The sequence below is a fragment of the Peromyscus maniculatus genome, chromosome 21 (genome assembly GCF_049852395.1).
Source record: "Peromyscus maniculatus bairdii isolate BWxNUB_F1_BW_parent chromosome 21, HU_Pman_BW_mat_3.1, whole genome shotgun sequence".
Taxonomy (NCBI): Eukaryota; Metazoa; Chordata; class Mammalia; order Rodentia; family Cricetidae; genus Peromyscus; species Peromyscus maniculatus.
Window position 1 is genome coordinate 28,962,943 of NC_134872.1, and position 288,358 is coordinate 29,251,300.

At 44.1% G+C, this 288,358-nt stretch overlaps 7 protein-coding genes and 1 long non-coding RNA gene across 28 annotated transcripts in view; 5 read left to right on the plus strand and 3 right to left on the minus strand.

The window, feature by feature from the left end:
• Mcu (mitochondrial calcium uniporter) overlaps positions 1-49,257 on the plus strand; it is a 170,231-nt gene extending 120,974 nt beyond the window's left edge. For 3 of the 4 annotated variants that reach the window (XM_076557208.1, XM_076557211.1, XM_076557212.1), the window contains 7 exons: positions 7,957-8,026; positions 29,972-30,142; positions 31,175-31,279; positions 39,605-39,765; positions 41,421-41,624; positions 44,868-44,984; positions 47,410-49,257. In XM_076557208.1, coding sequence (XP_076413323.1) covers positions 7,957-8,026; positions 29,972-30,142; positions 31,175-31,279; positions 39,605-39,765; positions 41,421-41,624; positions 44,868-44,984; positions 47,410-47,487 — 906 coding nt within the window. In that variant the 3' untranslated portion in view covers positions 47,488-49,257. The remainder of the gene's footprint in view (positions 1-7,956; positions 8,027-29,971; positions 30,143-31,174; positions 31,280-39,604; positions 39,766-41,420; positions 41,625-44,867; positions 44,985-47,409) is intronic. The other variant, XM_076557210.1, reaches the window with a different exon arrangement.
• LOC102918447 (large ribosomal subunit protein uL2m) lies at positions 19,467-20,480 on the plus strand. The gene has a single exon (XM_006995743.4). It carries the CDS (start codon positions 19,513-19,515, stop codon positions 20,428-20,430), a length of 918 nt encoding a protein of 305 aa, XP_006995805.1. The 5' UTR covers positions 19,467-19,512; the 3' UTR covers positions 20,431-20,480.
• A 5,594-nt stretch (positions 49,258-54,851) lies between the features above and the next one.
• On the plus strand, positions 54,852-74,959 carry Oit3 (oncoprotein induced transcript 3). Its single transcript, XM_006997117.4, has 9 exons — positions 54,852-55,167; positions 57,880-58,254; positions 58,981-59,088; positions 63,562-63,684; positions 66,929-67,051; positions 68,348-68,508; positions 69,970-70,385; positions 72,717-72,816; positions 74,120-74,959. The coding sequence occupies exons 1-9, from the start codon at positions 55,107-55,109 to the stop codon at positions 74,291-74,293; spliced, it is 1,641 nt and encodes a 546-aa protein (XP_006997179.2). The 5' UTR covers positions 54,852-55,106; the 3' UTR covers positions 74,294-74,959.
• Positions 74,960-76,058: 1,099 nt separating this feature from the next.
• On the minus strand, positions 76,059-95,296 carry Pla2g12b (phospholipase A2 group XIIB). 3 transcript variants are annotated; one of them, XM_015990279.3, is made up of 4 exons: positions 95,086-95,296; positions 87,172-87,248; positions 81,790-81,955; positions 76,059-76,559 (listed from the first exon to the last, which is right to left on the minus strand). In XM_015990279.3, exons 1-4 carry the CDS (start codon positions 95,294-95,296, stop codon positions 76,438-76,440), a joined length of 576 nt encoding a protein of 191 aa, XP_015845765.3. In that variant the 3' UTR covers positions 76,059-76,437. The 3 variants fall into 3 exon arrangements, with proteins under 3 accessions (XP_015845765.3, XP_015845764.3, XP_006997178.4); XM_015990278.3 differs by having other exon boundaries at positions 76,059-76,556; positions 87,160-87,248; XM_006997116.4 differs by having other exon boundaries at positions 87,160-87,248.
• Positions 95,297-95,345: 49 nt separating this feature from the next.
• On the plus strand, positions 95,346-132,586 carry LOC121824816 (uncharacterized). The gene is made up of 4 exons (XR_006066816.2): positions 95,346-95,477; positions 122,554-122,656; positions 128,287-128,427; positions 132,244-132,586. It is a non-coding gene; the product is annotated as an uncharacterized LOC121824816 (long non-coding RNA).
• On the minus strand, positions 124,271-182,816 carry P4ha1 (prolyl 4-hydroxylase subunit alpha 1). Of its 4 annotated transcripts, none has more exons than XM_042266364.2 (16): positions 182,682-182,801; positions 167,166-167,383; positions 164,735-164,837; positions 163,267-163,363; positions 160,693-160,844; positions 157,490-157,627; positions 154,183-154,422; positions 151,848-152,044; positions 149,269-149,445; positions 145,658-145,728; positions 136,116-136,215; positions 132,646-132,699; positions 130,770-130,835; positions 127,829-127,897; positions 127,059-127,155; positions 124,271-125,516 (listed from the first exon to the last, which is right to left on the minus strand). In XM_042266364.2, exons 2-16 carry the CDS (start codon positions 167,217-167,219, stop codon positions 125,446-125,448), a joined length of 1,686 nt encoding a protein of 561 aa, XP_042122298.1. In that variant the 5' UTR covers positions 167,220-167,383; positions 182,682-182,801; the 3' UTR covers positions 124,271-125,445. The 4 variants fall into 4 exon arrangements, with proteins under 4 accessions (XP_042122298.1, XP_042122299.1, XP_042122300.1 ...); XM_042266365.2 differs by lacking the exon at positions 145,658-145,728 and adding an exon at positions 146,870-146,940; XM_042266366.2 differs by lacking the exon at positions 167,166-167,383 and having other exon boundaries at positions 182,682-182,816.
• An 86,053-nt stretch (positions 182,817-268,869) lies between these two features.
• On the minus strand, positions 268,870-283,450 carry Sowahc (sosondowah ankyrin repeat domain family member C). 3 transcript variants are annotated; one of them, XR_013046674.1, is made up of 3 exons: positions 281,613-283,450; positions 270,390-270,656; positions 268,870-269,079 (listed from the first exon to the last, which is right to left on the minus strand). XR_013046674.1 is itself a non-coding variant. In XM_042265835.2 (2 exons), the coding sequence occupies exons 1-2, from the start codon at positions 283,175-283,177 to the stop codon at positions 270,584-270,586; spliced, it is 1,638 nt and encodes a 545-aa protein (XP_042121769.2). In that variant the 5' UTR covers positions 283,178-283,450; the 3' UTR covers positions 270,385-270,583. The 3 variants fall into 3 exon arrangements, 2 of the variants coding, with proteins under 2 accessions (XP_042121769.2, XP_006997096.3); XM_042265835.2 differs by lacking the exon at positions 268,870-269,079 and having other exon boundaries at positions 270,385-270,656; XM_006997034.4 differs by lacking the exons at positions 268,870-269,079; positions 270,390-270,656 and having other exon boundaries at positions 278,568-283,450.
• A 181-nt stretch (positions 283,451-283,631) lies between these two features.
• Positions 283,632-288,358, plus strand: part of Septin10 (septin 10) — an 86,409-nt gene continuing 81,682 nt past the window's right edge. For 4 of the 11 annotated variants that reach the window (XM_076557219.1, XM_076557217.1, XM_076557223.1 and 1 more), the window contains exon 1: positions 283,632-283,849. In XM_076557219.1, coding sequence (XP_076413334.1) covers positions 283,832-283,849 — 18 coding nt within the window. In that variant the 5' untranslated portion in view covers positions 283,632-283,831. Of the gene's footprint in view, positions 283,862-288,358 lie in introns of all 11 variants that reach the window. The other 7 variants (XM_076557214.1, XM_076557218.1, XM_076557216.1 and 4 more) reach the window with 4 other exon arrangements.

Here is a 288,358-nt window from a genome sequence, read left to right on the forward strand (position 1 = left end):
CTTCTATGAAGTTACAATGATCTAGTGGGAGAAACATTAGTCCATATGTAATAACGTGTAATCATCGTTTTAAATAACCAAATTTTCTGATATTAAAGCATGAGGCATGCCTTAAGTCACAAATATTAATAGCCCTGACTCAGCAGCACCAGACACTTTGTCTCTCTGTTATTGGGAGGGCAAACTCTGTCGTGCAGTGCAGCGTAATGAATTGTTTTCGTTGCTGCCTGAAGGGGTACTTCTGCAGAACCTGGGCTGTCTGCCTTTCCCGTGGTATGGGCTTACCTTACACACATTTCGGGGTGCGGACTCCTGTGCTTTTGAAACTGCACTCTGCTTCCCAGCTGCTTCTGTAAGAGGCCAGTCCCCTAGGGAGGTGGAGTGCTGTGCGTCTCTGTTTCTGTAGAATGTTAAAGGGCGAATACAAAGTGTCACTCAAGTGTTCTCACTCACCCTCCAGTGAAGCAGTCAGCCGAGGTGGCCCTGGGCACTAGAACTCTGGGCCCTGGTCTGCTGACTCCGGGGTCTCCCCTCCTACCTCCAGCTTTGAGAACAGACTGCTTGGGCTGGGCCGTGGCTGAAGGTGGTAAAAGTCTATTGCCGGTGTGATGATGCTTCAGTAGCTTTAGTATGTCAGGAGAGAAAGAGAAAACAAACTCCAGATTGAGGACATTGTTGTTCTGTTGTAAGCCAACTGCAGTAGTTTTACTCTGTTAGTTACAGAATGCCCATAAACTCGGTGTGTGTGTGTGTGTGTGTGTGTGTGTGTGTGTGTGTGTGTGTGTGTGTGTCAAGACAACCTTGGGTGTCATTCTCCAGGCACCATCTACCTCTTTTTTTTTTTTTTTTTTTTTTGAGGTAGGCTCACCCCCACCCCCCCTGCCGCCTGAAATTCAACAATTTGGACAGGCTGGTTAGCAAGTCCTCAGGTTCCTCCTGTGCCTGCCTCCCCCAGCCCTGGGATTACAAGCACATTTCATCATGCCCGGCTTTAAAAAGTGTTCATATACGTATAATCCCATATTTGTATATAATGCACTGTAAATGGCATTCACCCTCCTGCCCTTTCTCATGCCTCTTCTATTCCCACCAGCCTCCCTTCCCAGCTGGCCCTCCCCTCCCCTGTGTCCTGCCTTTCTCCTCCCACCTCCCTCCCTCCCTTTCTCCCTGGTCTGGTGAAGGGAAGGCTATGCAGGCAGTCACAGCTAGCAAGGGTTCCAGGTCACAATGCTAGACAGCACCCCACTGCTCTACTTGCCCTCCTTCAGTCCCCACAGACCTTCTGCCCTTCTTCATCCATGCTCCCCTGGCTTTTGGGATCAAACAAATGTCACATTCTGTTTGCGGCCAAGCCCTGTAGCTTACAAACAAAAAGACAACAAAGAATGGGGTCTCTGGCTTTTGCTTTGGTCCTGAGGCTCAATCTCAGGTTAAGTCCTTAGGAGCCAAGCATTTTGTCCTCCGAGCTCCCTCCCCGCAGCCTGATGAACACTCCGGTCCTAGAGTTTGACAGGTCTAGACTTGGGACCCAGAAGCTTTTCCTGACCACAGTTCCAGCTGTGGACAAAAGCTCTTTGGCATCACTGATGTAGAAGGCTTTGCTGTGGGCATCAGGTATCTGTTTCCTAGTGAAGTAAGCCTCGGTCCTCCCTCACAGGGAGCTAGATGTGCTGGGAATGGTACTCTGCTGCCTCTCCTCCCCTCCTCCCCTCCCCTTCCTTTCCTCTCCTGTCTAATTGGCTGTGAGTCTTTGGGGCTGTTTGCAGGTTGTTTAGATGCTAGTGTCTTCTTGACGGGCAGGTCTGCTTTCTGACTGGGAAAGGGAAATGTAGGGGAAGTTAATGTATGTTAGCAATAAGGGACCCAAAGGGAAGCAGTAAGTTGGATCGAATAATGGGATCTGAGGATATTAAATGTCTCTTTTTAATACTGAAAGTTTTTAATTAGCTTGAGTCCTATGACTTGTAGCATGAATCTTAAAAGGTCTTATTAATAAAATCAAATCCAGGGCCAGGTATTGGGGTGAATGCTGGAAGATCAGAGAAGCAGAACAAGCCAGGGCTACCTCATCTCACCAGTTCCTCAGCTGGTCCTGTTTCCTCAGACTGGAAGCCTCTCAGTCCTCATCCGGAATGAATCTCAGCTGAACTGCTGCTAGAAGCCTGAAAGCTTAACCAGCCAAATGCTTAACCAGCCAAAAGCTTCTAGTTCCTGGTCCTCACACCTTATATACCTTTCTGCTTTCTGCCACCACTCCCTGGGATTAAAGGCTCGCTTTCTGGGATTAAAGGCGTGTGTCACCGTGCTTGGCTGTTTCCAATGTGGCCTTGAACTCACAGAGATCCAGAGAGATTTCTGCCTCTGGAATGCTAGGATTAAAGGCATGAGTGCCACCATTTTCTAGCCTAAGTATCTAGTGGCTGTTCTGCCTCTGACTCCAGATAAGTTTATTAGGATGCACAATATTTTGGGGAACACAATACCACCACAATGACTTGAGTCTTGTAACGTTGGGGAAACAATGTTACAGCATTTTGTTGTCTGAGTGATGCTGCTGGACCTTTTCTTCCGGGGTGAAGGTTAAAGGTAACCCGTCACACAGGCAGCAGGTGAGCGGTTAATTACAGACCTCTGCTTTTCTTTGACACTGCCAGGTATCTTATCAAAAATGTGGACTGCCCTTTACTAAAAACAAAAACCTACATTTTCTTTCCAGGGGGCTGTGTCTCTTTACTTGGTGTTAGTGCTGCCTAGAGAATTCTCCCTACTCTGGGTATTTTTCTACCTTCTACGTACTCCCTGCGCCTTGATTTTGATCTCTGCCTATGAAGTTTAAAGACGTGAATATTTTGTACTGTTTACCCAGCTAAAATTTCTTTCTTTTTAAAAATATCTTTTTGTTGTTTTTTTGGTTGGTTGGTTGGTTGGTTTGCTGGGGTTTTGTTTTGTTTGCAGAATTGAGACTTGAACCCAGGGCTTCTGCATGCCAAGCTTGCACTCTCCTACACCCCTAACAAGCTAATGTTTTGTTTGGGGTTTTTTGGTTTGGTTTTGTTTTTTAGGCAGAGTCTCAGGTAGTCCAGGCTAGTCCTGAACTCGTGCCTCAATCTCCCAGCTGCTGGTATTATAGTTATATACCATCATACCTTGCTCCCAGCAAACTTCTTGATGTATTTTTTTAATGTTAGCATCAGCCAAACATTATTGCATCCTTGCTACTTTAGAAGAAAAGAAAACTAACAAGCTTACCATTTTCTTGTGACATATAAGAATAAAAAGATACAGCACAGATATCTCTAATTTGGGGGACCACAGGATAGGGGTTGGGGGGGTAGTAGTCCTTCTTTGGTGCTGAACATCCATTTCCTGGTTGTTATTGCTTTGCTTGTTTTTGCTCTGTGTTGTTACCGTATTTCAAGGAGAAATGGCTAGAACAAAATCATTTTTATTTATGTTAGTCTCATTGGACTGTAAACCATGAGACGGCTTAAAGAAAAATAAGGACCTGTATGTGTGTCAGGATGGTTGAATAAATAAGAACAGGAGTATGGTGGCTGTAAGTTGCAGCTATTTGGGAGGCTGAGGAAGAAGATGGCTTATGTCCAGGAGTTTGAGGCCGACCTTTGCCACAAACTGCAACCCTGCCCCTAAATAGGTTTTTTTAGGTGTGATTGTCCATGTCTCTATAGAAGTGGTATGGAAAGTTATCCCCACACCATATAAGCTTTGTTTATAGCAAGGGATGGGCAGCTAAGGTTCTTTTTAAAGGGCTGGACTGTAGACATTTTGGGGTTTCTTAGACCCTGTGGTTTTCTGTTGAAATTACTCATCTGTCTCACTACTTACTACCCAGATGCTGAATTCTGTGGTTTAGAGAGAGCGTAGATTAAAGCTGTGGGTGGGAGTGAGCCCAACTGTGTTTCAATAAAACTCAACAAAAAGGTGGCTGGCCCGCCAACCCCTGCTCTGTAGCATCTAGAGAAATCATCCAATCATGTACTGATAGATGCCCTCCAAAAAAATACTGCTAGGGATAATTTGTATAATCATAGAGACCTTCCAGGTTTGTTTTTTTGCAGTGTTCCAGCAAATGTCATCGGAACTATTTTCAGGTGAAGTGTTTTGATAGTTTGGATGTCTTAAGATGTTGGGGAGGGGAGGGGAGGGGGGATGAGGCTCGATAGTGCATGCCTGTAATCCCAACACCTGGAAGGTAGGGAGGAAGGCAAGAAGATCAGGAGTGCAGCATCATTCTTGACTACATAGCAGGTTTGAGGCCAGCTTTAGCTACATGGGACTGTGTTTCATAAATCTCAAAAGAGAGACGGAGACAGAGGAGGGGGTCTGGGAGGGAGAGGGGAGGGGAAAAGGAGAGAGACTGACTGACTGAAGAAAGAAGAAAGCAAATGAGGCGGGTCTAGTAAGCTGAGTCGACAAAATGTTGGGAACTACTGAAGTGAGCGATGGGTACATGGGATTTTCTTCCCACTTTGCCCTCTACTTCTGGATGTTTCAGATGGTTATGGCCGAGGTCACTATGTAACCGTAATGGCCCCTTAAACGCAACCGCCCCGCCCTTCCCTTCTCACGCCATAGAACAGGAGGTAGAGGAAGAAAGCAAGTTGTAAGTTCCATCTTCAACACAACCAGGGAGCAGTCTCACAGCACGCTCTCCATATAGGGTGGCCGCCAGATCTGGTCAAGACTGAATAGGTGTGTGGGAAGACCTCAGGAGGCGACGCCTGTGGCTGGCTGCAGAGCCTCAGCAGAGCCAGGCAGGCACCCACTTCTTCAGAGTTGGTGGCTGGCCTCAGACTCCCCAGAAGCAACATTCAGTACTTTACCAAGTCCTCCTGGAAAGATCAGTTAAGGAATTAATACGTCAGAAAATTCATCTCTCCAGGAAGAAGTTTGGTCATCGCAGCAATGAGAGCAGAAACTAGCTAGAGAATTGGCAGCGAGCATGGAGCCCATTAACTATAGAATTGAGATAAAAACAAATGCAGACTTTATATTTATAGAGGAGGATCTGCATCTTTAAAACCTCTACACTGTGGAGAGGAGAACCAGGGGCCAAAACTGCACAAACTCATGCTTTCCATACAGCCACCAATGGTGGCCATCTAAGAAAAACCCAGCAAAAGCATCACATGATGAGGGTTGAGATGAGCAGGTAGGCAGGTAGGTAATTAACCCCTGAACTAAACTGAATGGAGAAAGGACATAAAGAGCCTCAGAGGGAGAATTTTTCTTTTAACATAAAGCGTATTTTACACAAGCTATTATTAATTTTAAATTACTAAATTATCAAGAATTTCTTAGCATTCATTTGACAGGACTTGTAATTTCACAAGCACCATCAGTGACTGAACCAATCAAAAGTTCTTGCCCCAGGGGTCAGAGGATACTAGTGACAAACTAAGTAAACAATTGATTAAAAAGAATTGGGCCAGCTGGGCAGTGGTGGCGCACGCCTTTAATCAGAAGGCAGAGGCAGGCAGGATCTCTGTGAGTTTGAGGCTAGCATGATCTATAGAGCGAGTTCCAGAACAGCCAAGGCTACACAAAAAGGCCCTGTCTTGAAAAACAAAAACAACAAACAAAACCAAAAAAGCAGTGATCAGAACATGTTGTATAAAATTTCAGACTATAACTAGGGATATAGTTCAGTGATAAGAGTACTTGCCTATCATGATTAAGGCCCTGGGTTTAATCCTCCATATTGACAAAGAGAAAAAAATAAAAACAACAACCAAAAACAAACAAACAAACACAAAACAAACACAAAACTCTAAAATTGCATAGTGGAAAAGAGTGAATATATGTTTATATAACTATAAATAAATGTAAGGAGGCTGGACTTTCCTAATGAACAATTGTCAGATTAGATCACAAAGAAAACAAATGCAGAAAAGGCTGTAATAAAGGGCCAGTAGAGACACAGCCAGTGTACACAAACTAAAAAATACTCAGGGTGATGAGTTTAATATTGGATACCACACCACATGAGGACTGTTGCAAGATCTATGTCAAGAAGTCTGTAAAATGCTTCTCTAGCGTGCAGATAAAGATTCAAAAGGAGAGATCCACAGAATTCTTGGGTACATCAGGTATAGTAGCACACATCTTTAGTCCCAGCGATCAGGAGACAGAGGCAAGTGGATCTCTGTGAGTGTGAGGCTAGCCTGGTCTACATAGTGAGTTTCAGACCAGCCAGGGCTACATAGTGAGACCCTGTCTCAAAACACAAAGATTCCTTGATACAAAGACTGGAAATCATATAGACGTTAGTCTCCCTATGCTAAACCATGGAATTTACATGGTCTCAAAACAAAACGCTTAGCATTTACTGAGCCCTTACTGTATACCAGGTGCTGTTTTAAGTGCTTTGTGTATACTGCTCATTTAGTTCTCCTGATGACTAATCACACCAGATACTAAAATTTACCATAAAAATAGAATGTGGGCCAACATGGTTACCAGGGCACGAGCAGACAGCTCATCAGACAGAGTAGAGGTTCGGAAATACTTTCAACTTCATATAAGTATTTGGAAAATGATGAAGATGCCATCTGAGCTAAGGTGAAGATGGGTTGTTCACTGCATTGGACAGCGGTGCTGCTGTGGGAGAGAGCTTAGCCTTGTTTCTTTCTTAAATTCGACTGAAATTAACTCCTATGAGTCAAAGTTTCACCCCGAAAGGCAAAACAATCTACAAATTTTTCTCCAGTAATTTTAAATGATTTGTTTACGTTTTTCTAAATATTAGCATCTTAGTTACTTTTCTATCGCTCTGAAAAGACACTGTGGCCAATTTTTATAAGACAATTTACAAAAGAAAGCATTTCATTGGGGCTTGCTTACAGAACTCTGAGGAAGTGTGGTGGCAGGCAAGCAGGCAGGCATAGAGCTGGAGCAGTACCTGAAGCTTTGATTACCTACAAGCAGCAGACACGTTGGGAAACTGGGTCTGGCTTAGGCTTTTGAAACCTCAAAGCCCTCTTCCAATAACACACCTTCTCCAACAAGGGCACGCCTCCTAATCCTTCACAAACAGTTCCACCAACTAGGGACAAACATTCAAACAGAAGAACCTATGGGGCTATTCTCATTCGAACCACCACAGTTAGCTTTAAATTCCCTGCTGTCTTTAGGTGGAAGGAGGTGGGAATTGACGAGATTCATGTATCTTGTGTTATAACTGAATGATGGTGTGCGTCGTTTCAGAATCTAAATGGTTTTCATTGTCTTGGCATGGGTTTTAGTTATTTAGTGCCTTCCTGTCTTCCTCCTGTCATACTTTTGGGGGCTGGGGAAGGTGCCAAGGAAGGACTTAGTTAGCAGTGTGTTCAGTACTCTTCATGAAGCCTAATTTATTCTGAGGACTTTAGTCCTGGGCTCACAGCCACGGCACTGCCCTTTGAAGACGCGACAAAAGTGTGTGCCTGGGATTCCTTCTAATGCTCTGGGCTCAAGTGCTGCAGTTGCCTGTCCAGGTTTTTAATAAGGAAAGTAAACAGCAAGGACCAGTACCTACTTAAAAACTGTAAATACGTGGTGTACCTTGTTCTTTGATGAAATAAAAGAAAGACGTATCGACCTGCGGTCTAACAAGGACGAGGCAGGGGAATTTAGAACAGATACTGCTTAACCAGAATTGCTTTTGAAAGTCGGGGAAAAATGATTTGTCAGGCATGGTTCTCGTTTGTTCAGCATGAGACTGTGCCCATCTGCATGTGTGAAGATGTGTTCATTTGTAATGTTGAAACACACCAGAGTGCTTGTTGCCCATGGTTTAGGACACCAGGAACCCCTTTGGTTGTCTCCTTGTATTTGTATTTGCAACTTTTCCACGGAGAATCCATAAAACTCACACGCTCGAAAGCTGGCGTTATTTGGGACACACGTGTCTGGCATTGGTCTGCCCTGACAGTTGACCTGGCTTTTGTCTTGTAGGCACACCAGAGGCCGGCTTCCTGGCAGAGCGTGGGGGCAGCTTATTGCAGTACGGTTGTGCCCTCTGATGGTGAGTTTTGGCAAATCCGTTTTTATGTCTTATTTTTTTTTTCCTCTTTAGCTTAGTATCTCTAGATTTTTTTCTTCGTTAGTCAACTTATTTTTAAATCATTTTGTTGCACTCATTTATTTTGGGAGGAGGGCACGTGCATGCCATGGCACGCGTTTGGGAATCAGAGGACAACTTGAGAGGGTCAATTCTGTTCTTCCACCGTGTGAGTTCTAAGGATTGAACTGAGATCATCTAGCTTTGGCAGCAAGTGCCTTTACCTGCTGGACCATCTCTCTAGCCCAACTCATTGATTTATAAACCGTACTCCCCCAGGTGGTTCTCTTGGAGATCAGAGGAAAGGGAGGACTAGAGAAGGGGCGTGGAACTGGGGTGAGGGTCTAGTGAATTCAGAGGGTTAACCCAGAACACCCCACCTGTCCATCAAGAGGGTCTAGTGAATTCAGAGGGTTAACCCAGAACACCCCACCTGTCCATCAAGAGGGTCTAGTGAATTCAGAGGGTTAGCCAAGGAGACTAGCCTGTCCATCAAGAGGGTCTAGTGAGTTCAGAGGGTTAGCCAAGGAGACTAGCCTGTCCATCAAGTCCTTATAGGTCCTTGATGTTCGTTCACATTTAGAAGCAGGGACCATGATTGCGCGAACATCAGAGTGCCACTTGGTATTTCCTAACTCTCGAGTTTTCATATGCTGGATTCTGATCAAATGTTGCAGCCTCTTCACGGCCTCTCGGGCAGTTCTGGATCTGTGTGGCCCTCTGTTCTGCTCTTTCCTCATGTTCTCCCCCCACTAAAGAGTCATTTTATTTTGTTTTCTGTGTATGAGCGTTTTGCTTGAACAAACAGTCCGTGTACTGCTTGCATGTCTGGTACCCATGGGGATCATAAAGAGGGTATTGGGTCCCCTGGAGCTGGAGTTATGAATGAACAGTTGTGAGCCTCCATGTGAGTGCTGGGAACCAAACCCAGGTCCTCTGTGGAAACAATGCTCTGAACTGCTGAGCCACCTCTTCGGCCCCTCGGCCCCTTGTTTAACATGGGAGGGGTGAGCAGATGCTCGGGGCACACATAGGATCCTTTGTCAAGGTCCACAAAGCTACAGGTGGGCAACAGGACCGAAACTCTGTTTATGTTTACGGTCATGTGTTTCTAACTTTCACTACCATTTCTACCATAAATTTCAGTTTACAGTGCTTTGGCTTAGGGGTTGACTTCTAAATGTTTTTGTGTAAGGCTTGGTTTGATCTTGTTCCAAATTCAACTCTATAAGCATTGATTCATAGACAGCATGCATTCAAAGAGCATCCTGCAAATTCACAAGGACACCCAAACCGAAGAAGCCCAAGATGAATCACACAATCCCTGGGATCCTCTGTATGTTGTCAGTACGAATGTCACGATGTAACCGGAATCCTTTCCCCAATGCCGTTCGGTAATCTGAGTGCATACGCATGTGCTCATGTTTGGTGATTCCTCAGCCTTTGGAGGGCACCCTTTCTCTGGTGGTCACTCCTTTAGTAAGCGAGAGAAATGCTCCCTGGCATTCTTGTTGTTCGTGTGTCCCGAAGACAAACAGCAGCCGGAGAAGTAACTAATAAAGCAACAAACAGCACTCAGCCGGGCTGCAGCTGGAGGACGAGCCTGTGTCCCCAATCAAGGCTTAGTACCAAAGTGCACCAGATCCTAGAGCTTGTCACACGGCCAAGAGCCAGAGGTCCAGGACACCTCTTTTCCCTTCTCTCTGAGAGCCCTCTAAAATAGGAGTATTTCCGTTCCTCCGACCCTGTCTTGTTACCATGCACATCTAAATGCAGGTTCACCACATCTGTACCTGTGCCACTCCTGGGTCCCATTCCTTTCCTCTGCTAGACACTGTTGGCCCTTTCCAATTAAGAGATGTTCTCTTCACGTAGCATTAACTCACAGTGCTGAGCCTCTTAGTTTGTGCCAAATAAGAGTATTTCATTAAAAAATGTCTAGCCTTTATAATTTATGAAGGTATTATATATTCAATCTTAGTATGACTCAGTATCTATTTAGAAAATATATATTTAATATCAACCAAATTGGGCTTAAAGAGGAAGCTTGGGTGCTCTTGGTTGGTGTGATAGTCACATGTGGTGATTGGTTTAAGCTAATGAGTCTGGATAGGAATTTGTATTCATTTTACCACTCACTGAATTGACTGTGCTTCTATGTATCAGTTCATATGGAAGTACTCCAGCTATTTAAAAGAGATATCGTTGTACAAGGGTGTGAGTGAATGTTATCTAAAACCATGAATGCTAATAGGTTACCCCTATACTCCAGACAAGTTGAAAACACTATTTGTATAAAAAAAAAATGAAATCCAGGGATGGAGAGATGGCTCAGCATGAACTCTTACATTTTTGATTGTGAGCCTAGCTGAGCCATCTTTTTAGCCAGGCGGCGTGGTGCACGCCTTTAATCCCAGCACTCGGGAGCAGGAGGCAGAGTCAGGCGGATCTCTGTGAGTTCCAGGCCAGCCTGGTCTACAGAGCAAGATCCAGGACAGGCACCAAAACTACACAGAGAAATCCTGTCTCGAAAAAAAACCCAAAAAATAATAAAATAAAAAAGGCATGTACTCCTCTTGCGGACCTGAGTTCAGTTCCCAGCACCCACATTGAATGGCTCACAACTGCCTGTAACTGCAGCTCTAGGGGAGCTGGTACTCATGTCTGATATTTCTCATATTTGCATGGGCATTCTCTCTCTCTCTCTCTCTCTCTCTCTCTCTCTCTCTCTCTCTCTCTCTCTCTCTCTCTCTCTCTCACACACACACACACACACACACACACACACTTTAAAAATAATTTTAAAAAATGAAACCATACAAATTTTTATGTATGTATATGTTTTTGTTGACTAACCCCAGCATTTGGCATGTTAAACAAGTACTCTGCTGCTGATTTACACCCCCAGCCCAGGATACCAACTTTTCAAAAAGTGCCCCCCCCCAATTTTTTCTACTAATATTTTGCCCTTAAGAAACCCTTCCTGGAGCTGTGGAGAGGACTCAGCAGGTAAAAGCACTTGCCAGCGAGTCTGATGACTTGAGTTGGATTCCTGAAACCCCCACAATGTGCTCTCTGACCCCCACACATAAGCCATGATGTGTACATATCCACAGACACTTACACACACACAATACATGTTTTTAGAAAACACAACTTACATTGGTTGTTAAGAAATAGACACACAATATCATTTGCTTTAATGCAGCTGGGTGTTCTTGCTACCTTCCAATCCGACATCTTTTTCTATCATGCCCCCACCCGTGTGTGCGCGTGTGTGTATGTGTGTGTGTGTATGTGTGTGTGTATGTGTATGTGTGTGTGTGATGCTAGAGACTGAACCCAGAGCCTTACAAGTGCAAGGCAAACACATGACCACTAAACTATACCCTCAGGCTCTTCCTTTGCACTGCAAAATGAATTTTGCCTCAGGTCACTATGTTAGTAGATAAGAGTTTCTCCACCTGGTGTATAATCACTGAGTAAATGAGGTTTAGTCACCATTAACAGACATTCTTTCCGCCATGCACTGTACTTTTTGTTATTCCTAGGTCATATTCAGTATCTCATGGTGAATTGGCCCTCAGTTTAAATACAATTTAAAATTTATGGCCTAAAATGATGCATTATATAATTATAATTACAAATTTAAACATACTGCCTTTCAGTAATTTTATTAATTATATCATTTGAAAGATCTTCTAATTATGATTATATAATACCCAATATAAAACAGATTATCTCAAACATTTAACTTCTCCACCAAAAGCAATCTAACACATTCTTCACTTTTCTTGTGTCCCATGTAGTAAACACTTTTGAGGACCAAGTGAAAGCCCTCGACCAGCTCCATAGTAACTAACAGTTCTCAATGTACACCTCACCCATACCCCCGTTTCCTCTCAATATTCTGCCTGAGGTCACAAGTCCGAGCTACACACGGTCCAGTTCTGCTGTGTGGCTGTACAGCCACGGTGAGTCATTCAGAGGGCACTTCCTCACCTGTACAGTGAAGACAGCTAGAGAGACCTGCCCTGGCCTTGCAGGAACAGCGCTGGTGCTGTAAGCAGAGCTTGCCATGATAGCAAAGCCCCTACATCCAAGACACTGCCCTCCAGCTTCTCACTTCAGCCTTCCTGGCCCCGGACCCTCAGCTGTAAATGACTAATAGCGAAACGTATGGAATCTGAGTTGGCCCTGCTTAAAGCCTCCAGGGCTCCCTTTCATGTTCATGAAAGCCGAGGATGAAAGCAACATGGATAGCTGGCTAAGATTTGCCATTCGACATCCTGGATACTTTCGAGAGTGAAAGAAGGTGATATTAAAAACTGTGAGGTCAGCTGATTTGTATACGCCAAGAGCACGTCTTCCTCTCTAGCCAGAGGGCGAAAGGTAAACTAGAAAAGATGGAGAAACATAGCCCATGTCAGCCCATAGCTGGCTCCGTTGTCCTGCGACACAGTCTGCTCACTTTGCACGGCCTGAGAATCGTGATAGAAATTGCATCTGCTTGGCACTCAGCGAAAGGTGTGATCGCCTTATAAAATCGTTTGAGGACAAATGGTCGTCAGAGTGACAGTCCCTGAAAATCCTGTTCGGTGGTGTACGTCATCTGTTTGGTCAGCCCAGCCATGGTATAGGTCCTTAGGCTAGGATCTGTGAGTGTTGGCAGAACCAGGTAGACACCCGGTTTTTCCCCTTTGGTTTCTGTCCTATCACTTTTATTTTTATCCTAATCTTTTTTAAGACTTTCATACGTGAGTACTGTATTTATATCATTTCTACCCCTCCCTTTCTCCTCTCCAACTCCTCCCTCGTCCCCATAACTTCCTATTAATTATGATTAATTATCACACACACACACACACACACGTACATGCATGTGCACACACGCACACACCCTGCCGAGTCCATTTAGTATGGCTTATATGTACACACATGTGTTGGAGGATGACCACTTGGGTTGGATAACCCATCATGGGGGGTCGTCCCTGGAGGAAACTGATTCTCAGCAGCCGTTCATTGCCTGTAGCTCTTCATCTTAGGCCTGGAGCCTGTGAAATTTCTTCTGTCCACGCTGGCATGTTACCTGGTGTTCTATTATGTAGGACTTGATTAGCAGCCATATTGTGGAGATTTCATGGTTGCAGCTTCCCTGGCGTGTCTAGAAAGCACTGTCCAGCAGTAGCTAGAGGGGGAAGTGGCATTTATGTTCTTACTATTAAGTTGTAAGAGTTCCGTATTAGTCAGGGTTCTCTAGAAGAACAGAATGGATAGAACATATATGTTTATTAGAGAGGTATACAGGCTGTGGCCCAGCTAGTCCAGCAATAGCTATCTCCTGAAGAAAGGTGTAAGAATCCTCCAATAGTCGTTCAGTCCATGAGGCTGGGGTCTCAGCTGGTCTTCAGTCTGCGTTGGAATCCTCAAGAAGTAGGTTCTAACATCAGCGAAGGAACGCCTCCGCAGCAAGAGAGATGAACTTGCCAGCAAGAGTGAGAGCAAGCAGACAAAAATCCAAAGCCGCCTCCCTCCATGTACTTTCGTATGGGCTGCCAGCTGAAGGTGAGGTCCAGATTTCAGGTGGATCTTCAGAACATCCCTTGTAGGCATGCCTAGATGCTTGGTTTTCAGTTGATTCAGATGTGGTCAAGTCAACCACCAAGATTAGTCGTTTATCTGTTTCTTGTTTTTTGTTGTTGTTGTTTTGTTTTGTTTTGTTTTGTTTTGTTTTTTGAGACAGAGTCTTGTTATTTAGCTTAGGCTGGCCTAGGCCTCAGTGAGTCCCCTGTCCCTCAGCCATCTGAGCACTAGGACTATAGGGTTAGAGCCACCACATGTACCTCCTGTCACTTCTGAAAATGGCTTAAGGGAGAGAGATTTCTTGAGTCGAGTGACGTTGTTAGTAACCACTCGTGCCCAGCTGGAGTTCTCCATTGTCATTTTCATATCAAGTACACATGGCACATATCGAGTACATGTGTCATATATGGAGTACCTAGACCACATGTTGAGTACATATGTCACATATCAACTACACGTACCACATTTCAAGTACACATATCACACCAAGGAGCCATATCACATATCGAGTACACATCTTTCATTTTAACTTTAAAAAGAGACAAGACAACAAAGGAGAAGGAAGCGGCTTAACCATGAAGGTGACAGACAGCAGCGCCTCTGTTTTTAACACGACCGGGAACTCCCTTCCTAAATGTGAAAACGGAAGCGCTTTGTATTTCCTATTTAAAAGACGTGTCTGACAATGTGGACCTCTTTTGTAAACTGGGGTTTCAGTTGTAGAATCCTTACCAAAGCGTAAAGCTGGACTTGTTCCGTCACACAATCCCTTTCTTGAAGGATTAGGGCTTCCCTGGATGCTCACACTGCTGAGAACGCCCACGTCACAACCTTACGTGCTGACAGTGTGTGTATGTGTGTGTGTGTGTGTGTGTGTGTGTGTGTGTGTGTGTGTGTGTGTGTGTGTGCAGGGGCTTAGCTGGGAAGAGAAGCCAATGTGTCAGATTTCAGGTGGCGGCATCCATTCCAAGACTGCGTAATCCTCAATATTTTGAGGGAATTAGAAACTCTCATTTCTCTCCCAAATGTAGTGGGATAAAATAACTGGCCTTGGTCTAAGGAGCTAGCTCCTGGCTTTTCTGTTGATATGCATGCTGACTCAAAACACAAACAAAACAAACAAAACCTAAATGTGTGCATCTCTGGTGGAAGCTGGAAGGGCTCTCTCGCCCTGTGAATGGCTACCAGCATCTTTAAAAGAACATTCAATTTCTTTGCTAAAATAACCCGTGGGGTGGGGGGTGGGGAGGGAAACAACCTTTTTTTTTTTTTTTTTAAACTGTAAGGAAGTTCTTGGTACTCTGCACAGATGGTACGTTCTCCATACTTAGCAGCACAGATACTTAGATTGCCAGGGAGAAATCAGCGCTGCCCATTGCAGTAGCTCATTGCTTTATTCCTCTGCCTCATGCTGGCTCTGAAGAGCCTTCTAACAGGCCAAAATGAAGGCTAGCTTCTGTTCAGGGGTGGCCATATCAGGAGAACAAGGTTTTGTTTTGGTTTTGCTTTTTAGTGAAGACAGGAGTTAGTTATTGATGGCTGGATTTCCTTGGGAATGTTTGGGACTCCGTGAAAAAGTGCGATCTTCTCATTACGGGTTTGCTGCGTAGCTAAGCTGTGTCCGAGTTAGGTAATTAGACAAGGATGTGCATGTGAATTGCCACAGCTAGAGGAGTATCTCTGTAGAGAGGATCATGGGAGAAAAGTCTGCTCGTTTGTCTGCAGGTGCTTAGAACAACCTCAGAGCTCTGAAGATTACCTCTGTTCCGAAAACCTCAGATTGAGATGTGGGTTTGTAATCTCCCCATTTGTGATCAGGTGTCACCACGGTGGTAGGACTGTAATCCCGAGAGTAGCAGAGTCTCAGGTTCCCGGGGCAAGCCTGTCCTCCATCATTTGGCAGAGCGGCTGCATGTGTGTGCGTTTCTTAACACACACCTGTCAGCGCTTGAGTTATTGCTATATCTAACATCAAAGAGCAAGGCATGTGGGCTCACTCGGTGCCAAAGAGGAGATTCAAGTTACCAGGTTCCAAAGCCAGGCCCTTGGGTAATGTCCTTGCTGTTTGTTTGAGTTTTTGTATTGTTTTGGTTTTTGAGACGGGGTCCTACTCAAGGCCCAGGCTGGCCTTGAACTCATGATTCCCTGCCTCGATTCCCCCCCGCCCAATACAGGGACTACTGTCATGGGTCATTGCATTGTACCTGTTTCCTTTACTCCAGTCAAATAATAGCAGCCTCAACATGATCCTTCTTATAGAATTAAATTTTACCAAATGATATGTTTAGGATTGATTTTTAAATTTTATATGATTTATTTCCTTAAAAAAAAAAACAGGAAATATTCATTACTTTGGTTTAAAATGAGAAAAAAAGTCAGCTTTCTTGAGCATTTATTTTTCAAATAGGCAATATGAAAGAAATTGGTTACCACTGCAGTAAAATTAATTATATGTAAATGTTTTATGTGCAAAGTGTTTAGATTTTTCCCCCCAGGAAATTGAGCTAAAAAGTCTACATTTCATCAGGTTCTCAGAAGTCAATTAACCAAAAGTGTTAAGAAATGCCAACTGAAGTCCTATAACATAATGTCTCTAAAAACAGAGTCAGGGCTGGAACGACAGTGTGGCCAATAAGTGAACAATGCTCACTGCTCCTGCTCTCCCTCCCCTCCCCACCCCTCCCCTCCCCTCCCCTTCCTGTTTCTTCTCTCCCTATCCTTTCTCACCTCCCTCACTCTCTCTCCCTGCCTCTCCCTTCTCCTCTCTTCTGCCTGATTACAGAGCCCCACTCTGTAGTCCATGATACCCTCGAATTCTGGAATTCTCTATGTGGCTCAGCCTGACCTTGCATTGAGAGCAATCTCCCTACCTTAGACGCCCGGATGCTGGAATTATAGGCACGAACCACAGCGCCCAAGGGCTCTGCTGATCTTTTCACTGTCTCTGCCATGGTTTTGTTCTTACACCCTATCACCAAGCTGGAACCACGGAGGCAGCCTTTGCAGATTGACTTCGTTCCCTTAGTAACATACATGGGAATGTCACTCTTTCACCAGGAACAGTGGCACATCCCTGCGCTCCTAGTAACTCCCAGAGGCTAAGGTAGGAGAACCCTTTGAGCCTGTGCATTTGAAATGAGCCTGAGCATCATAGCAAGACCCCACCTCAAGCAAAGAATTTTCCTCCATGTCTTTTCATGGCTTCCTAGCTCAGGTCTTTTTAAAAAAGGAGACTTAGGAGGAGTAGGTTTTGTCTTAAGATTTACTTATTTTTGTTTTATGTGAATGGGTGTTTTTCCTGCATGTCTGTGTATCATGTGCATCTAGTTCCCACAGAGGCCAGAAGAGAGGGATGGATCCCCTGGAACTGGAGTTACAGACTGTTGTGAGCCACCATGTGGGTGCTGGGAATTGAACCTGGGTCCTCTGGAAGAACAGTCAGTGCTCTTCACCTCTGATGCATCTCTCCAGCTCCCGTAGGGGTAGATTTTTGAGACTGGTCTCTCTTCCTTGCCTAGGTTGGCCTTGGACTTGCTGTATTTGTTTTTGAATTCAAGATCCTTCTGCCTCTGCCTCCTGGGTGCCTGGACTGAGGTATGCGTCACTATACCTGGCCATGGGGTTGTTTTTGCTTTTTCTCTCAGAACCAAACAGTAAGTAGTCTACTGCTTGGATGTGGCACAATTTTATCTGTCCACCCACCTACTGAAAGACATCTTAATTGTTTCCAGGGTTTTTGTAATCATGAGCAAAGGTACTGTCTCGCTTCCGTTTCTCTGGCTGTGATGGAATACCCTGATAAACAGCAGCTTAGGGAAGAAAGGGTTAACTTTGACTTACAATTCCAGTTATAGTTCATCATGAGGAAGCATCCTGACACATCACATCCACAGCCCAGAGCAGAGAAAAGAGAATGCATGTATGTTTTGAGTACCTAGGGGACGGGGTGGGGGTGGGGGGTGCCATCACGTTCATATCAGGTCTTCCCACCTTACCCAGCCCAACTAAGAAACTCCAGGGCAGACACACCCACAGGCCAACCTGATCTAGACAAGCCCTCTTGGAGACTTGTTTCCCAGGTGAATCTAGGCTATGTCAAGTTGGCCGTCAGACCTAACCGTGACAGTTACTACAGACATCGTGTGCAGGTTTCTGGGCAAACATAAATCTTCACCCATTTGGGGCAAATACCAGGAAGCATGGTCAGCAAGAAAGAGCGCGATGTTTTTGTAATAGACCGCAGAACGCGGAACTTTGACCTACCATTTCCCATCCCCATAGCAACTCCACAGTGCAGCCAGCATCAGTGCTGAGCCCAGACATTGTCTCCTCATTGTCTTCAGTGGAACAAGTCATTTTTGTTCTTGTGACATTCACAGGGATGATCGGGAATCTTCTTAGGCATCTGTGATGTAATTTAAGACTCCGGTTTTAAGAAAAAGCAAAAGAAGCTTCTAAACCAGAAATGCCCTCCGTCTATTTTCATGGAATCTTCTCAGCAGCCTTGAGAGACATGAGCAGAGCTGAATGATAGGTAGGGAAACACAGGGTCTGTTGTGGTCAGTGAGCCTGACCATAGAGCCGTGGCGTTCCCTTCTGGTAGAGCTGGATACTACCAAATCTGAGACTCTGGTACCAGTAATTGTGCCGCTGTTCCGTCATCTGTACTTGAGCGTGTGTTTAGCTTTCTATCCCTCAGAAATTAAAATGGGCCGAGAATCAAAGTATACTTAAGGTTACTTTCACAACACCACCATCAAAAAACATTATTTAAAATAAGAAATAGAGAAAAGTTAAGATGAGCTTTTCTTTTCTTCTCAGTTATTTGTTTTTTGTCACTGTCTCACTGTGTGTGTGTGTGTGTGTGTGTGTGTGTGTGTGTGTGTGTGTGTGTGTAGCTCAAGCTAGCCCGGAACTCACTAGGTAGACCAGGCTAGCCTGGAACTCACAGAGATCCACCTGCCTCTGCCTCCCAAGTGCTAGGATTAAAAGGAATTCGTCACCACACCTGGCAGGATTTCATTTTTACAAAGCCAAAATAAAAAACTGAATCCCCTGTTTAATCTTTAGTGGAGCAGGAGAGAGGGTGGCTGTGGTGTGAATCAGAATGGCCCCCAGAGGCTGGTATATCTAATGTTTAGTCACCAGGAAGTAGAAGTGTTTGAGAGGATTAGAAGGGTTGGGAGGCGTGGCCTTGGAGGAGGCGTGGCCTTGGAGGAGGCGTGGTCTTGGAGGAGGCGTGGCCTTGGAGGAGGAAACATACTATTCAGTGTGGACTTTGAGGTTTCAAAAGCCCAGGCCTTTTTCTCTCTCTGCCTGTGGATCAGGATGTTAAGGTCTCAGCTACTGCTCCAGTGCCGGCCCCCAGGCCTCCATGCTCCCTGCTATGATGATAATGGACTAAGTCTCTGAAACTGTAAGCAAGCCCCCAATTAAATGCTTTCTTTCATAAGAGTTGCTTTGGTCATGGTGTCTCTGCACAGCAGTAGAACAGTGACTAAGACAATGGCCTTTACTTAGCACAAAGGTGTGCTGACACTTATCATGAGCTAATTATTTTCATAAACTGATTATAAGAGAACTCTAATTAGGAGAGGGGGAGGCCATGCCTGTTCCATCACACACTGAAGGATGCCTTTTCACTTCCATAATTTAAACTTCGCAATGTCTTAATGACAATATTTTGTATAATTCCAGAGTCAATTGTCTAATAATTCACATCAGGTACACAATAAAATATTTAGTAGATGTAATTAAAATCAGCTTATATTGCTGGTAAGAAAGACTCAAACGACCGTGTTTATCAAATTATTGATATGATAAATGGAGGAAAAAGCGTGCAGAGTCCCGAGGAGTCAGACCACCCCATGGCCCTGTACGCACTCACCAGTGCTCTGCGCTCTCTGAGCCTGGCATCCCCGGCCGTTACTGCCCGGCTTCCGACTCTGCTCCCTGCCGCCCAGATACTCAGCAATGTTCTTCAGCGGCCCGCTGCCTTGGTGCTGCCTTCTCGCCGCCCAGTGCACATGTCTGTGGACCTTCATGCCAAGTTTGTGTCCTGGAAGAGTCGTACCAAGTACACAGTTAAACCAGTGAAAATGAGGAAGTCTGGGGGCCGAGACCATACAGGCCGCATCCGAGTACATGGTATTGGTGGGGGCCACAAGCAAAATTATAGAATGATTGACTTTCTACGGTTCCGGCCTCAGAAGGAAACCCAGCCAGAACCCTTTGAGGAGAAGGTTGTCACAGTCCGCTATGATCCATGTAGGTCTGCAGACATAGCTCTGGTTGCTGGGGGCAGCCGGAAGCGTTGGATCATTGCCACAGAAAACATGAAGGCAGGAGATACAATCCTGAACTCTAACCATATAGGCAGGATGGCAGTGGCTGCTAAGGAAGGGGATGCACACCCTCTCGGGGCCTTGCCTGTGGGGACCCTCATCAACAACGTGGAGAGTGAGCCTGGCCGAGGGGCCCAGTATATCCGAGCTGCAGGGACATGTGGCGTGCTGCTTCGGAAGGTGAATGGAACAGCCATTATCCAGCTGCCCTCTAAGAGGCAGATGCAGGTGCTGGAGACGTGCACTGCAACCGTAGGCCGGGTTTCCAACGTTAATCATAACCAGCGGGTCATCGGCAAGGCAGGACGGAACCGCTGGCTGGGCAAGAGGCCTGATAGCGGGCTGTGGCACCGCAAGGGAGGTTGGGCGGGCCGGAAGATTCGGCCACTGCCCCCCATGAAGAGTTACGTGAAGCTGCCCTCTGTTGCTGCCCAAAGCTGATACCCCTGGCCTCTAATAAAATGCCCCTTGTTTTCAAAAAAAAAAAAAAATTATTGATATGAGTAAAATGTGGATTTTCACATATTAATCTGGAGAGCTGGCAAGATGCCTCAGCAGGTAAAGGCACTTGTTACCAAACCTGATGATCTGAGTTTGATCCCCCAGATCCCCATGGTGGAAGGAGAGAACTGACTTCTGAAAATTGACCTCTGACTTCCACACACACCTTATGGTGTGTACACATAAACAAATAAGCATAATCAAATATTAATATGGAAAGATACATATTTTCTTCTTTGTGTGTATGCTAGAGATCAAATCCAAAGCTTGTATGTGCCAGCCAGTTATTCCATCACTGCACTGCCCCCCAAACCTAGTGGGGATTTTTTTGGTGGGGATTACATGTACTCACTTGAGGGGCCATGACACACATGTGGAAACCAAAGGACAGTCAACAGAAGTTAATTCTTTTCTTCTGTCATGTGGATCCTGGGGATCCAATCCAGGTCATCAGGTTGGCAGCAGATGCCTTTATCCCGTAGGCCATCTTGTCAACTCAACACTAGGTGTTTTGAAACAGGATATTCTTCTTAGCTCAGGCTGATCTTCAACTTGCTAGGTAGCGTAGGCTGACCTTGAATTAGCAATCCTCCTGCACCTACCTCCCAAGTACATGTATGCACCACTATGGGTAGCCTAGAGGGTATTTTCTGTGTAATTATTTCCCTATGTTGGTGTGGTCCAGTGTGACTTGCCTGACCAGAACTCTTGTCGAGGCTCATTTTCTTGACACAGCACTGTCAGTGGTGAGGCCTTCGGGAGGTGGTTAAGTCTCGGGATTACGCTTTCCTCGGAAGATTGGGTTATGTGTCAAGAAACCAGGCTAGAGATCTCGAGAGTGGGTGGGGCTTCATAGGAGGTGGACTTTTGGTGTAGAACTTGTTTGGTTCCCCCAGAGCAGACTGTTACAAAGCTGAGTTACCCCTTCACCCCTTATTTATCCCTTCACCCCATCTGTATGGATCCACATGCTGGTGTCACGCCATCCACCATGTAACAAAGCCACATGATATCCTCAGGAGATGCTTACAGGCTGTGAGCTAAACAAGTCTCTCCTTCTCCTTACAATGGAATCTCAAGTATTTTGTCACAGCGACACAAAAACGATTTAAGACATGATTGTTTTTTGAATGAGACAGATTTTGCATTTTTAACATCACTGTATTATGACTACTTTAAAGAAATGTTTTACATAAGTGACTCTTCTGAGGTTATTTGGAACCCAAGCACATTTTATTTACCTGTGTTAACTGTAGACACTCCAAGAATGTTTCCATACAGTGTATGTATAAAGAGGCTTTTTGTCATCGCCAAAATAAAAGTTAGTTCATTCTACTAAAGTGATCATTTTGTGCTTAGCCTAGCATGTAGTTTGACCAAAAACCGTGCCCATGGGTGTAGTACTATTAAAATATTTTTTCTTTAGATGTAAAACTAATAAAAATATCTGAGACACCACTGAGAAGCGTAAACTGTCCTGCAGGACATAGGAAACAGAATAAATGCAGAATCGTGCACATTAGTGCTTGTGGAGACGGTGGTGCCCAAGTTGTTCATCTCCCCAGGGAATCTGTAAACTGGGTTTAATGCTTGGCAAACCCAGCAGAGACCGATGAACTTGCTCGGAATTCCTGAGTGAGGAAAACTGTACGACAGCTCAGACAGATGTGGGGTGCGAAAACAAGAGGGTGTGGCTTACCAGGCAGATGTGGGGTGGGAGAGTGGGGGGGGGGACACACACACACACAGCTTACCTAGAGCACATGTCAATTGTTATCATCCAAACAGTTGACATGTTGGCATGGGAGAGTATTGCATCAGGTTAGCGATACCTTGTGCGGATGGAAATTCGGCATACGATAGAATTGCTTTTGTGAATGAAAGGCAGGAGAGCAGACTCTTCAGTAAATGGTGCTGTAACAACTGACTTTCTCTATCAGAGAAGCAAGTTCCAGGTGCTTAAGGAGTAAGATGTAAAACACATAACTCCAAAAGGAAAAAGGTACCAGAAGTTAGAAGCATTGGAGCATTGGATTGTGCTTTCTCTCCCTCTCTCTCAGCCTTTTGTATTTATAATGAGAAAAATGCATTTTTTAGTGGACAATAGTGCTATATTCATACAATGAAATTCTGTTATAGGTGTAAATAATACAAGAAATAGAATTCAACCCTAATACATCTCAAAACAGTGATGAGCATAAAGCAAGTTGTAAAAAGTTAGACACAACAGGACCATTTATTTATTTCAAGTCTAAATATACACAAGACCTGTATTTAACCCTGAGAAATTACTGCAGCGGAGCTTGAATCATCAAGAACCCTTTATTCTTGCATTTCTGTCAATTGCAGATTCAGAACAGTTTGGTTGAGCAGGATGGAGACTCCTGAGGCTGCAAGCCCCTGTCATCTAGGGCTACAGTCATTTGGAGACTCATCTGGGCTGAGAATCCAATTCTGAGGCTGCTCACTGGTGAGGGAGAAGAAGCTGGTGGTGGGAGGCTCCACTTCTTCATATAGGCTTCTCCGTAGGGCTCCAGGCTTGTCCTCGTGGTAACCAGCTTCCCCTAGAGCACAAGACAGATGCAAGTCACCTATGACATAGCCTCAGAAGTCGCACACCATTGCTTGTACAAGCAAGTCCTGTCTTGATAATGATAGAAGTGCACAATTGTGTGACTACCTACAGGTGAGAGAGCAGTCATAATGAGACTTCTTGGAGGCCGGCTATAATAATATATAATGCATATTATATAGAGACTACTGCATGTTATACATGAACATGTATGTGTGCATTTGGACCTGCCTGTATTCATGCTGTTACAGGTGAGAATAATAAAGACCAACTTCCAACCTCAGACTTGTGATTTCCTTTGGAGAAAGAAAAATTGCCCTGGTTCAGTTTGGATAATTGAACCTGAGCAAGGCTAGAATGAAGTACTATGTCACTCATAGAAAAAAGAGATGGTAGTAACCTAGCCTAGGATGGTGGTGGCAGAGAAAACTGAATGGATTGGAGATGTCTTTAAAATAGAATGAAAAGCCGTAGATTACTTATTTTTTTTTCCGGTAAATTATTATTTTGCTTGCATGTCTGTCTGTCTGAGGGTGTCAGATTCTGGGAAATGGAGTTACAGACAGTTGGGAGCTACCATATGGGTGCTAGGAGTTGAACCTGAGTCCTCTGGAAGAGCAGTCAGTGCTCTTAACTGCTGACCCATCTCTCCAGCCTAAAAAAGACTGGAAAGCCATAGTTGCTGATTAGTAGGAGAGTGGCAGGGTCCAGCATGAGGGACAGTCAGATACTAGGCAGTTTTCTTGCTTGGACAGAAGCTAAACGATGGTCTTAAGTGAGATAGTGACTGGTTAGAGGGAAATGAACTCTGGGGCTGTGAGTCTACAGTGCACCTGTGGAAAGCTCATTCATTGGGACAGCACCAACATTTGTGTGCTAGCTGTATTTGGACAGATGCCTGGAGAATATGCGGGTTGAGAGGCCTGGATTCTGAGGCAAAGCGCTTAGAAACTTTTGAGGAGTGAAGAGAGGAAGAACTGCCTATGACTAAAAGTTAGGTCTAGACCTGCAGAGGCAGGCGGATCTCTGTGAGTTCAAGGCCAGTCTGGTCTAGAGTGAGTTTCAGGCCAGCCAGGGATATGTAGCAAGACCTTCTCTCAAAAAAATAAAAATGAAACAAACAAGCAAACAAAAAATACAAAAAGATTAAAAAAAAAAAACAAAAAAAAACCAGGGAAATGCAGTGCCATCAAAGCTAAAGAAAAAAAGTTTTTACCAAATGACATGGTTACGTCATTGAATGCTGCTAAAATATAAGCAAGTTGAGGGCTGAAATCTCCATTAGTTTTAGCAGCCCAACACCATGCGTGATCTAAGAGAAATGATTGCTGAGTCAGACGTTATAGTACAGGTCTGTAATCCCAGCACTCAGAAGGCTGAGGACAGAGGCTAAGGAAATGGATTAGTCAGCCGGGCAGTGGTGGCGCACACCTTTAATCCCAGCACTGGGAGGCAGAGGCAGGCGGATCTCTGTGAGTTTGAGGCCAGCCTGAGCTACAGAGTGAGTTCCAGGAAAGGCGCAAAAGCTACACAGAGAAACCCTCTCTCGAAAAACTAAAAAAGAAAAAGAAAAGAAAAAAATGAATTAATCAAACAATGAGAACCAGACTGCATTTGATCCAACTGTGACACTTCAGGAGTATTATCTGATCTTGTTAGAATTTAATTCTCTTAGCTGGAGAAGAAAAAGGTTGTGGAAGAAGAATGCATGACTCTCTGGCTTCCTGATAGTAAAATCAGATAATTGTGTCTCACTTTTGTGGTACGGAGTGTTAACAAAAGTGGACAATGTGTGAAGAGTTCATAAACCACAGAAATCATCTGTCCCATAAAGTTCAGCCTCAGGGACTGCCTTGTCCACTGTTCCCTTCCACCAGGGGCCCTGGAGACACAGTCTTGATCATAAAGTGGCATTTGATCTATAGAGAAGATTTTACCTGTCCATTTGAACAATAACCAAACCGTGTAAAACTATGTCATGGTTTGGTGGTGGTGGGTGAGTGGGTGGTTGATAGGTTGGTTAATGTTTTGAGTCAAGATCTCCGATAACCCATCCTGACCTGGAACTTGCTGACTGTGAACGGATTCCTCCCTCCTCCACCTTGAGAGTTCTGGGATTCTGTACCACCACCCCGGCTAGAGAGGGTGGGAGGGAGAGGGAGAGGAGGGGAGGGCCTTTTAGAGGCATTCGGGTTTTAAACATTTGACCAAATAATAAGCGCATGATTTACCACAGACCTTCCTTCTCTCATCTTTCTCCCCGACCCCACTCCTCCTACCCCGCCCCACCCCACCCCACTCTTCCCACCCCACCCCACCCTGCTCCACCCCTCTCCTCCCACCCCGACCCATGGTATTGCTTTGCTCCCAATCTATGCAGTCCCGATGTTCAGAGCTCCTGTCCTGCTGCTCCTCTTAGCCTACAGAATTCCGTATCTTCTGTTTTATGCTTAAAGCCCTTGTCACAGTGTGACTGGCGCTAAGTGTTTATGGTGGCAGCCCTGCGACTTCTAAGTCTCTTTGAAGTGACACTCTTGGCAAACATGCTTATTCATTCTTGTTTTACTAATATGGAAGTCCAAGCAAAGGCCACTTTAAACGCATGTCTCTGGAGATCCGTGGGTGCTGCGGCCCTCCTTGTAAAGGCCTGTTGTGATGGTTGTCTTCACCCAGCCTTTTGTTGACCTGTTGTTAAACTTGACAAACTTTGGTAATTTCTAGTCCTTCTAGGATGCTAACTGAGAAGTCTAACAATTACATTGCAATCCAGTGTGTGGGAAAGAGGGAGACCTGGGGATTCTTTTGAAAGCAGTATTATAATGAAGGTTTGTGTATTCCGTGTGTATTCATACTCTCTAAAGGAAGATGGTAAGCTAGATGAAGAGGATCTTCAGCCTCCCTGTCGACCCCGGCTCAGTTGTTTTAAAGACAGTAGTAACCTCTAGGCATTTAATGTTTTAATGAAATGCTCTAAGCGTTAGCTGAATAATGCTGAGAGAATCCTATCTTTTATTTAAATTCCCTTCTACCTTCTAGAGAGCTGTGGTTAGCTGGTCTTTTGCATAACAGAAAGAAGATAATTGTGGTGAGGGATGCCAAATGAATAAGTGAATCACTTAGTTTACTATGATACCATCATTGCTATCTATAGCAGAGACGGACCTGTTTATGTATCAGAGCCTCCGAACGCTGGGTTAAGGATTCTTTTTGAAAAGGAATATGACAACTTTTTCAAATACATTTAGATGTTGCAAATGCGTGCTGTGTGTTAAGTTGTTGACCCGTTCCCTTGAAGTGTGTACTCAGTTTCTTTCACTTCCTATGTCAAATTTCAAATCATGTATCTGTGTTCATGAACTCTAATGGGAACGTCTGCCCTGCTATAAACAGCCACAACATACCCAACCTTTCTGTGACAACAGTTTTCAGATATCTGGAGAGCAAGCAGCATAATCCTCTGATCCCAGCTAAAGGTAAACAAATGGCTACAGTCATTTTTCCCAGTTTCTCAGCAGGAGGCAGCTGCTGACTCTAGCACACGGAGTAGAGACAGCCAGGCCCAGGTCCCCTAGCTGACAGGAAGGAGCACGCCAGCCAGGCTGAACAAGCTTTGCTAGGCAGCTGGGATTGTGTGTCAGTGAGCCCGAGGGAGGAGCTGTGCCGAGCCCTGTCCTCCAGCTGAAATGAAGAGCAGACCAGGGCATTGTGGGACAGTGGTCCTGAGGAGAGGGGGTACGAAGAAAGTGCTCCTGAGATCCGCACAGGTTCCCATGAGCCTGGCCAGGGTCTAATGCACAAGAGTGACTGGAACAACTTCCTCAGAAATTATTTTTACCGGGAAATAGGAAATGAATGGATCTCAGTGTCCATATGAGGCCAGATGTCATTTTCTCTTCTTCCAGCCAGAATAAAGGACGTCACCTGCACCCATAAACAGAAGAAATTTCCAGAAAGATCACCTAGGAAGTAGCCCACAATAAAGGAATTTCTACCTCTATTTTAAAGAGAGAGTCTTGAAAGAATAAAATTATTACATAGGTAATGTTACTCTACTCAAAATACAGTGCTCATCAATACAAAATTGAGAATATATAACCAGTGACCAAAATAAACTAGTCATGGAGCAGCAGGAAAACATCCCCAACTTGGCCAACAGAGAACCAGAAATGACAGAGTGGAAGTCAGTAGCCAAGAATGTTCAAATGGCTGTTGTAATTATAATCCTTATGTTGTGGGGGGATGTATGACATGAAGAGGAGTGAAGCTATAAGAAAATTCAAATGAACTTCTGGAGATTTTTTTTTTTTATATTTGAAGTTTAAAAACAGAATACAGAAGGAAAAAAACAAGATACAGAAAAATAAAAAATAAAAAAACACAGAAGGAATGAGCAAGAAGACAGAAGCTGTGGAAGAAAAGATCTCTGCCCCTGAAATATCTAGCATTTAAACTGAGAGGGGATAGGAACCTAAAGTGTATGAAGACGGGGTCAGAAGCTTTGGGACAATATCGTGTGATTGACACAAGCAGAGTTAGGACTCTCAGGAAGAGGGGAGGAAGACAGAATGAAGATTAAATAATGATCACGTTTGCCAAATTTGGTGGATACTATGAAGGCACAAATCTAAGATATTCAGCCACTTCCAAGTAGAATAATCAGAAAGGAAATCAAGGTGCATCATAATCCAGCCATTGAAACCCATGCTAGACAGGAAGTGTGACAAGCACATAGAGGAATAAAGAAAGATACACCATGCCCAAACTTTTTATTTTGTGGAAGACAAGACAATTCAGTTAATTCTTCAAAAAGTGCCGAAAGGGGGGAAAATCTGTCAACTAGATTTTCTTTTACATACTAAAAATATCTCTCTCAAAAATCAAGGTGCAGTGACTTTTTCAGACATACAAAAATGGAAAGAACTCATTTCCAGTGCATTTGTGCAACAGTGATATTTAAGGGGGGTCTTTGGACAGGAAGGAAAGGGTGGCCTAGAGTATGCATGAACGTAGCATGAATGCTCTGTAAATGGTCAGTATATTATTTAAAGGAGAATGTACATTTTGCTCAACATAGACACAAAGGTTTCCCAAATACCGATTTGTAGGTGACTGCATCTGCCACAGATAGACACTGACTGTCCACACAGAGGCTTTTAAACAAGTAATCCTAGATGCTTTATTGAGACACTAGAAATAGCTTTTCTATTTGCAGGTGCGAAGATAAATTGCAATAGGTCTGTGCATCCAAACAGTGCTGGGCAGGATGAAGGTATCAGGGTGAACCCATGTTAACCTAAAAATGTAATTTAAAAAGTATCGCTCAGTCATACAAATGAATGAACTACAATTGCATATAGCATGCATGCATCTCATAACCATGCCCAGGGAAGGACACCACATACAAAGAATTATGAGTCATAGCTCCACTAATTTACTACAGAATCAAATACAATAGGCTCTAAAAGCAGGTGCAAAGTACCGAGGGATTCGCAGGGGTCCAGGGAGGGAGTCTAAAGACTCCCGACCTTGAGACATGTCAGAACTCATCAAATGTCCATTGAAAATAAGAATTGTTGGAGTTTTGCTGTTAAGACAGACAAGGAACTTGGGTGTGAGTGACAACTCTGGAAAGTTCGATGCTTTCCAAATCTCCAGAACAGTTCCTCCTAATCTAATTTTGAGGGGTGTGACGCTTATGAGAATAACAGAAGGTGCCTTTTGAGTTACAAAGGGAGCTAGCTCATTATCACCTAGTGATCAGTATGTTGAGTGTTCTGAGTGGTTTGTTTTATTCCTTCCCTGCAACATCTCTTAGAGTTAGGAACCCACTCTCCGTTTGTGTGGGGGGGGAGGGGGGTGAAGTCCATAGATGTTATGTAATTCCCAAAGATGCTGAGCCAAGATCCAAACCCAAATTCTACTCCAAAGCCCGTGTTTTCCCCTCATGCTGGCATCATCTCTAAATGTTTAGCTGCTAATGTGAGGGTTGGAGCTGAAAACTTTGCTTTAAAAATATATCTGAAAAATTATTCTTAGAAAAGGTTTTCTGGGATTCAATTTGCTAAGGCTCTGTGCATTGAAATTGCCAAAGAAAGAAAAAAGAAAATAAGGAACGCTGTCCATGCTGTGTAACAAGTCCCTCCGTTGATGGCTAACAGTGCTCCTCCTTATACATTTCTCTTGTGAGCTTTCACTTCTGACTGAACTCGGAGGGATGTGCGCACACCCCCGAAAGGGGCTGGCTTCTGGTTTAACACATGACACATCATGTTGTGTAAGTGAATGTTTAGATATATTATAGTTTAAGCGTCACTTTATCATTTATCATTTATCGAGACAGGGTTTCTCTGTGTAGCTTTGCACCTTTCCTGGAACACACTCGGTAGCCCAGGCTGGCCTCAAACTCACAGAGATCTGCCTGCCTCTGCCTCCCGAGTGCTGGGATTAAAGACATGCGCCACCACCACCCAGCCCGAGCCTCAGTTATTATTGGTAGACTTTGGGGAAGAGTTTCTGAAAACTTTGGTTCCCAAGGTTGACACACCTCCTACAGGTCGTGTCAATCACCTCCACCTTTGGCTACTTAGTACAACCTTGCCAGACAGGACCAGGACTTGGCTCACCCATACCAGGACTCCCTGTGTTGCATTCCACCAAAGCCTCTCCTTGGCCCACTCGGAAGACAGCTCCTTGTGCATTTTTTCATCTCAGAAAAAAAATAGTCCCTTGGTCTGTTTGATGAGTCTGTTCCTAGACTAACCCGAAAAATTCTTATTCTTAACTTTCTTTAAAAACATTTGAAGTCACGCTGATGGCAGTCCCACCACAGGTAGGAATAGTGGGGATGAGACGTTTGACTTAGAGTAAAGCCTAACTGTCATGCGTGTGTTTGTGGGTCCTTTTGCTCAGACGTGACGGTGGTTTATCAAAATGGGTTGCCCGTGATATCCGTGCGGCTACCATCTCGGCGTGAACGCTGCCAGTTCACACTCAAGCCCATCTCTGACTCTGTCGGTGTGTTCTTACGGCAACTGCAAGAGGAGGATCGGGGGATCGACAGAGTTGCCATCTATTCACCAGGTACAGTTGCCTCCATCTTTAATTCTCGCCCCCCTCCGCTCGCCCCACCCCAAACAGCCCAGTCCAAGAGAACGTTGCTCCGTTAACGTTAGGGAACATGGGAGTTTTTGCTTCACAAGTGTGGGAGACAGAGCCCTTTCTGTCCCAGTGGTCCTCAGGACATAACCGTTGGATGTCAGCAGATGTGCGCCCACAGGGAGTCTCATTCCAAAGCGGCTCCCATCAATGCCGCCACAAGGACAAGCAGGCAATCACATTTCATGTTATGGAGACCTCTTGTCATTACCGTAGGTGCAGAATATGTTTTTCCGGTAGCTGAGCCCTCAAATGTTTGCCAAAATAGAGAATATACAATCAGACACTAAAAACTCTCATTTGATGTAACATCTGTTTATTTAAGTGCCAAAAACATTGTTGTCGCTATGACTTAGAAAAATCTTTCAAACCTACAGAAAGATTGAGAGACTAGTAATGACCCATTTTACGAGTCACCAGCTACGACAGCCCCAACTTCTGTCCTTTGAGTTTTGACCCCTGTGCTCCAGACACTCCAGACTCATCCTGTAATGTACTCGGTAGACCCGTTTGGTACACTTGCTCCCCGCCCCATCCTTCCCTACTGAGTTAATTAGCAACTTATCGGTGCCTGGGTGGCCAAGTACCGTGTGATGGACAGCGCTGAGCCGGTTCCTCACCCGGCTTCCAATGTAAAGGTCCTCGCCTCCCCTCCCCTCGGTGACTCCAGATTCCAGCTGAGCCCTGTGGGTCAGTGACCAGCAGTTAGCTCGCTTGTTCCCACAGCTGCCGGAAAAGCGATTGTTAAATCCTCACAAGGAGCATGATACAAGCCCGTCTGTGTTTAGCATCGGCCTGGGGGGTGCGAGGCAAAGGTTAACTGAGAAGTGGGAGAGAGCGCTCTAAAGCCATTTGAGATTTGGGGGGGGGGGAGCTTTGTTGTTGCTGTTTTGTTTGTTTCTGACCATTCTTAAATCATTATGGGCCGGTGACTAGTTTCATTTAAAATCTTCACAGATGGCGTTCGAGTTGCTGCTTCCACGGGAATAGACCTCCTCCTCCTCGATGACTTTAAGCTTGTCATTAACGACCTAACATACCACGTACGGCCACCAAAGAGAGGTAAAAAAAAAAAAAACAAAACGAAAAAACCAACCTTAGTAAAATGTTGTAAATGTGGGAAGGTCTTTGGAAAGACCTTAGTTTTTCCATGAGTAACCCTGAGAACCAGACAACATGTGGTCTTCACGTGTTTTGTACAGCAAGCCTGGCTATGCACTAAGCCAGGCTTCCACCTCGATACCGGATGCGTTATCATTCCACACTTGTGGAGGTCAGAGAACAACTTTCTTTCCCTCCACCATGAAAGCCCCTCTACTTGAACTCAGGTCTCAGGCTTGGCAGCAGGCACCTTGACCCACTGAACCAACTCAGCAGCCTTTGGTTTCCCATGCAGATGATTTCCTTTGGCTTGCAGTTCCAAAGGAACGCATCCATCATGGCAGGGCCACATTCTTATATGTTAAGCTGAGAGGAAGGAAACCTTTTTATGTTTAAATCAAGGGTTTCTCTGATCTGCTGCACACTGTATTAGGGATCAGTCATTCTGTTTCTTCAATGGCTTAAGTTCAGCTGTCTGAAGTCACTTGTGCGGATGGGACTTGGCTTCCAGTGCGGTTAGTAAATCCAATGGAGTCGTAAATATAAACTGTATTTGATACACCCGACTTACCAAAGATGATGTCATTTTCTTGCTTGCTTGCTTGCTTCTTTTTTTGGTTTCTCTGTGCAGCCCTGGCTGTCCTAAAACTCACTCTGTAGCCCAGGCTGGCCTCTGACTCAGAGATCTGCCTGCTTCTGCCTCCCTAGTGCTGGGATGAAAGGCGTGCGCCACCACTGCCCATAAGCAAACGTTATGTCTTAGTTTAGTTTATCTTAAGTGTATCCAGAACTTAAGCACATCAAATACGATTGAACAGAATCATCTCACAAAAAGCCTGCTTAGTTATAAATCTCTGATAATCTCATGTACAATACACGACAGGGTATTTTTTAGACATACGTGGATGCACACATGTAAAACACACCACCCAAAGCAGAAACACTGGCAGCTCACGATAGGTTAGGGGTTGGTTACCTCCGTGATCACATGGCTGACCGGAAGCAGCAGTGGGCGCTCTCTGCCAGACATCACTAGCATGGAAAAAGATCAGATCTCAAAATGGGAACCATGGTTCTTGTGCACAGTGCCTTCCCACCACTACAAAAATCACAATGTTCTGAGTCCGGGGGCCTTCTGAAATCCTTAGAATTGCCACCATATGCATACTTACTCTTATGTGGGGGAAAAAGTGAAGTGCCCAACTTTGGTGCACATCTTCAGAGGTGGTATTTTAATGGTCTCTGTTATACACACACGTACATAACATGCATGCCGCAGTCTTACTGGTCTTCCTTTTCATCCCAGGCTCCAGGGCGGCTTCTGCCTTTTTGGACCTTTTTCCCTCTGCCCTGAGATTCATTGTCATTTTCTTCTTCTAATGCCCCTCCCACAATCAGGACTCCCTGCACTAACCTCGTAGGACATCTCCCTTTAGTCCTGCTCTTAAGAATTGGATCTAAGCCTGGGCTACCAAGTGAGTTCCAGGAAAGGCGTAAAGCTACACAGAGAAACCCTGTCTCGAAAAAAAAAAAAAAAAAGAATTGGATCTAAGCCAAATACAGTGGTGCACACCTTTAATCCCAGGCCTTGGGAGCCAGAGCCAGGCAGGTCTCTGAGTTCCAGGCCAGCTGGACCTGTATGGTGAGTTCCAGGACAGCCAGGGCAACACAGAGAAATAAGAGTTGGGTTCAATGGGCTGGAGAGATGGATCCGTTAAGAGCACTGCTGCTCTTCTTTTTTTTTTTTTTTTTTTTTTTTTTGGTTTTTCGAGACAGGGTCTCTCTGTGTAGCTTTGCACCTTTCCTGGAACTCACTTGGTAGCCCAGGCTGGCCTCGAACTCACAGAGATCCGCCTGGCTCTGCCTCCCGAGTGCTGGGATTAAAGGCGTGCGCCACCACCGCCCGGCTGCACTGCTGCTCTTCTTGAAGACCCAGGTTCAGTTCCCTGTCCCCACACCAGGCTGCTCACAGTTGTATGTGACTCCAGTTCCAGGGAATCCAACACCCGTGGTCTCTACAACATAATGCACACATACATATGAATTTAAATAAATAAGTACACTTGAAAAAGAATTGGCTCTATCATAGAAACAGTTCAGAGTGAGGGCCTGAGTAAACATCCCCAGACACCCATCCATTAGTCCACATAGGCCTTCCCACCACACACCTGCCCCCCACACACACAGTGCCTTTCTCCCTGCTCCTTCCTCTCCTCCATCTTCTCATGTTAAAATCATCACGTCAGCTCATCCATGGCACCCTAAAGCATCCTATTTATTCTTTCTCTGGCTCCAAACAAACCAGAAGTGATTAACCTCTGGACTCTTACTTACTCTTTTTCTCTGTAAATGTTCTCTGAGAGGGCAGGCACTGTGGTCATCCTATGTTGAAGGAATTAAATAGCTCAAACAAGAAGCATTTTGATTGTTCGGAGGCCAGATTCTCTTGTCTAGCAACAGAAAATGAATGAATGCACGCATGAATGAATGAATGAATGGATGGATGGATGGTAGGTAACACTTAGAAAAGGAGATGGGAGTTTCCATATACAAGTGTACAAGTTAAGAGTTTTCATTTGAAGTGATGACTAATCCAGTGACTTCTCGGTGGTTTTCAAACAGAAAGAAATGCTTTTGTTTCTTAAAAAAGGCTGCTCTCAGGCTTAAAACTAAAGTATAAACTAATATATATACTTTAGGAAAACTAAAGTATAAACTGATCATATGAGGGATTATATTTGATTCACAGGTGATTTTTTTTTTCTTTTTCTGTGTCTCAAAACTGTGAGATACCTGCCCAACTTCCCTAGAAGTAGATTGGGATATGAAATTTTCAGCGGTTAAAAGTCTAAAATTTATGGAGATAACTGTAACCCAAATGGTGGAGGTTGGCAATATTCTTAAAGAATTTGAATTTTGTTTTTGGTCATTTGAGTCAGTATCACTGTAGAGCCCCAACTGGCCTCAAATTATTAATCCTACCGCCCTTCCCCACCCCCCCTACTGTGTGGAGTGTACGTGTGCACCACCATGTCCAGCCTCCTATGTAGTTTAAAGAACTGTGTGTGTGGTGGTGTATTGTGGCTTGTGAGAACTAAAAATACTCAGAATGTTGTATAAACTATGAGTTCACACGTAGCAGGCTCCAAGGACAGAGGATTCATTCATACCAAGTCCAGGTTGGCCACACGCCATGTGTACATGGGACAGCAGGCTGTAGGTGTCGACAGCCCTGTGCTTAAGCGAGGGGAACAAGAGGACCTGTGTCCCAGGTTAGAACAGGGAGACATGTCATAACAGGAAAGCTAGTGGCCAATTCTAGCTCATCTTTTTAGTGGCCATGGCTGTTCGTCATTAAAGTCTCAACCAGAAACAAGAGTATGGAAAGGAACACAAAGGCCTGGAAAGTAACTAGTTACCGTTCTCTTGTTCTTGGAAAAGGAGAAAATGAACCCCGTGTCCCTAGAGGATATGATTTCCCCTGCTGAGAAGAATCATTTTGATTGGCACTGCTATCGCTAGCTGCCATTTAGCTATCCACAGGTTCTTCTTAGTGATGTGATTTGAGGAATGAGGTCGACAGGCAAACTAACCAGTGAAAATGAGTGCCTCGTTAGAGACCCAGCTAGCCAAGACCTTCTCTAATTATGTTTGTGGATGACAAGACTTCCCATGGCTCGTTATATTAGCATATCTCTCTGACATTATTATTATGGGACCGATGGTGTATTCAGAGATGTTGGTAAACATTGCCATTATTATTTTTTGTGTGTGTAAACCGTGCATGATTTAGCCCAAAGAACTCTTGCTAAGCCATTAGCTAAAATTTTCGTCTCCAGTGACTTCTCAGGATCAAGGGATGGGGTTATTATTGTCACCTGGGCCTTGACAATACCTTACAGCCATATCATTCCTGTTAAAGCAACCTGACAAATAAATCGTAAACCCCGAGTCCACCAAAGCTTTACCACTACATAAGCCAAAAGATAACTTTACTTTCAGCCAGGTCTAGAATGGCACCTCTCTGAGACCTATAACTTATCATTATCTGGGTTTTTCTAATTGCTGTTAGAAGGCATTGTGGTAGCATGTTAGTTGTTGTTCTTATTATTGTTTAGAATAGATAATACATTCATAAGGTTCAGCTCCCAAAGACTAAAATAATCTTACATAAAAATCACCTATCATTGGTCCCCAAATAGCCTTTATTGGCACATAAGCAAATATGTATACATGTTTTAGGCAAATGGTGACATAGTATCATACAAACTATTTGTGTCTTTTGTATCATGTCTCAGTGAAGCGGAGCCACATGAATATTATTAAAAAAAAAAAGATTTATGGTGGGAGCCTGGGAGAGAGTTAATTAGAAATATCCTTGCCTCCCACTTCTCTGAACACATGTCAAAAGCGTCTAGCATGGTGGCACATGTCTACCCAGTGCTGGGGAGGCAGAGACAGGCCAGTGAAAGACCTTGTCTCAAAGGTGGTGGTGATGTTCTAAGGACCACACCCAATATTACCCTTCAGCATCCACACACACATGCATACACATGTATGTCTTTGCCTGTCTCTGCCTCCCCAGCACATGCACGTGCATGAATACACAAATATACCCATAGATATGCATGAAAATATTCATGGGAGGAGGAAGACCTTTTACAGATTATAGCTATAGCTGAAGGAGAGGGGTCTGAAAGGGGAGCTTGGGGGACCAGAGAAAAGTCAGAAAGGTTGAAGCTGTGGCACCATGGGATAGCTTGTTAGGGAACCTGGAAATCCATGCACATCCAGATTTTAGTGGAGGCCTGCAATGAAGTGCTTTATTGTAGGTGGAGAGATTGTTAAATAGAACTTTCTGGCACAGGGCTTTGAGTTCAATCCCCAGGACCAAAAAAGAAAATTCTTTCTGCGATGTTAAAAATGTTACATTTTTGTCCTTGTAGTAGCCTATAAGTAAATTGACCCTATAACTGGAGAACTGAATTTTTCAAGTAATTTAAATTTAGCCAATGGAAAGTTACAGAACTATCAGTCATAAGATTAAACAACAACAACAACAACAACAACAGGAGTTGAATAAGTTCAAGTGGGGTGACCATCACTAATAACAATGTACTGTTGAATACCACTGAGTAGATTTTTGTCTTCTCATTACAAAAAAAAAGTATGTGACATAATAAATACATGTATTTAGCCATTTCACAGTGAATGAATACATATTTCAAAAATAACATACTGATGATAAATATATATACTTTTTACTTGTTAGTTTAAGACAGTTAAAAATAAACAGAAGCATGTGGCTAGTGGTTCCCATATTGAACAGGCCATTTTTAGACGTCTGCATCTGGTTCTGGGTCTAGATTTGCCATTAATCAACAAATGCTACGGATGAGAGGTCGCCCGACACAGTGGGAGGGAGCAGATGCAGTTGGTCTGTCAGCAGGCTTCTCTGCATCTGCCCGACTCCCTCAAGCACCCTTCAAGACCCTTCCAAAATCTCACCTTGATTTCTCTTTTGCTTAGCCCTGACTCAGAGCCACTCAGAGGAAGGTATTCTTGGAAGCATAGTACAGTCTCACACATTGACTGGGTATAAAAACTAAACAGCTTCTCTTACCTCGTAGGAGGCCATGGCGACCTCACCATGCCAGTTTGTGAGGAATGCCTCCTCCTCCTCTTCCACAGTTTTGGGCTGTGTTTGTTTGGATGAGTCTTCCCACCACCTCACTGCTTGTTTTATGACTTACTGGCAGAGCCTGACAATGTCTCCATCTTTTGCCACAGTTTACGCAGAGTGTTGAACGTATATCATGAAAGATATAGACATGCGTATGTCAGGAAAATGTGTAGGACTGTTGTGATAGAGGGAGTGTGGATCTGAAGTTAAATTTTAAAGAAGAAAAATATTAAAAAATAGCTTACAAGTGTCCCTATGCCTGTGAAATGAGACACAGAACCTTCTAACTACAACATCAACCTAGAAGAGAAAAAAAACAATTATGTACTGCCTCAGTGAACAGAGGAAGACTGATACAAAAAATAAGTTTTGTAGGCATGAAGATGCTTTGCCTGAGCTTCCAGCTCAGGAGACAGAGGCAGGAGGATCATGAGATGAATACAAGGCCAGCCTGAGCTACATAATGAGACACTGTCTCTTAATCAGTTAACTAATTAATTAAATCTACACAGTGGAACCCATGGCCTGAAGGTTATTTTTCTAAACTAACACATTTTAAATGATTTTCTAATAGAAATTTCCTTTATTGTAAAAACAAATGTCAACCTTATTTCCAAACGCTGTGATAAAACACCATGACCAAGGCAACTTAGAGAAGGGTTTGTTTGGGTTTATGGTTCCAGAGGAATAAGAGTCCATGACCATCATGGCAGGGAGCGTGGCGGCAGGCAGGCAGGCAGGCATGGCGCTGGGGCAGCAGCTGGGAGCTCACATCTTGATCCAAAAGCAGGAGGCAGAGGGCACACTGGGGATGGCTGGGGGCCTTTGAAGCCTCAAAGCCTCCTCCCCTCATGACACACCTCCTCCAACAAGGCCACGCCTAATCCTTCCCAAACAGTTCCACCAGCTGGGGACCAAGTGTTCAGACATGGCCTACGGACGCCATTCTCATCCAAACCACCACAGCATAGGATACTATTTGGGAGAGAATTTCGTTAACCATGGGAAACATATCAACTTCAGGATTTACCTTTTCAAAAGAGAACTGAGTTGCAGGGGCAGTATTAGGAGGTTTCATTTTACCTCAGCTCCTGACCTTTGGAGTCGGGAGCTGTGGGGTCCACCAATGTTCTAGATGGAAGAAATGCCCTCTAGAATGCATTTGTGTGGTAAAGCTATATTCCAGTATGAGCTCGCAGCCTTGCTGCAATAGGATCCTGTTCTCATGGACGACATCTAGAACCCACAGTGCTCTTGTTTCTGTTGCCATTGATCCCAGACACATTTACTGAAGCTCTAGAAGATTCCATGTTGGACGTTTTACCACATCAGCCCTTCTCCAATCCACTTCCCTGCCTTCCATGGATTTCTTCATTGATTAACATTTTGTGATAACTATACTGGAGGCTATTGGAAACAGATTGTTCATGTTCCCGGAGCCAAATTTTGATTTGGGAAAGGACTGATCAGGGCTTGGAATGTAGCTGAATTTTCATTAGAGCCTCAAAACACATTTTAGAGTTTTGGAGACACCTGCTGCCCGTATAGAAGATAGTGAATTGAAGAATTTAATCTTTCACCTTTTCAATCATTTTCATAACCCTTTACAGCATGATACTGAGGCCCGGACAGTTATTCTCAGCCTTTGCTAAACAAGATAGAATAGAAGTTGGCTGGTATGCTGGGGGAGGTGTGTAGTGTTAAGATTACTACAGTGTTGGTGTTTTTTGTGTTGTTGGGTTTTTTTTATTTATTTTTTGCCTTTACGTTTGCAAATTTGAAATGTTGTGTGTTTTTCTCAGAAGTGTCTAAGTGGGGAAAAACATAAACAAAAAATGTCAAGGCCACAGGTAAATTACAGACCAACCGTTTCATAAAGAATCATAATGAAGCTGACCCTGGCCCCCCTGACTGGCTTTGAACTTGTGTCCTAAGTTTTTTGTGTCTGTCTGTTGGTGTTACTGTTTTTCAGGTCTAGGGAATCAGGCCCAGGCCCTGGTATGCTAGACAAGCTCCCCAGCCACACCCAGCACTGGGGGTGACCCTTCCCATTTCTCTTGGTCCTGGCTGTATTCATAGTACTTGGACTTCCAAGAATAAAATAATAGGTATTGATTTCAAAGTTTTTGAGTCACCCTCCTGTGATTTTTTTACTTCCTTCATGTATAGACTGATATTTTAAAAACTGTTAATTCAGTTTAATGCTGAAGGACTCCCATAATGGATGGACCTGCCTCATGGCCTTGCCATTGTCTCATAGATCTAGGAATAACAATTCTTCATTTAAGATGTTCAATTTTTATTACCTTTTTAGTTATGTAGGTGTGTGTACATGCATGTACTTTGAGTGTGTGCATGTGTGCACACTTGTGCACATGTGGAGGTCAGAGGACAACTTGTGGGAGTCGGTTCTTTCCTTCCACCATGTTGTTCCCTGGGATTGAACTCAGGTCGTCGGGCTTGGCGGCAGGCACCGTCCCCAATGAGCCATCTCCTGGCTAAGATGTTGTTGTTTTATTTATGTGTTTATTTTAAGGTATCTGTTTTTATTCTTCTCTCACACAGTAGATTCCCCACCACAGTTCTGAACCTCTTTCTTTCAGACCTCCTAAGCCATGAAAATGCAGAAACCCTGAACGATGTGAAGACGCTGGTCCAGCAGCTCTACACCACGCTGTGCATCGAGCAGCACCAGCTTAACAAGGAGCGGGAGCTGGTGGAGAGGTTGGAGAACCTCAAGCAGCAGCTGGCTCCCCTGGAGAAGGTGTGGACCCCCTCAGGCTGCTCCCTCAATCCCCTGTGTGTTAGTCCCCCAACCCCCAATGCATGGGCTTCCGTGTCTCACTTTGATATACTTGAGTCCACTTATGCAAGTTGGTCCATTAGCTTATTGGGTGACTACTGACCAGGAGAGCTTCTGAATGTCGTGGATGCCAGGTCATGAATGAAGAGTGTACGGAACACATTGTGTAAACCTAATTCACTGTAGAAAATATCCATGCTACAGAAAGTAAAAAGAGTGTTGATATGATCCAGGTTTTTTTATTCTATTTGTTTATTTATGTGTGACTGTGTTGGCACGCACATGCCATGACGAGCACATGTGGAGAGCAGAGGACGATGTGCAGGAGTCGGTTTTTCTCCTTCTACAGTGTGGGTCCCAGGGATTGAACCCAGGCCATCAGCTTTGCTGGCGAGCACCCTTCCCACTGAGCCGTCTCACTGACAATTATGACCCAAGTTTTAATGTATTATTCATATACATTATTCATATGATATATTACTCATATACCATTATTGATATTCATGTGCACGCTTATACACAAAGAATAATCAGAAGGAATATAATAACCTCATGCAGGCCCATGACTGACTTTTCTCCTTTACATTTTTAGAATATGGTATTGTGAACATGTTACCCTAAATCTTTATGATATTGCAGGTGCAGCCATTGCTCACTTAATGATGGGGATACATCCTGAGAAATGTCTCTAAGAGACTTCATCGTGAGAACCTCACAGAGTGTATTTGTGTAGACCTAGGTGGTCTAGGTCTTTGCTCAGCATGAGCTCTTGATAGAGTCAGAGACATGGTGACCCTGCATGTATGAGGCTTGTGTAACCGCCTCTAGACTAACAACGGAAAGGATAGTTTAGACAGTACTTTCTCCAGTAGCGTAGCTGTTCATTGCCTTCAAGAGTCATACCCCTCTCTCCTGCACTAACAATACAGTGGCCTTCCGTAGGCCAGCATCGCCACAAACACGTGAATCATACACTGTCATATGTGCAGTCCTTCGCTGACCAAACCATGTTGTGTGACATGTATGTTTTCATTTTAAGAGGCTGGATGATTGGGATTGGAGAAAGGAATAAGTCCTGTCAACGGTGTGCCTTTGCTCTCCTAAGGACAGTTGTTACCATGTGTTATCTAGCATGCGCCATGTTCAGCCTACGCGATAAGAAAGCTAAGGGGACCCTGCAGATCTCGTCCTGAACACGTTTGCTCAGCATCCGCAGTCTGTGCTGACTCATTCTCTTGTTCTGCCCTGGGATAAATTTGAACTAAAACTGATAATAGATGGAGTCTGACGCACTAGGAAGAGGACATGGCGGCTTTTATTCACCTCTTTGGAAAGTTAGCCTTGCTGTCGGATGAAGAGCTGTTGAAACTCACGCTCTTATTTCCACAAGCCTCTAGGGTAAAACTTTCAGAAAGCACACAGAATTCCTAGTTGTCCCTGTAGACGGCATGTTCGGTGAACACTACCACTGTTATTGAGGAGGCAGGTTACGATAGCTGGAATTGACTCCAGCTTGTTGATAAGCCCCGCTCCATTTGTGGACGTAGAGCAGTTTAAAAGAGTCGGGCGTTGTTTCCAAAGCAAGTGCCTGAAGGTTGTCCATGTGTGCCCGCTAGGTACGAATTGAAATCAGCAGGAAAGCAGAGAAGAGGACGACTCTGGTGCTATGGGGTGGCCTGGCCTACATGGCCACACAGTTTGGCATTTTGGCCCGGCTTACCTGGTGGGAATACTCCTGGGACATCATGGAGCCGGTCACCTATTTCATCACCTACGGAAGTGCCATGGCCATGTACGCATACTTCGTGATGACGCGCCAGGTAAGGATTCCTCCCCAGGCCTCCTTTTCCAAACCAGGAAAGGAGTTTTCAAGGCCAGTTCTCAGTTACGTGCCGGTACTGTTGTAGGTGCTAAAGATGGAGAGGGATGTGTATGACACAGCCTTGGCCACTATGAATCCTGTGCATAGATGCTTCTAGAATTAACATTGTAATAAGATGAGTGAAAAGAAGAGTGTGCCACCATAAGGGGTTTGTTCACCTTTTTGTTTGATATTTATTTATTTATAATACTGTTCTTACAATGCTAAAGCTCAAACCCAGGGCCTTATACACACTAGCTCTCACACTGACCTACATCTCCAGCCACAATGGCTTGACTTCCTATATATTTATGTAAATATTTTATGTATAAATATATGACACCCAACTTTTCATTGAATTTTTAGAATTGAAATTCCTTATAATTAACTGAATGCATAAACTAGATTGCAAGCTACTTCTGTGTATGTTCAGGGATGTTTTGACCCACAAAAGAAAGGTGAACAGTAACAACTTGGTCACTTTATCCTCAGTCTATTTATCAACCAAGGCCACCTTAGTGAATACTAGTACCTAGAACCAGTTTTTGTTGATGGTGTTGGTTCAAGTGTCATGGAGATCCATGGTAACATTTTGAGAAGGATGATGGATTATGGCTTTTTTTTTTTTTAATGTGGTGCCAGTGATGGAACCAGGGCCTCTCATATGCTAGACACACTCTACCATGGAGCTCCATCAGCAGCTGTCACTATGTCTGCCATACTGGATCTAACCAGCGCTGCCTTGAAAAAGAAACATTCAGAGCAGCGGAGACACACCAGACTCCCCACATTCTCTTTGTGTCTAAAGCAGTCTCAGGGCTGCTTCAGGAAGTTTTACATGGCTTCTTTTGAACTAGACATTTTCCTCCTGTTGTTAGATCTGTGATCATGGACCTAGGCATGTGTGGGGGAACAAAAGCATGGGAATTTTATGTAACCTTTCTTGGCCTCCCAAACATGCCTGGTAGAGAAGGGGAAAGTGAAGAGTCCATGTTCTCTGAATGCTCACCCAGGGTCTGCTGGGTGACTGTGACTCATAGCAGTCCTGAGTAAACAGAATGAGCAACCATGTCATCCTACCCAGCTGCCTCTCTGGGTGCAGCCTGCCTCAGTTTCCCTCTTCCTCCTCCCCAGCCTGGGCTTTCATAACTGATGGCTGTCCATCCTTAAATGTCTCTCAGCTCAGTGTTCGCACTGTGTTCTGGTCCCCCAAGATGCCCTCCATTGCCCCCTACCCCATTCCTCGCCTCACAGCATTCTTTAATCTGGAAAGTTCTCCCTGCTCCTTCCTAACTGTCCTATTTCAAGGTTTACTTAAACCCCCACCTCTCATGAGCTTTTGATCATTTTCCAGCAGCTCAGTGTCTCCCTTTCCTCTTGAATCACTGCAGTGTATTAGTCTCTCACTTTTCTTGCCCTGTACTGCTCATAATTATTTATTCAATGTCTTTCCTTCAAAGGAGACTATAATATCTTTATGTGGATTTTTATTATTATTGTTGTTGTTGTTATTATTATTATTGGAAGGGTGTGGTTTGTTTGCTCTGGGGACAGGCTCTCACTTTGTAATTCAGTGTGGCCTGAAGTTTGGGATCTTCCTGTCTAGGCCTTAGGTGCTGAGGTTACAGATGTGCTCTAGCACACCTGCGCAGGCAGGACACCGTTCACATTTTATCCCTGACCCTGTGACATGGTACCTTATACCTCAAGGACTGAATAAAAGGAACAAATGAAATTAATGAGTCACGCCTTCAGGCACGTCCAAGAACCTCTCCAGTTATACCTTGCATTCAGAAACTATTTGTGATATATTCTTGCCAGTCAGTCAAATTTAAAAAAAAAAAAAAAAAGGCATTTCCCTATGGACTTTGCATCTCTTCAATTATGAAAAGATTAAGTTTCCCTTCTCACATCTGTGAAAACATCCATACACCTTTCCCCGAGGTGAATCGCGTGTCATACATTTTACATCTAATAGCATAAATATGCATCCCCCCATGTATTTCATCTCAATTCTATAAGTACATATCCATGCTACAGATGAGGAAGTAAGGCTCATTAGGTTAAGAGTTACATGTTGAAAACTGTGGGTTCGGGAACTGAACCCAGCTGTGTTCTGCCCCCAAGCTTCTCTTTCCTGTAAATTACCACGTTCCCTCTGTTGACTTTGTTCATGTATAGTTATTTCTGAAAACGAAATAATCTGGATCTAGAATAGCAGTAGTATTGAAGAGGCTAGGAATGTGTCACACGCCTATATTCCAGCACTCGGGTAGCAGAGGCGGCGTGTGGTCTACATAGAAAATTCTAGGCCAGCCTGAGCTGGGAGGGCTGGGCTGGGGTCGGGGAGGTGATTACTGCCACGGAGAGCTCCTCTTTGTACATATCCACTGGGGCTCCACATTAATGCAGTGCCAGTCTGGAACACAGTGGCAGCACTTTCTACGTTACCGCGTAGTTGTAGCTCTAGAATTGTGTCCTTCCTGTGTTAGACGAGCCACTGAACTTGCAGAATACTGCTACTGCCCCCAAGTGACAAGTTGTGACATAGCAATAGTAAACAATTTAGTCACACCTCTGACCAGAAGCATCAGCTGAATTAAATGGACATAGCTTCTTATGCTAAATATTGGTGTGCCTAACTACCATCTCTAATGAACACCATGAGCAACATCTAAATTCTTCTGAATTGTTACAATGATATGCTACATTCTCCACCTAAAGAATCTGTAAGACGGACGGCAAAGTCCTTGAAATAATAAAACTCAGTGAATCCAGGCATGCCGGCCCCTCTCAGCTTAGCAGTGGTAGAAAAGACGACAGACAGACACCACAATGTGGTCTACAGTAGAATAGCACACAGCAGTAAGAAATGAACAGACTCTGGCTGCCTAAGAACAATCAAATCCCAGCACAGTGGCCAGTGTCTGCAGTCCCCGCTGCTGGGGAGGATGAGGCAGGAGGATGGCTTGAGCCCAGGATCCATGCCTGCCCGAGAGACATATGGGAACTTGGTCTCAAAACACAAAAGACAAACAAATGTTTACGAAATAACTAAATATGTGCCACGGCATGTTGGTCTGTCCTTATGTATACATGTTGTGTTGAGTCTAATTAATGTTAATAATTAACCAACAGTTAATGTCTTTATTAGAATACTACTAGTGAGGACTCATGGGCTAATTTCTCCTTTGTTTTGTAGGAATATGTTTATCCAGAAGCCAGAGACAGACAGTACTTATTATTTTTCCATAAAGGAGCCAAAAAGTCACGTTTTGACCTAGAGAAATACAATCAACTCAAGGACGCAATTGCTCAGGTAAATTCTAGAAGAATTTACAGCCCCATCTTAAATAGCATCATTATTATCCATAATCATAGTTCTTCAAATGGGCAGCCTGAAGGAGGGATCCAGCCACTGTATCCTGGGTAAAGGTAGTTATTTAAACTGTTAGCAGTAGACACTTAGCTAGAAGGGTTTTTTTTAAGGGAGTTGGTTTCTCATTAGGACATTTTTCTGTTTGTTTGTTTTAAGGCAGTGTCTTGTGTAACCTGGCCTGTCCTTGAACTCAGTGTATAGCGGTTAGGACGACTTGAACTTCTGGTCCTCCTGCCTCCACCTTCCAAGTACTGGGATCGATTATACATCAGGTTTTTGAGATGCCTGGGATTGAGATCAGGGCCTCAAGCATGCTAGGCAAGCTCGGCTAGTTGACTTACATCTCCAGGCGTTGTTGTGGTTGTTGTTATTGTTTACAAGACATGTCTGGGTATGTGCCTTAGGCTGGCCTCTATCCTCCTAGCTCAGTCTCTGGGGTACTGGCACTGGGTTGACACCAGTGTGCCACCACATCACCTCTAGTTTTCATACCTGAGTGGATGAAAAGATGACAAGTCCCAGCTATCCTGTTGACACCAACACTGAGATTTTTAGAGCTATTTTTTCTTTTGTTCGTTTTCAATTCTTCAGAATTGCCTGCTTTTCAATTAGAGTCATCTGGGTGTTCTTTATTTGCTTGTTTGTTTGGTGACTTTCATTTTCTCTTAATTGCTCTACAATAATTGATCCAAAGACTTCCCAACTAAACTGGACGGCAGCAACAGCACCAAAGTAAAAACCCCACAGCAAGGAGGAGAGACCGAAAGGTCTGTGCCAGGCGTACCCTGGAGGGCGTTCTAGAAGATGCCTTTTAAAGACAAGCATATTCTCCAAGAAGCAGCACCTCTTTCAAATTCCTGCACTTCCTTCAATTTTGGCGAATAAATCCCTGTTTGTTTTCTCCATAGTCTAGTGATTTCGGAGGTTTTCAACAGTCCCCAGAAGGTCTTCCTTCCTCTGTAGTGCTTAGCTACCTGGTGTGTGTGTGTGTGTGTGTGTGTGTGTGTGTGTGTGTGTGTTGATGAGGTTGTGTGTGTTGATGAAGTTGTGTGTGTTGATGAGGTTGTGTGTGTTGATGAGGTTGTGTGTGTTGATGAGGTTGTGTGTGTTGATGAGGTTGTGCTGTTAATAGGCATAATCCACCTTCCACATTGCCTTCTGGTGCTGTATGTAGTCATTCTAAGCCAAGGGTAGTACTGGTCAGTCATCTCTGGAGCCAGTATAAATACAGGTGCATTAGCCCTGCCCACAGCTAATTAATACAACTCTTTTTTTGGGGGGGGGGCGGTTCGAGACAGGATTTCTTTTGATTTTTCAAGACAGGGTTTCTCTGTGTAGCTTTGTGCCTTTTCCTGGAACTCACTTGGTAGCCCAGGCTGGCCTTGAACTCACAGAGATCCGCCTGGCTCTGCCTCCCGAGTGCTGGGATTAAAGGCGTGCGCCACCACCGCCTGGCTAAGACAGGATTTCTTGTGTAGTTTTGCACCTTTCCTGGAACTCACTTTGTAGACCAGGCTGGCCTCGAACTCACAGAGATCCGCCTGGCTCTGCCTCCTGAGTGCTGGGGTTAAAGGCGTGTGCCACCACTGCCCGGCCTTTTTGGTTTTTTTTTGTTTTTTTTTTTTTTTTAATTAATACAATTCTTAAGGATGAGACCCAAGCATGAGATGCTTCAAAGAGGCTTCAATTGACTGCACATCCTTTTAACACTGCTCTAGCTGGTGGGAAGACTCATGCCTATCATCCTAGCACTGAAAGGCGGAGGTAGAAAGGCTACTATGAGTTTGAGGCTAACCTAGGCTACAGAGTGAGATGATCTCAAAGATCAACAAAGCTGAGCAAAGCATGGTGGCACACGCTTTTAATCCTAGCACTCCAGAGGTAGAGGCAGGCTGAGCTCTTGAGTTCAAGGATGGTCTGGTCTACACAGGTCTACATCTGAGTTCCAGGGCAGTCAGAGTTACATAGAAAGACCTATCACACACACACACACACACACACACACACACACACACACACACACACAAATTATTGACTGAGTAAATACTTAAATAGATATTGAATGAACAAAGTCTTAGGACTTTTTAAGACTTTGGTTCCTCTTAAAGTTTTATGCAGGAATGCTGTCACGGATGTCCCACATGGTCCCTGAATTCTTAGGCTCGGGGCTTTATACTGCCTGGCCATTCTGCTTTTCTAGGAGGAACTGCCTTGGGCTACAGACATTTGTCTTCTGATTTTCAGTCTCTGAGAGGATGTCTTCCGATTGTAGTAATGAAGGCAGGGCTGTTCCCTCTCTCAGGGGGCAACAATGTTGCTCACAGCTTCAGTGGCCACCCTTTCTCACCTCTTGTCTCTATTTTAGGCAGAAATGGACCTTAAGAGACTGAGAGACCCGTTGCAAGTACATCTGCCCCTCCGACAGATCGGAGAAAAGGATTGATCTGCGCAGAGCGTGAATCCCGGCAGAGAGAGCACCTGTTTATAACTCATGCCTTTTTAATCAAAGCATTGCAGGTGGAAGGGGGGGCCTCGTGGGGGAGAGGGTTTTTACCTTTAATTCTAAAACAGAACACAAAAGGGATCTTGGGGAAGAAAGGGATGTTCAGTTCTGAGGATCAGGCATCGTGGAGTACCAGTGCAAAGGGTGTGGTGAATCTTGTCTTAAACGTCTCCGTTTCCAAATGGGAACAGCGCAGTTACAGCCAAGAGGACAAGCAAGGGTGATGTTGGGGTGTTCATCTCTTACATCTTTGCAAGGTCTGCAAAACACTAACACACCAGCACCCCACTCAACTCTAGTCTGGTTTTTTGATTTTTTTTTTATTTAAAGTTTCTTATTTTTGACATAGGAATAAATAACTATATAAGAAAGCAAATCCTTATGAATCATGGTTGGCAGAGTCTGAGCCGGTGAGATTAGCCTTCATCTTAAATTAGACCCAGTCTCTGCAAAGTTACCAGGAATCTCTCCATCCTGGATCCCTTTTCTTACCAGCTACCTACCTACTTACGTAGGTTACACTACTTTTATCCAAATAATCATTGGAATCAACTTACGACTGTTTGATGATTGACAGTTGAATCGTCTCTTCATGAGTTCTCATGTCTATCTCCCAGGACTCTGAATCGGGGTCTAGAAATCACTGGCAATACTGCATGAGGTTTTCGTTGTATTTTGTTTTGTTTTGTTTTTTTACCAATTAGTCTTCAGAGGAGGAAAAGATCCTCTCCTTTCTATACCAATCCCATTGATAACCCCCACTGCTCCACATCACAGGTCAGAGGGCCAGTGTTCATCCGTGTTACCCAACAAGGAGGATGGACGTCTACAGATCAGCTGAAAAATCCTGGCTCTGTGGCTGCCTCAGGCCTGGGATGCCCTTGGTTTATCTAAGACACACACTTCCTCACCATTGTGCGCCGTCCCAACCCTACCGTAACTCCAGTCGCTGTAGATCAAGTGTGGATCTCAAAGGGTGCGATTATCTTTATACACGAATACCTTTCTATGGCTTCCTTTAGCCTACCTTCTCCACCCTCTTTCTTTTTATCTTAAATTGAGAGGCAGAAGAATTAATCTTATCCTCTATCAGAATGTTTTCTACTATATTTCCAGATGGCACCTGCACTCGAAAAGTCAAAGAAATCTCTGTCTACTGTCTTGTTTTTAACTGTTCCGGGGGCGGGATGGCAAGAACGAGGCGGGCTTGCCGCACAGCTGATTGGATTTTGGCTTTTTTATCCCTTCACGTGATTCAGCCCTCCTCGTGGGGCAAGGGGTTTCCTTTTCCTCCTCCTTTTGGGATCATTGTGTATGAAAGCAAACCTCCGGATGACAAGCCCAGACTCCAGGTGCCTTGCAGAGGTCGAAGGCCAGCCGGGACTGCCGCTTCCGCCACCACCCTTCACTGGCATGACAGAGTGAAAGGATGCATGTCTCAGTCCCCAGCCTCCTACTTCCTTCCTGTTGTCCAACCTCTCCCCCGTTTCTTTCTGTTGCGTGGAGTATTTTTAAACCATCCATCCTGTTGGGGTGCAGGGTTCTTACGAAGGAAAGGCACAGTGCAATGAGTGAATCCTCTGGGTGGTGTGGGAGGCAAGGGGGGGGCAAGCAAAATGTTGAACACGTGTACAATCCTGTATCATTTATGAAATATGTATAAAAAGCAATGTACCTTCTGGAACAATAAATACTTATTCAATTTTTGAATCACAGCATCTCGTTCTTTAAAACAAAATCAGAAAGAAACTGACTTTCCTGTGATTGCAGCCGGGAAGATTTTTGTCTAAAGTTATATTATATATATAGGCTGGATGTGGTGGCACACACATTTAATCCCGGCATTCACTCAGGAGGCAGAGGCAGGTGGGTCTCTATGAGTTCTAGACCAGCAGGTTCCAGACCAGCCAAAGCTACAGAATAAAGCTCTGTCTCAAAAAAAAAAAATTAAATAAATAAATAAATAAAAGTAGATTTTATAAAAGTAGCAGCATCAAATTAAGCTTTCTTCTTAAACCTGTATGTCACTAATTCTTCCCTAACGTAAGTGGACATAGTAGTCCCAATTTTCCAGAGCCACCAAGATGTCAAGTCATTTCTATAGTCAGTATAAAGCGGCATTGAAACTGATATCCTCGCCTTTTGATAACAGGGAGGGGAAAAATCACTTTTATATCATTCTACCTTGATTACATAGAAAGCTGTTAAAAAATAAATTAAATAGCCATTATTTTCAGAAATTGAATCAAATTTATGATTGCTAACTCAATAGGAGATTATCATGGGGGACCACCATTGTCAAAGGTGCATCAAAAAACACAAACAAAACAACATGGTATCTGTTCGCTCTGTGAAGACTGAGCTCAGAGAGCCTGCAGAGTGATGGTCCATCTCCCTGCAGCTTACAGAGCCTTACTAGACACAGCTGAGGTAAGTGAAGGATAAAGGAAGGGTGAAAATGTGGGACCACTGTGTGCAACATTCTGTTCTGCTTTGGGGGGATTTGAGACAGATGAAGAGCAAGTTACGGTTGGGCTTCTTGGGAAGTTGGCAAGTAGTCATTCTTTCTGAAATGCCTGTAATATCTGTAAGATGTGGGTGTAATATCTACCTCGTGGGGTTTGCATGGGAAATGAGTGAGATAATATATGAGCTCTACTACACGGTGCTTTGTGAATTATCCAGTAAGAGGTAGATATTAATTGACAGCAACAAACGGAATAACTGTATGATTCAGCAATTTCACTTCTAGGTATGTGTCAGAAAGAATTTGAGGCTTCAACAGTGACAGGGTTATTCAGCTTGGCCAAGAGTGGAAGAAATGCAAGTGCACATCAGCACACTACTATTTATTCAGAGTGGCAGCCAAGGTTCCAGAAACAGAAGGATGGATGTGGCCTGTAAATACAATGGATGTGGGATGCTACTCAGCCACGAAAGATGGAAATTCTGACATGCTATAACATGGATAAACTTTGATGATAATATGGTAAATAAAAAATCATTAAAGGAAAAACACTTCATGATTCTACTTGTGTGAACCATCTAATCAAATTCACAGAAAGAGAAGCGTTATTTTCCGGGGAGATCGGAGAATGAGGAGCTACTGTTTAAGAGGCATTAAAGCATTTTCATCTGGGAAGATGAAGTTCTGGAGATGGGCGATAGTGATGGCTACACAAAAGAATAAACTTAGGGCCCCCAAACTAAACACTTACTAACTGTTCTGGTGGCAGATTTATGTTAGGAGTACTTTGCTATGTTATAAAGTTGTGAATTCCCGATAGAGCCAGAGTGTGGTTGGCATTGATCTGTCATTGAGTGGGGCAATGCAGATGGCTGAGGGAACTTGAGCTTTTGGAGTTGAGACTAACAGAGGGTCCTCAGAGATGATCTTCACCTCACAGAAACTGCTAGAAGTGCAAGTTCTCAGACCTCTGTGCAGCTGGCAGTCAGGGTCTAACAAGCACGGCTGACGATTCTGTTGAGACTGTTGACCAGGTGAACCGTAGCTCTGGAGAAAGGACATGAAGAGACGGTGGCTCAGTCACACGTGTGCTGTGACTCCAGTGAGTCCCAAAGTCCAACAATGAAACATCTGAAGGATGGGTGAGTATGTAACTGGTGAGCAGCCTGGGGCCAGTGTGAAATCCTGGGGCCAGTGAAAAATCCTGTGGCCAGGATGTGGTGCTCAGCATGCAGATGGATGCTTTCAAATACAGGTATAAAGATGCTAGATTTCAAATCTACCTAGGATTTCACAGAAAAGGGAAACTATTTAGGTTTAGGGACTCACTTTCACTCCAATTCCACCCATTTTTTTATTAGTTAAATGTGTTGACGGACAGTTTCACACATGTGCACAATGTGTCCTGACCACTTACCCCCAACCCTCTCCCATCTCCCTGCTGCAACTGTTTTTCTTAATTCATGTCTATACATGTATTTTGTAACCTACTGAATAGTTTAACCAGGGGCCATCTGTGTGACCATGGAGCCACCCATCAGAGCTTGGTGGACTCAGCTGTGTGTAGACTGTTGAAGACAGCAACTACCCCTTTCCCAGAATCTATCAATAGCCAATAGTTGAGCAGCAAGTAATAGCATCTCATGAGCCCCTCCCCAGCCTGTGACATTGTTGACAGGGCCAGTCTTGTGCAGGTCAGTACAGGTAACCATGGTGGTTAGTTTACGATTGGAATTGTTGGGCCAAATCTAGATGGCATTTCGAAGCCTCTAGACCCATCTTCTGGCTCTTATAGACCTCCTGCCCCTCTTCTTCAATGTCCCCTGACCTTTACAGGGGAATGATATAAATGCCATTGATTTTTTTCAGTATCACCAATCTTTACTTCTTTCTTCTCCCAAATGAGTCATATACAGTGTCTTCCATAAAGCACCGTTTGGGTTATCTCCTTGGGATCATACTGAATGTAAAATTGCCTGCTTTATAAATTCACATTTGCATATCATTGGCACATGCTTTATAAGTGAGGCACACACTAAACAGGGCATCTCCTTCAGCCTTCTAGGCTCCTGTGACTCAGCTCTTGGATTTCCCTCCTCACGTCCCCAATTTCTTGGCCTTTGCAGAGTCTCCTTCCTGTAACCACAAATTTCATGTTAACTTCCCACCACCCTCCATCCTGGGGTATTCTTCCCTGGGGCAATCTCACCCATCACCCCAGCTCAGGTACTCACCCTCTGTGTCAGAACAGCAATCTGGTTTACTTCCTCTTGGCTGAGGTGTGGTAATTCCATGTCAATAGGGAATATGGGGGTTTAAATCCTAATAACATTAGCTATGGGAGTTGGGGGGGGGGCTAAGATATACAATAAAGAAGCAATCAAATCTGAAATATGGGATATTCTATAATCTGATGGTTAGATGACTGGGCATTTTCAGCAAATAGCAAAGAGGAAGAAGGAAGGAAGGACAATGTAAGGAAATTTAAGTGACACAGGGAAATGCAGTCAATAGTAAAACTCTTGTTGAATCCTGATTCAAACTAGCAATAAAAATGAACATTTGAAACTATTAGGAAAGTTAGACATAGACAGGGCATCAGATACAGACGAGTTATTACTACTTTTCATAGCTGTAATCACAACCGCATTGTTACATAAATAAGGAAGACCCCATCTTAGGAATGCATAAGTAGAATATGAACAAAATAAAATTAATAAAAAGTTAGTGAGCTCTGCAGCTGGGTATTCAGCATTGTTCTTCTGACTTTTGTGTATATTTAAAATTTTTAATCATTTTTTTAAGGCAGGCTAACTAAAAGGGAATAAAAAGAGAGAAACACAAGGGTGTGTGTGTGTGAGAAAGAGAGAGACAGAGACAGAGACAGAGAGACAGAGAGAGAGAATCCTGCTGCCCCAGGAATTCTTGTTTATAGAACCAAAGGGCTATCCGGTGAAAGTCCTTGACTCCAGCAATCAGTCTTGGCAACAAACCGGCTTTATCTCATGTACACGTCCTTTGTTTTTTTTTTGAAACACACATGAAGCTCTCAAATGGCTTCTCAGGGACAGGAAACAGGGAGACTTGTTTTTTTCTGTTAACAGCGTTGCCCTGCCGTGAGAGTCCCACGGCCATCCATCACTGCCATAAAACCACAGCTTAAGAAGCCAGTGGCCACACTGCCTGAATCCTAACGGTGCGAAAGTAACTAAAACTGCAAGTTGAGGTCCACGCAACTCCTTGTTTACCTGGAACTCCTGCAGGGACCGCTTGTATTTACTATCACAATCTAGTACTTAGCACCCCCCAGCCCTTAGTAAGCACTAATAGTTTCTTGAAATGTTGCCCTTAGAAGAAAGGAGCCACAATAATTTGGAAAAAGTAAGATTAACCCAAAGCTTCTGGCTTTGGGGCGTTAGAAGTTGGATTGGGAAAGAAAATTTATTTTCCTCAGATCTGTTTAAAATCATTCTTTTTAAAAATTTATTTATTTTACATCCTGACTGCGCCCCCGCCCCTCACTCCCCACTCCTCACCTCTTCTTTCCTCTGTCCTTCCCCAATCCTCTATTTGCTTAGAAAGGGGCAGACCTCTCCTGGGCATCAGCAAAGCATGGCATATCAGTCTGCGCCTCCCCCTGTATTCAGGCTGGGCAAGGCAATCCAGCATGAGGAATGGGTTCCCAAGAGCCAGCCAAAGCACCAGGGACAGCCCCTGCTCCCGTTGCCGGGAGTCCCACAAATAGACCAAGCTACACAACTGTCACATGTATGTAGAGGGCCTAGGTCAGTCCCATGCAGGCTCCCTGGTTGTTGGTTCAGACTCTGTGAGTTCTCATGAGCCAGGCTAGCCATTTCTGTGGGTTTTCCTGTGATGTCCCTGAACCCCCCGGCTCCTACAATCCCTCCTCCTTCTCCTTAGCAGGACTCCCCGAGGTCAGCCCAATGTTTGACCATGGGTCTCTGAATCTGCCTCTTTCGGTCACTAGATGAAGGCTCTCTTTTGACAACTTCTGGCCCACCCCCTCTGATGTTCCCCTTTGCCCTGCCTTTTATTGGACTTGTTGCTCTCAGAGCCCACAGCCTAGACTACCAGGGGCCTTCAAGCCCCCACATCTATAATTACTGTAACCAGGCCTGGTGATGTGTAGTGTGTGTGTCCTCATAGTTTCCCTCTTTGGTCAAAAGTAAAACTCTAGCTGGGTGGTGGTGGCACACACTTTAATCCCAGCAGTCGGGAGACAGAGGGGGAAAAAAAAAGTAAAGCTGTAGGCAATTTTGAACTTTCCAGGATTTTGTTAATTTAATGGTAGTTCCTAATTCTAAGTCCCTGCCCCGATTTTCGCGTGAGAATTGGTGAAACCAGTAACCTCTAACAGCTCTGCTGTGTGGGGAAGAAATGCATCATGGTACCACTGCTGGGCTTGGTAATGCCTGAGCGAAGGTTTGTCTATTTAGGAAACTTTGAGACCGGAGACCAGAAGAAGACCAAACCAGAAAGTTCTTGGCGAGAACACCGGCCCCTCTCAGGCCCCTCGAGACCTGGTGTGCGATCTTGTCAGCTCCTGGACCACCAGACTGTGACAGTTCCCCCAATAACCCATCCGACTACGGGGCTTACCCCGTCCCCACTGAAGGAGATTGCGCAATGCCATGGCGGCAGCGTCAGGAAGCCAAGTTCCTAGAAGTCACAAAACAAGGTTTTGACATGAGGGGATGTCCCTCCGTAAGAGTTCCCTTCTGGATAAGATACCGAAGGCTCCGTGACAGGGAATTCTTCGGGGGGAAAAAAAAAAAACAATAGGAGGATGAGGGATGGCGAGGGTTCCCCCCACCCCTAAAGAAATCTATCAGTACAATAGCACTGTTGACGGTGAAAAGCAGGCCTCTATCTGGAGTCAAGGCCAGAGCAGCAGACTCCTTGTCCCGCTCACCGGCCTCTGCTGCCCCGTAAGGTCCCAGCCAACGCTGATGCGGATTTTCTTCCTAAGAGCCCAGGGGGATGTTTTTCCCTAAGTGCTTGAAAAAAAGAACAAAGAAAAAGTATCGTTAAGAGGATTTTCCATTCTGTTCCTGGCAGCTGGCTCAGAAAGATGCCCCTGTTCCTGCTGCTCACCTGCCTCCTCACCACCATGGCCCGGGTGTCGCCCATAGGTGAGTCTGTGTCAAGAATTGGATACAGTGTACCTTTTTTTTGTTCCTGTTTGATGTTGTATACAGAATGGTAGGAACTAGATGAGGAGGCCTAAAATACTGGCCCTCTGGTTGTGTAAAAAAGTCCTCAACCTACAAGGATATGGGCCGTGAGAATTTTTGCTGCCTGTTACTTTACCCTCCTGCCTGAGTGTCCTGAAATTCCACAGCTCTTTTGTCTCTAACCCTTCCTATGAGTTAAATAGTGCTTGGAGTACGCGTGAAAAGGAATTCTAATCTCTTTCTAGAGTAAGCACTTTAGGCTTTCAGCTTTAAGCATGGAAATAATTTTTTTCTTTTAGGCATGAGGGTAGGGCCTTTTCCTTAATGAGTAAAAGGGACCGAACGTTCTGTCCCTGGAAAGGGTAAAGATCTGGATAAAACGTTTATTAAGTTTGACCTTTAAAAATATGAGTGACTCTTTGCACAGACCAAGCAATTCTTACGCTGTTTCTCTCAGGCTTGGCAGAAAACTGGCCAGCGAGGATCCTTCTGGGCACGTCTGAGCAGCTCAGTATGTGACTGGCCTAGATTTGTCTCTCTGAGGTAACTTGGGCCATGCTCTGTCACCTTTAAGAATATACATTAAAAACAAGTTTGAGCCCTGAGGAGACGTGAAAGCTACATGTAAGGCAATGTTCTGGATGGGATCCTGGGACAGGCAACCAGGTAGATAAAAACCAAGACAAGGTGAATGACTCTAGGCTTGAGTTAATACTATACAAGCGTGCCTCACTGACTGGAACACAAGAAAGGAGAGGAGAGCTGGGTGGTGGTGGCACACGCCTTTAATCCCAGCACTCGGGAGGCAGAGCCAGGCGGATCTCCGTGAGTTCGAGGCCAGCCTGGGCTACGGAGTGAGTTCCAGGACAGGCACCAAAACTACACAGAGAAACCCTGTCTCAAAAAATCAAGAAAAATCAAAGAAAGAAAGAAAGGAAGGAAGGAGGGGAGGGAGGATGTAAGAATCAAGGGAGGGGAGCTTCCAGACACAGCAAAGGTAGAGGGCTGCAGAGACTACGATCTGGACAGTGTAGTGCTCACTGGTATACCAGCCCCCAGGATGATAAGATGGGGACACAGATGTGTCTGCTCGCGTCCTGTGGTTGGTCCTTGTACAGGAGCCAGGATGCTCCCAGTGTCCTGGCGAGCCACCGAACCTTCCAGCAGGTAGGGGGGCTTTGAGGGGAACACACGGGGCTGTTCTCTTTCAAGCCCAGAGATTGCATGAGCTAGTTAGGAGGCATTTGTAGAACACCACATTCTTGGCTCCACATTGAGACTAAAGACGGGAGTGGACGCAGAATGACCACTTGCAAAGAGTGCGGAAGCATTTACTGTTAGAACACAGCCAGTGACTGCGTTCGTGGGACGTCCTGTGTGGGATTGCGCAGCTGGTGGCGGGTCAGTTTCTCTTCTTCATGCCGCCGTTCCTCCACCACGGGAAGGCAACTGAACTCTTCACCAGTGTAAGAAACGACCTTTAACTTCAAGGAAAACTTTAGAAATCACGGAAGAGTCATAACAGGAGCTGCTGTGGATGCCATTAAAGGTTGGGCGACTAACCATTTCTTGTCAAATTAGAGCCAAGCAGATGAGTGGGATGTCTCTATGGGTTTACAATCACCTGGTGGAATTGCTCTGGAAGCCTTGCTTGGCCAGAGAGCCACAGCCAGCAGGGCAGAGGAGGAGATTTTTCCCTTGGAGAGGTGAGGGAATTTGGGGACATTTCCTCCTCTTTGGAGAACACTGAATTGCCAGCTAGCACTCAGCCAGGACAGATTAAGGATGCTTTAAAGACTTTGGGAAGAACCACAGAACTTGAAGAGAAGGTTGCTTGTACCGCCTACAGCTCTGCAAATGTCGTTTCCAGAAAGTTCAATGTCCTAATCACTTCTTTCTCCAGACTGTCCAGTTATTTCCCGCATCCACTTGCCAGGCTGCTGTGTATTGAAAGCAGCCGGCTGTGTGCCTCGGACCTTTTCCCTTTCCATGGAATGAGCTCTCCACATTCTTTATTCGGTCCAACTTCACACGGATGCAAGATGCTGACTGTCGTTTTCACAAAAGTCATTCAAGGCCTCTCTCCTTTCTTTTCTTTTTTAATTTCCCAAAACGGGGAGCTAACTGCACCCACCGTAACACAGTCTCTCCCGTGACTGGATAGCTCACCTGCAACATGCTTTTCCGTAATCATCTGTCCTTATCTTTATATCAAAATACCTGACTCCTCCTACACTTGATCCACTTGGTATATTGATTTATTTTTCTCATTCTTTTGTTCATTCATTCTGGTGCTGGTTGGAATGCAGGGCCTCTTGCACACCAAGCTCAGGCTGGAACACTACCAGGCATGGCACAGACTTTTAATCCCAGCACTAAGGAGACAGAGACGGGGATTCCTGGGGCTCACTCGCCGGACAGCCTAGCCTAATCCATGGGCCCCAGGCCAGAGAGAGACCCTGTCTAAAGAAAGCAAAGTGAATGGCTCCTAAGGAAGGATGCCTGAAATTGATATCTAGCTACACCCAACACACACACATACACCACATATACACATGACACACCCACTTTTTGTTTGAAAAATCAAAATGTAAGACCGAGGTGGATGTAGCTGTTGGCCTTGTGACCTGAAACGCCACCAGGTGTCTCTGAGACCCCTCTCCCTCCCAGCCCTAGATCCTTGTTCCGCTTACGTCAGCCTGAATGAGCCCTGGAGGAACACTGACCACCGGTTCGACGAGTCTGAAAGCCAACCCCTTTGCGACAACCATATGGATGGGGAGTGGTATCGCTTCACGGGTATGGCCGGAGATGCCATGCCCACCTTCTGCATACCAGAAAATCACTGCGGGACCCACGCACCTGTCTGGCTCAATGGCAGCCACCCGCTGGAAAGTGATGGCATCGTGCAACGCCAGGCCTGTGCCAGCTTCAAAGGGAACTGCTGTCTGTGGAACACCACGGTGGAGGTCAAGGCCTGCCCTGGAGGCTACTACGTGTATCGGCTGGCCAAGCCCAGCGTCTGCTTCCACGTCTACTGCGGCCGTAAGTTCCTTCCCGGGCTCTCTTCCTTCCCCAGCAAGGCCACAGAGGGAGTGAAAGAGAAAAAGCACCATTTGAATCCAAGTTATTGTGACCCAGCTTTGTTTTGTGTTTGTTCGTTCAAGCATTATAGAATTAGAAGTGATAGATTTCCAAGAGCCCTCTGTTGCCTACCTGTTGACCCATGATCAATAGGTGGACAGACAGATGCCCAGACAGCCACACGGTGCTCACTGTCATTGCTTTTCAGAAATGATAGACAATGGGAAGAGGCAATGGGACATCGATAATACCTTTCAGCTTATTTCTCTGTCGCTAATGCCATCAAAATCCGGGGACTTTGCAAACATCCTTGATGGCAGAGCTCAAACCCAGGGCCTCACAGAAGCTGGTATCTGCAGCTCCTGTGTTCACTTTGGAGATTCCACGGTGAAGCATGACCTCCCTCTTAGTCCCTAGCTCACAGGCAGTGATGTTTCTAACTTGCTGAAGTCCTCCGGCCACCAGTGGGCCACTCCCACTCTGGAGCTGGGAGTCTGTTATCTGAAAGGTCCAAAGCTGCCCCCTGAGCAGCTGATCTCTCCCCACTGGGTGATGCAGCCCTGAACCATGAGAAATGTCAGGATAGAGTTCTGGGAATTTGGAGGCCATGGCTGAAGAGGAGACTACTCAAAAGAGAGGGCCCCCTGAGTCTCCCACTCACAGAAGGAAATCGTTGTTCTTCCATAGATTTTTATGACATCTGTGACGAGGACTGCCATGGCAGCTGCTTGGACACCACCGAGTGCGCATGCGCTCCGGGAACCTCGCTGGGCCCAGATGGACAGACATGCTTTGGTAAGAATTACTCACCAGGGGGAAATGAGCACTCAGGAGCGAAGAGACCAGTCAGGGACCTGCTGCCAGCCCAGTTAGTCTGAGCATTTACAACTGAGCTTGTCACCATCGGTCACAACTAAAGTGCGTTACAAGCTCATGCTGTCATCAGGGCAGTCTGGAATCACACTGCTGGTTCTAGTGGCCGCTGGTCCCTTGTGGTTATGGAGCCATTGAAAGGAGCGTGCCTGAGGATCTGAATCTTAATTTTACTACGTTTTAATATAAAAACTGACTTTTGATTCAGCCATTGGCAAACGAAAAATGCCTGGGATAACTTGAATGACTAAATTTTGTCTGTTTTTATTAACTGTAAGTACAAATTAAATGTATCTGCTGAAAAATTGGCATCTATTAAGGTGTGGTGCATTCCTGTAACTCTAGCGCTGAGGAGGCTGAGGCAGGAAAATGGTGAGTTCAAGACCACCCTGAGCTACATAGACAAGACTGTCTCAAAAAAAAAAAAAAAAAAAAAAGGAAGATTTGACATTCAAATTGAAATGTGTTATAAAGTCATTTCAAAGTAGGTTCCAAAAACATGTATTATTTTCTTATGCATATTTCCTTTAGGTAAATATAAAAATTCAAACATTGGTTTTTCAAGACAGACTTTCTTCGTGTGGTCTTAGCTGTCCTGGAACTCAGTCTGTAGACCACGCTGGCTTCAAACTCAGAGATCTACCTGCCTCTGCCTCCCAAGTGCTGGGATTAAAGGTATGCGCCACCACCGCCCAGCAGTGCAAATATATTTTTATTTATTGGCTTTTTCTTTTTGTAATAAAGATGGCATGCCATCACACCTATCTCTTCCTGACACTGTTTATTGCTTGGACATCTTTGCCTATTAAAAGCCCCAAGTTCCTATTAAGTGCCAACAGCTTCAGCAAGATGACGGTAGGCAGACTTCTGGTTTATGTACACAGGTCAATTTTAGTTTATGTTTAGTTTTTGCATAAATGAAACAGTTTTAAATTTTTGTTCCATTTATTTACTGTGTATATATGCTGGTTTTCATGTAAATGAAACAATTTTAGACTTTTGTTCCACTCATTTACTGTGTCTATCTGTAGGTCAAGGACAACTTTCCAGAGATGGGTCTCTCTTTCCATCCAGCTGGTCCCAGGATCAAACTTAGGTGGTCAGGGTGGGCACCAAGCGCTTTTAACCACTGACCTAGCCTAACAGTTTTAATCATTTCTTTAATTAGTTTTTTTTTTCAGGCAGAAGGGAGAGAGTAAGAAAATCACAAAGCAGATACACATGTACCCAGATGTAACTATAGTTAAAATTTGTTTCCATTTTTTTTTAAATGAAAATAGAGGGCTGGAGAGATGGCTCAGAGGTTAAGAGCACTGACTGTTCTTCCAGAGGTCTTGAGTTCAATTCCCAGCAACCACATGGGGGCTCACAACCATCTGCATTGAGATCTGGTGCCCTCTTCTGGCCTGCAGACATATATGCAGACAGAACATTATATACATAATAAATAAATAAATCTTTTTTTAAAAAAGATGAAAATAGAATTTTGATGTTCAAACCAAGCCATCTTGCTGGACTCCACCATCCTCTGCCATCCCCTGGGGTTGGCTGCATGCTTGAACGTCAGCCTGTTTCCTTCCCACCCCATCTCTAGGTTTTATTATTGCTGTGTGGATGCCCCCCACTGTACCATACAGAATTATTCTATCTGTACCGAAAGTTAGCATACAAACGACTCCCCACTCCATATGCAACATTTTCTCTAGGGTGTAAACACGCAGATGGAATTGCTAGAGGTCAAGATTCCTACACTGGCTAAAAATAGCAGCCCTGTGTAACGGTAGCCTAAATAAGTAGAAGTTAATTTCTTCCTCACATTAAAAAATAAAAATCAAAAGAAAAAGCAGTCCCGAGGGTAAGGAGGCCAGGAGGAAGCCTTAGCATGGGTGTGGCCACACCTGCTGCCCGGAAGCTGCTGGCCTCCCACCCTCCCTGGTGCAGGTAGTGGAGAGGAGGTCAGGGCCCAGTTACAATCAGGCTCTAGGCAGGCCTAGTGGTACACAGCTGGAATCCCAGCCTTGGAATGTGGAAAAGGGAAGACCAGGAATTCAAGACCAGCCTCTTCTGCATGGTGCATTCTGGGCCATCCTGGGCTACATGTGATTCTCATCTTATCTACTGTAGTTTTTACTTCTGCCAACTATACATGTTGGCTTCTTTTCAGTTGTGATTTCTTTGGTTCCTTTTATTTCTTCCATTTTCTTCTAGTTTAAAAAAAATCGTGTATGGTTTTCTGGATTATTCTTTTACTACCAGTTCAAAGCCTCCAGTTATCTTGCCTGTCCTCTTTCATGGTGAGCTGTCTGCAGTGTTTTACGTCAAACCCTCATCTAGCATCAGGGGTTTCCTGTGGCTCTCCACCCTTCCCACCTGCTCCGAGGATGCTCTACTCCAGAGCAGTTTTCCAAGTGTGTCTGTAGAAGTTCAGGCCCGGCTGCACATCAGTTTCTCAGATCAAGATTCTCCATCCCGAGTGGGAAGTGTAGATCCATGCTTCAACCTTGCAGTCCACAGGCCCAGAGTTTCCACTGTGTGAACGTGGATCTCTCTCCCTTTGAGCCTCCAGCAGGGAGCCTCCTAACTACTGTTGTAGTTTAAAAATGGCAGGAAGGAGTCACACCATTCAACAGGGCCCATGTAGGAGGTTTATTGAGGGAAGGGGAGAGGAGAGGCAGAGAAGGGGGCAGAGACCGGTCTCTGGAGAGAGAGAGAGAGAGAGAGAGAGAGAGAGAGAGAGAGAGAGAGAGAGAGAGAGAGAGAAGGAGGTATACAAGGCCCGTACAGGAAGCATAGTGAATGAGCACAGGAGGTGTTTTTAGTGTCTGCAGCTGAGGTATATCCTGTCAGGGCCCTGAGGGCAGGCCAGTACAGACGCCTAAATGCTGACAATTGCTACCTGCAGCCGAGTTCTACTCTAAATTATGTTGAAATATGTACTAGTTCTTCTTGTTAACTATAATGAATTAGCTGACACTCGGTAGGTTATACAGAAAAAGAAGCTTACTTCACAATTCAAGGAGGGTCAGTGGTACATTGTCAACACTGACTCAGCTCCAGGGAAGGCCTGGTGGGAGATGGTATACCAGGAATACAAGCAAAAACAGGAAGGCGGCGAGAACAGGGGTCCCACAAGAGCCACATTAGTCACCTCCAATGGCAGTGTTCCCGACCACCCCACTAGGCCTTGCCTCTTAAGGACCTGCCCACCACTTCATCACATCATACTGGGGGCCAAACTTCCAATACGTGAACCTTAGGGCTTGCTTAAACCATACCCAAACCCTAAGAGGGAGGCCTATTCCAGGGCTCTGGGTGTTAGGTGGAGCTCCGCCCAGCTCATCTCCTTTCCTGGGCCCAAAACCATGTTCTGATCTACTGTGAGCATCTTAGCTCCAGCCCTTGGCTCACATCCTGAATCCAGGTTCCTTCCAAGGAAATAAGACACACTTTACTCTCAGCTTCCTTTCCTCTGTAGGAGAGAAAAGACATTTATTGTCCATTTTATGTTTTTTACAACAAAAATCCATAGCTCATCAGATGTTTTATAGACTGAAACTATTTCTTAAATATAATATGAAAATATTTCAAAAGAAATTTTTTTTTGAGACAGGCTATCACTATGTAGCCCTGGTTTTTGTAGAACTCACTATGTAGACAAGTCTGGCCTCCAACTCACAGAGATCCACCTGTTTGTGCCTCCCAAGTGCTGGGGTTAACGGTATGCGCCACCACCACACGCAGCTGAGACAATTTCAATTTTTAAAGTCAGCTTTTGAGGGTGGTTTGTCACGCAGTAACAGAAGAGACTGTCTCTCACACTATTTTGCTAGATATTTCCTTCTGCACTGTAAGCTCCTTTATATTTAAAACAAAATATAATTTTATAACCTTGCATTTAACAATTTTTCATGACCTCATTGGAGAAAGAGGAATTCATAAAAACAAATAAGTTTACCCAGCACACAAAAGGAACCTCATCCCTCCCAATAGCCTTACCTTATTACATTTCTGTATTTATTGTGCATGCATGCCCATGTGCCAGGCTGTGCATGTGAAGGTCACAGGACAACCTCCGGATGTCAGCTCTCAGCCTCCACCGTGTGTGTCCTGCTCAAATTCAGGCTGTCAAGGTTAGCAAAAAGTGCCTGTATCGGCTGAGCCATCTTGCCAGCCCCATAGTTCTACCCTGAAGGATAGGAACTCACAGGTACTCAGGCACCTTCTGCTCGACTACTGATGGACAAACAGCTTGGCTGGGGAGACCAGGCCTGTCGATGTGTCCATGCTGATTCACAGCAGGGGACAGGAGTATCCAACAGCTTCTGAGAAGAGGTGGGGATTGGGTCCAGGGGCTGGGGACGGCTATGGGGCAGTGACTTGATTTCCCTTCTACAGATGAAGACGAATGTGAGCAGAACAATGGTGGCTGTAGCGAGATCTGCGTCAACCTCAAAAACTCACACCGCTGTGCGTGTGGGGTGGGCCGCGTGCTGAGGAGCGATGGGAAAACTTGTGAAGGTAAGACTGGGTCAGGAGGGGAGGCAACATTTGGGAAGCTGCCCTGGCGGTAGAGGCGAATAACAGTTTGTCAGCAGAAGGAAAGTGACAAGGGGTTCGTGGGTACCGGGCGTGCTTAAGCTGTGGGCAGAATTCAGTATTGATTTCGTCTTCAAGACTGAAGAGGACTGGGTTTTTGCAAGAAGTGGAACGCTGTGGGGAAACTAACATGGAGTAATACTCATTTTTCTCAGACTTCAGTGTGCCCACCAATCCCATAGGATCTTGTTAAGGTGCAGATTCGGACTGAGTGGTGTGGGGTCAAGCTGAGGTGACTGTGTGTCTAGATAATGCATTACTAGGTGCCTGAGGCTGCTGGCAAGAAGCTCCCAGAGGAGTGGCGGGGAGCAGAGCATGCTCTGCAGCTCTCAACTTTCCTGGGCCTGAGACTGGCCTCCCACCCAGCCCCCACCGGATGGGGAAGTCTGCTTCAGCAGGCTGGGATGGGGCCTCAGAACTTAGAATTTTAACAACGTCCATGGGTGATTCTTATTGTCTTAGAAATTTGAGAAACTGCTTTTACACGGAGTCATGTTTTCCTTTGTGTTGGGGGAGATTCGTATATTTTAGAGATAAGATTATTTACTTAAAATTTTTAGTCTTTTATTTTATTTTATGGATGTGAGTATTTTGCCTGCCTGCATGTATGTATAGCATACATGCATGCCTGGTGTCCACAGGGGTCAGAAGAGGGTATTGGATCTCCTGGAACTGGAGTTACTGACGGTTATGAACCACCATGTGGATGCTGGGAACAGAAAAACAAGTGCTCTTAACACTGATCCAGCGCTCCTGTCCCCAAATAATCTACCTTTTTAAAAAAAAGATTCATTTCTTTTTATGTGTGTGGGTATTTTGTCTGCATGGATGTCTGTGCACCATGTGCATATCTGGTGTTCAAAGAGTCCAGGAAAGTGTGTCAGATCACCTGTAACTAGAGTTACAGATGGCCGGGCGGTGGTGGCGCACGCCTTTAATCCCAGCACTTGGAAGGCAGAGGCAGGTGGATCTCTGTGAGTTTGAGGCCAGCCTGGCCTACAGAGCGAGATCTAGGAAAGGCGCAAAGCTACACAAAGAAACCCTGTCTTGGAAAAAAAAAATAGAGTTACAGATGGCTGTGAGCTGCCATGTGGGTGCTGGGAATCCAACCCAGGTCTTCCGGAAGAGTGGCCAGTGCTCTTAACCACTGAGCCACCTCCCTAACCCCCTTGTCTACTTTTAATAACAGAGATGCTGTGTGTACATGGCTTAGTAACCAAAAACTTATTGATGTATTTCAAGGAGTCGAAATGAAATTGTCTATTATTACCCTCTTACTTCCTAATTGATATACATTTCACATAGTTATGGGATACTAGGTATGATTCAGCAATCTGCCACTGTTTTGTGGGACTCAGGTCATGTGCTTGTTACAGCTACAGGGACACTATATCTGTTTTCACAAATCTGAGTTCCCCTAATGTTCTCTGCAGAGTACCATGGAGAGGTAATGGCATAGTTGTTATTATTTACAGAGGACACACGATTTGTCCTTCAGGAGAATTGAACTTGTGTATTAATAGAGCTGTAATTTCTATATTAAAATTTGTTGTATTCTCGGCACATTCAAGATAATAAAATACCATTCCAAAGAGAAAAATTATGAGTCGTGTCCAACAAAGTCTGCATTATTAATGCAGGGAACGTTAACTGGAGCACAAAATTGCTGTCCTTATAACAAGGCTAAATTATTTTAAATTTTATTGAATAAGGATAATGTGTGGAATCTTCCCTAAATCTTAATAATTTTGTGTAATAATTTTTGCATATGTGAATAGTAATAAAATACTCCTTGAAGAACATTTGTAATTATTTATGAGCACTTTATTGAGACTATTATGGTTAATACTCATATAACCTTAAAACCTAATAACCATAACTGAAAAAATTTAGCAAATGATAAAAATTTTATGTGTCCATATGAGCAATACTTTAGGAATACTGTTTCTATTTATAACATTTAACTTTTTTTGAAAGGCTAAATGTATTTGTTTCTTTAGTGTGGCTATTAAATGGTTATGGCTTTTTTAAAAATTAATTATACTTTTAAATTTTTAAGTAAATTTGAATAGTTTATGGTATAAGTAGGAAAACAGAGAAAAGTAAAGAGGGAAATGCAAATGATCCTCAATCTCTGTTGCTAGGTGTTTCCACTCTGAACATTTCTCCCCATCATCCCCAGGGGCTGAAATCCTTCAAGGCAATTTAGATTTTTTGGTCTATTTTTCATTTTGCATTTTTAGATCTGAAAATGCCCAGTGTGATCAGTTAGGGTTACCCCTTCATCTTACAAATATTGAAATTGCAATTTAGGGAAATAAAATGACTTCAGAAAGGTCATTTTGCAGGTGGAAGCAGCAGGGTGCTGACTGAGCGTGGTGAGCACCTCGGTGATCCCCAGCATCGAAGGATCCCCAGCCTTCTATTAGAAAGGAAACCACATGCTAATGTTGGTATTTTTGTTTTGAGAGAGAGGCTCTCTTTATGTACCCTCAGCTGGCCTGGAACTTGATATGTAGACCAACCCGCCTCTGCCTCCAAAGTGCTGGGATTAAAGACGTGTGCCACCACTGCTCGGCCTTACTCAATCTCTTTTTATCCATCAATATGTCTATAACATTTTAACTTATATGAATATATTAAATGGTACAACAGTTAAGAAATGGCTTTGGGGTCTTGGTCATAAATATTCATGACCTCACTCTAATCATGAGGAAAACAACAGAAAAACATGGGAGAGCCGGGCGGTGGTGGCGCACGCCTTTAATCCCAGCACTCGGGAGGCAGAGCCAGGCGGATCTCTGGGAGTTTGAGGCCAGCCTGGGCTACCAAGTGAGTCCCAGGAAAGGCGCAAAGATACACAGAGAAACCCTGTCTCGAAAAAAAAAAAAAAAAAAAAAAATGGGAGAAAGTGAGAGACACTCTACAAAATGCCTGGAGCGCCTGGGAAGTGTTGCTGTGGATGGAGGGTCAGGTCCCTCTTGGCGGTCACAGCCTTTAATGGGTGTTGTCTGGGTTTACCTCGTGTTTCACTTGCCACATTAGAGCACAGGCATTCTGCCATGGATCCAGAATCGTGTCTGGTGATTAACGCTAGGATTCCTGCAGCAGAGGGTCTCATGGTGACTCGTTTTTTTGTTTTGTTTTTTGTTGGTTCCCTCTGCAGACATTGAAGGATGCCACAATAACAATGGCGGCTGCAGCCATTCTTGCGTTGGTTCTGAGAGGGGCTACCAGTGCGAGTGTCCCAGGGGCTTGGTGCTGTCTGAAGATAACCACACCTGCCAAGGTAGACATGACCTCTATGCCTTACTCAATGAGATATCCGTAAATTCATTAACGTGACCTTGTCAAAGTTAAAGTACAGACTGCAAGGTTTGACTCCCTGTGGATCCACACACCCTCCCCCACTCGACCTTTGCCCTCCCTCCTCCAAGACTGTCAGATTCTTATCTTTCAGAACACTGACTCTCTGAGCACTGTGAGTTCCTGAGTCACCATTCCGGAATCATTCAGAACACCCCTGCAGGGTGGGACGGCCATATCTGTAAATTCAGCACTTGGGGGGTGGAGACCAGAGCCCTGCCTGAGAGCGAGGCCAACCTGAACTGCACAGTGAGACCTTGTCTGAAAAACAGACAGGAGTGAAAGAAAGTCTCTCTCTCTTTTTTTAAGTCAAAAAAAAAAAAAAGCTAACTTTCCTTTGCTGCTTGCCTCTGAGTGCTCTGATTTCTATAGCCAACGGTACAATTACTGCTCACTTAGGAAGTATTGACCCAGTCCTTATTCAACAGTTTCATGGGCCCAAACTAGCTTGAATGATGATGAATAATGGATTCTTCCCCCACTGATATGTTCTGAGAACTGTGTTCTAGTTCTTGGTGTCTGGGATAATAATTCCAGCAGCCAGCAAACACTGACCAAGCTCCCGTTTCTGATTTCTTCATGGGTCTCACGGCTGAGCTGTGTGCTCACAGGTGGGGGTGGGCAGGGAGTGGGGGGGGGAGGAGAAGGACCGAGTCTCCTTCAGGGTTTTTGCAGGGTCACAGGACATGAGGGCAGGGATGCTACAGAAGAGCAAACTCTTTTTATTATTACATTAAAGTGGAATTTATAGTCAGAGTTTGCCGTTTATTGAGTCGCTCAAGGACAATTTGGAAGGCTTCCAGAGTGCAGGAACACTGTTGATCACCTGTTTAATGGAGCAGCAATTAATGGTCAAGACACAGCAGGTCTGTTGTGCCGTTTAGACCCATGTCAGCAGTGCCTTTCCTGGGTTGGCATTAAAGTTCATCCTTGGGGTGTCTCACTCCATGGAACCACGCCAGCCACACTTTGAACAGGCGTTTGTTGAGATGAAGCTTAATCACACTATTTCCTGCTAAAAGGAACATGTGATTTGAGGAGCATCATTAACCATAATCTTGGGAGCTAGTGATCCCAATTGTGTTCATCAATTTGCTTCAAGCCCTTTCCTGGAGGAAGGAACAGAAAGTGCAGGTTGTGTGATGGAGAAAGTACTCCCCTAGAAGCCTTCCCCCCAAGCCAGGTTTCGTGTTCTAACAGAATCCCCTCTCTCTCACAGTCCCCGTGTTGTGCAAGTCCAACGCCATTGAAGTGAGTGTCCCCAGGGAGCTGGTTGGTGGCCTGGAGCTCTTCCTGACCAACAACTCCTGCCGAGGAGTGTCCAATGGCACCCACGTCAACATCGTCTTCTCCCTCAAGACCTGCGGCACAGTGGTTGATGTAGGTTCCCCAGGGGACACTTAGGGAATGACCCAAGTTCTCTACTTGGGAAGGCAGTTGACAGAGGGCGTAAAGTGTGGCTTGTGTCAATGAGATAGGTTCCCACAAAAGAACTGAGCTCCAAACATCCTCTGCCCTGCACCATGGTCCTGGAACCGTGAGGTATGGAATGGAATAACTCAGCCATCCCTGTTCTTACACAGCCCTGAGCAACCTGTATGCAAGGTGTTTTCCTACATCAGCTCCAGTGGTACCAAGAGGCAGGATCCACCCTCTGTGGCCAATTATTTGGAGATTGGGGATGATAGGGACCAAAGGGCTGGTGGTTCATTTGTGACAGGCTGAGGTTAAAAGGTTTATGGTTTGTTTTTGTTTTTTTTCCAAAACATGCTCACTCCCTCATACTGGAAACTCAGAGGATTCCTCCCTGTTAGGAAGCTCACCGCAGTACTGAGATGTCAACACATAAAATATAAATAAGGGAGCCGGGCGGTGGTGGCACTCGTCTATAATCCCAGCACTCGGGAGGCAGAGGCAGGCGGATCTCTGTGAGTTCGAGGCCAGCCTGGTCTCCAAAGAGAGTTCCAGGAAAGGCGCAAAGCTACACAGAGAAACCCTGTCTCGAAAACAAACAAACAAACAAAAAAAAAAAATGTAAATAAGGGCTGGGCTGTCTGACACATGACAGAGACTCCAGGAGTCCATGAAAAGGATGTCTGGCCTAGATGTGGGTAGAAGTGTGTGTAGCTCCCACAAGCAAAGAGGCAAAGAACCTTTTGATGGGAAACACAGGAGCAGAATCTTAAGGGATTCTCCAGGTCCATGCTAGGGAAAATTCCTTGCAGCCTCCCCTGCAAGGAATCCTCACCAGAAAAGGACATGGGGTAGAGATTGCTTCCGAAGGCCTGGCTTGTGTGGTAGGGAGAAATCGCAGGTTTGAGTCCACAAAAAACGGGATTCAGCTGGGGCCTGTGATCCGGCAGTGTGCAAGATGGATCATGTACAGAGGACTGCTTACAGGTCAGTGCAGAGGCCTTAGTGATCATTTATGAGTCCTGAGAAGTGAGTCAGAGGGCTGATCGCTGCGGGTGAGATTCAAGGTAGCTACTGAGGAACAGGGGTTCCCCACTGAGGCAAGCTGTGTGGATTGTTTCTGTGGATAACCTGATAGAATAGCCCGTAACTGGCAGTACCACTCCCAGGGAAAACAGCTGAAAATCCTCAGCACCAGTGTGGGTGCAGATTCGGGATGAAGCCAGGGATACTTAGAAACAGTGAAATCCTAAGTCTGGAATTCCTGCCGAGAGAGCATGTGGTGCTGTCCTCTTCTGGATGCCAGAGCTTGGGATTTGCTGGCTATCTCCCTAGATCAGTTTTCATGCCTAATGCCCCGGAGGGATGCCTGGGCCAACCAAGAAGTAGCCAGCATGCTGGCTTAGTCTGACTGTCTTACCGGCACAGGTGGTGAATGACAAAATCGTGGCCAGCAACCTCGTGACAGGTCTGCCCAAGCAGACCCCTGGGAGCAGCGGGGACATCATCATTCGGACCAGCGAACTGCTGATCCCTGTGACCTGTGAGTTTCCACGACTGTACACTATCTCTGAAGGATACGTGCCCAACCTGCGCAATGCGCCTCTGGAAATCAGGAGCCGAAACCACGGCATCTTCCCCTTCACGCTGGAGATATTCAAGGACCACGAGTTCGAGGAGCCGTACAGGGAGACTCTGCCCACACTCAAGCTTCGCGACTCACTCTACTTCGGCATTGAGCCCCTGGTGCACGTGAGCGGCCTGGAGAGCCTGGTGGAGAGCTGCTTCGCCACGCCCACTGCCAAGATGGATGAGATACTCAAGTACTACCTGATCCAGGATGGGTGAGCACTGCCTCGCTCTGTGTGTGTGTGTGTGTGTGTGTGTGTGTGTGTGTGTGTGTGTGTGATATTATATATTATATTTTCATAATAAATAACTATATTTACTAATAACAAATGATAAAAATTTAATTGCAATTATTCTATTTTTAAAATTATTACATAATTTTTAATAAGCAGATTTGAGATACAACTGAATTTGATCATAAAACAGAGTGAATAATTTTATACTTGAAATGCCTACGGAATGCCTAGGAAGAAGTTCAATGGGGCCACTAGAAATGTGTGGTAGTCTCAAGAACAAAGTCAGAACTACAGGTAAAGGAAGTGTGACAAGGATGGGCTAACTTGCTCAGAGGGACCAGAAGTCAGGGAGAAGGAGGGCTGTTGGAGACACTGAGCCAGTAACGTAGACTCCACTTTCGTGAAGTTTGATCGTGGGAACTGGGAAAATGGCTCAGTGCATGAAGAGCCTGTCACAAGGATGAGGACCAGATCCCCAGAACCCAGAAGTCCACTGCACCTGGGTTAAACAGTCTACCTAATCTATGAGTTCCAGGCTCTGTGACAGACCCTGTCTACCTAATCTATGAGTTCCAGGCTCTGTGACAGACCCTGTCTACCTAATTTATGAGTTCCAGGCTCCATGACAGACCCTGTCTACCTAATCTATGAGCCCCAGGCTCAGTGACAGACCCTGTCTACCTAATCTATGAGTTCCAGGCTCCATGACAGACCCTGTCTACCTAATCTATGAGCCCCAGGCTCAGTGACAGACCCTGTCTACCTAATCTATGAGCTCCAGGGTGAGAGATTCTGCCTCAATGATTAAGGTGGAGAGAGACTGAGAAAAACACCTGACATTGACCTCTCACCTCCACACATGCACACGTGTGTACCCACATGGACACATGCATACACCCATTTGAACATGAACATACATCACACATACATACACACAAAAATAAAAGTAAGAAATGAAGTTGGTAGTGTTGCAAAGAGAAGAAATTCTTGGTTGATTCTGGGGAATAAATATTGAGATTTCGGTGGCGTCACTGAAAGGTTGGGGTTTGTAGGTATGTGGTGGTATCAATAAAAATCTAACTGCTCCCCAAATTCCTATCAAGGTTTTGTTCTTCCTTGGCCTAAATGGCCGCTGGGACACATCTCCAGTGGTCAGGAACTGCAGCCTACTGAATGGGAGAAGGGTCGAGTGTGTGCCCCACAACATTTCTCCGGTTCTTCCCTTCCCTTATTGGCCCAGTTCCCCTGGAAGTTTCTAGTCTGCTTCAGCTTCTAGTTTTCCTCTCACCACAGCTCCTTCTCAGGCTGCTCTCAGTGCCTTGAATAGTGGGTTCGGAGTCCTTGGTGCATTGAGATCAGCTTAGAGGCAGATGCTTTTACACTCGCTGGGGATGAGTCACCTACTGTCTCAATGCTGGGGAAATCTGCTTATCTACATGCTATTTGGACTCCAGGTGAAGGACTGTTACCTTCTGTTAGATAGCTCAAAGAAGCTGTACTGTTTCCCCCTTGATCCTTAGTACATACAAGAGAGAAAAATCTCTCTCTCTCTGTGTGAGCACTCATGTACATGCACACATGCACAAAGATACAAAATGGGACAAATCACACAAAAGTAGTCTTGGCTTCTCAGGAGAAAATGTGCACTAATACCTAAAACCACAGCTTTAGCATGTCAGTTAATGTGTCCCTTCTCCAGCTGACCATGACAGGAACCTCATAGCAATGTGTCAAACTGACCTAAGACAAAGACCACGGACTGTGAAAGGGCAGCTTGCTGTTACATTTGGGAAAAGAGAAATGAAACCATTTGAGGCCAGTTGTTACCTGAGAAGCTTAAATGTGTATGCACAGATGGCTCATTGCCCTTTGTACCCCCTCTCGGGGCTTGTGTTCCTTATAAGAAATGGGTGTTAAGTTAAAGAAGAGCCTTCTCACACCGGTAACTGTATTAACCCAGATTCCAACAATATATCACCAATAGAAAGACAACCTTAGTAGCCAAGGGTCTCTCTGAAACACATTTTGGTGCTTCTAACACATAAAACCCTTAATCAAGCAAGAAGTACTGTACTCTCTGAGGCTCCATGGATGAAGGATGGGAAGACATGGTACTTAGCCCTACTTAATGAGGTCTGAAGATGCCTTTGCCTGGAAGGGATGCCATTCACCCTTTATTCTCCCAAGGATGGCATGCAGCCCAGCACGCTCCATCCACTTTACCTCTCCCTGGGCCAAATGCCTTAGCCGGGATTGTTTCCTACCCTGTGGAGGGGATCACGTCTGACATGCTATCTGTCCCACTTTCAGCTGTGTCTCCGATGACTCAGTGAAGCAGTACTCATCCCGGGATCACCTAGCAAAGCACTTCCAGGTCCCTGTCTTCAAGTTTGTGGGCAAAGATCACAAGGTAAGCTGAACACCTTTGTCTCACAGCCTCATGCCCGAGCCTTCCTTCTCATTGTCTTGATGTGTTGACATTCCAAGAGCCTGCGGTTAGCTTCTGCTATCCTCTGGGGGAATACAGTTCACCTGGCTATCGAGAAACTTAATGCTCAGACATGTTACAGTTGCCTGCCCCACCCAACTCCTGCATAAAATGGCTGTGCACAGAGAATATTTTAAGACCATAATTTGAAATCTTTGTGGGCAGATAAGGGGGAAAAGCCAATGTTACTGTCAGTTCAACAAATGATTTAGACAGGAATCTCACAGAACGGCAGCAATGGGCTGGGAAGAGACTAGAACTCACAATGCTAATCATAGGACACAATAATATGGAATGTTCCCCATGGAATGTGTGGGAAACAACCAATTACGAAGCCATAGGAAGTGAACAGCGACAGTATAAACTGAATTTTTTTTTGAAGTAAGTTACCTGCTAGTATGCCATGATCATTAACTCAGCATATGACTTTGTCTAAATACACTTTTAGCAATGTCACAAAAACAAAACAGTTTGCTGGGTATGTTTATAGAACATGGTCATAAGAGGGGGAAAGAGGCCCCCAAAGAATCATAACCGGGGGGCTACACTGAATCTATATAGTACAAAATTAAGCAGTTTTTAAAATTATGAACATGAGAAAAGCGGGCATGAAGAAAGTGTCGTAAGAGCATGTGTATGTATGGGTCAAGAGGACAAGGAGCTGGCTGTCCCCGGAGGCTGGGGTTGACCAGATGGAGCTTTTGCTGCTGTTACCAGTGTTGAAACACAGCCCAAACGAAGCACACAGAGCAGTATTCTTTTCCACATAGCCACTAAGGGTCCTTTCAAGCCGTTTTGTTGTCCCAGAACTCCAGCTCAGCAGCTGAACCTGCCCTAGGCAGATCCTTCTGGAAAGGACTCCCTCCTTTACCACAGAAGTCCTTGACCCCAGTGTTACTCCAGCCCAGGAACTGACATGTTAACGTCAGGAGACATGCTTCCCTAAGGCCTCTTCGACATGCCAAAGCTGTGGGCCTAGGTTCTGAGGTCACCCACGTGGCTCCCTCCCAACTTGGCCACATTTCTCAACTTGTAGACTGGACAACTTCCTTTTCCTAAGTCTCACTTTCCTGTCCATAAATACAAGACTGTCACTGCCACCTCAAGTTGTTGCTGCCACGGCCAAGGTGGCACTTGGGGAACATGTGGTACTGTGTGTGGCTCTCAGCCGTCACCTACCGTGACAGTTGGCACCCCAGCTTTTCCATCATTACCTTCCTTCCAGGAGGTATTTCTTCACTGCCGTGTCCTTGTTTGTGGGGTTCTGGATGAACGCTCCCGCTGTGCCCAGGGATGCCACCGGCGAGTGCGTCGTGAGGCGGGGGAAGACGAGGACTCTGCTGGGCTGCGGAGCCAGACACTGACGGGCGGCCCCATCACCATTGACTGGGAGGACTAGTCCCTCCCTCCTCTCTGGAATGTCTTCCTAGGTCCTCTGAGCACAGCAGAGAACCTCCCAGAACACCTGGCTTCTTTAAACCATAGACTGTGAGTCTAGACAGTCCCTCCTACCACGTGAAAGGATTGATTAGCTGGTTTTGTCCCTGGCTTTTGTCACTACTGACCCGTGACCTAGGTGGTCTTCAGTTTCTGGGTTTGAAGAACTATGTTGTCCCCATGGAAGGACAGCTTCCTCATGTTCTCTATTTCTTTCTTACAATAAAATACCTCATTTATGGTAAAATGAGGTGCTGGGAATAGAATTCTAATTTAAAAACCTAAAAAGATATATTACTAAAACTATAACTCATGATCTCCTAAATATATAATAATTATGTCCTGAAATTCCAACCCCAATACGGAATATTTATAGGAGAGTTGAAAGTTTATCAATAAAAACAAATTCATAAGATGCTTAAGAACATTGGCTGCTCTTGCAGAGGACCTGGGTTCGATTCCCAGCACCCACATGGTGGCTCACAACTGTCTGTAACTCCAGTTCCAGGGGATCCGATGGCCTCTTCTGACCTCCTCAGGCACCAGACGTGCATGTGGTGTGTAGACATACATGCAAGCAAAACCCTCATACATATGAAATAAAATAAAACAATTTAAAAAATTGCCAGCATGCATGTAAGTGGTTCAATGGCTGGAATGAACTATAAGCAAAACTGAATTTTGGTCCCATATGCCCTGAACATTTATATTCTGTGCCTTTGGTTAGGAAAAGGTATCAAATTATATCATACTCTTACTTTGCAGGTGCTCAATAAATTTTATTGAAATAAATATCATAAACTACAAAGATAAATGTTATCTGTGGTTGAATACGGCTCCTTGATATTCCAGTTAACTCCTGACTTTACAAGATGATCAGTGAAGATTTCTTTTTCTTTCTCAAAGCGGTTGCAATGAACAGTTCCTTCTTTTCTCTTTAATTACCATGTGGGGAGATTGACAATTCTGGTTCAACTTAATGAAATTAGGAAGAGAGGAAGCGGGAAATTCAGGTCAGAGAACAGAAATGCTTCTCTACAAATGGTCAATGGTGACTGTTTTAGACTTTGGGACCTTTTGCTCTCTGTCATCCCTCTCTTTCTCTGATGTTACAGGGTGAGAACAGCTTTAGACAAATAGAAACAAACATAAAAAAGAGATTGTGGCTGTGTTCTCAATGGCCACACAAAAGAGCGGGCCTTGGGCTGAAGCTGGCCTGTGTGACTTTGTTGGCTAATTATGGTCCAGATTGGTGGCCTTCTCAGGGCAACAGGACACCTGCAGAGTGTCACAGGTGGCCCAGGAACAGCAAACAGAGCCTTGGCTGCCTCCATTTAGAGGGTCCACAAGAACTCCTAATCTATGGTCAGTACTGAGGGCCACAGTTTAGGGACTGGCCTGTCACTCCCTGTCAGCTGCAAGCATGTCTTCTAGCCCTAACCAGACACATCTCAGATCTTCAAATGACTCTCACACAGCTACAAGTCTGAGCATACCAACCAGGGCAGACCAAACATACCACCTGAGGCAGGCTGCTGGAGGAAGAAATGGAACCTCGGGGCCCTAATTCCAGCCCACCTTCATCCGCCAATCCTCCACTTTCCTACCTGTTGTCTCTGGAGCCCCCAGGAGAATCCTCATTGGCAGAACTTACCAGGCCAGATTCTGTTCTCGTTAAGCGAAATACAACTATCGGTGAGAACGGAATTCATTCATCTCTCTTCACGTTTTCTAAAAAGTGCACTTTATTAAATGTGAGGTGCTCACTGGCGACTGAAACATGGGCCAGAGGAAAGTCATTGTCTCCCAAATGTTTGGGCTCCCCCAGATTTCACTTGTGACTATTGTGATCGGAAGGTATCTGCTTGCGGTTCTGAGAACTGAATTTCCAGGCTCATGAGTCTTGACTGGGAGAGCAGTGTTAGAGTGGACAGTCTTCAGCCTCTGCATCCCTTTTTTCTTAGCTTTCCTCAAAGGACGAGGCTTGCTGTCTCCCTTCTCCAGCCCGTAGTCTCCAAAGGGTTGGAAGAAAGGACGGCCCCTCTGTCCACCGCCATCCCTGAAGTGGAGCCGTAGTATCACTCAAAGCCCAGGAGAATCGCGTCTTCATAACTCTTCTTTCTCCTCCTCTGCACAGATGCAAGCTGCCCGCTGACTGTTCATAAAGGGTCGGCAGCCCAGGGTCCACACGGTGTTGAACACGGTGTCGGCCAGAGAGTCACAGGCTGCTTGAGAAAGACGAAGAGAGACAGAAGGTCAGCAGATGCCATCCCGTAGCATGTGAGGCAGCGTATCTCCTGGGTGAGCCCCAGAGGATGACAGACAGAACACAGAAATGAGAGGACCAGCATACCTTTAAGAGAGGCGCTTTCAGAAAAGCCCCTCTTCAGTCCCATAAGGCAGATGTACTTGCTGGTGCCTCACATGTGTGGTGAAAGTCACTGAAATCCCACACTATCGTGATTTTAGAATACTCACTCAGACTATACTACTTTGTTTCCCATCGCTTGTCCTGCTCAAGTGTGGGGTACAACAATCCTTTGTTGCTTGAAGAATATGTGTATGAGAGATAGGTTCATTCTCTTGGGTGCCAGAGATAAACAGAAAACAATACATTATCCTCAACAACGAGGACCTCATAGTTTGGATCAAGAGGAGGAGCCGGCAAACAGGACAGCGGCTAATTATACTCCACTATGAAGACAGTAACCATAAGGTAGCTGGGAACTCGTGGAAAGGTTCCTTCCCTTGGGAGAAGAGGCTCTGAGGGAAGGCATCCCAGGGAAAGACCTCTGGTTCACTAGTATAAGGGACACCATGACATGCCAGGAAATTTAGACAACTTAGAGGAAATGGAAATTCCATGCTGAACTGACTCAATAAAATAGAAAATGGAAACAGTGCTAGTCTCCCAAAAATACATCTCTCAGGGAAATACACTTCCCTGTTGCTTCAAGGGAATTTTTGCTAGATATTTAAAGAACTAACAGCAATCCCTTCTAAATGCTTCCAGAAATTAGGATTATGTCTTTCGTTTTATGATGTCAGTATTATGTTGATAACAAAAATCAGATAAACCAGAGGAATAAGAAAGCACTGATAGGTATCTCTCATGACTAAACGTAACATCTTCAACAGATAGCAGTCAACTAGACCCAGAAACATGTAAGAGGACTCACACCATGCCCACGTGGCGCTTATCCTAAGAATGCAAGCTGGTTTAACACACTAAAATCAGCATAGCATATGACCTACCAATAGAATAAAAGCCATAAGCCACATTCTGCAGAAAGACTCCACCCCCTTTTCATGATAGAAACACTCAACAACCCAGGAGGATGACTTCCACACCTGCCAGGGGTCACCAAGGAAGATGCAGGGCCAGTCTCATGCTCAGAGTTAGGCTGATTCCTCTTCCCTGCAGGACAGGGAGAAGATACAAGGATATGCAGTCCTAACACTCCTGTGGGGCATTTAAAGTTCTAGCCAGAAAGGCATTCAAATTACAGTGGGAAAGGATGTACTGGTGACATCTTATATAAAGACTTAGGGATGCACTGAAAACCTATCAGAGCTAATCAGCTCATTCAGCTAGATTGCAGGATAAATCAATAGGCAGAAACCAACTGATTGTCTTTCTGTACAACATCAACAAGTCATCTGTCAAGAAAATTAAAAGGGCAGGAGAAAGGGCCCAGCGGTTAAAAGCCCCCGCCTGACATAGCCTGAGTTTGTTCCCTGGAGCCCATGTGAAAAAGCTGGAGTCGGGAGTGGGCGCCCACACCTTCAACCCCAGCTCTGGAGGCAGAGGCAGGTGGATCTCTGAGTCCGAGGCCAGCCTGGTGTACAGAGTGAGTTCCCGTCCAACCAGGGCTGCACAGTGAGACCCTGTCTGTAGCAAAGACAAGCAGAAACAACAGCTGGAGCAGCGGATTACAGCAGCATTTCAGCTTTCCTAGAATCAGGTGAGAGGCAGGCGCAGGAGAATCACCGGGGACACCGAAACTAGAAAGCTGTCCCGAGACCTTCACATGGGCTTCGTGATGAACACACATGTGAAAAATAAGACAAGGGCTGAAGAGATGGCTCAGCGGTTAGGGGCACTGACTGCTCTTCCAGAGGTCCTGGGTTCAGTTCCCAGCACCCACATGGCAGCTCACAACTGTCTGTAACTCCAAAATCTGACACCCTCACACAGACATACAAGTAGGCAAAACACCAATAGCATAAAATAAAAATAAATTAGATAAAACAAATTAAAATTTTAAAAAGAAAATAGTTCCATTTACTATAACATCACAAAGGAATTACCAAACAAAGTGCAAGGCCTATGCTATGAACATGATAACACTGTGGGAAGAAATGAATGGAGAGATAAACAACTAGGAAGACATTCATATTCTTGTACCGGAAAATATAATTTTGTAAAAGTGGCAATATTGGAATTTATCCACAGACTCAAACAAAGCTCTGAGAACGACAGCTGTCATTTCTTGTAGAAATTAACAAGCCAATCCTGAAAATCCACAGAAATGACAGGAATCTAGTGTCCAGAAAGATTTGGATGAAGAGCAAGTCAAGCACACATCTTATCTTCCAGATTCACTGAAACGCTGTGGAGCTAGGGACCCAGGGCTGTCCCAGCTCCTGCTGGCACAGGTTGGTGGAATAGAATCAGGTCAAAAGTCGCCAGACCACTGTTTACAGTTTAATGTGGGTAAGAATGGTATTTCCTACAACAGTGCTAAATCAGCTGGATACCCACACAATGAAGGTGGACCCCATTCTCACACCATCTACAAATGATCCGCAAAATGGATCACAACCCTGCACCAAAAGCTAAGATAATAAAACTCTTAGAAGAAAAGATCAGTAGGTACTTTTGACCTTGGGCAGGTAAAAGCCTTATTACCACATAAGACAGCAAAAACACCATTGATGAAAATTAATAAATTGAACTCACTCAAAATTCAAACTTTCTGGGCCTCAGAATAATAACACTGAGTAGAAGCTGCTGTGGTGGTACCCGCCTGTATCTCCAGACCAAGGAGACTGAGGCGGGAGGCTCTGGGAGTTTGACATCATCCTGGGCTACATGGAGACCCTGTCTCAAAGTGGGGCAGTGAATACTTGTAAATCATTCATCTGACAAAGGACAAGAAACAAAGGGCTCTCTGGACTCAATGTCAAAAGCAAATAAAAAAGTGGGGGGGGAGGGGCGGCAGCGCATGCCTTTAGTCCCAGCACTCGGAAGGCAGAGGCAGGTGGACCTCTGTGAGTTCGAGGCCAGCGTAGTCTACAAAGTGAGTTCCAGAACAACCAGGACTGTTACACAGAGAAACCTTGTCTCAGAGAAAACAAACAAACAAACAAAAAAAAAAGCAAATAAAAAAGGTAATGAACCTGGATAGACACATCTCATAAGCACATATATGTTCAACATCAACAGTTGACAGGGAGATACTCAAGAATCTGTGACAAAATGATAATGAATGTTGACAAGGATGTGAAGAAACTGGAGGTTTGGGGTACAGCTGTTTAGGAAGATAATTTTTCAGGTTATCGAACAGTTCAACATATATTAACCATATAATCCATCAATTTCATATATATATATATATATATATATATATATATATGCATATATGTGCAAAAGAATGAAAACATGGTTCCTGCAGATATTCATATGTCAGAGTTCATGGTAGCAATATTAATGCTAAAGCCAACCCGGATATCAACTGATGGACAGATAAAGATGACATGGGAAGACACACAGTGGACTATTATTCGGCAATAAAGAGGAATTATTCCAGTACGTTCTATAGCAGTGGTTCTCAATCTGTGAATCGAGACCCCTTTGGGAGCCAAATGACCCTTTCATAGGATTTGCCTAAGACCACTAGAAAACATGAATATTTATATTTCGATTCATAACCGCAGCAAATTTATAGTTATGAAGTAACAAAAATCATTTTGTGGTTGTGGGCGTCACCACAATCTGAGGAACTGTATTAAAGGGTCACAGCATTAGGAAGGTTGAGAACCACTGTTATACAGCATAGATAAATGAAAGAAACTGGTCACAGACATCCATGTATTTTGATTCCATTATATAAAAAGTCTAGACTAGGCAAATCAATAGAGGTAGAAATTAGATTGATGGTTGCCTTGGGCTGAGCAAGAGGAGTTAGAGGGAAATGGCTATGAGCTTTCTTTCGGAGATGATGAATATGGAGTTGAGCGTGCGACTCTGTAGACATATTCAACTAGTATTTAAAAGAGGTAAATCATACGTAAATTACATCTCAAATACACTGTCTAAGTACCACCAACACATACTCAGAACGTTTCGTGCAGAAGGAACTTAAGGGTAGAAAGCCTGGGCCTTCGACCCTGTTAGGTTTCAGTGTGGGGGTCCAAAGGGAGATCCGGATGTCTGAATGATGCTAAGGAGGTCGCCTAGGGCCGACCTAGAAAGAGCTGTGCAAGCCGAACTCCAGAGTTTTATTTAGTCTATAGGGAAAATTTTTTTTTCAAGTGGCTTCAACTGTAAGCGGAGGCTGTCAGATTTAGGTGATATTAAAATGTAGTTGGTCCCAGTGGATGGCCCTCACTTGGAGAGAACATAAAAGCAGAATTTACAGTAACCTGGCCAGTGGGAGAGCGATAAGATACTTAGGAGGGAAAAATCAATAGGACATTGGCCTGGAGCAGTCACCTGACCTGAACCTACATCAACAACAGTTCTTTGCTACCCTTTGTGGACACAGGATAGAGAGTTCTCCCTTCTACAAGGCCCAGTTCATTACCGGCATTCCCATATTCTAGACACGGTTCTGTGAGCCACGTCCAAGCTTGTCCCCACAGTTGGTAATCTCTGTGGCTCACAGGACCCTGGTTTTCAACCTTTCCCATCTGGGAGCTTTGAACATTAATACCAGGTTATCATGTTCTGGCGTCAGAAGTGGAGAGATTAAAACCTTTTGGACAGTAAATTAGAAGAAAGAAATTACAGAGTCGGAGCTGGGAGCTCAGTAGTTAGGCAGGGTTTAAAAATAATTATCCGGAAGCCCACAGAAAGCTGAAAACACACAGAAGAGGATTTTTAAAGTTCCTACCCAGAGTGAAAGCAAATATGGAAAGGCACGTTAGCCAAACCACGTGGTCCTGCAGAGAGGGACTACCAAGTGGAAAGTTATTTGACAGGGGCGTGGACGCTTTGTCTCCAGTCTTAAAGGGAAGGTTTTTATTCTGTGGAAGCGTTGCTGTGCCCTTTTCCAGCAGGGAAGGTGCCAGCAGTACATGGGCAGCAAGACCTTTCGTGAAAGAGTGCCTGGACTCTCCCTCTGCCTTTCCAGCACGCTCTGACCGTCCCTCCCAGTGAAGGGCGCCCTGGCTCCCAGTGTGGAGACAGGAGCGAAACTCCCTGCCACCGGGAAGTGTCCTTAAGAGCCCTACCTTCCACGTTGGAGACGAAGCCCAGGCTCCGCTTGAGGTCAGAGCAGATGGAGTGGAGGCACCATCGGAATTTCGCATCGCAGCGGTATTTGTTGGCACCGCAGGTGTCATAGCAGACGTCCAGCTGGTTGCAGCACTTGGTCATCGCCGGGATGCCCAGGTCCATCTGGAAAAGTGAAGCAGGAGAGCGCCACGTTGAGACCCAGGACCTGAGGCAACCCTGTCCACCTCACTATGAACTAGCCACTTCTCAAGGGGGTGCCACGCGTTAGATCCGTTCAGAAACGCCAAGGACTTGGAAGGAGAAGCTCCGAGTCATTGGACGCTGAATTTTGATGCTGTTATTAGCGTCATAAGTGACTCTAGCCTTTTTTTTTTTTCATCTTTCCTTTTGTGAGATTAGTTTATTTTCAAATCCACAGCCAGATGTGGTGTGAACACAGAAACCAGAGGGGCAATCGAGATGATGGCAGAGCACCAGGAGATTCACATGTGGTTCAAACTTTACCTTTGGGCCTGAGAGTCTGCCGAGGAAAAAGATTCTGTGACTACTCGGAACAATTCAGCCTCAAGTAACTGGGGCATGGCTGGTCCTTCAAGGACCTGTCCTCTCTAGCACTGTTTGAAGGGTGTATGTGAGTTGGGGAGAAAAACGGGGTGCAGGACACTAACTGCCCAACCACGTGAGGAATGGTGTCAGAGCACAGCATGGCACGCACTAAGCATCCTGTCAACAGCTGTACTGACTGTGGCATCCGATGGGAGAGCATCACACAGTTGGGACACAGGGGTTGTGGGGACAGCGGAAGACTAAGAGCGTCATGAGAAAGGAGGGTACATAGACCTGGGATGTGACTCAGCTGGGAGGGTGCTTGCCTAGCGCGCATGAAGCCTTGAGTTTTATCCCCAGAACTGCATAAACCAGGCCTGGCAACCTGTATCCCAGCATTTGTGAGGCAGAGGCAGGAGGATCAGAAGTTTAAAGTCATCCTCAGGCTACATTTCAAGCTTGAGGCTAGCCTGGACTACATAAGCCCCGTCTTAAAAGAAGGAGGAGGAGGAAGAGGAGATGAAATAAAGTTCAAGTAGACTCAGAGCAGAGAGAGAGAATGAGCAGGTTAACAAGTCAGGTTATTTAGTGCGTCAAAGGTTTTAGCAAGAAATGTACATGCTTACATAGGCAGGGCAAGCATGTGTGTGCATGGAAGAAGCTTTGCCAGCCTTAGAGTCTGGTTCACTGGCAGTACCTGAAGTACCAAGGTTGAGTCTCAGCACCACATAACAAAACTTATTTGCCAAATTGATAAATAGCTTTGCCTTCCGAGTTAGAGTTTCCACATAATCCTGAGCAAGAAGGAGATAGTTTTAAAAAATAAAAACAGGGGTATGTGCACACTCGGTGGTGTGTGAGCCCATTCAGTGATGCATGAGTCATTCAGTGGTGCATGAGTGCATTCAGTGATGCATGAGAGCATTCAGTGGTGCATGAGCCCATTTAGTGGTGCATGAGAGTGCTCAGTGATGCATGAGCCCATTTAGTGATGCATGAGAGCATTCAGTGATGCATGAGAGCATTCAGTGGTGCATGAGTGCATTCAGTGATGCATGAGAGCATTCAGTGGTGCATGAGCCCATTTAGTGATGCATGAGAGCATTCAGTGGTGCATGAGCCCATTTAGTGATGCATGAGAGCATTCAGTGGTGCATGAGCCCATTTAGTGATGCATGAGAGCACTCAGTGGTGCATGAGTGCATTCAGTGATGCATGAGAGCATTCAGTGGTGCATGAGAGCATTCAGTGATGCATAAGAGCATTCAGTGGTGTATGAGTGCATTCAGTGATGCATGAGAGCATTCAGTGGTGCATGAGAGCATTCAGTGATGCATGAGCCCATTTAGTGATACATGAGAGCACTCAGTGGTACAGGAGATCCCAGAGCAGGTGATCTTAGTGCTGGAGAGGGCATCTTAGACACCTTTGCAGTTTCCTGATAATCTGGGCTTGGTTTCTTGTTTGCTAGTTTTTCCAGACAGGTTCTTATGTAGCTCAGGCTGGCCCCAGACTCATTATGGCCTTGAGTGAATCCTCTTGCCTCCACACCTGGCTTTGGAAGTTGGGATGTGGATGGGAGATGGCGAAATTTGCTCTCAGGTCATGGGTGAGGAGTGTCATCAGTGATTAGAGAGCCTCTCCACCTAGTGCCTTTCAGGTCCTTACTAATCCAAGGCCACCTGACACAACAAGGACTCCACTGTTTAAAATGCTCTTAAGCAAAGCAAAACAACAACCAAATCACATTAAAGACAGCCCAGCTCTTTAGATGGGACACAAACTGGGTACTGCAAGTCTTGATAGGCTGTCTGATGCCTGAGGCGAAGGATGCTGTCTGGCCACCCTATGACAAGGCTGAAGTGTAATGACCACCATTCCACTGGATTGGATGGGAGATACCTGAACTACTCCTAAATAGCGTGACATACTACTAAATACTTCTAAATAGAATCCCAATTGTTGGTTTGTTTTCTGAGATGGTTTCACCGCGTAGCTCTGGCTGGCCTTGAACTCACAAAGATCTACCTACTTCTACCCCTTGAATGCTGGGATTAAAAGCGTGCACCACCAGTGTACTACATTAACTGGTTGATTGATTGATTGATTGATTGGTTGGTTGATTGATTGATTGATTTTTCCAGCACTGGGGACTGAACTCAAGGCCTTGCACATGCAGGGAAGTGTTTGACCACTGAGCTACATCCTCAGTCCCCATGCACCCCCTTCTGGAATGACTAAGTTCACAGCTGAAAATAGGTCATTTCTCTAATTCACTCAGTTGACAGGATAGTCTTGCTCGTGGATACATACTTACTGCTGATGGAGAACAGGCTGGCCCCAGTGTAAGGGACAAGAACACTGTATAGAGAGACACAAGTGTTTTTCCAAGACATTTTAGTGTCTTGTAACATTTCACATACTTAAAACATGTCCAGCTAATGGCATTCAAGCTTCCAACAAAACCAGTGTGTGAGTATGTATTTCTGACAGATGCATGAAAATTGCCCAGAGGATAGAGGACCTTTCTGCAGTTGGTGTGGAAATGCCAATAGCTGAGCAGCAGGTCAGTTAGAAGGCCCGTGGAGCCGCTTAGATAGCAACTGCCCAGTGAAGTTCTTGAATCAGCTAAAAATTGAGGCTTAGCTGTATTAAGATACAATTCGGGGGGCTGGGGAGGTGGCTCAGAAGTTGGGAGCACTGACTGAGCTTCCAGGGGACTCAGCATTGACATGGTACCTCGAAACAGTCAGTGACTTCAGTCCCAGAGGATCTCACGCCCTCTTCTGGCCGCCATAGGCACTGCAGGCATATAGTGCAGAGACATACACGCAAGCAAAAACACCCATACACAAAAAATACCATTTAAACATCTATTATTTGATATATGAAAAATATTTTTTAAAAAGAGACTATTCAGGGCCTGAGATGGATGTCAGTAAGGTACTTGCCAAGCGAACATGAAGACCTGATAGTCAACTCTAAGTGCCCACTTAAAAGTTGGCAGCCTGTAGCCCATCCAGGGAAGGTGGAGATGAGAGGATCGAGGGCCAGGCAGTCTAGCTAATTGGTAAGATCTAGATTCAGTGAGAGACTCTGCTCAAAAAATGAGGAGGATCTGGGGAGAGGGTTCAGTCAGTAAAGAGCCCGCTGTGTGAGTGAGTGGGCCGGGTTCTGACCCCAGCACACACACAAAAGCCGAGCATGGTAGCATGCCTGTAACCCCAGTGCTGTGGAGACAGCCGGATCCCTGAAGCTGACTGGCCAGCTGGCCTAGCCAAGTGATGAGCTCCAGGTTCAACAAGAGACCCCGTCTCTAAACAAACAAACAAACAAATAATAAAAATAAGGTAGAGGGAAGGCAAGATGGCTCCATGGGTAAAAGCTCCTGGCGCCAAGCCTGAAGACTTGAGTTCAGTCACCAGGATCCACAGAGTGGAAGGAGAAAACACCAGCAAGTTGCCCATTAGGGGCATACACACACACACACACACACACACACATAAACAAACAAAAACAAGTTGGAGAGCAATTGAAGGAAACATCAAGTGTCAACCTCTGGCTTCCACACACACATGCACACATGTGCATAAGTGTTTGAATGCACATGTGCTCATAGACACACACACACACCCACACACACACGACATAATGCAAACACACATACACACACAGGACACAATTCAATATCATAATTGATGTACCTGTAGCTACATTTTATATGAATCCTCTCTTCTAAAGGGCAGGTCAAAGGCAACCTATGAAATTCTCTCTCTCTTTCTGTGTGTGTGTGTGTGTGTGTGTGTGTGTGTGTGTGTGTGTGTGTACATGTGAGCTTTTGAATGGAGGCCAGAGGACAACCTCAGTTATTATTTCCCAGGTGCCAATACTTGTTTGTGTGTTTGTTTTAAGTCAGGGTCCATCTTTGGCCTGGAATTCTCCAAATAGATGACTAGGGAGCCCTAAGCACCTGGCTGTACTGGCATTACAAGCAAATGTCACCATGACCAGACTTTAATGTGGGGTCCGGGGACCAAACTCAGGTTCTCTTGGTTGCAAAGCAAGCGCTTGCTGACTGAGCTATCACCCAACCCAAGCCCTAACTTTTGAGACAGGGTCTCGTGTAGCCCAGGCTGGCCTCAGATTCACTGTGTAGTCAAAGATGACCTTGAACTTCTGAGCCCCCTGTTTCAATCTCTGGAATGCCGGAATTACAGGCATGTACCACTCTATCTAGTTTATGTGGCACTACCTAAGGGCTTCATGCATGTGGGGCAAGCACTCTACAAAACCCAGACCCTTCCAAGAAACCTTCAAGGAGATCAAGTCATCCCTCGCTCCTAGAAGAAGCTGATAGTCTGAGAAAGGGTCAGTGGTGTGCTAACAAATCTCAGTAAAGAGCGGCTCTGTTGATCTGACACTTTGAACAGGAAGTCTGCATGCAGAAGTCAGCCATTACAATCAGTTCTTTCTGGCCAGTACCAGTCCATCGCTGGAATGAATTACTAGCTTAAATAAGTCAACGTCATCCAGTCATCTTTACATTATATCTTGATGCCATAAATCGTAGCCAATGCTTATAGAGGTGATTTTGAAGTTCAATTATTACCAGAAGCTTAGCTGAGGGACAGCAGGCTTTGAGAGAAAGAACTCAAGTGTCTGCCTTGAAAATCTCTCCCTTCCCCTAGTCTTGTTTAAAATACCAAATCACACTTCTTGAGTGGATTCCATAAATGATCGCTTCCATCAGTGACCATAGCCCTTGGATTGCTCATACTCGAAAACACACCAATCAAGAAGGTAATAATAGTGGTACATACACTTCCTGGTACCTTGATGCCCAGGAAATAGGAACCGCAACCATTGGGCTCCTGAGGTTTGTAGCCAGGTCTGGGCATCGGCGCCTTTCCTAGCAGGAAGAAAAGAGACAAGTAGAAGAAATGTTTAGAAGTCAAACATTTGACATTCACTCATTAAACAAAAATTTCCTAAGAGCACATTCCATTTTTCCTTTAAATATCACTATCCCCCATAAGATATTCACATTAGATTGGTAGTGAGGAGGAAGTTACCAAAAATTTCACTTTACTCTTTTTTTTTTTTTTTTTTGGTTTTTTGAGACAGGGTTTCTCTGTGTAGCTTTGCACCTTTCCTGGAACTCGCTTTGGAGACCAGGCTGGCCTCGAACTCACAGAGATCCTCCTGGCTCTGCCTCCCGAGTGCTGGGATTAAAGGTGTGCGCCACCACCGCCCGGCTCACTTTACTCTTTTACAAACTGAACTATCTCCTCCAGACATTGTGGGGCCACACCCCACAATTCAGAACAGTCCACTGTCTGGTGACACACGGACAGAATCAGGGTCGTGCTGTGCCATCAAAGAGATTGACTCTGCACCGAAGGAAGCTTAGGGAGTCTTGGCAAGTGCAGACCGAGCATCACTGACCACAGAACAAAACAAACATCTGGTGTTCAGAAACTTGGAAAAGACAGTCTGGATGCTTCGACTTGCTCATGGAGCAAGATCTTGCAAATGTGTCAAAGGAGCTAGTTCAGTTGTGCTGGGGGGCGGGGGGAGGAGTCATCACATAACCTTGACCTGACTGCTTCCTGTTGTAACAGAGCAGGGGGACCCTCTGACACACACTCCTGTCTCCATGAGCTTGGCTCTGCCTTCCTTGCCACAGGGAACTGCCGATCCCTCTGAGACTGTGAACCAAGATAAGTCCTCCCAGTTTGAATTGCTTCTCTAGGGTGTGTATGGCAGAGATGAGCTGTGCTGGAGGAGTAGGATTTCTGGGTCGTGTGATGACCCTGTGTTTAGTTTTCTGAGGACCCCACACACACACACACACACTGTTTTCCCTAACAGCAGTACTATCCTTCATCCTAAGCAGCAATGCTCAATGATTCCAACCTCCCCACATCCTTCTTCTTCACTACAGGGAACCTAGAAGGGGGATCTCTCCTTTTCCTGCTTCCTGGAGCAGAAGACTCAGGCACCACTCATTCCTGGGAAACTTGCTGTTGCTGTATACATACTTTCTTTGCCTCACTTGCTTCTTTTTTTCCTCTTGGGCTGTGTATTTCCTTTCTATCCTTCATGTATCTCCACACATACTAATCTCCCTTTCATATTTTACTTTTCTTTTTCTCTCTCCTGAATTCTGGCATGCCTTATCAAATATATTTTCTGGGTCTAATTTAAAATACTGAATTATGTTGTTCCATTTACTAATTTTCTTGAGATGGACTAATCTGTTTAATTGACCCATTGAAGTTTTTCATTTGAATTCTATTGATTCCTTCCTTCAGGCTTGAGCATTCATTTTTCATTAGGTTTTGTTCTCTGTTTATTCAATAATTTGAAATATTATATTATGACTTCTAGTCCTTGGGGTTGCTGATTCTCTGTTTTGGTTTTGTTTGGGCTTTGGTTTGGGTTTTTTTGTTTTTTTGTTCATTTGTTTGTATGTATATTAGAGAGAGAAAGAAAATGAGAGAGAGAGACAGGCAGACAGACAGACACACAGAGAGGTGTATATGTGTGAGAAAGGGTGGTATGAGACAGAGACAGAGACAGAGAGAGTGTGTGAGAGTGTTGTGTGTATGTGTGATCATGTGTATGTGTGGGGGTGGGTGAGAGAGGGTAGTATGTGTATGTGTGTGTGTATGTGTGAGTGTGAGTGAGCGTGAGTATGTGTGGGGGGCTGGGAGAGGGTGGTATGTGGGTGTGTAGGTGAATCACAATGGGGAACAGAGTCTGATATCACTAATTGAGTCACATGGGCAAACAATTGAACTGTGTGGTATAATTCAATGTGGTTGTCTCCTAAGATTAGGGGTCTTCTTTCTGTTGTTCATATTGTCCTTTTTCAAGTGTTCTACACAAGTTACCTTTTTGTATATCAGAGAAAACTTAAAGAGACTAATGTCTGAATCACAGACAATGTGTCTTTTAAATTTTCTTCTTAAGTTGTTTCTTATTGTATGTGTGTGGGTGCTCTGCTTGCATGTATGTGTGTCTACATACCACATGTATGCCTGGTGTCCTTGGAGACCAGTTACAGATGATTGTGAACCATCCTGTGGGTACTGGGAATTGAACCCCGGGTCCTCTGGGAGAACAGCAAGTGCTCTTCACCTCTGAGCCATCTCTCCAGCCCCCAAAGGCATCTTTTTAATGAGTGCGGGAGAAAGTGCTTGCTGCAGACTCTGGTTATTTTCCAAGTCACCCCTGGTCTTTTTGCACTTAAGAAATCACAGAAGAGCAATCTCCGTGTCAGTCTGAAAGATGATGGAATGGCTGTCCTGCCTGCAGTCCTGGTGACGCAGGGTTGAGTATGAACTGCAGGAAGCTGCTTCGGGGAGAGAGTTTTATTGGAAGTGACAGCTAAATCTAGGCAGAGATAACACACCCTAGCCTCGAGCTGTGCTTTCTGGCTTGATGCTCTGAGCCTAGGCATCAGCAACAAGCTACGTTGACATGGAGAGGCATTTCCTGGTGTGCTTGACAAGTTGAAACTCTAGTTCCTTGGCAAGTGGTAACGCCACTGGCTGCCAGCCTTTTGTAACCTGCCAACTAGGAATAGGCTTCATCTATTTTAATGATCGGAGGCGGGAATCAAAACAAGAATAATATTTTATGACGTGAGAAAATGATATGAAATTCAAATTTTAGTGCCCATAAAGAAGTTTTATTGGGCACAGCCACACTCATTTATTATGCGTCAGCTGTGGCTGTTTCCAGGGGAAAAGACATCAGAGAATATTGCTACAGTCTTGAACTGGGGATGCTTTTCTAATCAAGATGCAAAAGTCAGAGGCCATAAAGAGCTTGACAAGTTTGATCTCATAAAACGTCAAACCTTCTAAACAAAGTTAACATCACAAAACACTTGAGAGACTTCGGGAGGGAGGTTCAAGGAAGAGTGAGCCACGACACCCAACAATGCCGCCTCCAGCCACGAGTCCTGTGCTCTTGGCCAACGTTTCTCCTCTCTCATTTCGGTCACTAAAAAGACTGGGAGAAAGGTCTATCACAGATCACAGAATGTCTCTTGTGGAGAGTGAGGCTGTCCTCACCTCGCTGCTTCCCCCGAGGGGCCAGCGAGGGTACTGTGCACATACACCTGGCAATCTCCAGAAATGCCCAAATGAGCCACGAATGGGAGGCAGCAAAATAGTGTCCATTCCATCAACACATAGACTTTTCATGTCAAGCACTAAAATAGATTAAGTTGCTTCCTGATTCAACTTCTCTTGGTCTACCTAGTCCCATATCTGTTTAACTACCCAGAGCCCCAAATCCTAGGACCCCCTTCTTCAGCAAACTGGGAGACCCATCACCCCAGCACCGAGACAATCTGTTGGCTTCTACATCTGTGGGTGTTTTTTCTTTTCACAGGCTTCTGAGAATCCAGTGAAGGCCGTAAGATGGTCCTCTTTGTGAGGAAAGTAGGCAAACTCACAAGTGTGTGGAGTTCTGTGAAATTTCAGACAGATAAAAATGCCTCTAGAAAACACAAAAATGGGAATGGGGCTCAGGCGGTAGAGTACTTGGCCACCTGAATCCTTGGATTTGAGCCCCAGTACTGAGTGAGTGAGCCTGGGCTTGTTGGCCTGTATTTATAATCTCAGTAGGAGATTGGAGGAGGTGGAGGCAAGAAGATCGAAACTCAAGGTTATCCTTGGCTACATAGAAAGTTTGAAGCTAGCCTGGATTATAGGAGACACAAATATTTAAAAAGGTAGAGATTTGCTAGTGTGAAAAGCTTTGGAACAACAGCAGGGGTAATGGCGGAGCAGAGACAACAGAGGGGTAGGGAGAATGGATTTGCAAACTGTGCAGCTAATAAAGGGTTAACATCCAAGATACAGAGAGGAGCGATAGTGTAAACACAACCCGACTTTAAAGTGGCCAAAGCTGTTTCTAAAAAAGAAAGAAAGAAAGAAAGAAAGGGAGGGAGGGAGGGGGAGGGAGGGAGGGAGGAAAGAAAGAGAAAGAAAGAAAGAAAGAAAGAAAGAAAGAAAGAAAGAAAGAAAGAAAGAGAGAGAGAGAGAGAAAGAAAGAGAGAGAGAGAGGGAAAGAGAGAGAGAAGAAGAAAGAAAGAAAGAGAGAGAGAGAAAGAGAGAGAGAAGAAAGAAAGAAAGAAAGAAAGAAAGAAAGAAAGAAAGAAAGAAAGAAAGAAAGAAAGAAAGAAAGAAAGAAAGAAAGAAAGAAAGAGTTTAAGAGAACTGGCTGCTCCCGCAGAGGACCTGGGTTCGAGTCCCAGCACTCACTTGGTGCTAACTCCAGTTCCAGGGACTCTGGTGCCCCCTTCTGGCCTTCACAGCCACCAGACACACGTGTCACACACAGACATGCAAGCAGAACACCCATACACATAAAACAAAATTAAAAAAAGAAAAAGTTTGAAGAAGGCCAACAAGTGATGGGCAGACATGAAAAGATGCATCTCCCATTAAACCGGGAAACAGAAATGGAGACCACAGGAGACATCACCTTACACTTGCTAGAACGGCTCTTAGTGACAGACGGAAGTGGCGAGGGCGTAGCGAAAGGGAACTCGTTCCCCAACGGTGGGAATGTCATTGAGTATAGCCATTTGGAAAGCACTGTGGAGGCTCCTCAGAAAACTCAAAACTAGGGGCTGGAGAGATGGCTCAGTGGTTAAGAGCACTGACTACTTTCCCAGAGGACCTGGGTTCAGTTCCCAGCTCACACATGACATCTCACAACTGTCTATAACTCTAATTCCAGGGGATCTGACACCCTCACATAGACATACACGTGGGCAAATATAATAACACACATTTAAAAATTAAAATTTTTTTTAAAAAATTTAAAGAAAACTAAAAACTAAGAACAGAACTGCTACACAGGCCAGCATCCCCACTTCTGGTATATATCCAACAGAATTGAAGAGAGCATGTTGAAGTCTTTTATGGGATAGATAAAGAAAACGTGTGTACACAGTGGAGTGCTCCTCCACCTTCAAGAGGAAACCCTATCATTCTGGAGCTGGAAATCATTGCACTGGGTGGAATAAATCGGAAAAGCGCATACTCTATGGTCTCAAGTAAGGAAGGAAATAAGAAAGAAAAGTCAATTTCTTGGAAACGGTATAGAAAGCCCAAGAGGAGGGGGGGAATGAGAAAAAGGAGATCTTGGTCTAGGGGCTCATAGAAGGGGTAAGTTTTAGGAATCTACTGTACAGATGATCACCGCTAATGACAATGTGTCGCATATTTCTATTATGCTTTGAACCTAAAATGTTCCATGGGAACTGAGGAGATGCCTCAGTGGGTAAGGATGTACACCTGATGCTTGGTGTGCAGCATCAGGACCGGAGGGCAAATCTGTAGCATCTATGCAAAAAGCTGGGCACGGCTGCTCATGCACCTGTAACCCCAAGACTGTAAGAACACAGAGACAGGACGTCTGTGACTTCCTGACTGCCAGTCTAGCTCCACATTCAGTGAGAGAACTGTCTCCAGGAACAAGGTGAAGCATGATCATTCAAGACATGGATGTCCTCCTCTGTCCTCCATGCATATATATGAGTATGTGTATACACACACACACACACACACACACACACACTGCTCCCCACGGGTTCAGGTTTTGAGTGTCAGTTTTCTGGCTGATAATACTCTCTGGGGAAGATGAGAGAGGGTCTGTGTGTCAGAAGTTGCTGTCCAGGATCAGGCCTTTGATACACCCAGCCTGGCTATCTCTGATTCCCAATGTTGCCTGGTGAATCAGCCTCCACTTCAAGCTCCCTCCACCCATAGTTCCTCCTCAGCCTTGCTTTCCCCCTTGATAAGCAGAGATCTCTGGAGTCCTGAGGAGAAACATAAGCCCTTCCTCCCTTGATTATTTCCAGCAAGCGTCTCGACACAGCTGTAGTCAAAGCAACACACTCTGAGCATCATCGAAAGAGTAGACTTTTAACAGTCTCACGACAAATAAAAGGGAAGTTGGTAAGAGCCAGTGGATATGATAATCAGCTGTTAAACCTTTCCACAGTGGATCAAAGCATCAGGTTTTCTCCATAGATATCCACTATTATTTTTGTTGACCTAAAAGTATTTTTAAAGATTGATGTTTAAGCATCCTTTCTAGGGGAGGTGAGTTGAGAGGGGACCTCAGGGGTCTCACTATGTAGCCAGGCTGGCCTGGAACTCAAGCCTGTCCTGTCTCAGCCTCCGGAGTAGCCGAGATTGGATGGGGAGTCGGCTGGCCCTTCCCAGTCCGAGGCTGTCCAACCAAAATCAGCTGAAGTCTTTGGATGCCATTTTGCTAGGGAAGGAAGAACAGGGTTGGGTTCACAATTTGACAAGAAGTCCTGCTGTTGGGTGTTTGCTAAACCTTGGGTATTATTGACAACCGTCTGTGTTGATTCAAATGGCAGGTATTAACCCTTTGCTGCCTCTTCAGGGGAAACTAGGCGGCTTACTGCAGGGAGGGGGCCTCTGCATGTATGCACCCACCTTTGGGTAAACATGAGGCTGAGGGGCCCAGGATTTGACTCCATGACGTTTCCCTGGTGCGCTGAAGCACCGTTTTTTGCAGGTGCCTCAGTGACATTAAGCCTACTGAGAACAATGGTTTAACCATTATCTCCTGGTTGGCCGCTCTTAGTACGCAAGGACGCCATTTTTCTCTCCCCAAAGATGAGGGCCAGAGGGGTAGGCCATGCAACATGTCTCTGGACACTGATTGTGAGTGTCTCTGGAAAGCTAGGGCTGTCTGCTGAGAAAGTGTTTCCCAAGCATGTTTCCGGGCTAGGCTAAATAGACTTGGCATTTCCACCTGCGAGCTTCCTGCGGGGCATTTGCATAAACTAAATTCAGAGGCGTGTGCTGCGCGCTCGGGAAGAGCATTTCAAGGCCCAGGTGCAGCTCAGTGGTGGACCACACACTTGGCAAATAGCCCCGAGTTAAAATTGCCAGCACCACATTACCAACAAGGCTTTTCACCCGCTGTGGAAGCTGCCAGACCCAGGCAGGGGCTCGGCTCCGGCCTCTTTGGGAGAGCGAGGGCGACACTCGCCAGCCTCCTGCCTAGCTCACAGGCAGGCTTTGCAAGTCGCCCAAGGTAGGCATGGGTGCCCAACCCAGTTCCCAACTCTGCCTCTGGTGTCTAGCTCTGGGATCCCTGGTGGGCAGCAGTGATGCCTGAGGCTACTGAGTGGGCCAGGGCTGAGACCCCTCCCTCGGGAGCGTCTAGGCAAATCGCTGCCAGTCCGAGGTCTGCGGCGGAGAGAGTCCTTTCGGGCTCTCTAGGATTCTAGGATTCCAGGATTCGGAGAAGTTGTTTGCCCGCAGGCAAAATCTCCAAAACTGAACACCAGGTTCAGTTCCCTTCCCTAAGAGCATCCCAGAGACCTCGAGGTCCCTCTCGCCGCGCCCTCCTGTCCCACACTGCTCACTACCTTCTCTTAAGCCCCAGCCTCCCAGCAAACTCATAAAGGGCTTCTGCGAAGACTCCCGGGAGGCTGAGTGGGGCTTGAGTTTCAGATCAATCATAATCGATCGATCGGGAGATCGAGATCCCAAATGTCACCCCAGGCTCCTCGCAGGAATTTGTTGTCTGCCTGGATTGCCGATGTCACTACACCTGATTCGCTCAGTCTGGCAACCTGGCCTAGCCGGTGTAGGACAGATGTGACCTGCTGAGCTGCCGCTGACCCAACCCCCCTCCCCCATCCCCCCTCCAGAGTAGGCACCCGGGGTACTCACCATATCGGCACCGGTACTGACAGACTCCGTTCTTGCCTCCCAGCAGCTCCATGAAGGAATCCACGTAGCTGTTGACCGACTCGAAGCTACCCCGCAGGTGCCGAAGGCCCCAGTCCGAGTAAGACTCCTCTCCCTTGGGGCTGGGGTCGCTCTGAGCCAGGCTGCCCGCCAGGCCAAGCCACAGGAGGAAGAAGCCGCAGGGCACCTTCATCCTGCTCGCCAGTCGGACGCTGCTCTCGCCCCCCACCCCAGCCAGGGTCCCAGGAAGCCTGGGGACACACACAGCCCCGTGCCTGGGCTTATCGGAACAGTCAGCCTGTGTTCCCCAGAGGTGGACTTTAAACACAGCCATGGAGGCCGGGAGCAGATCCCAGCGATTAGAGAGGGCAAAGGTAAGACCGTGGGAGGGCCTGGATGAGGATGGCCCATGAGGGGACTTCCCGGTGGACCCCGAAGAGCTGGAGGGCATGATTTCACTCAGGGAATGGGGCGAGGAGGAGCCCCGGGATCCTCCTGCATACTTGCCATCCCCAGGTTTCTTGACTACAGAGCTTGTCCCAAGATCCCAGCCACACCCCAACCACTTCCTCCTCCACACCTGTCCTGGGGAGGCCTAGGAGGGTGTGTGCAAGGCTCAGGCAGCCTGACTTGGGGGTCACCTTCACTAATAGACAGGATGCCAGAACCCAAACTCTTAAGTGTGTGTCAATGAGAGTTCAGGTTTTGAGCCCAGTTTCTGCCCGAGTCCCTCCTGGTCTCTAATTCAAATCCTTCCATCTGGTAAAGGTCCTGATAGCCTCCCAGGGAATCTGCTGGCTACTCAGCCCTGTATCCTAAGATCCCCAGGCCTGCAAGGTGGCCCCAGGTCTGTTCTGGGTACACTCAGCTCTCTGGTGGTGGTGTTTTTCCTTTGAGGCAGATAAAAGTCCAGGCTATTATCAGAAAGCCTGTTTGAGATTCCACGCTTGGAGACTGCTCACTGAAGTCCAGTGTTTGGGCATCACTCTCAGAGTGCTTTGCTCTTGGCCACGTGAAGAAATATCTATGAAATCACTAGTCTGGAAAACGACGCCCTTGTGTACCAAGTAATCCTTCAGGTGCTTTCTCAGACATCATGAAAGCGCTGTAGAAAATGTTAAACATACAACATCCCCATTTTAGATAAAAGAGTGTGTTCATCTAAAGACTTAATGTCCAGGAAGGGTATCCCCATTTTAGATAAAAGAGTGTGTTCATCTAAAGACTTAATGTCCAGGAAGGGTAGTGGTTAAAATGCATTTCCAGTGTGCATTATTACTGTGTGAATTTTAAAAGAAAATGGTAATAACGCCACCCAATATTTAAAGCACTTACACATTCTGAACCGAACAGTCTCTTGTCTGTCTTTATCCCTTTCCTGTCTCTGACTTTCTTCCTGTTTCTCCGTGTCTCCATCTCTGTCTCTCTCTCTCTTCCTTCCCCTCCCTCCCTCCACACATTCATACCTGTTCTAGGCAAGGTTCTTATCATTTCTATTTGAGGCATAACAGATCACGCAGAGGTTAAATGACTTCATCACGTTGGGCGCGTGTCCAGTAAAGGCTGGACGAGGGCCAGTGATATAACTGATGAGATCATATCAAAACAAAACCGTGGAACTCTTCTTTTCCAAAAGGAAGGAAAACTGGGGGCATAGCTCAGTGGTGGGTCACATGTACACATGTGTGTACAGTGCCCTGAGTTCAATCTCCAGCAACCCAAAAAAGAAAAATGTCATTAAAGAATAGGATAAATACAAAGGTTTTGGGAAAGATTTTTATAATTTTATTATTTTTAGTTATGTGTATTTGTGTGTGTGTGTGTGTGTGTGTGTGTGTGTGTGTGTGTGTGTGTGTGTGTGAGTACTGAAGCTGTGGAGGCCGGAGGATGTCCTGGAGCTGGAGGCTGTGAGTCACATGACACAGGTGTCAGGAATTGAACTCAGAACTCTGTAAAAGCAATGTGGGCTATTAGCTGCTAAGCCCTGACTTCTTTTTTTCCCCTTTAAAAAAATGTCGCAGGGCAGTGGTGGCGCAAGCCTTTGGTCCCAGCTCTCCGGAGGCAGAGGCAGGCAAATCTCTGTGAGTTACCACTGCTTCAGTTCCGATATAACTGAAATTACAACTTCTCTGAACAGACACAAAGAATACTTATACTTTTTAGTTTCTTTTCTTTTCTTTCCTTTCCTTTCTTTTTTTTTTTTTTTTTTTTGCAACTGTTAGTGGTACTGTTGACAGTTTTTTCTCTTTTTTTAAATTAAATTGGGGGGGCACATATTATTTTAATATTTTTGAGGGAATAGTGCTTGATGTTAAGGATATTAGTATTGTTGTGTGACCAGCACCAGGACCATCTCCAAAGCTTTTTTTATTCTCGACGTCCAGTTTCCCAGCATCATTTGTGGAAAAGGTGGTCTTTTCTCCAGTAGATTTGTCAAAAATCAGGTGACTGCCTGCAGTCATGTAGACTTATATCCATGTCCTCCATTGATCTGGGCATCTGTGCTGTTCTTACTGTGTTAGATCTGTGTCATGACTTGGAATACAATGATACCTTCGTGGTGTTCATTTTCATCAGGATGGCATAGGCTATCCAGGGTCTTTTGTGACTCCATATGATTTTAAGGTTGTTGTTTTTTTTTCTATGTCATAAAGAATGGCCCTGAGATTTTTATTGGGATTGCACCACATTTGTAGAATGCTTTTGGTAGGATGGCAGTTTTCACAATGTTAAATTTTCTGATCCATGAGTATGGGAGGTCTTTCCATCTTCTGGTGTCTTCTACACTTTCTTAAACTTTTCAATGTAGAAGTCTTTTATTTCCTTGGTTAGGTGCACGTGTGTGTGTGTGTGTGTGTGTGTGTGTGTGTGTGTGTGTGTATACACGCACGTTTATCATGAATGAGATTGTCCCCCTGATTTCTTTTTCCATTGTTACTTGTATATATGAAAGCTACTGATTTTGCATTTTGTATTCTGCCACTTCGCTGAAAATGTTGCTCAGCTTTAAGAATTTTCTGGTCAAGTCTTTAGAGTCTCTTAGGTATGGACGTCTATCGTCTGCAAATAGGGATACTTTGACTTTATTACTTCTCTTGCCCTACTGGTCTGGCTAAGACTTCAGGCACTATGCTAAACAGAAGTGGAGAGAATGAACACTCTTGTCTTGTTCGTGGTCTAGTGGGGATGCTTGTAGTTTTTCTTCAGTGAGCATGATGTTATATATATATATAGTCTTTATTATATTGAGATATGCTCCCTCCATCCATGACTTTTATTGTGAAATGATACTGGATTTTGTCAAAGGTCCTTTATTTATTGAAATGATCAAGTGATTTTTGTCTTTGAGTCCATTTATGTGACAAGTTATGATTATAACTTCTATGTGTTGAAACATCCCTGCACTTTTATGGAATGAAGCCAACTTGATCATGATGAATGATACTTTTGATGTGGTCTTGAATTTGATGTGCCATTATTTTATTTAGAATTTTTGCATCTATGTTCATCAGGGAGATCAATCTGTAATTTTCTTACTTTGTTGTATCTTTATCTGGCTTTGGCATGAAGGTAACACTGGGTTTAAAAAGTCATTTTGAAGCTTTTCCTCCTTTTCTGTTTTACAGAATGACTTGAGTAGCATTGGTGTTCTTTTTGAAAGTCTATTATAATTCTTCAGTAAAGCTAACTAACCTGGTTTTATTTTGTTTACTCTATCTATGGTGATTGGGAGTTTTGCTGGGTATAATAGTCATGGTTGGCATCTATTAGTGCCTGCATGACATCTGTCCAGGACTTTCTGGCTTTCATAGTCTCTATTGAGAAGTCTGGTGTTATTCTGATGGGTCTGCCTTTAGATGTTACTTCTGACCTGGTTTTAATTGGGGAAAAGAATTATTACTGCTTCAATCTCATCCCTGGTTATGTATGTAGTTTAATTTTATTTCATATTGGTTTAATTTTTGGTAAGTCATACGTGTCTAGAAATTAACCTATTTATTTCAGAATTTTCCAGCTTAGTGGACGATAAGCTTTTATGGTATGTCCTTATGGTCTTCTGAATGTCATTGGTATCTGTTGTGATGTCTCCCTTTCCATCTTAAGTTTTGTTAATCTGGGTTTTCTCATTTTCCCTTCTAAGTTGTCTAAGGGTTGTTATTTTCTATGTTTTTATTTTTGTTTCTATTTCCTTAACTTTGGCCCACATCTTGATTATTTCTCTCATTCTACTGGTGTGGGTTTAATTTGTTTTTCCAGGGCTTTAAGGTCCATCATTAAGATATCAATTTGAGATCTTTCTGATTGTCTTTTTTTTTTTTTACATAGGCATTTATCAATATAAATATTTCTCTTAGGACTTCCTTCTTTTGTGTCCCATTGAACGTGGCATGATGCATTTTCATTTTTATCCCATTCTGGGGAGTTTTGAAATCTCCTTCATTTCTGCAGTGACCCATTCACCAGTCAGTGGTGCACTGTTCCATTCACCAGTCAGCGGTGTGCCGTTCCATTCACCAGTCTGTGGTGTGCCATTCCATTCACCAGTCTGTGGTGTGTGTGCTGTTCGTCCCCATGGGCCTGTGCCTGCTGCCGTTCATCTCGCTTTATCTACCTCTCTTCCACTGTGTCAGAGAGAAATCAATGTCATCCCAATTTCCCTATGTTTGTGGAGATTTGCTTTTATCCTAATATGTGACCTATTTTGGAGACGGTTCCATGGACTGCTGAGAAGAATATAAATCCTTTAGTACTTGGGTGGAAAGTTCTGTAGGTGACTATAAAGTCCATTTGGTCCATGATGTAATTTAATTTGAATGTTTCTTTGTTGATTTTTTTTTTTTTTGGATGGCCTGTCTCTTGTTGAGGATGGAGTATTGAAGTCACCCACTGTCACCATTCAGGTTTAGTCTGTGACTTTATATTTAATAGTATTTATGAAATTTGGTACATTTGTGTTTGGGGCATATACGTTTAGAATTCTCTCTCTCTCTCTCTCTCTCTCTCTCTCTCTCTCTCTCTCCCTCTCTCGGCAGGGTTTCTCTGTGTAGACCAGGCTGTCATGGAACTCACTCTGTAGAGCAGGCTGGCCTCACACTCACAGAGATCCACCTGTCTCTGCCTCTGGAGTGCTGGGATTAAAGGCGTGTGCCACCACCGCCATGCCCAGCTTGTTAGGGAAAGTTTTATTTTCCCTTCAAAGATGACAGATAGCTTTGCTTGGTATAGAAGTCTGGGTTGTCAGTTGTCATCTCTGGGACTCTCTAGCTTTTGACAGTCCAGTTAACCATCTACTGTTATTCTACTGAGCCTCCTTTATATGTGACTTGGTGTTTCTCTCTTGTCACTTCAATATGCTTTTTATTGTTGTTGTTCAGTGTATTTAGTTAGTATTTTAATTACAAAATGACAAGACAAGAGGAAGTTCTTTCCTGGTCTTGGGGTATTTGATGTCTGAAATACCTCCTGTATCTTGGTACCTCTGCTCTTAACTCTGGGATATTATCTCTTATGGTTCTTTTGAAATGTTTACTATGCTTTTAGATGAGATTCTTCTTCTATGCCTATTATCCAGGTTTGGTCTTTCCTCTGTTGGAATCCCTACTGACACCTTATTTTGTCCTTGTCCTAGTTTGATGTCCTTCTGTCTTGCCTTCAAGCTCAGATACACTATCCTGTCTTGATCCACCACAGCTGACACATTCCACTGTTTTCTGTGTTTTATCTAGTCCTATGTTTTCTTCCATCTCCAGCATTTCAGATTGGTTTTTCTTCAACAGCTCTTTGTTGAATTCCTCTGTCTTTAAGGAATTTCCTTTAACGTTTATTGATTTAGGGGAGGGGCATGCACATGCCACTGTGCACCTGTGGAAGAAGTCAGAGGCTCAGGAGTCTATTGTCCCTTCCGTCATGTGGGCTCCGGGGATCCCACTCAGGAAGTCAGACTTGGCCCCGAGCACAGCTACCCACTGAGCCATCTCACTGGCCCCTGAACTTGGTTTTCTTACCTTGCATTGTTTTTCTTATTTCTCCCAGCTGTTTCTGTTCCATCAGGGGGTTATTTTCTTCTTAGTTTTTTTGAACATACTTGAAATCGTTATTTGAGTTCTTTGGGATTTCACTTAGCTCTCATTAGATTCCATTACCGTAGAGGTAGTGATTTGGGGGTGGTTGTCCTGGTTTTAGTGCTTCCGGGGTTACTGCATTGGGAATGATACAGCTGGTGTTATTTTGGTGGCTGCTAATGAGATGTACTCTTTCAGTTTAAATATTGGCAAAGTTTGTGTAAGGCTCGCATGTGGCAGAGCTGAGCACGGTTCAGAGAACTCAATCCAGGGGCTTGGTGCCCGGTGTAAAGTTTGTATTATTTTCTGAGGGAGGGTATTAACTGGGAGGGTAGCCACAGCTGCATGACATCACCACTGTGCAAACTCACACTAGCCAATGAACAGCAGCAGCCTCTTGAACTCCAATAACTGTTGGAGGATCAACACCCAAGGGTCACATGGTGTCTGCTCAGATCTCAGTTAATAGTGTTAGGAGTGGGGGTAGAGAATGCTGGGTAAGGATAACGGGAAGTACTAGATTGACTTTGAAAAGAAAAAACTGAGGCAAGGAAAGTATTGGAGAGGATGGTTGGGATGCTGTTAGGAGCCAAAGATGACAGAGATGGAAGGGTCTAACTAAAAAGAGGAAAGGGCCCAGCAGTGGTGGCGCACGCCTTTAATCCCAGCACTCAGGAGGCAGAGGCAGGCGGATCTCTGTGAGTTCGAGGCCAGCCTGGTCTACAGAGCGAGATCCAGGACAGGCTCCAAAGCTACACAGAGAAACCCTGTCTCAAAAAACCAAAAAATAAAAAATAAAAAAAAAAGGAAAGGAAAGGATACAGATGAGAGAAGTAGGAAAAAGAGGGCAAATGCATGAGATATGTGAGGCCACGAGAATAAAACATGCCTTATAGTAAACAGCTGTCTTAAAATACAAATGCAAAACCGTCATGAGACATACACGTAAGAGGAGACATTCTGTAATAGAAAAAGATAAAACAATGCTTTACAGAGTGATGGCTGGCGCAGCTGTGTGATTTGAAAGGCAGTGTTCTCCCATCTCTCTGGCTCCAGCAGGCTCCAGGTGGCTCTGCGGGGGAGGGGAGGTCTACATTTTTATATGTGTGCTCATCTTGCTTCCTGAATGCTCTTCCATCTGTCTGCGCTGTTCTTGATTGCAAGATGAGTTTTGAATTTTGAAGCTATGAGTGTAGGACTATTTGTCTCTTCAGTTCTGTCAATATTTACTATTTTTTCCATGCTGTGATGTGAGGCAATTGTGTTTATATTTATTTCGTCTTATTGAAGTGGCTGCTTTATCAGATATAATGGTCTTTATCGCTTGTAATAGTTTGTTACCTTTTCACTATCCTTACATGAGCCAAATAGAAACCCATTATAACAGATCGAGAACATTATAGTCTGTTCATCTCTGCATTGGATATTTTTCTCAGTCTTCTCATTTTCAAACCATTTTTGTCTTTAGACATAATCCCCAGCCCCTTTCCTTTTGAGACAGGGTCTAACTATGTAGCCCTGTGTGGCCTGGAACTTTCTATGTCAACCAGGCTAGCCTTGAACTCAACAGAGACGCCTCTGCCTCCTGAGTGCTGGCATCCGGGCATGTGACACCACACCCAGTACTTTTTTTGTTTTAATTATGTGATGTGTGTGGGTATGTATTGATGTAATCAACAGTCTTATTAAATAAGAAACACAGAAACAATGTAAAAGAGAAAGCCGAGAGTTCAGAACTCAGAGCTAAAATCTCACCCTTCCGCCTGCGGTGTCCCAGCTTCCCGAAAGAGACCTATTTCCTGTCTGTTCGTTTATTTATAGTATTTTGTTCTGCCTTCTCATTGGTTGTAAACCCAAATACGTGACTGCCTCGTCACTGTCTGAATGTACAGCCCCCTAGGTCTTAAAGGCATATGTCTCCAATGCTGGCTGAATCCCTGAACACACAGAGATCTATGGGATTAAAGGCGTGTGCCACCACCGCCACACTCTTGCTATGGCTCTAATAGCTCTGACCCCTGGACAACTTTATTTATTAACATACAATCAAAATCACATTTCAGTACAATTAGATTACCACCACATTTCCCCTTTTCTATTTTAATAAAAAGAAAAAAAGCAAAAGGTTATAACTAACAAAAGAAAAACTATATACAAAAGTACAATAACTATATACAATATATACAAGTAGTAAATACCTAAACAGGTATTTGACAAATCAGAGAAAATAATTCCATTATCTATCCTATTTTGGTAAATCCGAGATGTATCTAATGCACTTTCTATCCTAATTAATTTTCAACTATAACTAACTAATCTTCAACCATAACTAACTAATCTTCAACTCCCTCAGAGACCCAAAAAGGGAATAATATTAGCTAACAAAAATAAAAACAGGAAGTGCATGCAAGCAACTTCCAAAAAATTTTGTGAGTTGACAGAAACAGCCAGCTGCCTTGGCAGTCACCTGAGGTTTCTCCGCAGTGTTGGGGCATCATCTTCAGCCTATAGGCTTAGTGTATCTGACAGACTCATTTGTGAAGTAGGATGTACACAAGGTCAACAGTTCAATCTCACATTGGGTGAGAGCAGTCCATGTACCAGAAACACCTAAATTCCACTAGTGTCCTGTCATGATTCAGGATTTTAAATTCTGGAAATTGTTGACAGTTTTTAAATTCAGCTGTCCATTCTTCTTGGCTGTGTATATATGGCTTCATCTCAGCATCCCTTTCTTTTCCACATCCCTCTATTAAATGCCAGTCTACTTTCGAGAGGCATGAACTTTTAGCTACTGTTCCATTGCACAACAGAAGCCATCGGCCCTCTGCCTGTTAAGCTGCCTTCGAAGAAAAGGGCACCGTACCTTTTCCGGATGCGAAGGCCACTTCAGGGATGGGGCCATATTGTCCTGGCCTCAGAAGATGCCTTTTGATAAAGCCATAACCACACTTGTTTTGGCAAGAATCAGTAGTCCCTTATTTAGTGTTCTGTCTGTCCATTTTGTCCTGTTGATTCGAGGATACTTTGTTGTCTAGTGGCTAACTTTTGCCACAATGAAAGTTGACTCCATATGCAGTTTCTTCAATGCCCATATTTTCTCTGAAGTAGATTGGTACTGCCAGGAGCCGACATGTCTCAAAAAAGAAAAATTTTCTAAGTTATTAAAACATTTTAAATGCCATATTCTGTAGATCTCTGAAGGGTTTAAAGATGACCTGTCTAAAACATCTCTGCTCAATTTTTAAAACATATCTAATATGACTACAAGTTCCATTGTAATGTCTAACTACTAACTTTCATTTCTTTATATCCTAATAGTTGATAATAACATTCAAGGATCAGAAATTTGCATTACATTGTTAAATGAATGGTATGAATACAATTAGAAATATACATATAGCATTTTCTAACAATATCAATTTCAAATTTGTATACAATATAAAACAATCCAATCCAATGTAAAGTATTTAAAACTAGTAATTGTCTTTTTCTTTTCTTTCTTTCTTTTCCTTCCTTTTTTTTAAAATAAGAACCTTAAATCTAATCTCCTTTGCTCAGCCTTTTTCCTAACCCTTGACAACAACTTGTAACCAACCCCCCTAAATACTGAAAATTATCCCAGACCCAAAACCCATTAAAAAGACCAAAAAACCACCCGCCCCACACCACCTCTTTGGGAATGTGGGCGTCGTATTCTTAAAATTGCTTCCTGCTGGGTATGGGCGAAGTTTTCTTTATCCTGAAAGAAAAATTTTAGGTTAATTGTCAAATTCTAGGAGAGGTAACTATATCCTTCATTATCCAGTCTGTGTATAATGCCAAAGTTCAGGGTTTATCTCAAGTCCTTATTCAAGTAGTCTTTGAGACTGGATCATCTCAGCTAGGCATCTCAAAATTGCTCTGAGCATCTTGTAGTTCAAAGCTGATCTGTGGATGATATTTGTCAGCTTAATGATATTATTATTGTCCACGTGGAATTGTTGTTGTTGTGGGGCCCCATCTTCTTTCTGGAGACTTCAGTTGATGTTAGGCCTGGCCGTGATTTCCTGCAGAAAACTGATAAGAGACTCGAACACAAAAACATATATATGCAGGTAATTGAAGCCTTTTTTTTTCTAGAATTAGTTAGTACTCTATATGACCATTAATATCTTAACAAAGTTTAAAATGTATATATATATTAATCTTGTAAATTTTGATATAAAATTTATACTTTAAGAAAAGTTTAAAGAATCAGAATAGAATCAAAAGAGTTGAGATTAGTAATAGAATAGTCCCTTAATTAATTTGGCTTTTGTCCTGTACCATAGCAGAAGATGGCTCTTTTATTCTGGCATGATACAGGGAGTTTGCATTTTCCTTTTAACAACATGCTTGAGTTTAAAGAAGGAGAGAGCCATTCTCCAACTCCAAAGTCAGTTTTAATTTTTAATTGAACTGGGACTATTAGAAGACCAATAGTGTTAAATCTTTAGAGAAAAGCAGAAACAAACATTTAGGAAGACATAAAATTTTTTAGATAATATATACCCATACACCGTTTCACTCTGTTTCTTGGGATAGATGATTTGTCCCTTTTCTTCAGTTGTCTCATTTGTCCAGTGTTCTTCAGATTCCTTAACCTGTCCTGACTGTGGGCAAAGCAGGAAAACTCTAGCTACAGATATGCGCTGGTGTCCATGGAGACCCCGAGAAAACATCGGATCTCCTGGAGCTGGAGTTGCAGGCAGTTGGGAGCCATCATCCAGTGTGGATGCTGGAAAGCCAACATGGATCCTTTGCAAGAGCAGCGTGGGCTCCTGAGCACCAGGCCGGCTCTCCAGCCCCATGAAAGGCCGCAAGTATTTGGATCAAGCTGGCTTGAATCCACTTTGCCACTCTTAGCTTTTTGACTGGAGACCTTAATCCCTCACGCGTCTGACTGCTGAGGATCTGCTCTGGCGGTGTGGCTATTGTGCGTGTTACTGCTTTTTGTCCTTCCCGCCCTCCATCCCCCATCGCTTCCTTCTTTGTGTTTAGTTGATACTTTTGCAGTGACACATTTTCACTCCCTTGTCATTGTGCGAACCAGCGGTTCTCACCCTGCATATCAGATATTTACATTATGATTCGTAACAGTAGCAAAATCACAGTTAGGAAGTAGCAATGAAAGAATTGTGTGGTCGGGGGTCACCACAACCCGAGGAACTGTGTTAAAGGGCACAGCACTGGGATGGTTGAGAACCACTGATGTGGAGGCCCTTTAAGTACTTTGTGAGATTTGTGTGTAGCTTACCTTATTTGTGGTTACCAGGATTTTACATAAAATACACGAAAGTGGTACTGGAGCAGTAGCCCAGCATGGAGAGTGCTTACTGCTCTTACAGAGGACCCAACTTTAGCTCCCAGCACCCACATTGGGCTCCTGACCCTCCGAAACTCCGGTTTTAGGGAACCTGATACCTTCTTCTAGACCCGGCAGGCACATATGCTCAGGTACACGTATCCATACCCAAGTACACACACACACACACACACACACACACACACACACACACACACACACACACAGGCATGTACACTTAAAGATACTGAAGCTCTGTCTCATTTTAGCAATATCACAAATTGCATCTCTATCTGGCTTATGCCCCCCAAAAACAGATTTATAATGATTTCCAGGCATTTGTCTTTCAAGCCTTTTAGAAAAGTTACAAATCAAAATTAGAAGGCTTTATATTTGCCTTCGCTTCGTGTCCTTCTGAGTGACTGTCTCGATTCGGCTTGCGGAGTCCCTGTGGTGTTTCCTGCAGGACTGGTCAGGTGGGAATGTGCTCCTTCAGCGTTTTTTTTCCTAGCAATGTATCGTTTCCCGCGATTTTGAAGGCGAATTTTGCCAGCTGTAGAATTCTCAGCGGATGAGAATCTCTTTCTCCTTTCCACACTTGAGACACACTGCTCCCGTCGTCTACTGCAGCCCTCTGCTGGGACACTGGGTCATCTTCTTGAGGATGAGCCCCGCTGTGCTCCACGGAGCCCTGCACAACCCTGAAGCCAACTGCTGGGCACTGGGGACTCCTCCCGTGTCCACAGATCGGGTCCCATCCCCAGTGCTCAGAGCCAGGTTCCACTGCCATCGGAAGTCACTTATGAAATGTTAAGTTCAAAGCTAACAGCTTTAAAAACATGAGGGAAGCTGGGCAGTGGTGGTGCACACCTTTAATCCCAGCCCTCGGGAGGCAGAGGCAGGGACAGGCAGACTTTGGTGAGTTCAAGTCCAGCCTGGTCTACAGAGTGAATTCCAGATCAACCAGGATTATGCAGAGAAACCCTGTCTTGAGAAACAAAACAAAATGAAAGAACATGGAGACAATGGTATATTTTAATTAGCTTGCAAGATACACACAACAGACAGGAGACATTTAAAATAAGTTCTTGTACACAGGACAACCTGGCTAGAGATGGACAGTGATGATGGAGTCTACACAGTACAAACACCCTCTGCTTGCTGGCACCGAGAAGTCCGCTTTTATTTTATTATTATTTTTTTGCATAGGATTTATTTGTGTGTGTGACCAGTGTTCCATAAGCAAAAAAACCCAACTGCTTGAGTTTGATTTATTTATAGTATATCTATAAAGCTCAAATAGCACAATTGTGATATAAACCTTGTCATTTGGTCTCACTTCCCGTTGTAAATTTACAAACAGAATTATGTAAGAAAATAACTATATAAAGAATTTACAACTTTTAGATTTTACAACTGAAAATGAACATTAAAAGTGGAAACCTGGAACATATTGGCGTCTTGTTATATAAAGCTTAAAAAACATTTCAAAAGCTCCTTCAAACATTTTACAGCTCAGTGTCCAGGGCTCAGCGCTTGGTGGCTCATTTTATCCCTTGACTCAGACACCCAAATCTAAAAACAGAACAGTCCACAAGACTTCCACAGGGCCATAGAGATTGAAGGCTTAGATTGGTTGCTTACTTATTTAGAGACAGGTGCATAGGTAGCCCAGACTGGTTTTGAACTCCTGATCCTCCTGACTCTGCCCCTTGGGTGCAGAGCTTACAGGCAGCTGTCCATCACACAGACATCACATAGAGACCCGCCCACACTGGCCCTTTAAAACTCGCCCTCCACCCGGCCCTTTGCATCTCACTTTGGAAACCCCCCAATACTATTTTCCTTCCCTGCTTTCTCAGTAGACCCGGGAAGAGCGATTGAGGATTTGTATTGAAGTTTGTAGCTCAGGATTGTAAGAGGGATGTAATCAGGGAATAGCCAAGCCCAAAGGTTTCCCGGGAGCTGAGTCACTCTAGGGACTCCGTCCCAGATTTATGAACCAGGTGGAGGACAAAGTCGGCATGCAAATGCCAGGGAGGTCTTCCCAGGTTCCTGTGTCTTTTGGTGCAACCACTTTCCCCTAACGCTACTTGTGGTACCAGGTGTGGGAGCCGGGACCACGAGCATGTGAGGCAAGGAGCTGGTTTGATTCCCTTGACCATGCATGGAACTCTGGGCTTCAGGTTTGGAGGCAAGAGCCTTTATCGGCTGACCTTTCTCAGCAGCCCTTGCTTGCTCATACACAGGTTATTAGAAAGGACACAGCTCAACAGCCTCAAAAGTTTTATTTCACAGACCCAGAGACACCATTTCCGCCTCACCTCTATCTTGCTGCCTCGGGTGTTCCGCGATTCTCCACTCTTTCCCATCTAGAGTCTAAATGGACGCCATCTCTGCTCCTAGACCTAAGTGTGTTCTCAACTGACTTTTTTAAGTCCAAATAATGGTATTGTCCAGAAAAATTCATGGTTGAATGAAAAAAAAAAAGAAGGAAAAGAAAGGACATGACTGATCTTAGGTATGGTAGAGGAGAAGGTTTATTATAGACAAAAGGGAGACAGAGCCGGGGCAAGGGCACCTGGGAGAGTCCAGAGTGGACATGATCAGGCTGAGCTGGGCCATGTGGGAAGAGGTAGAGGGGAGAGAGAGGAACCAGATACAGCAGCCAGGAGGCCTAAGGTACAAAAGAGGTGGGTAACCAAAATGTCTGGATTATATGGGAAGAACTTCTGGGAGAAGGGCAGCCCAGCTCCTGGGCTGGACCAATCAGGGTAGAGGATGGGGTGTGCCAGCCGTACCCTGAAACAGGTAGGGACTGAGGGATGCTGGGAGAGCCTGGAGGTCAGGTCCACTTTAATATGCTAATAGGCACCTCAGCTATTTGTTCTGGGGTTGAAACTTAACAATGGTTCATTGAAATTACGAAGTTGAGTTGTAAAACCTTGTTCACGGAAATATTTTGGCACATTCTTTTTCTTACTTTCTTATATTAATGCCGTAGACCTAAGCATTTATATTACAAGCTCACACGTGGATGTAAATAGAAAACCTGGCAACAGCAAATGTCTGTCCTGTTTTTCCACTTGGAATCACAATTTTTTTTTACTCTATGGCGGTGGTGGTGGGATGATGTATCTACAAATAACAGAAAGAGGAAAACATTTTTGGTAATGAGAAGTTTCCCATCACTGTGGGGTCTTAAGCAGGTGGACGCATATGCAGTATGCTGGCTGCTGTCTTTGGACATGACTATCCCGCTCACAACTGAGTTGGAGGCTTCAGAAAGGCCAATGGAAGGCCCCCTTGTCTCCCACAGAGGACGGGTAGTTACCTATGAGGCCCACATGGTTATTATTATCTTGAAACACCACCTCCACACTACCTTACCACTCGCCCCAGGGTTTCTCTGTATATTCCTGGCTGTTCTGGAACTGACTGTGTAGACCAGGCTGGCCTTGAACTCCTAGAGATGAGTCTGCCTCTGCCTCCTGAGTGCTGGGATTAAAGATGTACATCACAACCACCTGGCTTTGTCTTGAATTCTTGAAGGAAAAATTTCAAATGAGTTCCGGGAATTGGTGATGAGGGCTAGTTTGAATGTCACAGGGTCCGGCAGCCATGAGGTTCTGCTCTCCACCAGTAGAGGGCACAACTTCTGGAGCATTGCTTCCTGGGTGCTTTGCCTCTGAGTTTCCACCCACGGAGTGGGTGGGGACCTCTTCAGCTGCAGCAGTGTGAGCTAGAGAGAGTCAGCTTCTGGTGTTAGGGAGTGATGGATGACAGCCCAGCAGTTTAGAACACATACATGGTGTGATGTGTGTGTGTGTGTGTGTGTGTGTGTGTGTGTGTGTGTGTGTGTGTGTGTGTTTTAAATAAGAATGGTCTCCGTAGGCTCATATGTTTGAATGCTTAGTCACCAGGGAGTGGAACTGTTTGAAAGGATTAGAAGGATTAGGAGGTGTACCCTTGTTGGAGAAAGTGTGTCTCTGTGGGTAGGCTTTGAGGTTTCAGAAGCCCATGTCAGGTGGGGCTGTGTGTACATGCGTGTGTTTGTGTGTGCCTGCCTGCCTGCCTGTGGATCAGGATATAAAGTTCTGAGCTATTCCCCAGCACCTCTGCCTTTGGGTCACCGAGCTCCTGTCTCCACACTGTAAGCAAGCTCCACTTAAATGTTTTCTTTTGTAAGAGTTGCCTTAGTCATGCTCTCTTCACAGCAATAGAACAGGGACAAAGACAGTATGCAGACAGGGGATGACCTTGGCTCTCCTTCTTCAGGTGCCAGCTACCTTATTTCATCTGTCTGTCTGTCTATCTAATATCTATCTATCTATCTATCTATCTATCTATCTATCTATCTATCATCACCTCTATCTATCATCTATCTATCTATCTATCTATCTATCTATCTATCTATCTATCTATCTATCTATCTACATGCTTACTTACTTACAGGATCTCACTGTGTAGTCCTGACCCACATGGGACTCACTGTGTAGACCAGACTGGCCTGGAACTCACCGAGATCCACCTGCCTCTGCCTCCTGAGTGTTGGTGTTAAAAGTGTACACCACCACATCCAACCACATTTCTTTATCTATTTGTTTTAAACTTTACTTTAAAGTAAAGTTTTTTAAGTTGCAAATTAAGAAAATCACACACTGCTTTTTTGTTTGTTTTTTTAATAGCACAGTATAGCTAGAGTTTTCCTGCCTTGCCCACAGTCAGGACAAATCTGTCACCCGCCAGTCCCACAGCCGCTCAGACCCAACCAAGTAAACACAGAGACTTATATTGTTTGCAAACTGTATGGCTGTGGCAGGCTTCTTGCTAACTGTTCTTATATCTTAAATTAATCCATTTCCATAAATCTATACCTTGCCACATGGCTCGTGGCTTACCAGCATCTTCACATGTTGCTTGTCATGGCGACATCTGGCAGTGTCTCCCTCACTCAGCCTTTCACTCCCAGAATTCTCCTCTCTCCTTGTCCCGCCTACTTCCTGCCTGGCCACTGGCCAATCAGTGTTTGTTTTATCCACAGCAGCGCAGTCTGTCTCACTGGCATGAGCTGGACAATTAAACGAGGCTGCCAGCAGGCCTGGGAGCCACCTGTCTCTGCCTCTAGGATCTGGGATGACAAGCATGCATCACCATGTCTGGCTTTTTGATGTGAATTCTGGGAATCAAACTCAGGTCCAGCATGTGCTTTAACAATGCTGTTATCTGTCCAACCTTACAATTCCATTTTTTTTTTAAATTTCTAATAAAAAAAATGTGACTGCCTTAATGTTTTTATAAGATTGGATCCCTATCTCCATATAGCATGTTCAAAACCACATTGATTTGTTTGTCAGCCTCCTGTGAACTTGATGTCTGGAGGGTAAGATGAATCTGTAACCCGGGGCTCAGAGTCCCAGCTCCATCACAGTTTCCCAGGACCAAATGTCCCACACATGTGTACGTGTGTATTTGTGATCTCACTGTATTCAGACACTGGACTATAGCCACTACTATAGCTTTGGGAGCCTGCCGGAAGATACGAAAAGAGAGGACAAGACAAAGGGGCCATGGGAACCCAGAGGACCCGCTTTAGGTCAATACGGACAGAGAGATAGATGGGCCTTCATGGGTCCTAGCAGGAAGTCATGAATGGTGGGGGAAACATAGTGTATTCTACAGGGGTTTGGGTTCCTCCTGTCTCACCATCTCTCCTTGTCACACCATCCACCGAGCCTGCAGCTTCCTGCATGCTAGGCAAGCATTCTACCCACGACTTACAAGTCCAGCCACTCACCTAGTCTTGAATCGCTTTCTGGAAAGCTTACCTGTGTCTGGTCAACCCTGACCCATTCTCCGTGGCTCCGTTGGACTTCACTCACATGTGGAGTTCAATAATCATGGCCATCACTCACTGAACATTGAGTCTCTACATGGCCTGGCACTAAAAATGTTCTGTTTGTACTTCTGGTGGATTTCTCAGAGCTGGGTAAGGTAGATATTGTCACCACTGTTTGTGGGGGAAGCACAATGAGGCATGGGAACAGGCTGAGGGATTTGAGGTCGGGTTATCAGTCCAGTCCAGCCCTGCCTCATTCCCAGGCCTGTTCCTGATACTGCGGCCTGCTGGCTCCTGGTCGGTGGATGCCACCTCAGCCCCAATGAGCATCTCACTCCAACGAGGAGAGGGGTCCCCCTAGAGCGGCAGCTGTGGCCGTCCTCACCCCCTCCTGTGCCGAGGTCTGATCCTGGAACCAGGCTGGCTCCAGTGACCTGAAGCTCCTCTGTTAGCCTGGCAGCCTCTGGCTGGAAGTAGCCTAGGAATCGGTTACCCCGGAGCAGCCACTATCAAAAGGGAGATAGTGTAGAATCTCCTGGTCCTTTGCCCTGGGCTCGAGAGACCTCTGCGGAGTATTTTTAGAGTGTAACGGAAGGCTCCCTGCCAGGTCCTGTAGTAGCTCACCATTTGGGTTTTTTTCCCTCTCTCTCAGGTACCTTACAAAGAACCCTACCGGCACACCCCCATCCCCACCCCACCCTGCCCCTGCCTTAGGAACTGCTACTGGGAAACTGAAACTGAGACCCCACCCCCAAGCCCCACCCCCACCCCGCCTCCTGATGTTGCGCCCTATTTCACTCAGCCCCACCCCCACCCCCCTTGTAAGGCAGATCCTTACCTTCTCTATCTCATCACCCCATCTCCCTCAAGAATGAGAGTCAGCTGGGGCCCTGGGGTGGCGACTCTGAAGAAATACATCTCACTTGACTGACAGGCATCACTCTGTCAGTTATTTTCTTTGATCCGAGAGCTTTGTGTCAAGGGGCACTAGAAACGGTGTGGGTGACATTCAAGGACAGACAGGCGGGAGGCAAGCCGCCAGGACTGACCTGGGCAGTGGAGCAGGGGGGGGGGGGGGGGCTGACTGCAGGAAGTCTGCATCTGGGGAGCATCTGAAGAAACGCCAGGACCTTGCCTGTGTTAAGTGAGGAGGCTGAAAATACCCACTTCCGGGCTCTGGCTGAAGGGACTAAGACACCTAACGGGCACACCTGCCCTTAGCAGGCAGTGGGCTGCAGGGGCTGGGGGTACTTGATAGTTGTTCTTAAAGTTAACTGTCTGAGTGGTCCGTTCATTTTCTTCGGCCTTTGCCCTTCTTCCTCCATTCTGCCTCATGACAGCCTTGCTTGAGGGGAGCTTTTTTTATTTTTATTTATTTATTTATTTATTTGGTTTTTCGAGACAGGGTTTCTCTGTAGTTTTGTGCCTGTCCTGGAACTCACTTGGTAGCCCAGGCTGGCCTCGAACTCACAGAGATCTGCCTTCTCTGCCTCCCGAGTGCTGGGATTAAAGGTGTGCATCGCCGCCGCCGCCGCCGCCGCCGCCGCCGCCGCCACCACCACCACCACCACCACCACCACCACCACCACCACCACCACCACCACCCGGCTTGAGTGAAGTTTTAGAGTGTTCGAGTTGACAGCAGAAGATGGTGTTGGTGCAAAGATGAGCTGATTTAATAGCCATGCCAGGGTTGCACATCAATCACTGCTCTTGGTTGTGAATGGTAGAAACTCAAGTTACCTCGGGGAAAGGGGATCTACTGAAAGACTTGTGAGAGCGAGCGTAAAGAAAGGCGGTCCCTGCAGGAGCGCTCTCCTCACATAGTAAGTGTCCACAAGCGTACCCCACCCCACTGGTTGATTTTAACCATTAGAGGGCTGCCCTTCGGCACCGCTCCATCTACAGTGCCCCCCCCCATCTCCCTGTATTTTATTTTTGCTCAGCTTATGAACTGCCATCAGAGCATCAGCGTGTCTCTGTCAGTCTGTCTGTCTCCACTCTGTGAGGATACACATACAGGTACACACAGGCAGGCAAATAAGCACCCTCCCTACTCAGTACACTCTATTCTCCCCTCAGGTCCAAGTGGAATTTCCTCACTTTTTCCATTGTTTCCTTTATAACCGGCTCCTCTGCGTTAACTTCCTCCCCACTACGCCCAGACGGTCCCTCTACTTCTCAGTTCCCGTTGCCTGTGGCCATTCTGAATCTCCGGCATCTCTTAGCAACCAGCATCCCTTCCATCCTCAACCTTTCCCAGCACCACCGGCCCCCCAAGACTAGGAGCTATCATTTTGTTCTGAACAGCCTAACATTTTACCTCCGCTTTCTTAACACCTTTTAATCCCGATACTGCAATGATTCCCCTGGGAGGTGTGGTTATGTGTGTACGGTGTATGTGCATGGAGTGTGCACAGATGGGCGTATGTGTGTGAAGGTCAGAGGCAGCCACCTAACCTGGCAGGACCGATCTGGGAAGGCTTGTCTTGTCCTTGCCGCCTCCGCGCAGGGATTACAGGTGGGTGCTGTCCCCCTAGATGATGTGTGTGAAGGGTTCTGAACTTGGGTCCTCAGGCCTGTACAGCAAGCATTTGCCCTGTGGAGCTCTCCCCCAGGCCCCTACAGTTACTTTTCTATGGCATGTAGCTCAATTTTTTTTCTATATATACCCAGTCATGGGATAATGCAAATAAAGAGAAATAATTTTCTTTTAGTTATTATTACTTTTCTTGGTTAAGACTGCTAACTTCTTGTAACTCTTTAAGCAAAATAATAACAATTAATAATAATAATTAATAATGATAAGTTGAAAATTACTAAGGAGCTGGGGAGATGGATCAGTAGTTTAGAGCACTTGCTATTCTTCAAGAGGACCAGAGTTCAGTTCCTAGCACCCATATTGGGCTGCTCACAATCATCTGTAACTTCAGCTCCAGGGGATCTGATGCCCTCTTCTGGTCATCTTAGGCACTGCACTAAAATTCACAAACCTCACCCCCACTCCTGGGGGGCGGGGAGAACCCACGACTGGACATGTAGCTTAATGCTTGCCTAGCATGTACTAGTCACTGGCCCCACAAAACCAGGCATAGTAGCAAACATCTGTAATCATAGTACTTGGGAGGTAATGGCCAGAGGATCACGAATTCAAGGTCATTCTCCACAACATAACAAGTTCAAAGATGGCCTGGGATACCTAAGAACCTGCTTCAGAACAGAAAACAAAACAAAAACTCGGGATTAGGTCACAAAACCTATGGACCTGTTGAGCCTGGGCACTGCCTAGTAAAATGTCCAACCTGCCACTACTGCCACTTGGTATTTATGATCCTAAGGACAATATCACAAATTGGCTATAGAAGTCCTGGAAGATCAAGATGCCACCACCTTGTGGCTTCCCCAAAGAACAAAAGCCATGTACAAATCATTGCCCGCAGGGGCATCTGTGTGGTGAAATCTAGGCCAACTCCTACAATCTGTTTGGGAAAGAATCGGAGAGTGCAGAATGAGCCCTTGGAATTATGTTCCTGTATCTTTTTATACTTGTGATCCCTTCCAGAGCCATTTTTGATGATGGGATGTGGTTGGGTGTCTGTTTGACATGTCTGAGGTCCTGGATTTAATCCCCAGTGCCAGGGAAAAACCAAACCAAAGCCCAGAACCATTCCAAGTAGGAGTGTTGTCTTGAGTCCTGACCCTATTCCTGGTATGAAATAGGATATTTCAAAATTAACCTCACAGCCTAAGGTGATACTTGCCAGGAAGTTATGGCAGGCTCCATGCATTTGATTAGGGAGGTCCTGTTCCCACTGGGCAGTGAGGCAGGACTGTGATCCCAGCACTTGGGAGATAAAGACAGGATCAGGAGTTCAAGGTCCTCCTCCACTACAAAGCAAGTTCAAGGCCAGCTTTGGGCAACTTGAGAGAGAGTCTGGCTAGTTTGTAGGACTCTAATTTTATTTTCTTTGAGACAAGCAGGTAGTTCCTGCCTACCAGTTCTAAAGTTGTTTTTTTTCTTGGGGGAAAAATGTCAGATACCTTTACCTAACAATAACATCTGTTTAATAGGGATTTTATTAACAAATATTTATATTTAAACTATTTAATATTTTAACCATCATTACAGAATCATGGAGCAAACAATACTTGTTTCTGATTTTTATTTTCTTTTTTTTAAGGCAGGGTCTTACTATGTAGCTCTGGCTGGCCTGGAACTCACTATGTAGACCAGGCTAGCCTCAAATTCAGAGAGATCCACCTGTCTCTGCCTCCAGTGCTGGGATTTAAGGCATGCCTGGTTATTTCTGGTATTTTTAATTTAAGTCTTGAACTGCCTACCTGTTTGCTAATGTTTTTGAATGTTTTATTGGCTTGATGTGGTAATACACATGTGTAATCCAGACATGCAAGAGCACACACATACACCAAACCTTACTGACAAGTTACATAGAAAGAAATGCACATTTTCAGAATACACTATAAAATGTTTCTGACAAATATAGATCCCTCAGTACAGCCACCAGGACACGGCATTTTCTCCCCTCGAAATGGCCCTTTCTGATCTATACACACTGCTCTAACATTTCTCAGCAGCCTTATTTTTAAGCATATAGCTCTCATTTGTATTTTGCAAATTTTAGTTGGAAGTCCACTTTTGAGGCCATCGTACACTGTCTTTAAAAATTCAGTTTGTTGTTCATTTATGTACGTAGAGTTTGTGTGCTGCGTGCTTCCTAAGGTCTGCAGGAGAGTTCTGCAGAACCCTGGGAGGTTTTACCAACATGCTCATGCCACTGATGGGGAAGCTGCTTCCTTTCCGGGGTGTGTGAGCTTTCCTCTTCCTTACTGTCTGGACCTCCCGCACAGTGCTAAATAACCTGGGGAAATCAGACGCTTTGCCGCACTGCAAGAAGCATCCAGTCTTTTTTTTTTTTTTTTTTTTTTTTTTCCTCTTTTTTTTTTTGAGATTTATTTATTTATCATGTATACAGAAGAGGGCGCCAGATCTCATTACAGATGGTTGTGAGCCACCATGTGGTTGCTGGGAATTGAGAATTGAACTCAGGACCTCTGGAAGAACAGTCAGTGCTCTTAACCTCTGAGCCATCTCTCCAGCCCAGCATCCAGTCTTTTACAGGGAAGTGAGGCAGAGCAAGATTTCTGAAAAGCTACTCATTGGTTCAGGAAATCTGTGTTTTATTTGAGGCAGGGTCTGGCTAGTCTGAAACTTGCTATAGAGCACAGGCTGACCTTGAACTTGGGGCAAGCTTCCTACCTGAGCCAAGGATCACAACCACGTTATCACCTGGCTCACTTAAAAAAAAAATTATCAGCAATACTGAAATTTGTCATATGAATTCTCTGCATCTTTTGAAATGATCACATTTCTTTTTCCCTCCTTTAACCTGCTAATATGATGACCTACCCAGGTAGAATTTGGACCATTAAACCAATCTTAGGTTTTTGAGATGAACGCGACTTTGCCATTTTTATTGCACTAATTTCTGTGTGTGAGAGGATACTTGAATGTGCCCAGCATGTGTAACGGTCAGAGTACAACGTGTGGGCATCAGTTCTTTCCTACCCTGTGAACTCTGGACTGAGTTCTAGGACTGAACTCTGGTGGTCAGGCTTAGCAGCAAGTGTCTTTACCTGCAGAGCCATCACGCTGGCCCCAACATCGTGACGTAATTGTTGAACAGGACTGGTTAGTGTATTAAGCATAGTTCAGCAAGCTTTGCTTTTCAGTTAAACACACATTTTCCACTCACTGTTGGTTAAATGTAAGACTTTTTAATCTACATTCCTCAGAGATACTCATCCTTACACTTCCTTAGTCTGGTTAGAGATCAGGGACAATCTTTATTGTGTGTGGGGGGGGGGGACGGGGGGCAGGGTGTTCAAGACAGCGATTCTGTATCTCCCTGGCTTTTCTGGAGCTCACTTTGTAGACCAGGCTGGCCTCGAACTCAGAGATCCTCCTGCCTCTATCTCCTAAATGCTGGGATTAAAAAGCATGTGCCACCAACGCCTGGCCAATGGTTTTTTTTGTTTGTTTGTTTGTTTTTTTAAGATTTATTTATTTTATGTATATGGTGCTCTATCTGCATGTATACATTTATGCCAGAAGAGGGCATCAGATCCCATGATAGATGGTTGTGAGCCACCATGTGGTTGCTGGGAATTGAACTCAGGTCTTCTGGAAGAGCAGCCCATGCTCTTAACCACTGAGCCATCTCTCCAGTGCCACACACCCCGCCCCCCCCCCCCCGCCCCCACAGTGTTTTTTCTCTTAAAGTGAGTTGGAAATTATGCATCTTCTGAAGCCATTTGTGTGGGGTATTCCTTATAGGGCAGTTTGGTGATGCCATCTAGAACTCTGCATTGCTTTTTGGTTAAAAAAAAAATCAATAATAGGGATATTCAAAATTTTTCTTGAGCTTTTAGTAATTTGTTAATTCACAATCTGTCTGATTAGTCATAAAGATGTTAATAATACACCATTACCCTTTTAAGCTCTGTAGGATCTGTAGTTGTGGCCCATTCAGGCCTGATATTGGCACTTTGCTTGTGTTGGTTTAGCTGGAGGTTTATCATTTGCAGCAATAAAGGTTTTTTGGCTTCTTTAAATTTCTCTATAGTTGGCCTAGCTTATGTTTCATTTATGTTTGATGTTTTTCTAGCTTTTTAAAAACAGCTTTGGGGCTGGAGAGATGGCTCAGCGGTTAAGAGCACTGGCTGTTCTTCCAGAGGTCCTGAGTTCAATTCCCAGCAACCACATGGTGGCTCACAACCATCTGTAACAACATCTGGTGCCCTCTTCAGAATAAAAAAAAAAAAAAAAGATTTAGCCAGGCGGTGGTGGCGCACGTCTTTAATCCCAGCACTTGGGAGACAGAGCCAGGCGGATCTCTGTGAGTTCGAGGCCAGCCTGGGCTACCAAGTGAGCTCCAGGAAAGGTGCAAAGCTATGCAGAGAAACCCTGTCTCGAAAAAACCAAAAAAAAAAAAAAAAAGATTTAAAAAACAGCTTTGAGATATATATTTCATATCATGCAATGCACTAACTTGAAGTGTATGTTTTATATAGTTATTAAACACTTTAGTTTTAACTCAATGGCTTAGTCATAGCATTGCACAGTCATCACAACTTAAAACATTCTCACCCAACATTTATCATTTTTTGAGGCAGGGTCTCATGTTCCAGGCTAGCCTTGAGCTCACCATGGAGCAGAGGACAACTGAATTTCTGATCCTCCTAGCTCCACCACCCCTGGTTCGTACAACTTAGAAATGTTTTCATTACCAGCTGAAGAGAACTCAATCCCTCTGCTATGGGCCTCTAACCCCGCCCCCCCCAACACACACAATGGTGATATTTTGTTGTACTCTAATAAAACTTGCATGAAGGTCAGAAGACAGAGCCAGCCAGAGAGTTAAACATAGAGGTCAGGCATTGGTGGCACACACCTTTAATCCTAGCACTCTGGAGGCAGAGGCCGAGATCCGTCTGGATCTCTGTGAGTTCAAGGCCACTCTAGACTACACAAGATTAATCCAGTCCAAGGGAGAAACAGCCAGGCAGTGGTGGAGCACACCTTTAATCTCAACACATTGGATCTCATGCCTTTGCTCCCAGTATTTGGGAAGCACACAGGCCATTAATCCCAGCACTGAGAAGGTTGAGATAGGAAGTGAAAAGGCTGGGCGGAGTTCAGACTCCTTTCAGCTGAGGACTCAGCGGCATTTAGTCAGAGGATTTGTGGAGTTGGTGAGGTGAGAAGTGGCTGTGGCTTCTTCCTTTGACTCTGATCTTTCAGTATTTACCCCAATATCTGGCTCCAGGTTTTTATTACAAGACCATTTAGAACTCATGTTACATTCCCCCACCTCCGTTTTTTCTCTGTATACATTGGCTTGGTCTGGACATTTCAAACATGGAATCGCACACAACTTCGTGGTGACTTCAACTTCTCTCACTTGTTATACTGACTGTACAGTAAAAATCCTGTCTGGTTCTGCAGGGTAGAAAACATGGTTCTTCTAACAGCTCTCTTCTAAGCTATTCCTATTCCACTAACTTTGAGTGTCCTCTGTAGTTTATCAGGCTACTATGACACAACACTAAAGACAGATTTAAAACTCATAAACAGCGGCTGAGCCTGATGACGCAGGCCCACAATCTCAGCTCTGGGGCCGGGGGGTTTCAGGAGTGTGAGGCTGCCCTCAACTGCATGCCAAAAAACATTCTTTGGTGGCGTATACCTTTAATCCCAGCACCAGGGAGGCAGAGGCAGGCAGATGTTCTAGCTCAAGGCCAGCCTGGGCTACACAAAGAAACCCTGTCTAGAACAAAACCAAAATCAAACAAAAAACCCACCTCTCACCACCCCAAATCACAAAACGCTAAGTGCTATACCATCCTTTGTGAACACTGCTGTACCCACAGATCTGATAGATACCCACTGTCTTTGGAATCTAGTCCACAACGTCTAGAGGTCACAGCATGTCTTCTAGCAGACTCCTTGGAAAAAGGATTTGTCATGTCCGATCCTGTATCAACAGATTTGTCTATGTGCCGAGTGGATGTAGATCCCTTTGTGGGTTGTTTAGGCACAACTCACATGTGATGGTGCAGGTGCCCAGCTGTGCACATGTGGAGGCCAGAGACTGGTGTAAGGTGTGGTCCGAGGTGGCTTTATGACAGGGGTCTGGGACTCAGCAGTTCTGATGGCTGGACTGTTCTGGAAATTCCACCTCCATCTTATAAGAGGACTGCCATGCCCACCTGACATTACGTGGGTTCTGGGGCCCCAAACTCCAGGCTTGAGCCGTCACCCCAGCCCATACGAAGTATATTCTTGTTCTATGCAAGAGTTGCTGCCAACGCCTTACACTCTAACTGCCTCTTTTCTAGGTCACGAAGTTCGCTTACACGTCCAGTTTTCACTGTCTAAGATCTGGTAAATTCACAAGTGTATTCACGTTGGCCACTCTGACACTGTTCTCAGACATATAGTATCTTTCTAAACCATATGTAGTGTTAAATAATTTTTTTTTGAGTTGTCTTGAGTGATTATGTGAAGCAAAATCTCACTATGGAGACTGGGCTGGCTTCACAGTCTGGTATCTGCCATGTCTCTGCCTTGAGTGTTGGGACTAAAGGTGTGCAGCAGCATGCCTGTCTGACTTAATTTTTTTCTTAAAAGGCTGTTCTCATCCTTTAGTCTTGTTTTGGGATTCTGCTAATTTGTCAGTTCTCCGGAGTTCTGACTCCAGGTTAATTTTATTTATTTATTTATTTATTTATTTGAGCTGAGGATCGAACCCAGGTTAATTTTATTTATTTATTTATTTATTTATTTATTTATTTATTTATTTGAGCTGAGGATCGAACCCAGGTTAATTTTATTTATTTATTTATTTATTTATTTATTTATTTATTTATTTATTTATTTGAGCTGAGGATCGAACCCAGGTTAATTTTATTTATTTATTTATTTATTTATTTATTTATTTATTTATTTATTTATTTGAGCTGAGGGCCTTGACTTGCTAGGCAAGTGCTCTACCACTGAGCTAAGTCCCCAACCCTCCAGGTTAATTTTCAAGCCTATCTTAATTTTCACTTTTGCGCATCCCTTCAATTGCAGATACATCCTCAAGGGGGTTGCTTCCACCTTTGGCCAATGTAACTAATGCTGCCATAAATTCAGATGCTCTTGCTTTCAATTTGGAGGGCTTATAAAGAGTTGGTTGGAATGTAATTGTTTAAATTGTCAAGTTTTTAAAACTGTGATACTGATTTTTTTCTTCTTTTTTTGGAGCTGAGGATTGAACTCAGGACCTTGGGCACACTCAACCACTGAGCTACATACACCTCTGGCATGTTTATTTTTAAGAGTATATTTAGGGGCTGGAGACATGGCTTGGCTCACAGGTTTAAGAGCACTACTTGCTGCTCTTACAGAGGACCAGAGTTCAATTCCAGCACCTACATGATGGTTACCAACCAACCATAACTAGTTCTAAGGGATCGGATGGCCTCTTCTGATTTCAAAGGGCACCAAGCTCACACGTGGTACATATATTCATGCAGGGAAAACACTCATACATACAAAATGTCTAAAATCAAAGAGTCTATTTAGATTATATTAAGTGCACATTGTTGTGCAACATACCCATTAAGTACTAACTCCCAAGTGTCTCTTCTCCACCCAGGCAAGCACCTACTTCTTTTGCATTTGATTACTCGGGGTATCTCATGAAGTAGAGAAGAGCATTTGTGTGACTGACTTCACCAAGCTTCATCCATGCTGAGCGCGTGAGTCTTTTTCTTTCTTTCTTTTCTTTATTTTATTTTTTTGATTTTGGTTTTTCGAAACAGGGTTTCTCTGTGTGGTTTTGGTGCCTGTCCTGGAACTCACTCTGTAGACCAGGCTGGCCTCGAACTCACAGAGATCCGCCTGGCTCTGCCTCCCGAGTGCTGGGATTATAGGTGTGCGCCACCACCGCCCGGCTACGTATTTTTCTAACGTGACCTTGTCTCCACTCATCCAGTTCTGTACTTCAGTGGCCTCCGCTTCATGGTGATTACAATACTCCTGTTAGGAGCCTGGGTGGAAACATTTCAACTCTCTGCCTTCATTTCATACCCAGAACCAGAATTTCGGGATGTTAACTTCTGATAGGAAATCAAGCTGTGGCAGTTTTCACACATCCTAGACAACACACGTCATTTGCCTACGTTAACACTGCTGACTTCAGTGAGGTCGAGTGTCTCATGTGTTTAGAGGCCATGCCTGGTTTCAACAACTTTCCCCCTTCCCCTCACAAACCCTGTGGCTTTCTGATTGGGGACCAGCCACTGTAGTTCCCTGAGACTGCAAACTGCACCCATGACAAGGTACCTTTCTCTATGCCAGATGTTCAGAACTCAGGAGGCAGAGGCAGGCTGATACATAGATTAAGTTCTTATATAAGATACATAATCTGCTTTTAAATTTATACATTATCTTCCTAATTTATTTTTTATTTTTTATTTTTTTTTTTGGTTTTTCGAGACAGGGTTTCTCTGTGTAGCTTTGCACCTTTCCTGGGACTCACTTGGTAGCCCAGGCTGGCCTCGAACTCACAGAGATCCGCCTGCCTCTGCCTCCCGAGTGCTGGGATTAAAGGCGTGTGCCACCACCGCCCGGCATATCTTCCTAATTTATACTGGAGTTGCTAACACATTGTGACTGAACTATTTTCTGGCCTTGAATCCCCATTTTCCTTTAAGAATTTGTTGCTTCCATGTTAACTGGTATGGGGTTTTAGTAGCGGAATGGAACCCAGGGCTCACACATGTTGCTCTATGTCTGAGTTACACCACCAGCCTAAGAGAAGTTGACTTGCTGGTCTGGTTTTGAGACAAGATCTCTCTACATAGCTCTGGCTGACCTAGGACTTACTGTGTAGACTAGGCTGTCTTTGAACTCAGAGATCCTTCTGCCTCTGCCTCCCAAGTGCTGGGAGCAAAGATGTGGGTCACCATGCCCAGACTGTTTATTATTATTATTATTATTATTATTTTTTTATTTTTTTGTTTTTTTCGAGACAGGGTTTCTCTGTGTAGCTTTGCGCCTTTCCTGGAACTCACTTGGTAGTCCAGGCTGGCCTCGAACTCACAGAGATCCGCCTGGCTCTGCCTCCCGAGTGCTGGGATTAAAGGCGTGCGCCACCACCGCCCGGCTTGTTTATTATTTTTTAAAGTATCTTTGGCTGCAAAATCAGTTTAAAGTGCTGAACTTTTTTTGGGGGGCGGGGGGCTAAAATCTTTATGATTGGAACAGTTCACTTTAATACCTACTTTCCCAGAGAATTTAAAAAAAAAAAAAGAATTAGAGCCCTGTGTGAATGAAGAATTCCCTCACACATATCAAGACCACACTCAGGCTTTTGAATAAAAGCAAGAGTAAGTTTCATTATTTTAACAACTCACAATCAAAGCATGACCGTCTCTGAAGAAGTACACTTTTTGTTAGTGTTTCACAGAGTCTGGAGGGGCTCAGGCATGCTCTACCCCAAGGAACCATGTTTTGATTGAATAAATGTCTAACCACAAATATTAAATCTAAACTCTATGTAGTAAAGGAGTAATGTATATTAACCTGTGAGCACTGTTATTTTATACTTGAATTTAAACATGAAAAATACCACACAGAAACATTTTTTTAAAAAAGATTTAAGATCATAAATAGGTCACTGTTATAACACGTTTCAGATTTTAAAAGAAAAACACATTTTGGCTTTTTATAAAACAGCTTTCTTTTTAAGAATCCACTCCCTCACTCGTCATGACAAGGATCTGTCTATGTTAACTCCGAGTTTTCTAAGGCACAGTACTGAACTGGAATGCCAACATCACCAGCTGCTGTGGCAGGACACAAGGCAGCGTGCTGGCACATGGAACAGCAAGTCTCTGGACACCGTCAGTCACTTAAGAAAAAGCCCAAGTCTGAGCATTTTAATTGTGAGGCCAGGTCTGCCATGCAGGACTTTTTCAACAAAGGAATTTTCTCTAACCAGCTGAATTCACCACTGGTGAGGAGGGGGATTTGGTAAAAATATGGTTTCTTTAAATAGTAAGAAATATGAATGTGGAATAATAGATGGAGGCGAGCCCCTTAGGACCCAGACTAGGCTCCTAGTTGATTACCAGTGCTCAGCAACCTAGCCAAGGATGAGCGGGGGTGTAAGCATCTGTACCCCATGCACAGCCTCTCTTGGCCCACCATCTACTGAGATGTGGAAAATCTACAACTGGATGGTTTTGTTTTTTTTTTTTTAATCTAACCAAAATGCTCTTAAACAACAATTAGGATTCCTCATTTTAAATGTCCTGTACCCTGTGATAACTGAACTGTAAAATTTTACATAATGTGGTGATTGAGTGTTAATTAAAAAACAAAAACCCCCACAAAATAAGTGATTGTCCACCGACAAAACACGGGATGAGGTTCATGACCGAATGAATCATGGAGTGTTAGTCAGCTGTAAACTTCAGAAAGTTCTAATCAGCAATTGTGCCAGGCCTGTTAGAGGACATCAGGAGCAAGGGGAGCCTGTCTGTCATTCCAGTTCTGACAGGGTGCACGGCCTTCGAAATTCCTGTCCACGTTCATGCAGCCATTTGTTGGATACTATGAGGAAAAAAACAAAAAAAACAAAAACAAAAACAATAAGACTTTTCTTCTCTCCTCTAAAAGCTTGTCAGTAACAGTTTCAACATGGATTAAAACCCAGATAAAGGCAGATGCTACATAAACTTGACAATGTTGGAAACATCAGATTTCATGTATGTGTATCTAATGAGGCCTAAAGTGAGCTACACGTGGAACAGCATGGATGGAACAGAGCTCTTTCCCCTGCTCCCAGGTACTACCTCCAAATCCAAAGACAGTAAAGCGGACATGATTCTCTGATCGGTCGTTGCCATCACATACATAGATAGACAGTTCCCTTGGTTCCAAATGTTTGTTCTTGAGATGGGTTCTTCTGCATAGCCCTGGCTCTCCTGGAATTCACTCAGTAGACTAGGCTATCCTAAAACTCAAAGATCTGTGCTTGATTCTGCCTCTTGAGTGCTGGGGTTAAAAGCTTACCACTACATCCATAACATATTTTTTTAAAGGATGCCCTCCCCCAAATTTTCTACTCCCTTTTCTGGTATTACAGAATAAGCCAATGTCACTGACTTATACAAAATATCTGAACTAGGTTGTCTACACTCGTTACTGTCACCGCCCTGGTACCCAGTCTTTATTCAACAGTTGGCTCAAAGACCTAAGAAAAATGGCCAAAACCTTTTGCTGCTGCTTTAGACCACTCACATGATGGAGAACCTGTTTCTTTGCTTTAGACCACTCACATGATGGAGAACCTGTTTCTTTGCTTCAGACCACTCACATGATGGAGAACCTGTTTCTTTGCTTTAGACCACTCACATGATGGAGAAGCTTTCTTCCCAATCAGCCTGTCCTCACTGAGGTCCAGCAGTTCACAGCATCACAATCAGCAAGAGGGTTTTTACGGTCTTGCTAAACAGGCTTCCTTGCAGTGGTTATATTATAACCACAGACACATGTAGACTGTGAGCATTTGAAACGTGGCCACTGACATACCGTAACTCACATACTGATTAATGTATCTTAAACCTGTTTCTCTTCCTATTTTAGTTGTTAATGGTGGCAATCCTATACCTGCAAGATCTGAGAGGAGGCCTCTTAAACACTACACTAGAACCAAGTGTTGTCCCAGCCTTAGCCCAAATCTATTCTGGCACTTAACATGCCTAAAAAGTAACTGCTGTGTGCTGAGGACACAAAGATTGAGCTAAGGCTTAGGAAAGCCCCGTTAGCTCAGGGAGAAACACTCTCTCTTCCATCTCAGGCATTAGTCTGCACTGCGCCATATTCTGACTTCCCATTTCCAGGGGAAAGAAGTCAACTAATCTAATGCTTCTTGAAAAACTCAAGTGAAATGGAGTACCTACCCTCAAAAACAATCTCACTAAAATGCTCATCTATGGGATGCAAATTTATATTCAGATCAGGCTTAGCTGAATCCCATACAACATGAAGCCATATGGCAAATCACGGGAGGAGGCATTTTGTTTTAAGGTGCAGGTTATAAAGTTTCAAAGCGAAATAACTCATTTTTCAGAGACTATAGGAACTATTTACCCCATTTGTTTCCAACTAGCACGGGGCAGGCTGCATGGCGTGTGCTGTAATCTCCTTCTCCACTGGCAAAGAGATTATACCAGAAGACAGCGGTGCCCTGTGGAGAACAACTCAAAATTATCACCAGATAAAATGCTAGGTCTTCACTTTTCACAGCACTTATATTTTCCTGTTCCTTCTACAGTAGCGAATCGTGTTCTCTAATTCCGTGAGTCTATCCATCACTCTGAAATGTTTTCTTACTCATATAGAAGTTAACAAATGGTTGACAAAAGAGGGTTTTGGCCGGGCATAGTGGTGCACGCCTTCAATCCCAGCACTTGGGAGGCAAGTGGATCTCTGAGTTCAAAGTCAGGGCTATACAGAGAAACCCTGTCTTGAAAAACCAAAAAAAAAAAAAAAACAAAAAGTGTTTTAAAGAACAGTCCAGCAATATGGAGAGAATTATACAAAAATCAAATCTTGGAAATTAGATCTCAATTATCACCTTTGTTCCTTGCCCAGCCTTTACTTGGAGATTAATGTAGTCTGAAAATCTAACATGGGGCTGGAGAGATGGCCCAGAGGACCCAGGTATTCCCAGCACCCACATGGCAGCTCACAATTGTCTGTAACTTCGGGATCTAACACATACATACAGGCAAAAGACCATATCATAAATATAAATAAAAGAAAATGTAACTCATTCCTGGGCCACAACCTGCAGGTGCAACTCTACTTCAGGAGAAAAAGACCCATAAAAACCAGCCCCACAAACAAACTGAGCTTACTTTTTTGGGCCAAACACTGGCTCCTACTTCAGGAAAAACAGTGGCTCCTCCAGCAGACACATCACTCATCTACAAGAGAAAAAAAAAAAAAAAAAACTTTAGATAAAATTTAAATGAAAACAAAAAAAAAAACAGAAGATTAAAGAAATATATATATATATTTATTTATCATAAAGGTAACCTAGAATAAAAATACAAACCTTAATTAACTGAAAAAGCACATGCACCAAGGAAATCCATGATAGTGTGAAGATTTTCAAATACCACCACAAGCAGAAAATACCAAATAAAACCCGACTATGTATTGCTTCATAATGTCACCTCTAAAATAAGTGACTAAAAACATTGTGCCACCATGCCCTGCTAAACCACATATTTTAAAAATAAGAGTTACACCACTAGCCAATTGTATTTTCCAAATGTAATAACATCCTAACTACGTGTTTTTGTTTTCCCAGTGCTCAAGATCCAAGCCAGGATTCTGAGCTACAGCCTCAGTCATTAAGGCTCTTTTGACATGACTTTGGAATCCCTTCAAGTGGTGCGAGCCCATGTTCCCTCACCCTGAGGCTGGGTAGAACTGAGGATGTAGTTCAGAGGTAAAGTGCTTCCCTAGCAGGTGTGATTTAAAAACAGAGGACGACACTGTATGACTTCTAAAAACAGGCTGTAAAAATGTCATGTTCATGTAAAATTTTCTGTTTGGGAGGCTGGCTACTCTCTAAGCGTGAAGATGGCCAGGCCACATGGATTGGCTACAATGCTGTGTGATATCTTTCTGTACACTGTGAATGTATGTTGTTCCCACTGGTTAATAAAAAAGCTGCTTTGGCCTATGGCAAGGCAGCTTAGAGGTAGGCAGGAAATCCAAGGAGAGAGACAGGAAAGAGACAGGTGGGAAGAAGAGATGCCAGCCTGCTGTCCAAGGGGCAACAAACAAGATGCCAGCAGACTGGTAATGCCACGGCCACGTGGCAACATATAGATGAACAGAAATGGGTTAAGATGAAAGAGCTAGTTAGGGAGAAGCCTGAGCCACAGGTCATACAATCTGTAATTCATACAAGCCTCTGTTTACTTGGGACCAAGAGGCACTACATTTGGTGTTCAAACATAGGGCAAGAATTTCCACCTCAAACTTGAGAAAGCTTTAAGAAAGAGTTCTGAAACCGAGTCAGAGCAGCTTCCCAGTTTGTGCCTCTCATGTAGGCCGTGGCACAGAGACGCTGCGGCATCTGAGCTTGACCTACAGCACGGAGGAGTCCTGCCATGGTACACAGAGGCATCTCCAAGAGGATTTAGCTTTTGCTAGTACAGACACAAAAATAAAAAGGAAAAAAAAAGGAGAGGTTTCTGGGCTACACGCTGCTTGATGGAGGCATAGACCCACTGCTTCCCAGAGCTGGCAGGAAGTGTACCTCTGCTATGCTGGGAAGCTGAATGGGGCAGAATCAACAGCAAAGCTGCTGCACAGCTTAGCAGTTTAAAATCTCTCCTGGCCAGAAAAGGATTATAGATACACAATAAGACAGATTCAGATGGAATAAACATCTAAACGGTTTACAATGTGTGTAAAAATGTACGTAGGCCTAGATGGGAGAGGAAAATGAGTATAGGCAGTTATATAAAGAAATAAATAGCTTAAAAAAGTCTTTAAAGAGATAATAAAAAATATAAAAGAAATAGCCATGTAAAGATGGAAAATACACAAAGAGTCTAGATTAAGTATTTTGTGTTTTCTTTACATTTTTGGACTGTTAATGAGCTAACAAAAGGAAGACACTTGATTGTAAAGGCTGCTAAGTTTTATATATATATATATATATATATATATATATATATATATATATATATATATATATATATACACATACATACACACACACGTGTATATATATGTATACATACACATACATATATTTGAATATGTATATATGTGTATATGTGTGTGTATATATATATGAATGAATGAGACCATAGGTTTGACACCCTACCACCTCCACCAAAGGGAAAATCATTTGGGGGTGATTAGTCATATAACAGAAAAGTTTGATGAAATGGAACAAATATTAATTTTGGAGTTGGGCCTGTAGCTCAGAGACACAGTGTGTGCTTAGCATATTTTAGGCCTTCTCTCTCTCTCTCTCTGTCTCTGTCTCTGTCTCTGTCTCTCTCTCTCTCTCACACACACACACACACACACACACACACACACACACACACACACACACACACAATTCTAACAAATGTAATTTTTGCTGTTTTGAAACTTTAACCATGAAAATGTGAGTGCTGATTACCAGACATGTTCCGTTTGTGGAAAACTGTAAAGCTACATGTCTATAGTGTGTGCATATGTAGATAATGTATCTATAGAAATAGTCCATATTCCAAAATACTGAACATCTCCAAGTACTAGGACTATCAATAATTTTTTTGTTGGAGTTTTGGTTTTGTTTTTTAAGACAGTCTTTCACTGTGTAGCCCTAGCTGTCCTGGATCTCACTCTGTAGACCAGGCTGGCCTTGAACTCACAGAGATCTGCCTGCTCTGCCTCCTGAGTGCTGGGATTAAAGGCAGGCACCACCATTGCCAGGAAATAATTTTTAAACAACACCCTTCCCCCTCAGAGACAAGGTCTCATAATCAATGCTGGCCTCAAACTCACTATATACCCAAGGATGACCTTGATCCTTCTGCCTTCCAAGTACTGGGACTGCAGGCATGCAGCCCTATGCTGGCCTATGACATGCTAGAAATCAAACCCAGGCCTCCCCGCACACTAGACAAATCATGGAGCCTCACACCCTCAGGCCTTTTTCTGTTTGAGACCCAGGCTGACATGACTCTGTAGTCGACAGGAGTGACACCACACCAACTTCATGTAACACGGCGACATCAAGGAGTCACGCAATCCAATCTCAATTTAGCTGTAACTTACATAGAACAGCCACGTAGCAATTCTATTTCCTGTCCCGAGCTCTCTGAAAGCATCCGGCTCATCTTTCTGTGGATAAAGCAGTGAACAGAATGGTGTACAACTCAGTAATGTGAATACTCCAGGGACACAGTAGTAGCAGGAAGTTAAAGAACATACCCCCAGTGCACCACCAGTGACCTGTGCCCACACTAGCCTCCCAGTGCTGGAATCAGCCCACACAGTGGATACTTGGGCAAAATTATCAGAGAAAGCAAACTCTAGACCTGTTTTCTGAATGAATCAATAGTGTGTTCTTCCATGTAATGGTGTTAGCAGAAATTAAGGATGGAAGAAGGAAGGGGGTGTGTAGTAACAGAACAGTACTTCAGGGGGACTTATGACGAACAGTGATATGCCTCAGACATGACAGGAATTACATCAAGTCACATGTCTGAGAGTGCAGAGCCATATGCAAAACTAAGCAGAATTGGTGACATCATAATGGCGCGTTCTTGGTTTGCTACTGAGCTACAGCTAAACAAGACCTCAACCTCGGGGTGGGACACGGAAGGGTCCCATACACTTACTTGCTACTTCCTAGGAATCGACGATTATCTCAAAATAGTATGTTTTAGTTTTGTGATGTGGGGCTTTAACCTGACATCACCAAACCCCTGACATGTTCCAGTTTCGGGAATAAGAGGAAAAGAGACAAAAGTGTGGTTTTTGCAGGATTCCCCAGAAGAGCACACAGGGACCTGAGCTAAGTCAGTAGAGAGCTGCTGCAGGCCAGGACTGCTGCTACCCTGAAGAGGCGAGCTTGTGGAATCACACAGCATGGTATCAGAAAGGTCAGCGATTATGCTGAGACCTGATGAAATGAAGACTTGATAATGACACACTCTAACAGTCTCGTGTCCACTCAGCTCCCAGACTCCAGTTTCTCTCTCATCTCACACCTATCGCCCGGTTCAGTTCTCTCAGCTCTCATCTTTTTTACAAGTTAACATTTTTCTATTTAGAATAACTTCCCTTTGCTTATTTTTCAAACTTCTGCTGCCCCTTATTGATTTTTTAAGGACCACACAGTGACTGAGTGGGCGTCTGCCTGCTGCTTGCTACCGTCTCCAGACTCACCTTATCCACAGATTGTTTTTTTTAAATTTGCTTCTGCCACACTCCACACTGAGAAACATTAATCCTTCCCTTGAGGCCAGGTCTACGCTTTAATCAAACTCCTTCCTAGGGAACAGTTCCCCTCTGGAAGCAGGTGTTAAGGCATCTTTTCTTTCCTAACGATGGGACCTGACTAGAGGCCTATGGGCAAACCTCTCAGAGCTCCAGGCGCTGACAGGAGTGCTCCTTCACACCTCATCCACAACTGTCTTTGTTCAGTGTGTCTGCGGGAAATAACCTTTCATTCTTCCAGGCTCACCAATGCACTGAACTAAAAGTCTTCTATGTTTTTGAGTGCTTTTGCTATTCTTTTCTTCAGAGACTTCTCAAGATCTCCTGGCACAACTTTCAAGCAGTCAACGGGTTTTTATATGAAGACAGAATCCACAAAGGCATTCTTCCTGACCACACCTCAGTTCCTCTGCACCCTCTCCTCAGCTGGGCCCCGGTTTCGGACCTTTCATGCTTATCCCTCCACCCTAGTATCTCATCAGGCTCCTGTCCCTGTGCAGCAAGATAGCCCAATCACTGCTCGGTCATCGGCTCCCTATGCCCACTGTCCCCTGCCCCATAACTTGGAGTTCAGCTTAGTCTCTCACTGAAATCCTCATTACAGCTGCACCATCCCCACATCCCCAATAAAGTCTGCCTGTCTTAAACAAGCACCACGAAGATCTATCTTTAAACATGGAGTACCTAAAGTGGATTTAGTTTCACATACCCGTGCAAAGTCAAAATGGGGTTCATACTGTCCTCCAACTCCATAATTTGCTACCTGAAGGAAAGAAACAAAACATGAATGAGAACTATTAATATTACCATTCAAGGGCCCAGAGTTTGCAAAGCAAGACTGAGTTCCTGAGTCCAACCTCTAGTAACAAAGGGGGTGGGGGGGAGAAACCAAGATTAATATTCAAAAATTCTTAAGAGCCCCCATTTTGACCTCTTATATAGTTAGGTAAACTTTAAAAACTATTTATTGTGTGTGTGTGCGTGTGCATGCACCTTCATGATTATATGTGCATCATATGTGCTGGAACCTGTGGAGGCAGGAAGGGGGCATCGGGTCCTCTGGAAATGGAGTTACAGGAGATTGTGAGCTACCATGTGGTTGCTGGGAACTGAACCCCAGTCCTCTGGAAGAGCAACAAGTGCTCTTAATCACTCAGCCATCTCTCTACCCAATGCACTTTAACAAAAATAAATTTTCTTTTACACAATTTTCATCATTTTAGGTTAAAGGGGAAAAGTCCATACCAATGTAATCATTCCTGCTGTAGGGTCCTAATAATCCAGATGTTCCCCATGATGCCCCAGTAAAAGAGGCATTTGTTCTAAGTCCACATCACAGTTATAACTTAGGGCACAATATAAAATGAAAATGATGTTTTCTTTCACCCTATCCTCCATCACAAAATCAAATGCTGACAAATGGACAGTTAAGAGCACCACCATGACAGAGAAGACGCCATCTGTAAATTATTACACTGTGTCCTTTACTTGCTATGTTGTGGAAACAATTGTATCCTATAGGAAGGAGAAATGTATCAATTCTCTAGTAGGGTAAACAGACTAGGTCAGAAAAAACACATCAAAATGGTTTTTAAAAATAATGAGATCAAGCCGGGCGTGGTGGCGCACGCCTTTAATCCCAGCACTTGGGAGGCAGAGCCAGGCGGATCTCTGTGAGTTCGAGGCCAGCCTGGGCTACCAAGTGAGCTCCAGGAAAGGCGCAAAGCTACACAGAGAAACCCTGTCTCGAAAAAACCAAAAAAAAAAAATAATGAGATCAAATACCCAGGAGGATGATCAGAGACTGGAGGACAAGTTCAGCAACTCTGATCCAGGCTGCCTGCTGTGCAGTGGCCGTCAGCTCAGCTGCTGTGCTGTCCTGACTAAGGGCACGAGGCGCAGGGCCTGCTCCTGTTCTTCCTGGAACAACTTACTACCCCAAGGGCTGTCATAGACAGCACAGCGGGACCGTGTCACCTGCCCACCGCAGTGACAAACCTAAGTGACAGTGGGCAGAGACGGCAGTACAGCACAGCGGAGAGCATGAAGACACAAATGCCAACAAGGGAGATGTGCCCACTCTTGTCTGAGAGACCAGGCAAGCAGCCTGGGGACCTTCCTGATGGCAGGTGAGTGGAAGGAGGAGAATGTCACCTCAGATACTTCCGGGTATCTGAGAGCAGAAAGGACAAAACCAACTCAGAAGGGCGACACGTCACAAAACGGAAGTCCACAATAAAACTGGGACAAGTACCATTCAAACCATTTTTTTAAACAAAAAGTACAACACGTTGGTTCTCCATTATTGCTAATGTTGTAAATTGTCAGGACGATTAACTAGAAAAAAAGTCTTTTCAGCCTATGGTCCTGGGACAATTGACACCCACTCGGAAGAAATGAAACTGGAGCGGCCTCACCATACCACACGTGAAACACCATCCAAACGGACCTAAGACTCGAACGTAAGTGATAATAGAACTCTTCAGGGCCAAGGGTAGATAGAGTGCGCGGTCACACGCTCGAGACCACAGACTTGGTTACGAGCGCACCGAGGAAGAGAACAGAAGCTCTCACTACAGGAGGAAACTCAAGCGCTGGCTGTGGATCACGTGACACAAGCAGCAGGAAGTGTCGGAAAAACTGCAGCAGCGAGACTTGTGGGTAGAGGGCTTAGGGTAAGAGTGCTGGCAGGCAGGAGGCCCCGAGGGCGGGGTCCCGGCACCCACGTTTGTAGAAGCAGGGCCCAGCTGGGGCTGTGAAGCCCAGCCCTGGGAAATGAGGTGAGGGTCTGCAGAGGGACAGGAGGATCACTGGGGCTCAATGACTAGACAACCTAACCGAGGCTCCAGCTTCAGGGAGACCCCATCTCAAGGGTTGCCCAACACCTGACTTCCTCGTGGGTGTGCAAATACATGAACCACACATAGATTAAAACCTGTGTTAATGGACACCACTGAGAAAGTGAAGATAGGCCACAGAACAGGATTTACTATCTACAAGTCAGTTGTCTGACAAGGGACTAGTATCCAGGATATATAAAGAACACAAATCAACAGAACAGGAGAAATGACCAATAAGCCTGTGAATGATGTTCAGTATCATTATTCATCAGGAACACGCAAGGGAACCTTAATAACAGCAGTTCACACTCACTGTGCATGCTGCACTAACACCAGAAAGGGACAGTGTTAAGGAGGTTCATGTGTTGCTGTCACACCCACTTTGGAAAACAGCTTGAAAGCTCTTCAGATGTTAAGTGCAGGGCTGCCACATGAGTTCACTCTCATTTGTACACACACTCACAAAACACACGTGGGAATTTCCCATGTTTGGTCCTACAAAAACTTGCATGCACAATTAGTCACAGCAACAAAAAAGCAGAAGTAACCCAGATATCCATCAACTGATGAGCAGACAGATAAAAGGTAACCCCACAAAAGGGATCATGCTGTTAAAAAGAATAAAGTAGGGATACATGCTGCAACATACATACACCTTAGCAACATAATTTTAGTGAAAGAAATCTGATATAAAGGTCACAAGTTAAGCAATTCCTATATGCAAAATATCCAGAATAAGTATATTCATAGAAGCAAAAAGTAGCCAGTGGTACCGGGGCCTGGGAAGGGGAATAGGAAGTTACTGCTCAGGGTATGGACAGTTTCTTGCTAGGGTGATGAAAACATCTGAAATTAAATCATGGTGATGAGATCACAACCAAGTAAATATACCTAAACCAAGGTAAAATGTATGACACCCAATTATACCTCAATTTAAAGAATACCTTTTAAAGAGCCAAAGTCACCCCAGCCATTCATAAGGAGGCTGGGTCCAGGAATTAACAAGAAAAATGAGGGACAAGTATGACTTTACTCAGTGGGTAAAGGCCACCAAGCCGGGTAACTTGAGTCCGGTTCTGAGGACCCACAGCATATACATGCGTATGCATGTACCATGACAAATATAATTTGAAAATTTTAAAGTTAAGCGTATGCTTAATATTAAGTTCAGTAATAGGTATCTTTCAAATTTTCAATTTCTGCAGTGGATTAGGTGTTTTGAATGCTTGACTTACAGGGTCGCTTGTACAAGTAAAGCACTATCTGTTCAGTGCAGGAAATCTACAGAAGAGCCTCCTGGAGAAGCAGGAATAACTTTAGATGTGCTGCGGTTGCTTACCTGTAATTCCTCTGCTGTGGAAACATCTAGTCCTGTGAGATCTTGTATTCTCATGTTAATTCTAGACACCACAGGGTCTTCATAGCCAGCCAGCCAAGCACTAGGACAAGAAAATATCAGTTTTATGGCTACTGTTTCATTAGATAAAAGCCCAACAGCTGCCACTTTCAAAGCAACACAGAGGACATCAAACTTCTTCAACACAGTGTTAGAGATCAAATCCAGCCAGGACACTGCATGCTAAACCAATGTCTACCATGACACTTCCTTCTTACCCTTAGTTTTCTGAGTTTCACTGTGGAGTTCAGGCTGGCCTTCATCTGCAGCTTCCCTCGATTCAGTCTCCCAAGTACTAGGATAACCTATGTACACTACCACACCCAGCCGGATAATAAACCTGCAACTCATCTGCTTGATCTGCTCGTCTGACAGATTTTCACTAATAGTTTCTTAATGGTGACACATTCTACAGTTAGAGGAAATCCCACGTTGCATTTCTATGAAATACTGCATTAATGGAGGAAAACTATTAATGCCACTTCCTATATTGAGAATCCTCCTGCCCTCTCTCCTTTTCTCTCTTGAGACAAGGCCTCATTTTATTGCCTCATCTCCAACTTCTGGGCTTGAGGAATCTTATCCAGTCTCCTGAACAGCTGGAACTGCTGGGGCACACCACCTATTTACACTGAAATTTTCTGGACGTTTCAGAAAAATACATATTAAGCTGGAAACAATTATTTCTTCTACATACAGTATAGAAGCTGACTAGAGTAGGTCAAAGGTATGGGGTATGGGGGCTGCTCCACAATGATGTTTTACTGGGGACAAATTCATGCATTATATGCCTAAATAAGTTTTATACATACATTGCTGGCAGGAAAATAAAATGGTGCAGACATTATAGAAAACAGTTTAGCACTTTCTTTAAATGTTAGACATAGTTTTTACCACCAGCAATTCTATGTCTATTTAGATACTCAAGAAAAACGAAATCATGAATACAGAAATGTTCATAGCAACATTATCAGCCAAAAAGTAACAACCTTATTAATGTTCATCAATTTATGAACAGACTCATTACAAATGTAGTAAATCTAAAAACATGAATTATTGTGCCATTAAAGGAATAAAGCAAGGATGCATGCTGTAACATAAAATCTTAAAAACATGTGAAGTGAAAGAAGCTAGATACAAAGGGCCTCATGCTCTATGACTCCACTCATGTGAAATATGCAGAACAGGCAATCAATATGGAAAGCAATTACTGGTTGCCATGGGGTGGTATGGAGTGGGGGTAGGGTGGGTAATGAGTAACTCCCTTCATGGATTCATGATTGGGGGTGTGTGTGAAAAATGTTTAAGAAGTCTGGAGAAATGGCTCAGTGGATAAAGTGTCCAGGTCCTTAAGAGACAGAGACTGAATCCTTAGATAAGATGGCTAGGCAGACTAGTCAAACTGGCAGACTCCAAGCTCAGCAAGAGATCTTCAGTTTAAAAAAACAAAAAATACAGAAAACAAGAAAGACTCCTGACATCAACCTCTGGTCTCCACATGACGCATGAAGAAAGAAATCTGTGTTTAGTGAGTGTTACTATATAAAAACGCCTGGAATTAAATGATAACTGCACAACTAAAAGAACGTAGCACAACTGAAATGCACGTTTTTGAAAGGTGTATTTGACAGCAGTGGCTGAAGTCGATGCTGCTTCAACCCCAGGATTTGGGAAGTTGAGACAGTACTGAGAGTCTGAAGTCACCCTCAGCTACAGAAGAAAACCCTGCCTGAAAAACAAAACTTAGTAAAAATCTAAAAAGTAAAAACAATGCTGGACAGTGGTGGCACACACTTTTATCCTAGAACTCAGGAGGCAGAGGCAGGTGGATCTCTGAGTTCAAGGCCAGCCGGGTCTACAGATTTGATTAAGTTCCAGGACAGCCAGGGTTGTTACACAGAGAAACCCTGTCTCCACAAAAAGGACTAAATAAGTAAATACAATTTTTTTAAAAATGTAAAAATAAGGCTAGAACAATGGCTCATCAGTTAAGAGCATTGGCTGCTCCTCCAGAGGACCTGGGTTTGGGACATGGTAATTCCAGTTCCAGGGTATCTGATGCCTTCTTCTGGACTCTGCTGGCAGCAGGCATGCCATGCATTTATGCAGACATATCTGCAACATATCCATATTCATAAAGTAAAATTAAAATGAAAAAATTTTAAACATAAAATAAAAAAGTGAATTTTGTGACTTGGAAGCTGTACCGCCGATGTAAGGCCAAGGGTGAACCTCAGATCTTAACCAAGATGGAACCCCAAGTTCCAGTATATCCTTTGTTCTGCTTCTGACCAGTCCATCAACATTTTCTTCCTTCTCATTAAGCTCTGATTCTACAGTCCATTGTTTTAACAGTATTCTTGCTAAAAATCTAACTTAACTGTCCAGTAAAAAGAACAATTCTGTATCACTTTTCTATCTCTTTTATTATATTTCATTTTGTAGTGCTGAGGATGAAACCCAGGACCTTACATATGCTAGGCAAACATTTTAACACTGAGGGGATATACTCATCCCTAATATTTTATTTACATTAATCACAAAATAAGGTTACTGTATGTTCTAGTGAAGTTCCATGAAGCCATGAAATTTACCACCCAAAGACAGAAACCAACTTCTACTTCCACTTCTCCGACAGCTCCCAACTTTTTAAATGTCTATTGTTTGTTTTGAGACAGGATCTTAAGTGGTCGGGCAGGCCTTGAACTCACTGTGAGCTGTACTCCCAATCCTCTGGCATCCACCTACCCGCTCTAGTAATTCTATGCACTGCATCCTCTATTAAAAATTAAATAGCCAAAATCTTCCTTTTGGACTCATAACAGGGCTTTACTTTCAATTACTTCAATTAAAAAAATTACATTTTTTAAAAGCAAGATTCCTCTACTTTAAATAATCCTGACTTTTCTTTTTAACATACAAATCTTAAAAGCATCACAGGAAAGTTGGCTGAGGAATAAACAACATCCTCCATTTGGGCGACAGTTACAGACCACCACAGGAAGATGTCAGTAACCCAATCTGAACACTGTCACACCTTCCACAACACAGATGTGAAAACTAACATGTTACAATTAGCTAATAAAACATCAATATACTGTTCCTTTGTAAAGGCAAATGATAATGCTGGGCTTATAAAGTACTAGTTCCTAAGAGCAACATTTCCAATTTCTAATAATAATTCTTTTTTTTTTTTTTCCTTTTTCCCCTGAAACAAGATTTCTCTGTATAGTTTTGGTGAGTGTCTTGGATCTCTTTCTGTAGACCAGGCTGGTCTCAAACTCACAGAGATATGCCTGGCTCTGCCTCCTGAGTGCTGGGATCAAAGATGTGCACCATCACCACCCAGCAATAATTCTTTAAGTGCTTGATGGTTGGCAAAGACTAATTAGCTAGACTGAAAAATTAATAGTCTTCATAGGATAATTAAGCAATAATAATACTATACACCTGTCCACTTTGATTCTCTCCCTTTGAAAACCACTGTTTAACCCATTAGAGGGAAGTGATGCTAAACATTGGGGCAGTTTTAAACAATCTGAAATCATTGAAATTTATGCCATTCTGGCAGGGTATGGTGGCTCCTGCCTTTAAGCCCAGCACTCTGGGGGCAGAATGAGGAGGATCTCTGTTAGCTTGGAGGCTAGTCTGGTCTACAGAGCAAGTTCTAGAACAGCTAGGACTACATAGAGACCCTATCTCAAAAAACAACAAACAAAAACCCCAGATTCTGCATATTTGCTTTAGTATTATAAAACTACTTTTAGATTCTTATACTTGCTCCTTAGCAACACGAGTAAACTAATTTTAGGTGGGGCTGGAGAGATGGCTCAGGGGTTAAGAGCACTGGATGTCCTTCCAGAGGTCCTGAGTTCAATCCCAGCACCCACATGGTGGCTCACACCCATCTGTAATGAGATCTGGCACCCTCTTCTGGCCTGCAGGTATTCATGCAGACAGAATACTGTATACATAATAAATAAATCTTTAAAAACACCCTAATTTTAGGTATAAATATCATATTATGTTTATGACATATAAATATAATTATGAAATTATAAATAAATGATTGTCAGAAATCATTACTTCAGAGTGAAAAATTGAAAACTGTCTCCAAGAATAATCCACCAAAATCAAAGACCCTTCCTCCTAGTTGAAGCAGACTGTTTACTTTTACAGCAGGATCTGTGCTACAGCAAGCTGACTTCAGAATTCACCCAACTTCACTGTCTTTTCACAGTGCCTAACTGAACCTTTCAAACCTTAAGTTCCATTCATCTCATCTAGCCATTTATCCAGCCGGCAATAAGAGGTAATTTTTTTGGCTGGGGGGTATTTGGTTTTCCTATAGAAAAAGACAGACATGATTTACCTGCTTAATGTTACACATAGTTTGAATTCTTGGAATCAAGCAATCCTGCCTTAGCCTCCCAGTTAGCTGAGACTACAGGTACCCATCACGGCCAGCCTGAACTTTTTTAAACAGTAGCAAACTTCCATGTGTGCCCTGCCAAAGAAAATTCCATTTGCTGGAATGCTGGAACCTTTCCTTCTACACAAAACAATATAATCACTTGGAATGTTACAAAGTGCAGATGTTGCTAGAGCAAAAGGGATTATTAGATTAACTGACATCAGAACACATATTTTCTTCTGTGAAACCCTTTTCTCATAATTTATAAGGGAAACAAAATGTTGGGTTTATTTATAACTTCAAATTTTAACATAAACTTCAAATTTCAAGTTTTCACAGCTATGTTCAGTGGCTCAGACCTATACTAGGGTACTCCCAAGTATTAGGGAGGTTGAGACAGGAGGATCCCATGTTCAAGGCCAACTGTGCATCAATACCTTACTAAGGCCTGTCTCTAAATAGAGTAAAAGAAGAGGGCCAGGGACACAGTGCAGGGAGGAGCACCTGCTTAGCACAGATCGCTGGCACCACAAAGAAAACTTGACTCCCACTAGTGATAATAAGTATCTGGATCTACCTACCTACCTGCCTGCCTGCCTGCCTGCCTGCCTACCTACCTACCTACCTACCTACCTGCCTACCTACCTGCCTGCCTGCCTGCCTGCCTACCTGCCTACCTGCCTACCTGCCTGCCTGCCTGCCTGCCTGCCTGCCTACCTACCTGCCTGCCTGCCTGCCTGCCTACCTGCCTACCTACCTGCCTGCCTGCCTGCCTGCCTATCTACCTATCTACCTACCTACCTACCTGCCTACCTACCTACCTACCTACCTGCCTGTCTACCTACCTACCTACCTGCCTGTCTACCTACCTACCTACTTACCTACCTACCTACCTACCTACCTGCCTGCCTACCTACCTATCTACCTACCTGCCTACCTACCTGCCTGCCTACCTACCTACCTACCTACCTACTTACCTACCTGCCTACCTGTCTACCTACCTACCTGTCTACCTATCCATCCATCTATTCATTCATTCATCTGTGAAATTCTTCCTCTAATAGTAAATAACTTTATTTGTTAAAGTATACTCAAAGAAGCTTCCCACTGGAAATATTGAGGTCTGTCTCTCAAAGCTTATTTTTATTTTAATACGTTTCTTTACAAATAAGTATTAAAGTCATTGAAATATAAAGTTCATTTTTCATTAGTTCATTTAAAACACACCATACTTCGCCAAGACTGGTCAAAATTATTCTCAGGCATTGTATGCTACTAGCTGGAAGCCTTCTGTTGCCACTTAGAATGTATAACATCAAGTATGACTTTGCCTTTCTCAAGTAACCCAATAAAGCCACTTCTCAGGGTTATAAAACTAGAATACTTAAACAGGAAGCCTGAAATGTTTGAGAGTAGTTAGCTTTAAGAAAACAAATATTTGTGGATCACTTTCAACAGAAGTTATTTGAAACCAGTAAGAGCCCAATGATGTACTTGCCTGAGAATTCCTTCATCATGTCTATTTTATATATAGAAAACTTTTTAAAATGTCATCCAAAACACTTCATTCATGAAAGTTTGGTTTTTTAATTTTTAAGCTTATAATAAAACTGTATCATTTCCCTTTCCTCCTTTGAAGTTTTAAATACTCCTTAGAAGCATCCAAATCAGGAGAACCTAAAATACTTACTAACTTTATGACTGTGAAAATATCAAACCCATGCGCAAGTCTCTGAAATGTAGAAACAGCTTTTGGGGGATACTTTATTTTGAGACAGGGTCCCCTATGTACACTAGAGTAACCTCAAACTCACAGATTCCCTGGTCTCGGCCTCCTGAATACTGGAATTATAAGCATGCACAGCCACACCTGGCCAAAGAAGGTCATATTTAGATTCAGTAACAGAATGGAAAATCAGTCTAGGATTAACTTGAAATTAAGATTGATTACAGTTCACAGAAGCACAGTAAATCATGTCTTAGAACAAATTCACTCAAATTAGTTTTTTGCAAATCCTCACTATCTGTTCATGTTCCTTAAGGATAACTGCTCTGATTATTAGTAGATCTAAAGCTACTAATAATTAGTAGATCTAAAGACTATGGCTAACTTTAATTCATCCACGTCTCTGGTAAGTTTGTGGCAAGCAGGCCACAGAAGTCTGACCACTAAGACCTGGACACAGAAATGCCAAGTGTCTGAAGAAGTGGACCCAGCTAAAGTTCCTCCAGTTTATTACTGTTAGAGCACGTCACCATTACTCAACCATTTACGTTATCAAATGGTTTTCTGTTTCTTTGGGTCTTCATTTCTGAAAGCCTTAAGTCATGAAAAAGTCTTAAGTCATTAAGTAACTCTGCACACTTCTCTCTTGGTAATCTATCTTGTTAGAGAGGACTCAACCACGAGAATGCTAGGAAACCTGCAACTCTTCCTTCCTCTACTCTTTTTGGCACAAGAGCCAAGGACCAGTGCAGAGAGAGACAGAAAACCAGAACATGTATGCCACATTTATGTTCATGCTTAACACATGAAGGGAATGTTACTTTGCCAAGTAAGTGAAAAAATAAGTAAATAAAAGGAGTATGGCAATGTTGAATCTGATCACCTAGGCAGTCTCTTTGCTTTTGCTATACCAATAATCTTTATTTTTTTCAGTACTTTTTAAAATACTTATTAAAATCTACATATTTCTTTGTACTGTTTTTTAACTGATAACTTTCAATATAACTTTAATAGTTTCAAATTATTTCATCCTGTTACTTTAAAAGTGTTGATAACTTCTAGGAAATTATTTTTATGTTAAATATATTTAACATACAACACCACACTGATTTGTTGCTCACTATTATTTAGTGTTAGAAAAACATGAACAGGACCAGTGAGGGGTATAAATGCTGCCGAGCTTGATGTCCTCAGCTATCCTGGTTTTATGTAACCCTGAATACCTTAGAACTCGATATGCAAACCAGAGTGGCCTCAAATTCATAGAAATCCTCCTGCCTCTGCTTCCTGAGTGCATGCACCATCACAGCAGCTTACAAAATGCCCTGTGATCTCCGTATGTGCACTACATGCAGCATGTACGTGACCGTACACCAACATGCACATGTACACATAAATAAAATGTACTTTATCACATTTTTAAACAATGAACACAATACTTGACAATCCTACACCATTCCTCCTCCCTGCACCCAGAACTTGATTCATCCCAATCTCCTAGTCAGTGGTTCTCAGGAGGCAGAGTAGGAGGTCAGTGGGGACTTGTCCTACCACAGCACAACAAGCAACTTAACTTTCCCTACACCCTGGTGACGTTTAGTGGGTGCCCGAGATGGTGCTAACCGTGCTCAAATAGGCAACAACAAAGAATGGCCTGACTCAAACTATCAATTGTCAACCATGGTGGCACTTGCCAACAGGAAGATGCTGACAAGGATGAAGCAGGATGACCACAAGTCCAATGCTAGCCTTAGGCTGGAAACAGATGAGAGGCCCTAGGTTCAACTTCCAGTGTTACAAATTAACAATAAAAAAGGTTTTAAAGGTCAAGCATGTTAATTTGAGGAATCTTATTCTAGAGTTTTAATTTTATACCCAAAAGTTCATTTTTCACAGTCTCGTTTCCGAATACAAAAATATTTATAACTGATAAAACTATAAATTTCCTGTTACATAAAAGCTTGTGTTAAAAATACTATCCTTAGCTGGGCAGTGGTGATGTACGCCTTTAGTCAATCCCAGCACTTGGGAGGCAGAGCCAGGCGGATCTCTGTGAGTTCAAGGCCAGCCTGGTCTACAGAGTGAGATCCAGGACAGGCACCAAAATTACAAAGAGCAACCCTGTCTCGAAAAACCAAAAAAAGAAAAAAAACAAACTATCTTTAGGGCAGGTAAAATAACTCAGATCATGCCACGAAAGCCTGAGTTCCATCTCTGTTTGTTTTTTTTGTTGTTTTTTTTTAAAGGTCTCTAATTCCAGCCCTCCTATGCAAAGATGTGATGTAAAGACAGGAAGACTCAGTTACCTGAAGATCAGGAGCCAGTTAGTCCTGAGTAAACAGCATGGCAGATGTAGCAAGAAAGACCATGGCTCAACAAGGTGGAAGGAGAGATCCAACTCACAAATTCAGAGAACATCTGACTCCTACATGTCTACTTTCAGGTGCGCGCACGCACACGCATGCATGCATGCTCACAAAATCAATAAATCAATAAAAAAAAAACCCTTTAAAACAAATTTAAAAAGCAGTAGCTTCAGACTGAGTTATTTCAACTAGTATTAGTACATATTAATCTAAGCAATTGATTAAACAATTACTATCAAATACATTTAAACGTTTATAATGAGATGGGGAGGGCTTGCATTTATCTCTGTAATTGTTGCATCTGTGGAAAAATTTAACTAGGGTTAGAATCAAACAGAACTCCGTTGAATGACATTTGTTTTCATTTCCGACCTGAGGAACCTTTACCACACAGGTGAGTCAGTGCTGTGCTAACCTTACTCAGGGTTACTTACTCAGCTGAGCTGCACCACAGTCTTAAAAATTACTTCTAGGGTTGGGGATTTAGCTCAGTGCTAGAGGGCTTGCCTAGCAAGCACAAGGCCCTGGGTTCGGTCCTCAGCTCCGAATTTAAAAAAAAAAAAAAAAAAAAAAAACTTCTAAATGTTGCTAAAAGGAAGGAATTTGAAACTGACTTGTAGCCGCTTCACTGTCCTTCCAGGCATTCCTTTCACAGTTCCTGGTGACGCACAGGGAACTCACAGCAGAGTCTACCTTGGGCCTTGCTCTGTGCAGAGCCTTTAAGGCGTTCTCAACATGAGACACTCGTGTGCCAGTGAGCACTGCCAGAGCCTCACCAGGCATTTATACTGATCAGGGATTTGGAAAACACCTGTAACTGCCTGTGTCTGCTGACTGGTCCACCATGAGAACTGAGCACAGATATCAAAACCTTGCCCTGACATCTACATCTTAGAAACAAAATCATATTTTGTCAAAATGAGATTCTCAAGAAAGAACACTCCAAGTATGCCTCAAGTTCTCTCCATTGCTCCCTTACCTCTTAGATACTCTGTACTGTGCTGTGGTCAATTTCCCCGTCTCAGGGTCATGTACTGTAGCTCGGCTCAGCTACAAAAAGAAAAAAGAGAAAGGACAAAGGCTTACACTCCAGCAGGCCGTTTGGGCTTTGTTCACGCAGGTTGGTTTTGCCAAGCCACAGGTGATTGGAAGGATTCCGATTGGTCTGCATGGTGGGTAATGGTTCGAATCAGCAAAACATTCAGGAAGGTGGCAGATCAGCCACTTCTGAGTCAGGAGGAAAATGGCTGACAGAATTTGATTGTCAATGTATTTATTGTCCTTTCACTTTTTTGAACTAAAATCATTTGAGGCTGTATGGAAATGATCTGCAGCAATGGGTTTCACAGGAACTTTCCCAGGTCTAGAAGTTTAATGTTCTTCAAATAGAGTTTCAAAAGTATTCTACATGAGATCATCATTTTAAAACTTTCATCAAGACAAAACTGTTTTCAGTCTCTCTGCATCACTCAGATCAACAGAGATCACAAGTCGTTTGGAAGACTGAACTGCTCTTTCCACAGGCAACTTTTGGGCTAGTGACTTTTTTTTTTTTTTTTTTTAAGATTTATTTATTTATCATGTATACAGTGTTCTGCCTGCATATGTCCCTGCAGGCCAGAAGAGGGCACCAGATCTCATAACAGATGGCTGTGAGCCACCATGTGGTTGCTGGGAATTGAACTCAGGACCTCTGAAAGAGCAGCCAGTGCTCTTAACCCCTGAGCCATCTCTCCAGCCCCGACTTTTTTTGTTTTAAATGAAAAACTCCAGTAAGAACAGATGACTCCACAATGACCATGGCAGATTAGAGTGGACAATCACCACAGAAGAGGGTGTGAGGCACTGTAGTCCTCTACCCAGATTAACCCATGGCTTCTTTTTCTTTATTTCCCACTCTCACAACAGAGGGAAACAGAAAAGGACCAGGCAATTTCCTGGGTGTTTAATACCTGATCTTAAAATACAGAGCACTCAATTCCTGAGACATGAGACCAAACAGGTAAAAACAGAACTTCTAGTTAAAGGGAGCCTGTGAAACACAAAGCATGCATTCATGCATCACTCTTTATATGTGGAAGGCGGCCACTTGAGCTGGAGACTGGAAATGACCTACTTCTATAAATGATAAGACTTCTGGTAGGATGTTCAAATACTCTAGGAGGAAAAATATGCAGCATATATCTCTTACCTTTTGCTAATTCTGTAATGTACCGTCTCCAAGTCTCCTGTTATTGGGTTTGAAATGGTGGCTCGCCTCAGCTGTGAAGCCAACCATCAAAATAGTTGCATTACAAGACAAAAAATGAATCACATTTACCTAACCAGTCAGATCTCTCGGTTTTCTTTTTTTTTCTTTAAACAAGAGGATGAATAGAGAAAATAACTCAATACCCTTCCAATCACCTTGTGTTGAGCCTTGAAAGCCATTTAGTTTTTTTGGTGTGTTTCTTAAAAATTATTTTACTTGCTTTTGTACTACATGAATACAGGCCACATAAATAGAAAAGACTGGAAATTAAATTTCTTCAATAGTTAGAGAATGTGATAAGAAAAATTCCTAAAATGTGAAGTACAACTTATAACTGTAAGAATGGCTGTTTAAACAGTGCAGGGTAGTGGTGCACCCCTTTAATCCCAGCACTCAGGAGGCAGAAGCAGGTGGATCTCTGTAAGTTCAAGGCCAGCTTGGCCTACAGAGCTAGTTCTAGGATAGACAGGGCTACAGAGAGAAACCCTGTCTGGGAAAACAAAAGGCTATTTGTAATTAATCGTCTACTCTAAAACCTCCGAGCGTAACTCCAATGAGACATGTTCACAAAGGTTAATATTGTCTAAAGTGTGTTTTAAGGTCGTTTATCTTTTCAGGAGATGGTATGTGCTCAGTAACAGACGCAGCACATCAGCCTTTCTGCAGGGGGTAGAAGAGCAGCGGCTGGGCTGAACGATGACAGCAGGACAACCATTTCAGACTCTGACACGGGAGAGGGACTCCGCGACAACAGACAATTAACCAGCGGTCCCCAAAACAACCCCAACTAAAGGATTTCCTTTGGAGACTTAGGCCTTGCATCTCAAAAGTGAATTCTTCACAAGTATTCTACCAAGGAATACTGGTAAACTGGGTCTGACTACAAATAAAGGAGTGAATGAGGAATTCAAGCAAGAATGAGGAAATATGGAGTCACAGTAAGAGGTGAATTTTGAGAATGTCCCTGGACAGCCCCCAGACGCACCACATCAAATCTGCATCTACAGTGCCATCTTTTTTTTTCCTTTCTTTTTTTGGTAAAACCAAAAAGTTTACGTTTGGAAAAATAATAAAACTTTAAAAACTTCAAGTTTGCATGGGCAGCACAAGTTGGACTTGTGGGGTTTTGTTTTTCTTTTTGGGGGGAGGCTACAAGGGTGGGGGACATCTGAGAAGACTGGGTGCATGATGTGAAGTTCCCAAATAATCAATAAAAATATTATGTTTAAAAAATTTAGAAAAAATAAAAAAATTCAAGTTTATCTAATCTAAGTACATATCCACAGAGCCAGGAAGCCCAGCAGCCAAATCAGCTGCCACCAGCTTTTAGAAGTAAAGACTTGAGTGTACCATAACCACTGCACTCATTCACATGCTCTCTTTGGTTATTTTTACACCAGATGGCAAAGCGGAGTTGTTAGCACAGAGACCACACAGCTGACAAATCCCAAAAAACACTTACTACCTTGACTTTTATAGAAATGTGTCAACCCCTACATATTACAAAGAAATAATAATCAGAATTTATTTAATAACTCTACAAAAGCTTTCATTTTATTATTAATCAAATGTGCTGTTTTAAAGAACAAAATGATCAAAAAGGGCAAGGACAGAGGGATAGTCTCCACGTTCTCACACAAAGACAAGCTTCTGTGACCAACACTACACGTGTAGAGTTAGGTGTAACTCACGTTCGACTGCTCTTCTTATTAAGATAGATTAAAGAGGCTGGAGAGATGGCCCAGCAGTTCTTCAGAGCACTTTGTTGCTCTTGCAGAGGACTGAGGTTTGATTCCCTGCACCCACGTGGCAGAACACAACCATCTGTAACTCCAGTTCCAGAGGATCTGACACCCTCTAGCCTCTATAGGCACAGCATGCACATGGTACACGGACACACATGCAAACAAAACACCCATATCCATAAAAGAAGATTTTAAAAAATGATACAAACTAAAATTAGGAATCTATAATACTATTTTAAAATTAGCAAGATTCCTATAAAAATATACTATGTATGAAAAGTTTGACTTTGAGTGGTACTGAAGGCTACAAAATATGTAGAAAGGTCTTCCGGTAAGACAGCAAACACATTTCTCATGTATGAAGAGAAATCTATGGTTTTCATTACTTACTGTTTAAAGCCCAGCCATAGGATGTGTTAGTTGTGCTGATAACAAACTGAGACAACTAGTATAAACCGTAACTTAACACCATTAATTTGAGGCAACAACACTTAAGACCATCTGAAGTTATGGCCACCTTAGTTAACCTTCCTGTCACCTTGCAAAGAAAAGATTATCACAAACATTCAGTCAACTGAGAAGAAAAAAAGTTACCCTTGGTTTTGCTAAGTCTTTGACAGTTTCAATTTCCGCATCAGAAATAATATCATGGAAACGAATAATACGAGGTTTGTCCCACTCATCCTCTTGTTTGGCTGGAGCCAGAATAAATTTAGGATTCCGGTTTCCATCGTGGTAGCGACAGAACAGCTTTTTTTGTCTCCGAGGAGTCTAAATAGAAAGAAAGTAAAAAATATATTAGAATAATATCTTGCTGTCTATTCCTTTATGGGTTAGAAACAATAATTATGTTTGCACACACATACACAGATGATCTCTGGAATAGCACACAAAGCAGCAGTATCCTGTAAATGTTTTGCATCAACCAAACATTTAGGCTCTTTAAAATGTTATTAATGATTCATAGGGTTAGTGGGTGCAGCTTGGTGGCAGAGTGGTTACCTGGCATATGAAAAGCACTGGGTTCAATCCCTAGCACTGAAAAATATAAAAGATTATTTTCTGGAGAAGAGGGAGGCTTCGAATAAGAAAAAAAGATAATGTTTCTTATTTCCATCATTCTCTTATCAAATAAATTTTAGGTATCGTAAACATCAAGTAACATTTAAATGCTTATTTAAAAGAAAAAAAAAAGTATGTCCAGCATTGCTCCAAAATCCAAAGTAACCAGGAAGCACCTAGAAAAATGCAGTTTCAAGAAGGGGGGATAAAAACATAAAATAACTAAACTAAATGAAATATTCATAATTATTTCACAGTTAAAAGCTTGTGGTAAAAATAGCAGTTATGATAACATTGTGTGTGTGTGTGTGTGTGTGTGTGATTTTTAACATGTATGTATGTGTGTATGTGCATGTGAGTGCAGTGCTCATAAAAGTCAGAAGAGTGTGTTGGTCAACTCTCCTGGAGTTACAGGTGGTTCTGTGTCACCTGTCATGGGTACTGGGACCACACTCAAGTCCCTGGAAGAGCAGCAAGCACTCAGCCACTAAAATCTCTTCAGCCCCAGTAATAGTATATTCTTAACAGCAAGTGAAAATGAGTACTTATAAAAAGAGGAAGTAAATTCTTAAAGAAATCAGGCACTTGTATTATTGAGAATGAGAACAGACAACAAAGCAAATAAATGTTTCCTTCAATCATCTATGCACATACAGTAATGAAGTAAGCTATTGTTTTATTATAAAGGCAAGGTCCCTCATACTCCAGGCTGACTTCAAACTCAAAAACCATTTGCCTCAGTCTCTTGGATGTTTGAGTGATGGTTTTACACCCATGTGCCACCATAATAAGCTTCTGGATTCTTATCTTAAACATATATGTCACATATGACATTTAACTGTTAGATAACAAATAATTTTTCTCCATGTACTTCAAGAGTCAAATCCAAGGCTTTACATCCAATCAATCTTTTATAGTGATGAATTTAACAATTTGAAAAAGGGATGCTTCTCTGACTATGGGCAGAGCTGACATTCATGAGGCATACTAACAAATGTAAATTAGCAGGATTCTATATGTGTTCATAATTCCCCTTTGCTGGCTTAATCAAAGTTACTAAGGACTGGGAATGTAGTTCAGTTGGCAGAGTGCTTGCCTAGCATGCACAAAGCCCTTCTAAGTTGAATCCCTAGCAATGTATTAACTGGGCGTGGGCATAAATGCAGAAGGACCAGGTCAAAATTCCATAGTGAGTAAGATACAGAGTTACAAGCCAATAGTCTGTGATGTAGAAGATCCTGTTTCTAAAACAAGTTCAGACAGTTCACCATGGAAATTTGAAAACTAACTAGACATTTGATATTATTATGTAACTTCTATAAATCTGTAATGATACTGGCCTCTTGTGATTTTGAGTTCTTAATGCCTTTAAAAGGAGGAAAGATTAATTTAGGCTCATGGGCTCAGAGATTTTAGTCCATAATCCATACCACTCACTGCATCCTTTGGGCCCATGGCAAAGCAGGACACCTTGGAGAGAGTATGTGGTGCTTACCCCACAACCTGTGGCATTTTATCAGCGATACAAAGGTGCCTAACACACACACACACACACACACACACACACACACACACACACACACACACACACACACACACACACACACTAGTATTAGAAATGAAATGAACAAAACAGCTCCAGGAATCTAACAAAGTCTTCTATTCTTGCCTTGCTCATTAGCTCCCAAAGCAAAAGCAAAAAATTGTTGCTAGGGATCTGTGAACCTGTCCATAATGATGTAATGTACACATATGTGGTTAGCGATTAGACTGTTAGCACTCTTCAATGCCAAAATAGGAAGCCTAGCTTTACTTTCTTAGTAGAGATAGAGAATTTAAACATTTTTTTCAAGCGTTTACACTTAGAAATGCTTACTCTAAAAACTCACTAACAATGTATGTCTGCACCACAGAACAGTTTTAAAGAAGGTTCCATAATCAATTCATTTGGGGAAATAATGTGTAACATATGCATAGTGATACATTTTCATCCATAGTAAGGCAATAGAGCACACTATTTTGTTCAGTCATTCTGATTTTTATCTCATCTCTAGCACTATGTACAAGCACATACACATTCACACACACACAATTGACTATTTCCACTTTACCATTTTGATACCCTCCCCACGGCACAGCATTTCGTACTTCTGTCTTTCTGGCAGGTAATCCACAGCAATCCCTTTTTTCCTTGGTGTAGTTTTCTGATCAGATTGGCCATCTGAAGCAGACTTATTGGTATCTTTTTCTTTAGTCATAATATACTCAAAATATCTTAAGTTACCATTAGCTCTCTGATGTTCAGGATCTATTAAAAAGAGAGAGTATACATGGTCAAGTTTCCAGTTGTCCAATCATCAGAAAACAGGAACAAAAACACAGGGATCTAAAGTTTATCTTCTTAACTAAGATGCTTTTGAGAAAGAAGGCACTAATATAAGTTATTAGTGCCAAAACAAGATGTAAACTAGTCAATCAGGAGAGACCTGCCCTGTACAGAAACAGCTCTGGCGACAGAGCAGTTTTGTATCTTTAGGCAACAATTATTGCTTCTACTTTGAGAACTTTACTGATCAGCCCCCAAACAATGTTTAATTTGATGTCAAATGACACTTTAGAGTCTTACTCAGCTGGGCACAGTGGCGCACACCTTTAATCCCAGCACTTAGGAGGCAGAGGCAGGAGGATATCTTGAGTTCGAGGCCAGCCTGGTCTACAGAGCGAGTTCCAGGACAGCCAGGGCTACACGGAGAAACCCTGTCACAGTCTTTCTCATCCATGTATTTTAAGTAAGGGAAAGATCATTTTGTGGCTACAAAGTAATCACTATGGTAAAGACAAAGTAGACCCACTTCTAACTAATATTCACCACAGACAAATGCAGACCAGTTTACATCTGAGGGCTGAGTAGACTTCAGCTCTAAATTTCTAAGTAAGAAAGAAAAAGGAAACTGAAGAGATATAATTTTCAAACATGCCAAAATTTACTAACTGCCCCAGAAATTGCTAGTGATAATTTTTAGCTACTTTCTATTCAGGAAAAACCAATCCAAACAACCACAGAGACAGAAATAAAAAGAACAGGAAGTAGATGTATCACTTGTGGTGTTAATCAAAGCGTTGTTTGTAAAGTATTTTAGTTCTTCTGAAACAGATCACAATGTATGTTATGGTATACAATAAAAGAGAAAAGTGTGTGGAGAGGGAATATATATTACATGGGAAAAAGTTGATTCTTTTTCTCTACTAATACATTTTCTACATGGAATACAAAGTATACTTTATAATTTACTTATTTTTATTTTATTTGCATTGGTGTTTTGCTGCATGTAAATAGACTGTGTGAGGGTGTCAGATCTTGGAGCTATAGACAGTTGTGAGCTGCCATGTGGGTGCTGGGACTTGAACCCAGATCCTCTGGCAGAACAGTCATTGCTCTTAACCACTGAGCCATCTCTCCAGTCCCATATAATTTAAATCAAGAGAAAAACATACCAAAAGAAAAACAAGTGTTATTTGAACTAATATCTTGACTTAGTCATTAACTAAGAAATAAACCAATTATCATAAAGTTCACTTTCAGTTCATCAATCTTTTGGAGCAGGCTCACTTTTCTAACATCATCTTAATCATAAAATAATTTATTAAATGTTCCTTCTTCATATTGTATCAAAGGCTGCCTGAATTGACTATTTTGTGTGTTCTGAGACTCCGTTTCCAAAGACTGCAGCATTTCACTGGGTAGAAATCAAGAAATCTGGGCGGCTAGAGAAATGGCTGGGGTTAAAAGCACAGCTGCTTACAGGTCCAGGGCTCAGTTCCCAGCACCCACGTGCTTTCAAGGGACGTGACACCCTTTTCTGGCCTTAGTGATCATTACACACACGCAGGTGAATACTCGTACACATAAAATAAGTCATTTTTTAAAAATTCTCATATCATTTTTCTAACATTTGAATGCAAAAAAGAATGTTCTTCAAAGGAAAGTGGTTAGCAATTACTATGGCCACATGATAAGTAAACATTTTCAACTGAGTTCTTCATCTAGGTTTGACCTTTTTTTTTTTTTTTTTTTTACCTGAAACAAGGTCCCACTGTCTGCCTGGCTGTCCTGGAACTCACTCTATAGACCAGGCTGGCCTTGATCTCACAAAGATTCACCTGCCTCTGTCTCCCAAGTGCTGGAGATTCAAGGAGTGCACCACCATGGCCTGGCTGTTCCCATTTTTAAATTCCCAGAGGAAATGGCAGAGGAACACAGCAACTGCTGTGTTATGATCAGTTCCTTTCAGTTCCGGCTGACTCTGAGAATAAGTAGTGAGAAGATACTGTATGTCTGGGGGAGCAAGGGCTAGACTTCTGGCTGTGTGGTTGGAGAGACAAGTCAACAGATTTGCAGAAAGATCGCCCCGCCCCGTAATAATGTAAACAGGCCAGATAACATACCTAGTTCAAGAAGCTTCTTTGTGAGCAAAAGTGCCTTATCCAGGTCTCCCTGCTGGTACACGGCATAGCTCAGGTAATCTAGAACAGAGACTTTATCCACGGCAGAAACCTCGCCTTCCTCCAACTGCATTAGCGCTTGTTCCATCCACAACTCCGTGTGGTAGTAATCTGCTTCTGTATAGGCCACTTTGCCCAGCTCAAAGCAGTCCTCGGCGGTCAGGAAAGACTTGTGTTGCACGCCTATGGAAAGAAAACACAGAGCATTGGCCATCTTCACATTGTATAATACTTACTTAGGGTCACCCAAACTCTCCAAGCGCTGCTTCACCTTGATTTGAACTTCTTAATCATCAGTGATAAGAAAAGCAAAACTCAGTTGAGTGTGCTAGCACACACCATTAATCCTAGCACTCAGGGGGTAAAGGCAGGCAGTTTATATAGCAAGTTCCAGGACTGTCAGAGCTACACAGAGAGACCCTGCCTCAAAATCAATCAATCAATCCAAAGACTGGCCTAATTTTACAAACAAACAAAAGAGTGCAGCACAGCGAGGATGATACAGTGGGTTCGGGGATGCGCCTCAAGAGCCTAAGGCCAGCCGGGGGTGGTGCACGGCTTTAATTGCAGCACTTGGGAACCAGAGGCAGGTGGACCTCTGTGAGTTCGAGGCCAGCCCAATCTACAGAGTGAGATCCAGGACAGCCAAAGCTGGTACACAGAGAAACCCTGTCTTGAAAAACCAAACCAAACAAAAAAAACCTGTCTCAGCAGGTAAAGGGACTGGCCTCCAAGCCTGAAGACCTAACTTCATCCCAAAACTCACAGTGGAAGGAGAGCACTGACTCCACAAGTTGTCCTCTGACTTCCACATGCATGCCATCGCAGTCATAAGGCATACACACAAAATAAGTAAATGTAAAAAAATGAAAAAGAACCCAAGATCTAGATGAAATCATGTAGCATCTATGTTACATTATTATTATTATTGTATTATTATTATTATTATTATTATTATTATTATTATTATTATTATTACTACTACTACATTAACATCTGTGTACAGGTCACGGTGTGGGCAGGTGTTTTCATTTATGAAGTATATATGAAACAGATGAAGTTACCAAGATGAAACATCCATCAAGATAAAGTACACTATTATATAATGCAGCAGGAATCACACTGTCTCAGAAGCAACAACAAAAATGAGATATCCATCTTATCCTTAAGGGACCATCTGGGCAAGAGATGAGCAGAGAGAAAAGCAAACGGCTGACTAGTTCACTTTGTAAAACCAGTCCTCAGTGTCTGCTGTACCTCCTCCTTTCTGTCTCTACTTTGAGTTATGTGGACCTTCTCTCTCCATTTTTAGTTAATCTAGTTAAGGGTTTACCCATCTTGCCGATCTTTTTGTTTCACTGATTCTCTGTATTGTTGTTGTTGTTGTTTCTATTTACTGATTTCAGCCGAGTTGGATCATCTCTTACCGTCTACTCCTTTTAGGTGTTATTTCCTCCTTTGGGCATCTACCCAAAGGACTCTACATCGAGAGACACATGTTCAACCAAGTTCACTGCTGCTATGTTCTATTATTAAAACAGCCAAAAATTGGAAACAGATGTCCATCAACAGAGGTGGTGATATTTTATCTGTGTACCCCACTTAAGTTTATCTGAGGATCAGAGGAAAAAGCCAGCCACTATAGTAAACATAGAGGTCAGGCAATGGTAGCACACACCTTTAATCCTATCACTCAGAACTCAGCGATCCATCTGGATCTCCGAGAGTTCAAGGCCACACTGGGAATAGAGCCAGTCTGGTAATACATACCTTTAATCCCAGCATTAACCATAAAGGTCTAGAGGTCTGTACAGACAGACATAAAGTGACAGAGTTGGGCAGGAAGAGGAAGTGATGTAGTCAGGCGGAGAAAGGAAATGAGATGGCAGAACAGAAAGGCATATAGGCGTGAATATTCGGGAAGTAGGCCTCTTTAGAGACTGAGGTATTGGTGAGGTGAGGTTGTCTGTGGCTTGTCCTATTCCTGTGATCTCTCAGTTTTTCACCCCAATATCTGGCTCCAGGTTTTTATTAATAAGACCATTTAATTCGTCTACAAACAGATGACTGGATAAAAGAAAATGTAGTATACTATTCAGCTTTAAAAAAAAAAACAAAAAAAAACAGAAACATAGCTAAATGGATGGAAGTAGAAAAACCATCAACCTGAGGGAGGTGACCCAGACTCAAGAAGACAAATGTGGTGTGTGTCTGATTATATGTGCATATTAGCTGTTAAGTCGGTATAGCCAGTGGTTAGGTAGAGAATAAGGGTCTAGTGGGGAGGAAAGGATCTCCCTCGGAAGGCGAAAAAGAATAGTTATGGAGGACCAGGGAGTGTGGGGGTGGGGCAAAGACAACTAGAATGGGAGAACAAAACAGGGAAGGGAGGTTAAGGGAAGGAATACACTTGTTTTGTCCATTTTTTTTTCTGTTTTTTTTTAGAAACCTGTTTGTATTCTAATGGGAGAGAAAAAGAAAGAGAGTGGATTTGGGTGGGTGGGGAAGTAAGAAGGATCCTGGAGAGCTGGGAGAGAGGAAACTAATCAGAATAGACTATATTGAAAAAACTACTTTCAATAAAAAATAAAATGACAAAATATTCCTGGTAAATTTATATATTACCCTATTGAGGGAGTGAACCCATCTTTAGTGGGCAGGTCTTCCTATTTCAATCTAGTATTAAAGACAATCCCCCACAGGCAAGTCCAGAGGCCCATCTCTTCCCAAGGCATTCTACTTTGGTCAAATTGACAATTAATACTAACAATTAATACCAACAAACTGATAAGAGAAACAACTTTGCTATACATGCCTGTGTGGTCGGGTACTTGTTAATGTACCCAGGCTGGCCTCAAATTCATGGCGGTGAAGTTTCAATAGCTGGAACTGGCAGAGACACATTAAACCATAGCAGATTAAAAAAAAAAAAAAATCCTACTTCTTAATAGTTTAGTGTGGTAGAATTAATTCCAGACACCAAAGAGTCATATTAAGTTTTGACCCTCACTGCTGTGAGGCTGGTACATGTCTGAAATGAGCTCACGATCCAGCAAGTCTAGTGTTTGGGACCATGCAAGGCACAACAGGAGAGTATGGACATGGACTCGTGCAGACCACACAGTAACAGTCTGTAAGTGACAATATGTGGCAGTCACATACTTTAAGATATAAATTACTCACATTCTCCTAGTGGGCTGAAGAGAGCAGCTGGGCGACAAACACTGATGGAGGGGAAGAATTCTCTTACCTGGAAGATTGCCCTTTGAGATGGTGTCTGTGTCCAGATTGTAGGTGTCTTGCAGACGAAACAGAGCTTTAGCGGCCCCAACCTGATCTTCATCATTAGGGAAGTACTGCCTCTGAATGGTCAGGTTAGAGATAAAGCCTTGAAATAGAAAAACAGTGGGGAAGGCTAGGCTGTAAATATTCATTGACTTTTAATAGAAATGCACTGACTTTTAAGAGTATAAAAAAAAAACTTACAATTTTTCTACCTTAACATGAAATTTTCACATGTTCACCTAGAAGAGCAACACACTGACATTGATGGAACAGACCATTAACTTCAATTCCCTAGTCCCGTTAAAATGTAAGCAATCTGAGGTCACTTCAGAATTGCATTCATATTAGTCATTGTTACACAACACAAGGAAAAAGCAAACACCCAGAGGCCAGGGATGGTAGCACATGCCTCTAAATCAGGAACTCCTACAAGAGGATGACAAATGTTTGGGCCAGCCTGGGATATATAAGACTGTCTCAAAATGCCCAAACAAGCCAGGCATGCTAGCCCGTGCATGCCCTTAATTCCAGCATGTGGAGGCAGAGACAGGCAGAGTCTGCGAGTTGCAGACCAGCTAGTACTACACAGTTAGACCCTGTCTAAAAAAATACACAGAAGGTCGGGCGGTGGTGGCGCATGCCTTTAATCCCAGCACTCGGGAGGCAGAGGCAGACAGATCTCTGAGTTCGAGGCCAGCCTGGTCTCCAAAGCGAGTTCCAGGAAAGGCGCAAAGCTACACAGAGAAGCCCTGTCTCGAAAAACCATTGGAAATAGTTTCATTAATTTACTGTTGACTATATTATTTTGATCACTAAACATCATATATTTTTTAATGGTAATGTACAACTGAATAGTTAGCTGGAAGACTAGCATTTATATCAATACTTTCTTTTCTTTCTTTCTTTTTTTTTGGTTTTTCAAGACAGGGTTTCTCCATGTAGTTTTGGTGCCTGTCCTGGATCTTGCTCTGTATGCTGGGATTAAGGGCGTGCGCCATTGCCGCCCAGCCTCAATATTTTCTATTTTAAAACCAACTTTTCCACATGAAATTTAATAAGCAAGTTTTACAGAAGAATATGATTTTTTTCTTTTTGTTTTTTTTTCAAGACAGAGTCTCACTAGACCAGACTGGCCTAGACCTCAGAGATCCACCTGCCTCTGCCTCTCGAGTGCGGGGATTAAAGGTGTGCGCCACCCCATCTGGCTCTTATGTTTCTTTTGCATCAAAACAAACCTAATATGCTGCTTAAGTTCTCCCGGAGAAAAAGAGGACAATGTATATGTGACTTTATATATATGTAAAATGTGTTATATTACATGTAATACATTATATAATATTCTATTATTGCTATAATTGTTATATATAATATACATAACTATTTACAGTGGTAACATTTGTGTCATTAAAATTTTAAATCACATTTTGATTTTGTCTTTTTAAAGGAGTGTTTATAATCCATTCCCCTTAGGGCCTATACAGTTATCAAGTAATTCATTTGTTAGTTTGATTTTAATATAGTTTATATAAATCCTAGAGTGTTTGTGTTTTTTGGGGAAAGAGTCCTGAGGATGGAACCTGGGGCTTTGTGCATTTTAGACAGGTTCTCATTTTTTTTTCTCTATCTCTCTCCCTCACCCCCCCCATATATATGGTATTTGGCTGTGTGTGTGTGTGTGTGTGTGTGTGTGTGTGTGTGTGTGTGTGTATAATTATGGGATGACTACCACACAAAAAATGCCAAAGTCTCAAGGTTCACATTATAAAAGAACTATAGGTCATTACCGTAGAATGGGGTGTGTGTGTGTGTGTGTTTGTGTGTGTGTGTGTATACAAAGGGTATATTTCCTTATAAATGGTCTCAGGTGTTAATATAATGGGAAACCCTGCTCATGGTAAAGAAGTGTCCACAAGCATCTGTCATTACTTTTCACGGTCCTATAGGTAGTCATGTTCTTTCCTTACCCACAGGAGACCCACTGCAAAACTTTTAGTAGTTGAAAGAAAGCATGGCTAGTACTAAAACCTTACAGACTGTTTTTCTCCTACATACATATACAAGTTCAGTATCTTTTCTAGCTAACTGAGGTGCTCATCATACAGCATGAGCATAGCTTTTGTAATCTGAGGTGCAATAGCAAAACTATATAGAACTTATTTTTCCTTCTTCACAATTTAATGAATGAGACTTATTCTTACCAAGGATCTTAGGGACTTCTATGTTTTTTTCCTTCATTTCTAAGTCAAGAGCTTTCACTTACAGGAACACTGTATTGCTTCTAACACATCCAAATTGCAGCATCATTACACTTGCACTTGTGGATCATGTGTGCTCCGAGGGTTACTTAACACTATGAAATGTGAGACCACAACAATGCCCTGAGAACAGAGGGCTGCTAAGGACTAAGGGCGGGGAGAAGGAAAGGGGCCTCACACCCCAGCAGGGCAGGGCAGCAGGAGTTCATCTCACAGTCAAAAGCCACAAAACTTTCAACTTACTTACTATTCACTTTTGAAGTTTTCTACACTTTGGAGCTGTGGCTAACTGTAACTATCATGATAAAGAGGTTTACTTTACTGCTCACTAACACTGGTAAGCATTCTAGAGAGTACTTTATCTACACAGTTCAGTTTGCTCTTTTTTCTTTCTTCTTTAAATCAGTCATGCAGTCAACAAATAGTTGAGCTTCTACTGTACACTACAAAATGCCTTTACCTCCTTAAATTCCAGGCTTGGTTTTCTTTGTTAGTTAGAACAACAACATTCCAACTACAATTTTATTATTTCATGTACAAAGACTTGTGAGTATTAATGTCTGTAGCTTCGGTTTTGTTTGTTTGTTTTTTTAATTTATTGCCTACATTAAGTAAAATAACCCTAAACACAAAATACTGGGTAGAACACAGCTAACATTCCTCTTTGTAAAGACAATTCCCAATTGTTTTTACCCTTAGAAATGAAGTTATATTCCAAATAATCTAATCATTTCTCTAAAACCACCCACGTTATTTCAAGTATTAGAAGTTACTATTTTTTTAATCAAATGCTCCAGATTTCAACTATCTCTAATCAAACCAAACATACTTACAATAATTCAATTAACAACATAAACATCTGCTGTACTAAGAACTGAATTAGTTTTTGGTTCTCAAGTCTCTTTGAACTTACCATCTGACATATCCTTGAGGACCAGATTCTCCAACTCACTCCACTCAGTGTTCAGACGTTTCATTAACTTGAATGCATTTACAGGATGCCCAACAAACCCTTCTGGATCTTTTGTTGCTGTGTTGGTTAGTCGGTCTAACTTCTCCGCCCATCTATAGACATAAGACATAAAAGTAGTATGCTAAGCCAGGCATTGTGGCACATGCTTTTTTTGTTTCTGAAAATAGATTTTTTTCCATACAATATATTCAGATTTCCCCTCCTCCAACACCTCCCCACTTCCCTAGCCACCCAAATGTGGCATGTGCTTTTAATCCCAGCACTCAGGAGGTAGAGGCAAGTGAATTCAAGGCTAGCCTGGTCTACACAGCAAGTCCCTCCCCATTCCCTCAAAAAGAGTGTACCGAGGAAATCACATAAAGTAAAGAACTTGGGAAAAGGGACTAATTATAAGGTTTTCATTTAAAGCTATTGTCTACAACTTCCTTTTAAAATAAAATTATAAAGACTCTCTAAAACACAAGATCTTACAGATAAAAACCTAACTTAATAGAATCAAAAATACAACCATACAACTTTTGTTTTAGATTATTTCTCCCAAACGGAATCTTGTCTCAGTCAAAGCTAAAATTTAATCACTCAAAACTTTCATTTCCCCATAAATCCTAGAAAGCTTTAATTACTATTATAATAAAAATGAACTGGCCCTGCCTAGATTCTGTTAAGTATGCATTTAAAACAACTTAAGATTCCTAAAAACAAATTTGTATTTTTTTTTCTTATTTTCATATTGTGTATGAGTGTTTTGCCTGCATGAAGAAGGTATGTTTACCATGTGCAGGCTTGGTGCCTGAGGAGGCCAGAAGAGGACATCAGATCTGGAACTGAAGTTACAGACAACTGTCAGCCACCTTGTGAGTGCTGGAAATTGAACCTGAATCCTCTGAGAGAGCAGCCAGTGCCCTTAACTGCTGAGCCATCTTTCTAGCCCCTTATACAATGTGTTTTTCTTTTTTAAAAAATAGGTTGCCACTCAGGCAAGCCTTGAATTTCTGGACTCAAGAGCTCTCCCTGCTTCCTCCCCTGGAGTAGCAGTGAGTACTGGTACATGCCATTGAGTTCAGCCTAATTCATGCTAATTATTATTTATTATTATTATTATTATTATTATTACTATTATTTGCTTTGTTTTGCTTTTTGAGAGGTCTTACTATAGTATGCAGTCTAGACTGGCTTTTATTATGATCCTCCTGCTTCTACCTCCCAAGTGCTGGAATTATGTGTATGTGCAGCCATGTTTGGCTAATTTACAGCAAATCTTTAAACTCTATGTAGAAAATGAGTTTGAAAGCAGAAACCTCATCAGCCAGGGGCACACCTTTAATCCCAGCACTCAACTCCCTCAATCTCAGTGAGTTTCAGGTCACCCAGTGCTACAGTGGGACTGTCTCAGCACACACACACATAAAACAAGAACATCAACACTGAAACATTCATTAAACAAAGCACAAATTCTCAGGATTAACTATAAACCTGAGTCAATAAAATTAACATTCAAGAAAAACCACAAGGTTTTTTATATTAGATAACACTAATCAGGCTTATCACTGTAAGCTCTACAATAGAATCTCATGAGTAGAACTGGAAAAGTATTTAGCAGGTGGCTTATTTGGGAGATTATGGAAGATATTAGCCTGAATTCTACATCCTCATGCGTCCATATTCTTCTACACTGTGATGGTTAATCTTGACGGTCAACATCACTAGGTGGAGAAGTTCCTCTTAAAGGATGGCTTTGGGTGTATCTGTGAGATGTTTTCAGAGATGATTACCTAGGTAGGGAAGACCTACCCTGAATGCTGGCAGCACCTTCCTGAGTTAGGAAAGGAGGAAGTCTGCTATCCCTCCATTCTCTCTTCCTCTGCTGCTTGTTATTGGAATGGAACTAGATCATCTGAACTGTGAGACAAAGCACGTATTTTCTCCAAGGAGTTTGTGTCAAGTTACTTTGTCACAGCAATGAAAAGGCTAACTAGGGACTAGGGAGATGGCTCAGGTGGTATAAAGTGCCTGTCACATAAGGATGGGCACTTGAGTGCAGATCCCCAACACCCACACCAATAGTGGTGTGTGCCTATAATTCTAGTGCTGGGGAGGTGGAATAGGAAGATCCCGGAAAGTTACTGGCCAACTAGTCTTGCCAGGTTGAGTTAAGAGACCCTGTCTCGGGTTGGTAGAGCACTTGCCTAGCAAGTGCAAAGCCCTGGGTTCGGTCCTCAGCTCCAGAAAATAAAAAGAGACCCTGTCTCAAAAAATAGGTAGCCAGCCATAGAAGAAGGCATCTAATGTCAACCTTTGGCCTCTACACACATGTGCACTTGCACCTGCAAACATAAACATGTACATACACCTACCACACAAGCTGACACACATGAACCTGACCCAGGATTAACCCATTCTCCTGTGCTCACTGCTTTAGACGTTCTAACTGGCTTTCATTTCCACTTGATGCTTTAGCGCAGAAGAGAAAAAATTCAGGTAGAGTTGCAGTCATAGTAAGGAAAACACACTTACTTTTTGATTTGCTCTAACTTGTCCTCCTCTGCTTTGATATAATCTTTCAGTGAAGTCACCAGGTCTTTCTCAGTATGGATCAAATCAGTCATCTGACCTACATGGGAAGAGAAAGGTTATTAAATATTCATTACCATAAACCTTTAGCTGCAGGAGGATTTAATTGGAGTAGAACAGATATGTTACAAAGGATCATTTTCTGTCCTTTTTTTTTAAATTCACCATATAAACCAAAATTAATCCAAATAAAATTCTAATCATGAGTTCCAGTTCCAGTTTTTGTAACTAATAAATTCTGCAAACTTAGATTATGTTGGGAAATGGTACTTTCATTTACAAACTTAAATTAACAAATAACACTACTTTCCAAGAATTACTGTTTCTTCTTTACTGCCTCTGCTCTTATACCTCATCTTTTGTGTTCAAGATAAAATTTTTGATTTAAAAAACAAAAACAAAAACAAAAAACTATACACACTTGAAAAAGTTGCAAAAATTTTTTAAGTTTTTATATTTTGAAGAGTAAGAGAGCTGCTCATCATTTTATATACTGAAACCAAGTGTTTGAAATATTTATATTTCTGTTTTAGTTCTACAATTTTTTTTAAAAGATTTATTTAGTTATTATGTATACAATGTTCTGTCTGCACGTATCCCTGCAGGCCAGAAGAGGGCACCAGATCTCATTACAGATGGTTGTGAGCCACCATGTGGTTGCTGGGAATTGAACTTGGGACCTCTGAAAGAACAGCCAGTGCTCTTAAAGGCTGAGCCATCTCTCCAGCCCTAGTTCTACAATTTTAAAAGGATCAAAATGGTCACTAGAATGAAGGGAAACATCTCTTTTAACACTTCATTATATATATGAAGTGTACAGAGAGGAAATCACAGAGAGACATGGCTCAAACTTTAGGCAAGGCCTAGTCTGAGAACAAGGAAGAGCGGGAGAACTTACAGTCTATGCTTTTGCTCTTTTAGAGCCCCCCGCCCCCCCCCCCACAAACTCTCCTTTAATCCACGTACTTTGTTTGAAACGGTTTCTCTGTGTAGCTCTGACTGTCCTGTAACTCAATCTGTGTAGACCAGGCTGGCTTTGAACTCACAGAGATCCACCTGCCTGCCTCTGCCTCTAGTCCTAGTATTAAAGCCATGTACTGCCACACCCAACTATCAATAATTCTTTGGTATGTTTTTCTAAATTCTCCTAAGTTTCTAAGCATAAAACCTGTCCCTTTTCTAATCAGGAAAAATTAATTTAAAGGAAACCAATGCGGCAGTATTGAAAAAAAGAAGAAAAGCAGACAGACATAACTGATTGTTTTTAAACTGCCCGTTTAGATAGGCAAGGGGTAAACCAAGGTCAGTCTTCAGGAATATAGTGCATTTGTTTTTCACTAATTTAAAAATACAAAAGCATTTACATTTAAAAATGTAGAACATAGTTAAGTCATAAATGGTAAAGACTTACCAATTGAAGTAAAAAAGCCTGGATGGGCTGAAGACTGAGGGAGTAGAATCCCTATCATTAAAACACACCAGATCATCTTGGAAGACTTCACAGGGTCACACACCTACAAGAACACAGCCGTTAGTCTCCAGGCTAGAACTGATGTTAATTTTTTATAAACCAATTTAGTAACAGCTAATTTATGATTTTAACAGTTAGATGTTCCATACTAGAGAAAAACTTCAACCCATTTGTTTTCCTGTTACCATTAGAAGTAGAACAACTAAACAGCTGTAGTTTCTTTTCAAGATTTAGTTTTATTATTCTTGGTTGTATGTATACACACTGTGTAGTTATGCACACAAGTATGCATGTCCTTGCAGGCCAGAGGCGTCAGATGCCCTAGAGCTGAAGTTATAGGCAGCTGTGAGCTACCAGATATGGGTGCTGGGACCTGAACTCAGGTCCTCTGGAAGGGCAGAAAGAAAGTATTCCTTTTTTTTAAAGATTTATTATGTACATAGAAGAGGGTGCCAGATCTCATTACAGAGGGTTGTGAGCCACCATATGGGTGCTGGGAATGGAACTCAGGACCTCTGGAAGAGCAGTCAGTGCTCTTAACCTCTGAGCCATCCATCTCTCCAGGCCCAGCTGTGGCTTTTTATTTAGTATGAAAAATGGTTTTTCCTTTGATCTAGACCTAAAACATGAATTTCCCACAAAAATATACTTTAAACATCACTAATATATTTTAAAGATGTTAAAAATGGTTTAAAAGAAAAAATATTCAGAGCTCTCCAGTTCTTTTTTTTTTTTTTCTCTTTTGATTTTTCGGGATAGAGTTTCTCTGTATAGCCCTGGCTGTCTGGAACTCACTATGTAGACCAAGCTGTCCTTGAACTCCTAGTGATGAGTCTGCCTCTGCCTCCTGAATGCTGGGATTAAAGGCATGTGCCACCTCTGCCAGGCTCCCAAGTATGGTTCTAAAATTTAAAACCCCAAGTTGCGGATTTGGAGGTGATAAAAATGTTCTAAAACCGAGGTGACTGAATATTTCATAACTCTGTGAAAGGACTGAATCATGAATGATGAAAGAGATAGGATTGTATGGTATATTAATTAAACATGAATTAAGCTATGCTATTTTTTTGTTTGTTTGTTTGTTAGAGACAAGGCCAGACAGGATGGCCTGGAACTTACTATGTATATGTAGCCAAGGATGACCTGGAACTTCTGATCCTAATAACTGGGATTACAGGTATGTACCACCATGCCCTGTTTATGTGGTATTGGAGATGGAACCCAGAGCATGATAAACCCAGAGTATGTATGGTAAGTACTGTATCAACTGAGCTACGCCCCCAACCACAATGCTATTATTTCAAGTTGTGGAGAATGCCAAAAGAATTAACAGCCCTGTATATTTAAACTAGTAATTTCTCTTAAAGACAGAGTTTTTGAGGGCTAGCTTTGGAGGAAGGAAGTAATAACTTTTAGAAAGGACTAACTTATCTTATTATTGTGTTCTATGTTAAAAAAAAAATCCAAGGGCTGGAGAGATGGCTCAGAGGTTAAGAGCACTGGCTGTTCTTCCAGAGGTCCTAAGTTCAATTCCCAGCACCCACATGGTGGCTCAAAACCACCTGTAATAAGATCTGGTTCCGTCTTCTGGCTTGCAGGAATACATGCAAACAACACTGTATACATGATAAATAAATAAATCTTTTTTTAAAAAAAATCCAAATAGATCACCGCAATAAAATGGCATTCTGGAAAAAATCACAGCTGTGATTTTCCCCCTAATTTCAACCTTGTAGCAAAGCCTTTCTTTTTAATTTTTTTCTTTTTCCATTCTTCTGTGTGTGATGCACATGTGCATGCATGCATAGCCTGAGGCTGATGTCTCAATCTCCTAATCACCCTTTCAATTATTCATTGAGGCGGGTTCTTTCAACCAAATCCAGAGCTCACTCATGGCTAGTCCCTGGAGCCAGCTTGCTCTAGGGATCAGGTTTTTGCCATCTAAGGCTGGAATCACAGGCAGACTGCCACACCCACTTGGCATAAAACCTGCATTCTGGGGGTCTGAACTCTGGTCTTCACAGTCTTTAAGCACAAAGCCTCTCCCCCGTGCCTCCGGTCTTTCCCAGTCCCTGGAGCAGTCTTTCCTAGTGAGGACTACTCATGATAAGGTGGGTTTTAAGCAACCACGGACAGGCTCCGCCCTGCCTCGCCCACTACACCAGCACCCCTCCCCCTCCCACTGCGCTCTGGCCTTCCCCACTACGGTGGGGCTCGCTTCAGAAGCAGGTTCCCATCGGTTAGGCTGACTTGCCAACCTGTTCTTGTAGGCATCTCACCGATCTTTCCCATGTGAATTTGTCTAAATCAACAACTTTTCAAACGCTTGGCTGAAAGCCCCCGTTTCATAAAAGCTGAAAAGTACCTTTACCTTCACCCTTATGTAGAATCTCAGTAAAAATAGATCACCGCAATAAAATGGCATTCTGGAAGAACTCCTGTATCTCCTCCCTCAAGTTTGCTACAAGTTTCCAGATCCTTCCAGAAGCACACAGTAGTGAGATCCAGCTTTCTTGGCTGCCTTACAGAGAGTGATCTAGGGAAAGCTTCTAGAATGTAGCAGATGTAGGCACTTCCTCTCCTGGGCTCCTGCCAAAGCACAAGACTTTTTCAAAACACTGGGCTATCTGAAGAGTCTAGAATTTTCTCAGTGTTTAATCAGATTTCTGCCATAATTTTCTTAATGAGTAAATGCTATTTCCAGAAGAAAAATTTACACGTTTTTATTATATTAACAGAAGGCTAATCACAAGTATTGTGTAAATTTTTAACTCTTATGATAAATTTGAGATCTGTCAGATAAGATTTTTCATTACTGAAATATAGTTATTAAGGATTCTTTGTTACTTGCCATTTTCTTTAAACCTCACAGTGAATCAAGAACCATTAGCTTACAGAAATAACAAAAGAGCAGCTTTAAAATGGCATTTTCTTCCAGTAACTATGTCTTTTCAAATGTTTCCCTTTTTAAAAAATATTGGTTTAGATTTATTTAAATGTATGAGTGTTTCTCTCTGGAGTATATATGTGCACCGCATGCACACATGGTGCCCGCAGAGGCCAGAAGAGGGCATCAGATCACCCGAAACTAGAATTTACAGCTGGGACTAAACCCCAGAGCCTCTGCAAGAAGAGACAGTGCTCTGAAGTCCTGCGCCACCCCTCCAGCCCTGAAAAACTAGACCTTTAATAACCACAGAGCCTCTTTAAAACCCCAAAGCACTAGGAATAAAGAATAAATGTCTGCTTCTTCAAAATAAATTTGCAAAGATCAAATAGCTATAACCAAAACAGCGTAACAAAACAAGCGATAAAGTCTTTGAAAGCTGGGAATTTACCAGCTTAAAAAGAAGAAAGCCGGTGCCAGTAAGATGGCTCAGCTGGTAAGGCACTTGCCAGCGAACCCAGTGGCCCGAGTTCAGTCCTCAGATCTCATATGGTTCAAGGAGATCCAGCTCCTGTTGGTTGTCCTCGAGCCTCCACACAAATCATGACAGAAGCCCCACCCCCAGCAAGTTAATTAAAAAAAAATAAAAAGGAGCTAGGTGTGGTGGTACACCTTTAAATCACAGAACTCAAGGATGCAGGGGCAGGTGGAGCTCTGTCAGTTCAAGGCCATCCTTGTCTACACAGTGAGATCCTGTCTCAAAAATAAGTGGCTAGAGTATGTAATGCTCTTACAGAGAATCGGAATTTGGTTCCCAGCACCCACATCAGGTACTTCATATCCACCTGTAACTCCAGCTCCAGAGAATCTGACTCCTCTGGCCTCCATAGGCACCTGCACTCATAAGCATGTGCGTGTACACACACACACACACACACACACACACACACACACACACACACACACACACACACGAGGGTGGGGGAGGAGAGAGGGAGAAAGGAAAAAGAAAACAATCTATCAAAATCCAGATGGTATAAAAATGGTTTGTAGGGCCACTGAAGTGGCCCAGTGGGTAAAGGCTGCCACCAGCCTGAGGACCTGAGTTCACTCCTCAGGACACACATGGTGGAGAGGAAAAGTGACTCCAAGTTATCTTCTGACCTCCACTGGAGCACCATGGCACACATGCACATCCAGGCACACAAAGTAAATGAGGTGCAATAAAAGAAAAATCTCGATGAAACTGTCTTTTATAAGTCTACCGAGGAGTCCTGACAAAAAGATGCCAATAGGTAAATGGATAAAGAAATTAGAAATTCAAAAGGAGAAATTATGCTAACAAAAAATGCTCAAATTTGTACATTTGTGATCCCAGCACTTAGGAGGCTGAGGCAGAAGTTCAAACCCAGCCTGTGCTATATAAATAGTGAAAGTGTCTCTTCAAAACAGAAGAGGGAAAATTAACAAGTAATATAGTTGTGACTATGTAAGAAAATATGCAGAAGGAATTCAGGAGAATGTAGGAGGGCATTAAGTGACTTTTTATATACCTCTGCATATTTTGTTATGTACGTATATATGATGTATGGGTCGGAGTGCACACATATGGAGGTCAGACAACCTTGTGCATTTAGTTCTCTCCTTCGACCTTTACAAGGATTCTGGGGTCCAAACTCAGGTCCTCAGCGCTGTGTGGCAAGTGCTTTACACACGGAGCCACCTTGTCACCCATCCATTTTCCAGGTGTCTTATCTGGAGGTCTATCTGAAGGCAAACCAACTATGAAGTAGTGAACTATGCTGTCATGGTGGCATGCCTGTCCGTTCTTCTTCCTAGAAATAGACATACAATCCAAAGCAAACCAATCACTGACCCTCATCCTCACAAACATAATGGTTAAGGAATGGACTTGTGAATGGGAGAAAGCAGTCTTCATGGAATTGCTTAACTCACATGTGAACTGGGGTCGGACCTACGACTATTTTTCCTAGTTCTCAAGGATGTATCCAGCCAATCAAGACAAAGTAATACAGCATCAAGAACTTCTAACCACAAGGTCTCTCGTTCTTTACAACTGGTGCACTGAACCAGTGAGATACCCCAATAACTTCCCAATACACCGAAGGAAGCCTCTTTTATAAGTCTTTTTTTCCAGGCTACTTTAAATTGGATTTTATCATTTGCAATATAAAGTTCAGGCCTATACAGCATCACTCCAAACAACCAGCAAGACAAGCTAATTGTTGCCATACAGCTATGGTTCTCAAACTGCCAGGTAATTTGTACTCATATCCAGGAGCTGCAGACGTTGCTGATCTGCCGACAATACTTGGAGAGCCACTGGATACAGAAAAACACTGAAATCACAAAAACAGGACTCCTTCTTTAAAAGTTTTACACTTCAATTCATCTTTCAGAAAAAGACTCACTCTAATCTGTTTCAGTACTATGTCTCATTTACCCACATTCACTGAACAACCTAAGAGGCATGTTAATAGGCAGACATAGCTTTATAATCACAGTTTTTTTTTTTTTAAAGCATAATGATTTTCTTAATTACTATGTCCTACTTCCATTTATTTCTACCCTTCAGGTCTGCAAAAGCAAATCACTACAGAATACTTAAGAGTCAGGCTTCCCAAGGGCTACTACAGCATTTAGAAGCGGTGAGATATAATCGCCTTCTGCTCTAAGTTTTCACACAGGGAACAGAATTTAAATAAGCCAAAGTAAATGCAATCTCTCTCATTTTACGCTATTTCTTTATTTGGTTTTTCTGAGACCGGGTCTCACTGTGTAGTCCATGGCGGCCTTGAATTCCCAGAGATTCTCTACTCCTGCCCCTGGAGTATTGAATGGAATCTCTTAAGAGGAAAAACTAAGTCTCGGGATTCCTGAGAAGACCTGCAGAGAGGAGAGAGAAGATTTAAGGGATGGAAGGAGGAGAAAAGGGAAAGGATGCCAAGATAACCCTGGTATCGTGGAATAGGAATGATTTCAGAGCCCGATGTGGCACTGCAGAGCCGTAACTGAAGCACTGATGAGGCTACAGTGGAAGACTGGAAATCTGAGGCCAGCCTGGGCTACCATCATGAGCTCTCGGCCAGCCTAAGCTACAAAGCAAAACCATGTATCAAAAAAGAAAAGCATCTGATTACTGCTTAGACAGCAGATTCATGAATTTTTATTATACAATCCTGTAACATACATGTACATGTTTAGTGTGAATGTTATATTTTTAAAACTATGGGGGAGGGGAGAGCAGCAACCTTACTGAAGGCAGGCCTGGGTAAACACACACTGCTATCTACCGAACACAACTTTTCTGTCATGCTTCTTTCAGGAAAAGTCCAGCCCCACACACTCACCAGGTCAATCAAACGTAGGAACAGGTTTTGGAATAGTTCTACTACACTGTAAACATTTACAGTGTTATCAGCATTCATTGAGTTTCAAGTACAAGTTATTTAATGGATTACTAGAACAGGACATCTGGCAGATACTTTATTATCCTTTCAGCCTCATATTTTTCTTCTAAAAAAGTTGCAACATTTTAAGAAAATGTTCCTCCTTCCCAGACACATCACCCAAATCTTAACGGAGATGAAAGAATGCTTGATATTCTAATCTAAACTTTGCCTGACATTAAAATTTTTCCACAAGGCTCCTTTAAAGTCTCTCCCTGCCTCCCATACTTGCGTCAAACCTTTTAGAAAGCTCTAGCAGATCTGCTACTAACTGCTTGTTCTCCAGGCTTCTGTGTTCACCTTTAATCTTGTGATAGTTTTCACAATCAACACAAACTCTGGTTCCTAATGAAGGCCACTACAACGTGCTACGTAACTGGACTTGGCATGCTTTCCCATTCACGTAGGACATGTTTTCCAAAACAACCAAGCAATTACTAAAAGAACTGGTTAAATTTCTAATCTTCTTTGCAATCCCTCATCAAACTGTAATCTGTCTTAACTTTATTCTATAAATTTCCATCATGCTTCTGATGGACAATTATTTTAATGCTATATCAGATTTTTAATAAAAATTTAGGAATCACTATTAAAATGGTCTTGTTCTTGACTTTTAGACTGTCTATTTTATTTTAGAAAAAGGGTCTTCCTATATAGCCCTGGGTGTCCTGGAACTCACTCTGTAGACCAGGCTGGCCTTGAACTCAGAGATCCGCCTGCATCTGCATGAGTGCTGGGATTAAAGGCATGCGCCACCACATCTGGCTTAGACTGCCTATTTTAAACTAAACAATAGATTTTAATTGTTTCAAGCACCTTAGAAACACATAGGCAGTTCCTGTAAGGTGTGGTGCCACACACCTACAATTCAAGAGACTAAAGCAGGAAGATTATGAGTTCTAAACCAGCCTAAGGATGTGTGTGTGTGTGTGTGTGTGTGTGTGTGTGTGTGTGTGTGTGTGTGTATCTTGTCTCAAAACATACCTTTCCTAATGTACAAAAAAGTTAGAGCTCTTTTCCCAGGATAGAGAGCCTAAAAATGGCATTGTAAGTGATATATTACAAGCATTCTAAATTATTAAGATTTATCAATAATGTCTACTTTATTTGATGGCCTTTTAATAGGAAGGAGAATAAGCAACTTAAAACATGAGGCTAAAAGTGACCACCACCAAGTAATTAAAAAAGCAGTATTTCTGGGCTGGAGAGAATCCAGTAGTTAACAGCTCTGGCTGCTCATCCAGAGGACCAGGGTCTGATTCCCAGCATCTGTATGACCACTTGCCACTGCTGTAACTCCAGTCCCAGGAGATCCGACATCCTCTTCTGGCTCTTTCAGATACTACACATACAGTGTACAGATAAACAATCAGGCAAAACACTGACACATGAAATAAAATAATAGAACTAAAAAAAAGCCTTAGGCTTATAAAGACAACAATAACCCAACAATGTAAATTAAGGCACTTAAGATGGTGTCAGGCACACAGAAGACACTTAAGAAACTCCAAAGGTGGGGCAAGAGCTACAGCTGGATTTGTTACCAAGGTGTCCTGAGGGACACGGAAAGAAAAACAAAGACTTGGAGAAGTAGAGAAGAGGCCACTTCGACTCAAACTTCACTAGAAATCAGATGCAGACTGTATTTTAAGAGGGAGCAAAGAGTGGAAGGAGGCTGTGGAAAGGAAGGAGGAAAAGAAACATTAAATTACGCATGCAATGCTTGACGCTGCTTAAGGATCCCGCTATATACAAACAGTAACGTTTTTCAAAATTTCTCTTACGGATAAAACAAAGATGCCAGGTGTGGTGGCACACTCCTGAAACCCCAGCACCAGGAGGTAGGGGCAAGAGGATCAACTGTGAGTTTGGGGCCAACCTAGTCTACATGGTGAGTTCTGTCTCAAAACAACAAACAAACAAAAACACCAGAAAAATAAGAAAAGAGCCAATAATCCCTGCACTCAGAGGACTGAACCAGTAGACTGAGTTTGAGGTTCACCTGAACTACAGAGTCCAAAGTTGCCAGCCTGAACTATACAATAAGACCCTGTTTCAACAAAACAAAACAAACAGAAAACCTTACAAGGATGCTCTCCTCCCTTTTTTGCATATAATTAAGCAATTGTTCCAGACTTCTCTGTATTGATTTGCTTTTTAGCTTCCCAAAAATGAACTGAGCTGAATGTGTACATTCAAACAGATGAGACAGGAGAATTTTGAATTCAAAGCAGTCTGGTCTATGACTTTGTCTTGGAGGGTTTTTGGTTTTTTGTTTTGTTTTGTTTTGTTTTTATTTAATTGGCCATGTTTGTGTGTGAACTTTGTTTTGTTCACTGTATCTTTTTCTAATATCATACTGTCTGGAGTACGGTAGCTTTATAGTAACTTGGCTCTTTCCAAGGGTTTTCACTTTTCCCCATCTTTAGAATCAGCTCCTCAGTCTCTGTAGGTATACTGCTGGGATACGGGCTAGTTTGAGAAGAGGGAGCATCTTAATAGTCAGTCTTCCCATCCATGAAGATGGTATGCCAGAGTTTTGTCATTTCAGCATACTCGCCTTGTACAGTTCTGTGAAGCTGCATGTTTCTGGGGTCATTAAGGTGGTAACTGTTCAGTTAACCGCCAGTTGTTAAGTACCAGTTAAGGAGAAAGACAACTGACTGCTGTATATTGACTTTCTATCCTGTAAACTTGCTGAATGCACTCATTTGGAGGACTTTGCTTTCTGAAACAGGATCACATGTAGCCCAGGCTGACCTCAAGCTCACCATGTAGCAGACAATGACCTTGAAACTCCGCATCTTCCTGCCTCTCCCTCCAGCCTGACAGACTATTTGAACAAGGACTTGAAACAAGCCCTGAACTTTCCTTTTATGCAGAGACTGGACAAATGATACAGGACTTGACAATTAACCCAAAAATTTTCTTTTATTTAAACTTATTTAATAAATAAGTTTATTAAGGTACACAATATTTTGGAGAACACAATACCACCACATTTCTTTTTGTCTAAAATTAAAGAAAGCTTATAACTAATACAAGAAAAACTATCCAATAAGTATATACAATATATGCAGCCAAAAATTACATTAATGATGTCTAGTCCATTAACATTTGACAGATTCAGATAAAAACTCCATTATATTTATTAACAATGTCTAGTCCAGTAACATCTGATCAACTCAGACCAAAAAATTTTCATTACTTATCTTATTTAAAACAAGTTGTTCCTTTTTAAAAGTAGATTCCATAATCTCCCTTTTTATCTTATCATATCCATATTCTTTTTTCTTTTCATAATACATTCAGTAGTCTACCTTTTGTCATTTTTATATCTTCCCCTTTTTCTTCAGTATAGATTCAATGATCTACCTATTTATCCTATTATTTCTTTATCTTTTTTCTCAGAGTAGATTCAATGATCTATCTCATAGCTTATTCTCTTTTTATTTTTGCTTTCTAGGGGTGAAGATATCTTTAGGGAATCTTGAAAAGAAAATTTTTTTCTTTTCAAAATTTTTCTTTTCAAAATTTTCATCAAGTCCTGTATCATTTGTCCAGTCTCTGCATAATAGGAAAGTTCAGGGCTTGTTTCAAGTCCTTGTTTGAGAGTAGTCTGTCAGGCTGGATCCTCTCAACTAGTCCTCTCGAAATTGTCCTGACCAGTTTTTTACATAGATATGTTGTCTGAGAATAGTGAACATTCTTACCTCTTAAAGCACAATGTTAAAAAAAAAAAGAGACAAGTCAACAACTGGGGGGAGAATATTTCCTTATCATGTATGCTCTAGTTATTCTGCTCCTACATATTAACCCGGGAGCAGAAGTATGAGCCTCTACAAAGATGTTTACACAAAAGCTCACAACACAGAAAATGGCCCAAATGTCCATCAAAATACTATTCATCAATAAAAACAGAATGTACATGTAGCAACATGGATAAATGCCAAAAGTCAATGTTAACTTTAAGAAGTCAAACTCACACCTCCACACAAAATTATTTTATGTAACACCCACAAATGAATCTTAAGTCACATAGAGGAAAGGTCTCTAAGAGCAGGAAACAGAGACCTCAAAGAGCCATGAGGAAAATTTTAAGGGTAATGGACATTCCTTGTATTGATTATATTGACATTTTTTAAGTGTCTTTGCCAAACTGACCCAATTGCACACTAAACGTGCACTTTACTTAGTGTCTGTTATTCCTCAGCAGAGTTGTCTAATGTCCATTTCTTCAGCTTACTAGCAACCCCCTTTCTCATTTTCATCACTATCACTCTGCTTGGTACCTATAACAACTGTTCACTGTATTCACATGTAAGGTCAGTAGTGCTTTTTATCATTCAAGTATAAGTAATTTATTTTCAAAATACATTTGTGGTGAAAAGAGATGATGGATATATTCTGAAATCATGCAAATTTGACAACTTCATGCAATCTTTGAATGTAAGTGAAGTCTTTATATTTTATACTATTTATTAATGGGGGGGCACATGCCATGGCATATGTGAAGTTCAAAGGATAGCTGGAATCAGTTCCTCTTCCGCCATGTGGATCAGAAGATCCAACTTAGGCCACTGGAACTGGTAGCAAGTATCTTATCCTGCTGAGCACCATCCTGCCAGCCCTGAATATGAGTAAAATCTTATGTAGGTTAAAAAAAAATAGGTGGAGGGATTCATGTCACAGATATTGAAGGACAATCTATAACCACTTCATTACTAAGCCAGCAGCATCCCTAATAACAATCTATTAACATCTGTCCTTATACCCACAGATAAGTGTAGTGTTCACCCCTCATCAAGGAGAGTTCTCTGAGCAACAGAGAAGACCACAACAGAAAACCATAACCAATCAAAATGCAGAGTTGTGGAGCCCAATCACAGTACATATATCTAAAAAAGACCCCTATATCTAAGGCTCAGGGAACATCGCCCAGGAGGGGTCAGAAAGATAGTAAGCGCCAGAGGATCAGGGAATTTGCTGTGAGACTATCTATCTTATCTCCTAGTAATGTCAAAAGCTACACCCACAAACTCTCAACATGACCTACCTAAACATGAGCTGATCAAGGACAACACGAATGGACAGGGTGTGGGGAGGCTCTACTAAGGAATGCTGGGAGCAGGAGAAATAAGTCTTCCCCAGGGAAGAGCACATCAACTGGTTAGCCAATACCAAGTGGTCAGCCCTGCAAACATACATACAAGCAACATTATACAGACTGAGGTTTTACATGTATGTATGTATATATACACACATATAGTCATATTATATATGTGTATGTATGAAATGACAATTGATGAAAAGAGGCTATGAATTTGAAAAATGAGGATTATATGAGAGGAAGTGGAGGGAGGAAAAAGAAATGTTGTAATTATATTACAATATCAAAATTTTTTAAAAAGTTAAAAAACATGAGGTGCCAGGCAGTGGTGACGCATACCTTTCAACACAGTCCTCGGAAGGCAGAGGCAGGGGAATATATGTGAGTTCAAGGCCAACTTGGTCTACAGAGTGAGATCCAGGACAGTCACACAGTTCCAGGGCTATACACTGAAACTCTGCCTCAACCCCCACCCCCTCAAAAAAAGTGTGAGGGGATTTATTTGAACAAAGGAGCAAAACCAAAAGTCAACATGGCAAGTCATGTTTGGAGCCCTAAATTAAGCAAGGAGGGTTCACAAACACTATAGGGTTTTTGTTTTTAGAGAACTGGATATGAAAGTCCAATTAATATAAAATTAGAGTAAAAGAGAAGCCTTCAGCCTATTTAAAATGAGTTAATATTTACTAGATATTTCTCAAATAGTCATATAAATACATGTAACTGTTTTCCATTCTATTTCAAACTAGAAATTATAATTCTGTCAGCACAGTAATCAATATATATAGATATATAACATAACAAATGCTTACCTATACAGAATCAAAGACACCTTCAAGACATTGTCTCTAAGACCCAACACTAGTACATCTCAATGTATGTATTTGCCTTAGCTGAAACAATTATTTGGTTATCAAACATCTGTACTTCCAGTTCCAGGTAATCTGATGCCTCTAGTGATCACTGTGGGCACACTGGTACACATATAGACAAGCAGACAAAATACCAATACATATAAAATAAATAAACCAACTCCCTCAAAAAACAAACAAAACCACTTTTCAAAGACTGAAAAAAAAATCCAGAGAACTGGGTACTGTGTGAGACACCTGTAATCCCAGCACTCAAGAGGTCAGTCTACGCTACACATCAAGGGATTCTGTGTCAAGCAAAGGAAAAGGGGACAAAAATAAACCACAGCCCAATTCTATAGCTCTTGCTCATTAAATTTCAACAGAGGTCTACAGCATGTGGGCTACATGATGAATGTTCTTTGTGAATAGAAGAACCTGAGAACTAAAGAGTCACAATTGTTAACTACTACTACCGTATCTGGGGCAACTTTGTCTTTTGAGGGAGTGTAAAATAACCCAAAGAACAGTTCATGATGAGAAAGCTTGGTATGTTGCACTAACATGAAACATGAATCAAGAGAATGGACAACCTGCAACCAACCACATCCAAGTCCCAGCTTCGCCACTTACTATTCTTAACCAGATGATGAGACCTTTTTGAGTCTTTTATTTGTAAAATGGAGCTGTCCATAAAAGCACCTCACAGAATTTACTTAAAAGCGAAGTTCTAGGGCACAGGGAATGTGGCTCAGTGGAAAAAGCACTTGCTTAGCATGCACAAAACTCGGGGTTCGGTCCCCAGCATAGAGGAGGGAGAGCCTAGGAGGATAGACAAGTTATGTATGTGTATGTACAACTACATAGTGATTTCCAGGATGGCCAGGGCTACACAGTGATGAGACTTTGTCTCAAAAATAAATAAAAACATTTTCCGGAGCACTTTCTAAATGATTTGAGGTTGAGTACAATGGTTGGCATCCATGGTTTGGATCTAGTTTTGTACCTCAAAGGTTCCTGTGTTGGAAGCTTAGTCCCCCAGTGTGGCTGTAGACAGGGGGTGGGAGGAAAGATGAAGGACATGCAAGATGAAGGAGGTGCAAAGGTCAACTCCCAGGAGTCAGGTCTCTCTCCTAATATGTGGGTCCTGAGGACTGAAATCAGGTTTCCAGGCTTGGTGACAAGTGTCTTTACCTACTGAGCTACCTCATCACCCAAAGGGTAGAACTTTTAAAGTTTTTGTTATTAAGATTTAAAAATTTTTATGTATATGAGTATTCTGGCCATATGCATGTATGTGCACCACATGCATGCCTGGTATCCTCAAAGGTCAGAAGAGTGCATGCGATCCTCTAGGACTGCAGTTGCTGACAATTGTGAGATCCCACGTGGGTGCTGGGAATCAAACCTGGGTCCCCCGCAAGAGTAGCGAGTGCTCTTAACCACTGGGCAATCTGCCCAGCCCCAGTGGAAGAGCCTGTAAGAGGTGGGGACTACCAGGAGGAGGTGAAGTCACCGGGGACATCATTTTCAGAAGGGACCAATGAAGTGGTTAAATTCAGGGTCTGTCAGTCAGTTCCCTCAAGAGCAGATTGTTAGGGAAAGTGAACCACACCCCTGGATCTATGTACTTCCCTCCTTACCCCATGACTACTTTCAAATACTCTTAGCACTGTGAGGCCATCTGCCGTGAGGCCATCACTGCAGCTGACCACAAGTCAGAGCCATGTTTCTTTTCTTTCCCTTTTTTGTTTGTTTTTTGTTTTTCGAGACAAGGTTTCTCCATGCAGTTTTGGAGCCTGTCCTGGATCTCACTCTGTAGACCATGCTGGCCTCAAACTCACAGAGATCTGCCTGGCTCTGCCTCCCGAGTGCTGGGACTAAAGGCCACCACCGTCTGGCCAGAGCTATGTTTCTAAGACTTCCAGACTCATGAACAAAACTCTTTTCTTTACATATTATCCAGTCTTGAGCATTTTGTTATAACAACAGAAAAATGACTAAGACAAGGCTGAGCACAGTGGCATATGCCTTTAATCCCAGCATTTGGGAGGCAGACACAGGTAAATCTTTCTGGGTCTGAGGGAAGTTCCAGGTTCAACCAGGGCTACAATAGTGAGAACCTTTCTCAAAATATTTAATTAATTACAGAGATGAAAAGAAAACAAGTTAAAAGTTAACTGCCACCATCCAAATAAATGAAACAACTACTGAATTAGTCTTCCCTTTACATTATTTATAATAAACAGCTCAAATGTAAAATACCAGAAGCATGGTATATTAATTTGATTTAATATTACTGAGAAAACTAAACCATCAAAACATGAACACATTTCTAAAAACAGGAAGCAGAAGAAATCTAAGGCAGAATTTATTCTGATGATAGTTATGTAAGAAGCATGAATCTTAGCACTGTATTTTTAGCCAGCATCCAGCCAAATATACTAACAATCATCCTGGGCATCCACAAGAAGGCAGGAAGAGGAATTTGCTTCAAAATTGCTCTAGTACCCTAAATGAGAATCTTTTATAATTTTCTAGGTTTCCAGGCATAGTATCTATTTGGCTAAAGGAAAACTAACGAGAGGATAGCTTCAATTTATATAAAAACATTTCACTGAATATAAACACAAGTTTTAACTGATTTCACTTATCTTTTTTTTTTTTTTCTGGAGTTGAGGACTGAACCCAGGACCTTGCGCTTGCTAGGCAAGTGCTCTACCACTGAGCTAAATCCCCAACCCCTAATTTCACATATCTAAGTCCCCATTTTATGCATATATTTATACACATGCCACAAATGGTTTAATTGTAAAATTTAATATTTTACCACAAGAAAGACAATAAATTCAATGTCAAAGACCATTCCAGTTACTTTTCTTATCTTCATGTTTATTTCACCTTCAGTGTTACAATATTGGGGGAGAGGAAGGACCATATATAACATGATATATTTCTATTGACTCACAGTACAGCAGTTCAACAAATTCTAAGAACCTATTTCGTTAAAAACACTTTCAGCAAAAGTTTATTAGAGCCATCTATATACTTGAAGTTGACATATGCTCATCTCAACTTTCTGAAACAATCAAGAAGTCTGCCTCAAGAAGCCTAGATATTAGGGATTCTTATAATGGAGTTAATGGATGGGGCATAAAATAATATATAAAATTATATAGAAATGTGTATTTGTATTTTCTGATTTAGGCCCCTACCTTCCTGCCGACTTTCAAGGGGTTTCATGGCCTCAAAATATGTTGGAAACCATTCTGGATCTCAAAGATTAATCTAAGAACAATAATTACCCCCCAGGTTAGTCATTTATTAAAAACAAAGCACTCCTTCCACAGAAACTAAGGTTCACAAACTTTATGGCTGTCCCAATTCTTAACACATCCCTGGCATCAGTGCAAATGTTTGAAATGAACTTGTCAAATACATAACTCAGTCTGCAGCAACAGAAAAATAGCAGTCTCCCCCTTCCAAAGCTGAGACTCACCTGCAACAATGGAATACACAGGTGGCCTAAAGCCTTGTTCTTCAGTGTTTATTTTTTATAATAATTACAAGTTGTACCTATTTTTCACCTACTTTGCTGAGTTAACAAGAGACAAAATTGCTCAGTCCTTTTATATCACAGTCCCTGCTTTCAACATTTCAAAATGAAACTCATTTCAGTAGAACAATGGAAACAGCTTTACCCTCCTAAAAGAGAAATAATCATTTCCCTAGTCTGTAAACCCAAAAGGCATTTGCCCTCAGAAAAAAACACTAGACACAATATTCCAAAATCAAACTGTCACAACCTTTTAAAGAAGTAGTTAAAAAAAAAAGCTATGCTTCCTACAGAAAGAAAAAGGCAAAACTTCAAATTCATATTTAAGGATCTGATCTGAAATGACACTCAGGCTGAAGTCCAAAGTTAAAGAAAAATCAGAGGCTGAGGAGAAAAAAGAAATCACAGCTGTTCATATTTCAAATCAGGACAAAAAATTCAAGGTTGTTCACTTTCAGCTTCTTCACTACTTCCTGCTCAAAAATCTACTTTCTCCATAGAAATAACCAAAATAACCCTTTTATGTGTTTTGAAAATTAATTTTCAATGTTCCTGCTATGCAGGCATGTTTTTTTTTAATATGATTATTTTAGGAAAAGACTAGCTCCATTCATAAGCTACATCTAAACCTGAGAAGGGAAATACGTTTTTTTCCCCTCAACCTTAAAAAAAAAAAAAAAGGGAAAAAGTTGATGAAGGAACGCTGCTGCCACGTCTCCCCCCTCCCCCACTCACGTAGTGGCGATTCCATCCCTCCAGAGCGCATTCCAAGGAAAAGTCCAAGAGCCACGGCTCTCGGAGAAACAGTTAAGTTGAAACTGGCAAGTTCCTTTTAAATTTTTTTTTTTTTTTCCTGCTCGGTTCCTAAAAGAGGACCCAGCAGCTTCTCCATTCCTTTCTGTGGGAGGCTCTGCCCTATAACTAAGGAGGCAAAAAGATCCAAGAGTCCTCATTCTGTGCGGTCCGCTTAAGATGTCAGCGTCTAAAAAGTGCGTCCGTATTAAGTTCCCGCTCTTGAAAGGGTCTCATGTTTCTCGTACCATCCTTTCCCTCCACCACACACACTAAAACATCCATGGGGGTGGGGGGGGGCGATCACGAAATTTAAATTTAAAATTCTCATACAACCATGGAAGGTCTGCCTGCATGCAATAGACTTGACTTTTCGATCCTACGAGGGGAGGGAAGGACGAAAAGGGGTGGGGGGAGTGAGCGGAACGAGAGGAGTGGGAGAGGAGGACGAAGTGGGGGTGGGGTGGGGGAGGGATACAGAATACAGAGACGGGTTCACGCGTCCTAACAGGATTCACGGGGATGCAGAGGAAGCCAGCTTCCCCGACAGCGTTGAATGACAGCCACTTCTCAGCTCCCGCAGCTCATCTCCCCGGGCTACGTCTAACTGCGGAGGCTGCACCGCGACACGCCACAGGCAAGTTCAGCCCTAACTTCTGCGTGGGTCCCACTTCCCAGCTTCACTTTCCAAAAGCGAGAAGAAAAAGAAAAGAAAAAGGCGGCGGCGGAGGAGGAGGAGTGCCCCAGCCCCGGCTGCAAAGCGCCCGCCGCAAGCTTTCTCCCCAGCCAGCCACATGCTAACCATCTGCGGCCGTGGCAGCCCAGAAAACCCCCGCCCGCCCGCCCGCCCTCGCCGCCTTCTTCCTCCAGCTTTGGAGGGAGGACCAGGTACCGCCGCGACCCAAGTCAACAGGGAGGCCGGCTGCCCGGGATGGAACATTCAAGAAGGTCCCAGTCCCGGGGCGGGGCAGAAGCGGCTTGCAGCCCTAGCCGGAGGCAGGACGGGGGCGGCGAGGGGGAAGCCGGGCGAGCGGCGGGCGGGGAGGCTGGGCCTCCGGGGTGCGGGGCCGAATCCCCTCCGAGAGACCCGGGGGGCGGCGGTGGCACGGCACAGAGCCCCCCGCCGCCGAGAGCGAGGGGACCCCCCCCGCACACACACACACACACCCGGCTGCCCGCGGGGACCCCGCACCGGTCCCCAAGGTCGGGGGAGCGCCTCACCTAGACAGCGGGGCCGTTGAGGGCGGCGACAGCTCGGGTGCGGAGGGTCCCGTCGGGTCCTGTCGCCTGCGCTCGGGCCGCTACCTCCCCGCTACCCTCCAGCCGGCTGCTAGCGGTGCCTCTGGGCGGCAGAGGGAGCCCGTCCGGCCCTTTTATAACCCCCGGGCCGCGCCGGCGCGCCGGGGAAGGGGCGGCCGCAGCCCTCGCTACGTGCGCTCGGTCACACCAGCGCCCGGCCCGCTGCGCAGGCGCGCGCCGCCGGGCTCCCACCCACCACCCGGAGTCGCCCTCGGGCCCCGGGGAGGTCCAGGCCCAGGCAGGCCCACAGGAGGACGCTGTGCGCCTGCGCAGGACTCCCGCCACGCCACCGTTACCGTGGTTACCACGGAGGTTCCTCCTCTCCCCCTCCACACACACAAGTTTCCCCATTCCGTGGAGCGCCTGCGTTTCAGGGTCAGCGTTCGGTCTCAGAGCGTCGAAGGCATCGGGACAGACAGAGATGTCTGGAAAATGAGGCAATCACGCGGAGTCGTGGGGTGGGAAAGAAGACGTGCGTCCCGGATGGCTGTCCGGGCTTTCTTGGACCTTACAGTGTTTTGGTTTAATAATTGCCTATTTATGCCTTTAAACACGAGGATTTCGCGCTGTCTCCCACCTGTATACTTTATCAGTGAATAATAGATTGAACCCAAGGTTTAGATCCTGACCCAGTTTTGTGTAAGATTGGGCACTAACCTACCTGTATCTTAGGCTCCACATCTGCAAAAGAGTTCAGTGTTATTTATTATCTGTCACCTAGGATGGCTGCGAGGATGAAATACGATAATGAATAAAAAAGCACTTACTTAGCACATGCCAAGGATTCAGGGAGAAGTTGGAAACTTAGGTAATGGGAGCGGCCAGGGGTGTGCCAGACTGTTGGCCTTTGAGCTTTTGCCTACCATAAAAGAAGGCCTTAGATTTTGTTACCTACACCCAAACAAACCCACACAAAACAAACAAGCGTCAACAACAAAAGAACCGTTTGGAGATAGGGCACAACCGCACCCATGTTGGGACACTCACAAGGGCCAGCAACTCTAGCTCCAGGGAATCCAACACCTCTGGGCTTCCAAGAGCACCTGTATTTACACACACACACAGAGAGAGAGAGAGAGAGAGAGAGAGAGAGAGAGAGAGAGAGAGAGAGAGAGAGAGAGAGAGAGAGAGAGAGAGAGAGTTAAAATTAATAAAAGTAAATCTTAAAAAAAAAAGAAAAAACTACTGAGCACACTATATGAAGCACCTAAGTTGTGTTTGAGGTTAGTCATGGTTTTAAAGCCTTACTAACTAGAATTAAGGACAATCCTGGAGATAATTTACCCCTTGTCAATGAAAGGATAACTTCCCTAAGACATGTTATTCATTAAAAGCTGTCTGTAAAGTTTTCCTTGTTTGCTAAAGTATGGAACTGATTGGCACTTATCTGGGAGGCGGGGTTGATTAAATAGATAAAGAGCTTCAGGCACCCAAAAGAATTGACTTGTAAATGTGTGGTTCTGCAAGCCTAGTCAGGGTCAATAAAGCCAAAATTATTTTTGTAGGAAGATTCTCACTCTTTCACTATAAGGACAGCACAGCTGAATTTCCAGAGACGACTGCACCCCTGTAATAGTTAAAGGTAGAGCATATCCCAACCAAGCCACAAATAAGAGAATTGACAGAAATATAAACAAAAATACCACACACGTCTCACTAATACTTTTTAAATGTTTTTATTAAAAATGTTATTCTTGCTGGGCCATGGTGGCTCACGCCTTTAATCCCAGCACTCGGGAGGCAGAGCCAGGCGGATCTCTGAGTTCCAGGCCAGCCTGGTCTACAGAGCGAGTTCCAGGACAGGCTCCAAAGCTACACAGAGAAACCCTGTCTCGGGGGAGTTATTCTTTTAACTTGTAATATAATTGTTTTAAAATGCATTAATAAAAGTATTTTACATTTTTTAATTCCCACTATAGTAAATGCTGAACAGATATGACCCATATAAAAGCTCCTTTCCTCCTTAATATGTTTTATGAGTTGAGGAATGTCTCCAGACCCTGAAGACAGTCGATGAAACTTCACTTTCAGGAATTTACAGGAACAATGCCCCCCTTCTAAGACCCTAAAAGGGATCTCAGCAATATGCCTCCGTGACCGTATGCTTTTATAAACTTTGTAAAGAGTAGGGTATTATTACTGTTCTCGTTCATCCTCAGTGACTCCCCCTCCGCCACACTTCCTCTTGACTATAGGTGTTGGAGTAGCTGGCAGTCATCTAAAACGTTTTGCTAAAATTGAACTAGGGTTACATTTGGTTTGCATTTAGTAAGACTTATTTTTGTAGCCTAGAGTCTCTTTTATATGTGGTTAGGATATTGCCAGCTGTCCCAAGCTTCCAAGAATACTCTTCCCACCCATTGTGCTGGCCCTCCCAGGATTATGAAAGAAAGGTGCAGGACCAGACCTCTTGTCGTGTGGACGTGCGCTTTGTTCCAGAGTCAAAAGTGTGTGGCTTGGAATGTGGACCTCGGTCGGTAGTAGAGTGCTTGGTAGTATGTGTGATACTATTGGTTCAGACCCTGTGCTGAAAAAAGAAAAATGGGAAGATAATGGAGGAAAGCAGAATTGAAATTAAGAGAGCATGAGGCTAATCTATGGCAATTTCGCCGTGTGTGTGTGTGTGTGTGTGTGTGTGTGTGTGTGTGTGTGTGTGTATGTGTGTGTGTGTGTGATTTTATTTATTTTTGTTTGGATTTTTTTGAAGCAGGGCCTCACACTATAGGCTACAACACTGGGAAGTTACTAGGTAACTAGCCTCGAAATTGCAATAATCCTCCTGCCTCAGCCCTTATGCCTCAGCCCTTAAATTGGCAAGTTCCTTTTAATTTTTTTCAGATCTGTTTCTAAAAGAGAGCCCAACAGCTTCTCCATTCCTTTCTGTGAGAGGCTCTGCCCTATAACTAAGGGGGCAAAAATCCAAGTCCTGTGCGGGCCACTTAAGATGTTAGGGCTAGGATTATAGGAACTGCCACTATTTTAATTTAAAGATTTAATGTTTATCAGTGCTAAGTTTAAAAGGAAGTTCTCTCCTGTTAGAATTTAAAGGACTGCTCTCCAGCAAACTAGAATGCTGTTCATTTGGAGAAATCTGATGTGCCCCAATTTTTTTTTAAGTCATTAGATTAAACAAACTGTTGGTGATGTCTCCAGATTTAATGGCAATCTTAAAAATGTATGTGATGTCATCAAGAAGTTATAAACAAGGGCTAGAAAAGAACAATCAGACTGGAGCCCACAGATCCAGGGAGGCTACATAGCAGGGGAGACCCTAGGATGACTGTGGCTTATAATAAGTTTGGGTTTACTCAATCACTGGGCAAGCTTCAGTGAAACATTTCACTATTAGGATAAGAATTTGTACTGTATCAAGCTGATAATAGAAAAAATAAAATAATAAAAAAAAACAAGGGCTAGAGAGATGGCTCAGCAGTTAAGAGCACTGGCTGCTCTTTCAAAGGACAGGGTTTTTGACTCCTAGCTCCCAGAGTGGCTCACAACCATCTGTAACTCCAGTCCCAGGAGATCCAACACTCTCCTTGGGCCTCCAAGGCATGAACATCATGTACAGACATGCATACTTTTTGAACTATTCAATAGAAACTTGTTGCCATGCTCGCTTCAGCAGCATATATGCTAAAAATATTGGAATGAAACTTGTTGCCAATTATTATCATATTAAGAGACAAAGAGGCCAGGCAGTGGTGGCACACACCTTTAATCCCAGCACTCGGGAGGCAGAGGCAGGCGGAGCTCTGTGAGTCCCAGGCCAGCCTGGTCTACAGAGTGAGTTCCAGGATAGGCAAGGCTACACAGAGACGGGGGGGGGGGGGGGGGGGGGGGGGGGATATCAAGAGTAAAAATGATAAAGAAAAGCAAAACAAGTCTGTGCCAGGCAATGAATTTTAAAATTGCATTTTGTCAGTTGGGTATAGTAGCACTTTTCTGTAATCCTACCTTTGAGGAAGACCAGAAGGTGATTCAAGACCAGCCTAGGCTACATAGTGAGAGTCTGTCTCAAAATTATTTTCTTCTTTTTCAGTTTGATGAAGATGGTGGTGATGATGATTGTCTTAGCAGTGCACTGACTGGTGGTGTGACAATATCTGAGGCTGGGTGGTTCATAAGTAAGAGAGAGGTTGATTTGGGCTCACAGTTTTGAAATGCTTAAGCTCAACTGGCTACCTCATGTCGTATCACACTGCATAACGACAGATGGTATGACATGGGAGAAGTATAGGGAGAGGGAAGGGAAGAGATGGGAAGAAAGATGAAAGGGTGAGATCTCTCTCTCTCTCTTCCCCCCTCCCACTCTCCCTCCCTCTCTCTGTCTCTCTGTCTCTCAAGACAGGGTTTCTCTGTGTAGCCCTGGCTGCCCTGGAACTCTGTTGACCAGGCTGGCCTCAAACTCAGAGATCTTCCCGAGGGCTGGGATTAAAGGTGTGTGCCACCACCACCCTGCAAACTCTTTTAACACTGTTATATTATATTAGGTTCTAAAACTCTAGTATATGACTTTGGAGGGACAAAATATATCCAAAATACAGCAATGGTGTTTGTAACTTAAAAAAAAATATATATCTGCCTTCGTTTGCCCAGAAAAGACACTTCCTATTAAGTCTATGCCTACTCAGCCTCATTATCCCTGCTCTGCTAGAATGAAAATGAAAGTTACAGGGAGGATGGTAACAGGATATGACCCTGGATTCTCCAGCCCCACCCTAAACCTGCAAGAACTCCAATCCCCTTGAACTTAAAGGGTTTGGATGTGTTTATCAGTCAATGACTTCTTTTTGCTTTGTTTTGTTTTTTGTTTTCTGAGACAGGGTTTCTCTGTGTAGTTTTGCTTCCTATCCTGGATCTCACTCTGTAGACCAGGCTGGCCTCAAACTCACAGAGATCCGCCTGGCTCTGCCTCCCGAGTGCTGGGATTAAAGGCATGCACCACTACCGCCCGGCCAGTCAATGACTTCTTGAGTAGAATGTTTAAAAGATACAGCTATTCTTGGAAAGACTCTTCTCTAACGATGGCTGCAATAAGCAGGAGTGATTTTAAACTGAATAGGCCAACAGCAACTCAAGCTAGTCCAGACTAGAAAAGAATCCCCCAGGGACAAACTTCCTAGTTTTTAAAGTCAGTCTAATAAGTGTGGGGTTGCAGACAGATGAGGGGTGCACATTGCACCCTGCATTGGGTGTCTGCTCCCCCTCCCAAGTGTGGAAGGCCCCTCATCGAGCCCTGCAGCTGAACAGTTCGCTTGCCAGCTTGCCAAGTTCTTTTGCCAAAATCAGGGAAAAAAAAAAAAAAAAAAAAAGGTGTTTTGACAAACAGTTATCAATGATAACAGCCTAAATTAAAAATAAAATTATATGGGATTGAGATTGGAAGATTATTGGATTCTGGTGCTGGATATATCTATAATTTCTCAAGAATCCTGAGATCCCAATTGGCCCCTTAAAAATTCTACCTCTAACCAAAAGGTATCAGCACAGCTCAGATGCCATTGCAGAGCAGGCTACTTTTAAATTGGAAGGATGAGGAAGGTCATGCAGGAACTTTTCAACCCTTTGTGCTACCTGACATTCCAGTGAACTTGTGGGGACGGGATGTGTTGGATGGCATGGGAGCGGTGCTTACTACACAGCCTGTACAACAGATGCTGAAGAGTCAGGGCTACTGCCCAGGCAAAGGCTTAGGGAATATGTTGCAAGGAGACCCGCTCCCTGCGGCAGACAAAAACTGTGTCACTAGGGGTCCTGGCGATACTAGAGGATTAGGATCTTTTCCATAGGGGTCACTGCACAGCAGCCTTCAAAATACAACCGATAAAAATCACTTGGAAGAGTGATAACCCTGTGTAGATGGAGCAATGGCCCCTTGCTAAGGAAAAATTGGAGGCTGCATATGCATTGGTTAAGGAGCAGTTAGATGCTGGACATATCATTCCTTCCACTTCACCTTGGAACTCACCTATATTTGTTATAAAAAGAAATCAGGAAAATGGAGGCTGTTACAGGATCTTAGAGCTGTAAATAAAACCATGCTTCTCATGGGAGCAACACAGCCTGGCTTGCCTGCCCCTGTGGCAATTCCTAAACATTGGCACTTAATTGTGGTTGACTTGAGGGATTGTTTCTTCACCATTCCTTTGCATCCTCAAAGACATGCTATAGTAGAACGCTGCCATCGTACCTTAAAAACTTATATTGCTAAAGTAAAAAAGGGGGAGTTAGGGGCTCATCTTTCCTCTCCACATTCTATTCTTTCCCTTGTTTTATATATTTTAAATTTTTTATCGGTGGATTCTGCTGGAGTATCTGCTGCAGATAAGCACTGGAGGGCTCCTGTTGCAAATCATCCTCTGGTGCGATGGAAAGATCTTTCTACTGGCACTTGGAGGGGACCCGATCCGGTGTTGGTGTGGGCCCGGGGATCTGTTTGTGTCTTTCCACAGGACAATGAAGTTCCTCTCTGGGTTCCTGAACGCTGTGTGCGCCCTGTGGCTGCTGCTGAATCACAACATGGCAGAGACCTATTGGGCCTTCGTAAAAAACTCTCCCCTTCTGATGCCGATGGGGATTGAGAGCCCAATACGGCCAGCCTTGACAAACATTATTCTAAGCCTAGGAACTGTAGCCATGTGGTTGAATTCCTCAGAAGGTAATGTATGGTAACTTTTTTCAAAAAACATTGAGAATGTACCACACCTTGGAGATTAAGGATAACTCTGAAGGTCAATGAACTTCAGTTGTAAACAGTAGCATACCAGCTAAGCCTTTTTCGCATTTTGCAACCCCCCTCAAGCTGGTGTAGTACCTACTTTTCAGGAATGGCTCTGTGCAACATTTATTCGCCTCCTGAAATTCATCTAGCCTTTTTGAAGATACCTCAAAATTTGTGAGCCTGAATGTGGCCATTATTGAGGCCATTAGTTATACTCCTTGTTTGCTGTTTTTGTTTTCTGTTTTCTTTGTTTCTCAGTTGTTCTCTTGCAGACCTGCCAGCCTAAGTAGTGCTGGGATCAAGAAAAATGGGCCTTGGTGGTTCGTGTTCCTGGAGCCGTGTCCATGCCAGTGGACCGTGGCAGCTAGACACAGATGATGCTCACATGCTCCAGAAGAGACTCTGACATCGCTGTTGCCGTTGTTGCTGTTAGCAGTGGTGGTCACTGCTGCTATTGTTCCTGGGATTGCTATTTCATAATTGGTTACTACAGCTAACACAATGGAGACCCTGGCAGCAAAAGTAGCTACCACAGTTAGTTAATCTTTCTTCTTATTGGGCATGACAAATTTAATTCCACTTTTATACATTATAATTGGCTTTGTAAGTTGTAAAAAATTATTAAAACTCAAGTTCCATTTGCTTATGGGATACCACCTTACAAGGACTCCTTTTTACAGCAAGGCTCGTTTTAGAAGGGAGTGGTTCAATTGCCTTTAGCCTCCTGGCTATGGGTGGGTTCGGACTTCTGTTGGTCTTTTCTGTGTCGCACAGATTGCAAGCCCAGTGCCACTTTGAGATCTTTGGCAGCAGTCACTCTACAGCTCACATGGTTGAGTCTGTATGATAATGAGTATTCAGAGACGGGTAATGCTTGGGCGGCTGCCACCAACCTAAGACAGAGCACTTGTGTGGCCTGGGCAAGTGTCTCTATGACGGGTAAGGTGGTCTGCTGGTCCCACGCAACCTAAGTCAGAAGCTCATTTAATAAAAAGGGGGGACCTGTGGGCGCCATGGGCCCTGGCCCCCGACTGGGAGTGGCTGCGGCCTTGCTTGCTTGACCTTGATCAGAATTCCTCCCTATTCGGATTCCCTGCCGGTATCCACCCTTCTGAATGCTTAAAGGAAGTTCCTTGTTGTGTATCCTGTATTTTGGGCGTTAACTACTTAGATGCTAGATGGTCGAACATTGAGTCTGGAATGTAGACCATTGACAGCGAACTTCTGCCCTCCGGGGGTTCCTCCATTTGTGCTGTAAGCCTGTACGTATTTAAGGTTCCTCCCCTCTTTCAATAAACGGCATTCGACATCCAATCGTACGGATGACCCGCTGTCTCTTGTCTCTATTTTTTAATCCGCAGCCCTTCGCTCGGACATGGTGAACGGTTAGCGGTGACGCGGGCGTTACCGCAACAAATAAGAAGGCTTACTGTCAATCATCAGCTCTCGCTCCAACCCAGGAATCATGCTTCTAAGGATACCCACCCACTCCTACTTTTGGAAGTTGGTCAATCCTTGAACTCTACAACTTCCTCAAAAAAACTATAAAAGGACGGTGTGACCCATGCCACTAACCCCAGTCACCTGTGGCACTGGGCAGAAAGTCATCCCTTAAGATTTGTCTTCTCTTCTGAGCCGGGCGGTGGTGGCACATGCCTTTAATCCCAGCACTCAGGAGGCAGAGCCAGGTGGATCTCTGTGAGTTTGAGGCCAGTCTGGTCTACAGAGCGAGTTCCAGGACAGGCTCCCAAGTTACACAGAGAAAACCCTGTCTCGAAAAAGAAACAAACAAACAAAAAAAAGATTTGTCTTCTGATACAAGGTAGACTATGCTAAATGTGATTCATCGTGGTAGATCTCAGACTCCTTCTAAGGAAACCAATAGCATACAAGATGAGGAAAAATATGCACATTTTAAAAAACCTTATTATTTTGTAGCAGTGTATTAGCACGGGCCCTTAATCCTAGTACTTGGGAAATAGAGTTGGGGGAAATCTCTGTGAGTTTGAGGCCAACCTGATCTATATAGCAAGTTCCAAGCCAGCTAGGGCTACATATTGAGATCCTGTAAAAGAAAAAAAAAGAGATATTTTTATTTAAAGAAATTGTGTGTGCATGTGCTTGTGTGCGTGGGGGTTGGGGGCAGGGGAGAAAGAGAGAGAAAATTGGAGCAGGCGCCAGCCAGAGGAGGTCAGAGGATTGGACTTCCATGAAGCTGGAGGTGCAAACAGTTGTGAGCTTCTGGTTGTGGGTCCTGAGTCTTCAGCTAGAGCAAGTATTTTCATAAGCACTGAGCTGCCTCTCCAGGCTCCTTATGCATATTCTGATTTAGTGAAAACATTAAGGAAATATCAGGGGGCTATGGGAAAAGATAAGGGCCACAAGGAAACTGGCTCAAGAAGTGACATTTGAAGTCAGACCTGACGATGTGAATAAGAACAGTCTAAAAGGGGGAAATGGTGTATTTGAGGGTCATATCACAAGAAAACAGTGGAACCCTTGAGGGACTGCAAGAGCTTCCGTATAGCTGTAGTATAGTCAAGAAGGAAGGAAGTCCTAGGAGAGATTAGAGAGGTATAAAGGGCTGATAAACATTGCTTTCTGGTGCTGTAACAGGTCTAATGAGAAGGCACTGAAGTATTTTAAGCAGCAAATAGCGTATTATTTACTTTTGACACAGGAAAATGGAAGAGGAGAGGCTTTCTCGTGATGGCGAGTCACTGAGCCCGTAGGGATGGATCGAGGGGGCAGGGATGGTGGCGCCTTTCTCCCTTCTCATGAAGGTCAAGACATGAGGGATGTTAGAGTTTAGCCGCAATGGGGGAAAAGAGTAACATCCTAGTACTGGGACAGGGAGAAAAATGGCCGTGCTGTAACAGTGAGCTCACCACATCATGTGGCCTCAGCAGGAGTGGATGCCACCGTGGGAGCAATAATGACTCTATAAAGGCAGTCACTTGCTAATCCCTAGAACCCAGCATGTGTGCAAACATGATTAAATTAAGGACCTTTGAGCTGGGAATAATGTGGGCCTAGACCACCTGTGGAGCTCCTCTGAATACAGGGCTTCTCAATAGCCACAGAGACCCCGCTGTGAAGAACAAAGCAAGGTCAGGTAGATACTCTCTGTTTCTACTCTGTTGGGGATTTTTGTTTGTTTGTTTGTTTGTTTGTTTTTGTTTGTTTGTTTTTCGATTTTTGAGACAGGGTCTAACTCCAGCCCGTGCTGGACTTGAACTCATGGCAGTCCTCCTGCCTCGGCTTCTCAAGTGCTAGGATTATAGACAAGATCAACATACCTGACTTTGAATTGGGAAGAGAGCCATAAGCTAAATAGCATGGTAGCTTCTAGAAGCTGGAAAGGCAAGGGACTGTATTCTCTTCTAGAGCTCCCAGAAGGAATTCAGTCTTGCTGAGGTTTTTAGATTTTTATCTAATGAGACTTGGGCCAGAGATCTGGCATGCAGAACTGTAAGAGGGTAGTAAGTTTATATCAAACACCAGACTCAGTGATATCTGTCATGCTAACACTGTCACTTTTGTGACCATGACTAAGACATGGGCTGAAGACATGTTTCTGCAAGTTGTGAGTGAATTTCCTATTAATCTCTCCTGGACGTGAATGCCATAACTAGGATTAACCTTTAACACTGGATAAGAGTATGTGACTTTGTGGGAATTAATGAGGAAACGGACCCCGCGGAGATCCTTGAAAAAGATGCTTCAAAAAGTGAGACAGGAGCATTGAGACCTTTGATCTTAATGTTCAAATGTATATGACTTCACATATCCATAAGCTGAAGCACCAGGACACATTAGTGATGTAGAAACTGGAAACCGGCAGAATCGTGCTACCAACAACCAGCCAAATGGTTGAGACACTGAAGAGCTGGCCTCTCATCAACCATATTCACTTTGAAGTGAATCCCACGGCTTTTCCAGGGATGAAACATACTCTGATGTTTTTATCAATCTGAAGCAGATTTCTACTCCACAATAGAAACTGATCTAAATGCTAAAATTCTGACTAATCTCCTCACAGGCTTACTTAACATGAACCCAGCCAGGAACGGTGGGTGGTACATTTCTGTAATCTGAGCTACTTGGGAGCCATGGAAGATAAACTTGTAAAGGGGGCTGGAGATACAGTTCAGTAGTAAAGCACTTGCTTAGCATGCATGAGGCCCTGGGCTCAATCCCTAGAGATGAGAAGAACCAGTCGGTGGCTTGTTTTGGATGTGTCTTAGCATGCTATTGCTATGATGGTTATCTAACTATTCTTTATCAATAAAAAATTGGGAGTCAGATAATCAGGGCAAGAACCTGAATGACGAGAGAAGCAGCGAAGAAGCCACCAGTGACCTCCTACCTCTTCCATTCCTCCATCCAAAAGGGTTGAGATCCTCTCTCGGCCCCGCCTTACTACTTCCTGTCTCCTATCAGTCCTCGGTCCTCCAAAACCTCTATGGTTAATTTTGGTCAGCTAGTGGCTAACTCTGCCCTCTGACTCAAAGTGAACTTTATTGTCGGAATTCGGTCAAAATATCACACAGCACTGTGAAGAGACACCATGACCATGACAACTTTTATAAAAGAAAGCATTAATTGGGGCTTGCTTACAGTTTCAGGGGTTTAGTCTGTTGTCATCATGGTGAGAAGCATGGCAGCATGCAGGCAGACATTGTGCTGGAGAAACAGCTGAGTTCTACATCTGCACCTGTAGGCCACAAGAAGAGCCACTGAGCCTGGCTTGGGCTTTTGAAAATCTCAAAGTCCACTCCAGTGACACACTTCTCCAACAGGGCCATACCTCCTAATCCTTTCAAATAGTGCCACTCCCTGTGGCCAGACATTCAAATCTCTGAGAGTCTGTAAGGGCCATTCTCATTCAAACCATCACAGGATATAACTGCACAATTTGAACTAACTACACTTCTGCTCTTGGTTGTCTTGGCAAGGCCACCTCACCAAGGAAGTCATTAGTGTTATCCATCAACTGTGTCTAGGGTTTTTCTCTTCCAGATTTGTCTGCTCTTCTTTATTGTCTTTGAAATTAGCTGTGGCAAATTAATTTGTTTGTGCATGAACTCAAAGCAGCATGTCACCGAAGAGTCTCACCCAAGTATGGATGACGACTTCCCCATACCTGTAATAATGGAATGCCCTCCACAGTTAACCTTCCACACTCTATATACTCTAGCACTTCCAGAGACCACTCGACCACGCACATCTTAGCAGAATTACATACATCTGAGATGGAGGCAAGGGAAGGCATGGCCGGAGTCTCAGCTGAGGGTCTAATGACCCTCCCTACCCACTTCTTTGAGGAAACAGCAACAGGGATGGTTCTCAGATTCACCCGGAAGTAGTCACAGTTGCCCTGAAGATGACAATAATGGCTGTTATGGCCAGAGAACAACGTTCTACAACATCCTGACTCAAACAAACAAAAACAAGATGAAGCCACCCCTTCTGCCACGGAGCAGTAAACAAGTAAACAATAAACAAAGCCTGGAAGATGACAGTCTCTACCAGACATATATGGCTTAAGTGAAAAATAAAATTATATCGAGGCACTAAAGTTTGGGTTGTTTATAGCTGCAGCATCGCCTTCTCTGTCTTTAAGGCTTCTATTCTTTATTTTTATTTCACATGGACAAGTGTTTTGCCTGCTATGTATGTATATCACATGGATGCCTGGTGCTCACAGAGGCCAAAGAGTGCATTGGATCTCCTGGAGCTAGAGTTACAGACAGTTCTGAGGCAATATGTAGGTGCTGGAAACTGAACCCAGGTCCCCTGTAAGAGCAGCCTGTGCTTTTTTTTTTTTTTTTTTTTTTTTTTTTTTTTAAGATTTATTTATTTAGTATACAGCATGTATGACTGCAGGTCAGAAGAGGGCACCAGATCTCATTACAGATGGTTGTGAGCCACCATGCGGTTGCTGGGAATTGAACTCAGGACCTCTGGAAGAGCAGCCAGTGCTCTTAACCGCTGAGCCATCTCCCCAGCCCACCTTGTTTGTCTTAACCCACATACTGCCTGAACAAAGATTGTTTTTCAATTATAATAATTGTATTTATCCATCTTATTTGCATCTGGACACTGTGCATTGCCTGCCTAGTGTTTATTCCCCTTCAAACTATTAAGGCTTTCCAAACTTCCCAGTCTTTCAATTCAGGGCTTAATTCCACTTCTGGCTTAAAATGTCAAAGAAGCAGATCATGCTGACAAATGCCTGTTAGTCCAGCACTTGAGAAGAGGAGGCAAGGAGACTGCTATTAAGTTTGATTCCAGCTTTGTATACATAGTGAATACGGGCTAGGCCAGGCGGGTTACCTAGTAAAGCCCTGTCTCAGAAATCCAAAATAAAGAAAGAAGGGTTGTGGAAAGAAAGAATTGCATAAAGTGGGGGTAGGGTGCAATGGTTAGTAAAATAATTTTTGACCATATAAGACACCCGAGGCCACAAGATAACCATATCACCCGAGTTCCAAGAAGAATTGGAACACACGACCTAGACTTTAGAAGAGGAACAGGAAGTCAGCAGATGTTTTAATGAACTGTGGATAGTCAAATGAAGGCTTACATGTCCACTTAGAGCTTCCCGAATATCTAGTACTGTAGGACCACACAACTATATGCAGCCCCTAGGACTCATACAAAGAGCCATTAGATGGTGTCTTAGGGTTGCTATTGTTGTGATGAAACACCATGACCACAAGCAACTTGGCCAGGAAGGGTTTATTTGACTTACACTTCCACATCATTGTTAATCATGAAAAGCAGTGAGTGCAGGAATTCAAACGAGGCAGGAACTTGGAGGCAGGAGCTGGTGTAAGAAGCAATGGAGGGGTGCTGTTCATTGGCTTGCTCCCTATGACTTGCTCAGCCTGCTTTCTTATAGATCCCAGGACCACCAGCCCAGGGGTGGGGTGGCACCACACACAATGAGATGGGTACTGTGGAACAACCTTTGTACACTATAAATATGTATTGCTCTTATTGTTAATAAAAAGCTGATTGGCCAGTGGCTAGACAGGATTTTTCAGGGTAGAGAGAATGCTGGGAAGAAGGGTGAAGTCAAAGGAGTGGACAGCCAGATGGAAAGGAAGCAGGACATGTAAGAGAGGTAAAATCCAGGAGCCTCAGGGCCTTACACAGATTAATAGAAATGGGTTAATTTAAGCTGTAAGAGCTAGTTAGTAATAAGCCTGAGCTATTGGCCAAGCATTTATAACTAGTAATAAGTCTCTGAGTAGCTGCCAAGACACAGAGAAACTCTGCCTATAAATGGTATCCAAATGTCCATCACCTAAATCCACATAAGACCTGAGAAAACTTAAAAAGGTTCTAAACACACAAAAATGGAGCCAAGGCATGGCTTCCTAGTCTCATTGTTTCTCATGCTAGCTGCAGTAAAGACACATGTCTCCTGGCAGTTGCTAGCATGAATGGAAGCCCCTCCCCCCATCTCTCATACAGGCCTCGGTATAGAGAGGCATCTCCCAGCCTTTACCCATGGGCCAGAGCCACCAGTGTGAGCTCTACAGTGTGCTGCATGGCTGGTTTGGGGTTTTGTAGATGTAACCAACCGTCTTATTAAATAAGAAACACAGAACCAATGCAAAGAAGAAAGCCAAGAGATCAGAGCTAAGAGCCTTACTGCCTGCTGCAGCTAGCGTCTTCAGCCAAGAGACCTCTCCGAAAGAGACCTACTTCCTGTGTGTTTGTCTTTATATAGACTTTCTGTTCTGCCTTCTCATTGGTTGTAAACCCAAACACATGACTGCCTCGTCACTGCCTGTCTGTAGAGACTTCCAGGTCTTCTATGGTATTGAGATTAAAGGCGTGTGTCTCCAATGCTAGCTGTATCCTTGACCACACAGAGATCTGCCTAGCTCTTCTACCAAGTGCTGGGATTAAAGACGTGCGCCACAAACGCCCAGCTCTGCTATGGCTTGCTATTAGCTCTGACCCCCAAGCAACTTTATTTATTAACATACAAATAAAATCACATTTCAGTACAAATAAAATACCACCATAGGGTTTTGCTCATGCAGACAGAAAACGTTACAGATGTTCAGTAAAGACAGATCTTTATGGGGGAAAAAAACAACTCTAAATGGGTTATAGTGTGTTTAAAAGTGTACAAAATCTTGGGAGAGAATAAAAGAGTATAGACAGTCATTATATATATATAATAAACACACACCTATATAGTTTTAAAATAATAAAATAAAGCCCTTAAAGAGAGAGTAAATTAGTATAAAAGAAAAAAAGATACATAAAGATGGGATATACACAAAGTCTAGATCCTGTATGTTATTGTGTTGTTTATAAATTTTTTGACTGTTAATGAAATGAGTGATAACTGTTAAGAAACATTAGATTATGGAAACTGCTAGATTAAATCAACCTATATATTTTAAAAATAGCTTGACTTCAAAATGGAAGTCAAAGAGTGTGTTGCTTTGGAAGAGAGGTTTATCGTTTATTTCCACAGGAAATGAGAGGCTGTGGATATGTTCTAGGTTAAAGATGATCAGGTTTGATGGAGGAAAATCCTGACTACAAACATAAAGAAATAAACCTGGAAAAACCACAACATATGAAATGTCTATTTTACCTGCTCAAACATAAAATAACAACAAAAAAATCATCCCTGGCTAACTGGTGTACAGCATACAGTCTATACTTGTACTAATACAGATATGTATGTTACCTTTAAAAGTTTATGTATTTTCAGAGCAAGGAGACCAGACACCAATGAAAACAAATGGCCCAGGTGATTCCACATCTCACAATGTCTCTGTTGCAGCTTCCTTAGAGTTCTACATCCAGAACAGCTTCAAGACTATGGTCCAGCCTCACAAATTACTCCAGGAAAGACTTAACCATCATCTTGAATTTTTTCAAGGTTCCTCCAAAGACGCCAGCATCCACAGACAATAAGAAGTAGTCTAGAGAACAACGCCCACATTCACAAGAGATGGGGTATGAGTGGGTTTTGGTTATTCAGTGGGTTATGGATGTTTGTCATTGTTTAGGGGGGTTGGTTATAAGTTGTTATTGGTCATAGAAAAAAAGCTAAACAAAAGTTAAATTCAAAGATCTCTCTTTTTTTTTAAACTCTGGCATGATTGGACACTCATCAATCACTTAAAAAAAAATAAACCACCTACAGTTGGATCATATGGAAGTGTTTTCTCAGTTGAGGTTCCCTCTTTTCAAATAACTCAAGCTTGTGTCAAGTTGACTTAAAACTAGCCAGGACAGCCAGGTGGTGGTGGCACACTCCTTTAATCCCAGCACTCGGGAGGCAGGGGCAGGCAGATCTCTGTGAACTGGAGGCCAGCCTGGTCTACAGAGTGAGTTCCAGGACAGGCTCTAGAGCTACACAGAGAAACCCTATCCTGAAAAACAAACAAACAAACAAACAAACAAACAAATAACTAGCCAGCACAGAAGGTATTATACTCATTAAGTGATTTTAGAGATATGGTTTTGCTGTAGAGACCAGGATGGTCTTGAACTTCCAGCAATCCTCCTGCTTCTGGCTTCAGAGTGCTAGGATACAGGTGTGCACCACAAGAGCCAGCTGCAAATGCAACAGACCCTGGAAGGAGGGGTATCCGTTTCCCAGTGGGGAAACTGGTGTCAGGAGCACACGACCTTTTACAAAACAGTCATTACTATGAGAAAATCTATTTCAATTATTCATTCACTCAACAAACATTTGAGCACATACAATGTACTAGGACCTGTGTCTGTGTTATAAACATATTGGTGGTAATATCGCAGGCGTTTATGGCGTTTGGTGTATGACTAGTATGACAGCCCTAGCAGACCCATCTCTCCTCTTCCACCAGGCTCTGAGGTAATACAGCATCTACTGAAAATATGGAGTCGTGGATAGCAAATATTCAACTTCTATAATTAGCAGGGGAATATCTAATGGCTAGTCTATCGAGCGTAGAAAATGCTTTCCATAAAGCGTTTTGGCGCAAACACGTTACGTTGGAGAAGAATGATTCTGTTTAGAAACAGATCTGGCTTGGCTGACTGAAAGATTTGTAGAGCTTGGCAGTTCCGCGCATTCTTCCACCCAAATGAACTTATCAGGAGTTCAAACTCACCCGGCAAGAATGCCAGAAATCTCAGCTTTTTATTCAGCGAAGCGAAGCTGGAAAAGTTTCAGACAGGAAGGGGGCTCTGGTTTCGGAGGCCCGAGAGTCAGTGTGTCAGTGCCTGGTCTGCCACTGAGCATGGAGAGGAGGCCCCTTCACGAACGGCTCTCTTTGAAGCTGGTTTCTTCTTTCCTCAGATGGTTGCAATAGCATGCCCTGTGCTCATAAAATCATGCATTCCCATTTTGACCTGGGAATATGCTAATTGCTCTTTGTCATCCTGGCCTCCAGCTGAGTATCACTTTAATCTTGGGGTCTGTTAAGCATGACCGCCTGTTTGGAGAGAGTACAGGGACAGAACCACCACCGCAGTCTACCTTTAAGTGGGAGTACAAGGCCTGGAGTCATAGCCCAGGCTGCCTTTCTGACTCTCAGGCTCCTCCCTCTGCCTCAAGAGAGGTGGCATTACAGGTGTTCACCACCAAATTCGGTTCTGCAGTTTGCTTTCGAAGAGAAGCATAGAAGCCTCCCAGTGTTTGCATTGCAACCAGGCAGGGCTTTGCCAATGGCCTATAGTCGACTGGAACCATTTCCTGCCCCTATTTGCTAAGAGCTATTTCTCGTCCTACATAATATAACACAATACCCAGCAGTTTGCTTAAGGCTTACTGAACGAGCTTCCAATTTTCCAGCGTATGATAGTGTTCGTTTGAGACAGGGTCTCATGTAGCCTTTGCTAGGGATTTGCTATAGATGACCTTGAACTTCTGATCCTCACGCCTCTTCCTTCACAGGGCCAGGATCATGGGTCTGGGCCACCGTGCCTGGTTTATGGACTGTTAGAGATGGAACCCAAAGCCTCCTGTGTGCTAAGTGAACATTCTCCCATCGAACCTACACCCCCAGCCTTCCGCGCCTTTCTTCCTGATGTCCCTTCCTGGAACCGATCAAAGGCTGATAAATAAGCTGTGCTCTCCCGTACTTGAATGCTCACACTGCTTTATCTCTCTGCACACACACCACACAAACACACGCAAACACTGCAGCTTTTTAAGATGGGGACAATTATTCCCGAAGGGATCTCCAACTCTAGAATGATGCTTGGCGTCTAGACTCACCCTCACACATGAGCAGTGCCACAGCATTGTGCCTTGGTGGCATGTGCATGCCTGTGCACAAATGAGATGGCCATAACACCATTCTCTGCAGCACTGGCATGCTTGGTCACACAGGAGCTGGGCTGAAGCACCATACTGGGTAGTGTGGGCGTATGTGACCATACCCAAGATGTGCTACATGGTGTGCCGCAGCAGCATTGCATGTGATCTCTGCCTTTGCTGCAGCATCGGGCCATGGCAGTGTTGCCACATGTGTTCACATGTGAGACACCCTGTGGCATCATGCTGTGGCAGCAGAGACAACACTGCCACCTGGTGGCCTATCTGCGTGCATGCGGTGTCCTAGCTCTGGAATGCTGCAGTGCAGGCTTGCCTGTATGCATGCCTGCTATATCCCAAAGCTGCCACGTGGTGACATGGGCATGCCTCCTGTGCCCTACCATTGCTACATGGTGGAGCATGTAGGCCTGTTTGCATGCCCTCTGTGTCCAGTGTCACCATGTGGTGGAACAGGCACGGTTGTTAGGGCCTGCTGTATTCCGGTATACCAGGCTGTGGTGCAGGCACATCTGTTCTGGTGCATGCTGTGGCACAGCACCACCACCTGGTGGCATATGCATACCTGTTCATGTACCTGGCATGTTCCATCATCGCTACCTGGTGGCATGGGCATATGTGTTCAGGTCTGCTGTGTCCAAATGCTGCCCCCTCCCAGCACGACACCCCTGTTCACTCGCCTGTGGTGTCTCGTTGTGGTCTTGTGGCGGAGTGTGCAGGCCTGTTTGCACACTTTCCATGTCCAGTGCCTCCACGTGATGGAATGGGCATGGTTGTTTGCGCTTGCTAGAGGTGTGCCGGCTGCGTCTCAGCACCGCCACCTGGTGGCACGGGAATGCCTGTTTGCAAGCAGGTCACATCCAGCTTCGCCATGTGGCAGCTGCAGACAGTGTCCTACAGTGTCCCTGTAATGCTACATATTATGTCACAACGTGGGCACACCTATTTGCACACCTGCTTTGTCCAAGTCATGCCACATGGCTGTGCAGGCGGGCTCGTTTGCACGCCTGCCCTGTCCCGTAGCCACCACAGGGCAGTGCGGACACACTTATTCCCATGCCTGCTATGCCCCCATGATGCCACTTGGTGGCGTAGGCATTCCTGATTGTGTGCCTTCTGTATTCAAGCAACACCACAGGGCAGAATGGGCACACCTCTTTGCACATACCTGTATGCTATAGCACCTCCACGTGGCAGCATGGGTTATGCATGTTTGCCTGTTGGTTGTGTCCCCGTCCTGACCGGTGGCGTCCTGGCATGCCTGTTCACGCACTTGCCACGTCCTGATGCCACCATGCGGAGTTCAGCACACCTGTTCGCGCACCTGACATGTCTCAGCACTGCCACGTGATGACGCAGGCATGCTTGTTCACACACCTGACATCTGTTCCACCGCCGATATGGTGGCACATCACACCTGTTTGAAAATCTACCATGTCCGCCCCCACGATGTGGTGGTGTGGATATTCCTTGCTGTGTCCTAGCACGGGCCTGTCCGTATCTGTCACGTCCCAATACTGGCACGTGGCTGCACCGGCGTACCTCTTTGTGCGCCTCTGCTCACATGCCTGCTGGATCCTAGCCCTGCCGCCTGGTGCCTGTTTTGCCTGTCTGCCATGTCCCTGAGCTGCCACGCTGGACACATGTTCCCACCCGCCACATCCCAAACCACTCTGTGACCTCTACCACTCGCCAGTTTGCATACCTGTCATGTCCCAGCAATGCAGTGTGACGGCACAGCATAACTGTTTGCACACCTGTCATGTCCTGGCACGGCTGGCACGCCTGCCAAGTCCTGTGCCACCACGTGGAGGCACGGGCATGCACCGCCATGCCTCCTGGCAGCACTGGTATGCCAGTTCAGGTATAAGTTGTGTCCCAGCACCACCATCCGGTGGCACGGGCAGATCTGTTCATGGGCCCGCCGTGTTCCATCTCTCTGTCATGCCTGTGTTTGCACTTGCTGTTTCCCAGAACCCATCCTGACAGCCAGGGTATGTATGTCTGGATGTGGGACACATCCCTGGCGGTGGCATGTTGTGGCACCGGCTCACCGTGTTCCAATACCATCACCACGCGATGGCACAAGCACACCAGTTTGTCCACCTGCAGTGCCCTGCGAAGCCTCATGCCATGTGTCCGTCCGTGTGGGCACCCCTGCGTGCATGCCTACTGTGTCCCAGCAGCCTGGTAGCACGGGCATGCCTGTTTACACAAGGGATGTGCGACGTGGCAGTGTGTCACACCTGTTGTCACACCTGCTGTGTCCTAGTCCGACCATGTTGTTGTGCGTGCCCACTGTTTCCCAGCACTGCCAGGTGGTGACATGGGCATGATGTTTTAAGGGCCTGCTGTGTCTTGGCACTGATCCCTGGTGGCACGGCCATGCCAATTTGCATGCTAATGTGTCTCAGTGAGACTACATGGTCACGTGGATATGCCACGTGGCAGTGCAGGTACATGGAGTTACACACCTGAATGTCCCAACACCACCATGTTGTGGCGAGGGCACACCTGTTTGCATGCCCGCCATGTCCCAATGCCACCACAAGGTGGCATAGGCATGCCTGTTTGCACTTCTGTCGTGTCCAGTGCTGCCACGTAGTGGTGTAGACATCCGTGTTTGTGTGTGTCTCAGCATCACCATATGGTGGTACAGTCACATCTGTTTGCACCCCCCCTGCCATCTCCCAGCACTGCTATGTGCTGCCTGGATTCACCTATTCGCACACACAGCCATGTGCCACCGTCACCGCGTGGCAGCCTGCTCTATATTCCAGTGCCACCGCATGGCAATGTGTGCCAACCCATTCCTATGCCTGCAATGTCCCAGTGCACAGGCACACCCGTTGGCACTCATGCCACGTCCAGTGACACGACAGGGCAACATGACCCCGCCTCCTTGCACACGTGTCCCAGTGCTACCTAGCACGAGCATGCTTTGTTGCTCCCATGCCATGTCATAGAGTTGGCACTGGGGCATGCCCATTCTTATGCTTGTCACGTCCCAGGGCTGGCATGTATGTTTGTACACCGTCTGTGTCCTAGCACTGAAATGCGGTGACCTGACCAGGCATGTTCACACACCTGACGTATCCCAGTGCCAAAACATGGTGGTCTAGGCACGACTGTTTACATGTATACTGAATCCCAGGGCCACAACACGGACGCAGAGTACACCTGTTTGTACGCCTGTAATGTCCCAGTGCCGCCATGCAGCAGTGAGGGCACACCTGTTGTGTCTTTGCATAGCCAGATGGTGACATGGGCGCACATTTTCATGCCTGCTCTGTTCCTGTGCCACCGGGTGGCCATGCAGGCACACCTATTTGCATGTGCGCTGTGTCCCCTACCACACGTTGGCACGGCATACCTGCTCATAGACGTGGCACGTGTCAGCACCGCCACGCCGTGGCCCAGAACACTTGCCTGTTCCTCCGCTGTGTCCACGTGCCGCCACGTGATGCAGCCAGGCCTGTGCACACATGCAGCATCCCTGCACCCCTGTGTGGGGGCATGGGCCTCCCGTTCACATGCTTGCTGTTTCCCAGGATCACCGTAGGGCAGCCTGGGCTCTCCTATCTGCACATGTGCCATGTCCCAGCCTCACCACGTGGCAGCCTGGGCCCCATCATCCATGTACCTGCTGTGCCCGGGGCCAACATGTGGCAGCATGGGCATGCCTGTTCATGTGCCCACCCAGTACCCCCCCACATGGCAGTACAGGCACACTTGTTTGTGCTATTGCTGTGTGCCAATGCTGCCTTCTGATGGCCTGGGCTCCACTATTTGCACACCTGCTGGGTCTCAGCATGGCCGTGTAGCAGCCTGGCCTTAACACTTTGTATGTGCTGTATCCCGTCGCAGCCACACGGAAGCCTAGGCTGTCTTGTTCACATGCATGCCGAGTCTCGGTGTCACCACAGGGCAGGCTCTGAACGCCTGTTTTTATGCATGTGTGTAGCAGTCCCGCCATGCAGTGGTGTGGGCAGGCCTGTTTACATGCCTCCTATGTCACGCCACGGCAGCACTTGCACACTTGTGTGCATGCCTACCATATCCCTGGGATGCCACGTAATGGCCACATGTTCACAAGCCACGTTCTCACACCTCTATGTGGTGGCCTGGGCAGGCATGTTTTCACACTTGCCATATCTCTTTGCTATAACATGGTGTGGGCTTGTCTGTTCACACGTTCCATTTCCAAACACACCGTGTGGCAGTGTATTACACACACCTGCCATGTGACAGGGCAGACATGAACCTGCATGGGAAATTCTGTTTGCACACCTGCCCTGTCCCAGCACCAACACATGGGGGCATGGGCAGGTTTGTTTGCATGCCTGCCAAGTCCCAGTGCAAACTTGTCGGCGCAGCACACCTGTTCACACTAGTGCCATCTGGTAGCGCTGGCTCACCTGTTTGCACATCTTCCATGTCATGTCGTGGTACTGGCATCAGGTGTGGTGTCCCAGTGGCATGATGTGTAAGTGACGGCATGTTTGCTTGCACCCCTGCCCTTATACCACACTCCTCTGAGTATGACTTGGGTTTAAATGTTCAAAAACTTGCTGTATCCCCGCCCCCGCCTCCGCCCCCCAATGGCCACACATGGTCTGGGCTCTCCCGTTCACATGCTTGCTGTGCTCCAGGGTCCAAACATGATGGATTGGGCTCATTAGTTCACATGCTTGCCATATCCCGGCATCACCACATGGCAGCCTGGGCTCACCGGTTGGCATGCATATTTCCTGGTGCCACCAACGTGGTGGCCTGGGAACGCCTGTTCACACCCCTGCCATATTCCGGTACTGTGATGTGGAAGCCTGGGCATGCCTATTCACGCATGTGCCATGTCCCACTGCCACCATAGATCGGCACAGACACAACTGTTCACACCCGTGCTATGTCCCAGTGTGGCCACCAGATAGCACAGGCATGCCTACGTGACCAGACACTCCGGCCATTTACATGTGCTTCTCAGGGATTGGCGCGGGCTTGCCAGTTCACACACCTGCCATGTCCAGGCGCCACAAGGGAGCAGTACAGCCATGAGTCTCTGCACACCTGCTGTGCACAATTGCACAGTATATATGTGACTATATGCACGGCTGCATGACAATCTGGGCATGCCTGTTCATGGGCTGCCATGTTTCAGCACTGCCATACGATGGCATGGGCGAGTCTTTCAGCAACCATGCCACATCCCCGTGCTGACACCTGGTGGTGCAGACACACATGTTTACACACCTGCTGTGTCCCAGCACTGCCACTTGCTGGTGCAAGCCCACCTGTTCGTACACAAGCCCTGTCCAAGTATTCACATGGTGTCCTGGGCATGCATGCTCACACACCTGCTGTAGCATAGGGCCACCCTGTGCCAGCATGTGCATGCCTGTTTGAAGACTCCTGCTTGCATGCCTGCCATGTTCCAGCACTCCACGTGGGGGCATGGACTTACATGCTCAGATCTATGCTGCCTGCGTTCCAACACTGCCATGTGGCAGCACATGCATGTCTTGTTAGCATGCCTGCCATGTCCCAGGGCCACCACATGGAGGCATGCCTGTATGCACACCTGATGCTCATACACTTCACCGTGTGGCAGCCGAGGCTTGCCTGTTCATGTGCATGCTGTGCTGGTATCCACCATGTGGCATTCTGTGAACACCTTTTTTCCATGCCTGTCATGTTCCAGGGCTGCTGTGTGGTGGCTCAGGAATGTCTGTCTGCATACCTGCCATGCCCCCGCGCAGCCACACCGTATGGTAGCTTGAGCTTGCACCTGCTGTGTCCCGGCACCACCACCGAGTGGCGCGGGCATGCCTATTCATGCATTCGCCATGTTCCATCGCTGACATGTAGCAGCAAGCAGGCCTATTCATACCCCAGCACCACCACATGGCAGCACAGGTGTGCCTTTTGTATGCCTGCCCTGTCCAAATGGTGCTATAAAGCAGCATGGTCATGCCTGTTTGCACATCTGCCATGTCCCAACACTGCAGTATAGTGACCTGGGCATGCCTATTCACATGCCTGTCATGTACCAGGGCTACCACATACTGTCCTAGGCTTTCCTCTTTGCTTGCGTGAAGTGTCCCAACTGTGCTATGTGGCAGCCTGGGCACAACTGTGTATATGCCCGTGGTATCCCAGCATGGCCATGTGGCAACCAGGGCTAACCTGTTCACACACGTGCCATTTCCAAGCACTGCCACATGGTGGTGTGAATTCACCACTCTGCACACCCACCATTTTCCAACGCCACCACTTGGTGACACAGGCTCATCTGTTTGCACACCTGCTGTGTCTCTGGGCGGCCACACGAAGGCCTAGGTAGAACTCTTCACATATGTGCCACGTTCTACCGGCGGCACCAGGCTCACCTGTTTGCACATGTGCTGTGTCCCATGGCCTGGTGGTGCTGACTCTCCTGTTTGTACGTGTCCCAGAGCCAGCACCTGGCAGGGTGGGCATGTCTGTTCACGACTGTGCCGTGTCCCAGTACCATGATGAGGAAGAGCAGTCATGACTACGGGCACCCCTGCTATACACAGTACTACCATGTGTGGCCTGGGTATGCCTGTTTACAAAGTTTCTATGTTCCAGGGCTGCTTCACGGCTGCCCGGGCATGCCTATTCACACACCTGCCATGTCCTAGCACCTCCACACAGTGGCCTGGGCTCACCTCTTTGCACATGTGCCATGTCCCAGTATCACCATGCGGTGGCATGGGCATGTCTGTGTGTGCCCCAGTACCGCCATGTAGCAGCCTGGGCATGCATGCTTACACATGTGCCGTCTCTCAACACCAACACATTGAGGTACGGGTATACCTGTGTCATGTGTGGCTACAAGGTGGTACAGGCATGCATGCTCTCACTCCGGCTGTGTGCAAGCTCTGCCATTTCATGGCATGGACTCATATATTTGTATGTAAGCCGAGTCCTAGTGCTACCAAGTGGTGGGTACGTGCATGCTTGTTTGCAAAATGTCCTATCCCAACCCCACTATGTGGCAGCCTAGGTGTGCCTGCTCATATGCATGTTGGGTCAGTGTCCACCATGTGACAGCCTGTGAACACCTGTTTGCATGCCAGTCATGTCCCAGCACTGCCACTTGGCAATTCGGGCAGGCCTATTTGCGCATGTGCCACGGCCCCGTTTCCACTGGTTCACTGTTCTGGTGCTGCCACGTGGTGATGGGGGCCTGCCTGTTCACATGCCTCCAGTAGGCTCAGCTCTTCACACCAGTGCCACGCCATGTCCAGTGCTGCCGCATGGCAACTGGGCTTCTCTGTTCACATGACTGCCACACCCCAGGGTCAATACACGGCAGCTCAAGTACACCTTTCCACACCCGTGATGTGTCCTGCCACTACCGCAGGGTGGTGCCTGCATCTCTGTATGCATGCCTGCTTTGTTCTAGGGACGCCACGTGGCAGCCTGGGCACACCTGTTTACATGTCTGCCATACCCTAGTCTTGCTATGTGATGACCAGGGCAAGCACGTTTGTACACTTGCTTTGTGCCCCTGCCACAACATGGCAGGCTGGGCACACTTTTTTTTGCACCCAAGCTGTGTCTCAGCTACACAGCAAGTTCATGGGCAGCTTGGGACACACAAGATGCTGTCCCAAAACAAAACAAAATGTCCCTCCACTCTACTCCCATCCCCCACACAAAAAAGAAAAGAAAAAAAAGGAAGAAAGGAAGAAAGAAAAGAGTTGAAACCTGTAGCAGCCAGGAGCAGCATGCTGACACAGGATAATTTGAACTCGGGGCATGGGGGGAGGGTGGGAAGCAGGGGGTGGGGATGGGGGTGGGCTCAGGACCTTCCTGGGTTTAGGAAGCTGTTGAGATACCAGCCTGTGAATTTGGACAGTGTCTTGAGGCTCCGGTTTAATTCTGGACAGGCTCTCAGATAAAATGGTTCTGAGGGCCTTCAAGGGGCTTCAGAGCTTAGGCTGCATCTCTGCTTTCTGCTCGTGAGGGCTGGCCACATTTACGTGCTGCGAGACACGAGGCACAGCTCCACCAGATCAAGTGCATGGCGTGTGGTTTTGTTTTGAATTACATGTATTTATTTGTGTGTGTATGGGAAAGGGCAGGTCGAGCATGCGCAGAGGTCAGAGGACATGTTGCAGGAGCTGATTCTCTTCTTCGACCGCCTGGGTCCTGGGGATTGAGCTGAGGCTGTGGAGGTTTTGGCGAGCACCTTTCCTCCCTAAGCCGGTTCCTGGTGTGGTCTTGACTCACCCTTGTGGAGAGTCCTCGGAGTTCCTGGCAAACAGGCTGCCTATACTTTCTAGACTGTGTCCTTCATCCTCCCTGCCTGGAGCACCTCCTTACCATGGCGTCCTTAGGGCTGGAACTCTTCAGAGACACGGTGTGGTTGGCATTGCAGAGTGCCTCTTTCGTAACTGTTGACCAGGATGAAGCCGTATAGAACAGCCTTGAATTCTGTTACGGCTATGAGGCTCCCACCAGCCCTCCTGGATGACAAGGCATTTCTGTTGACTTTTCTTCCTGACAGAAAATGTCCTGCTGGCAGATTGCTTGGCCCATGAAGGACTTCCCATCCAAGTCTCAGGAGAGCAGAGGTCTGGGAATTGGGTGGAGCTGTTGGTAGAGTGCTTGCCCAACATGTCTGGCTTGCAGAGTTCAGCATAAGCTGGGCATGGTGCAACGTGCCTGTGATTGCAGAGATTGCAGCTCTAGAGAGGTACAGGCAGGAAGCTCACAACTTCAAGGCCATCCTAGAGCCAGGCGGTGGTGGCGCTTGCTTTTCATTCCAACACTTGGGAGGCAGAGGCAGATCTCTGAGTTTGAGGCCAGCCTGGTCTACAGAGCGAGTTTCAGGACAACCAAGGCTGCACAGAGAAACCCGCCTTGAAAAACTGAAAAACAAAACTCCAAAAACTAGCAAGGTCATCCTGGGCTACAAAGGAAGTTTGAGGCCAGCCTGGGAACATTTGATCCTATCTCAGGACGGAGGGAAGGAGGGGGGAGGGACAGAGAGATGAAAGAACATGAAGGGAGCAGAGGAGAGAAAAAGAGAGAAGGAGAGATAGAGGAAGAGAAGAGAAGGGAAGACAGGGTTGTTTGTGGACATCTGACCCAAGTGGATAATTCAGATTCTCTCTCTCTCTCTCTCTCTCTCTCTCTCTCTCTCTCTCTCTCTCTCTCAGATTTATTTATTATATAGACAGTGTTCTCTCTGCATGTTTCCATGCAGGCCAGAAAAGGGCACCAGATCTCTTACAGACAGTTGTGAACCACTATGTGGTTGCTGGGAATTGATCTCAGGATCTTTGGAAGAGCAGTCAGTGCTCTTAACCTCTGAGCCACCTCTCCAGCCCAATTCAGACTCTCTTGGGAATTTGAAACCTAAATGCAGAGGCTCAGCCTGCCCGGTGTGCAGCAGTATCAAGAGTCAAGGTGTTTTAGATAGAGGATTTGGCCAGGCGGTAGCTCACGCCTTTAATCCCAGCACTTGGGAGGCAGAGCCAGGTGGATCTCTGTGAGTCTGAGGCCAGCCTGGTCTACAGAGTGAGATCCAGGACAGGCACCAAAACTACACAGAGAAACCCTGTCTCAAAAAACAAAAACAAACAAACAAAAATCAAAAAAAAAAAAAGAAAGAAAGAAAGAAAGAAAGAAAGAAAGAAAGAAAGAAAGAAAGAAAGAAAGGAAGGAAGGAAGGAAGAAAGAAAGGAAGAAAGAAAGGAAGAAAGAAAAGAAGAGGATCCAGGCTGCCCTGGTCCCTGCCTGTCTACTGTACCAGCTCTTCCTTTTACCTTCTGACCCACCCCAGTGTCCTTCCAGTATGTCAAACTTGCTTCTGGAGCACTGAAAATCAGGCAAAACTCCCAGGCTGGGCTTGAACATGCCATGTAGCCAAAGATGACTTTGAGTTCCTAATGACTCTTGCCCTCACCTCCCATATGGTGGGAATCTAAGCATGATCCATATCTTAGTTACTTTTCTATAGCTGTGATAAGACACCATGACCAAGGCCACTTATAGAAGAAAGAGTTTATTGAGGGCATGAGTCCAGGACCATCGTAGTGGGGAGCATGGCGGCAGGCAGGCAGGCATGGTGCTAGAGCAGTAGCTGAGAGCTCACATCTTAGAACACAACCACAAGGCAGAGAGAGTTAACTAGGAATGGGATAGGCTTCTGGTATCTCAAAGCCCTCCCCTAGTGACACGCCTCCTCTAACAAGGCCACACCTCCTAATCCTTCCCCAACAGTTCCACCAACTGGGGACCAAACATTCAAACAAATAAGCCTATAGGGGCCATTCTCACTCAAGCGACCACATTCCACTCCCTAGCCCCATGCGTGTGTGGCTATATCATAATACAAAAGGCATTTAGTTCAACTTCAAAAGTCCCCCTAGTCTTTTACAGTCTCAAGACAGTGTACAAGTCCAAAGCCTGTAGATGTAACCAACCGTCTTATTAAATAAGAAACACAGAACCAATGCAAAGAAGAAAGCCAAGAGATCAGAGCTAAGAGCCTTACCACCTGCTGCTAGCCTCTTAAGCCAAGAGACCTCTCTGAAAGAGACCTACTTGCTGTGTTTGTCTTGATATAGTCTTTCTGTTCTGCCTTCTCATTGGTTGTAAACCCAAACATGTAACTGCCTCGTCACTGCCTGTAAGTACAGCCCTCCAGGTCTTAAAGGCGTGTGTCTCCAATGCTGGCTGTATCCCTGAACACACAGAAACTTACCTAGCTCTGCCTACCAAGTGCTGGGACTATAAGCGTATGCCACCACCACCCTGCTTTCCTATGGCTTGCTAATAGCTCTGACCCCTGGGCAACTTTATTTATTAACATACAATTAAAATCACATTTCAGTACAAATAAAATACCACCATAAAAGCCTCTTTTGAGACTCTTCTGAGACACAAGGCAATCTCTTAACTGTAACCTCCTGTTAAATTAAAAATAAATTGGCATACTCTCAACATACAACGGCACAGAATATACATTATCATTCCAGACCAAAGAAACTGGGAGCATAGCAAGGAAATATTGGGCCAAAGCCAGACTAAAACCCATCAGGGTAAACTCTGACTCATATAGCTCTATGTCCAATGTCAAAGGCATCGGATGACCCCATCCTTCGTATTTTGCTGACTGCAACATGCTTCTCTCACTTGGACTGGTTCCACTTCCTGTGTATACAATTCTTCTCAGCAGATATCTCTCCCACAGCTCTGGCCCCTACAACATCCTGGGATCTCCAAGACAGCTTAGGCTTCAATTCCACAGCTTCATGCAATGGCCTCTCAGGGACTCCCCTGACATATGCTTGGCCTCAACGGCATGTGCGGAAGATTCTAGAACCCTTTTACTCATGCCTTCTTTCTGACTCTAAAGCCAGAACCATGTGACCATGTGGCTGATGCTGCCAAGTTCCACGGCCTGCTTGGAATGGATTGAATTATATTTGCATAAGCTTTCCTTTGCTGCATAAGCTTTCCTTTTTACAAGTTGGAAGCTTAGTTGGGTGGGGTCTACCCTTGGGGCACCACTCCCATTATTCCATTTCACCTCAGGCCATTTTTTTTTCTCTTTCTGCGAGCCTGGGCTACAACATTAAATTTCCTGGTGCTCTTTTTCTCCTCAAACTGTAATATACATATTACAAATGTATATATTACAAAAATATATTACAAATGTATATATTCCAAATATACAAATCATTTACAAATATACATTTGTATGCCTTTAATAGGTATTATATATTCTCCTCAAAATAGAATATATATATATATTAAGTAGAGCAATAATTATTGTTAATATATTATATATATTGCTGCTGTGGACATCATTCTGTATAAATAAAATAGTGATTGGCCAGTAGCCAGGCAGGAAGTATAGGCGGGACAAGCAGAGATGAGAATTCTGGGAACCGGAAGGCTGAGTCAGGAGACGCTGCCAACCACCGCCCTGAGTACCGACATGTAAGATACTGGTAAGTCACGAGCCACGTGGCAAGGTATAGATTTATAGAAATGGGTTAATTTAAGATGTAAGAACTAGATAGCTAGAAGCCTGAGCCATTAGGCCAAACAGTTTAAGTAATATAAGTGTCTGTGTGTTTACTTGGTTGCATTTGAGTAGCTGTGGGACTGGCAGTTGAGAGAGATTTGTCCTGACCGTGGGCCAGGCAGGACTGGAGAAAACTTCAACTACATATTGCTCTACTTGCTCTATTTTATTATAGCTCTATATAAAATTATAAAGAGTAATGATCATGTGATGGAGTCAATATTAGACTGTCTTATTTTGATATCCCTTCTGCTAACAAAATTAGTTCAAAACTATTTAATTTAGTTAGCCTCAGGAGAATTTTTAAGACTTGGGCAAAGGCAGCCATATACTTTGCCAAATATGGCAAGAATGGTCTCTAACCCATTGGCTAATATTGTTCCCCTCTGAAACTTCTTGAGCTGGGGGTGGGGGGGCCCATAGTCCACATTGCTTTCTATGCTGTTGTCTTCCAAGCTCCTATGAAGATGGCCCATTAAGCCCCACTCACAGCGGTCAGCTGCAATAATGAACTTAGATTTAAATGAAAACCCAAATAAAATACAACAACATAAATCGTAAGCCATCTCTATACAGAGTGAACATTGCCTTCTACTCATTACTATGAATAAAACGATCATCATCTTTAACTTAGGTTTAAGTCAGCTTAATCGTCTTTAACTTAGGTTTGTTTCCAATGCTCTTGAATTTTGAAGGATATACCAAAACACACAATTGGCGTCTTTTCAGCTGAGCGATTCTCATTAACAGACATCAGAAGACAACAAATGTAATTCGGAGGCTGAAGAAAAATTAGCATGTGAGAGCCCTTCCAACGAGCTATAAAAATATAAAAACTGGGGTTGGAGAGATGGCTCAGGGGTTAAGAGCACTGACTGCTCTTCCAGCGGTCCTGAGTTCAATTCCCAGCACCCACATGGTGGTCTCTGCTGATAGTAGAGCTCACAGGGATTCCCCCATAATTTGAAAAAAATAAAAACTCCTCGGCTCCACTACTGACTATGTGCAAGTTAAGTTTTGTTATTTTTTCCTTATCAATGAAGTGGAGATAATAACAGTTTCATTCTTGGATGGTTAGTGGGAAGACCGAATAAGCTGGGATGTTAAAAGCTTACCATTCTGCCTGGTACATCGTAAGCATTCAATAATAATTTAATAATAATAATAATAATAATAATAATAATAATAATAATCATCTGCATTTGTGCACTGGTGACCATCCACAGTGACATTAGCTACAGGGAACCCTTCTATGCCAGACCCTGTGACACAGACACCAGCCCTATCCAAGAATTTACCCCAGAACAGAACGAAAGCCTTTAATCCCAGCATGGGGGGGCGGGCAGAGCCAGGCGGATCTCTGTGAGTTTGAGGCCAGCCTGGGCTACAGAGTGATTTCCAGGACAGGCACAAAGCTACACAGAGAAACCCTGTCTTGAAAAACCAGAAAAGAGCCAGGCGGTGGTGGCGCACGCCTTTAATCCCAGCACTCGGGAGGCAGAGCCAGGCGGATCTCTGTGAGTTCGAGGCCAGCCTGGACTACCAAGTGAGTTCCAGGAAAAGGCGCAAAGCTACACAGAGAAACCCTGTCTCGAAAAACCAAAGAAAAAAAAAAGAAAAACCAGAAAAGAAAAAAAAAAAAGAACAGAATGAAAAAGATTTGCATACTGAACATGGTGGCTCAGGCCTGTAACCTCAAGACATAGGAGGCAGAGGCAGGAGGATTGCCATGCATTCTAGGGCAGCCTGAGCTACAGAGGAAGACCCTGTCTCAGAACAGCTAAAGACTTACCTGCTGTACTGAAGAGATATTTGTTATGTGTTGGTGCCAAGAAAGGGAACTTGGGCATACTATGATCGTGTTCTCACATGGAGCTAGCCTCTACAAGTGCATGCTAAGTTAAGAAGGATTCAATTTGTGAACGTGGGTGAGGACAAAAGTCTTTGTTCACCCTAATCTCTAAGTGAAATTTAGTATTTCCTTGAATTATTAATGTGGGGATATTACAGTTTTGTTAGCCATTTCTGCAACATTGTTACCAAGAGAAATAACAGCTATTTCTTTTTTAAAAATCATTTATTTAAATTTATTTTATGTGCATTGGTATGAAGGTGTCAGATCCCCTGGAACTGGAGTTACAGACAGTTGTGAGCTGACATGTGGGTGCTGGGAATTGAACCTAGGTCCTCTAGAAGAGCAGTCAGTGCCCTTAACCACTGCGCTATCTCTCCAGTCTGTGAAATAACAGCTGTTTCTACATTGCATTATAGTTTTTTCGGTATTTCAAAGTGTAATTAATCCTCATCAGCATTTGTTCAGCTTTGATAGTTAGATTGACCTGCTACTAATTTTTTTTTTACTACATTCATAAAGAAACACGTAAAGCACCAGATATGGTGGTTCATCCCTTTAATCCCAGCACTCAGGAGGCAGAGGCAGACAGATCTCTGAGTCTGAGGCCAGCCTGGTCTACAGAGCAAGTTCCAGGCCAGCCAAGGATACACAGAGAAACCCTGTTTTGAAAAACTCAAAACAAAACTGAACAAAAAAACCCAACCAAACAAACAAACAAATATACCACTTAAAGCATTACATCACAACTGTAGCTTTGAACTATTTCAGCAATAGTATTTTACAATCTGTTTTCTATTTGTGTACTTTTATGAAACCTTCCCTACACCGCCAACAGCCCATCCATGGCACAGAAAGTGTTAAAGACCCAGCACAGAAATCTACATAAAGCAAAGCACAAGCATTAATCTGAGAGAGAGCACATCAGAGAGAGGAACACACAGATTCTGTTTTGGTAAGAGAAGCCAGATTGCCCTCATTGGAAAGGCATTTTAAAAATAGGCTATGGACTTTACTAATTTTACTCGGGTGGTTAAAATGAGCGGAGAGAGACGGTACTGAAGTCATAAATGAGCAAGCCACTAAATAAAGCGAGTCCTTTCACTGCCCTCCGCTTGTGTCAGCCATGAAATGGAAACAATGCCAGCACTGGAGGGTCATTATGAGAAAGGGAACGAGTGTCCATAAAAGCATACATGTGGCTGTAAGTGATAAAACAATTGCTATCCTTCTCACCTTGCAGATACACCTGATCACGTGTCAGGAAGTGAAAATGCAACAGAGCATGGCCTTTTGACTTTCCGTAGTTTACACTTCAATCCCAGAGAGGACAGGAAGGTAAAAACCAAACATAACCCTGGCAAGCCACCCACATTCAACGCTTGGTACCGGAACTAAACATCCACATTATTGACAGTGAATTGGCATCATATTGATAGTGAATTGGCATCACAAATCTCAAAAACACTTGTCATCTCAAATGTAGAAGCAGCAACACAAAAACCCAGCTACAGACAAGACTAGCCTGGGGATGGTCTGTAAATGTTTCACCTCTCTGATTGAGATGATAAATGTAACTAAAATGACCCCTCAGGTAATTCTAATGTGTCTGAAGTAATAAAAGGGATTTTGTTTGGTTGCTTTTTGGTTTTTTCGAGACAGGGCTTCTCTGTGTAGTTTTGGAGCCTGGATCTGGCTTTGTAGACCAGGCTGGCCTCAAACTCACAGAGATCTGCCTGGTTCCCCCACCCCCAACCCATCCCCCTTGAGTGCTGAGATTAAAGGCCTGTGCCACCACCATCTGGCTAATAATAAAAGGTTTTGCATTCTAAATACATTCTGGGTAAAGAAAGTAAAAGTGGGAACTTGACAGCAGTATCTCTGTTGTGGCATGATTGGTGTTTTCATCATCCAAGCTGGTTAGGTCAGATGTGAAACATCACATTCGTGCCCAAAAGCCTCCCAGCCACCCGCCCCCAACCGCTCAGGTCTAGCTCTCATTTCATCAAAGATTTATGATCATCTTTCATTTGGTTACTTGGCTGTACTTGTCTCTCCATGCTCTTCTCCCTACAAGAGAGCCCTGAAAAATGATGAAGAGGGAGCATTTGGGCAGTTATACTTGTGGCTAGTTAATTTAGTATTCTAGTTTGCAACTTGAGATTTTGTGATTTGCTTAGAGTGGTTTAGTAATCCAGACCCTGGCTGAATTTCCTAACCCTATAAGGCAAAAGATAGGCATCTAAAACTCAGAAATCTCAGCGAGGTGGCATTGATCAGAAATCAAAAGAAAAAAAATCTGTGTCTATTTTGCAGAAAGAAACTTTTTTTTTTTTTTTTTTTTTTTGAGACAGCGTTATCTCTGTAGCTTTGGAGCCTGTCCTGGACTAGCTCTGTAGACCAGGCTGGCCTCGAACTCACAGAGATCCACCTGCCTCTGCCTCCCGAGGTGCTGGAATTACAGGCGTGCGCCACCACTGCCCAGCCTTTGTTTGGTTTTTTTGAGACAGAGTTTCTCTGTGCAACAGCCCTGGTTGTCCTGGAACTTGCTTTGTAGACCAGGTTGGCCTCAAACTCACAGACATCCACCTGCCTCTGACTCCCAAGTGCTGGGATTAAAGTTGTGTGCCACCACCATCTGGCTAAGAAACATTTATAAATACAGTCTAGTATAACAAAGAAGAGAACATTTGAAACTTTTGTCTGAATATAAAATATAGCCTGGGGCTCAAGATGTGGCTCAGCAGCTAAGAGCACTGGCTGCTCTATCAGGAGACCTGGGTTTGATCCCCAGAACACTTGGAGGTTCACAACCGTCTGTATCTCCAGTTCCAGGGGATCCAGCGCCCACTTCTGGCCTCTGAGGGCATTGCACGAACACAGTACACAGACGCGCAGGTACAATCATACACACAAAATAAAATAAAATAAAAAATATAGGATGGTCATTTTGTCCAACTTGAAATTCAAATTTAGCTCAACTGCAAGCCAACTTGTTCCAAAAGATCAAGTCAGACCTAGGCATCAATTTCTTTCAAGCAAGATGGGCAAATCACGGAATCAGTTCCTTCCAAGATTTGACAGTACAAGGAATAGATTCTCCAGAAGTGTCTGTGCTTGCTGTCACACAATTCATCATAGGGGGAAATTTCTAAGCATTTATTTTGTTCCTGTCATGTTGAGAAGCCACAATCTTCTTACTCAGTAAGAATCCGGAAGCCTCGTAGCAGAGAGACAGAGAGAGAGAGACAGAGAGACAGAGAGAGAGAGAGAGAGTTCTTTATTTCTTGGAGATACACTTGCTACGAAAGCAGTCCCCGCAACAAGCCTGTGGCTGTGCCAGTGGATTTCAGCCACAAGCAGCTTGGAACACATGGTGGCAAGGGGACCACAGGGAACCCGATCTCTGATCCCCTCAGCTACACACCAACCCCAGAACAGGCCGCTTCCTGAGACCCTATGCCCTCAGCCCTCAATCTCTCAGAAGCCATCCTCTCTGGGATCCTCTATCCCCATCCCTCCACCCCCCTCTCCCGTGGGGGTGGGGGGCTGACGACTGAGGATGTTCTCAAGGTGAGAAACGACCTTCTAATCCTCTCACTGGTCCCTCTCTGCACTGTGTCCATCAGGAAGGCTGCCTCAACCCCTAATTTTCTCAAATTTAATTCAAAGAGGCGGCCAGAACTGGTGACAGTCGGGCTGGGCGTCACCTGATCTCTCCGACCAATCAGAGCACTAAACAGGGATATTTGTGGACTGACGCCAAGGTACAGAGCCAGTGACCTTTCCAGCAGAGCCTGGCTCTGAGACAATTTCCCCCTCTAATTACTCCCTCCCTCTCCGTCTTTCCTCTCCTCCATCCCCGCTCAGTACACATCCCCCAGAGCAGTTGGTGTTACAGGAGCTCACTCTCTGCTGCTGCCTAGCAGGTAGCTGGCCCAGGAGGAGGCAGTAAAGGCTAGGATGCCTCAGGAGTGTGGAGGTGGGAGATGGGCGTCTGTGAGCCAGATCGGGGCATCACCTGGGCAGAGCCAGGGTTTCTTCAGTGAGAAAAAGAAGGAGCCGTGTCGGTTTCTGATTTGAAGGACACTCCAAGCGGAGGGAACAATACAATGCCGTAAAATAGAACATTGTAAAATCCTGAAGCATGACTGTGCCCACCATCTCCAAGAACCAGCCAGAGTCAACCTGAGAGAGTGGTATTTGAGATGACGTGAGCCTTCATTTATATGGGTTATTTTGGATCCTCATATTGAGGCAGGATAGAAAGACAGGGAAAATTCGGGGGACATGGGAAGTGAAAGGAAACACTCAGAGCCAGTTGAAGCCACTTGCCAGCTGAGAGACAAGAATTACAGACAGTAATTGCTGTAAAGGTCGCCTACATAGAGACAACATTTCACTTATATAAATGTGGTTTGAATGAGACTCATGCTTTGGACACTTGTTGCCTCATAGGTGGCACTGTTTTGGGGGAGGTTATAGAACCTTCTAAAGGAAGCATGTCACTCAGGATGGGCTTTGGGAATTTATAGGCTGGCTCTCCTTCCAATCTGCTCTTCTTCTTGTGCATACAGTTGAGATGTGATCTTTCAGCCTCCTGTTCCTGATGACCAGTCTTCTTCTTCTTCACCATTACGGACAGCCTATCCTCTGGAACTTAAAGTCAGAGTCTTCCTTAAGGTTTTTGTTGTGATATTTTATCACAATGACAAAAAAAATAATTAATACAGTAAAGACTTTTCAAATAAGAATGTAAAACAGCAGTGAATCATGCTTACGGCCCAAGTGTATGGCTTTTCTCTTTTCCTGTCAGGAAGCCTGAGCTTTTCCAAGAACCTCACAAGAAATCCCACGTATAATAACGATTATGTCTTAACCATTCTTCCTCCCCATATTTATGGCTACTGCTGACACTTCAGCACGAGTCACCCATGAGGAGCCTACATCTGTGTTTGCTCTAACTCTGAAGGCCTCTCTGTTAACATTCAGGCTTAAGTCTATTCTAAACTTGTTCTTCCTAATTACTTTAGTTCTGCTCAATTCATTTGGAATTCATCCACACATTTTCAGCTGTGGTGAAGTCAAGAATCCTTCACCTGAGCATAGACCTCTGAAGGGAACTCCACAAATTGCCACAGGTGGCAGCATGGAGCTGTCTCAGGCCCGTACCCTCCTGCTACTAACAATATAGGTGAAGGAGGTATCACTTCCAGGTGTGAACAGGGCCCAAGTTACAGCACTCAAGTGTGGGGGTCCCTGCAAATACTAAAACTGTCAGAGAAACAGGTGTGAGAAGTAAGAAAAGAAACCCAGTTTGACACGACGTGGTTAGCTGGGCTGGTTCAAACTTCTGGAGTCTGATCCCAGGCAGTTTATTTTTTAGGCATTTAAGTATAGTGCAATTTTGGAAAAAAAAGTTTTCGGGTAACAATGATCTCAATCCCATGTTCACAACAAAGCTTAAGGCAGATTAAGGGAGTAGGGTCAGGTGTGGTCTCGGTCATATAGATATCAGAGAGGTCACCAAGCCACCACGGTGGTTCTGCTTATGGGAAAACGTAAGACTCCTTGGGCACCAAGGCTTTGACTGGTGCTCCAAATTCAAATGTAGGAGCGATTTCTGTGTGGGGCCAGAGTGATACCTGGATCTCATTCCCTTTGATCTTCATAAGTACAGTGTAGGAGACAGGCAAGGCTCACTGTAGAGAAATGTAAAGCAGGTTGAGACTGGACAGTCGTCAGGGAGGTCATTACGGAGGGAAGCAGTCACTTGTGGGATGAGAGCGGATAGAATAGTCGGCAAAGGGCCATTGTGCAGACCTGCGTGCTAAGATAGACCATATGCTATCTTTATAGTCTCTGGAGCAGACAGCCTTCACAGGAGGTGTTTTCTCCCCCAGGTGCTCAATTCTTAATGGAGGAAACAGTAGCATGTTTTTGCTTTCTGCCCCAACACTTCCTGCTAGATAGTAATCTCAAGATTTTCCTGACAGTTCAGAAATTCATGACCCTTCCCAGAGCTGGAGATGCATTTGGATCCTATTCTTTCAAGAAAAAAAAAAGTATTAGAGTAAATTAATAAGAATTAAGGAAAGAAAAAAATTAATACATCTGTAACATTTGAGTCTTTCTTAAAGTTAAAACTGTTTGTTTGGTATGTAACTATTTTCCCTACTGGTTTGGCTCTCAAGTTATTATTTGTGTCACCGCTCACATTAATTATCCACACTTCCTGTGTTTGTCAGCTTCCCATCACCGTGACAATGCATCTCAGATAAACAACTCCCTTGACTGCTTAATTACACACACATATCATGACACCCTGTTTAAGCATACATGTCAGTAGCTTGGATGATGGACGTTCATATTGGAGCTGGTAGGGCAGGCTTCATTCATCTTGGTTCTGTGGTAAGCCAACACATCATGGTGGTAGCATGTGGCAGAGCAAGCTGCCTACTCTGAGGTGGCCAGAGGGGAAAGATAAGTTAAGAGGAGAGGCCAAGGTGCCCATATCCTTCCAAAGGGCAAGCCCCCTATAACTAACTTCCTTTCACGGCTGTAGCATGCCACAGGCAGCAGACCAAGACAGTCATGCTTACCAAAACCACGGCACCTTCGCCAACGTCTACTTTACTTTTCAGAAGGCAAAATCTTTTGGAATGGTCTACTCCTACCTCTGCCCCAAGTCTGACCAACATTCTTTGCTGTTTTTGTAATATAATTAGCATCCTATTCTGAGGTTGGGATTTGGAGTATGAACAGAAATCTCATGAGATATACTCATATAAGATTTTTTTTTAAAAATCTCTTACAAGAACAGCCTTAGCCTGCCACACTTCAGTTTTTCACTAAGGAAAGTCCAACGTATCTATGACATTATAGTAATTTAAAACATGTGACCATGCTGGGCGGTGGTGGCGCACACCTTTTGTCCCAGCACTCGGGAGGCAGAGGCAGGTGGATTTCTGTGAGTTCAAGGCCAGCCTGGTCTACAGAGAGAGATCCATGACAGGCTCCAAAACTACACAGAGAAACCCTGGGGGCTGGAGAGATGGCTCAGAGGTTAAGAGCACTGGCTGCTCTTCCAGAGGTCCTGAGTTCAATTCCCAGCAACCACATGGTGGCTCACAACCACCTGTAATGAGATCTGGTGTCCTCTTCTGACCTGCAAGCATATATGTAGGCAGAACACTGTATACATAATAAATAAATAAATCTTAAAAAAAAAGAAACTTGTCTCGAAAAACCATAAATAAATAAGTAAATAATAAAATATGTGACTCAGAAGTAAAAAAATATAGTCCAAAGAAGGAAAGCTATGAGGAAGTGAACTAGCCATGAAATTTAGTCCATGACTCCCAGAGATCAGAGAAATCTAAACCCAAACATTTTACTAATAAGTACTCTGGCAATATTACACAAAGTTAGGTACTCAAGAAAAGCTAAGGTTAGAACAAGAAGGAAAGAATACTACAGACTGAATTCCCTTGGTGTGAACGCAGGGCTCTTTCTTATATTCGACTCATCTTTTTTTGATGTGGTGTGTGAGGAGAGGCAGGACCGCGTGCAGACCGTCTTTGAACAGTCAAGTGTCAGAGAGCATGTTCTAGCCCATTGTATAAAGTCTTCATAAGAGCAGGACTGGTAACGTCAACCTAAGCTTCTCCATGACACGGTTAAGGCTTTTACTGTAGATATGAGGGAGAGAACAGCTAGAGTCCAGAGCAGAGGGAGAAAGAAGTAGACTGAACATGGCCGGGGCTAGGGAAGAACGGGAGAGAATAGGGGAGACAGTGAGATAGTGATAGCAAGAGAGAGAGAATAGAGGGGAGGAGAGAGAGAAAGAGGGGGGAACAGAGAACACAGTGAGAATAATGGGTTATAAGGAGTGTGAGTGTGTGTGTATGTTGGGGGGGGGGAACGGATGCCCCTGAGCTGGAGGGAGTTTCGGGTAGAGGAGGTGGTGAGAAAGGCTAAGATGCTAGTGTGGACTTTGATGCTAGTGTGGACTTTGGAATGTACTCACGATCCTGAGGGGGCCGAGAAGCTAGCATGGGCTTTGATAGGACGCTAGGTGCCATGGGTAGCCCACAGGTCTCCAGCCCAGAGTTAAGAGAAATGACTCCTTTTGGAAGAAGGGATTTGGTTTCACAAGTCCCCGAGGAATGCTGGCTTTTATCTAACCGCCAGAAATCCTGCAGTCCAGTTTGAGCTCACCTCCAGATAGTCGGACTGCCTGTGAGACCTAACAAAGCCCACAAAATTCACTAGCATTTCAAATCGAGACAGCACTGAGAATGCAATATGGTAAGCCAATTTGGAAAATACTTCTACAAAATTATATATACATACATACTTAATCAATTTCAACAGTCTCACATTTATGTATTTACCCAAGAGAAATTAAGATACTCCACCACTCAATAAATACCTCCACAGAAGTGTTTACAGCAGCTTTATTTAGAATAGCCCCAAATCAAACCCAAATGGCCCTCAAATGATGAATAGAAAGCACACTGAGATACAGTCAAACCAAGCAACAAGAATCTTCAATACAAAGAAATGAGTGATGGTTAAATGAAGCAATATAAATGCAACATTAAGCTGAGTAAAAAAGTTAGGTTTAAAAATATATATATGCTTGGCCGGGCAGTGGTGGCACATGCCTTTAATTCCAGCACTCAGGAGGCAGAGGCAGGGAGATCTCAGTGAGTTCGAGGCCAGTCTGGTCTACAAAGTGAGTTCCAAGACTACACAGAGAAATCCTGTCTTGAAAAACCATATATATAGTACACACACACACACACACACACACACACACACACACACACACACACACACACACACTAAAACCAGTGAGCTGGAAACACAAATAAAAGAATACTCTTAGTGCATTTACCCTATTAAACGCCACAGCTTAGCAACACAGGGCACTATAAATATCACTTGTCTATCACATGACCACATGACTGGCTGGCAGCTGAAGCTGTCCAGCAATGAAGAAAAAGACCAAAGTTGAAAATATGGTTTTTAATGTCACGTCATCATACAGCAAACCGTAATAAGTCATAGGCCATCTATATACACTTCGGGAAAGTCAGGGCTGAAGAAATGTACAGAGGGAGAACGGACTGGGAAGGAACAGGAAGAAATACTTTAGGTTAGTGGAGTGTTCTATATTTTAATATGGTTTTGGTTTCACGGCTGCACTGTCTGTTAAAATTCATTAGGCTATACACTTAAGATGGATGAACTTTATTGGAGGTAAACATTATCTCAACAGAATATATTCAAGATTGCCTATAACCTCACTATCCTACCATGGCAATCATTTTCATTTTTGCAAAATATATTCAAAACTGGCAAAAGCATGGCTGAGCATCATATACCTGGGAGTTTTATACTTCAGTATTATCTTAGGGTTCCTATTGCCGTGATAAAACACCAGTGTGACCAAAAGCAACTTGGGGACAAAAGGGTTTATTTCATCCTACGGTTTGGAGTCCATCATCCAGACAAGATAGGACAGAAACACAAGGTGTAACCTGAAGGCAGAAACTGATGCAGAGACTGTGAAGGAGTGCTGCTCACTGCTTGCTCCCATGGCTTGCTCCTTCTTATACACCCCGGGACACCAGCCCAGAGTGGCAATGTGCACAGCCATCCGGGTCCACCTACACCAATCATCAATCAAGAAAGTGCACCACAGGCTTGCTCACAGGCCAGTCTGGTGGGGACATTTTCTCGATTGAGGTTCCCTCTCCTAAAAGGACTCTAGCTTGTCAAGTTGACAAAAAAAAAAAGTAGCCAGCACAAGTATATAGACTGGAAAGACTTTTATTCTTTTTTGTTTAATGTTTTTCACTTAGTCTTTGAGCATTTCATACATACATACAACATATTTCAGTCATATTCATCATTTACTCTTACCTCCAGCTCTCCCAGATACTCCACCCATACCCCCCTCCATCTTAGTTAGGGTTTCTATTGTTGCAATGAATCACCATAACTAAAAAGCAAGCTGGAGAGGAAAGGGTTTATTTGGTTTACAGTTCCATATTACCATTCATCATTGAAGGAAGTTATGTTGGGAACTCAAACAGGGCAGGAACCTGGAGGCAGGAGCTGGTGCAGAGACCATGGAGGGGTGCTGCTGACTGGCTTGCTCCCCATAGCTCCTTGGTCAGCGTTCTTTATTATAGAACCCAGGAACATCAGCCAAGGGATGGAATCTCCCACAATGGGCTGGGTCCCCCCTATCAATAACTAATTAAGAAAATGCCTTACAACTGGATCTTATGGAGGCATTTTCTCAATTAAGTTTCCATCCTTCCAGATAACTCTAGTTTGTGTGTCAAGTTGACATAAGACTAGCCAGCACACTCTCCCAACCTTTTTTTTTTTTATATAACTCATTGAGCCCTAAAGTACTGCCTGTGTACATATAGGTGTGGGGGCACCCACTGTAGGAAATCCAATGTACCAGGAACCACACCCCTAAGGAAAACTGACTCATCTTTCCCTAGCAGCTATCAACTGCCAATAGCTCAATTAAGGGTTGGGGTTTACATACCATGCCCCCCATCCATTCTAGGCTGTTAACAGTTTTGATCGTGTGCAGGTCTGATACAGGCAACCAAAGCACTATGCATTAATGAATGCCATGGCCCTATCATATCTAGAAGATATTCTTGTCCTGCCTCTGGCTTATAATCATTTTTTTTTCTATCTCTTCTTCCACGATGTTTCCTGAGCCTTGGCGGGAAGATGGATAATTTAGATGTTCCAGTTAAACTCACATTCTTTAAAAACAGTAAGCTGGGAGGTATATTGCTGTGGATATCATTCTGTATAAATAAAACACTGATTTGCTAGTGGCCAGGCAGGAAGTATAGGCAGGACAAGGAGAGAGGAGAATTCTGGGAAGTGGAAGGTTGAGTGAGAGAGACACTGCTAGCCGCTGCCATGACAAGCAGCATGTGAAGATGCCGGTAAGCCACGAGCCACATGGCAAGGTCTAGATTTATAGAAATGGGTTAATTTAAGATATAAGAACAGTTAGCAAGAAGCCTGCCATGGCCATACAGTTTGTAAATAATATAAGCGTCTGTGTGTTTATTTTATAAGTGGGCTGTCAGACTGCCAGGGCTTGGTGGGACCCGGAGAGAAACTCTCCAGCTACAGTATATAAATAAAAAAATACACGTATTGTCCAGATTTTCATAAGATGGGGCACCTTTTTTCTCAGAGGTCCTCTCTCGTAACTAGAAGGCATTAGGCATAATACAGCAGACAACCACGGAGGTTGTCTGGGGTTGTGTGGGAGGTAGATGGGTGGGGTGGAGGAGAGCCCTGGTAGGAGAAAAGATGATGAACAAGGAAGCTGTAAAATTCTAGGAACTCATCCCTGAATTTCTTTCTTTGTTTAAAACCTCTAACACAAGCCTATAAAAGGTCACAGGTAGAACAAAGGAGCAGGAAGGAGAGGAAAAAGAGAAATAGAAGGAAGGAAAGGAGGAAGGAAGGAAGGAAGGAAGGAAGGAAGGAAGGAAGGAAGGAAGGAAGGAAGGAAGGAAGGAGAGAGATAAAAAGAGTAGAAGGTAAGATGGAGAGGAAAAAAGAGGAATGAAAATCAGTTGCTGCAAAAAGATGCCTGCTTTATCCACCCAAACAGCTAGGGAAGTCATAGCCTCAAGACAGAAAACTTTTTTGGTGAAATCTAATATATTCTGGTGGTGGTGGTGGTGATGGGAAAGGCCCTGGAAAACACTGTCTCTGGCAGTTTCAGCAAGACTGCGAAGCTGCCTGTCATCACAGCCCGCTGCCCATGCATGAAGCACAGTAATTCCAAAGCTAGCACTGGTGGTGCCAGCAAGGATGAAGGAGGATTTGACGCTGTGTTAGGATTCTCTAGCGGATCAGAACGGATAGAATGAACAAATATGTTTAAAGATGGTTGGGTTTGAAGAGATGGCTCAGTGCTTAAGAGTGTTCGCTGCTCTTGCAAAGACCTGATGAAGGGTTCACAACACGCCCCCACGGTTGGGCGTGTTTGCATATGTCCAGTGGACCTGGACACTTCCACCTAGCCGGTTCCAGGTCAAGATAGCCATTTCCGGGTCAGGGCGTCTCTCGTGACCAGGATCCGTGACTTTGCATGTTTACGTAAGCAAGCAGCACAGTGTAGCCATGTGCTCTACGCACATGCATGGAGTAGTTATATGACCTGCGCAGCATGCCCAGCCTTTATAAGCCGGCGCCATATTCCTGGCTTCTTCTCCTCCTCCTCCTCCTCCTCCTCCTCCTCCTCCTCCTTCTTCTTCTTCCTCTTCCTCTTCTCCTCCTCCTCCTCCTTCTTCTCTACACATGTGTCTCCCACAGGCCTGAGCACTCTCTGTCCCTTTTATCTTAATAAAACTCTTATTAGCAGATTCTGTCGTGTTTTGTGACATTTCCTTGCAGGGTAAGAGCACAGCGCTGCAAAATAACTAACACCTGAGTTCAGTTCTCAGCACCCCTGGTCAGGTAGCTCACAACTGCCTGTAATTCTAGGGAATTCTATTTAACTATCTTCTATTCTCCATGGGGACTATCTCAACTCTTGCATAAATATATATATATATATATATGTATATATATATATATATATATACACATAAATAAAAATAAAAGGTCTTAAAAGGGTAGGGTTAGGTTGATTTATATCTGAGTAGTGCAGCAATGGCCATCTCCATATCAGAGAAGCTGAGAATTGATGGCTACTCATTCCATGATGCCAAATCCCTTGGTAGCTCCAATCTGGCACTGAAGGCCTGGAGGGCTTCTGGAGACACTGTCTTCAGTGTGGGGAGCCACAAGAATATGTTATAAGGAGTCCAGCTGTGTATTAAAGCTACACCTTGACCAGGCAGACCAAGGGTCAGTCAAGTGGCAAGCCATTTATCAAGGACTACTTGGTGTTACACAGCTGAATACTCAGTTGTGCCTTGCTATGAATTTCTTGTGCTCATAATTCTCCTAAAATGTCTACGTGTGTGTGAACCTCCATCTCAAAGTACTTGGATAAAGTCACATAGAACCTTCTGCCTCTGAGCTCCCAGCTCCTCTTTTTAGCATTTGTTTGGGGTATCTGCCTTTTGCAAATATTCTCCTAAACTACTTCCTAAGATAGGGCCAACCCCAAACAAGCCTTGAAAGACAATCGAGGAAAAGATAGCTACCAGACCATCTGCTAGATGCCTGAAGCCCCCTCAAACAAAGGAAAAATGTCTTTTTGGAGACAGCCTGTCTCCCAGGCCAAGTGGTCCCCTAGATGCATAGCTTTGTTTCTTATACAAATGAAGCTCAGACCATCCCCCTTGCCTTGAGGCCTAGTGGTTCTCTAGAGCAATTGACTGAGAACAAAAGAGGTTTTTAATATCAAGGTGGAAGGTAGGGTGGAGCAACATTCCTGAGGAGGCAGAGAACCATGTGTCCAGGGGAAGAAGGAACAGGCTTTTCTGTAGAGGCGGACAGAATGGGATGACCAGGGAGAAGGGAAGAACACAGAGGTTTAGTAGATGGTAAGGCAGAAGTCTTGTAGAGTTCATCAGAGCCAGGAGTAGAGAGCAAGTAGAGATGGAGGGCGAAGAAACAGGACAAAGATGAGGCTGGAATCATAAGAGCTTAGTCATTAGCAGGACTATGAGAGGGCAGTAAAAGAGGGGACAAAGAGGAACTGAGTGTCAGGACGGAACTGAAGCTATGTAGATAGGACTTCATCCTAGAGAAATAAAGTAGACAGACAAGGAGCTTGGTGCATCTAGATTTATTCCTGCCCTGAATGCCTGACGGAGCTGTAGCTGTATAGACAGAATTTTGTCTCCGAGGAATACAGTTAACAGACATGAGAGCATAGTGTGGGTAGATTTTTTTTTTTCCCTCAGATATCCCACGCCAGACGTAGCATTTCCCCCGGACCCTGGGCATAACTCAGTCCATGTCAGAAGGGTAAAGGAGCTGGGCTCTGAAGAAAGCAGAAGATCACAGCAGCAATGTCAGATGCAGCGGCAGGAAGGAGAGGGAGGGTCTCACAAGTGAGGTACAAAGGCCAGCCATGAAGAAAACCTAAATCTTCCCCTCAGGTCTCCTTATATCTGTCCTGTCACTAGAAGGTGCCGCCCAGATTTAGACTGGGACTCCCCACCCTAATAACCTAACTAAGGAAATCCCCAAGGCGTGCGCTATCTCACTCTGCCAATTTATATTTCTCTCTCTCTTCCGTGTGTGTGTGTGTGTGTGTGTGTGTGTGTGTGTGTGTGTGTATGTGTGTGTGTGTGTGTGTGTGTGTGTGCGTGCGTGTGACATATATGTAAGTACTCACCGAGGACATAACAAAGTTAGATACACTGGAGTTGGAGTTACAGGCAACTGTGAACTGCCTGACATGAGTGCTGGGAACTCAACTGAGGTCCTTAAAAGAGCAGCGAGTGTTCTTAACTGCTGAACGATCTCTCCAGCCCTGAAGTTTGTCTCTTGGTTGATTCTAGGTCCCATAAAATTGAAAAGCAAGATTAAGCGCTGCTGCGGTTGAAGCTAACTCATTGCTCTCCCATCCATCCCTCACCTGAAGGAAGTTGCTAGCACTCCAGGATCACTACTAAGGTGATGTCAGTAGGATCTAGAGTGCAGTTCAGCTCCCAACTCCATTCAGGAACACGAGTTTGTTCTTCTTTCGCTGACACAGTTTTGACAGAATCTACGAGAAACTGAAAACATTCGCCCATTAAGTCCCCACACTCCTTACTACTCAACAGGAGATGCTAGTTAAAAGCAAAAAGTTTAAGTGGGATCCAGGGTCTCACAATACAATGATGAGCCAATCTGCCTCTATCTTAGGCTTGAAAGCCATCTTATGCTAAAGACAAGCTGGGCTCATTCCTGTTTATGATTAAACCTGTGTTTCTCAAGGATTGTGCTATGCCCACCTGTAATCTTAATTACAAACTGTTCTGTACTGTCTGTTCCAGGAAACAGCAACACTTAGGTTATTATGACCACCTTGTTATGACTACCTATTGTTATGACCATCTTGTTATGACTACGTTGTTATGACCACCTTGCAAGCGTGTCTTTGTTTCACAAGAGGTTGTTATAACCAACTTGTTACATTCTGCTCCTATAACCCTGCCTCTTTGGCTGCCAACACTCCCCTTTTGGAAACTCTCTACCCCTGAGCTATAAAACCTTTATTTTCTTTACCTCCAATGTTGACCTCTTGAAACCTGCCTTAGGGGGAGGCATCCATGTACACAAATAAAGATGCTTGCTGTAATTAATTGTTTGCCTTAATTTGGCTGTGATGATTTGGATCAGTGGTCTTTCTCCTTGAATCTTTGGGATTAACTGAAGGGTTCACAACACGCCCCCATGGTCGCATAGACCAGGCAGACACTTCCGCCTAGCCAATTCCAGGTCAGGATAGGCATTTCCGGGTCAGGGCGTCTCTCGTAACCAGGATCCGTGACGTTACATGGCCACGTAAGCGCGCAACGTGACCATGTGATCTACGCACACGAGTGGAGTAGTGACATGACCTGGCCACGCCCCCAGCCAGTTTTTAAGCAGAGCGCCATGTTCCCAGTTCTCTCTCTTCTCTCCTCTTCCTCTTCTCCATGCACGTGTCTCTCCCACAGGCCTGAACACTCTCTGTCCCTTTATCTCTAATAAACTCTTATAAGCGGATTCTGTCCTGTTTCGTGACACTACCTTGCAGGGTAAGAACACAACGCAGCTAAATAACTAACATTAACAGTAGTATCCAAAATACCCAAGAGATAGTTGAAAACTGTTCATCATTCCAATACATATGGAAAGTCACAACCTAAATAAGAAAAATCAGTAGTGCTAATACTAACATTAATCCAATGTTGAAATTATCTGCTATGAATGTTAAAGCAGTGTTGTATGACAGACTTCCAGGGAGATGCAACATATGTTTCTATTTATCCAGAAAGGGAACCCAGCACAGACCAAAGTAACAAGTACACACCTGTTTCTCTTGGTGAACCAACGTGGTTTTAGTGGGATTACTAACAAAGCAGCTGGACCACCAGAAAGCCCCAACCACGCATGTGGGCGAAGGTGCACAAAAGTTACAACAGAGAGCCTGGAGCTCTCTGCACAGCCCACAGGCAGCTCCACCATGTGACATCTTCTTTTCTCTACAGTTCAGCAGGCCAACTTTTCCCGGGATCAGTTGTTTACTTCTGTTTGATATTGCTCCGAAGGAGCTCTCCAGAATCTTCTTAAGTTTCTGTTCTCCCATACATGTGACCCTTTGTTTACCCCCAGAGGCTTAGGAGCCTCTCCTTCCCTTCTTGAGCTGGGGGCAGGATGGGGGCGGGGAGTGGAGGGGACAGAGGTGGGGAGGAGGGGGGAGGGATGGCGGGTGGAAGGGTGGGGGGATGGGTAATGTTTCAATTTGGAATGTTGCAATCCTGAGGACAACGTCATACAAGAAGCCAATGAAGAGCTGCTTCAGTATCAGTTAAGAAATCTGTTCCATAAAAGCAAAGACCTCAACAGAAGAGAAAACACAGAAGGAAATTATAAAACTGAATACAAACATGAAACTTTAAAACTCACTAGATGGATTTAATTGCACAATGAAAATGACTATATGGAATTGTTGGGCTTGCAGACAGACCAGTGGAACTTACCAAACCTGAGCAAAGGAAAGAAAACAGGCGAAAAGAGTCCATGGGTTAGATTTCCTAGGCTGCATGGAGAGACAGAAGGCTGCAAGAGATCTGTCCACCCCGACCTCCGACCTCGACCTCCCCAGAACAGGTTTGTTGTTTTCAAACAATGAGAGGCGCTCCCCAGTGGGAAAAGGGGCGCCTGCGTAGAGGGAAGGGGATCCTTGGAGTTTATACAGTGGGTTTGGGGAACGGGAAGTTGAATACAGCTTGAGGGGTTGCGGGCAGCCTCTGCTTCCTGGTGCGGTTTGTCCAGACAAGTCTGTTTTATCTTTAGCAACTGTTTTGCCCAGCTATGAGGATGCAGGTGATAGTGAGTGACCGAGTTAGGCAATGGTCAGGGTCTGGCTGTGTGTTCGGGGTTTATCCAGACCCTGTGCACCAGAAGACGGTAACAAAGCAGCTGTAATTCCGACTGTCGGCATTCCAGGAGGGCTGAGAGTGAAAAAAAGCACTTGAAAATAATGGTCAAAGTTGTCCAAATTTAGTGGCATTTGTATTCAAGAGAATGAGGATAAACTCAAAAGAAACCTGTGGGAGACTACACGTGTCTTCAAGAGAGGCACAAAGGGGATGTTCACATTGAATTGTTTCATATCTTGACGATAGTGGTGTCCTATCATCTGTCCATGGGTAAAATTTTACATGGAACCAAACACACAGAGACCCAAACAGGTCCCCGAAGAACTGGTGAGAAGAAAGTAACGTAAATGGACTGGATAAAGACCAGTCTCTGGTATTTGATACTGTGGTAGAGTTATGCCGGATGTTTACACTGAAGGAGTCTTTCCTAGAGGATTGTACCCGTCCCTTCCCTCGTTGCTGCTATAAAATTCTCAGGGAGCACATAAGGGAGGAATTCTTTTCACTCATGGGTTCAGAGGACTTCACTCCATCAACACTGGTGTGGCTAGAAACCAGCTGGTCACATCATGGAGACAGACACGAAGCAGAAGGAGCAGGACTGGAAGAGCTGGGCTCTGACCTCAAAGATCTGGTCCCAACAACTTCCATCTGACACCAAGACCCTACCTCTCACCCTACACTAACCGCCCTGAAACAGCCACACTAGCTTGGGACCAGGGGTTCAAATACACGAGCCTAGCCAGGCGGTAGTGTCACACACCTTTAATCCCAGTACTTGGGAGGCAGTGGCAGGTGGATCTCTGTGAGTTCCAGGACAGCCAGAACTATATAGAGAAACCCTGTCTTGGAAACAAAACAAAACAAAAACCCTAAGTCCATATAAAACATTTTATATTTAAACTAGAGCAAATACACTCTTGGAATGTAATTTATTTTTTAGCGAGGGCACGTGACTCTACAATGATTTGAAGATAAAGGGTTAAAAAGGAAAACAGAAAACAAAAAAGCAAAGCCCCGGGGGGATAAGGCACTTGTGGCCCTGGGTTCTGATTCCCAAGAGCAGTTGCTGTAGCACACATCTGTAATCTCACTGCTGCATGAGGACATGGGAGGCAGAGACAGGACACGGTCTAGAAGTTCATGAGCCACCCAGCTTGGTATGCACAGTGACAGACAAGGCTATACGATATATAGGATACGAGAGACTGCACAATATTTGCTAGAACAAGACAGGTAATTTTTGTTATGAACTGTCAATAATAACTACTGTGAATATGATATAGAAGTTACTCTGACTAAATTTAACATCACTGACTGAATCTTTTAAGTCATTTTCAGGCACTAGTGGAACCTGTGGGGCCAACCTTATGAAACGCTTGAGGAATTCAGTGTGAAACTCTTGAACAATATATTAGTCAATATTTCTAACTATGCTTCACTGGTCTCTTTATCCAATAGCTCCCGACACTATCACTGTCCTAACCAATAGTCTCCAACTGTTTCTCCAGAGAGAAAGCAGAAAATGCTAACCTGAATCCTGTGTCTACAAAGAGCTGTTGACCTTGAGTGACAGGGAGAGGTTGGAATGTTGCAGGTCCGGAGCCTAATGACAACATGTATTTGGTTATGTTAAGCTCCACCACAGAGCCGATCCTTGTCCACCTCTCTGTCAGGCCTAACATCCTGTGACTAACAGATAAAATCTTAGAACATATTAATTTAACCAAACCGCACTCTACCAGTTAAATTCATCAGACAGCATCTGAGAGATATTTCTGCTTTTTGGCAACCACCTGCTTAGTATTTCTTTCTTTTTTTTTTTTTTTTTCTTTCTTCTGCTTAATATTTCAGCCAGTCTATTTGAAGAGTGCCTTTACTTATGGCCTTCTTTGTTCTGTAAAACTAGAAAACTGCTTGGGACATGGAATTTTCAGTAACCTGAATCTGTGCTCTCAGCCCCTGATCACTCATGTTTGTCTTCAGAATAAACTGTACTTTATCCCCTTTTAGATGAGAGCTTTCTTTGAGGGTTGATAGTATGTAATTTATACTATATATTTATATCATATTTTATATCATTCTGCCATTATTTTCAGCATATTTATCATAATTTAGCTTTTATTAATTAAATTTTGAATGAATGCTGAATTGTATTCAAAATTAAAATAGTTATTCCAAACATAATTGATGGTTATATTGTTAGGATTCTGCCATTCCAGCTATATTTCATGGAAATTATCTAACTTCTGCCAGTGAGTGGGCAAATGAAAAGAGTTACCTTATCCCTACGTTTTTACCTAGGCTCCGAACCCTCCCTTTCTGAGTCTTTCTCTCCCACCCACTTGCATTCCAGAGTGAGGAATCTCTGACTCTAAAGAACCTTCACCTACTGACCTCCACTCTGTTCTCCAGCACTGGGTGGGCCATTAAGCACGGACAGGTCTGGAAGCAGGCTGGGATGCATTCAAATAAGTTTATGATTAGGACCCACATTTCGGTCATAATAATCTGGATGGCTCTCTAGCCAGAGATCAGTTTACAACCTGCCTCCTGGTGGGTCTTCCTAAAGCTGTCCTCACACCAGCAAACTATCAAACAAACAAACAAACAAAAACTCGGCCAGGCGGTGGTGGCGCATGCCTTTCATCCCAGCACTTGGGAGGCAGAGCCAGGTGGGTCGCTGTGAGTTCGAGGCTAGCTCTGGTCTACAGAGCGAGATCCAGGACAGGCACCAAAACTATGCAGAGAAACCCTATCTCAAAAAACAAAAACAAAAAAAATTCAAGACATGAGTTTGTCTCTTGTCTCCCAGAGCTTCCTGACATCAGGGCAAAACTTAAGCATCTGGAGAGCAAGGCTCCTAACCCCATAGGTGGAAGTTTCAGCTGTGGCATTTAAGGTGTACCATAGGAGAGATGGGAAAGCTCATGAAGAGACTTGCCAAATGTTGGCACACGCCATCCGAGCAGTAGCAGCATAAGGGCTTCCAGGTCCCTGTTTTAGAAGGCCATAAGTGCTAGTGACTACCCTGTCAGGCCATCAGTTGAGCCTTGTTCAAAGTGCCACCTAGAGAGATAACTGGTCAGCTGACTGCCCTCATGCACCTCATGGCATGGGGATATCAAACAAAGACCTCCAGCAGACCTCCTAGTGCAGCATGGGGTGATCCATTTCCTTCCTGTTGGACACCGAGGCACTTACTCAATCCTGAGGGAGTTTTGGGGTCTCACCTCTCCTTCTTGTTACCCTATTGTTGGGGTAGGGGGACAGCTTATCCACCTCACCAGATTTAATTGTACTTTCAAGGGTACCTAATGGGAAGAGATTTTCCAGCTAAGGTAGGAGCTTTCATTTCATTTGCTCCCTCCATGTGCCTCATTCACTCCAGACTGGTCAGCAGGGCTTCTCCTCCTCATGCACAGTGACACAGACAAGGCCCTGCTCTCTCTCAAGTTCCAGAGGACACCAGGATCCACTGCCTTGTCACCAATTCCAGAAGAATGAGGTCTCACCCCACAAGCTTTTCTCTTCCTGGTTCCCTCTTCTAATTAACTACTCAGCTAATTGTTACAGGATCACCATAGAGCTGGAGTCTAAGGATCATCAGATATATCCAGGTGGTAAGGAAAAGGAACGGTAACAATCAAAAGGTATTTACACCCCCAGACCAAAAAGGGTCTGGGCTCTGCAAAAACAGACTTTAATATAACTATCTATTACTGTTAAATGCTCCCAACAATTGATCACCTGTGTCTCCTGGATGCTAAACTAATAAAGGAAATAGGTGCCTTAAATAATCTGTCTCAGCCGGGCGTTGGTGGCGCACGCCTTTAATCCCAGCACTCGGGAGGCAGAGGCAGGCGGATCTTTGTGAGTTCGAGGCCAGCCTGGGCTACCAAATGAGTTCCAGGAAAGGCGCAAAGCTACACAGAGAAACCCTGTCTCGAAAAACCAAAAAAAAAAAAAAAAAAAAATAATCTGTCTCTGATAAAGCTTATCTCAGGTAAAAATTAAAAACATGTTCTAAATCTCTCTCTCACTAGCACTAACCAATATAAGCAGAGTATTAAACACTACAATGGTCACCAGCCCAAGATTTTAATTTTCCCATGGCTGCTTCTCAATATGTTCAATTTTTTTTCTAAGCTCCAGAAACCAGCTTAAATCCATCTGGACAAGTCAGATCTATTTCAGTCTCCCACACATAAGCAGCCAGAGTCCCAGGCCAAGAGGGATGATGGACAGGTCCAAGGTAGCAGACAACAGCCCACAGGTCCAAGGTAGCAGACAACAGCCCACCATCCCAGGATGCCTGTCTACCTCAGAAGCCCCCTTCCCTACCCTGCTAAGAGTCAACTGATGCCCACCAAGTCAGCTGGAAACAGTTTTTCCAAGAGAAATGACATCCTTATTCCTATTCACCCACTTTTTTATAATAAGCAAAAGTTTGGAATGTTAGGATTCTGCCAGTCCAGCTATATGACTGCACATGCCCAGTTCAGTAGCTAAGCAAGGGGTCTTACATCTTACATCATCAGTGTGTTGTGTGATTGTGCAAATGTGTGCAGCACAGTCATGCAATCAGCACATGTGTGGCATAGCTCCGAAAGCCCACCTGCGCATGTGCAAAGGGAATCCTTAAAAAGCCGGACACAGACTCCTCCCTCCTCTTCTGTTCTTTCTTGCCCCCGCCCTGCCCGCATGTGTCTCTGCTCCTGGACTGGCCATGCTGTTTTCTGTACCCCCCCTTCCTCCTGATAAAGCTCTGATACTGGGTTTTGCCATGCCTCTGATCTTTCCTTGCATGGTAAAAGCACTGCATTATTTAAAACCAACATATATACCTGCTTCAAAATTTTATCTGTGCATATCATAGGTCAGAATTCCTTTTTGTACTTATATCAGAACCAAATTATAGTAATCCCTTTATGAGTTTAGGACTAAATCTTTTTTATTCTTTTTAAGTGTGTGTGTGTGTGTGTGTGTGTGTGTGTGTGTGTGTGTGTGTGTGTGTGTGTATGCAGGGGTGTGTGCGCACATGAATGTAGTTGCCCACAGAAGTCAGAAGAGAGCTCTAGATCCCCTGGAACTGAAGATACAGACAGCTGTGAGCCACCATGCTGGGAACTGAATTTGGATCCTCTGTAAGAGTAGTATGCATTCTCAAAGATCTCAACATAAAACCAGATACACTGAACCTGATAGAAGAGAAAGTGGGGAATAGCCTTGAGCACATTGGCACAGGAGACAACTTCCTGAACAGGACACCAATAGCACAGACATTGATATCTAATAATCATGGGGGACCCCATGAAACTGAAAAGCTTCTGTAAGGCAAAGGACACATCAATAGGACAAAAAGGCAGTCCACAGAATGGGAAAAGATTTTTACAACCTCCACATTTGACAGAGGAATAATACTCAAAATATATAAAGAATTCAAGAAACTAGATATCAATAAGCCAAATGCTCAAATTTAAAAATGGGGGCTACAGATCCAAACAGAGAATTCTCAGTAGAAGAATCTCAAATGGCCAAGAAACAATGAAATGTTCAACACCCTTAGCCATCAGGGAAATGCAAATCAAAATGACTCTGAGATTCCATCTTACAGCTGTCAGAATGACTAAGATCAAAAACACAAATGACAGCTCATGCTGGTGAGGATGTAGAACAAGGGGAACATTCCTCTGATGCTGGTGGGAGTGCAAACTTGTACAACCACTTTAGAAATCAATATGATAATTTCTCAGAAAATTGGAAATTGATCAACCTAAAGACACAGATATATGACTTCTGGGTATATAACCAAGGGACAATCTGTCTTTCATGAGGACACTTGCTCAACTATGTTCATTGCAGTTTTATTCATAATAGCCAGAGACTAGAAACAATCTAGTTGTCCCTCAACTGAACAATGGATAAAGAGAATGTGGTATATTTACACAACGGAGTATTACTCAACTGCTGAAATCAATGACATAAAGTTTGTAGGCAAATGGATGGAACTAGAAAAAAAAAATCATCCTGGGTGAGGTAACCCAGACCCAGAAAGACAAACATAATATGTACTCACTCATAAGTGGATATTAGCTATAAGTTAAAAGATAATCATGCTACAATTTACAGACCCAGAGAGGCTAAATAACAAGGAGGGCTTAATGGGGGACAGAAGGATCTCCCTGGGAAGGGGAAATAGAATTGATTTCAGAGGTGGACTGGGGGCAGGTGGGGTTGGGAACAGGAGGGATCAGGTGTATGTGGAGTGGGTAGAAAATAGTGTGAGAAATGACAGGAACTGAGGAGCATTTCAGGGATGAGGTGGAAACCTAGTGCAATGGAAACTCCATGGGATCCACAAGGGTAATTCTAGCAAAGACTCCTAGTAATGGAGGACGTGGAGCCTGAACTGGCCATCTTCTGTAGCCAGACAAGGCCCCAAGTGGAGGGACTGGGATACCAATCCAGCCACAAAACCTTCGACCAACAGTCTGTCCTGCCTATAAAGTGTTCTGAAACAAGAGCTTAGTGAAATCTTCATCAGAGAGACTTCATCCAGCAACTGATGGGAGCAGATGCAGAGTCCCACAGCCTAACATTAGGTGGGGCAGAGGAGGGGGAGGAAGGCTCAGATGAACCAGAGGGGTCAGGGATACCACGAGAATACAACCCACAGAATCAACTGACTGGGACTCATAAGGGCTCGCAGAGCTCAGGGAGCCTGTAGGGGTCTGACATAGGTCTTCTGCATATATGTTATGAGTTGCTTGGTGTTCTTATGGGATTCCTAACAGTGGGAGCAGGAGTGAGGTGTTGGGGGTGGGGTGTCTCTGACTTTCTTGCCTGCCTGTGGGACCCTTTTCCTCCTACTGGGTTGCCTTGTCCAGCTGTGATGGGACGGGATGTGCCTGGTCTCTCTGTAGCTTCTTATGTCATGTTGTTGATCTCCCTGGGAGGCCTGATCTTTTCTGAGGGGAGGTGGAGGGTGGATGGGTCTTGGGGAGAGGGGGAGCTGGGGGGAGAGAATGGTGGAGGGGAGAGAGGGGAATCTGCATTCAGGTTGTAATATATGAAAGAAGAATAAAAATAAAAATAAGGGGCTGGAGAGATGGCTCAGCGGTTAAGAGCACTGGCTGCTCTTCCAGAGGTCCTGAGTTCAATTCCCAGCAACCACATGGTGGCTCACAACCATCTGTAATGAGATCTGGCACGCAGACAGAACACTGTATACATAATAAATAAATAAATCTTTAAAAAAAATAAATAAAATAAATAAAAATAAGTCCATTTATTTAAAAAAATAGTATGCATTTTTAATCTTTGAGCCATATCTCCAGTTTCTAGGATTTAATCTTACCTGATGAAACAAATTAATAAAACCTATTTAGAAAATTAGGGGCTAGAGAGATGGCCCAACAGCTAAGAGCACTTCTTCTTACAGAAGATCTAGATTAGGTTCCCAGCACCCACATAGCAGCTCACAACCATCTGTAACTCCAGTTCCAGGCACTCCGACACCCTCTTCTGGCCTCCAAGGGCACCAGACATGCATGTGGTACATAGACATACATGCAGGCAAAACATGTATACACATAAAATAAAAATAAATCTTATATATACACATATACACAGTTCAGATAGATTAAAGTTTAAAAAAGAAAATGAGTGTTCTGATAATATATTATTTTGAATAGTTAAAAGTATCTTAATTCAACTTGGCCAGGTGGGGTGACATATACCTTTAATCCCAGTGAAAGGTTCACAACATGCCCCCACGGTCGCATATACCAGGCGGACACTTCCGCCTAGCCAATTCCAGGTCAGGATAGGCATTTCCGGCTCAGGGCGTCTCTCGTAAACCAGGATCCATGACACTACATGACCACGTAAGCGCGCAACGTGACCATGTGATCTACGCACACACGTGGAGTAGTGACGTGACCTGGCCACGCCCCCAGCCGGTTTTAAAGTGGAGCGCCATGTTCCCACTTCCCTCTTCTCCACGTGTCTCTCCCACAGGCCTGCACACTCTCTATCCCTTTATCTCTAATAAAACTCTTATAAGCGTTTGGTCGTGTTTCGTGACACTTCCTTGCAGGGTAAGAACACAATGCGGCTAAATAACTAACACCCAGCACTCAGCACTCAGCACTCAGCAGGCAGAGGCAGGTGGATCTCTATGAGTTCAAGGCCGGCCTGGTCTACATAGTGACTTCCAGGACAACTACAGTGACAAAGTGAGACCCTGTCTCAAAAAAAAATCTTAATTCACTCATATGGCTTTATTTCTATACTTATACATCTTATAATAGATATATAGCTATGTACATAAGGCTACAAATTAAAATTTAAAAAAAACTAACCAAAGGAATGGAAAAACATAAAATCCTTGGCTTTGCAGATGCTGCTGTCCCCTGTCTGCTACAGGGTCAGCCTCACCATGCTCTTTAACATCCAAGCCCACGGTGAGCCCTGGGCCTGCCTCCTCCCAGCTGTTTGCAGACAAAGTTCCAATGACGGCGAAAACTTTTGTGCTCTGAGCACTGGACAGAAAGGATCGGGACACAAAACTCCTCCTTTCGCAGAATTGTTCTAGGACTCAAGTGCCCGGGTGACGACCTCACAGGCCATAATGGCACTGGCAGCAGGTCCATCTGCGGGGGAAATCTGAGGATAAGAACTTCATCCTGAAGCATCCACGTTCGGGCATCTTGTACACAGCAAATGCGGGATAAAACACAGTGGATTTCTCCCTGCCAAGAAGAGCTACATCCCTTATCTCCCTTCACCTCAGACAAATGGGGCATCTGGTTCTCTATTGGCTTATACCTGTGGTGGTCTCAAAGCCCACACTAACCTCTGGGCTTCTTGAGTCCCTATCAACACTTACCTGCGGTGCATATCAAAACCACTGGGCTCCTCTGGCCCTAAACTTACCGGCTGTTTCGGCTTGCAGCTCCCTCCCACTCTGTAGCTACGTTGTTCTCTTTAAAACTCACAAGGCTTCTTCTCCGCTGCTCTTCACTTCTCTCTCAGCTCCTGAGAGGTAGCCTCGGCAGCTTTCAGCTCCTGTAAATGCCGCTGGCTCTTCTTTTTCTGTGCCGGAGACACAGCCACACGGCAGTTTCATATTTACAATAAACCTTATATTTCTTTCTATACACCCATGGAGTGGTCCAGTTTAATGGTTTCGTTTTGCCCCGGCTTGTGATCTGATGGAGGTAATTCCTCATTTTGAGTTTCCTCTTCCCAGGTGTGTCATGCCAGCACTCAAGATGAGCTGTCACATACCACGACTCTAAAAGGCTCACAGAGTAGAACCCAGGCTTTCCTTCACTTCCTCAACACCAGGGCCCACAAAATCCTCAAAATTTAAACCCAATCCTGGAACTTCCTGTTAAATATTCAGGTCTTGGCCAGGCTGGTGGGTTGAGAAAATCAGGGGCGCTAACAACTGGACCTACTCTATCTTATTCTTTACACAGGGATTCTCAAGCAGCTTAGGGAATTTGGGGTATCACTGGATAGCCATGGCTAGTGGCTATCCATGGCCTGTGGATATCCAGTGATGGAGAGAGCTATTGCCAAGACTCCATATCAATTAATGAAAAACCCCAGAGTTCCAGAAGTTAAGTCCCTGAGCTAAGAATCTGAGCACAAGCTGGCCTTTAAGCGGCTTAAACCGGCTTTATGGAGGCACCAGCGTTGACCCTGCCAGCAAGAAAGGAATTCTTTCTTGTTTACAGGTAACTGAAAGAATAGCTCTAGGGGCATTCACACAACCCAGAGGACCTGTCAGGAACTCTTGTGTTTCTAAGCAAACAGTTAGATTTAGTCACCAAGGGGTGTTAGCCTGCCTCAGGCCACTGTGGCCTCTTAACTCTTGAGGCCATACAGCTCACACCGGGAAGCAATTTGACCTCAATGGAGTCTGACTATTATCTCCTAGAATGAATCTTTGTCTCAGAGACAACCATCTTTGAAGATATCAGGCTATGTTGTTAGAGACAGGCCATACAGCTGATAGCATGTTCTACTCTGAATCCTGCTACATTCCTGTGTAAAGAGACCAAGAAAATGGACTGCTAATGTGAACAGATAACAACTCAGATGTGAAACTAGGGAAGATCTTAGAGACAGCTCTCTAAAAAAACCCAGATTGGACTCTGTGGGCAGGAGTTTCTTCATACAACGTGAGTTTGGGAGTGCAGGCTATGCAGGAGTTACCTTAAATGAGACTGTTGAGAGTAAGCCTTCCCCCTCCAACACAAATGCCCACCTCATGGAACCAATTGCCCTAGCCAGAGTTAATGTAATGAATTAAGTAAAGAAAAACGGGATTAAATATTCCTTTGTGCTTCTACATGCACACGCAGTAGTTTTTGTTTGTTTGGTTTTCAAAGGAAAGACAATTCCTCACTGCTATGACAAGGAATAGATAGCCTATTGTTCTCAGTTTTCTTACCTCAAGAGGTGGCAATGATTCCTATTAAAGGAGACCACGAGCAACTGGGGATCTCTATAGTAGTTTCTGTTCGAGTTCTGGAGAAGTCCCACAAAAGACCACCATCCACGTATGTAATCAACAAGAACGTTTATTATTCCAGCATCCCAGGGCCTGCCACCTCACACATAAGCAAGATGGTAAAGACCCTGAGAGAGATGTGTGAGCTCCTTTTAAGCATAGCTAAGGGGAGGTCCTAAGGCAGTTAGGTCATTTTAGATATGATTGGTTCAAGCAAGTGGCAATCATATCAGTACATTCTAATTGGCCAGGGCTAGTTAGAGGCTAGTCAGGGTACAGTTTTCCATTTGGGGGCAGGCCTGGAGAAGTTCCTGGCTTTGTATTTGTGCTGCTGTGGAGGCTGACTGGACTAGCATGTACTGACTGTAGGGGCTGGCTCAGTGGCCTAGGCTTGATGCATCCTATCTCTCTTGTGTCTGTTGTCAGGGGTACCAGTGACTAATTGCCCTTTCTTTGGGGCTCTTCCTCAGAAACTGCCTACTGGGTTCCATAAAGCACAGACCAAGGCCTAGTTCTCTGAGAGAAGACTGAGCAGCCTATTATGGTATCTGCTGTTTCCATCTGTTGCAAAAACAAACTTCATTGATAAGGGGTGAGATTGTTAATCCCACTTGGTAAGAATAAGACCACTACCACAACTTTAGAGCCAAATTTGAAGCAAGTTTTATTAAATACTGGTCAGGACCATGGATACTGGATATAAGCCAGGTTCATATGCAGAATTCCCAGAGCATGGCTCTGAATGACATTAGTCAGGGGCTTATAAAGGCAAAACCCACAAAGCTGCGTACTTCCTGCCTTTATCCAATCAGGGCCTAGCATACATCCTGACCTACTTCTTGCCTACTTACCTTCTGCTCAGGTTTGATCAAGCACACATCCTGTGCAGATGGGGCAATCAAGCTTGTTTACAGAAGTGAAAACACATAGCTTGTTATCTTACATGAACAGCCCCAGCATGCCAGGAAATTATCTGTCCTTGGACAAGTGGGGCTTACAGGTTAGACACATTTTTGTTTTATAAATCTCTTAAGCACAGTAATTTAAATTTAAAAAATAACATCAGTCATCACAAGACCTACACTGATACCCTAAGACTGTGGGGTTCACATCCCCAACTGATAGCATCTGAAATGCCACTGCTCAGAGAAAATCATGGAAGTGAGGCCAGAAAGATTTCAAGTGGCAGAAGACCAAGATGTTTGCCAAGATACACTGACTTTTATATGTGACAGGGAAGTTGCACCATGAACTCCCAACAATACGGTTGCCAGAATAAGAGCAGCATAATGGCAACACCGGTTGATATGGCGATGTGAAGTGGGGGAAATTCCACATGGAACACTCCGAGAAGAGCTTCAGATGCTCAATGCCTGAGGAGAGAGGGAGGGTCTGTCTCCTCCAGGGATAAGCTCCCACACGGGTTGTCCAATTCTAAGTGGTCAGCCCTGGACACATGTATATACAAGCAAAGCTAAATGGAGCGCATAGATTATATACATGTGTGCATACCTACATATGTATAAAAAAGATCATACATTTAGGAAGGGGTATACTTGTACTCCTCATCACCCTAAAGAGGATCAGGAACCTACAGGTAGCATATGTTTAAGGCCTTTTCTTACCAGTGACTTCTTGCTAGACTCAGAGACCTTGGCCCTTATTGAGCATGTAACACCAGTGAGTCCCAAATCACTATCAAAAAGCTTTCTGAGGCCTGAACCTGACAGCCAGGCACTCCCTTCTTTGAACATGGAGAGTTGATGCTTATAAGATCACCACCCCCCTCTTACTCCCTTTCAAAAGGCACCATGGGAAATTCCATACAATGCTTTCTACATTCATGGCCCCTAAGATCTCAGGACTCAACTCAAGGATCCATGATGTTAGAGTCAAGAAATATTCTCCACACCTGGACAGTCCCTTGTGATAAGACTCAGGTCTCCAGCAGGAGGCTTAGGCAGTGGAGACATCTCAGAGCAGATGTATGACAGCTAATCTTGGTTGTGAGGTTGACTAGATCTGGAGTCAACTCAAACACAACTGAAACCTCTTGGGAGGGACTTCCTTGATCAGAATGTTTAAAGACCCACCGGAAATGTGGCCAGCGCTTTCTGGTAACAGCCCATAGAAAAGGGCATGGAAGAAATAAACTGTTGCTTTTTGCCTTAGCTCTTTCTAGCAATTTCATTTATCTCGTCAACGCTGCATTCCTTTGCCGTGTAAACGGAAACTGAAAAGAAGCTGCATCTGCAGAGACAAATCGGCTGACTAGAACTTTGGTACTGTGGAGAGACTGGAATGTTACAGGTCCGGAGGCTAATTACCTTATCTTGGGCTAGTTCTACCCTTAAGAAACAGCCATTGCTTCCCCATGTCTGTGTCAGAACTAACATCCTGAGACTGATAAACAAAAACCCTTCTGGAATCTATTAACTTAGCAGATGGTTAGCTTCTACCAACCTAAAAGCTAAGAATGACATCATATTGGGTCCGGGGTTTTGCAATAATGGGGGACAGACCACCAAATTCTATTAAACCAAAAGCAAACTTTATTTCAGAAAAAAAAAATTAAAAAAAAAATCACAAAAAGGGCACAAAAGCCTATCAGTTGGCTGAGACCACAGCCAGAGTTGGATTTTAAGGCTGTGGCAGTTGGAGGGGGGTTATGAGATCCTTTTTATAGTAAGGGTGAAGATATTAGGCACAGAGTGCATGCTAGGAGTCACGTAGAAACATCAAGCATGGGATGCATGCTAGGGGTCACGTAGAAGCATCAGGCATGGGATGCATGCTAGGAATCACGTAGAAACATCAGGCATGAGACACATGCTAGATGTCATGTAGAAATATCAGGCATGGGATGCATGCTAGGAATCACGTAGAAACATCAAGAATGGGATGCATGCTAGGAGTCACATAGAAACATCAGGCATGAGATGCATGCAGAAGTCATGTAGGAACATCAGGTATGGAATGCATGCAGAAGTCACGTAGAAACAACTATTAAAAGTTAACTTTAGTCCAGGCAGTTGTTGACTACAGGGGCAAAGAGGTTAAAAGTTAACCCCTGGCTGTTGACAGAGGAGCGGGCTGTAAAGCAGAGAGCAATTGTTAGCAGTTAATCTTTAGAGCTGATGACTGTCAGTGTTCATCTCTTAAGCTTATAATTTTATATTTCTATATTCTTGGACCCTTCAGTCAGATAGCATCTTGGGCCTATAGAAAAGCTTCTCCCATATTGCTATATCTGCTTCTCTGATGGACCCACCAATGTATTTTAAGCTTGCCTTGATTTATGACTTTCTTTGTTCTGTAAGACTATAAAAGTTTATGAAACTGCTTCTACACGGGAACATGGAGTTTGGTTTTACCCAAGCCTATGTTCCTGGGCCATAGTCATTCAAAATGGCTTCAGAAAAATCTTATCTTTTATTTCCTGTAAGATGGGAGCTGTGGTTTTAACCTCAACAGCTGATAGCTGAACCAGTTTCTCCTGTGTAAACTGAAGACCAGCATCTGGGAATCTTCCAGGCTGCCTTCTGCACCAGATAGGGACTCTCTGAGACATCCAGTTGTAGACTGAGCAAGTCAGTAGGCAGTCTTTCTCCATGGTTTCTGATTCATGTGCCGGCTTGAATTCCTACCCTGACTACCCTCAATGATGATGGACTTTGACCAGGAAGTATAAGCCAAATAGATCATTTCCTCCCCTAAGTTACTTTGGGTCAGAGTGTTTATCACAGCAACAGAAAAGAATCTAGAACAGGATGGATAAGTGACTGGGAAGGCCATAGTGAAGGAAACCTCTAAATGTATCTCCTGAGGTTAGCAAAAACCTGTGTCCACTGCAGCGTTATGCATTGGCTCTTACCTCACAGCTGTAGACGGGTTGTTGAATCCTCAATAACTAAATTCAATCCATGTGGGTAATTTGGTGGGCTTTTAACATAATAGGTACAAACACCTCCAGACTCTCATGGCAAACCCAGATTTCAGCCTACCTGGTATTAAACCTAAATTGGTTCATCCAGAGGTCTGAGTTCATACTTCCTAGCCAAATTGTGCTAAGGCATCTCATCCTGAATGGCATCAACATTCATGATGGATTTCCTAAAACTGGACTACCAATCGGACCAGAAGAGAACTGAAGTACAAACCAAATGCTGGGTAATGCTGAAGGAACAAATCAAATTGGTAACAAATGAGGAGAGACATTTCTTAGAAAAAGATTCATTTCCCCAAGTAGGATGTAAAGTAAGAGTGCTGGTCCAAGAGATTCACTTCCCCAAGTAGGATGTAAGGTAAGAGTTCTGGTTCAAGGAGAAGAAAGTTGAGGGTCTTCTCCAAAGTAGGCTCTGACCTAACTGATGAGATAAATTACACCGGACATACCTTACAAACTGTTCCCTAGACCAAATTTGGGGAAGAGCTTGCATCTCAAAAGGGATCATTAACCATATTGATGCAAATGGAATCAGAGTCAGCGATGGGACAGTTGCCAACGCTTCTAAATGCAAAGCAGATGCTGAAAACTTATGAGACTACGGCAAATGACCACAATTAGGGAGGATAATAAACAACAAATGTAGCAGGAGTCACTGTGCATTAACTGCCACATCCCTAGACTAAACAACACCACAAAAGAGCCCATAGTACAGATAACAGGGACAGGAAAATTCACAAGCGATGTCCAGGTCATGTCCATCGGAAACAAATGGGTAACACCCCAAAACGAGTCTCGATGGAATTTCACTTCCATTTCTGATTGTGAACAAAAAGATAGGGTCTGGTATTGCCCACAACAACAGCGGGATCCTGACTTGTCTCAAGTCAAGCCTTTAGTCTTTAACGATAAATAATGCCTGATATATGGGGAAGGTAAAGATTTTGCTGTGAAGGTGTCCAAAGTGAAGTCATTGTCTGATTTTTTTCCTGTAACACAACTTTATTTTCCTATATATGAATTTGGTACAACACTAAGGAAATAGAATAGAGTTACTTAAAATCCAGAAATAAGGGCTGGCCATATGGCTCAGCAGGTGAACTCTCTTTCCTCATGATAATCCAAGTCCAAGGATCTGAGTTCAATCCCCCAAAGCCACATAAAGGTAGAGAGAACTGGTCCCACAACATCATCTTCTGACCTTTGTAGGAACATGTTCACACCCCAACACACACACACACACACACACACACACACACACACACACACACACTATAATAAACAAATTTTGAGGGGGGAAGAAGGTATTATTTTATCTTACAAATCCTAGGTCAAATAAAACATTTAAATCCACAAATCAATAGTAGCCAAGCCATTGGGGGAACACATCTTTTCTGAACCAAGAAATAAATGCCTCCCCATTAAATCAAAATTATACAAGAAAATTGGTCAAAGGAACAATTAAACTTGATGAACAATGAACTAATTAAAAAACTGGACAGGACAAACAATTTATTTTCTGAAGTACACGTAACCACAGACAAATAGGGAAAATACAGTTAGTCTGGTTAGAGAATGATTACGGTTGCAGGCTCATTTGGTTACTCAGGAAGCACATTTCTGTCATCCAGTCTTCCTGCACTCCTTTTAGCTTTTTTTTTTTAATTAACCAAAAAAAAATCTTACACCTATAACTTTCTGTATTTCTTTTGTATATTTGATATTGCCTTTTTTGTTAGTTTGTTTTGTTTTTGGAGACAGGGTTTCTCTGTGTAGTCCTGACTGTCCTTGAACTCACTCTGTAGACCAGGCTAGCCTTGAACTCACAGAGATCTGCCTGCCTCTGACTCCTGGGAGCTGGGATTAAAGGTGTGTGCCACCACTGCGGACTGTGTTTTAATGTTGTGTATTGAAATATAATTACATCACTTCTTCCCTTCTTCATTTTAGCCCCTTCCTCTAACCTCTCAAATACCTCTCCACTCTCAAACTGATAACCTTTTTCTTTGATTCTCCTTCTCCCTCTCCCTCCCTCTCTCTCTGTCTGCTGAGTCTGTTTTTGTTGACGGTGTATATCTGGCTTCAAGGCTGATCACTCTGCACTGGACAAACAATGAGAGGATGCACCCCTGGGAAAAGCTAACTCTCATCCCAGCAGTCAGTAGTTGCCTGCTCTCTGCCTAGGGGTGGGACCCTGTGAAATCTCCCCCTTTCATGGCAATACATCCATGAATGCTGCTCTAGTTCATCTTGTTTACGCAGCCTTTTCTAGGAGAGATGGCTTCACAGCAAAGTTCCTCGTAGTCTGGCCCTTACAGTCTTTCAACCTCCTCTTCCGCAATGTTCCCTGAGCCATAGATATGGGAGCAGTGATGTAGATGGGGCTGGAGTTCCCATGGTCCATTGATCTCTGCATTGTGTCCAGTTGTGGTTTTCTGTGATGCTCTCCATTTGCTGTGAGGAGAAGAGTCTTTGGTGATGGGTGGTAGCCACACTACTGGTGGGTCTAACAGTAAGATTTAGAATATAGTGTCTTTTTTATTTATTTTGCAGAGGGGTGTGTGTGTGTGTGTGTGCAGGTGCTGCAGAGGCCAGAAGGTGTGAGATCCCTGACCTAGAGTTATAGGCATTTATAAAGCTACCCAAGTAGGTACTGGGAACTGAAAGCAGCAAATTCTCTTAGTCACTGGGCCACTTCTCCTCCACCTATTTATAGAATTTATTAATTTCCTTTTCCTTTTCTTTCTCCCCCTCCCCCCCATGCCTTTTTTTAAATTTATTTATTTATTTATTTATTTATTTTACTGAAAGGAAAAACTCTTTACTATTATCAATATAAAAACATATTCAGGAGGCTGGAGAGATGGCTCAGAGGTTAAGAGTGCTGGCTGCTCTTCCAGAGGATCTGAGTTCAATCCCCAGCAACCACAGGGTGGCTCACAACCACCTGTAATGAGATCTGGTGCCCTTTTCTGGCCTGCAGACATACATGCAGAACACTATATATGTAATAAATAAATAAATCTTTCCAAAAAATGTTTTAAATAAAGATACAAAACAAAATAATATGATAGTCACAAGCATAATGGTCTAAACAATTACATAAAAATCAATAATTCTTAGGAACACAGCATAAGAAGAAATTTAAAAAAACCCTACATAACCCAATTATATTAAATCTGAGTATACTCCGTAAAAAACAGGGTAAAATTATATGTTAAAGACAGAACTTAACCTAAACTTTGAGAGGAACCTAGTGACAGTCAGAAAGTTTCTAAGTGAAGCTGGTCCAGCAGTCTTGAGGTTATAGTAGCACTAGAGGCTTCAGGCATCACTACCTGTTTCCATGGTAACTCTGAAAGGTAAACATCGGCTTTGCCATTCCTTAATGTTTGGTATAAAGAAAAGAGTATCGGTGGCCCTGGATGGAGATATGGTTTCTTGACCTACTCCAAAGATTAGAACATTTCGTTTTACTGTCTTTTCCATTAGGGGTTAATCTAGGTCAGCCTGTCAATGACCTGGCCAGGACCCCACCCCTCAGGAAGACAAGCAAAGGAGATAGGAGGAATAATTACCCCTTTGAAGTGATAATAAACTTAACCTTTCTCAACACATACACCATCTCTGCCCCTCAACCCCGAGGAGAGCGTGTGCGCGCGCACGTGCGCACGTACACACTCACACTGTAGTCAGTACACTGCTGTTACCATGTCCGTTGCTACGCCTGCCTGCCTTTCTGAATTACCCAGAAAAGTGTAAATTTTTCCTGTTTTTTTCTTTCTTTTTATCTCTTTCTTTAGGATACTGGCTAGAGCCTGTGCATACTTTCCATAATACTTTCTCCTCGAAAGGCCAGAGGCCATTGCAGATTAGAAGTTGGACAGAGGATAGGCAGGCAGAGCAGGGGTCTTGCAGGAAAGTTTCCTGTTTGTCTGATGTTCTCATTTGAGGGCACGGCACTGGCATGACCTTTAGAGCTCTGTGAGGTTTTCCTTTCTTATGCAGCCCAGGCTGACCTGAAGCTCACATTTACTTTGTGAGCCAGGATGGCCTTGAACTCCTGATCTTCCTGCCTTCATCGACCAAACACTGGAACCATAGGTGTGCATCACCAAACCTGGCTTTTGTAGCACTGGGGTCAAACACAGGGCTTCGTGCATGCTAGACAAGCTCCCCACCAACTGAGCTACACCTCCAGCCCAGACTTCCAGTCTCAACAAAAAGAGCAGGCAGAGCACGAGGCGTACACAATCCAGAAGCTTCGTTAGGCCGTGGCCGAGCTGCTCATCTCATTCTGGTTCTACCAGGTGGTCTTAAGACTGCATTGCTTGTGGGGAGCAATATGATTCCTATACAAGGGTTATGACTGCTGCAGGGTATAACTTCCCATCCCAGAAATGGCTTCTATCCTGAAGGGAGGCATCTCTCCTGGAAGAATTTACTGTTCTTGGAATGCAAGATAAATTCAAGTTGGCTGGCCTAGAAGAGGACACTGTGAACGCTGACAGCTTCCGCTCCTCTTATCTCTGCTCCTTTAGCTTTGCAGAAGGATGAACCCCTGGTTATCACCCAGCTTCTGGGCACTCCTTAAATGATTAACATGCCTATGTGCAAAGATGAGCAGGCAGCCCGAAGTAAAGCCTGATACAAAGCCGAACCGTCCGGCATTGTCCTGCTGTTGGTTACTGTATGGGCCCCAGGGAGGAGTTGGAGACGTAGAGGGAAATCAGTCGCTACGTGATTATTATAAAAAGAAAGTGGGCCCCAGTTGTTGTTGCTGTGTAATTGGGCTATATTAAAAGACAGATGGGGAGAGAAGTGATGACCCTCTTTCTCCCCTGATGGACTCGCTGTCTCTCTCTGTACAAAGGTTAGGAATGGAGTCATAGGATGTAGGGTCCTATTTCTGCTGTCGTATTTCATCCACACCTGACCCAGAACACAAACACAACACAGGGGGTGAATCTGTATTTTGACAGCAGCTCTGAAGACCAGGCACCAGTTTCTGGGATGTTTAGAGTAGGACTCAGAAATAGGGCTGTGGAGCAGGCCGCTCATCCCGATTTCCATTTTCCTACGTGGACTTTCCTTTCAGCGGCTCATCTATCCTCATCTCTGTACTGACACCCAACTGGAGAGCAAAGGAAATGACAAGAAGGGGAACCGAATTCAAGACCCAAGAGCTTGCTGGAGGTAGCAGCGTTTGTCCCATTTCTTGAGGGCAGCAGTATTTGCAAGGCAACTTCTGAACTCCATACTGGACTAGACCGGTACCAGATGATAAGCAGCGCCAGCCAAGCGTCAGCTGGCTTTGCTATGGTCAGGAGCACACAAGATCCCCGAGCCTTTGCAAAGAGCCTGTATGAGTCAAGACCAGCTGACCACACCCTAATCTCAGAAGCCACCCAGCTGGGCCTAGCCCAGCCACACCGATTAATCATTGGGTTGTGCTGCCTCTCTACACCACGTCTCCATGTCTCCACGTTTGGACTGTTAACATACAATCCACTAAAAAAGTGTTAATTTAAGAGTAATTTCCTTCTCAGTAATTCACAGCTGACCGTGACTGGCTCTGTGACTTGAACCTCAGACCATTCAATAACATGCCGGTGTTATCATGTAACATTTCCCATCATTCCTATACATACGTTTCACCCAGGTCTCGAGACCTAGCGTCTTCACTTTCACTGCTGGGGGGGGGGGGCACGCTTTGGTTGCTTTGGTGTCTAAAGTGGAACAATGAAAAGCCTACAGAGCCGCCTTCTGCCGGATTGGCGAGGAACCCACAGCTGAGATAAGAGACTAAAACCCAAGCTCTTCCAAGGACAGATAATCACCAGGGTGAGCTTCAGGACTTCCTGCTTACTGAGTCTGCAAGAACAAAGGGAGCAAGTGAGATCAGGGAAGAGTGGGGTGCCAAAAATTCTTCCCCCACCCCTCCAAATGGCTCTTGTGGCCACCTGAGTGATCCAATGGTGGTGAGCAAGCAGAGCCCCGTCCCTCCGGGTATTTGAAATTGAGCTCATTACTCACCCTCAAGGTCTCTAAGATTTCTCTGCACCTGGAAGCTTCCTTTACCACAGTGCTAGGAACATGCAAGGGTGGAAGTTAATAGCGCCATCTTAGGCCTGGGGTATAGCAGGAAGGTAGACTACTTAACACCCAGCATGTATGTAGACCCAAGGTTCTATCCTTAGCCCAGAAGAGGAGGGGAGGGGGAAGGGAGAGAGGAGGAAGAGGAGGAAATGGAAATGAAAAGAAGGAAAAGGAAGGGGTGAGGAAGAAGAGAGGAGAGGTGAGGGAACAGGAAAGGAGGAAAGAAGGGAGGGAGGGAGGGTATAGTATTGTCCATGTTACCTGTTTCATTGGTGCTGGGGATCAAAACCAGTGCATCACCTGTCCTAGACCAACACGCTGCTACTGAGCCCACTTGCTATCTCTGTTCCCCTCAGTAGACAAGTAACTTCCAGAGAACAGAACTGACAACCTTTGCCTGTAGACCACCGTTACATGATCCCGATCCATCCTGATCTCCATCAGACTAGTTCCACAAATGTCGGTTACATTGAGTACAATTGTAGGTGTAGGAGAGAAAGTGAGCATATGTAGGCATTGCTTTTGGATGTTGTCACTTCTTGGGAAATACTTTGTCATCGTTCAGGGACACTTAGTAATGGGATAACTCATAAGAGTACAGTCCACACCATATAGACGGCGAGAAGTCCAAGCTCTGATGTCAGGAATGGAGGAAGTTCATAGGAGGCCAAGAGATTAAGAGGAGTGTGAGCAGTCTCTGGCAGATAAAGAACACTGAATTACCAGTACACAGGCCACTTGGTAGGCAGATTCTGGCACACACTCAGGCCTAGAGGCTGCACACAGGTGGGTGCTGACACAGAAGCCACAGGAAGGCACAAACAGGTCTCCACGGGTGCCCGGAAAGCCGAAAGAGAAGGTGAAGGCACTGCCCTCTGAGTCCAAGTCTATATTTATATTAAAAAAAAATCACACACAAAAGTGGCAGTTTGCCAGGAATAGTTATAAAAGAGATTATATCACTGCTAACTTTTACAGTTTCCCAGACACCTGGTGTCAACCATTATTAGATGACTCATGTCCCTGGATGACAGGCGTCAGCCATGATTTAGCAAATGTCTCATACCTGATATACAAGTAAGCACCACATTCTCTAAACACAAACTTGCCCATACAGCCCTCTGTCCTCTTCAGATACAATTCACCATTAAGCATTTGAATTAGAAAGAGAGAGGTGAGAAGCAGGGGGGAAAGAGAGTACTTGGCAAAAAATTAAATTTACTGAGCCAAAATGGAGGAAGTCTTGTCCCTCCTCCCACCTACCTCCATTCCCTGGAGGTCCACCTCTTGGTGTGGACCCAGGGACCCACTAGGTCTTTCTTGTGGGTCAGCCTTTCCTCCTAGCCTAGAAATAGTCAACATTCATTTGTCACCTGCTGACCCACAGAAACACTCTCTACCAGGAACACGACAGACATCACTCTTGTCTGGGATCCAGAGTAGGAAACAGCAGCTAAAGAATGGTACACCCACCTGAGAAAGACAAGACTAGATATCCACACCAAGAAAGACCTCACGCATCACAGCTGAAGATGCCTAGATCTCAACACAAAAAGCACAAACATGAACAACCAAGACAACATGCCTCTTCCAGAAGCCAACAACCTGTTGGAATAGGCCCCGAGAAAAGCAATTTAGCTGAAGCAGAAGACAAGGATTTCAAAATAGCAATTATGAATATGTTAAAGGACCTTAAGGAGGTTATGAATAAACGCTTTACTAAAGACTGCGAAAACAAATTGTTGAATGAAATAATGAAGGCATTTCAAGACATGAAAATAGAATTTAACAAAGAATTAGAACCACTAAAGAAAACCTCAACTGAAATAAAACTGGAAATGGAAGTTTTAGGAGGCCAAAGAAAAACTTCAGAGGAATCTCAGGTGTTAAAGACAAGGTAGAAGACATGGTTATCTCAGTCAAGGAAAATGTTAAATATAAAAGAATTCAGGCACAAAATATTCACTATGAAAAGTCCAAATCTACAATTAATAGGGGTAGAGGAAAGAGAAGAAACCCAAGTCAAAGGCACAGAAAATAATTTTAACAAAATCATAGAAGAAAATTTCCCAATCTTTAGAAAGAGATGCCTATCAAGGTACAAGAAGCATACAGAACACCAGATAGAAAGAACCAGAAAAGGAATTCCTCATGACACATGATAATCAAAACACTAAATGAACAGAACAAAGAAAATAATACAAACTGCAAGGGAAAAAGACCAAGTCACATATAAAGGCGGTCCCATTGGAATAACACGTTAATTTTCTGCTGAGATTCTGAAAGTCAGAAGGGACTGGATAGCTGTTCTACAAACTCTGAGAGATAACAGATAACAGCCCAAACCACTCAACAAAACTATCAATCACAATCAACAGAGAAAGAAAAACATTCCATAACAAAGTCAAGTTTAAGCAATTTCTGTCTTCCAGCTCAGCTCTTCAGAGGACACCAGAGGATTTCAGTCTGAAGAGGTTAAGTTCATATAAGAGGACACGAGGAACAGCTAATCTAAGAACAGTAAAACAAAAGAGGGGCCAATGGGAAACACACCACCACAACAAAACAACAGGTATCAATAAGCACTGCTCATTAATACCTATTAACATTAGTGGTCTCAATTCCTCAATAAAAAAACAAGGGTTAGAAAACAGGATCATCTTTCTGCTGCATCCAAGAAACACTCCTCACTATCAAGGATAGACATCACCTCAGGGTAAAAGAATGGAACAAACACTTCAGGCAAATGGACCTAAGAAGCAAGCAAGCATAGCTATCAAAATATCTGAAAAAAAGAAAAAAAAAAGACTTCAAACCAAAGCTAATCAGAAAGAGATAGGGAAAGAGACCACATACTCATTAAAGGAAAAATTCACCAAGAATTTACTAAAATTCTAAATATTTATGCACCAAACACAAGGACACCCAAGCTCATAAAAATAAACATTTACTACGGCTAAAATCACATATTGACCCTCACACAGTGATAGTTGGTGACTTCAATATCCCATCCCCACCAATAGATAGTTAGTTCACTCAAATGAAAACCAAACAGAAATTGTGGAATTAATTAATGTCATAAATCAAATGGATCTAGATGATATCAACAGAACTTTCTACATCAACACTAAAGAATACACTTTCTCCTCAGGAGCTCATGAAAGTTTCTCCAAAATCGACTACAGTGGACACAAAGCAAGTCTCAAAAGATTTAAGAAAATTAAAATAACACCCTGATGCCTGTCTGATCACCATGGATTAAAGCTGGATATTAACAACAAAAGAAACAACAGAAATCTTACAAACTCATGGAAACTGAATAACTCACTAATGAATGAAGCTTGGGTCAAGACAGACATGAAGAAGGAAATTAGCTGCTCTTTAGAACAGAATGAAAATAAAATATCCAGACCTGTAGGACACAATGAAGCCAATTCTAAGACATAAGTGCATAGTACTAAGTGTCTGCATCAAAACAACAACAACAACAACAACAACAAAAAAAAAAAAAACTGGAGAAATTTCTTACTAGTAACTCAACAGCACACTTGAAAACTCTAGAACAACAAGAAATAATATCTGAAAAAGAGGGTAGATGTAAAGAAATCATCAAATCCAGGGCTGAAATCGATGGAATATAAACAAAAAATACAAAGAATCAATAAAATTAAGAGTGAGTTCTTTGAGAAAATCAACAAGGTTGACAAATCCTTAGTCAAATTAACCATAAGACATAGAGAGATCTAAATTAATAAAATTAGAACAGAAAAGGGGGACATTATAACAGACATGGAGGAAATTCAAACTGTATTTTACCAAATCTGTATTTTTACCAAACTAGAAAACATAAAATAGGTAAATTTTTTGATGTATATGACCTACCAAAATTAAATCAAGATCAGATAAGCACTTTAAGTAGACCCATAACCCCTAGTGAAATAGAAGAAGTAATTAAACTTTTCCCAAATAAAAAAGGTCAGAGCTAGTTGGATTCAACACAGAACTCTACAAGACCTTCAAAGGAGATTTTAACACCAACGTTCCTCAAATTATTTCACAAAATAGGAACAAAAGGAACATCTCCTAATTCATTTTTAATGAAGCCACTATTACTGTGATACCAAAACTGCACAAAGACCCAACAAAAAAAGAAAACTACAGACCATTATCCCTTATGAATACAGATACAAAAATTCTCAATAAAATAATTGCAAACCACATGCAAGAGTGGAGGGAGGGGTGTCTAGCTCATTTGTCTGTGGAGACCCCCTTTCACTTTTTCCCCAGGGTACTCTTGAGGAGGGTTGTAGCTAGAGTTTTCCTGCCTTGCCCACAGTCAGGACAAATCTTTGTCACCCGCCAGTCCCACAGCCGCTCAGACCCAACCAAGTAAACACAGAGACTTATATTGCTTACAAACTGTATGGCCGTGGCAGGCTTCTTGCTAACTGTTCTTATAGCTTAAATTAATCCATTTCCATAAATCTATACCTTGCCACGTGGCTGGTGGCTTACCAGCGTCTTCACATGCTGCTGGTCATGGCGGCGGCTGCAGTGTCTCTCCGCCTCAGCCTTCCGCTTCCCAGAATTCTCCTCTCTCCTTGTCCCACCTACTTCCTGCCTGGCCACTGGCCAACCAGTGTTTTATTTATTGACCAATCAGAGCAATTTGACATACAGACCGTCCCACAGCACTTCCCCTTTCTTTTTTTTAAAAGGAAGGTTTTAACTTTTACACATCTCCAAAGTCAGCTTGGTATATTTGGGAATTTGGGCGTAGCTTCTCTTACTACTTCCTGCTGGAGGGGGGCGCTGTATCTTTTGGGGACACAAAGAAAATTTTAGGATCATGGAGTAGTCCGTGAGACCGTATTGTCTGAGCCAGTTGCCTTGAAACGATTCTGGATGTTGAATCATCTGGGTCATGGTGTCATCAGAGATCTTTCAGGTGGTCTTGGCTGGTCAAACCTGATGTATCTTAATCTGGAACAAATCCATAGCCTCTGGCTTTCTGTGGAAACAAAACCAGAGCCTCTTTTCCAAAGCAACATATCCTTATATCCAAATTTTGAAGTCAAGGTACCTTTAAAATACACATTTTGGCATAACTCAACAGCTTTTGCAATCAAATGTTTTTCTTCAGTTACAAATATCAAAGAGAACATAATCCAGATTCTCTGTGTGGTAGCCATCTTTACATGGCTTATTTTTTATATTACCTTGAGCCTATTGCTTAAACTGCAGCCTTTTAAGCCTGAAACGGCGTTGCGGCTGCTGGCTCCGCCCACTTCAGCTTCCCAACATGGCGGTGGTACCTTTTCAGCCAGCTCTGGGAGCCATCCTGGGTCTATGCTTTTATCCAAGCAGTGTGTAGCCCAGAAACCTCTTTTGTTTTGTACTAGCAAAGGCTAAATCCACCATGCAGCTTAATGTGCCACTTGCAGAGGCCTCATTCCCGCCATACTGCAGATCAAGCTCACACGCTAGGAACCCGCCAGAAGCTCAAACCGGCAGGCTGCCACTCCTTTGAGAGAGACAATTAGGAAGCTGTTTTTAGCTCCATTTTAGAATCTTTTCTCAGGTTTTAGGTAGAAACTCTTGCCAACACGTTGGGCGCCATTTGTAGCTAGAGTTTTCCTGCCTTGCCCACAGTCAGGACAAATCTTTGTCACCCGCCAGTCCCACAGCCGCTCAGACCCAACCAAGTAAACACAGAGACTTATATTGCTTACAAACTGTATGGCCGTGGCAGGCTTCTTGCTAACTGTTCTTATAGCTTAAATTAATCCATTTCCATAAATCTATACCTTGCCACGTGGCTGGTGGCTTACCAGCGTCTTCACATGCTGCTGGTCATGGCGGCGGCTGCAGTGTCTCTCCGCCTCAGCCTTCCGCTTCCCAGAATTCTCCTCTCTCCTTGTCCCACCTACTTCCTACCTGGCCACTGGCCAACCAGTGTTTTATTTATTGACCAATCAGAGCAATTTGACATACAGACCGTCCCACAGCAGAGGGTGAAATGAGAAATATTTAGATAGAAGGATAGAGAGGATAGAAACAGATAGAAACACAGAATAGCCTCGGGAGGGCCTGGATCATTATTCACTGGCCCCTTCTGTCTCTTCTAAAGGGCTTTTTATAGGAATGCCAAGGGGTGGAGCAAAAGACCTCTCCCTAGCACAGCCAATTGCAGACCCTTTCCAATCACCTGGTAACCACACATGTGGTCAAGCAATCCTCTAATGCAGCCCTGCTGGGTAAGTCAAGCTCAGATCTCACTAGAAAACCTTTGTGGGCCTCCACACAAGAGCACATCAAAAAGATTATCTACCATGATCAAGTTGGCTTCATCCCAGAGAATGCCTCAACATACATAAATCAATAAATGTAATTCACCACATAAATAAATAGAAGGATAAAAACCACAGGATCATCTCATTAGATACAAAAAAGGCATTTGACAAAATTCAATACCTCTTCATTATAAAAGTCCTGGAGAGATTAGGAATACAAGGAACATACATCGATATAACTAAGGCAATTTACAGCAAGTCCACATCCAACATCAGCCTAAATGGAGAAAAACTCCACAACCTGATAGTAAGGCCTTATTGCTGAACACAACGTCTAGCTGCCATTAAAAAGAGAGAGAAGCCAAGCCTAAGGCAGAGGCTTCTCTCCTGCTGACTACATTCATGGTACTGGAAGGTATTCTGCTCATTACTGAAGAAGAAAGGAAATCATGAGTATCACCCAGCTACAAACCCCATGGCCCACAACAGTGACCTGCCTGCAAGATACATTGGTACAATAGTGGAATAAATGTGATGGGCGCCACCCACCATTTTCTTTTACTAGATTTAAGAACTACTCTATGAGACGGAGCCCATACCTGAAACTGTTAAAATGGCCAAGAACCTGAGAGACTAGATAGGTCGTGGTCCTAGAGGAAAATCTAGTAATAGTACTCTGCTAAATGCACATAGTTATAAAATGACTCCTAACGACACACTGCTATACACATGGATCAGTGCCTTGCTCAACCCACATCAGAGAAGCTGCTTCTTGCAGCAAAAGCTATTAACACGGAGACTCATAACTGGACAATGTACAGACAGTGAGAGACTGTGGAGTACTTAGTCCTAAATGGGACGTCTCCATTAAGGCCTCCCCTCAAAGCACAGGGAGTTATGGGGAAGAGAAGTCAGAAAGAGTGTAAGAGCCAGAGGTGATGGATGGATCTAAGGAAAGAGTGTCTCCCAGCTACAACAGGACTGATGGACACAGGAACCCACAGAGACTACGGCAGCACACACAAGGGCTGTTGACTTTAACAAAGTCTCAGTAATTCAGTTTTATCAACAAGGACTCTGGAGCCAGATGCTGGGGTGAAAGCCTGCTTGCTCAGAGGGGCAGGAAAAGCACCCAGCTGACCTTCCTCCTCAGCCAAAGTCCCAGGGCCTCTCTTCTCCTCTATAATCTCAAATAAAACTCCTCAAATGGAATGTCTCTCCCTTCCTGTGTCTCTCTATGGGTCCTCCAGACTCCCTCTTACTCTCTATGGGTTTTGTTTTTCACAATAATCCTATGATCACTTCCTGTCAACTGGTTACTTGCTCCGCCTCTTGACGTATGGTTGACTTTATTTAATCCTGTCTACAATATTCAAGCGGAAAGCTCTTGGATGAAAAGGCGTGTGCTTGGGCTGAGCCACGCCATGACTAGAAACAGGTTTTCCCAGTAAATAGTGCAATCTCAGGTTTCACAGTGTGATCAAATGTCCTGTAACCAAGGTTGAACTGTACAGGTTCGAGTCAGAGGGGTCCCAGCTCTGAGGGGGGCGGAGTGGACACAGGTCCCACCCCTAACCAAGAAGCTATTTGCAATTGATGTTTGCTGGCAAAGGGAAAGTCAATTTTCTCCAATGAAATGTCACTGGGATATCAACCACACTCTAGAGCAAGCCCCATGACTGGAGTAGTTGGTCAACACAAAACAAACTTCATGATATTTTTGTGACGTTTTTGTTAAGTTTGGCTTTTTTGTTGTTGTTAATCTTTTTTTTCCCCCGTTTTTTTGAGTCAGGGTTTCTCTTTGTAGCTTTGGATCCTGTCCTGGATCTCACTCGGTAGTCCAGGCTGGCCTTGAACTCACAGAGATCCACCTGCCTCTGCCTCCCAAGTGCTGGGATTAAAGGCGTGTGCCGCCACCACCGGCCCGGCCTGTTGTTGTTAATCTTATTAGTCTTTTGCCTGTTTGTTTTGATTTTGTTTTTTATAAGTTTTTTTTTTTTAGTTTCTTGTTTTTGCTTTTGTTTCTTTTTTTTTTTTTTTTGAGAGAAAGAGGGAAAAGAGAAAGCATAAAGCTTGGTGGGTAGGATCTAGGAGAAGTTGGGGGAGGGGGAGCTGAACAAAATATATCTTATGAAAAACATTTTAATAAATAATAAAACACACACCAATAGATAGAAATGTGATTTTGCCAAGTCTGAGACATGGCTGCATTTGTCATTGCTAATGAGAAGCAGATACTGGACATACGCTACAGCCAGTAAAAACTCTCTCAATTGTTTTCTGAAGACAGTTTCGCTTCTCTATGCCTGTCGATCCTGCCCACGGACTGCAAGATGAAGGCACCTGGTTCAAATTTCAGTTCTGCTGTGTTTTGTCCTAAACAGAGTTGGAAGTGGATGTTAGAATATAGTCTGCAGGCTTCTTTTCAGAGGCCTATGAATTGTTCAATTGTCCCAACCCTAACATGTCCACAGCTCGCCTACAAACTTGCTGTCCCTCTGCTGCCCATGCCTTCTGGACTGGGTTTTCTCTCCTCTCTCTTTTTCTTTCTTTCTTTCTTTCTTTCTTTCTTTCTTTCTTTCTTTCTTTCTTTCTTTCTTTCTTTCTTTCTTTCTTTCTTTCTTTCTTTCTTTCTTTCTCTCTTTCTCTCTTTCTCTCTTTCTCTCTTTCTCTCTTTCTCTCTTTCTCTCTTTCTCTCTTTCTCTCTCTCTCTCTCTCTCTCTCTCTCTCTCCCTCCCTCCCTCCCTCCCTCCCTCCCTCCCTCCCTCCCTCCCTTCCTTCCTTCCTTCTTTTTTTTTGAGACAGAGTTTCTCTGTGTAGTTTTGGCGCTTTTCCTGGAATTCACTCTGTAGCTCAGGCTGGCCTCGAACTCACAGAGATCTGCCTGCCTCTGCCTCCCGAGTGCTGGGATTAAAGGCGTGTGCCACCACCGCCCGGCTTTACACTGGGTTTTCTAAAAGCCTGTCTCCCTGTCTCTTAGCTGCCTTCCTGAGTTCTATGAAGTAGAACCAGCCAGAAGAGTAAGGGGAAGGGAGAGAGAGAGAGATTACAGGAAAGATACAGGCGCGACACCGAGAAAGAGCAAATAACCTTGGATCCATTCTGAAGGAGGAGATAAAATGACAGCTGCTTTCAGCACATAGCAGACTGCCCAGCCAGGGCCCTGCACAAGCCTCACTGCTGAGGGAAGAGCTAGTAATGGGTTGCTGATGCCTGGAGAGGAAGGAGCCTTTCCAGAATCTTCCCAGAGCTCAGATCAGTAAGAGGGCAGAGACTCCTGCAGGAATAGGCACTAAATTGACCCAGCAGGTGTCCCCAGGTAGACTGCCAAGACCTGGACTGAGGGAAGAGTTTTCCTGATGTAGTAGTCACAAGATTTATGTAGTTCTGCAGTGCCCTGTAGGCCCTAAAGACAAGACCCAGTACCTACCACACTCTGCCCAGGTAGCGCCATAGCATCAAATTCAGAGTAGTTTTCTTGCAGGGTATAGATAGCCCTAACTAACAGCACTGGGATTTTGTTTTCCTTTTGCCTACCTCCTTTCTTCGCGGGGTTCTCACCCCTCAGCACTTTTTTTCATGTTATCTGGATCATTATATCATCCTTAAAAATTCCTGCCTTAAGAAATGTTGGAAGACAAAGTTGTGAACGAACACTGTCAGGAAGCCACAGGAGAGACCTGTATGCAAACTCACAGTGCCGGAGATGAATATGCTCCTCAGAGTTAGGGTTACTTTGTGGGCACACTGGTGTTGACTAGGGAACATCATGCACATGAAGAAGGCAGGACAATGCCATGAGGTTGGCATGTACTTGTTGGGTAGTGTTGATGTCACCGGTGTTCATGTGGATTTACATCCAGGGCTTCATGGATGCTAGGCAAGCATTCTATAAACTGAGCTACACCCCCAACCCACTAGTCTTAAAAATAAAATCTTCACCATGTCACGCACGGTGGCGCACGCCTTTAATCCCAGCACTCTGGAGGCAGAAGCAGTTCAAGGCCAGCCTGGTCTACAGAGTGAGTTCCTGGACAGCCAGAGCTACATAATAGAAAGACCCTGTCTCAAAACCAAAAAACCAAAAACCTAAAGTAACTTGGTCAAAGTCCTGGCAGCACTGTTTGTTCTGTATTTGGTAACTATGCCAGCTCTTAGCTCATGACTCAGGTCACCATTGCAGGGCTGGGTGGAGCAAGGGCAATGTCACAAATCCTACCAGCCTTCCAGGTGACAGATGAGTCAGTGTTTACATGTTCCCCATGTCTCCCTTGCAATCCCTCAGCTGTCCTTCCTGTAGGTTCAGGTATCTGTGCCAACTTGTTCTCGCGCATGCCCACTGTCCCTCCCACCAGGCGGAGTCCTCAAATTTTCCCTCAAAGTCCAACTCCCACACAGTGGCAGCCAGTGGCGTTACATAGTTCCACTGTTGGTTAGCTTGAATACCATTCTGTGCTTCAGATCTTACCCCCTAATAAGAAGAGGGTTGGACGCCTGTAAGATGGACATTGTCACAGCCGTGGATCTGAATCCCAGGCCACCTGCTGAAGCATCCAGGCTCTTGAGCAAAAGTACTAGATCAAGGACACAGGGTTAGAAAGAGAAAGACAGTGGATTAAGAAAAGGAAAACATGCCGGGTGGTGGTGGCACACGCCTTTAATTCCAGCACTCGGGAGGCAGAGGCAGACGGATCTCTGTGAGTTGGAGGCCAGCCTGGGCTACCAAGTGAGTCCCAGGAAAGGCACAATGCTACACAGAGAAACCCTGTCTCAAAAGAACAAAACAAAACAAAATCTAAAAGAAAGGAAAACACACCTTACAATGGGAGTAGACTGGTGAATTGAAGTAAACACTCCTGCCCCCAAATCATGTGGCTATAAGCCAGGAGACCTTCTATAGGACATTTGCATAGGACCCACCCTACTCACGTGTATGTATTTTGGGCTTTTCTTGAGAATACCCTGTTATGAAGCTCACATAGGGAAGGGCTTTCAATCTTTCTCTGCCATTGGCTTCTTTAATATGCTAATCTTGGATGTAGCTTACTCCAGTCTCTGACCTGCCACACTCCAACCCCCTTCCCACAAATCTCTGGGGACACCAGAGGGATGATGATCTTGCTTCAATCTTGTATTTTAATCCTATGAAACTGTGACTTACTTTTAGGATATATAACTATTTCCAACTAAACTCCATATAATTCAGAGATTCCAAACAACTCCTCTTACAGACATGCCAACATCTGGTCTCTCCAGCCAACAGATAAAATAAGGAAAAAGGCCTGTGGTCTGTTTTAGGTAGGGACTATGCTCTTCATCAGCATGGCAGTAGTTAATAGATGATTGACTATTATCATACTCGTGCATATGAAGGTAGAAAGGACAGAAAGATTGTAAGAGCTGGAGGTGGTGAGTGACTACAAGGAATCATTTATACCTACCGTCAATCAATTATAGAGATGGACAATGAGTAACTATTCATGGAACTAAAAACACCCAATGATAATCTGGCTCTGAATCTGTGCCATTCCAACTCTCCTTAGGCTACAAAGTATTTAATCAACCTTGTGGAATATTTAACACAGGGCTGTCTTTCCTCTGGGAATTTCAGTTCATGAAAGGACACTGGGATTCTGATTTGTGCCTATGGAGAAAAAAAATTATCGAGTGAAAAAAGTGAAAATCAATTTATATCCTAAGACAGAATGGAGAGACAAATTTAAAAACGAAGGGGGAGAGGGGAAGGAAGAGAGCTTCCCTTTGGTGTCGATGTGTTGTGCACTAGTTACTTTCTGTTGTGATACAACACCATGAACAAAAGCATTCTATAGAAGAAAGTTTATTCCGAGGGCTTACATTAGAGAGAGAGAGAGAGAGAGAGAGAGAGAGAGAGAGAGAGAGAGAGAGAGAGAGAGAGAGAGATCTACAGCGGCTGTAAAGACATGAAAGCAGGTAGCCAGAACAGGAAGCTCGCTGATCACATTTCCGTCCACACACAGGAAGTAAAGAAAACAAACTGGAAAGGGGAGAAGATGATGAGCTCTCAAAGCTCGCCTCCAGCGACGTATTTCCTCCAGCTAGGTCGCATCTGCTAAACGTGGTATAACCACGCACCCACTGGGGAGCAAGTGTTCAAGTGTACCCAAGCCTGGAAGGGACATTGTTCATTCAAACCCGCTGCATCTCACTCCCTCAAAATTGTTCAAAAGTCCAGCTTCCTCTGAGGCTCAAGACAATCTCTTAGCAATAGGCCTCTGCAAAATCAAAAGGGAAACATCATACCTTAAACATCCAATGGCACAGAATCTCCATTCCCACTCTGAAAGGGAGGGTTGGAAACATAACGAGGAGATACTGGACCCGAAGTCAGAAGCCCAGTAAGGCAAACACCAATGGTTGCTCCATGTACAGTGTCTGGGACTTCAGAGAGCTCCACCCCTGCCCCCCCCCCCAACTTTGCTTCCTGTGGTCTCTCTCTCTCTCCCTTCCCCTCCCTCTTCTGGCTGGTTCTACTCCCAATGTGCAGCTGTCCCTGGCAGATGTCCCACAGCTGTGGTATCTCAGCTGGGACCCTGGCTTCCCTTTCACAGTTTCAGGCCATGGCCCCTGGGGACCTCACAGGGAATCCCCTCTCACGCGTTGCCTGGCCTCAACAGTTCTCTGAAAATGAAGAGGAAGACGCCCTGAAGCCCCTCACTCTTGCTTTGAGGCTTCCGAGCCCGGTACCACGTGATGGCACTTCCAAGTTGGGCTGCCGGCTTGGAATGGGCTCTTCCCCCCTTGAACCACTTTTGAAGCAATTTCTGTGCCTTCTAGAAGCAAGCAACCCCTTGGGCTTTTCTCCCTTCGCACACTGGAAGGTCAGCTCTGTGGGTTCTTGGCCTGAGGATATTCTTTCCAACTTTCCAGTGCAGAACAGGAGACCTCATCTTTTCTAAGTTAATTTTTTTTTTTGAGAATTTCATATATGAGTGCTGTATTTATATTCTTCTGTCTCTCTCCATCTCTCATGTCACTATTGAATTATTCAGGATATCCTGCCATTCTATTATTATTGTGGGTCATAGGCATTGCAGCCAGGCAGAACTATCGATTGCTTTTCTCCCTTAGCACCTTGCAAAGCATCCTTAGGGAGAAGAGGCCTCTTATCAATGGTACTAATCTTAACAATTACAACCTCTTTTCAGCACATTCCTGAGAAGCTTCCGCTGCTCTTTCCCTCCCATCCCCTAATGATAGGTTTGTTGTTGTTTTGTTTTTTCGAGACAGGGTTTCTCTGTGTAGCTTTGCACCTTCCCTGGAACTCGCTTTGTAGACCAGGCTGGCCTCGAACTCACAGACATCTGCCTGGCTCTGCCTACCGAGTGCTGGGATTAAAGGCGTGCGCCACCACCGCCCGGCCCCTAATGATAGTTTGCATGTCTTTTTGTCTCTTCAGTAGTGGAGTCTTCACCTGAGTAGAGAGAGGTCCCTGAAAAGAACCCCTCAGCACGATTCAGGTGTGTTGGAATAAACCTTGAATTGAAAAGATCCACACAAGAGAGCCATTGACCACCATGTTGATCAAGCCAATTAAAAGCTTTAAGTCATTTTTATTGATGGCCAGACCAAGAACGGGTTTGTGCCTCTGAAAAATTTCCTGGTGCCCAAGTTCAGGGGTACAGAGTTTTTAAATGCAAAAATCATCAAGACCATCATTTATATCAAAATTAGATGAAGGCCAAAGTAATCTTGAACTATTCATTCCTTGCAGAGCAGGGTAATTATTTTAGACATAACGTCAATTATTTTTTTTACTTCTATTTTTTTTAAGTTATATTAGTTTACTTTTATTATTTTGGTTACTACAAATGGACCATGATCCAGGCCACTGAAAACTCAAATGTGTTGCCAAGGCAGATCGTTGTAGGGAGGGGATAGGGGGCTGAGAATGAATGGTCTAAGTAATCACAAAATGGAGTCAGAGCAAGATGATGTTACCTCCGTCATTTCAGAACAAACTCCGCCAGACCCTGACCAAGGAACTTTCTGTTCCCCTAATGCTTGCTGAAATCCCCCACCCCTGTGTCGAAACTCCAGCCCCTTCCCCGCCACGGCCATTGCCTAATTCAGGCACTCACTGTCTCCCCCAGCCCTCTGGCTTCCATTCAGCTTTCCTAAGACTAGCGTTGTTGCCTAAATATAAATGTGCTTTCAGCTGTTAGGGTAGCAATAGAAGCCCACTAAGAGAAAAATTCTGAGCCAGAAGCTGGTGGCGCACGCCTTTCATCCCAGCACTCGGAAGGCAGAGGCAGGCGGATCTCTGGCAGTTCAAGGCCAGCCTGGTCTACAGAGTGAGTTCTGGGATGGGCTCCAAAGCTACACAGAGAAACCCTGTCTCGAACGCTGTCGCCACCCCCCCCAAAAAAAGAGAAAAATTCTGGTCAAGAGAGCAGAGGCTGTGCCTTGGGTGGAGACCTGAAATTGCAGTTGGGTTCAGTCAGTCACGTGGCCAAGGAAACACCTCCTGAAGAAGGTTGGCTCACCTTTAGCCATACTAAATAGATAAGTGGAATAACTAGTCCCTCCATAGGATACTGTACTTTCTCTGCCACTAGCACAGTCGCTTCCTGGGCCACGGCCTGCCGCTTTGCGAGTCTTACCACTTTGGGGGATTATTCAGAAAAGCCTAACTTCCCATTCACTTCTTTCTCTCTCTTTTCTAAGCATGCTTTGCTTTGGACTTCCCCCGCGTTGGAGACTTCTCTGGTCTTTTTTTTAAAGCCTCCCTTCATGCTATGTGGCTCCTTAGCTATCCCGTCTGACCTCCATGCTAGCTTCAATGGCCTTTTTCCCTTCTCTCCTCCCTTCTCCTCCAGCCTCTAGGAGGCTGCTGAGAGCTTACCTGCCCAGGCAGCTTTCCTTTCAAACTCTAATAAAATTGTCCTTAAGCTTCCATTGGAGCCTGGCCTTCAATTCTGTTATCAATGAGACCAAGAACCCCAAGAGAGGATCCCCATTTCCCATGTCTCACAGTCCAGCTGTGCTTGTCGGTAGCCCCAAGTCCCATCACTTAAAACCAACAGGAGAGGAAGTCAACACAACCAGACAGGTCAAACGGTATCACATTTAGGAACTTCACTGTATCTGGTTTGTTCCTGGAGCTTCCAGCCCCAGGAATGAGCATCAGAGTGCAATCTCTGAGCAGCTTTTGTTAGGTTCCCAGACTGTGTGGCATCACAGGACAATGCTGGGATTCACAGACCAGCAGGATTCTAAACATCCCTGTGAATTCGAAGAGCGAGATTACTCTTCAGTTCCTGGGCGAAATTCCACAGTATTTTTATTTCTAGGGTGCTGTATTAGTCAGGGTTTTCTAGATAACAGGACTTATAGGATGGATTTATGTCTGTCTGTCTGTATATAGAAAGGGGATTTATTAGAATGTCTTACAGGCTGTGTGGTTCAGCTAGTTCAACAATGGCTGTCTACAAACAGAAGGTCCAGTGGGTACACAGTCTTTGTTCAGTCCACGAGGCTGAATGTCTCAGCTGGTCTTCGGTATCCTGAAGGAGGAGGTTCTAAGGTCAGTGAAGGAATGGACTTGTTAACAAGAGTGAGAGCAAGCAGGCAGACCAAGAGTCCAAGGTTAATGCTACATTGTAACGAGTTTACTGACAGACTGGAGGCAGAGGCTTGAAGCAGTGGTGTAATAAACATAGCCAGCCTTCATCAATTTAGTGACTAACGGCGAGGGACTTGGTAGCTTTACAGAATTGGCACAGAGTCGTAGCTCCATGTAGCTGATGCCCGAGGAGTGAGCAATGCCTGAAACGCATCCTTTTTGCCTGAGACTTGTCTCCCTATCTAACGGGAATTGCTGCTGCATTCCTAAGCAAAGGTTGTACTGCTGGCCAGAGCAGGGGCAGGAAGTGTAGTTGGTTTTAATGCGGGTGGTGACTGTGCCTTTCCCCCAATTGGCTGAGGTCCGATCTCATAGTCTTTTTCGATTAGTTAGTCTTAAAAGAATTGGTGACAGGAAATGAGGAAGGGACGGGGAAGAGGTCACTGCTCTAGACCATCAAATTTCTGGAACGCAGCGGAAGGGTCTTTGTGTAAACAAAATTTTACTGGGCGTGTGGGGAGGGGTTAAAACATTTGAATAAAAGTCTTACAAGGTGGGGAAGACAAAAAATTGAATTCCTTGTTATAAATACACGTTTTATCGTATTTGATGGAAAAGAATCATACTTGATGTTTCTTAGAATAGCTGTCTCCTGCATGCTAGCTCCCAGAACTATGCATTTCCACTTCAAGAGTTCTTCTCAAGAAACAGACCAAACACTTTCTTGCCAGCACATTCAGGAATGGTTGTAAGGCTTGCAAGACCCGAGGATGGGAGTGTAGTGGAGAACTTACCTAGTGTGCATAAGGACACGGGTTATATTCTCAACCCCACAAAACCAAAAAATCACTAAGACACAAAGGAGAGCCAAAGGGGTGGGAAGTCCAAGGGTTAGAGCATGGATTCGTGTCCGGATGGTAGATGCCAGAGTTTCTAAGTTCTTGTTGCCTTCTACAATGAATTGTACAGAGACACAACGATAATTATAAAAAATAGAGGAGTTTGGAAGCATACCAACTTCACGTGTGGCCTTGCTTGGGGCAAAAAGGACAGAGACAGGGCCTATGTGACCTTAGGTGGTCACATAATATCCTCTATTCTCAAGTTCCTATAATGAAGACTTTCTCAAGCCTGTCTCCTAGTTTGAATGAAGCCAAGGCGGGCTAAGGGCTTTCAGTCTTTCTATTACAGCTGTCTTTCATGGACCTCAGAAACCTTCAACTCCATCCTGTTCCCAATCTGCCTCAAAGGGAAACTAAAAATCTGACATGAGAAAAGCCTCCAGGGTGCTAGCAAACCTAAGCCCCTTCCTGTCCCTTCCTGAGGAGCTTCCTGTGCGTTCTTCCCTGGGTATGTTTTCTCGGTTGGTTATATTTCTGATCACCTCAGAAGTGATTCTAGCTTTTTTTTTTTTTTTTTTTTTTTTTTTTTTTTTTTTTGAGACAGCAGTTCTCTGTGTAGCTTTGGAGCCTGTCCTGGAACTCACTCCGCAGACCAGGCTGGCCTCGAACTCACAGAGATCCACTTGCCTCTGCCTCCTGAATGCTGGGATTAAAGGCATGTGCCACCACTGCCCGGCTGATTCTACCTTTAAGACTGCCAAGTGAAGCACTCACCCAAGGTCAAAATATGGGAAGGTTTTTTTTTTTTTGTTTTGTTTTGTTTTTGGTTTTTCGAGACAGGGTTTCTCTGTGTAGCTTTGCACCTCTCCTGGAACTCACTTGGTAGCCCAGGCTGGCCTCGAACTCACAGAGATCTGCCTGGCTCTGCCTTCCGAGTGCTGGGATTAAAGGCGTGCGCCACCACCGCCCGGCTAAGTAATTTTTTAACTGCAATCTTAAAAAAAAAAAACCAAAACAATCAAATATATAATAAATGAAAGTTATTAGAGTTTTAAGAAAATTGTCTCCATTCTGCCAATCATCCTGAAACACCAATTGAGGGTAACAGTGAGAAGTAGGAAAAGGAGACTCAATTAATGTGGCATACTGGGAGGAGGAACAGATGAATGGGATCAGTAGCCCCAGGTCTTATGGGGGAGGGGGCACTAAGGAGAGTTTTCGGTTTAATAGAGGAAGGACCGGGAAGGAAGCAAGATGCATACTTAATTGGACTTGTTCAACGTAAGGCTCTCTCTGCTCTGGCTGTACAAAGTGGCTCCCAGGAGTATCCTGCCTTGAGAGACAAGCTGGACTCCACGAGATGACTGCTCTGGCTCTGGGGTGTGGTCATAAACGTAGTGGATAACTTCTTCACATGCAGGTGCCTTCTCTAACTCACGGATGCTGGAGGGGAGGCTCAGTCACTGGTCGGTGTGTGTTCGGGCAACCCTGTCGTTCTGGATTCCAGGATGACCACAAGCTTGAAGGTCCTGTAGAAAGGAATAATCTCCGTGTCACACCTGTCACTTACAAGACCACGAGAACAAAGAGAAAGTGTTCGGCAAGGAAATGTATTTATTTATCTTCAAAAAGGGTGAGCCAGAACTTAAACCAGGTTAGCAAGACTATCAAGATAGCCTCTGCTTTTATTTATTTATTTATTTATTTATTTATTTATTTATTTATTTATTTATTTATTTATTTGAGACAGGGTTTCTCTGGTAGTCCTGGCTGTCCTGGATCACTCTGTAGACCAGGCTGGCCTCGAACTCACACAGATCCACCTGCCTCTGACTCCTGAGGGCTGGGATTAAAGGCGTACGCCACCACTGCTTAGTCTGGTCTCTGCTTTTAACCTCAAGTGTGATTGTTTTTAGCAGACACAGCGGGAGTTATGCAGATGGCACCTGTTCAGTTTAGAAGATACTGTGAAGCATCATCCTAGTAGAAGGTTGAATCCAAATTATAACACATAGGATAAGGTAATAAATGAGTGTCATCGGCTGGGCATGGCGGCGCACGCCTTTAATCCGAGCACTGGGGAGGCAGAGGCAGGAGGATCTCTGTGAGTTCCGGGCCAAACTGGTCTACATAGTCAGTTCCAGGACAGCCATGGCTATGTAGAGAGACCCTGTCTCAACAAAACAAACAACAACAAAACCTAAATTAAAAAAAAACCCAAAACAAAAACTTAGTATTACCTGTGTACATATTGTTAAATCATTAGGCCTTGTAAGTTTCCAAGAAAACATAAGACAGCCTTTGTGACTTATGCAGGGTGTAGAGTTACTTACTATAATCATCATTAAGTTGATGTTTACAGCATCTAACAGAATTCAGCTGACTATGAGACTGGGTTATTATTGAGAGAGTTTATTCAGAGGGTCCCTTTTATCCTTTCCGTGTATAAGCACACTGTTAGCTGGTTTCATCATAGACACCTTTATACCAAGAGATAAATAAAAGTAACCTTTATTGGAAATAGTTTAACTCTTAGCTGCTCTCAAGCACACACTGCCTTTTCCTGGGATGTTCTGTTTTCCCTCTCCCTGTCACAGAGTCAGGGGGGCCTGCCTGACCCAGGGTGGGAACTTTGGAGGAACCTTTTAGACAAACATGCTTTGGATCTGAAGTAGGTGGATAATCCCATCCCTAGAGCCAGCTTTTCAGCGAGCTCAAACAGCGTATGACAATTTTCCAATATTATTCTTACTCGAAAGGTATTTGTTTCTCTGTAAGTCTGACCAAGTAGTCTACATGTCCATAATCAGTTTATGTGCCTACAACCTGAAATTCTTGATAAATATTCTCCTTCTTATAAAGTTGCAGGATATTATGACTCTATGAAGGAGGAAGATCATGACTCCTTTGTTAGTCAAGCTTCTTTTTTTTTAAAGATTTATTTATTTATTATGTATACAGTGTTCTGCCTGCATGTATGTCTGCAGGCTAGAAGAGGGCACCAGATCTCATTACAGATGGTTGTGAACCATCATGTGGTTGCTGGGAATTGAACTCAGGACCTCTGGAAGAGCAGTCAGTGCTCTAAACCTCTGAGCCATCTCTCCAGCCCATTAGTCAAACTTCTAATATATATTTTCCTCTTTTGGCCCCTTTTAATCTTCTAATTATCTGTAACACAGAGACTATCAGTATAAAACAGAAACCATAAAAATACAGACATCTAAGGCACCCAGAAAGCATGGCAGCAGGTCCCCCGGTCCCCACACTTGGTCTGTCTTTATAACTGAAAAGTAGAAACAAAGCAAGGGGACCCAGGTGGTGCAGAACTCAGGCAGACCACGTGTGCGTAGGGCAAAGGAGTTCTGAGAAGAGGAAGACTATCCTGTCTCGGTTGGAGGGAGCAGGCTTGGAGAATTGGAAGAAAGGACCATGCATAGCTTCTCTTTGCAGTCTCCTGCCCAACGAGTGCAGCTCAGGAACTTCCCACACAGAAAAACTGGCGCATAGCCCTTGGCCACTCTGAGGTGACACCCTGGACTCACCAGGTGGCAAAACTACCTGGATGCCTGGCGTCTCAGCAAGGGTAAAGAAGTGGGGGGGGGGGCGCCCCTCTTCTGCTCACACCACAGCTCCTGGTGGCTTCCACAGTCCACAGGCTGTCCTGTCCTGACTGGAATCTTGCAGGGCTTGGCTGGGAAGACTATGTGGCCCTCTCACCGTCAGCCACAGGGGCCCTTCCTTTCCTTTGAAAGACACCAGAACCATTTTCCTGTTCTGAGCAGCATTCAAAACCCTTTCCTCTTTATGGAAAGGGTCCCAGGTACTTAACTGGACATTTTGGGCCACAAAAGAGGTCTGTGGGACAGCCGTTCCGCCCTGGGCCACAGATGGGGCAGGCTTCTGGGGTGAAAATGGCTTCGCAATCTAATCTATCCTGCTCAAACCAGCTGAACAGTTGGCTAATTTCCTCTCAGAAAGTTCTTCCTAAACACCCTGGGTCCCTGTAACACACAGAGAATTCTCTGGATCTGCTTTGACCTGTAGATGAGCACTGTTTGGCTTTCCGGGCATTTGCATTTACTTAGTGCACCCACCGTCAGACCCCTAATCCCAGTGTTTACCTCTCCCACACACAGCCTCAGGCCCCTTAAAATGTGGCTTGGGCAGAGAATGATAACTACTGTGTATCTGACAGTAGAGACGATTCCTTCCTAAGGAAATCTGGTCGCCATTGTTACCAGGGGGGGTTGTTGCCACTGTGGTCCGTTAATGACCGGAGGTTGAAAGCAACAGCGTGACCATCATGCTTCTGTGTCTAGACCTATCCCTTTCCTGTGTCCATAGGTTAAGTTGTGCTCTGAGGGGTGGGCTGGGGCGGACTGCCATTGGCTTTATCCCAAAGGTAACTGTGATCCATGTGGTTCACACCTGCACGGTCTTTATTCTTTGAATGCCATAGTGATGGCACCCACCTTGCCTACTAGGTGAGCATTGATGGCTGAACACCACAACTCTGGATCCTATCTTTCTCACGGAATCAGAAAGTGTCCTTTGAGGACAATGTCCCATTCTCTTTTGCACAGTGCTTTTCGAGGCTACTGGACCTTCCTACTCCCAACATTATTTTTCCCTCACAGCCTTGGTGGAGGGTGTCTCTAGGGTCTTCCTGAAAGATACAACCAGGTGACAGGCAGGAGAAACACAAAAGATAAATTCCTTTCAACTTTCTCATATTAAATCTTTTGAATTCCTCTCTACCAGGGACATTTTGACAACCTACTTTGTTAAATGCTGGGCTCAGGTATCAGTCAACCAACCAATAATTATAGCTATGTGCAGCTCTTCAAGGCAGCACGTGATACCCAAATTCTGGGCGTTGGTATCAACAGATACAGTTAATTCCAGTATTTTATTTCTTTATAGGTTCTCCTAGATATTCATTTAGCCAGTGTATAAGCTGTCTCTAGAAACAGACCTCAGTTGCATGGATCTGACTCAGAGTTTGAAAGAAATCCTGGCTATTTCCTCAAAGGGCAATTACTTGCTCAGGTAAGGCCCTTTAGGCAATAACTGGTGAATAACCTCACCAGCGTGGAACATGTTTCTGAAGACAAGAAAAGGAGGTGGACTCAGGGCTCCAAGTTCTCAGATCACCTTTTGTTTCTTTGTTTTTGGTCTGGTTGTTATTGTTTACAAGGTCTTGCTCTGAGCCTCAGGGTTCATGCTGAAGAAACAGTCTTGTTACTGGAGTTGTGAGAGTTACAGCCTGGTCTCTGGCAGCCCCAACAACTAGACTCGGCTCCTCCTCCTCAACAGGCCGATTACAAAGACGTGACAGAGAAAGGCCGTTTACTCAGTGGCTCCACTGAGGAGAGGAACAGAGAAGTTCAGTGAACATCTTTATTCCATCTTCAACTACACAGTCCTTTCCATAGTGTGGTCCTGGGCATTACTATCAAGGATTCCAGATTCTCCTGTTAGGTGGTCTGCCAAGTCAGCACCGTATGAAATCAAAGACAAGCTCCCCGCTCTGGTTGGTACCAGATTCCTTCCTTTTCCTTCACCTGGCATACGATTCCTAGGGAAATTTCAATTTCTTGAGGTTGTTGTACCAACAGTCTTACAGCCAAATAGAGGGATACACGTGTCTCTTTAGAATACCTTCATCCTTACCAGGACAGCTACGTTAACTATATTCATTCATTGCCTCTCTCCCCAAAACCATGATGGATAGGGTCAGAAGAACCAGAGAATTGTATAAAGAATAAATTTTGCAATACAATTGCCTTCACATTTAAAGCTGTGCCCCTCTAACAGTTCCGGTAGCTTAAACCAAGCGCCCATGAACCAGCCATTTAGAGAGTATTAAAGAGAGTTCAACAATGGGAGAATTGTTGCTGAGGCTTCATTAAGAAAATATAGACAGATTGGAAGAGCTACTGTAAATAATGCGGCTGGCTTTACCTGTCGAGTTATCCTTGGCTGCCCAGTCCCTGACCCGGGAAAGATGAAAGCTGTGATGTATTGCCTCTCAGGATGGGTGAGTCATAGCAGAGGTGTGAGGCTCTGGATTGTTGAGGCTCAGTGGTTAGTATAGGGGACGCTCCTCAGCTACAAAGGCTTTGCTTTTACAGGTAATCATAATGCCCATAAAATTTTCAAATGTATCATACATATGCGCTCACTCTAGCTAGAGACCTGAAGAAAATACATACATACATGTGCAGAAGGTGCGGATATGCAGGCAGGGAGAGCCAACAGTAGTTCAACCTAATACAAAATCGTAACTTTAATTAAAATATTGAACATTCTTTTCATGTTTTTGTTTTTATCTACTCAATTATGCAGTTCTTTGGGGTGAACTACTGTTAATGTCAGGAGGCTGGACACATCACTGGGGAAATTTTTTTTCCTCTCAGAGGCAAACTAGATCAGTTACCAGTATGGGAAATTTCCAGACCACTGTCAAGAATGCTGAGTTTTATTTACTAGATAGCAAGCTAAGAGACCCAGAAAAGGTTGCTGTTGGAGTGGTGGTTGTTCCACACTGGGCATCAGACATTTGAACATGCTGGGCATGTTTTTTACTGAGCTGCATTTGCAGCTCCCAGAAAGGCATTCTAATGAGGACTTCCAGGTTTTGATTAGAATGACATCAAGTTGGTTAAAAAAAAAAAAACAAAAATGAATTTATATCGTCCTTCTTCACCCCATTTGTGAAGAACTGGCTAGTGTCACTGTCTATCAGGCTACCTTTGGTTAGGATGGTTTATTGTTTCTTGACCAGAAAATTAAAAAAAAGTCAAGAAAAGCATGCTAATTAAATGATTAATTTTGCCAGGTAGTGGTGGCACACACCTTTAATCCCAGCACACCGGGGCAGAGGCAGGCAGATCTCTGGAGTTCGTGGCCAGCCTGGTCTACAAAGTGAGGTCCAGGGCAGCCAGGATTGCTACACAGAGAAACTCTGCCTCAAAAAAACAAAAGCAAACAAACGCAAATAAAATGATTGATTTTTTACTTTTCAGGGCTCTGGCTTGTTCTTTTCTTTTTTTTAAAGATTTGCTTATTTTTATGTATGTGAGTATTTACTTGCATGCATGTACGTGTGACTGGTGCCCACGGAGGTCAAAAGAGGGCACTGGATCTCCTGGCACTCAAGGTACAGGTGATTGTGAGTCACCATGTGGGTGCTGGGAATTGAAGCTGGGTCCCCCAGAAGAGCAGCAAGTGCTCTTAACTGCTGAGCCATCTCTCCAGCCCCTGGCTTGGTATCTTCAAAGACATGAGTGTTGTGTCTTGAAGTAACCCATCGCCATGTTTAAAATGACTATTAGAAATTTTACTATGAGGAGCAATGTAATCAAAGACACACATGGATATGTATGTTTGTATGTATATATGAAATATATGTACATATTGTGAAAAAATAAACAAAAGAATGCCCTCTTTCCCAAAGTTCTCTATGATACACTAAGCTTCATTTTCCTATCCCATTTTTGGGGGATGGGATTTCCACATTATCAGTAGCTATTTCCACACTCAACTGTATTTAGAGTAATAAAAAAGGCTAACTAGTATATTGTGCCAAGAGTATGCAACTGAGTCATCCTATAAGGCACATTTTTTTTTTTTTCTAATTGAACTTAGTCGTTGAATGTTTTAAATTGCTCACATAGAAAAATCCTAATTAAAAGCTGATTTTACCTCCAGGGTTGGAATAAATGACTGTTCTTTTGGTTGAGTAGCAGATGAGGAGGTTGGCTGGCATTTAAGAGCTGTATTGCATGGAAAATACTTCTTCTCTTAGCATGTCTGCTATTGACTTATCCATACGGTTGATGCTATGAAGTAGTAAACGCTTCCATCTAAAGAGTTACTTACACAGCAGGAAACACAACTCACTTAACATGAAAGGCACTAAGCTAGGCTGAGGTCCTTGCCCCGCATTCCTCAACACTACATTAACATGGAAAAGTGGGAAACTGATAAACAGAAGAGGAAAGCCCCTGCTTGAGATGAAATTGACATTTAGAAAGATGGTCCAGGGAAAAGTGTGTGGCAGCATGAAAGAGGAACCGGCGTAGAAACAATCCCACCACCGTATCTTGAGAAACAAGTTCACGGGGAATCATCATCCAACACACCAACATGAGGTATCTTATAAAGATTTGACTTGTCACCAAGGACTGCTTTGTGGTTGGTTTCCATTCCTTTTAAAAAGTGTATGTGCACATATGTGTGTGTATGGGTACACACTGAGAGGCCAGTGCAGGGTGGTGGGTCCCCTGGCAGCTGGAGTTGCAGACAGCTGTGAGCTGCCAGATCCGTTGGGAACTGAACTTAAGGAGTCCTCTGGAAGAGCAGCAAGCACTCTTCACTGCCATACCATCTCTCCAGACCCCTTCTCATTTTTTTAATGAACACATAAACTAACACATAACTAAAATTAGGACATTTTTGCATGTGTAATGTATACTTGGCTTATATTCACCCATGACCCTCTCTTGTTCCCTTCCTTAGTTCCCTTTCTTCTAATAATTTCCCTTCTACTTTCATGTGTATGTATATATATGTATATATGACTATTAGAAATATATATACACACACATATATACATATATACACATAACTGTACGGATATATATAATCTAGATTCTGCATGAGTAAAAACATGAAACACTTCTCTAAGTATATCTTATTTGGATTAACATGATCTCTAGTTTTATACATCTTCCTACAATTGGCATAATTTAAAAGAACCCTGGTTTCCTGCAAATTACTATTTAGAGATTCATTTCATAATCTTTAACATTAATTCACTTGACAGGATCTAGACCCACCCAGGACACAAGCAGCGCAGCATGCCTGTGAGGGATTACCTTGATTAGGTTAGCCTCTATCTACACCTGCACACGTACTGTACTGATGGAGCCATTTCTCAGCCTCCATGTTTCTTCCTTTTTAAAGGTAGAAGTAGATAGAGGTCCTGTTCTTTGTTTCAAGAGACTCATTCGCACACCTTTAATCCCAGCACTCGGGAGGCAGAGGCAGGCGAACCTCTGTGAGTTCGAGGCCAGCCTGGTCTACAGAGCAAGATCCAGGAAAGGCGCAAAGCTACACAGGGGAACCCTGTCTCAATGCCTCCCCCCCCCCCAAAAAAAAAAGAGAGACTCATTCATCACTGCTGCCAAACTATAGCAGTTTCAAAAAAAAAAAAAATGACAATTTAATGTACAGGAAAGACAAAGTTTCAGCAAGGATGACACTTGAGGCCCTGAACCTTCATTTTCTAATTATAATTAAGGACACTGTAACCCATATCCTTAGCGAGTAGGAAAAAATTAAAAAAAAAAATTGAAACTTGGAAAAGTATTTTGCAAACCATAAAACAATGAACATGTAAAGTAGATAAAGGACTACAGAAACTTAGACAATTCAATTTCTACCATGAACATTTTATTTTGACAAAATTTACCAATTCTTAAATTCACAAACTTTGACTTACTTAAAAAGCAAAAGACAAACGTCATATTCCAATATTTCAGGTGTGAATAAACTAGTACCACAGTTTACTTCATTTTACATACCATAAAGGCAAACTGACATTCATAGTTACAAGTGTACCTGAAAAACACGTGAACAAACTTGTATTTAAACTACACAGTCTCTTGTTAATAGACGCCTGTATTTAATGTATTGCCACTATTGGGAGATACAACTTCATGATTATCAAATTATACAATCATTTTTTCTACTCTTGATTTGGAAATTGAAAAGTAAGAGGAATGGAGTTAAGTAGCTTGAAATGTTATACTTACTGTACAGAGTGCATTATGACAAGGAATGCTAGGAGTTCCCTCTTTTTTGTTTTTAAAATTTGAATTTATTAATTTTGCGTTTGTGTGTATACGCATGTGAGTACAGGAATGCATATGCCATGGCACACATGTGGAGGTCACAGGACAACTTTCAGGAGTTAGCTCTCCTTCCACTGTGGGTTCTAGGGTCAAACTCAGTTCTTCAGGCTTCTAAGACAATCACTTTTATCTGCCTAGCTGTCTGGCCAGTCCAGGAATGACTCAATTTAAATGTTTTATCAGAGTTTTAAACATTTAGTGTAAAGAGAAAGTTAAATGATGTATTTACTTGGTATCTAAAAATCTAGAAAATTATAGATTTTATTCAATTAATTACTAACATACATGTGAAGGGATTAAAAATGACTGTTTACTAGAACCTTTATGTGGTTCTAAAACATCAACTTGTATAGTTGCCTTATCTTAAATGGAATTTAAAAATCCTTGATGGGAATTTTAAGCTTATTCTGCACTAGATATAGTTAATGTCTATACATGGAACACGATTGCTTTTTACACTGGCTTTTCACTCATATACAGAAAAAGTGCTTATCAATGTACACAATCTACTTCTTAAATCCTAAAACAAAGATAAAGGCACATAAGTGGATAACAACTTATGTGTGTGTGTGTGTGTGTGTGTGTGTGTGTGTAGTGTAGGCACGAGAATGTTTGGGAGCACCCGTGTGTGTGCTTATTCTGAGGCCTGAGTAGAATGTCAGGTGATTTCCTCTATGCCTTCCTTATAGCCTTGAGACAGTCTCTCCCTGAACTAGAAGTCACTGTTTCAAGTAGGCTGGCCGGCCCCTGGGCTCTGGGGATCTGCCTGTCTCACCTCCCAGTGCTGGGTTACAGGCATCCTCATATAAAGGCTTAGCCTTTCCTATGGGTGCTGGGGATTCAAACACAGGTCCTCAGGCTTGTAGAACAAGTGCTCATACCCACCGAGTCATCTCCTTAGCCACAACGAATGTGTTTCATGAGTATATTTAAACAATTTTACCTGCTACCTTGAGAGAGGTGTGACAAATCTGTTAGAAATTTCTACGACTTGGGAAAGTTAACAACAAAATGTTGCAGCTCTGTACAACCATGCAGTCTCCTCACTCTGTGGGCTGGGCTGTTCACTCCCCCACCTCTAGCTTGTAGGCTCTAACAACTTAGGTTTCAACAATCAGACCAGAAAGACGGAGAGAGGATTTGGTCAAATCAGTCTCCTACAGAAGTTTCTAATCCTGTTACAAGATTTAATAGGTTTGTGAGTTAAATTTTAAAGTGATTATAAAGCCATTTACTCAAACACAAATGAATGGAATGTAATTAAGGATCGCAGTTATGAAAGTCTTTAATTTTAAGGGGCAGTATTTTTCCATTTATACATAAGGAAATGTAATAGCTAGCAGCATTGAAATACACAAATGGTTCAGTTTCCTTTTCCTTCTATAAAGTATAACACATCTGCCCATTTTTAAACGGGCAAACTATCTAGCTTTTAAGTAACTACACCACAGATAGCTCTTTGAGTAGATAAGAAGAAATGTAAGTAAAGTGAAAGATTTTGAACATTTGTAAAATGTTGTTATGAAGCATAGAGACTGTGAATGTATTAATAAAATTAAATATCTCTTATATGAGAACCATATTAAGTTGATTTAATAACTACTTCACAGAAGCATAGGCTTATTAATACTTATACTGATTTCTGCTATTTTCTAAACAAGAAAAGATTTGTTAAGTCATATGTAAATCAGTCTAAGTACCGTAAGTTTCATCAAAAAGAATCGCCAGAGTACAAACCCCAGAAAGGTGAGAATTTCAGAGTAGCAAAACAAGTTAGTGCTCATCAAGACACACATTAAAAAAAGTACCATAGGCTGCTAAGTGTTCTATTTAAATAAAAATTTGTGATTAATCATGTACCGTATACTGAATAGCATTATATGGGCACAAACCATATTACAATAACTCAAAAGCAAACGCTGCTTATTTCTTTAGTTCAGTGATTAAAACTGAAATTGCTTTTGAAAAATGGGAACTGCTGCTTACACTATAAGTAAGATACCAACGGGTTCCCAGCTCGACTCACATAATTCTCATTTGTAGTTTCACATTTCAACTCGGACCTGGACCTTCGTTAGCACCTTAAGGAGCAAGTGCGAACTGAACAGTAAGAAACCAGGGCAGCCCATAGTTTGGTTCACTTACAAACATGACCAGGCTCAGTTTCTATTAGCATATAGTTTGCATTTTCTGATGTCCTAAGAGTGACTTGGAAAAACAGGCGTGAAAGTGTGGCAGTCCTTCCTGTGTATGGCACCTAGTAATGGTTAAAGCAAAGCAGCTCTTAGTCATCAGTCCATTCCAGTTCTCACACGTCCCAGGTTACAAGGGTGGGGTGGGGGAAGAGGCACAAACTCAATGGATTGTGAATCATTTAAGACATTCTCTTGCCCCAGAATGGCTATCCTGAAAGGATTACTACGGATCCACCCCAAGCCCACACGTTAAAATTCGTAATGTTATCCTGTCTTTTCTGGTTCCACTCTCTTACCCACAGCCACTATTATTCTACCTTGAAGACAACTAAACCTTAGCATTTCTAGCACGGATTATTTTTTTTACCCAAATACATTGGACTTCGGTCTCAGTTTGAAGGAAGACGAGTAGCCTTTAAGAGACCTTTCCTCTTCCTCCTCTTCCCCTTCCTCCAGGGGCTGTTCGGTATCCTTGAAGGAGGGTGTGGTGTGAATGATCTGGGTTCGGAATCGGATTTTGTTGAGTCGTGGTTTTATCCGTCCACTGGAGCTGCCCAAGGCTTTGCGACCTGAATCTTTTGCTTTGCTTCCGGGCCATCCTTCGGCGACGTGGTGGTGGTGGTGGTGATGATGGTGATGTTCAGTTCCATCTTCCATGCCCTGCGAGAGTTTGTAAGTGATGAGGTGTGACGGGAGCACCTTCGAAAGTCTCCAGCGCCCACTCCCGCGGCCGGTGGTACTGTCCCCATCCTCTTCGTCCATGGCTCCCACCAGGCTCTTGATCTCCTCTGCGATGCTCTCGCTCAGGTACTGAGAGGCCTTCCTCCCGCTGTAGTCCCTGATGTCCACATCTGCGTCGTAGGCCCCGACTAGCAACTTCACCACCTCCACGTGCCCATGCATGGCCGCCAAATGGAGGGCAGTGTAGCCGCCGCTCGACCTGGCATTGATGTTCACTGGCAGCTGGTGTTTGCTGGCGAAGTTGACCAACATGGCCAGGACCTCCTGCCTGCCGTGCTTGGCGGCCCAGTGGAGACAGGTGAAGCCGGTGATGAAGTCTCGCTTCGACAGCAGGCCGGGCTCACAAGTGAGCAGCCCTTCCAGGCTGTCCCACTTGCCCTCCGAAGCCGAGAGCATCCAGGCGTGCTCCAGGGGATCCAGAGTGACCGCGCCCGCACCGCTGCTCTCCTCTTCGGCGGAGGACGAAGCCAGGGATGCGCTATCCGAGTCGCCCCCTCCTCGGCCGCGACCCCCTCCGGAGATGCTCCCAGAGCTACCGTCCCCCGGGCCCGCGCTCCTCTTGAGTTGAGGGGAGCTGCCCATCACCAGGTCCCGAAAGTTCTGACGAGCCGACCTCGGCGTATTCGGCCCACCGGGGGAACTGGTCCCTTCGACCTCCTCACCGCCCTGTGATGGGAGTTTCAGGTTCTCGCTGGGCCCGGGGACTGAAGCCCAGGACTCCGCCTGGCCCTCCTGCGGCGAGTTCTTACCCAGGGCCCCACTCTGAGCAGGGATCGGAGGCTCCGGGTCGCTCGCTTCGCCACCCAGCCCGAGAGACAACTGCGGATCTACCCCCTCCTGGAGCGGGCTGCCCTCGCAGGGCTCGGCTGGAAGGTCCGGGACTGGAGGCTCCTCAGTCACCTCGATACGCGGTAGGTCCCGGGGGTGCGAGGCCTCCAGCGGAGGGGACCCCCCTGTCCAGAACCTCTTCTTGAGGTGCACATACTTGGTACCATCCGCGGGGTCGGTGCGCACGGTGGCCACCGCGTTGACCAGTTCCTTGAAGTGTTCGCGGGCGCGGGTGCGCTGCTCGCGCTGGCCGCCCAGGGCGTCCCTGAAGTGCTGCACCAATTCCGAGTGCCGGGCCCGGCCCCCACGCTCGGCGAGAAAGCGCAGGATCGTCTCGGAGCTCGGCTCCAGCGGCCCCTCCATCCCGCAGCTCAGCTCCTCCGCCCCGCGGACAGCTCAGCCCGACACCATAGCCGCGCGCCTGGGGCACCTGGAGAGCGACAGGACGCACGCGATGCCAGTTTCATAGACGCTGACTCCCGGGACCGCAGACGCCGCCTCACTCTGGGGCAGTGCCCCCCTGTGGACACGCCCCCACCACGCCCACTTCCGTTTGGGGCTCAATCTCGGCGCCCGTCTGCGGCCCGAGGCCACGCCCACTTCCGGGCTCCGCGCGCGGAGAGGGGGCCCGGCAATCACTGCTTCCGCCGGAGCGGGGCGTTGCGGTGCCTAACGTCTTCTTCACGTCCCCTGCTTCTTGGTCCCCTCCCTCTTCCCCTGCTCCCTGGCTTTTCGTCTAAAACGTCTCGGGAGAAGCCCAGCGCCGGGAGAGGCTCGCCCGGAGCGCGGGAAGAGCCCGGGCCCGCCCCTGGCGCGTTCCCGCGGCCGCCGGCCTTGGCCCCGCCCCAGCCTCTCGGCCGAGGCCGCCCCGCCCACTAACGGACGGCTGCGGCTCGCCCGGGCACGCCCCGTGCCCCGCTTGTCACGCCCAGCCGGTCTCTCTCCGACGCCGCCCGGGACGTGCGTTTGGGTCCGGTCCGGCCTGAGACCACCGTTCTGCGACATCTCCCCAGGGCTATGGCCTCTTTGGACGAGGTGCGGCAGCTGGTGAGCCCGCGCCCTGGCGTGTTCCCCGGTCCCGGGCGGCGGAACTCTCTGAGTCCCCCCCCCCCGCCCCGCTCCGCCCCGCCCCTCCCCGCCCGGTCGCCTCTGGGGCCAGCGGGATTGTGACCGTGCGGGTTTCGGGGACTCCCGCGTGGCGTGGAGAACGGGCTCCTTGCTGCCCCCCCACCCACCCAGGGCGAGGACTGAGCTCTGCCGAGCGCCTGGATGTTGGGGGCACTTAGATTGGCCAGGCTTTTCCTGGTCCTGGCCGAAGTGAGGGGTGTAAATTAAATCCAGGTGTTGATCACTTTGTAACGGTTTTCTTTTTTGAGCAGGGCTTGTAATCCGCCTGGTTTTGTGCAGTTGTGTACACGTACATGGCCGCTAACCGGGAAGTCGGCTTCCCTAGCTTTTCCAAAACTTGGGGTTTTACCGTATTTGTCGGGCGGTTCTGTTTTGCTTTTTCCTCTCCTTGTAATTAAAAGAACACATGACCGATCCGGTATGTTGTGCGTTTCCAATAACTTCGGCATAACTTATCTTACTTGGTGTTGATAGTAAGTCGTGGTTTTCCGGATGGTCATACTGTCTTCATAATACCAATCTCTTGTAATCTTGCCTTTGTTCCCGTCGTTTTAGGGACTGTTCATGGAGTCTTCCAGATGCTGCATGGGGTAGAATGGCCTCTCTATTTCTACTTCCCTAACAGCTGCATCCAGTAGATAATTTTTTTTTGTTGCTACTTTAAGAAAACTCCAATTTTGCCCTTACCCAATATTAATGAAAATAATCATTTTAATTAACTATTAAATATTTTGCCATTGGTGGTATTTTCTCAGGATTCTTAATCACAAGCAATATTACTCCAATAAACATTTTCCAAATAACTTCTGCTTACCTGAAACTAGTGGCTCTTATCTTTCTATGCTTCATTTTAGTTATAGAACTTACTTCAGTAGCCTAAAATCAAAAATAATACAAAATAGATAAATGCTATAATTTCCGTGTGAAGTTGAACCATGACCATTTATGTGAAAAATCATCATATGCTTTAGCTATGGAAACCTTAATGGCCATCCAGTAAAAGCACCCTCTCATGAAAAGCATCACCCTTTAGTGATTTACCAGTGCCATCTAATTCTTCAGCATGATGAAACCTTGATGTCTTGTTAGATGTCTGCTCACTAACACAAGGTCTTTTTTTCTGGAGACGTTAACATTGGACACACTAACTGCGTTCTCATCTATCACCATATTTGCCACGATGGCTACTGTGGGTGAATTATTTGATATCTACACACAAATGGAGCTTTACCATATTCTAAATCTTGTTTATTCTTCATGTAGGAAGAGGTTTCTATTATGGCTCATATACTTTTATAGAAAGCTGAAAACAGTGAAATTATTATTTGCAGTTAATAGCAATAGCATTTGTAGGGGAAATTCTGCTGTGAGGATGCATATTCTCCTGAGGAGCAACAGTCATAGTCTTACCAGCTGTTCCGTACACTGGTTTTGAATTTAGTTGAGTGAATCTGGGAAGTGTAAGTGTGGTGGGCTCTCCAGCCCCTCCAGTGTCGTAAGGCTAAGGGCTCACCACAGGTGAGGTAGGAGAGCTGAAGGTATCTCCTCTGACATCCGCACTTTCTCCTCTCAATTATCAGGTCAGATTTTTGCTTCAGCAGAACGTATACTGAAACTGAAATGCAGATTTGGAGACTCTTCCATATTTTTCTATTTTGGGGGGCAGAGGGACCAGTAGGATGCAATAGAGGGTCAAGGGAGGCTGAAAAGGGTAGTGAATAGCATCAACGAATATTGTGTACACGTTTGAAAATGTCATATTGAAAACCATTATGTTATAGAAATGATATATGCTAATGATAATAAAGAACCCAGATTAAGTTTGTGATGATACATACCTATAAGCACTTGGGGTGGGATGGGGGCATGGAGTGTGTGAGGATAAGGCAGGAGGATCATAAATTCAAGGTCAGCCTAGGCTACATAGTGACTTCAAGACTGGCCTGGATTAGGTAGAGACATTATCTCAAGAACCAAAAGCCGGGCAGTGGTGGTGCACTCCTTTAATCCCAGCACTTGGGAGAAAGAGGTAGGAAGATCTCAGTGAGTTTGAGGCTAGCCTGGTCTACAAATTGAGTTCCAGGGCAGCCAGAACTGTTAACACAGAGAAACCTTGGCTTGAAAAACAAAACAAAACAAAACAAAACAAAACAAAACAAAACAAAAAAACAAAAACAAAAACTAGGATTCCTTGTTTATTTTACCCGTTGTGTTGGCCATATTTATGGAGACTATGAGAAATCATTCTTCTAGTTAGTTATATATAGAAAGTGGTGATACATTGTGAAATAAGTGTAGAATCTATTCATCGATACTTAAAAATTTTGTGAGTTCCCTATACTTGTTTTTCATAGACAAATGAACATGAGCAGTGATATTTTTGTTTGATTGCATGTATATTAGCAAGAATTACTTGAATATTTTTGAAAATTCAAATAGATGTTCTATTGAGGGAAATTGTTACTAAGGTAGTACTGAATGTATAGATGAGAAACATTCCTCATAGGTGGCTTATTTAGTTTAAGCTGTCAACTTGATGTAGTTCAGAGTAATCTGTGCAGTCTCAATGGGTAGACTGCCTAGATCAGATTGGTCTGTGGCCATGTCTGTGAGGATTGTCTTGATTGTTAGATGATGCAAGAAGACCCAACCCACTGTTGGCAGTGCCAGTTCTGGCAGGAGGTTCTGAGATGTGTAAGACATCCAGCTAGAGAAAACAAAAAGATGGATCTTGTTTTCTAAAATACAGTTTGCTAGTCTATGTCTTTTGTTGGAGAAGGAGACCACTAACACTTATAGTTAGTATTGAAAGGTGTGTATTGGTTGCTATCATTTTGTTTATTTCTATACTGTTTTTCTGAATCTCTCTTGATTGTTGGTGTGGTATTTTATTTTTCTCCTGTGACCTTTTGGGTATGTTTTCTGCAGTATTCCTCCCGTTATCCTCCTTTTATTTGACTGATTGGTCATAAATTCCATTAGTTTGTTTTAATCTTGTAAATGTTTAATCTTTTCTTCAATTAGGATAGGTAGTTTTGCTGAGTATAAAAGTATGGGTTGACAATTTTTGTCTTTTAGAACTCAGAATATAAATCTAAGCCATTTAAAATTTTTGTATCAAATCATCCACTGTTATGCTTGGTTTACTTGGTTGCTGTAATTAAACATGCTGACCAAAAGAAACTTGGGGGAGGAATGGATTTAGTTGGCTTACGCTTGCAAGACACAGTGCATTATTGAAGTAAGTCAGGGTGGGAACCTGTAGGAACACTGTTTGCTGGCTCACATTTAGATTTGCTCATTGGCTCATGCTCAGCTAGTTTTCTTATACAGGCCAGAACCACCTACCTAGGGGATGGTACTACCCACAGTGGGCTGGGCCTCCCACAGTAATCATCAATCAAGACAATACTTTTTTTAATTAAAAAAATTTTTTTTTCATTTTACATATCAACCACAGTTCTCTCTCCCCCTGCCCCCCTCCACTCCTCAGAGAGGGTAAGGCCTCCCATGGAGAGTCAGCAAAGTCTGGCATATCAAGTTGAGGCAGGACCAAGCCCCTCCCCCCTGCATTGAGGTTGAACAAGGTATCCCTCTATAGGGAATGGGCTCCAAAAAGCCAGTTCATGCACTAGGGATAAATCCTGGTCCCACTGCCAGGGACCCCACAAACTGTCCAAGCCACACAACTGTCTATATTCAGAGGGCCTAGTTCAGTCCCATGCAGGTTCCCCAGCTGTCAGTCCAGAGTCTGTGAGCTCCCACTAGCTTGGGTCAGCTGTTTCTGTGGGTTCCCCCATCATGATCTTGACCCCCCTTGTTCATATAATCCCTCTTCCCTCTCTTTGGCAGTACTGGAGGAGCTTAGCCCAGTGATTGGCTGTGAATTTCTGCATCTGCTTCCATCAGTTACTGGATGAAGGTTCTATCATGACAGTTAGGGTAGTCACCAATCTAATTCCAGGAGATGGCCCTTCAGGCACCCTCTCCACTATTGCTTGGAGTCTTAGCTGGGGTCATCCTTGTGGATTCTTGGGAATTTCCCTGGCACCAGTTTTCTCCTAACCCCATAATGGCTCCCTCTATTAAAGTATCTCTTTCCTTGCTCTCCCTCTGTCCCTCCCCCAAATCGACCATCCAGTTACTTCATGTTCTTATCCCCCCTACCCCCAGTTTACCCAGGAGATCTTCTCTCATTCTCCTTCCTAGGGCAATCCATGAATGTCCCTCTTAGGGGCCTCTCAAGACAATATTTAATCATCAATCACAGACATGGGACTCCCTCAGATGACACTAGTCGGCAGCTGAAGTTAACTAAGAAAAACACTCTTTATTCTGTTTTTACAGTTTTAACTGTAATATGCATGGAGAGTTTCTTTTCTGGTCTTTTCCATTTGGCATTCTGTTGGACCTCTT

What these genes read in the sequence shown, in the direction of transcription:
- LOC102918447 (XM_006995743.4), top strand. Translation starts at nt 19,513, where the DNA reads ATGGCCCTGTACGCACTCACCAGTGCTCTGCGCTCTCTGAGCCTGGCA.
- Oit3 (XM_006997117.4), top strand. Translation starts at nt 55,107, where the DNA reads ATGCCCCTGTTCCTGCTGCTCACCTGCCTCCTCACCACCATGGCCCGG. An exon ending in CTTCCACGTCTACTGCGGCC is followed by an intron (nt 58,255 to 58,980) that starts GTAAGTTCCTTC and finishes GTTCTTCCATAG; the next exon opens with ATTTTTATGACATCTGTGAC. An exon ending in AGATAACCACACCTGCCAAG is followed by an intron (nt 67,052 to 68,347) that starts GTAGACATGACC and finishes TCTCTCTCACAG; the next exon opens with TCCCCGTGTTGTGCAAGTCC.
- Pla2g12b (XM_006997116.4), bottom strand. Translation starts at nt 95,296, where the DNA reads ATGAAGGTGCCCTGCGGCTTCTTCCTCCTGTGGCTTGGCCTGGCGGGC. An exon ending in TCAGTACCGGTGCCGATATG is followed by an intron (nt 87,249 to 95,085) that starts GTGAGTACCCCG and finishes TCTTCCTGCTAG; the next exon opens with GAAAGGCGCCGATGCCCAGA. An exon ending in CTTCGTCTCCAACGTGGAAG is followed by an intron (nt 76,560 to 81,789) that starts GTAGGGCTCTTA and finishes GTCTTTCTCAAG; the next exon opens with CAGCCTGTGACTCTCTGGCC.
- P4ha1 (XM_042266364.2), bottom strand. Translation starts at nt 167,219, where the DNA reads ATGCCATTTTATTGCGGTGATCTATTTTTACTGAGATTCTACATAAGG. An exon ending in GTGGGGAGGGTATCAAAATG is followed by an intron (nt 149,446 to 151,847) that starts GTAAAGTGGAAA and finishes CTTTCTATTTAG; the next exon opens with ACTCCTCGGAGACAAAAAAA. An exon ending in CAGTACAGAGTATCTAAGAG is followed by an intron (nt 136,216 to 145,657) that starts GTAAGGGAGCAA and finishes TTCTTGTCCTAG; the next exon opens with TGCTTGGCTGGCTGGCTATG.
- Sowahc (XM_042265835.2), bottom strand. Translation starts at nt 283,177, where the DNA reads ATGGAGGGGCCGCTGGAGCCGAGCTCCGAGACGATCCTGCGCTTTCTC. An exon ending in CCGAAGTCCAATGTATTTGG is followed by an intron (nt 270,657 to 281,612) that starts GTAAAAAAAATA and finishes TCCTTTCTACAG; the next exon opens with GACCTTCAAGCTTGTGGTCA.